This window comes from Manis pentadactyla, chromosome 2 (assembly GCF_030020395.1).
Source record: "Manis pentadactyla isolate mManPen7 chromosome 2, mManPen7.hap1, whole genome shotgun sequence".
NCBI classification, from domain to species: Eukaryota; Metazoa; Chordata; class Mammalia; order Pholidota; family Manidae; genus Manis; species Manis pentadactyla.
The window spans coordinates 177,895,711-178,174,120 of record NC_080020.1 but is presented as its reverse complement, the minus strand read 5'-3'; the positions used below and the strand labels follow the sequence as shown (position 1 = coordinate 178,174,120).

General features: G+C 38.3%; 5 protein-coding genes across 8 annotated transcripts in view; 3 read left to right on the top strand and 2 right to left on the bottom strand.

Annotated features, from left to right (window-relative positions):
• Positions 1–25,084: 25,084 nt before the first annotated feature.
• Positions 25,085–39,702, bottom strand: CNRIP1 (cannabinoid receptor interacting protein 1). Its single transcript, XM_036908225.2, has 3 exons — positions 39,380–39,702; positions 37,215–37,365; positions 25,085–26,077 (listed from the first exon to the last, which is right to left on the bottom strand). The coding sequence occupies exons 1-3, from the start codon at positions 39,556–39,558 to the stop codon at positions 25,913–25,915; spliced, it is 495 nt and encodes a 164-aa protein (XP_036764120.2). The 5' UTR covers positions 39,559–39,702; the 3' UTR covers positions 25,085–25,912.
• Positions 39,703–69,280: 29,578 nt separating this feature from the next.
• Positions 69,281–91,016, top strand: PLEK (pleckstrin). The gene is made up of 9 exons (XM_036908226.2): positions 69,281–69,412; positions 76,944–77,099; positions 77,349–77,530; positions 79,080–79,171; positions 81,110–81,294; positions 82,646–82,750; positions 86,952–87,035; positions 87,902–87,971; positions 89,283–91,016. Exons 1-9 carry the CDS (start codon positions 69,371–69,373, stop codon positions 89,417–89,419), a joined length of 1,053 nt encoding a protein of 350 aa, XP_036764121.2. The 5' UTR covers positions 69,281–69,370; the 3' UTR covers positions 89,420–91,016.
• FBXO48 (F-box protein 48) lies at positions 72,394–144,605 on the bottom strand. 3 transcript variants are annotated; one of them, XM_057497128.1, is made up of 5 exons: positions 144,529–144,605; positions 143,673–143,812; positions 142,250–142,595; positions 74,462–74,638; positions 72,394–74,129 (listed from the first exon to the last, which is right to left on the bottom strand). In XM_057497128.1, exons 3-5 carry the CDS (start codon positions 142,553–142,555, stop codon positions 73,968–73,970), a joined length of 645 nt encoding a protein of 214 aa, XP_057353111.1. In that variant the 5' UTR covers positions 142,556–142,595; positions 143,673–143,812; positions 144,529–144,605; the 3' UTR covers positions 72,394–73,967. The 3 variants fall into 3 exon arrangements, with proteins under 3 accessions (XP_057353111.1, XP_057353112.1, XP_057353113.1); XM_057497129.1 differs by lacking the exon at positions 143,673–143,812 and having other exon boundaries at positions 144,525–144,605; XM_057497130.1 differs by lacking the exons at positions 72,394–74,129; positions 74,462–74,638 and adding an exon at positions 138,919–141,802 and having other exon boundaries at positions 143,673–144,602.
• A 168-nt stretch (positions 144,606–144,773) lies between these two features.
• APLF (aprataxin and PNKP like factor) lies at positions 144,774–233,469 on the top strand. Of its 2 annotated transcripts, none has more exons than XM_036908227.2 (10): positions 144,774–145,149; positions 158,345–158,416; positions 168,010–168,182; positions 179,801–179,948; positions 180,258–180,387; positions 184,909–185,093; positions 196,377–196,729; positions 201,342–201,467; positions 215,608–215,654; positions 232,951–233,469. In XM_036908227.2, the coding sequence occupies exons 1-10, from the start codon at positions 145,054–145,056 to the stop codon at positions 233,154–233,156; spliced, it is 1,536 nt and encodes a 511-aa protein (XP_036764122.2). In that variant the 5' UTR covers positions 144,774–145,053; the 3' UTR covers positions 233,157–233,469. The 2 variants fall into 2 exon arrangements, with proteins under 2 accessions (XP_036764122.2, XP_057353110.1); XM_057497127.1 differs by lacking the exon at positions 232,951–233,469 and adding an exon at positions 218,355–218,555.
• Positions 233,470–271,061: 37,592 nt separating this feature from the next.
• PROKR1 (prokineticin receptor 1) overlaps positions 271,062–278,410 on the top strand; it is a 12,932-nt gene continuing 5,583 nt past the window's right edge. The window contains exons 1-2 of the mRNA XM_036908230.2: positions 271,062–271,169; positions 273,153–273,794. Of these exons, the coding sequence (XP_036764125.2) occupies positions 273,310–273,794 (485 nt within the window). The 5' untranslated portion in view covers positions 271,062–271,169; positions 273,153–273,309. The remainder of the gene's footprint in view (positions 271,170–273,152; positions 273,795–278,410) is intronic.

The window sequence follows — 278,410 nt, the reverse complement described above, 5'->3', positions numbered from 1 at the left end:
AAAAAAGTTTGAGAAGAAGACAAGTTTACATTCCTATTGGACCACAGGAAGCCTCAGGCTTCAGTGTCTTTACAATTATCCTTGCAAATTAGAAATGTCATAGGAAATTTTATCATGTGTAGACCTTTAAGATCATTGTGATATCCAGAAATCGGCCTTACTCTTTAAGGACTGATTACTGTCATTTATTGTATATAATATTTAAGGGTTGCAGAAGAACCAAGTTGTTCTGTAGTTGTTTAAGGTATTCCAGTGGAGTATTGCCCCAAAATATGTACTTTCATTCATGATTATACTGACTAATGTCAACTAGAAACCATATTTAATTTTATACTCTTATACATGGAAAGAAAATCACAAAAAAGAGTGTCAATCAAAACCATTTGAAAGTAATGTCTGTTCTTTTCTAGTACACATTTGTTAATGAGGATTTAGAAGAAATGTCTACCTTTCCTCCTAGATAAAACATGTTTGTCCCCAGTTCAGGGATCCCAGATTTAAGAATGTTTTGTACCTTTTTGCCACCTACTTCCACACCACAAAATTCTCTTTGCATTGGGCACTGAAGCTGCTTGGGAAATAAATCGCCTTCCTTCCCAGAATCCTTGTTTGTACCAAGGAAAAGCAGGGATGCCAGCTAGCTCCTGCTCTAGGGTGTGGTTGTGGAAAGGTTCCTTGGCACCTGAGACGGCAGGGAAGTGGTTTGTTCCCTTCTTGCTAAGCAGAGGTAAGAGCCAAGATTCTAAGTTTCATCTTGGAAACTTTTTTCTCCATAGAAACCATTTTACAAAGAGTTCTGTAAACAATGGCCTTCCTACAAAAGCCTGGTTAAATTATGATATAGCTGAAACTCTGTATATGTGCTATTGAAACCACAATGGTAGAAAATGATACTCTTAAAAACTTGTAACTATGAATTAGTGAGTTTGGGGAAAATGTATACCAGATACTGGATGGAATTTGAAAAATTTTAAGTACTTTTTAAACTATGGATTGTATGCATGCAACTAACTCCCATATGAACTAATAACACTGAAATTTTTCAAAATAAAATCCATCACTTACTTTTCTGATGAAACATAAATTAGAAATATTTTCAAATTAGGAAAAGTTTCCAAGAATTATATAATTAATTGGTTATATAAGTTATTTTTATGTTATGTACTGGGCTGAAAAGGGGAAGAAAAGTCTTCCTAAAATGTATTCCTAAACCTCTTCCATCCACATCTAAGTCCATGTGTTGGAGGAAAATCCCACAATGTTTTTAGAGGCAGTCTGTTAACACTCTACATGATGAACTTTATTCTTTTTCTGTGCTGATTATTTTTCCATAGGGTAAGTACATTACAATGGAGTAGCTGTCTGGATAAAGGTGACAGTGGAAACCATGAGATAAGAGTACAGAAATCAAAGAGCATAGAAGTGATGGAGCAGACCAAAAGCAAAACCAAACAGAAAATCTACATTTAAGGGGCAGAGGGAAAAAGAAGTGAAAGAAAAGATAATAGACTAGGCAGAAGGGCAGGAAACCCTGTAAGGATGCCCAGGAAGCCAAAGAAGAGTTCAAGATGAAGGGTGGTCCAGCAGTGTGGTGAAAGAGGACCAAGAGAGATGCAGAGGTGCAGGCAGTTGGTCGACATCCATATATATCCATTGAAATACCCTAGATTATGTGTCTTGAAATAGTTTTTCTGAATTAAAAGTCTCACTTGTTTCTTTAGTCTCTTGCACATAAAAGCGAGTACCAAGAAAAAGCCATTTATTTGGACTTTGGTAGTATTTCTACTTGTTTACTAAGAGTATTTACCTTATAGCATTTATATAAACAGTATTTTCCTATACATACAGAAAATGATTTAAATGTAAAACAACATATTATGACACCAGAGAAGACCTGTTTATCATACTTGTTAACTCACTGATACACTTAGAAATATCTGCATGTACTCCACACTTACAAGACTAGAATGAGATCCTAGTTCTAATCCCACCTCTGGCTCCAATCCATTTCAGTGTGAATTTTGGATAGTTACTGAAGTCTAAGTCTGCACTATCTAATATGGTAGTCACAAGCCATTGTGGCTATTTAAATTTAAATTAATTAAAATTGAATAAAATTAAAATTCAGTTCTTATGTCTTGTTAGCTACATTTCAAGTGTTTGAAAGCTGCATGCCCAGTATCTACCATATTAGACATCTGTTGGGCAACACCCATCCCCATCCTTTACCTGAAAATATTCATCACTAACCACTAATATAATATTTGTTTATTATGAGGGTAAGCAAATTTCAAGTACAACAATTTGAAACAATCTTAGGTGCCCTTAGATATACATTTGAACAAACATATCACGGACATTAAAGAAAAAATCAGAAAATATATTTGAACAAATGAAAATTCGCTAATGTCAGAAAAAATGTGTGTCTATATTAGAGAAAGACTTAAAAATGAAAAACTTTTAAAATATTGTAAGTACTTTTACTGACAAAAATGCATATATTCTATATTAAAATATTTAACTTCTTAAGCATCAAACAATATAATACAACAAACAACAGAAAATTTTTAATTTATAAAAATATTTTAGCAGCTGCACAGAGTTGTTAATTTACTTTGTTTTCACTGATGATTTTTATTTTTTTATTATAATCCAATTTCTGCATTTCACCCACAACATTAATATAGATTTCAAGTAGCAATCAGGACATTATAGAGAAATTTTAAAATGTAAATAGAATGTAGTAAGGGAAAAACTATTAACCCTGTCATCTCCCAGAGATTCTTAAGAGATCTTTAATAAGTAAAGGTCAAGGTTTCAGTTTTATATTTCATCTAAAAATAACATTCCTTAGTGCTTTTGTATATAAAGGATATGACCCCCTTATCATGTATTAGGATTATTTCCCTCAAGCTTATACTTTGACTGTTGATTCTGTTTGTTACATTTTTAAAGTTTGTTTTCTCATTCTGTATATGGGAGAAAAATATAACACATGGATGACAACTAAAGAGCTCCTACCCTTAAATATGTAAATATTCTTCTAGTTAATTAAGAACTATTTTCTCATATTATTAACCTCTCTTCTATGCTGAGCATTGTATATATAGTCAATGGTTAGATTGGAAGGTAAAAAATCTATTAAATTACCAACCACTCTTTACTTACAAAGTATGGATTAATTAAGGCTAATTTGACAGTGGCTATTTACTCTCTTTTCTATCAAATAGCTAATATGATTAATTTAAAACCTCCTTTTGACCTTAAAAATAAGCAAGAATTAATCTGTCAATCATATTCTTCGATGAAGAGGCAAGTAATGTGTGCAAACCTGTATTAAGGCTGCATAATGAAGTACATATACAACTAAAAATTTTTCAGAAATGGAAAAACAGCTGAAGATATTATCTTCTGAAATGTAATATGAGTTAGGGTCACCTGTGTATAATTATGTTATAATTTTGTATCCACTGAATACATAGCCTATATAATGTATATAGTTATGACATGTTTGTGATACACATTGGCTTTATAGTTTTTCTCCATCCAAATACATACACTATTCACAATATTACACAAAATTTATATCATATTTTTCTTTCTCTCCAGGCTACTCTAAGTAAGGTAACTGATAGAAAATTAAACTAGCCTATTATTTGTACATAAAGATAACTGCAGCACAGTTCCTCTACATCTATATTCTAGGTACATTAAAACATTTTGTTTCAACAAAGGTAACATCATAACTAAATATAGTTACAAAGCTAATTCTGGGTAGTTCTCACTCTATTTTGCTGCTGGAATGGGTTGTTCCTTGTGCAGTGTTCTAAATTATAAATATCTTTAACAAAAAAGAATTAAGTGATTATATCAGTTTTCCTTGTAGAATTATCATAGAAAATTGTTTTTTCAGGGCAAACTTGTTGGAACAGAATTTAAAATATTCACTAGCATATTCTTTATAATGCTGTTCTTCCAGAAAATGAGTTACCAAGAAAGCATATTTTGAAGAAATATTTGTGGAAATAAATATATAAGACATGATGTTGTAAATTGTGACTCTTCAGTAAATGAGCCATGCCTGCATATTCAAGACTGTATCATTAAAATTAATCATTATGCCTTTTTAAATAATTTGCTCTTTTGAAAAATTGTATATACAGAATTTACAATATTGTAAATAGAACTTGTTCTGCATAATTAACAAATTTTACAAGGGCAAAAATTCTCAAGGTCACAGCTGGAAATTGCAGTGTAGGTACATTTTATGCACTTTATCATAATGAGAAAGCTGGTTATATTTCTAAGAAAATATTCTAATTATAAATTGTATATTTCTGAGTAAGGATGAAATGTTTGGTAAGTAAGTTTTCCTCAGTGAATTCTACATGTTCTGTGATTTTAAACTGGTCTTTGGAGGCCCCTAACAAGGAGATCCTGGTGCTCAAAGGGTGTGTGTTCAAAGGTAAGGACTCATGGAGTCGAATCAGGAGAGGACTCTTAGAAGACTCAAATCAGCGAGTGGTTGAGATACACGTGTTCTTTTGACAGTAAATGGGCATTGGACAGGCAGTGTCTGCAGGGTGTTTGAATAGTGGTGGGTGGAAGGATGAGGCATTATAAACACTGAGTTTAAGAACTGTGAATCCTTATGGAGTGCTTCAGTACCCAGTACTATTGGAGAAACTTTGAGGGATCTGATCTTGGCAGTCAGTGGGGTGTGAAGAATCACAGGAATAGCTGGAAGAGCATGGGAATAAGTATGACTAGTTTATAAAGATACAATTTTAAGTATTTTGAAGCCTGTGTCATATTTTTAAGTCTTCTCAGTTGACTGGAAATCATTCTGTGGAACTGAGAAGAAAGCAGATTAAGTGAGGGGACTAGAAGTAAGACCCAAGTCTGTGTGACTTCAAAACTCAAGCTTTTCACCACTATGTGATATTGTTCTTTGGTGTGTAACTGTGGCGTTTGTGTGTGTGTGCACGTGCACATGCATATGCAAGCACATTGGCATTATCCCTTATATATTTGATTTTCTTTTAAAAATAAAAATAACATCATGTTTTTTAACCCTTTCCCTCACCAACTCTTGTGTTCACATAACAGGGTTTGGAGAGCTCTGGTAACAATGGTTCCAGGTACCTAACCCTAAGCCTAAAAACCAAATTTTAAAAAGCCAGTTTCCTCCATAAAAAAACAGTTCCTGAGGGCCATAATAAAGCTATCAATGACTTGGGCCATTAGTCTGTCAGACAGGAAGCCCAGAAGTTGGGATGAGAGGAAAGACAATGAACCAATATTTTTGAGTTTGTAAAAACAATCAAATATGGAGATATTCAGGGACATTCATGACCACACAGACCAACTTTTTCTACTTGGAATGTTTTGGGCCATTGTGTAGAAATAGCAGAAATATAATTGTTTCCACTATTTTCTTAACTACTGTTTCTACTCATTAGATAATTATGAGTAAACTTCTTAAAAATCACAACTTTGTTTATACAGTAAATAAATGTGTCTCCAAAACACACGGGAAGAAGATATGCAGAATAAGAAAGTGAATTTTTAAACTTTTTTTTTAAAACTCAATTGTGGTTCCATTGCTTGAACATGTAGTCCTCCATAATACTGCTTCATTGTTATATTTCATACTTGGAGTCTGTGGTTATATAAAATAGATCAGATAGTTTGTTTTCCTAATATGGAGATCATTGCATCAGATCCAGATCCTTAAATTTTGTCAAGTTTTGCTGTGCATTTTCTCAGTCTTTTCAAGGGAGCAAAACTAGTCCTTCCCTTCAGTTCCTCCACTGTGTGGACAGAGCAATCAAAACTGACCTTGAGATCCCTGTCCATTAGTAGGGTATAAATCTTTTTAATATGAACTTGAATTAAAAATGGCTTTTTAAAAAGGAATAAAAATAAAAAACAAAAGTGCTTCTCCAAATTACAATCCCTGACTGGGATGCATTTTCTCATCTCTCACTTGAGGGATTTTGAATAGATGAACCCTTCCAGCTGCTCTACAGCTCTATGCTTCTATTGTTTCTACCAGACCTTAGGAAACTTGCCAGAGCAAAACCAGACAAGCTCCAACTGCAGCTTCTGAGAGGAACACAGAGGTTCCTCTTAATTTCTTGGGTTCGACAACTTTCACTTCAGAACCTCATTTTGGTCTGCTGGCTACAGAACTGGTTCCTGCCGCTTTCATTTCAACTTGGATTACATGAATCAAAGTCAAAGAGAATTGTGCCTTCTTATTTAAGAGATGCAAGTGAAAAAATAATAATAATAAATAAAACTAGGGAGTACCCAGGACAAAATAAGTGATTTTTAAAGGGGAAGGAATAAACTTCTTATAATAAGATGATTGAAAACCCTTTAATCACAAATTGCTTATACTCCAGGGAAAAAGACCAGATCTCCAAGACCAAATTCCAAGAAGCCTTTTTTAATTTCAAAAGATCCTGATTTCTGCCCCGATGCAGCTAATAAAATACTTACAGGGGCTTTTTTTTTTACAGTAATACTTGCATTTTTATTTACCCATAAATACCACATAGTTCACAGTCTGGTTCAGATTAATACCAACTTAATTTTTACAGGATACAAAAACTTTGCACTCACTTACAGGGGCTTTTTTAAAGAAGAAAGTCCACAGTAGATTAGATTCTAATGTTCTCAGAGTTCTCTGGCATAGAAATAACTTACAGTGCCCTGACTGATAGAAGAATAGGTGATAAATGGGAGAGAAAATGGTTTGAAAACTATTTAGAAATAAAGGTCTTCTAAAATAGCAAACACAAAAGGAGAATTAGTTAAAATTTCATGTAATTGTTCAAGATATGTAAAGACTTGTTTTCTTTCACTTGAGAACACATAATTTTCTAGATTTTTATAAACCCTGAATGCTTAAATTATTCACATTTATTTTATCTGCCTTAAATTATTATGTAATGAAAATGTTCCCCAAAGATTCCATTGGCAACTCAAAGTGCCAGTAAGTACATGCCATAGTATAAATTGTCCTTAATCTACACTGTCAAAAATAAATAAAATCCACAACCTAACAGCCAATCTAGAATCTTCTCTATGGTGGAATTAGGCGTGTTTTAATTTCAGATAATTGATTAGGTCTAATCACCAAAATAATTTCTAATTTGCCAATGTCTAACAGTCAATGTGATAACTGGGGCACACCATTGAAAGATAGCACTGGAATTAAAGGAGAGACTCAAATGTTAATTCACCCACATTGTGCCTACTAGCCTCATTTTCCTTCTGAACTACACCCCCATGTATCTTTTGCATGCAGAGTTCTCTTTGAAGCTGTAAGAGTTTCATGCGTGGGAAATCAGGGGAATCAAAGCTGTCTTATACAAAAGCATATGGTTAGGAGTCCAGGGAATGCTGAAATGTACTACACATTAGTAGCCTCCCTGTGGAGAGTCATCTGAATATGACCCTCTCATTTTTCATTCCTTGTGCCTAGGGTGTTTACATTGGTAGCCTCAATCCTATAGCACCAGAGTTTGTTTTCACATTTAGTTCCCTTGATTTTTTTTTTTTAACCTACTTTGACAAAAAAAAAAGGGGGGGAGCAAATAGAAAAAGAAGGCAGGGGCGGGGAAAGAATAAATCATTATGCAGCTCTCAGCCTCCACAGGGAAACAGCAGAACAAACCCACAGATCCAGATTTGTCAAGCAATGGGGATGTTTGTTTACAAGTCACAGAATCAGTTATGTAACTAGATAAGTTAGAAATTGAGTGAGTGTTTGAAGGGGAGGGAAGACCCATACTTTTTGAATTAGTCAAGAGACTTCCTCTCTCAAATAGATTCATACAGACTTTCTGGCTACTTATTTTTCATTGTTTCATAAATTTAGTTTTTGAGTTTATTATACCAACAGTACAGTGTTTCTGTGTAGACAATGACCACCCATTTTTTTAATCATTAGGTTTAGATATCTGAAAACACTTTCTCACCATGGGACTTGTTAAAGTATCAGCATGCATGTATAAGGGAAATTGGAATAACTTTATCTGCTGACCTAAAATTCCTGTCTGATTTAGCAGGAGAATGTATTAACGACCAATGGATCAGTTCTAATTCCTGTCCAACCCTCACCCCTTAACTTCTTTTTTGTTGGTTGTTTGTTTTATTTTTTTGCTTAAGTTCTGGGATCATATAATGTTTGTAAAATGAAGACCTTTAAAAATATTTCCATGTAAATAAATGTTCTTTGGATCTCAAACAGTGTAAAAAATTCAACTCTAAAGAAAAAAAAGTCAGAAAAAATTATTTAAGTAGGTCATTATATTGGACTATCATAAATTTCATAAATAGCTTACTTTACTCCCAAAAAGGCTCTTAAATAAGTTTTCATGATCTTTTTAATAACTGCATGTATAGTTAACGGTCTCTAAATATGTTTTTTCTGAAAACATACAGACAGATTTCAGTGCTGTAGGAGTACAAGTAATCAATTTCTGATAGCATATAAAACTCAAACTACTGATGTTTCAGTCAGTGAGTTTTGTGGGACATTGTTTCATTTATCATCTAGCTAATTTATTCTTCAAATCAGATCAGTTTAGTGTTATATGCTACTCCCTAGGGAAAAATCCTAGGGGGAATTGTTAGAGAATTATGTTTTTCACCAGGCAGACAAAAGCTGAATTCAGCCCTTCAGGGAAGCTTCTCAGGGTGTTTTCTGCTAATGGTGCCAGAGCCTCATGATTAAGAAAGAGCTGCACAGCTGAGACATGGTACCCAGAGGGCTGCTTAGCCCTTGAACCTGCCACAACAGACACTGAGAATAGGGGTTAAGTCCCAGTCAATTTTTCCAGGTGTATGGGGAGTGCTATTTTGTTTTTAATTTAAGTCTGTCATAAAGCAGGATAGCTTGTGGCCTATATATCCCTTTATCTACGTTAAAGGTAGGGCTGAGTTGATTGTCTAGAAATAAAAAGAATAGAACTAACAACATAAGGCCTATGCTCACTGGTAATATTTCAATAAATATGTATTCCCAGTCCAGGAGCTTCATGGAGCCTCCATAACTGGGTTCTTATTTTTACCAGTTTAGAACAGTGATAGGAGTTTGAAAATGTCTTTGCAGCCATTTAATTGTCTGTGAATGTTAAGTAGAGGAATATGAGTCAAAATAAAAGGACAAAAATGAGTATCAACCTAAGACAGGGCTCTCTCAATTACTATTAATGTTCTTACATATTTCAGACTTTAGGGCCCTATCATTCCAATAATGTACAATGAAAATGATTTATGCAATTTATGTGGTGGTAAATTGTATGAACAAAATTTTATACATATTCATATATTGTATGGGTTAATAATCACTGTTCAAAGATGGTAATAACATGCAGAGGTGCCTACAATTTTTTGTCTTTATCTTGTCTTGCCTGCTGTCCAAAAGCATCAGAAAATATGTCATTATTATTTAAGATGATAATCACAATTATAATAATACTTTACCAATAATACCTTAATTTAAATAACAAACTTAACCTTTCAAAGCACTCTTAAACATATGATCTAATTTATACATTATTAGAGTTCATTATTACTTAAATATATTTCTCTAAGATGTGAAATGGCAACTTATGACAGGATGAAGATAAGATGGATTTTAGACACTTCAAAAATTAAGTATACTTCCCTTTAGTATGTATTCAATACAAAGTTTAAAGGGCTCTGATAATATGCATTTTAATTTAGTGTAAGAAATTACTAAGACTGAGTGAACTAGATCAATTCTGTAGAAAGGATATATGTAGCTTTTGCTTTTTTAATAACAATTTATGAAAGTGTCTTTTTAAAGTGATTTTAAGCTACCTATCCTTCAAAATAACTATTAGCTGATGATTTGGGGTGCTCCTGAGCTCTCTGGGGAAGGAATAAATTTCCAGTAGAATATCTTAGATTAATTTTGAAGTTCGGAGAAAGGATAGGGACTATAAGGCGAAGAAATGCCTGTCTGTACAGGACCAGACAGCTTTAGGTATAACTCCCTGGAGGTGGCCATTTGAGGCAGTGGAAAGGGAACGGCTGTGGCACCCACTGGTTTGGGTGTAAATCTGCTCTCTTACTGAAGCTCACCAAGCCTCAGTTTCCTCATCTATCCAATGAAGATGTTGCTATGCTATGGATATGTGCTCAATACTATTATTGCAGGCAGGGAACGTCAGCCAAATGACTTCCTGAGTTCCCTTTAAGTGCTAGAATTAAATAATTGCAAAAGAGATGAACTGATTCCCCTTCAATAGTGAGTAGTTGAGAACATCATCAAAGATGGCAAAGTATTAAAATGGCTTTTATAAAACTTCCTTTGGCTTTTATCAATTATAAATGAAAGCTACTCTCTTTATAGTCTAAAGCTGAGGAAATAAGCTTTTGTAATGAGCTAATATTTTCACCTCAAGAAAATAATTGTCTCTAGAATTACTTAAATGTTCCTACACTTAATCCTCCTGTTTGAAGCACAAAGATTTGTCATATTTTTTGCCTGAGCTGAAAAACCAAGGACTATTTTAAAACTTTTCAGCAATGATCAAGTGCCATATAAATTCTAAGCAAGAATCACTTGAGGATCTTAATATAGCACATTATAAATACTAATTAATTTTTAGCAACACCCCTGTGGTAAATGCATTATTACCCCTCCTCCATTTTTTACTAGACAGGGAGATGAAGTGTCCATGAGACTAAGCAGCTCACCCTGGAAATGTGTGGAAGAAGTTTCCATGCCAGAAAAGAGAACCCAGAAGGTTGGAATTGGAGCCCTATGTGTTCGCAAATAAAGAACAGATTCATTCCTCACCTATAAAAGCATTTCAGCTTCTTTTTAGATTGATGTAACTGGGGGAGAGTGGTTTGTGTGTCCTATTGAGACGCTCAAAAATCTTAGCTATTTGTTTCCAGGACCTGCAATCACAAATTACGTTGGTAATGCTAACACCTCAATCTTTTAGATCTAAACTAACTCACTAAACTCTAAATTGTTCCTATAAATGGATTAAAGATGGAGTTTCATAAGAACAATAAAGACTTGGAGAGCAACGTAAATGAAAGATTTTCTCCTTAAGGAGAAAAGTGATTTGTTTATTGTGAGTTTACTTTTACCTTTGTGTCTCAATTATAACTTGTAAGGTCATCCAGTATTTTGTGATCACCTCTTCTGTCCCAACCCCTTAGCGTATAGAGGGTACTCAATAAAGACTTATTTAGTTAATATAGCATGTTCACTCCTTTAACCAAGTAATTTCTGATTATACAAATAGTAGGTAGGAGAATTCCATGAATGAGCCAAAATTAGCTGTGATAGCTTCAACTTGGTTAACTTTGGTAAATAAACACCTAGGGCTATTTCTTCTTCAGAAGCTAAAAATTTGACAACTGTAGTCTGATTTATGTTTTTAAAAAACAGAAAGAGATTATATGTGTCAAGAGCCAGCAGGGCATACATTTGTCCAATTTTATTTTTTTTTAAAAATCACTTCTCCGAGCCAAGAATAAATGCTAGAGGCTGCTTGACTACACTATTTGGTAGTATGAAAAATGGAATTCATTATCACTGGGTAGTTTTTTTTTCCCACAATGAACTGCAATATTGGCTTATATAACATCAAATGACTCTCATCTGTCGTACTTTTGTATTTAAAGCAGCACCTTGAAACTGTTGACTATAATATAGAAAAATTGAATTTGGTCTTACAATTTGGGGTTCAACTTTGAGGTACTGTAGTATACTTCTGAAAATAAGCCTTCCAAATAGATGTTTTCCACTAGAATATTTGTGGGTATTGTAATTTAGGCAGTCATTCCCTAGAGTAGATTATGACATGAGAGTAGCTGAAAGATGAGAATAAAACCTAAAGTTTCCAGTTGCACCCAGAGAAAGATGTTGAAAAAGTATTAAACACACACACACAGACACACACACACACAGTTTTTCTTTTTTTTAGAAAGTACAAAGTTTAAAAGGTCCATGCATTTGGAAAAGTGTCTTTATGACTTTCTCTGATATACTGCTCTCTTTCCTCTTTCTGGGTAAAATAAAAAACTCCCGAGATTTTCATTTTAGTTTCTCAAACAACACAAAACCAGTTGAACTGCTTTATATTATTTCCTGAGCCAGGAATTGAGGCCAACAGTCATGAAAAGATAACCACAAGTTGACTGTGTTTTGTAGATTAGTACCAGCAGAGAAGGGGGTGAGCTGTTTATATCTTTAAAAATAATTTCAGAAGAAATGAAAGAGTGTTCGCCTCACTGTTAATTGTATTATTTCCCATTCCTTTTCTGGTGAAGAATTTATAAATGTCAGTAAAGCCCTTCATATGCAGAAATTACTGAGTTGAAATACACGTTAAATGCCACTCCTGCTATTGATGTCTATATATACAAAAAGAATAAAGCCATTAACATACATTTTCAGAGTCTTGGCAGAATACAACCAGCACATTTTAGCAACTTTTCTAAATCATGATTTATGTGAAATAGAATACAGAACCTAAGAAAACAATTATGCAAGATTGTTTCACTGAGCTGAACTTTTTCCCTCTGGGGCCTATTAAGGATTCTACAAACAAGGCTGCCTCTTATTTCGGCTTATTTGGCATTGGTACACACCTCTCAGGCTAGCAGAGCCAGACTTCTAGGACTGGTTGTTTCACCTCGAACAGTGTGTTCTTCATATTTTAATCGCTCTTTTTTCATAACTGCTTTTCACTTCATGATATCAAAGTATCTGATACTGGTCAAGTCAACTGAAGATAAACTAGGACACAAGCATTTCATAATAGGACATTAATGCAATACTGGGTATGTCTCACTCACTGACACAAGTTGTATTGCATCTGGGTAGGAAAAAAACTGTTCAGAAAAGTCTCCTTGCCTTCCTCACAGGGTTACAATTGCTTACTAGGCCAAAAATCAAACAGAGGAGAAAGGACCCCATTTTTAAAGCCACATCCTTTAAATTATATATGCAGAAGTCACCTGTGTTGGCATTTCATCACTTAGAGTCTTATTTAACTATCAACATTGGGCTGAACACAAAGGAGGATGGAGCCAAAGAACAAAAAATGTGTTTCCTTTTGCCAAATGAAATTCATACTTGGGAAAATCTTAGGGGTAGAGACTCTTCTGCATGTTCGTACATAACAACCATTGCTGTTAATATGGGATAACCACACATATCGAAAAGAAAACATACCCTTTAGAATTGAACTTAAACCCGGGGGATGAAAAGATGTCTCCAGCTAATAGCTGATGGGAATTGTACAGTCTCAAATTTGTTCCCTGCTGACCTGACATCGTTGAATTTGGAGAAGCAGAGCCAGGTTCTGCTTCTGGTAGTAGCAGATACAAAACTGTTTTGAAAAAAGAAAGAAAGGTGATTATAATTCAACCTTTTAAATTAAGTCACAGAAGTCTCTGCCTAATTATACCATGAAAACGAGCTCTAATTCCAAGTTCCTGGGACAGAGAAGATTGTAGTATACACTTGTTTACTACTTTCAACTAACCACAGTTGTTTCATTTTTCTCAAAATAAATTCATTATCTTAAAATAAAAGAAGACTCGTCTAAAAAAGGTCAATGAACATTTTTCAACTTGGAAACCAATTTACATTTAATTTTTTAAGGATTTGTGGTAAAATATCTTTTACAGATGGTAAAAATAATCTTGACCCACAGAAGATCACAAACCTTGAATTACAGCCAATCACTAACCTTCCTAACCCCAGATGTGAACAAGAGGTGATACAGGATTGAAGAACTGTTGCAGGTAGATCATCCCGGGAGGTAGTGAGGGGGGACAAAAATTAAAAAACACAGTTCATGCCTTTTAAAAATGTATCGGTAAGTCTAAATATTAGTACAAAGTACATGGATAACTTTACATTCACTTTCTTGCCTTGAACTTTTCTCTACCCTTTGAAAAGGCTAGTGAAATAAGAGGTGAAGGGGAGAAGTCGAAGTCCTCAGTCATCTCTTAAATGGGGATGTAAAGACATCTCTGAACAATCAGAGCCTTTTACTACTTTCAGGATAGGATAGGGATTAAAAACACGAGCTTTGAAAATCAATAAACCTAAACCTGTCACTTGAACCTTTCTTAATCTCTGTTTTCCTTTCTGTGAAATGGGAGAGATAATGCTATTTACAGGATAGTTGAGGAAATCAAATAAGGTAGAATATATCAAGTATTTGGCACAGGGCTTGGCAGATAGCAAGAGCTCAAACAGTAGTCTTTAATATTATTAATGATGGATAGTGGCTAATATCCATTTAATATTTAATGCCCTTGGTTTGGAATGTTCCTGACTCTCCCTCTGGTGTTTATCAGCTCAACTGGCCACTCAGTGAGTGTCAAGTACAACTCTGTAACCTTGGTCACTTTCTTCTTGGGTTTGATCCAAAGGTTCTCTCAACACACTGCCCCTGCTGGAATTGGGGGTGGGGGTAAGAAGGTGAAGAATCATGCCAGGTCCAGCGAGGGTTGTGACCAGGAGCATGCCTTAGCCAAGCCAGAGCCACTGCAAACATCTCTTGGCGTTGCACCTTTTGGGGCTGAATGGCTTTGTGTGTGCCAGGCTGGCCTCATGGGTATTCTGAAGAAAGTACATAAGTGTCTTCACTGCATCCCACTAGGCTGAGCTAAATCCAGGACTGGGAATATCAGGCACTTGGTTTTGGAATGAAATTTTGTTTTAGAACAAAGCACAACACATTAGCTACTTCAGACCACTTGATGATACAAGAGGAGATAAGCCCTGCTTAAAAGGGGAAAATCCCCCAGAAGTGAAATCACAAATCCTGCTTTATCATGGGATATAGAGAAAGGACAAGTGGTAACATCTCTGTCTCCTGCCCGCATCAACTGAGGTGATGGCAGAGGTGACTGACCAAGAGAATTACAGGTAAGACCTGGTTGTGAAATTAGGGAACTTCAGGTGAAGGGTGCCACCACACAGAAGAGTTAAATTACTTGTATGCATCTGATTAAGATTTGGCTTCGGAATATTCTTGTAAACTGGACTTCTTGAGATTACTCTAAACATATGTGAACCAAATATAGATCGATGTGGAACATTTTTTACTTGATGTTTTGATACAAATTAAATAGCAAATCCTACATCTCGTATCTAAAGGGGAATAAAAGGGAAGTCTGGGCCTTCGAGCTCTAAGCTCTGAGAACACATGCTAACAATCATTGGTGAATTGATTTGTTTCTCTCTTTAGACAGGAAGTTTGCTCCACAATCCGGTGTCACCGATTAGCCCAGGAAGCTTAACGGCCTTTCACTTCGTCCTGCCACTAGTACCACCTAGTGGTAGCCAAGAAAATGTGTCAACAACTTTTTCTCTTTAAAAAGTTACAAAAGCGTACATCCACAAAACTGTTAAAAACAGATTTAAAATGCACAGGAATTCAGAGTAAACTGTCTAGGGTCCTTCCATCCCCTTGCCCAGCCCCATTCCACTCCCTTAGTAACAGTGACCTGCCTTGCTGTTCCTTTCTCCAGATCCCAGCCTTTGTCTCCATCTGTTTCTCATTCTCTTTGTCTCTCTGTCTCTTCTTTCTCTTTGTTTCTCTCCCTGCACTTTGTTTTTGAAAACATGAATGGAATCATACTACATTTTATGAAGTGATTTTTTTTTCAATTAACAGATATCTTTAAACTTATTCCCCAACACAGCAGAAATGATCATTAATGGGCCCAGACACTGAGTTTGTTTACAAGCTCAAATATCAGGTCAGCTTTCAAATTCTGAGCTGGAAAAGTTATGTAGGCATTGAAAATGCCTTCTCTTGGATAAAGTTCTTGACTCAGATTTGCCACTATCCCTTCCCCTGTCCAATCTGCACCATTCTCATTCCCTACTTGAGCAATAGCCCCTCGCTTCTCCCATCCTGTGGTCTAAGTTGGCCATGGGTGGTCTGCCACCACACAGCCTCCTCTACTGCGTTCTCAGTCTGTTAACTACACTCACAAACCTTTCTCACTTCCATGCAGGCTTCTCCACCCCCTTGTGCCATTATCTAGGTTAGCCTCGTCACTCCTCACCATTGCAGATGCTCTGTACTCCTCCACCTGCCTTCAGACTGCCAGCAGGGAGATGACTCTAGAACATGCATAACATTCTATCAGTTTATGCTTTAACAATTCCTCCAGGTCCCAATTTCTACAATTCAAAGCCTAAACCATTTGCATGTATGCCAGGCCCCTCATAGTCTTGTCCCAGCCTATGCCTCTTTCCTCCACTATTCCTACACTCTGGCCACACAGACTCCCTTCTTCCAGGATGAATCACATGCCTTCATGTGCTCCTCATCTGCAGTTCCTTCTCAGGGCTGGAGATGTGCTTTCTCTCTTGTCTTCCTGATTAGACTTGACTCATTCGTCAAGATGTAACTCAACTACCACCTCTGAAGTGGCTTCCACCTCTTGCAGGCTCTCCTCCATTCCTTTCATATATTTGAGAGCCCCTTCTAGTATAGCATTCACCACATTGTAGTGTACTCATTTGGCAACGAGCAATTTGAATATTTTGAATATTCACCATTTCCTGTCCCACAGAGGAGCTGGCACAAGAATGTTTGTTGAATAAGTAAGTGAGCATTGAAGACTAAAGAGAAAGGCTATAGTGAATAGGCCTTACAGCAGTGGTTTCCAAACTTTACTGTGATAAGGCTTTCATAAGGTGCTTTTTCAAATGCAGAAGCTTTGGATTTACTCTCAAAGAGTCCACCTAATTGGAGAGGTCTGAAAAGGTGGAGCTCAGCAATCACATTTTAATAAGCACCCCAGATAATTTGGCTGACCTGTAAGAAGCCCTCCCCCACAATGCAAAGCAAATAATCTGAAAAAAAGCAAATGCAATGGCAAGCACTGAAGAATGTGCTTATGCCCATAAGAAATCCCTTGAGTAATCATTCTTGGCACTCCTAAGAATAGATCCCAGCCTGAATTTGAGACAACCACAGTCAACTGAATCCTGTGAAGACTCTGAAGAAGCATCAAGCTCTACGTACAAAGGCTGGACTGTTTCTTTTCAGAACAATTGTTGTCAACTCGCATGTGTTTGTTTTGTTAGAATAGTCACTATTTAGCCAGGCCCAAACTGTTTTCATTAACACATTGCCTGTGTCAAGCTTCTCTTTGGATGCTTTCCAAGCATCTTAGCAGCTTTAAGCCTGTCTTCCCTCATTCCCTGAGGGAGGAACAAGCTCAAGTTCACTCCACCTCATTAGAGAGGTATTGCTCAAGCCAGCTCCTGGGGCACCAGATGCAGGCAGGAGGGAGTGAGTGGGATCCTTCCCAGCCCCCTACCCTCTGCTGTGTCACTTTTTCCCCACCCACCCTGCCAAATGCTCACTGGTGTCTTCAGCAGCCAGCTCCCACCCTTGCCTTCATGTCTGCTTAGACAATTTCCCCTCCCAAGATAGATGAGCTCCAAAAGACTCTCAGGTTTTGTAGGACTGCCAAGGGCCATGTTGGCCAGAGGGACGATTCCACACAACTAACCTCTGCATACCCATAGGTTAAGCTCTGGTTCAGGAAGCAGAACCTTTACGCAGCAGATTTCTACTGGGTGCAGAGCACCAGCCCTCCCAACCTTTGCCACACGGATTGGCCTTAACCTAGACCCTAGATCACCCTTACTCCTCATGTCTGTGAATTTCCTTCTGGTGAACCTCCCTCAGTCCCACAGACTGATTTCCTCAGATCCAGGGAGGCTACCCCAGTTTGAATTAACCTGGTTTCTGATTCGGCACTCTTCTGACTCTGTATTTGCTAGGTTCTACTGTCTCTATCATGGTCTCTGTAGCACACCCATTCTTCAGTTTTATGGCTCCAGACTTGATGAAGATGCCACTTCAAGGCCAAAGCAAGACACATCTATATTCAGAGCAGACCATCTGAGGAAGACATTGAACTCTTTCTGGATGTTTTCTGAGAAATATTTGACTCAGTCAGTTTTCTGGACAGATGTGTCCATGTGAAACCACACTGGCCGCTACTCCTTAGGAAGTCTGTGTGGTGGTCAGTCCCTCTGAAATTGTTCCCCAATGCTTTGTGGAGATGGTCTGACCCTGACAGCTTGATTTCTCACCTCATGGGCCCCTTTGCATCAGTGTCTTCATTTTTTTTTTAAGTAAACATACAGTAACATTAACTGTGTGTGTGTATGTAGTTCTATGAGGCTGATTCATGCAACCACCGTCACTATCAGGATACAGAACAGGTCCCCAGCAAACTTCCTGCTATCCCTTTGTGTGTATCCAAATTTTCATGCCTTAATTTCATAAAAGTCACTAGGGAAGGATTATGCTCTATAGAAAAGTTAAAGATAGTCTGTATTTAATATTTAAAGGAATCTGTCGTTCAATATTTGATTACATCTACAGGGTGAGGACAAATTCCCATGATCCCAAGTCTTAAATGAATTTTAGGTTGTCTTCCCACGCAAGATAGCTGAGCTATTTCTTCCTACCCAGACAAACAAGAGCTACCCAGCTCAGGAAAAACGTCCCTGTTCTGGACGTGAACCTGATGACTCAATGTTAACAAACATCATATCCTTTCTTTCAGGTGTAATGAATATAAATCCAAAATCATTAGACTGTAGCCATGAAACTTTTGGAAATAAACTCTCAGTATGGTCACATTCATTAAATTTCAAAGTGCAATCATCTAGATTTTGGGGAAATAAGTACCCAGCATATATACACACACCCACACTGACACGCGCCCACACACACATAGTGATATAATGAGTTATAAAAAATACATACATTTGGTTATTCAGATGACCAAATACATACATATTTTCCAAGTATATTGATCTTCATCCACAGTTCCTGAAAATATTTCAGAGCCTTAAAGAGTGTCCTGTCACGTCAATGAAAGACTTTTGGACCCCACCCAAGGGCTGGGGCTGAGGTTGAATCAGCCAATGGCCAATGATTTAGTCAATCATGACTATGCAGTGAAGTCCTCACAAAAAAAAAGAAGAGCGTATCTTTTTTCCTCTTGCATGCTGTTTCTGTTGCAGAGAGCTTCCACGCTTGGGGAACCAGAAGGCTTCCATGTGACAGGTGAGCCAGGCCCCAAGCTCCACAGAGGATAGAAGCTTCTCTATTTGGGCCCTTGCCCTGTGTGTCTCTTCATTTGGCTATTAACTTGTATCCCTTGCAGTACCTTTTATTAAACTTGTAAAGGTATGGGTTTTCCTTAGTTCTGTGAGCAACTGTAGCAAATTAAATGAACCTAAGTGGGGAAGTTGTGGATACCTCCAATCTGCAGCCAGTTGGTCAGAAGCAGAGGTAACAGCCTGGGGCTTGTGACTGGTTGGAGTCAGGAGGGGAGGGTAGTCTTGTAGGACTGAGCCCTTAACGTGCGGAATCTGGTGCTGTCTCCACAGCAAAATACAAACCTGAAAAATAAACTGTGAGGAAATCAAGATTTCAACTGGGCTTTGCACCAAAAAAAAAAAAAACATAAAGAAAATCAGTAGTTCAGAATTTTTTTTTTTTTAGCTTGCAGATGCTCCTATGTTTAATGGATTTGTTAAACTTTTCAGAACACTCAAAAAATACTCTTGTCAAATAATTTTGGCACTTAAAATTCTGCCTCCAGCACTGGGGGGAGATTGCCACCACCACAGAGGCCATGCCCACTCTAGAAAAGGGAAACATCAGCCCGAAGAGGGTGTCAGAGACCAAGGGTTTGCAGACTCTAGGGGAGGGTAAGCGGGTTGGGGTCATTTGGAGTTTCATTCTGCTTCTTCTGCTCACACTAGTTATGTGACCTTGAGCAGGCAGCCTAGCCTCTCTGAGCTTAATATTGCCATTTTAACAGTGGAAATCCTATATACATTACAAGATGGCTTTTAAGATTTGATGAGGTGATGTACGTAATGCCTGTCACACAGCAGGCATATGATTTTTGCCTTTCCTTTCCCCACTTAATCCACTCCTCTGTCTCCAAATAAAGCCTCACTCAGACTATTTCAGGAGAGTTTATCTTGTTTCTTAAGCCCATGAGAGAAAAAGATGGTTTAATTTGTCTCCTAATTCATCCAATGACTTAAAATTTTCCCTGGCAGGACATGATGTCTTAGAACTAACTTAGAGCAATTTTTTTTTTTTTTGGAGTAGTTTCACATTAGGATGCTCAGCAGAAAAGGAGAGTAACTGGTTAGGGCTCCTCAGATGTTGTAGATCAGGGAAGTCTGTTATGTAAAGGATTGACACAGCATAGAAGGTTGGGTGAGTGGATGGATGGATAATGGTTAGTTAAGTGATAAACCAAACATAGCAAAATGTTACTTGTGAAATGCAGGTATTGGGTATGGGGATGTTTGTTGTATAGTTGTTGTTATTTTTTTTCAATTTTCTGTATATTTCAATGTTTTTCACAATAAAAGTTTCGGGAGAAAGGTTTATTTCTCATTTATGTTACAGGTCCACTTGTTATGTTGGCTAGGGTTCTGCTCCCTGTCTTCCTAACCCAGGACCCAGGATGATGGATCACCTTGACAGAAGCTGGTTCTGTGCAAAGGGGAAGAGAGTTCTGCTGGGTACTGCGCAGATAGTGAGATATTCCAGTCTGGAAGCACACAGGTCACTTCTGCTCACAGATCGTTGACCCGAGCTATTCTCACATGACCCCACCCCAGGTCATGGAAGTGCAGTCCTATCATATGCCTAGACAGGGGAGGGCTGAAAACATTTTGTGGGCAGCACGAATGATTATCCTGTCAGAGCTAAACTCCTTAAAAGAACTACACACCTTAGTACCATCATCATAAATAATGCTACCATGAAAAGGTATTTTCATTTAGAGCAATGAGAAAATTCAAAAACTTTTTCTCATTTACTTTCCTTCTCTTAGTCTCCTTTAAAGAAAGCAAAACTAACCCACTAAAGGATACTATATTCCAAACCACTTGCTGGCTGGTTTTTCAGCCAGCCAGCCAGCCAGCCAGCCAGCCAGTTAGAGCTCTTTCTAGAATCTCATCACCTTTTTACTGAGTCAGCTCATTTCAATGAGCCAGTAAGAACACGTGGAAGCCCTCCAGAGAACTTAAGAAAAGCAGAAGTTAGATGGAGGCCAGTGACACCTTTGAGAAATGGGGTAATAAAATAAAATATTTGAATAAACAGTATTTCAAAATTATTCTTTACTCAACATTGTAGAGGAGTCAGGAAAGACTTCATAGCTGAGGTGACATTTAAGCTGGCACTTGAAGGCATCTGCTAGGTATAAAATGGAGCAGGGCATTCCAAGCAGAGGGAACAGGCTGTGCAGTGGTAAGGAAGCTGCTCTGACTCGGTATATCTGAAGGAGAATCAGCAATCCACTGTGGCCAGAAATGGGAGTGCCTGCCAGGATTTGTGGTTAAGACACTAGGGTGTAACCAAACATATTGTCTGACTTTTCATTTGTTTGCAAATAGGGAATGAGATACCATATATGTTAAGGAAAATTTTTAATGTCTAATCTAGTGCTGCAACAGTACTTAGTATATATTCAAAGAGGAAAGGTCATCTTCAAGTAATTTGCTGTGTAGAGGACTGCAAGTTTGTTTCTATACTGAATACTGAGCTTCTAGAAACTGAATACTTTTATTTATTGGCAATAATTTTTAAGTCACATATGTATGTATGTATATAAATATATATATATATATATATTTTACTATAGCCACAGTGATTTTTCTTTGGGGAAAGCAACTGATCTATTAGGCTGCAAACAAATGAAGGCAAAACTACCAGATTGAAAAACAAACACTGCACGAGTGTGGGCACAAAATGAAGTAATATTCAATGAACTGTGTCAGGAGGAAGGTGATGGGGAGAAAAGAAAAGAAAGTATTATTTAATCCTAACACCCATTGTGAAGTGAAGAGTATTGTCTCGATTTCATAGATGAGGAAACTGAGGATCAAACAGTTTCTTCTAAAATTAGCTGTTTAAGCTTGAGCCTTATTTTTCCACAGCAGAGACTTATTTTTTCCTCTGTAAAACAGAGACAGAATTGTTAGGACGATTTAAAGAAATAACAAATAGAACTTTTGATATCATTCTTGACCTTTACCAGATATTCAGTTTTCTGATTCTGTCTTGATGTTTGCATATTATTCAAAATTGGGTCTTTATAAACAAGAGTTGATGAAGCCTGTTGATGAAGACTTCTCATTGTCCTAGCATTTCTTAGAGCATACTACTTCAAGCTACTTATTTTTAAATAATTAAAAGCATTGTCCCTACATGCATTCTCTTACGGGTTTTTTTTTGGCATATAAATAGAGCATTAACTTTTGCCATTATTTCAAATCCATACCTGGAATATCCTTGGAAAAGGAGTTTCACTCCTTTAAACACTTTCAGTTTTTCTCTTGGCACTTTTAATGACTTCAGTTGAAATTTTTTTTTTGCTGTTTCTTTAACAAAATGTGTCAATTAATAATGTTATGTTCCAGACACAATTCAGGTTTTATATTAGCTTATTTAATCCTCACATCTATTCCATTAGGTAAATACTGTTTAAATATTATCTTTATTTTCCAAATGAGAAAATTGAAGCACAGAGATATTAAATAACTTGCCTAAGGTCCACAGTAAATGAGTGGTTGAGCTGGCATTTAAATTGAGGCATCTTGACTCCAGAATTGGAACTCTTAAACAGTGAATCATAGCAATATATTTCTGAGGATAATGGATCATATTCCTAAATAAATCAGGGCCATGATTATGTACATCAATTTTTATTTGATATCCATAGAAACTACTGTAGTTTAGCATACGATATAATCCCTGTACTATAGTATATACCGATATAGTACAGATATAGTATGTCCCTATACTATAGGATAGTCCCTATCTATTATGCTTTTTACACTTTTTCTTTGTCCTCTCCACAAGAAAAAATTTTTTTTCAGTATATCTACCTCTACAGATTTCCTTCTTTATTCCAGTTATGCTGCTTCCAATTTTCTAGGAGCCAGAAACCACATCACCCTCTGTGTTTGAACTATCCTAAAATAGGAGTCATGAGGTCTTGAGAGAAGACCCAAGCTGTTAGTGAATGGAGTTTGTGACATCTGTGACAGGATCTTTAATTTTTTTTGGCATGTTTTCTGTTCTCAACTGTGATGCAGATAGTTTAGATGGCTGGATAAGTGACTTCTCAATAAGGGAGGTGTCACAAAATATCAATTCAAGGTATTTCTACTGTTCCACCTGTTCAAAAGTGTTTTCATCATCCTTGTAATTAGAAGGATGGCATAGTTTGTCAAGATTCTGGGTAGCCATCTGATGCTTCGAAGTAGAGAAACATGGCTACAAACTTGTATAAAAATAGCCCTTCCAGATGGCTGAGGGGCAAAGTTACAACTCAGCAGCTTGATATAGCTGAGCACTCAAGTTTTGGAGGAGGCGGAGAGCTATGTGAGAAGTAGCCAGAGAGGACTGGGCTTCAGTCCAGTCATAAGTAGAACAGTATATGCCAGGAGAGATCACTTAACGTGACAGACTAGCTGTTAAGATTTCCTGTTTACTTCACCTCCATCTCCTCCCCACCTCCTCTGATTCACTACCTATTCGCCCCAAGGAAACTACACACACACACACAAACTCACACACTTTTTAAAAAAAAGCACTATAGAGGTACAAATCAAAAATCTTAAAGATCTTTAGAATTGTACTAGCCTAACTCCTTGATTTAGACACAAACAGAGACATAGAAAGGTGGTGACCTCTTAGGTTCAACCAGCGTGTTTGTGAGACTCAGACCAGAGCTCACCTTCCTGCTCTTCTGTGGGAGGGTGTGTGCAGCTACAATAGGCCATGTTTTCCCCAGCCCTGCCTTGAGTCATTCCAAAGAAAAAATTGAAGCCTCAAATTTGAAAAAAAAAAAATGGAAAACTGCAAAAGCCATGATACTGCTTGTGCCCTCAAAACAAAAGCTAAAGCTCTGATAGATGAGTCACTACCTTAAAACCTGCTGTTTCACAAATGAAAATATTTACTCATCAAATGCTTCAATAGATTAAAATATGCAGTTTTCACATTTTTCCAGTTTCTAATAACTGCCTTTCTATTGGGTATTCTGGAAGAAAACTTAAGCCCTTATAGTAAATCCATTGTTTTAAACATCTCAGGGTCTGTTTCAAATATTGTGGGTTGGTTTAAAAAACACAGTAATTAAAAATGGGTTAATGCTTATTCTAATAGATACTAATAGATACTATTATTTTCAAAATATAAGCAAATTGAGAAATAATGTTCTCTTTTAACAGCGCCCCTGATTAGCTCAAATCCAAGGCATTGCTGTGCCCTGCTGGCAGTACAGCCTCACTGCAGGTAAGCGACTTGAGGGGTGCAAGGGGTTTTGGTGCCAGACTTCCAAATTCAGTTCTGTGATAAACTGACTCTTCACAGTACTCCCACGAACCTTGCATATTTTTACATGAGGAGTTTACAGGTAGCAAAAAACAAATCCCCAACTAACATTTTCTGACACAATAGGATTTGTGTGTCCCAAGTGAGTATGACAATCTTGCTGCTACTTTTCAACAAGAAGCTTCTTTCCTTCTCAGGGAATTCATCTTCCAACTGCATGGAGTATGGGCTTTGTGCCAGGGAAGTGCAGAGCCCTGGGACTTACCAGGCAAAGGACTTACCCCAGGCAAGGAGGTCTCCATCCTGGAGTACACACAGCCTTACAACACCATATCCTCCAGCTGCTCAGTACATAGCCAGCTGACAAGGAAGGGTCTTGGCGGTGGGAGGAATGAAGAGAGGACAGGGACAAGCATTTTCTGGTTGCCTGCCTAGTGCCTGAGTGTGTGCTAGCCCTGTTAGAGCTGGCTGAAGCACTCCTATTAACTTGTCTGAGTTGACTATGAGTAAGTGTGCTAATCTTGCTCTGGGTGTATCCCCTCACTGTGCAACATAAATGGAGATCTGAGTGGAGCTGGCCTGGAACAGAGGTCCACCTGCTAGATAGACATTGCACAACTTGTAAAAGCAAGCTAGGGCATGATTTTCAATACCTTTATTAAGAAATATCAAAAGTTGATTACAGTTCCATACACAGTTTTACAAAGTTCAAGTAACGGGGTCACTGGGGTGCCATCAATATGCATGTTTGAACACTACGACAGTTTACCAAAGAGGCAAGCCTCTAATTCCTGTCACCTTCCTTAACAGTGGTCGAAGCAATACTTTGTCCCATTCCTACTGTGGTTACTTCAAAAAGTTTTAATACATTACAAATACTCCTTAAGTATTTGTCCTTTTATTTTGTTGTTATCCTTCCCTGCAAAAGCCAAGCTGTTTACAGGAAGCACAACATTTGGGTCCCATTCCCTGCTGTTTGTAGCATATTCACAAAGCCTGCTTTGAAAGTTGGAAAACATTGCAAGTTACATGTTATCATATTACGCTAGAGAGAGAACCCACACATATTGTTATTTTTTATTAGACATTTAACAAAAAAGGGGGAATCACTCAACTTGGAAACAAAACACCACAGTCTTTCAGTGGAACCCTTAAGTAAGAGACACACCTGCCAATTCTATTGAGCTCCTGACAAGCGGTCAACAGCATGCCCGGAAACCACTGGATGCAGCAACACCAACACAGAATACAGAAAGGGATCTTCTCGGGCATGGTACATCAGGATTTTTATGTCAGGGACATTGCATCAGAGGGGAATTACACTTTCAAAATAATCAGGGCTAGTAGGTCATTGGCACCCAATGGGAAATGGCAACAGTGTGGTGTGCCTTGGTGAAGGCTTGTGCTGGGTTAACTGAAAGTAGATTTCTGAAGAGATTGTCCAGCAACATCGGAAAGAGCCATCTTCAGAGGAAGGACTCCTTGTTCACCCACATGAGACTGCGTGTCTCGTTGGGCTTGCATTCATACTCAATGACAGAGAAGGGGCTTCCCCACTGGCAGTGATCTCGCTTGTGGTAATTGTAGAACTTGACTTGCCACATGGTCTCGAAGGTCCCAATGTCAGTGAACTGAGGGAAGAAAGACATGCCCCATAAAAACCTCATTCTGCCACGAGCAATGGACAAGAGCTCTGTTAGTCAAAGAGGCCTTGCATAATCCAGTATAATCAGTCAAGGCTTTTTTAGTCTGCAAATCTTGGGCCTTTACTTTAATGAACTCTCTTCCTTTATTATGGGAGATATTTTCCTGAAAACCATTTTTTTTTCTCTGTAAAATCTTATTCCCATTATACAAATGGCATTTGCTTTAACAAAAATAACTTCCCAAATTGATCTGTTTTTCAAATTTAATTTCTGGAAACCACTCTTAGAATCTCAGAATTTCAGAGCTCGCCACAGAAAGGGGTTGGAGAGAAAAGAGAGGGAATAGTATTTAATGGCTGTCTTTTGGTTTCTTTTTTAAAAGACAGCTGTCAAAACCACATGTGCAATGTAACCAAACATAAGATACAATTTCCTTTCCATCCTTAATCTCAACCTCAGGGAAAAATATTTTTTTGGAAGTATTTGTTAACAACCCTACTTTAAGTATCAAATACTATTGAGTGTTTATAAGTCAGGAATGAATGCCCATGTCTCATTTGACTATACATTACCCAAAATTATATTTGAGTACCTACTGTATACCTTCCACTTATAAAAATTTGTATAAGGCATGATTCTTGCTCTCAAGAAGTTTGCATTCTACTTCCAGAAGATAGGTCCTGCAAATCACTGCTCAGAATTCTCTTGAGCCACAAGCACTCAATTCTCATGTAGTTGAGAAGAGGGCATAGAATACCCTAGAGGCCACTGGGCAGATGCTTAAGTGGCCAAGGGGTGGCCTGACCCTGCTACCGCCCCCTGGAGCTATTTAGGGGATCTGGCATTTAACAGCATGATGCCTGTCGTTATTTTCTCTTCTGACCCTACCCTTTCGTGGGAGGGGACAGGGGCTGACTTGGCAGAGTTCTTAGACTTGTCAGGAGCCAGAAGACAGAAGCGGAGAGGGCAGTGAGCAACAGGAGCCTTATACTTGTGGCTGCTACAGGAGGAGGGTGATCAGGTAGCTTTCCAAGATTGTCTTAAAATTATATCCTGTACCATTGCCTCATCCTGCTAATTTGATCCAAAAACAAAGTTTGGCTTTCCTTTGGGAAATGTGCTTGACTTGAAACAGTGAATGATACACCTAGAGTCCACAAATCTTCTCCCAGGTAAGAAAATGAAGTATCTGTTTTTAGAGAGTCATGGCTTAAAGACCTGTGCAAGTATACAGCAGCTTTATTCACAGCAGCTCCCAGCTAAAATCAACCCAGATGTTTCATCATTCCCCTAGCGATAGACAAGTTCGGGCATACCTACAAAATGGCATTTACTCCACAATAAAAAGGAACATACAGATTCAGGCAGCAAAAAGGATGGATCTCAAAAACATGCCAAGCAAAAGAATCCAGACCCTAAAGAGCACATACAGTGTATGATTCCATTTATATAAAACTCACATATGTATAATGTATAGTGATAGACTAAAATCTATGCTGACAGGAAACATCTGTTGTTACCTAGGGCCCGGGGTGCAAGGAAGGGGTTGATGATTGATGAGAATGTTCAAGGGGGAAATTTTGGGGGTGATGGTAACATTTTACCTCTTGCGTAGGGTAGTGGTTATATAAGTATGTGTATATGTTTGTCAAAACTCATTGATCAGTATGCCTAAAATGGTACATTTATTATATGTAAATCATACCTCAAAGCTGATTAAAAAAGAAATACTGATTTTTAGAGAGCTACAAGGAAACAGGTATTCTAAACACTGACGGGGGAACTGAATTCTACAGGTTTTTATAAGAGTAATTTGTAGTAAGTTAAGGGTGCGAATATACTTAGCTCTAACAGTTTCACTTTATCTTAAGAAACATCACAGTGTTCAGAGTAGTGAGAAGCTGTCAATGTCTATCTTTAAGACATGAGTTAATTATGGCATATCTATATAAGGAAATACTACGTAGAAATCCTAAATGTAAATATTTATAAACTTTTTTATTATTCTGTATTGTTACCTGAACTAAGCAAGTACCAACAAGAATGTCTAGTATCAATTCAATTACAGTTATAAACGTTTAATGCTGGAAATGCTGATGGACTGTTTTATTTTCTACTATGTACTTATTTGTATTTTCAAAATTTAATGATTGAGTTTTACTTTTATAATTAGAAAAAAATGTTAAGCCACATTATAAGTATTTAAAATAAACATTACTTAACGTAGCTAATATCCTTAATGTAAAATATTATATAAATTAATTAGTAAGAATTACTAAGAACATATACATACAATTGGAACATAGTTCATTAAAAAAATTGGTTAACATCCAAAATATATCCAAATGTAATATTATTAGTAATTAAAGAAATATAAACTTTTACAGAGATATTATTCATCTGTCAACTTTGTAAAATTTTCTAAATACCAGAAGAAGTCTAAGCATACAACTTTTGGAAAATATTATCAAAATGATGATATATCCATATGATGGATTTATATAACTACTCAATGGGAATTTAAGGTTTACTGATGAGAGAAAATGATTAGAACAATATTGACAAGGAAAAAGATGGATCAAAACAGTTTATATACAGTATGAGCTCAAATATGTAAAATAAGGTATATAGAAAAAAGAAAATGAAAATATGTTAATAATGAAGTATTCTAAGAAATGGAGTTTTTTTCTACTCAGATTTTCTGCAATAAATATGTTACTTTTATGATTAGAAAGAATATATTAAATGGTGAAGTGGATTTATCATCCTTGATATATACTAATGAAAATGTTACAACTGTTTACAATAGGGTAGTGGTGGTAAGAATAAATTGAAATCTCATTTTATAAATCACCAAGACCTTTAAAAAGGGTTTAGTGTTACTTATTATTTCTGACCAGCACAGGGCATCGCAAATTTTAAGTGCAATTGAATTAAATTGTTATAAAAATATTTTACAAACATCAGCTAATCTTTTGAGAGAAGCAGCTTGAAAACATTCTAGGTAAGTGGGAAAAACAATACTGAGGCTTTCTTAAAAATAGATACAAATAAAAGTTGGTTATAAAAAAAACTAAGATGATTATGACCACAGGCAAAAAAAAACCTAAAACACTAAATTTACATCTGAATAACCTTAAAACTAAGGATGTTTCAATCTAACAGTTCTCAGTTAACACAGGAGCCCAAAATAGAAATCTGCTGCCAGAAACTGTCATAGCTAAAGATATGGGATGTTTAGGTGCTTCTGTTTCAGTTTTGTTTCTCTTTTATTAATATTTGACCCCAAATAATGTTGTAGTAAACTTAACTGCTGCTAACTATGCACATATTTTCCTGTCTCCCATGCCTTAGTTGTTTTAATTTCCCATTAGCCTTCTTTCTATTCTGGAGCTTTAGTTCCTGGCTCAGAATTTCTTCTCACTTAGCTCAGAACTGCTTCTCTTCTGCCTAAGAAAAGATCTGGTTTAGAAAAATGGCATTCTTTGAAGAACAAAGGCAACTAACTACACAGGCTCTCCACTCCTTCCCAACCTATCTGTGCCTTTCAAGGAAAATTTACCCAGGGACAATCCCTGGGTAATACAATTCATACTCAGGTGTAATTCTGTGCATTTGTATAGCACTCTTTATTTACATCCCACACCGGTCTTGTGACTGGTTTTAACATCTTTTTATGGGTGAAAGACCTAGTCCTAGACTAGCAGCAAGCCAATTAGACAGGAGTAGGTCAAGAACCTAGATTTTCCAGTTCAGTCTAGTAACTATTATTACTGTACCAAATTGTTTATATGCAAATGAGCTAAGAGTTAATGAACAGTTTTCCTTTTTCCTCCCTGAGGGAGAACATACGAATTGTCACTTGTAGAATGCTTCAGGTCATTGCTATGGGCGTTTGCATCTTACCCCCTTCCACACCCCACATTCATATGTTGAAACCTAAATTCCCAAATGTAATGGTATTTGGAGGTAGGGCATTTCAGAAGTAATTAGGTCATGAAGGTGGAGCCCTCATGAATGAAATTAGTGCCCTTAAAGAAATACACATGAGAGGGGTGATCTCTCTCTGCTCTCCTTCAAGTGAGGACACAGAGAGAAAACATGAACCAGGAAGCATGCTCTTACCAGACACCAGATCTTCTGGTGCCTTAATCTGGGACTTTCAGCCTCCATAAACATGAGAAATAAATGTTTGTTGTTTTCGCCACCCAGTCTTTTGTATTCTGAAACTGACACTCTGCTATATACCTGGACATTTTATTTGCCATAGTGCCCTTATAAGTTGCAAAGCTCAGTACATTTTTATTTCACAACCAGTGTGGAAGGGAATCCATTAGATTCCAAGGAGAGGAGACTCATTTGTTATCCTTAGTAAAAAATGAGGAAGCTGAAGAGCTTGTTTTAAGCAATTTCTATGGTCTTGGAATTCCCTGAGGACTTCTCTCCATTCATCATGCTACCCACCTTCATGGAGACATGTGAAATCCACCAAGAAGAATATCACTCAGAAATTTATTGACTTGTAAGCACACAGCAAGGTTATTATATTGATAGAAACATGATGCTACATCATTAGTAAATAAATTCGGTATAAACACACAATCTGTGACTTTTAGTGTGGTATGACCTACCAATTTCTACTAGATTCCAAGACTCTCTATTCCTGTACTGCTTGAAGTTTTATTAGTAAATACATGTTTTCCATTTCTCTCTCATAATGAATGTTTATCTTTATAAGAAACTGTCAACCTTTTTCTAAGTGATTGTGCCATTTAAAATTTCTACCAGTAATATGAGAGTTTCAGTTGCTCAACATCTTCTCCAACAGTTGGCATTGTCAGTCCTTTTAATTTTAGCCATTCTAGTAGTAAGAAGAAGAAAAGCAATAAAGAGCAGAAATCAATGAAATAGAACAGGAAAAACTATGAAGAAGAGGAAAAACTATGAAGAAAAACTATATGGAAAAACCATTAAAAATCAATGAAATTAAAATCTGTTTTTCTGAAAACGTCTTTAAAATTTGTTAAACCCCTAGCAAAACTGAAGAAGAAAAAGAAAAATTACCAATATCAGGAATGAAAGAGACACAATCACTATAGATCCTATAGATCTTAGGAACAACCTGATACTAATGCATTTAATGAAATGGAAAAATTCCTTGACAGATGCAAACTATCAGTTGACCTTTATCTACTAAAGAAGTTGGAATTCATAGTTAAAAATCTTCCCAGGAAGAAAATTTCAAGCCCAAGGGCTTCATTGACAAATATAACTTTTAAGGAATAAATACAATTTTATATATGTTCTTTCAAACAAAACAGGAAAGAATGCTTCTCAATTCATTTTTTTTGAAGCCATTGTTATCCTAACATCAAAACCTGGGCAAAGATATGACAGTAAAAGAAAATGAAATTACAGACAAAAAGTCCTCATGGACTTCTGCATAAAATTTGCTTATAATTTTTATTTGCTTCAAATACTAGTAAATCAAATCCAACAATATATAATAAGGATATTATATCAGAACCAACAGAGGTTTACCCTTGGAACTCAAGGATAGGTCAACAAAATAAAGGAGAAACACCATATGATCATAACAATAGATGTGGAAAGAACACTTGGCAATTCAACATCATTCATGATTAAAAACTCAGCACAGTAGGAATAGAAGGAAGTTCCTCAATTTGATTAGGGGCATTGATGAAAAAACTATAGTCAGCATTATCATTAGTGATAAGAGACCAAGTCCTTTCCCTGTTACGTCAGAAATAAGGCAAGAACATCATTGTATTGTAGGTCCTACCCAGTATCTTAAGGCAAGAGGGGAAAAAAAGGAAGCAAAACTTTCTATTCCAGATGAAAAACTGTATTTCCAGAAAGTAATAAGCAATCTAATAAACTACTAGAACTTAGTGAATTTAGCAATTCACTTACAACATGGGTTTGAACTGTGCAGATCTACTTACATGCTGATTTTTTGAAGATTTGTGACAATTTGAAAAAACATTTTCTTCTCTCTAGCTTACTTTATTGTAAGGATACAGTATATAATACACATATAAAATATGTGTTAATCAACTGTTTATGATATCAGTAAGGCTTCTGGTCAACAGTAGGCTATAAAGTTTTTGGGTAGTCAAAAATTATACATGGATTTTTAACTGCATGGGAGTGCTGGGTGCCCTAACCCCTGTATTATTCTAGGGTCACCTGTACTAGCAGTGAACAATTGGTATTATTTTTTATATTTCACCAATTTCATAGGTGAAAATTGGCTTTGAACTATTTGTGCTTTTTTTTTTTAGCAATAGTGAAATTAAGCCATATTTCTTTTATTTATTGGTTATTTGTATTTATTCTTTTATTTATTGGTTATTTGTATTTATTCTTTAATGAATTGCCTATTAATGTTTTTTTGGTTATTTTTCTATTTCCCATATCTGGCAGAAGAAAATAACTTTACCTGCTAGAAGCAATTGAAGACAGTGTTCAGGGCTGGCAGAACAGCTGGAAATTTAGGGAGAAAATCTTGGATGTAAGAGAGCTTCAGCAGACATAAAACCTGAAGTCTGACTATGACTGCCAAAATTTCTGGGTAACTGCATAGGATGGTAGGAAAGGGGCACTCTAGGGGACCTATTAAAAAAGCAGACAAACTAGTGAAGAGTCCATCCCTGAAAGAGAAAATAATGCTGAATAATATTTGCAAGTTCACTGTCATTTTTTTTTTTTTTTTTGGTGCTTTCCAAAACCTGAAAAGTTGGAGCTTTACTGGGTTGAAGTGTTGAAGCAAAGGGCTCAGGAAATTTAGGGAGACCTTAAGGGGAACAGATCCTAAAATCTCAGTACAAACTGTATAATTTGTTGGTCCACTGCTTAACTCCCAGTGGCCCAGGCTAGAAAAGCAGCAACTGAAAGTTGAAAAAAACTGAGGAGAGATAGTACACTGCTGGGAAAAGAGTTTGTAGTTTGAGTCCAGGAATGTTCACTGCATGCTAGAATGTAAAAAGGACAATAATCCTTGGAAGAATAAAACAAACTAGAATCAATAAAGTATTATCTACAATGTTTAGTTTCTAATAAAATATTGTCAGACATGTAACAAAACAAGAGAGTTTGTATGACTCATATTCAAGAAAAAAGTCAGCTATAATAACAGTCTCAGGTGGGCCCTGGGAAGGAGCAAGACCACATGCAGACCAATATTTCAAACAGCAATGATAAATATGCTCAACAAAGCAGAGGAAACCAGTCTCAGTGACAGAACTGACTCAGTGACAGATAGGGAATCTGGAGGAACTGAAACTGTAAAAAATACAAACGAAAATTCTAGAGCTGAGAAATACAATAATAGAAAAAAATTCAGAAGATAAGCACAATAGCAAACTGAAAATGACAGAAGAAAGAATCAGTGAACTTACTGATACAGCAATGGAAATGATCTAATTTGAACCACCATAAACAAAAACTGAACAAGACCTTAAAGACCTGTGGGATAATACTAAGATGTCCAACATATGTGTAATTGGAGTAGAGAGGAAACATAGAGAATGAAGGAATACAAGGAAAGTAGAAATGAAGTTTAAAATTTTTGAACAAAACAGTGGTTAAAAATAATCCAAAACTGGTAAAAACATTAACTTATAGATTTAAGAAATTCAATGAGCTGCAAGCTGAAAAGATATGAAGAAAACCACACTTAGGTGTATCAGTCAAACTACTGAAAATCAGAACTATCCAATATACAAAGGAATCATTTTGTGGCATGTATGAGATTGAGATTATACATATACACCTAAATTACCTCAATTAAAATATCTCAGTGCAAACATAGGAGAGAAATAAAGATAAGACCAAAAATCAATGAAGTAGGAGAATGGACAGTGAAGTATATGAAAAAGAACCTGGGTTTTTAAAAATTTTGTAAAGTTGATAAATCTCTAGCTAGACTAATCAGGGAAAGAAAAGATAAATTATGAATTAAAGAATGAAAAACTGAACATCATTAGAGATTCTAAGACATGAAAAGATGGTGGAAGATTACTATGAACAACTGTGCCAATGAACTTGACAATTTAATTGAGATGAATGACATCAAAGACAAATTATAAAAATATACTCAAAAAATAAAACCTGGATAGCACAATATCAATTAAGGAAATTGAATTTGTAACTATAAACCTCAAAAGTAAAATACATGCCTTTATTGGTGACTTCTATCCAACATTAAAGAAGAAGAATATCAATTCTACACAAACTCTTCCAGAAATTAGAAGAGCAAACATTTCCCAAATTATTTTGTGCAGCCAGTATTATTACTCTGATACCAGAATTAGACAAAGACATTACAAGAAAAGAAAACCACAAACCAATATTCCTCAGGAACACAGATGTAAAAACCATCAATGGGAATTTAGGATTGTTTGAACATTGAAAAAGCAATGTAATCTACCATAAAACAGAATAAAGAAGAAAACACCATATGATCGCCTCAAGAGAGAGAGAAAAAATACTTGAAAACATTTTACAAAAAATTCATGACAGGGAACTTTATTAACTTGATTATAGGCTTATACACATCATATTTAGTGTTGAAAAACTGAATGCTTTCTCCCTAACATTGAGGGGCAAGGATGTCCCCTCTCATCACTTCAGTTTAGCATCACAGTGGAGGTTTTAGCCATTGCTATCAAGTCAGAAAAAGAGGCATATGGATTGGAGAGGAAGAAGAGAAACTTTTTATTTGTAGATGACGTTATAGCATATGTAGAAAATCTTAGGGGTTCTACAAAAAAGCTATTAAGACTAATAAGTGAGATGAGCAAGGCCTCAGGATCCAAAATTATACAAAAATCAGTTAAATTTCTATGTACTAGTAAAAAAAACCCATTCCATTTATAATGTTCAAAATATGAAATACTTAATGATAAATTAATAAAATATGTGTAAAACCTATACAAGAATACTAATATATTATAGAGAGAAATTAAGGAAGACCTAAATAATGAGATATGTCACATTCACATATTAGAAGGCTTAATATTAAAGTGTCAAATCTCTCCAGATTGACCTACCAACTTAATGCAAACTCAGTTAATATCCTAATTTTTGGAGAAATTGACAAGCTCATTCTAAATCCTATATGAAAATGCAAAGGGCCTGGAATAGCCAAAATAACTTTGAATAAACAAAGATGGAAAATTTATGTTACCTTACTTAAAGATTACAATAAAGATTATGAAACAAAATTGTTTTGGCTCTTACAGGTTTTATATAGTTAAACATATGCTTACCATGTGACTCATCAAATCTCCTCTTGGTTATTTATTCAAAAGAAATGAAAACATGTGTTCACGCTAAGATTCATACTCAAATGTTCATAACAGAACATAATACCAAGAGCTGAAAACAATCCTGAAGTCAATTTTTTGGTGAAAGGATTAATTGTAGTGTATCATATAATGGAATATACTCAGTGATAAAAGTAACCAACTACTGATACATGCAATAACATGGGTGAATCTCAAGAACATAATACTAAATTAAAGAAGTCAGGCAAAACAATAAGATTTTATTTACATGAAATTCTAGAACAGTTAAAACTAAGTTATTGAGACAGAAAGCTCAGGTTGAGCTAGGGCTGGGGAGTTAATTACAAATGGGCATGAGGGAGTTTTTGGGGTGACAAGTGTTCTGTGTTTTTATTAGAGTGATGATTATACAGTAGTATCCATTTGTCAAAACCTGTGTAACTGTACCCTTAAAATTGGTGCATTTTATTGTAAGTAAATCATATATCAAAGTTGATTTAAAAACCTTTAATGAATTCCTTTTGGTATTAGGATAAATCCAATAAGGAAAGATGGTGCTGTAACATCTAACCCTAGTTACTGCTTGAGCTTTATCTTGAGCCAGTCTCTGGCTTACTCTCTGCTCCAGCCATGTTGGGCTTCTGTCATTCATTACAGCACATGCTCTTCCTGAGCACTGGACCTTTGTAGCTTTTCTCTCCTCAACTACTCTCTTTCCCTTAACTCTTTTTCATCCTTTAGTTCTTTCTCAAGAAATCCATCTCCAAAATCTTGGACTTAGATAAGACCCCTCGTACCACTACTTTTTCAGTACCCTTTGTATAATAATAATTACTTTGTTATTGAAAATCAAGTATGAAGTATGTTTTCTCCACTAGATTAGAAGCCCCAGGAAACCAGGAATATCTATTATGTTCACCCAATCTCCTCCCAGTGCCTGAAAATGTAGGAATTCCTCATATATTTGCTGATAAACTAAGCACATAAAAATTTAGTAAGAAATGTAAAAATCTTATATAAAATATTAGCATATTGAATTTATCAATATATTTTTTTAAATACATGATGTTAAAGTGGGGTTTATTTTAGGAAATAAAGGATAGTTTAGCATTCGAAAGTGTATTGTGCAACTGTTCATTAATATATCAAAGGAGATCAATTATCTCCACAGATGGGAAAAGGAATTAGATAAAATTCAACACATCTCCCAGTTTAAAGAAATACCTTTTAGTGAACTAAAAAAAAAGATTCTGTAGTGTGATAAATATTTAAAACAAACAGTGTACCTAATGGTGAAACCCTGGAGACAAGGATACCCATTATTAGAAGGTAACATTATTCTAGGAACATTAGCCAATGAAATAAGGCCAGAAAAAAAAATCAGAAAAATGACATGATTATATATAGATTATACCTGTCTATCTGAAAAATATAAGATAATTAAGTGAAAAATGTTAGTGGGCAAATTCAGTAAAATGGCTAGTAACAAAATCATGAACACAGATTCTAAAAACAATGTATTTAAAACAATGTAGTATTGTCATAAGAATAGATTAGAAAATACAGAAAGAGATAAAAAAAATTCTGCCATATAGGAAATTAATATGGACCTGACTATTGGAGAAGTATGAATTATTTAACTAGTTGTATTGGAACATTACAGACAAATAGATTTCAACATGAAACTGCTAATTGAAATATTTCATAATTTAATATTTCATTTTATACCTATTCTTAAGGGAGATATTAGCTGTTTTCTTTTCATGGTTTCCATTCTGCCCTACACCCTGACTCCCCCAAGCAGGCCTTACCGGCATGGTGATTTGGATGGGTTGTCGTTCTCCACTCTTGGTTGGGGCCACACCTTCGGTGTCATACGTGCCAGTATAAACAATTCGGTCTCCATCAGGCTCTTTAGACTTCAGCTCCAGTGGGACAAGCACACCACCAATGGAAATGTTCCTGCAATGGACTTGAGTTGACCAAATATGGTAGGAATTAGCTTAGGAACCCTGTTCTAGTCTGGACCACAATCCTAGGCAGGAATGCTGCAGGGTTTGGCTGAAGGAGATGTGGCGTGGTAGAAGGCTCTGAAAGTTCAGGAGGCTTGAGTTCTCAATTAACCAGTCATATGACCCTGGACTATGGGTACTTAATCTCTCTGGACTAACCATGGTATTCTCATCCAGAATAGTTAAAGCATGTCAAACTCTGCCCTGCTCTTTAGTTTCTCAGCTGAGGAGCAATTAAAAAACTACCCAGTCCTATCCCAAACCCCAGAGATTAGGACTTAGTTGGTCAGGTATGGTTTGGGTACTCGTAAATTTATTTTAAGGTTCCCCAAGTGATTCTAATAGGCAGGTAGGGTTGAGAACCACTGAACTAGTTCTGTAATGATTTTTTTCTGTCCCAATAATCAGGAGTCCCATGATTTGGAGTATTATTCCTCAAGCCAACTACACCACCAGAAATTCTCACTGGCACCCTTCCTTTGTGTCAAAGTAATGGTCCTCAAAAGGTAGCATCTGAACCAGAAGTGTCAGTATCACTCGCCAACCAACGAGAAAGCAAATTTTTAAGCCCCACCCTAGACCTAGTAAACTAAAAACTCTAGGGTGAGCCTCAGCCATCTGTGTTTTAAAAAAACCCTTAGGTGATTCTGATGTACACTCAAGTTTAAGAACCACTATATTAGGGCATTGAAAAACCTTAATAGAATTAAAGTGTAACTAGAAAAAATATTTTTGTCATTAACACAAATTCATTTTTAGATTATTTTGAAAAACAGAGAACTACCCTGAAGAAACTGACATACAGAACAGACAATATGGGAGAAGAGGTTGACAGGAAAGGAGGGAAAGGAGAAGTCAGGATCATATTTAGATGCCAGCACACTGGGAAATGTGAAGGTAACCGGTGCATGGAACTGTGGGGGATGGTGATGAGCAGATGGACCAGCAGTACCAGAAACAACTCGGTTTGGTTCTAGGTCCTTGATGAGGGCTGGCATCTAAAAGTGTACCGAATTAATGACTAGAGATGGACATTTAAGCTATAAAAGGTGTCTGATGGATTTGAAGTCCCCCCTGCTCCCCCCTCTCCCCCCAAAAGCTCATCATATGGTAAATATATGCTGGTTTATCTACCCTTTCCACACTAGACTTCACACTATGCTTAGGTGGAAACTGAGAGGTAAAGAACTCCACCCTTAGATGCTTCCCCATAAGCTACAGCACCCTTCCATACTGACTTTCCAGCCAGGGGTCTATGGCATAAGTCAAGCTGTGGTAGCAGGGAAGAGATAATCCCCTCCACAAATCACAAAAAAAATCCCAGGCATCAGCACCAGGATGAACATATAACTCGGCAGAAAAAGAAAAACACCAGGCAAAGAAAAGAGAAGCAGAGGACGCAGCCTTCTGACCGTGGCCGTTTCTCAAGTCCAGGGTCCTCAGCCCAGTAAGGGCGTTTGGAGGAATAGGGAGCACCCCTCAAAAAGCCCCAGTAACCACCCCACCCTTGACACCACATTCTTCAGCTTTTCTCCCTCCTTCAGCCTCGCAGGCGGCAGGTCGCCAGGACCGGGAAGGGGAGGACTGGGATTGCGGGAGGTAAACCCCGCGGCGAGATTCTCCGGTCTGTGCCACCGTAGATGCCCAGAGGTCCGCGCGGATGGCTGGACAGAAGGGATGAGCAATTTACAAGAAAGGAAAACATCTCCCCCAAACCCTGGCTTCCTGTCGCTGTTTTAACATCCCTGCCCGCGATGGGAGGAGGGAAATAAATAGAGGAAAGACCAGAGTAAGGCAGAGGAGGGGATCAAGGGGAGCAGGAGCTGACCTCTTTCCCCCACCCTCCCTGGCCCGCGGGGACCGCGCAAGGTAAGGGGGGCCGGGGAGAGGCTCAGGCTGTCCCGGGGGCCTCGGTCCTCCGCGCGTAGCAGGTGGGGCAGCCGCGGCGCGCGCAAGGTACTCACTCAACCTGCAGCGTGGTGGGCTTAATCTTCACCTCCACCTTGTAGGATGAGCCGGTGAGCAGCTTGATGGTGCGGTTCTGGCCAAAACGCTGCCCGTCCACCTTGAAGAAGACCGGGCCGTCGTTGGGCTGGATGCGCAGCGCGATGGAGAGGCGCACGAGGCCCGGCAGGTCCCCCATGGCTGGGCGCGGGCCGGGCGAGGCGGCTCCGGGGGGCAGAGGACAGCGCGGGCTGCGGCGGAGAGGCTGGAGCGCGGTGGGCGGAGAGGAAGAGCAGGAAGGGAGAGGGAGGTGGCGGAGGGGCGGCTGCCGCTAGGAACCCGCGCCGTCGCGGCCGTGCGCCGGGGCTGTGGAGGGGCAGCTGCTGAGGCTGTGGGCCCGCTCCCCAGTCGGCGAGGAAGCGCGCCGCAGAGACAGCGCCGAGGCCCCGGGCGGCCCCATCCCCCGCTCCCGGTGCTGCGCCCTCCGCGCACCCGCGGGCTCGCTGCGGCCCTTAGGCCGCTGGCAGATTGGCGCCGCTGGAGGCGAGGGAGTTAATCCTGTTTACGCACCGCAGGGCCCGTCAGCTAGCGGAGCGGACCTTCAGGCTCCTCCTAGAGCCGCGCGGGGCGGGCGGAGGAGAGGGCTGGGAGAGACCAGGGGGTCCCTGGGAAGGAGCAAGACCTCGGACTCTGGACACCACCTCGGCCAGTTAAGGGATGCGGACACCTTTGCTCGCGGTTCGGGACCCAGCCAGGCAGGAGGAAGCAGAGGCGAAAGGGGCAGGAAACCGCTAGCCAGTGATTTAAATTTCAGGAAATATGAGTCTTGCCAAAGCTTAGGGGAAATGGCCGAGGAAAAGCGCAATTCCATGACCTTTAAGTCACCCTGGATTAGGAATGTGTGCAAGAAAAAAGAAAAATAAAATAACGCATGTATTCAAGGTGCTACACTTCCTTGTAGGTGCGTTTCCATCATGCATATCTTTGTCTTAAGAATGGCACCGTGTGATGCATCACATATATTTACACAGATCTTGAAGGATGAACCACTAACCCTGTAAATGGCAACTGGCATGTGTCTAGCATAGCTGGTGATAATGGCCAAGAGGAGAATCAGTCACAAGATTATTGGCAGGGGACCACGTGCGACACCACAGTCTAGATCTGCAAACTAAGCGTGATTAGGGAAGTCTTCTAGCAGAAGTCGGTTGACAACTTGTAATTCTGGAAACAAGAGGAGACCAAGGGTATTAGGGCCCTACTGAGAATGGCTTCAGATAGCAGAGAGTGAGCACCTGCTTCAGCACCACGCAGGTGGATAGTACCAGAGCCGGTACCTTACATACACCTGGGGAACGGAGAAACGGGTTAGCGAGGACGGGTGAGAAGGGACAGGTCTGTTTGGTAGTTTTAGTTTACCCTGGTTAGTATTACCTTTCTTTAGAAATTGCATCATCTCGAAAGTGATTTGTTTTCCTACATTTTTCTACAAAAGTAAGTCAATTAACTCTCATTTCAGAGCTGTTTGCAATATTCCCTACACCACTACACTTCGAATAACATTAAATTCTGTAGGGCTGCAGAATTTTGTGTGATCGTTCACTTCTCTGACATTGGATTGATTTGCTGCCCGCACCATACTGAAATTAAATCTTATCCCTTAAAAAAACTGATATATATTCTTTTATTTAATATATTTTGTTTCCCCAGTAAAACTATGGAGCAGGAGCTTTGCTTCTTCAGATCACCCAATAATGTCTACCACAGTGCCTTCTGCAAAGAGACTCTTCAAATATTTGCTGGTTTAACCAAGTCGCTTAGATTTCCCTTAAAGGAAAAGAGGGAGACTAGAGGGAATGGCTTGAAAATGTACCTGGCAGCAGAGGAAGTTTGTGTGGTGGTTAAGCCCAAAAGCACTACAATCAGACTTGTTAAAATCCCTGTTCTACCACTTTGCCAGCTGTGGGACATTAAGTAAGTTTCACAACCTCTTGGAAATGGTATTCTCATCTGTAAAATGGGTGCAGTAAAGTCGATGCTATGTCTCTGTTAGGGTTGTTGTGAGGATCCAATGAAATGATGCATATTCTAATGCCAACTCTAATATTAGCCAGTATTATTAAGTGGAAATGCAAATGGTCAATAAACATATGTAATATGAATAAACATTCTCAACCATTTCTAGTAGGAGAGACAGAGGAATGCAAATTAAAACAATAATATCAAACTGTTTTTGGCCAATCAGCTTGGCAAAATTTTAAAAGACTTAAAATTCACTGTTGGTAAAGATGTAGGCAAATCAGCACTTTTATAAGGTGTTGGAAGCATATCATTGCTATAATATTTTATTAGAAGTTATCTGTTGAATTTATTAAAAATTAAACCATATATATGTTAAACCATATATGTGTGTGTATATATTGAGTCTTTACACATTAATCAGCAATCCTACTTTAAAAAACCTACCCTTCAGAAAAAAATAAAGCCATCATTACATTGAATATATGTAATATGGCTGTTGTTTATTGTAGCATTGATGATAAAAATCAAGTCAAAGCATTAATTGAATGTCAACCAATAAATAAATGGCTGGATAAATCTTCATATTTCCATGTAAAATATATGCCACTGTTAAAATAATAAACTACATGTCATTTTGGTAAACACACATGCTAAACCTGTTAATGATAAAATGGGGTGGCCACACAGCAAACTGTGGAAGTTTGAGGGCAGGCAGTTTTGTCTGTTTCATTCCTTGCTGTATTTCCAGCTTGAACAGCACATAGTAGGCGTTCCATAAATATTTTTTGAATTGAATTTCTGTCCTTGTTTTAAACTTATCCATGTGTCCATATCTTGAAAAGTAACCAGATCCCTATGTTTTATCTGCAATAACGTAAAGAGAAAAAAATCTAATTGCAAGTAATATCTATAGTATTATGGTGTTTAAAGCACTAAAAAAATTTAAAACCATATAAATCTGTATATGTTTTAATTAGCACTTTAAAAAGAATTAGAAGGTACACAGCAAACTTAATGTTGGTTACTCTGGTGGAATGAGACTCAAAAGAGGGTGATACTCTTTTGGAATTTTAAAAAATCTTTTTGGAAATTTCACATTTTTTCTCAACTTTTTGTTCAGCAATTCCACAGTATCAAGCTACGTCCACCTCTGTACTGAAAAGAGTGTTGGATGTGGAGAAAGAAGACTTTGTTTTGAATCTTGGCTCAGCCACTAATTGGTTTCTTTATGCAGAGCACTTAAAATCTTACATTTCAATTTTCATTATTTGTAAATGGGGATTAAAAGACTTCCTTCCCAAACATTGTGAGAATCAAATGAGAAATGGAAAGCATTTTAAAAAATGATTTTTCAGATATGAGATGTTACAAATGCTGGGCAATATGTATCAGGAATAATATTTTCAGAATAATAAAACACCTTCTTAAAATGTAGTTAATAAATGTAAAAGTAACTGAAAATTTTTCTCATCACTGATATGAACATGCAAATATTGATTGGTATGGCATCCAATGGGTCTGTGTTTGTATCCAAGTTCTGCTGATTATAAGCTGAGTGACTTTGAACAAACCAAGCTACCTGGCCTCTCAGTGCCCCAGTTTTTTTTATTAGTTCAGGTATTATGGTAACACTTATGATGGTGGTAGAACCAAATGAGATTATGTAAAACACACAAGAGTATTAGTCACATACATTCAATAAGTTGCAGCTGTTTTGTTTATTTGAACATATATTACTCTATTTTTTAAAGTATCTAATGTTATCTCAAATTGATAATCTTAAGCATTGTCTATCAATAGGACAACAGTTATCATCATTCTTTTGGAAATTGGTAAATTAAGCCCAAGTGAATGGTGGGCTTGACAAAAGAATCGGACTAACAACATTCCATGTTCACTGTCCCAGTCTCTGTGCTGAATTCATATTACAGATTTAAAAAAGCAATCAGCATTGTACGTGCATGTGTGTGTGTGTGTGTGTGTGTGTGTACATATCCATATCCATACAATCCAATCCCAGCACACTTAACTACTTTCTTTTTCATTCAGTCTATATTCAGGTACAGTTTAACATCTGAAGGAGCTATTTCTTATTTTTTAAAAAAATCATCAGTGTCCGTGATTTACAATGTACTAGTCTCTTTCCCTTCTGCCTCAGGATGTCTTAACCTCAGAGATCTCAACCAGTTCACTGTACATTGATAGTAGGACTTCCTCTCCTAGTTTCATTTGCTAGATTTCAAGACAAAGCCATCTTTCCAGACCAGTTCTGAAGAAGCCATGTCCTACCTTAGGCCCAAAGGAGTTTGTAACTATGGTGATGAGCAACAGGCCTCCTGTTCGGTCGCTAGACTCTGGGGGAATCTGGTTACCTCCACACACAGTCCTGGGGCAGACTCTGGCTCAGTAACGGTGAGCCTAACATAGGTTCTTGCTTGCATTTGTTTTGGGCCAGTTTCACACAGGAATTTACATCCAAATAAAACTTTTTGTTCTTTCCTACCATGGATGTTATCTGTAAAGAACCAAGACAACAGTACTCACTTTTTCTCCAGAAATGTAAATGAATATTCAATTAAAGCTTGATTCCGTGGAGACGGCTTTCTGCTTTTTCTGATATTGCTACAGATCTTTAAAAAAACTGTGGTTAAAATATGCATAACATAAAATTAACCATTTTAACCATTTTTAAGTGGAGGTCCTGTGGCATCAAATACAATCATTGTTGTGCAGCATCACCAACATCCATCTCCAGAACGTTTTCACTTTCCCCACCTCAAACTCTGTGCCCATGAAACACTAACTTCCCATTCTCCCCTCCCGCCATGTCCCTGCAGTGTTATTCCTCTGCATCTGTGCATTGCTTGTTCTTCCTCTCCATTGAAGCCCCTGATCAAATGTTAGCTCATTAGAGAGGCCGAAATTTAGCACCCTGTGCCTTCACTCTATCTTTTTTCCAGAGCATTTATAACCACCCAGAATTATAAAATATACATTTACTTCTCTACATGTACTTTGTCTCCCCCACCAGCATATAAATACCTTTAGGATAGATATTCTATCCTATTTTACTACCGTATTCCCTGTACCTAAACTGAGCCTAGCGAATAGCCAGTGCTTAGTATTTGTCAAATGAATCGGTGTGAATGAATGAATTCTTCACAGTTATTTGTAAATATCCAATCCATCGAAGCCCAAGGCAAGTCTTGCCTTCTCCTTCAAAACCTGACCGACTAACCCAGTCCTCACCAGCACTTGGTTTCCTTGCACGTCCTACAGCGATCATGGTAGAAGTCCACTTGCAACTCATTGGAATATTGGAGACAATGGCAAACTGGAAGAGAAGATTGGCATGGATAATCCAAATTTGTAATAAAAATAGAACTAGTCAAAATCTACTACAAAATGAATATAATACTTAGTACACCTGGTATTTTAGAACATACATTCCTTTTTGTGTTCTTTCCAAAAGGTAAAGGTGATACCACTAATTTTAGGGACATAGAATATTACACACACCGCTTGACCAAAAAATGGCCCAAAGTTCTTCTCTGTTCTCAAATAATAGAAAGAAGCCCATCAAGTATGAATTTGTCATTGAACAAGCTGTCTTTTTAGAGTCCTACATTTTCCAACCATAGTCTGAGATATTGATCACAATTTTATTTTTGCTATTTTTTGCTCTTTGCCTTCCCTCCCTAACCATTCTCCATCTTCACATGGAATAACCTCACATAGCTGTCATGTCTCAGTGTTTACAAGTAAGTTTTCTGTGTATTAAAGTCAAGACATTGGTCATTACCATGTTCTTCGACACGTTCTCTAAAAACTCAAGCTACTGTGTGAATGTGGTAACCGAGCAAAAAGACTCTTTAAAGCTATCTTCTGTCCTCAGGCTGCAAAAAATTTTAGTTCGGTGCAGCTCAAACCAGACAAGGGCCTTCACTGAGTCTCCTGTGATTTACTCAAACCAACACTACCTTTTCCCTTCCTATGTGAGCACTTTTTAAAAATGACCCTTTCCTTTTTTCACGCTGTTAAATGCAAGTAACAAAGATGCAAGTTGCTTAGTTTCTCCCCCTTCCTCTTTTCCCATTTGTTCATATTTTTCAAAATTTTTTTCAGTGATAGGATGCTGACATATTGATTACTAAGGTTACTTTAATAATAAACTTTTAGGTCTTTTATTAGTAAACTTTTAGTATGGCTCAGATTTTTTTACAACAGTAGCAGAATGGCTATGGCATTTTATTTATTTTAGGTTGTATCTGATTGGTGAGGGGTTTAATGCTTAGCATAGGGTCATAACTAATAGATGTCTTTTTACATGCAGGTGGTGTGGCAATTTTAATAATATTTTTCACAAATGTAATATTGTTTTTAAAATGCACTTCAGCTGAAAACCACTTAAAACACCACCAGATAATTGATTACCATAATAATTATATTTATATACATTTTTATATAATTCTCTACTTTTTAAAAATGTATCTTTTGTTTCAATCAGACCATAATTTCCTATTCTTTTATTTACATTACAATACCTCACACAGTTGAATAAGTGAGGATTCATTTGCAAGTGGTTGCAAGTAGAGAAACAATTCTAACCAGCTTAGGGAAAGACTCTGTGGATATATTATGTAACAAATGGAAGAGTCTACGAAGTGATACATAGAAAAGAGAAAGGACCAGCAGGACCTCAAGAATATCTGGAACTAGAACATTTAGAATCAAATGATTTGAGAGAGGGAATCATTTCCCAAAATAAGGGGGTGATGTTTCCCAAAGAAACCCCAACAAGGTGCTGGGCAGGCAAGAGAAAAATTAAAAACAAAAATACATGACAGAGGAGGAATATGGTTGAGATGGTCCAAGTCTGCTGCCTGAAATCTGAGCCTAGTGCCTGGCAATCCTATCACCGGTGATAACCCTCGTCAAGCTAGCCAAATTCACCTCCTTATGAACAATAACCTTGACCCTGTCTAATTTCCTAGAAGACATATCTATGGAGTTCAAAAAGCAGATAGGAATCTTTAATGATCTCTTGAAACTTTAAACTCTACATTTAGAGTTCTCTCAATTAAGAAACAGATTCTTTAAGAGAAGTTAGAACAACTGGATATTTCCCACTTACCAGCCACCACCTCTCTTCCTCTCATGCACACATGTGACCACACGCTCCAGTGCCTGAAACCCCCTCACACTGAAATAGAATGCACAGTCCCAGCCCTCTTCTAAATGTATAGAAGGTAGTTGTGCACATGAAGAAATTCCAGTGTTCTGAAATCACAAAATACAATGAAATGATTTCCTGCTAATGATGACTGGCCTGGCTCCGAGCCTCTCTGTAAGGATCATGTGATTGGCTTGGCAGACAGACTGACCTTTTCTTTTTTTTTCTTTTTGCTTTTCCTGCCTTGTGTTTTACAAAATGTCATCTTGAATTATTATAAATCTTTTAATACTGACAAAGTGAGAAGCAATACACAGTGGAAAATCAGGTGGCTGAAAAACAAAGCACAATTCTCACAGACAAAACTGTCACTTAAAACACAATATAATCTCTGAAATGATACTGAAATGTGTGAAGGAGGAGAGATGGGGAGTTACATAAGCAGGTTAAGAAGCAACAAATAAACTTTTATTATTGTTATTTTTTCTTGAGGGGGAAAAATGCTGTTAAACCACTAGATTCAGAAAATCCACCCAGTGTTTTACGGAAAATAATGTGCAAGGAATTTTTCCTCTCTTCTTTTACTAGTTCCATATGTGACATACAGACATTCCAAAGGCTAGCATTCAGTCTCAGTTTCAGGGAGTGTCTGAATACAGCACAGTTCGTGGCCTGGGCACCCAGACACGGGATTGGGTTTTGAGTCAGAGCAGAGGGGTCTTGAAAGAAGCAACATGTGAAGGGTGAGATTTAGGAACCTCACAGATCTGGGTCAAATAGGTTCTTATTCCTTATCTATGGATCCATTAAAAATTACCCCAAAACTTAGCAGCTGAAAGCAATATGCAGCTATTATCTACAATTTCTGGGGGGCGTCAGGAGTCCAGGAGAATTTAGCTGGGTGATTTTGGTGCAGAGTTTCTCAGGAGGCTGTCTTCAAGGCTGCAGTCATGTAAAGGCTCGAATGGGGCTGGAGGGTCTGCTTCCAAACTCACCCACATGGGTGTTGTACTGACACCTCAGTTCCTCTCTGACTGTTGGCTAGAGGCTTCATTTCCTTTGCTGTATGGGCTACTGTGATGGGCGAGGCTACCCAAGGGCGGATACCAGGAGGTGGAGATCACTGGGGGCCAACCTGGAGCTGGGTACCACGAATACAAAAGGAGCATTTATTAAGATTTTTCTCCCTAGGAGATGTCAGGTGAAATCTGAACTCTTCTTAATAAGGACGTTCAAAAGCACATACATGTTTGTGTTGGACAAATAGCATTTGTGTGTGTGTGTGTGTGTGTGATCACTGCATTACAAATTTTTTAAATGTGGATAAGCAAACTATAGCCCTTGGACTAAATTTGACACTGCCTATTTTTGTAGAGCCCTTGAACTAAGAATGGATGTACATTTTTAAATGTTTGGGAAAAAGTAAAAAGAATGATTATTTTTAATGACCTGTGAATTTTACATGATTCAAATCTCAGTGGCCATAAATACAGTTTTATTGGAACACAGCTATACTCATTTGCTTAGGTATTGCCTATGGCTGCTCTTGCATTATATCAACAGAGTGGAGTCATTGCAACAGAAACTGTATGGTCTGCAAATTCTAAAATATCTACTATCTGGCTCTACATAAAAGGTTTGCCATACCTTAATTTAAAAGGACTTTTAAAATAATGTCCTTGTTTCTTATAAATGTTCTTCATAGTGAATAACTTTTTATTGATAATCAATTATATTTAGGGATTAATATCTGTGTAATGTAATAGCAATATTATGTTGAATCTTTAGGCACTCTGTTGTTGCTACATTCATTCGGCCTTTTCCCAGTTCAGGTATTTAATGAACAACGTCCTGTACTTTAATAGATAATAGGAGACGTTAGCAAATGCTTTTGGTATTTGATGAGAATACAGTCTCATTTACTGTATTTAACAGGTATTTAATTTTTAAACTGTTGCCTATTTAGTATAAATTGTTCTTTCTTTTTATACATATAACTTTTATATATGAAACTTTTTCTTTATGTATGTATATATATAATATTATAATATAATGACAATCAAAAAAAAGGAAAAAATATATAGAGTTCCACTTACTCCATGAAATATAATTTCTGTATATTTTATTGCCTTGTCTTTATACTGTCATTTTAATGTTTGTGTATAGATATAAACACACATACACACACACACATATAGAGGGAGGGAGACACTACTGAACTCTCAAGAACCTTTAGTTTGATACAGGGCATTTTTCTTATCCAAAAATATAATATAGTATGAAATGTTTCCCAAATGTATTTTGGCCAAAGGACAAAACCCTTTCCTCAGAGCTAATATTAATATCACTGAGTGTACTAGCGTTCATAAATGAGTGTTTCCATTAGCACTGAGAAATACTGCATTAGATACACATCTGAGGACACTGCCTGTTATGTCTCACTTGTTGAGGTCATAGAACAAATTCACATCATCTAACCACTATTTTTAAAAATAAACAGGTCAACCTTCATTTTGCCCTAATTATGTATAAGGTTCTTAAGGGGATTATGGCCTCCTGCCCAGTGTAGACTCCCTCTTCTCTCTCCTCCAGATGACCCAGCCCTCCTTGGTGGGACAAGGGACAGGAAGAGCATGAAACCAGCAGAGAGCCACAATCTTCAGCAACTGGTGCCTGCTCAGGAAATCCATCAGGAGAATGAGAATCAGACCAGGGTTTCTTTCTCACAGCAGTAGCACTGTGTGCAGGGCAACATAAATTCATGCACACTTGGCTGTGAGCATCCTGAAGAGAGGACACAAGTGGCTCAGTGGTTTGAAATACCCACTTTTGTTCACCCTACTTTTGTGGTAGCACAAACACTTCATACTTATTTTCACTGACTATTTGGCCCTGCCCCATTCCATGTAACCTTAGTAGGATTGCCAAAAACAGCGCTCCATGCTGGCCAATACTCAGGAAAAAAAAACATTTCAGAGATGAGTTGGCCAATGCCTGAGTCCTAAGGAGATTGCCCATGATTTCCATTGCTGGAGACTGAGGGCCACCAAAGCCTGTTCGTTCTGAGACTCTGTTTTACCTGAATTATAGGAGCCATCCTGTGACTTTCGAACAACTATTTTTTATTGTTTAAATAGTGAATGATAGCAGAATATACTACCCTGAAATGTAATGTACTAATTTGGCATAACAATTAATTTGCACTAAAGGCAGCTAAGAAAAGCAGATACAAGAAAAGTTTTCTGCCCTTCTCCATTTGCCTAAAAAAACATGCATTTCCCTCCTCTCTCTACCAGTTATGTTAGAGGTTAATCACTAAGACTACTCTAGACCCTTATCAACCCAGAGACTGCACCAGAGCAATCTACATCCCAAACCTGGCCAAAACTAGCCCTTGTCTTCCATTAGTTCCCTCATATGTTTGCCTTTCCATAATTTTGCTATCTCTAGAAACTCAAAGTCCTTTTCCTTTTCCTCATCTCTTCTCTACAAAATTTTTGTTCTTTCCTAAGGTGCTATACAAACCCAAGTTCTGACCATGCTTTGAGTTACTCACCACTGGGCACTCCCAGGTTTGGTGTGATGCATGGGTTCATAACGTTTTGCTTGTTTTTCTCTTATTGATCTGTCTTTTGTCAGTCTAATTTGAAGGGCCATAACAATGGACTTAAGATGGGTAGAAGAAAAATAAAAATTTCTTTCCCTCCATAAGTCAGAGCCAGTTTTCCTCTGGTAATCAAGTAGCAATAGAGTTGGGGTGGGGTGGGGACGCTGTAATCAGGGAATGTACACTAAGGTTTGAAAAGTAATGGTTGTGCTTTTTTAAAAAAATTTTCTCTTTTTATACTTCCTACAATGAATAATGACTAGGTACTGTTTTTATGATGTGAAGTGAAAGGGTAACCAAGCTATTTTTACAAACAGGGTCAGAGGCAGAGATGTGACAAGGAACTGGAATGTACTAGTTACAACTGAGCCTTTAGTTTAGGTCTGACTTTTCTGGAAATTAAGGGAAAAACTTGAGACAGGAAACATGGATTATTTAATCTGATAAAAAGAAGCAAACGTGTTTTTCTAAAGAGACAAGTCTTTTCATGGCACTGAATTTATGGGGGAATTTTTTTATGTGTGTGGGAGCTTGTTTAAGGTACACAGAGTAATTGAATGGATGTCTTGAAGTGTGGTTTTTTTGTCAAAGATAGAATGTTCTTCAAAAAGGATTTTTATATTAATATGCTCTAAAACCTAAGAGACAAACATTAAGTCTTAACATAGTGATGGCATTTCTGGAAAAGACCCAAGTAATAAGATAAAGGTAAGTTTCATTCTCCAGATAATACCAGATAGAGGTAATAGGCCCTAGATCTCACTCTTACCTACCCCAGAGCCAAATTCATCATTTCATTGCTTCTTCCAAAGTAGAATTCAGGATTTCATTGCTTCTTCCTCTGATCCTGTTTGCAATCCAAATCACATTATTTTTAACAATGGATAAATTTGTGGTGAATTTGTCATTCACATCCCTCACCAACAGCAGAAACATAATTGAAGTCATTCAGCAGCTTTTCTTCCTCTTTTTTGTTACCTATTTCTCTTTTCTCTACTCCAAATTGCTGCAAATCTTTATGGACCAGGTCCAGCTCTTGTCCTCAGCTGAGGACAATCTGGCTCCTGCCCAGATAAAAGTATGTTCTATTCAATAGAACAAAAGTAGAATAAAAAAATACTAGTGGAATAGCTTCCCATGGTTCTTAAGCAAGACCCTTATAAGATATCTTACCACAACTATGAAAAAAATGACATTTGAAGGACTTCTGCTTTTGATATGATGATGGGCCAGATAGTCTTGAGGGAGTCTTCCTTTTATAAAACAACTAAAACCTATATAAAATAGGGCTTTTATTATATTACTTGTATCACAGCAAATAAGGAATTTTCTAAGGAAAAAAGCCAACAAAAACCCAATGAATTTTGAGTGCTTCTGAGACAATAGAGTTGAACAGGGACAAATGAAATTACTGTATCAGCCCTGTAAACCCAAAGCCAAGATGTTAGGTCAGGGGCAAGATGAAGAAGGGGATGGGAGGAAGGAATGAGCCTGGGGTTCCTCATGCTTTGAATATGGATTAAAAAGTAGTTGCAGTTTTTGCAGCAGTCCCTAGCTTCTTGAAGAAACAAATGAAATCATATCTGGAGGAAGCATCCTCAACTGAGGCCAGACATTTTTCAACAGATGAATATGAACCAAATATCAGCTTACAATAAAAAATCACCAAAATCACATAGAGTCCACACAAACAATACACAACAAACTTCGAGTACCAAGAACTTCAAATATTAGAATATCAGATAGAAAATATAAAATATCTATGGATGCAATGTTTATAGAAACAAAAGATGAAATTGCAAAGATGAACTAGGTCAAAGATAGAATGTTCTTCAAATAGGATTTTATATTAAAAGAATTTCAAACCCAATGAGACCAGGTAGCAGCAATCAATTTCCAAAAAATGCCACAAATTTTGGGAAAGAATCAAATATCCACCAGCAGTTGCATAGATAAATTTTGGATAATAGAATACTATGCTTCAATTAAAACCAACTGGAGCTATATGCAATAATATAAATGTATCTCTCAGTGCTAAAAAAAAGAAACAAGATCCTCAAGAGTACAAATATAAGAATCCATATAGTTCCAAAACAAGCAAAATTAAGCTGCAGTAATCAAAACAGTTTAGTGTTGGCATAAAGACAGACATAGACCAATGGAATAGAAGAGAAAACTCTGAAATAAAACCTCACATATATTGTCAAATGGTTTTCAACAAGGGTGCCAAGACCCTTCAGTGGGAGAAAGGACAGTCTTCTCCACAGATGGTGCTGGGAAAAATGGATATCCATTTGCAAAAGAATGAAGTTGGATCCTTTAAGCATACTTAAAAAATTAACTGAAACTGGGTCAAAGACCTTAATGTAAGATCTATGACTATGAAACTTGTAGAAGAAAACAGGGGAAAATCTTTATTACATTGGATTTGGCAATGATTTCTTGGATATGATACCAAAAACATAGATAGTAAAAATAAAACTAGATAAATTGGACTACATCAAAATTAAAAACTTCTCTGCATCAAAGGACATAATCAACAGACTGAAAAGGCAGCCTATGGAGTAGGAGAAAATATTTGTAAACCACATATCTGGTAAGGGACTAATATCCAGAATATATAAAGAACTTTGATAATTCAATAACAACAACAAAAAAACAAATAATTCTATTAAAAATGGGCAAAGGACTTAAATGAACATTTTTCTAAAGAAGATATACAAATGGCCAACAAGCATGAAAAAAAATGCTCAGCACTATTAAACATTAGGGAAATGCAAATTGAAAACCAGAGATATTACCTCACATTCATTAAGATGGCTATTAAAAAAAAACAGAAAATATAAGCATTGACAAGGATATGAAGAAACTGGAATCCTGTGCACTGTTGGTGGGAATGTACAAAGGTGCAACTGCTATGGAAAACAGTATGTTGCTTCCCCAAAAAATTAAAAATCGAATTACCATATGATTCAGCCATACCACTTCTGGGTATATATCCCAAAGAATTGAAAGCAGGGTCTTGAAGAGGCAATTGTACAGCATGTTCATAGCAACATTATTCATGATAGCCAGAAGGTAGAAGCGGCCCAAGTGGCTATGACAAGTTAATGGAAAACAAACTGTGGTATATACGTACGGTGGAATATATGGTGGCAGGAAATTCTGACCCAGGCAACAACATGAGTGAGCCCTTGTAAATGCTCAAGGCTAGAGGATCAGAGATGGGAAAACGTGGGTCTTGGCATGAAGTAGATCTTGGTTTCAATCCCGCTCTTACATTTTAGGTTTTAGAGAATTTCTTAGTATCTCTGAGCCTCAGTTTTCTTTTCTGAAAAATGGAGATGAAAGTACCTTCCTTGGGTGCACAGACTATGTGCTTTATAAATGTGGCAATATGGATAGAGGAGGCCCTGGGAGTTGAGAGGAGACAGAATTTACATTCTTCAGAGCATTTACTGAAGGGAGCACTGAGCAGCCCTGGGGGATGGGTAGGACTCTTTCTCTGGCTTTTGCTTTTCACCTGCTTTCTCGTCACTGTGACAAAGTATGCATTCCTCCCCCACTGCCTGCCTTTGCTGTTACCATGGTGATCCAGGTTCTATTTCTCAGGAGTTTGTGACTGGACAGATTGGTTTTGCAGTTTGTGAAATCTCACTCTCTAAAATAAGGGCCAGGCAGTCACAGCCGGCAGGAACAGCGCGGTGTTGGGTAGAGCTTCTGCCACCTCTCCCAGTAAGTGGAGAGCCTATCGTCAGCCTGGCACGGGGCCAGGTCCTGGCTATCTGGGTTATCAGGAAGGACAGGCACCTGAGCTGTAAGATAAGCAGTTGCAGATTGCAATCTTTTCAGTCCCCCCCCCCACCTTCAGTTCCTTCTCTACACTGCCTTCCTGTTCTGCCCCTTTCTACCATCAAACACCTGCTCTCAGAGCAGTCATTCTTATAAAGTTGACACAGAAGTTGTTTAGTGGCCATTAAGCATAGAGATTCTTATAACTGATTTAAGAAAACTTTTTATTATGAAAAAATTCAAATATAAAAAACTAGGCAGTATTCATCACCCAGCTTCAATAATTATCAATTCACGGCCAATGTTTATCCTCGTGCAATTCATTCTCACCCACATTTTTGAGGTAAATCCTAAAAATTATATCACTTGGTCAACAAATATTTCAATAGGACCTCTAAAAGATAAGGGTGGTTGTTGGTGATGTGTGTGTCTGTATGTGTGTGTATTTAACAGCATCACAATATCATTTAAATGACCTTAGAGATACTCTTCAAGTCACTCTTGGGGGAGTTATGACTTGTACATCTTTCCCATAAAGGTTTAACTGCAACAAGAATTGCCCTTCTGTAATAAACAACTAGAAAATATAAGAAGAACTATTTTCAGGCACTGGACTGCAGACAATATAGGACTGTGAAACCAAAGAGGAAAACATAAATAAGGTGAGCTCAGTGAGGAGGGGATTGAGAGGAAGAGAAATTGAGAATGCTCTGGCTGTCTGCAGAGTGGACCCCTGGAATCTTTGGCTAATTACTGATCTGTGCATATTTGGGCCAAAATTCCATGAAGTCAGGAAAGAACCACCAGAAAACAGTAGGCTGAATAATTCCTGGAACTCACACAAGGATGGGTATGGTTTGCATTTCTATCATCCAGAGTGGAAAGACCTTGTAATGTTGGTAACACATCTGTTGAACGTTACCTTTGACTTTGTGGAAACAAGCTGTTAATGGGCTAACATATATAGAAAATGTATCGATAAATATTGCCCAATCATCCTGATACTGAACCCCCACCATGATGACCAGTTAGCAGGAACAGTCTTCTATCAAATCACATGAAAATTCTGAATGATATAAAGATAGGCAATACTGTAACTGCATTTTTTAGCTTATTTTTTAATGATTTTTTAAAACACTTCCTGGACCATCTGTAAGCTTCTCCTCATCTTGTTACATAGGGAATAAAAGAGATTTATTTTCTTCACTCCAATATATATACTTTTTAGTTGTTAGGGAACAGGAGTCTTCACTGTTATGTAACTATGATCAGAAAGCTTAACCCAAACTCCTTAAAACCCAGCTTATTTTTTATCAGCATTTCTCACCCCAAAACCTATTGACTGATCTTCAACAACTTCACAGGGAAGATCAATAAAATTAATAACTTTAGGATATATTAATTTCTATCCTGGTGGGCCAGCGGGAGCCTGTGTTGCTTATCTGCCCATATACTGTGCATCACTCCCAGCTTATTTTGCCTTTGCTTTCTGGTGTGACATGCCCCTCAGAGCACCTGGAACAACATACTTCTGGGAGCAGATAATGGAGATATCCCAGGAAGGTCTGCTTTGATAATACTCCAGTTCAAAACCATGATATACAACCTTGCATAATCATTTATGCATTTACACATGTGATAGAACAGACCAACAATGGTTTTTCAATAAAAAGACTTTGTCCTGGCTTTAAAAAACCCTGTAATCACCCAATTCAGAAATGGTTTGTTCACCTACTGAGGTGCAATTAACTTTCGCATTTGCCCAGAGTAAATGGAAGCACTGTTACCTTTATACACAAATGCAACACGTGGTGTTACTGTTGGGCACCTTGCTCTTGTTCACTCAACAATATCTTAATTCATCCATTCATTTGTCATTTACATATTATTTATCAAGTTCCTAATATGTGCTAGCTCCTGTTCTACATGCTGGGGGTGTGGCTTGCCTCTTGGCACACTGTCCTGCCACCAGCAGTAGCTCCAGGTTCACACTGGCAGTCCAGCTACTAGGACTCAGAGGGACTGAGCCTAGCCCCTGTTCATTCTGTAGGTGGAAACAGGTCAGGGAAAGCAGCATGCAAAACATCTTTGGTCTCATCAGTGATCTAGGTACTCCACGCAGGGAGTACAATCATAATTTCCATGAACAAGGTCAATCAATATAGGTGTGATTCTTCCTGAAACGGAGCATGTACTACCTTAGTTGCCCACCTGCCTCTAAAGATTTCAATTATGTAGGCCCAAAGCTGGAGTGCCAATTCACTGCTCTCCCAGGAAACAAGACAGATCACCAACTCATGGTATGTAAGAGTCCACAGTTACGCACAGAAGTGAGAAGGCAAACCCAGGCTTATTGCCTCAAGCAGCACCCTTTACTCACATGCACACTCTTGAGGGGGAGGCAGACAGGACAAATACTCTTCTCCTAAGGTCAGTATTGGTAAATACTATACTGCCCAATAAAGGAGAAAGAATTAAGAGAATGATGGAAGGTGCTACTTTATACCTTAGTGAGGGGAATCCTTATATATTTGCTATTTGCATGCAGGAAAGTATATCCATAGGATTTTTGTTCAGAAGATATGCTGGGTCAGATAATATGTGCCTTTGTGATTTTGATAATATTGCCAACTTTCCTTCTATAGAGTTTTTTCTACTTTACGTCCCACTGGTTATGTGCCTATTTCCCTACACCATCATCAACACAGGCTCAATCTAAGTACTGAATCTGAGCCAATTGGAAATGTAAAGGAGGCCATCTCATTGTCCCTTTCTGCATTCCTTTGGTTATGATGGATTCACACATTTTTCATGAGTTTAAGAAGTATTTGGACTCCTGTTTGAACTGAGTCTTAAGACTTTTGCCCATTTTTTATTATCTTTGTCTTATTTCTTTCTATAAATTCCTAGTACACAGGGGAAATTAGTCTTCTGTTTGCAATATGTAATAAAAATGTTTTTGTGTTCAGTTTGGCATTGGTCTTTTTGATTATGGTGTTTTTCTCACACATTATTTTTTACTTTTATGTGACTTAGTCTATCGATTTCTTATGGCATCCACATTCCAGAATTATAAAAATAATTTTATCTCATGTTTTCTGATAGCACTTTGATGACATTGTTTTGAATATTCACATTTTTGATCCATCTGGAAGTCATACGTGAGACATAGAATCTAAATTAATTTTCCCACAGGTTGCCTATCACACCACCATTTATTGAATAACAACTTGATAATATTTCAGAGCATATATATCTGCTCTTAATTGACCACCTAGAATATACAGACTTTAGGCCTTTGCCAAAGACTATATAACCTTGAACTCTTTGCTGTTCAACTTTTCTTAAACACTGTGATGAAAAGTGATGTTAGGGGCTCTAACAAAGCCTGACTCACTCCATTTTGAAGCAAACTGAGAAGTGAAACCTCTCCCTGCGTGTTGCCCTCTAACCAGACCTTTCTGAGTTTCAGGTATTTCACCTGAAGCCCCCTAGAAACTACAGACAAGACACGTCCTGTTCCCGAGGCAGTTGCAGGCACACAGCCTCCTGGACCCAGCAAGTCTGCCCTCCAGGCATCAATTCCACCGAAGGTCCCCTTTAAAAAGCCCTCCCTCTGAATGGCACTTGGCACTTCCTAGCTGGTCTTGGGTCCTGGTCTGCCATCTTCCTGGGTTGCTGGCTTCCTGAATGAAGCAACCTTTCCTTTCCACCCACACCTGTCTCTCGAGTTTTGGCCTTTTCAGCCATGAGCAGCTGAACTTGGATTCGGAAGTGGGTCACAGCCCAATAGCACTTTACACAAAGGATTATTTAAAGGATAGTCATCTGAGATCTCATATATATGTGTGCATTTTATCCATATATGTTCATTTATCCATTTATAAATTTTTATTTATTTATTATATTTTCCAATATTCCAATATTCCAAATTCTTTCAGGATTAAGGTAGACAATTAGAGAGTTTATAAATGACTTCTGTTGTTTTAGAAGAAAGGTCATCAGATGAAAGGCCTTTTACAGTTGAACATTTATTTCCTTATCTCAGATTTGTCAGAAAATTTTAAGAAATTGCTATATAAAATCCAAGATTGCATTTATTATGGGAATATTTTATTTAGTGACTTCTATATAAAATTACACAGTATGATTTTTTTCTAAGAATGAAAAGTCAAGGAAGCTTTGTTTCTCCTGTGGAAATGGCAGCTTTTTTTCAGGGTTGATGTGATGTTAATGACTGATTTATCTTGGCTGCCAAGCACCACAGGCTAGAAGTGACCACCTGCCAAGTACGTGTGGATCTAACAGGCTCTAGAATGAGGCCCAGTGGGATTGAATCCAAGCCCATGGTCTTCATGAGCTGAGCTGCCTTGGGAAAGTCATTTAACTTCTCTGCTTGCTGCCTCAGCTGTAAGACAGGAGTAACAATAGTAGCTTCCTCATTAAACTGGGAAGATTAGGTGAGATTAAAAATACATGAAGGATTTAGCACAATGCCAAGGCATAGTCAGCATTCAACAAGTGTAATGTCTTATTGTGCATTCATGTTGATCAAGGTGTTAAGAAGTATGGCATTTTTTAAATGATTGACAGCATCTGGAAGATTAACCAAGCCTTAGAAGTACTGCTATCCGTCCTTCCTGTGAAAGATGAATTATTTCTCTTTTGTTATTGTTCTTAATGTCCTATGAACTAGGGGCTTGAAAAAGATCAGACTATCCAAAAACAGACAAACCAACGAAATGTGGAAGTTTATTTCTAAACTTTAAAGTGTCAAATATTTTCAGGACCAAGTCATAATCTGATATTTCATTTGCTTTAAATTCGCTTGTGAAACAGTTTCCTCTACCTTCTGTGGGAGGGTGTCCGCTGGAGGGCATGCATGCGATCTCCCCATGCTCGCACCTCCCAGTTGCTCAAACACCCCCAAGGTCCCAGGCAGTCAGGCAGTAAACAGCAAGGACTGCTGTTGCTGCAGAGACCATGTGCTGACAGAGGAATAACAGCTCTGCGCTGATGATGTCAGTCACTTTCAAAATAGCTTCCTTAAAAATCTCCTCAGTGACCTCAGTTACACTTAAGGCCACTTAGCTCATCTGGACGTAGGCCGGAAATGTAGGAAGGATGGGTGACAACTGGAACTTCAAGTGGCTGTATCTTCGGAACTGAGCCCACTGTAGAAAGAACTTGTCTGAACAAATTGAAGATTGAAGATTCCCTTGGTATCCAGTGACCATAATGCAGATATAGAACCTGTGTGTCCTTAGCCCCAGCTGTCTGGGGACAGTCCAGCTTCACAAATACAGTTACACCTGGTATTTCTCAAGCTCTGCACATACATTTTGTGATGGGAATGCTGGCCCATTTCCCCAGACTCCCTTGTATTTTGGGGGTTCTGTGGGAGATGACTGATGTGGGCCACCGGACATGACCTTATCAATTACTGTGGGTTCACCTGTTGGCTCTCCTGCAGCCCATGTAGCCACTGCAGCAGGAAATGCCTGCTGAGGTCTTAGGCACCCAAGCTGTGAATGCCTGGGGCCGAGGTTGCTGATGTCTGCCCTGAAAGCACCTTGCCCATTTGCAGATGACAGGTGGCAGGTGCTGCTGTCAGCAGAGTAGCTGATGGGCCACAGCCCAGGAAAAAGCTGTGCTTAGTCTGCTGGAGCCTTTTTTTGGCTAAAGATATGCCACAGCCGGGGGTACTTTGACATTCATTAACGCCATTCATCTGTTAATTGAACACCAAAACTATACCATAACATTTGCAGCAATCTATACCTGTTACTACTGAAATATTTATGGACCATTACAAAACATCCTCTTAAAATTTTGACAGTTCATTCTGCTGCACCTGGATCATCACAGGGCTGGGATACCTTTTCTGCTTGATAAAAGTTCCACGTTTACTGTATAAAAATTAGCATATCAAGTCTCCAACTGGTCTATGTCCTACTTTTTCTTATTATTGAAAAAAATAATAAAATATTAGAATTCACTCATTTATATTGAATACCTTTTATTTTATTCTATTTATATGCTTCATAATTCAGTTAACCAAGCTTTTATTCTTGCACACTTAGATTCCCCCACCCCTCAAACTTCTCATTATTATAAACCATGCTTCAAAGAACATCCTCATGGCTATTTTCTCTCCTCTCCCTAACTATAATTATTTTCTTAGGGGGAAAAATACTAATTTCTGAGTCAAAGGGTTGTAATTTTTCAGGCTTCTGATACACACTATCTAGCTGCCCTCTCAAATGGTGGGACTGATTTATGCTCTTGACATGACATGCTTATGACATGCTCTTGACAACAAATAAATGCTTACATGATTTAAACATAATTACTGCAGTAATACAAGCACATTGCAACAAGTTCAAATGTTAGATAAGGTATTAAAGTGTAAGAAAGCCTTACTCCTTATGGCTTCTCCCCACTTTGTGAACATTTGGTATCATATTAAGGGGTTTGTACACATCCTTCTAGATGCTCTTCTATGCATGTGCAGACGGAGGAAGGCAGTTCTGACTTGTTCCCACCTTCCTGCTCTGCAGTAATGCAAATAACCCTATTGAAATAAAAAAATCACTGGTTTTAATGGAAAACATTAGTTTACCCTCTTTCATTTCTATATTTACTTCCCTCATTTCTGTACTGTTTGAAATGTTGACAAGTTAGTATTATTTTGATAATCCAAAAAGCTACAAATGTGTTTTCAAGTATGTTGGAATTGGGATACCCTCTAAGGAATGCCACCTGTTCCCCAAAACTATAACAAGGAAACTTGTTCTATTTATTGGAATGTATGCATAATACAAAGTATTGAGGAAACTATTAGAAATTTAGTTGAGGATTTTCTGTTGGTGTCTAGAGAAGAAATACTCACACTGTAGCTCATTTATCAGATTAAGTGGAGTTCATCTTTCAGATTAGGGACCAACAAAATGGCCCGTGTGGTAAATTGAGCTTGCCACTTGCTTTTGTATGGCCTGCAAGCTAAGAATGTCTTTTACATTTTTTAATAGTATAAATAAATCAAAAGAATAATAATATTTTGTGACACATAGAAATGATATGAAACTCAACTGTAGTGTCCATAAATAAAGTTTTATTGGAACACAGCTACACTCATTCATTTCTGTCTTGATTATGGTGGCTTTTATGCTATACCAGCAAAGTTGAATAGTTGTGACAGTGTATGGCTTGTCGAACGTGAATTATTTACTATCCAGCCTCTTACAGAAAAAGTGTACCACATTCTGATTTAGATTTTCAAGTGAAAAATAGATTAAATTCCACTACTGAGTGGAGAAATCTGTTTATTAATTTAAAGACATGTGATCTCATGTTAGAGTTTAGAGGGGAATCAGAGAATTTGAGGTACAAGTGAACTCTTGGAGGATGAATGGACACTTTTCTTAGAAGGACCAATGGGATTTCTGGGATGAGCAAGCATGGGAAGCATATGATCCTTAGTATAGGTAGTTGGTCTGCCCCACAGCATGCATTTAAACTTTGAGAGGCACTAATACATTACTATTCAAAGAGAATTTTACTAATTTATATTCTCATTAACAATATATGAAAGTGCCCTCATGATTTCACTAATTAAAAAATATTTTTAAGTCGGAGGGCAACAAATGGCATATCCAAATAGCTGTAAATACTTAAGTAGTAATTTATTTATCTTTATTATTGGTTATTTATATTTATTTTGTGAAATGCCTTTCATATATTTTGCTCATTGTTTTTTCTCTTTCTATTAGATTTGTAGTTCTTCCTATATAATGACTAAGATTTAAATTTATTTCAAATATTTTTCCATGCTGTCATTTATGCCTTAACTAAAAAAAAAGAATAATAGCTAGTATTTAGTACTTACTATGTATCAGTTGTGAGTTAGTTACCTTTACCTAAGAGCAGTACATATACATCTCATTTGCTACTCATAGCAAGTTCACAAGGTGGGGACTATTATTACCCTCATACTACAAAGAAACTGAGTCACAAAGAAGCCAGATATGTTGCTGAAGACCATACGGCTAGGAAATAGTAGAACTGGGATTTAGAGCTCAGGCAGCTGGGTCTGGTGCCAGGATCTCCATCACTCTTCTCCACTGCCTTCTTCACAGGCATCACCTGACATCTCATTTAATCTTCACAGCAATCCTAGAGGTGGGTACTACTGCTGTCTGCTCTTTATGGATGAGGAAACTGAGGCTAGGAGAGGTACACCAATTATCCAAGGTGAGCGGCAGAGCTGGAATTTGACTGCAAGTCTGTCTCCAAAGTCCATGCTCTTGCCCATATTACAATTTCTGAGCATTTCTTGTTTTAAGGACCTCTTCCAAAAGGAGGAGGTCTCAGCAGGGTTGGCTGAGCTAAAGTGGACGGGGGAAGATGCTGCTGGGAACTGCAGGAGTCGCATGCTTTGTGTTTAGGCTTCCTGAGCTCCTTTAAGACCTGCCCAGTTTTCTGACTGTGCTTATTTAGAATAATCCGTTCCTCCACCCTAAATATGCATCATAGTGTGAGATGGCATGAATGCACTGGTCAGTCTCTAATGGGACACTTGAGTCTGTAGGACATTTGTGTATCACAATAGCCTTTTCTCTTGCTCAGGACCACATCCTGTTTTACAAAACTTGGTGAGCCAATATTTTTCAAGTGATCAATGCATGATGGTACAAAATTTTATAGGGATAAAAAAATCCACTTAAAATATAAGGTAAGCCAAAAATTTTAAGATAACAGCACCAAAAGTTCATTGATATGGCTTCAAATTCTACCTTGCAATTAGTCTTTAAGAGGTATCTTGAATTTTGTTGTAGTTTGTAAGAATATCCACTATTATATAAAAAGGCTATTAAAATTCTTCCTTTTCTAATTATGTATCTGTGTGATGTTCTATTTTCTTCACTTCAACTACAATAACATATCACATAAGTTCAAACACAGAAGCATCTATAAGAATCCAGCTGTGTTTTATTGAGTAAAACATTACAGAGCTTTGAAACAATGTAAAATAATGTCATTTATCACTAATTTTTAAAAAGTTTTAGAGAACATTTTTCATCATGATATGTTATTTGTATTAATATGTATTGGGGTTCTTATTGTTATTTACAATGAAGTAGTGAATAATTTATATTTTCTCACTTTTAAATTTCTAATTGGTCAATGTCAATAAAGAGAACCCACATAATCCGAAGCTCTCTGAGGTCTTCAATAATTTCTGAGAGTACAAAGGGGTCTTGAGATCAAAATGTTTGAGAACTATTGCTCTACAAAGAAGACTCGACTTCTGCCATGGCAGGAACAAGCCGGTCACTGGGCTTACTCTGCTGGCTGGCAGAGCAGAGATGCACCTCTTCCTTATACAGATACAGACTTTAATTTATATTTTTTGCCACAGCCAAAATTCCTCTGGGCTTCAGGAAATAGGCTTGTCACTGATGTCCCTGTCTGTAAATAGTTTGGGTTATTTTGACTAATTTTTGGTTGGTTCATATACTTCAAGTTCTTTTATTTATTTTTTTCCAAACAGGTATATACTTGCAAAGTCCTGATACACATGAAAATGTCTTACTGAATCTTTGACCTTATATGATAGCTCGGCTGTGAGTCTGGAACAATTTTTTAGGAAGAGTTGTCTTTGTTGTATTTTCAAAAATATATGCGGTTTTGGGAGGAGATTTCCGCTGCTCTACTCATGCCGCCATCTTGGCTCCGCCCCTTGGAACAATCTTTGTAGATAGTTTTCTGATTCATCAATTTGGTTTTTTGTGGCTCCCATTTGCTGTCCTTTTGAACTACTGGGCATGTTAAACCAGATCTTGGAGGTTAGCCAGAAAGGAGCTAACTGGTATTAAATACCTTTACATTCTGTGTTTCTAGATCAGGGGGTTAGCACACTTTTTCTGTAAGAGGCAAGATAGTAAATATTTCAGGCTTTGTGGGTCATACGATTTCTGTCACTGCTCAACTCTACTTTGGTGGTATGAAAGCAGCCATACATAACAGAGATGATTGAACCTAATACATTTTTATTTATGGCACTGAAATTTTAATTTCATATAATTCTCACTTGTCACAAAATATTCTTCTTCTTTGTTTTTTTAACCACTTAAAAATGGGAAAAACTTTCTCAGCTGATGTGTCCTACTAAAAACAAGTGGCAAGGGGGGGTGTGACCTGCAGGTCGTGGTTTGCTGACCCCTGTGCTCAACTATCCATGTAGCACTTGCAAAAAGGAAACAGGTTCTACTCACATCAGCCAATTGTCTGGCTCCTGCCTGCATATTGAGATTGGAAAGATTTCTTTAGAGTGTGATCAATGTGCTATACGCCTCCCTATCCCCCACCCCCCATTTGAGAGAGGAGGACATGCTCCTATCATCTCAGACCAAGTGAGAGAGGCTTCAGGGGGACTTTCAGAATGCTTCAAACCTGAAAGGTTTAGAGAAGGGAGACCATAGAAGGAGTTGTCCCCAGTAGGAGCAGACACAAAAGAAATGCACTAAAGCAAAGCCACCTGAGGGGAAGCCTTCCTGGAATGGCTTAAAAAGGATCCTGTCCACAGAGACCAACAGGAGGGATGAAGGGATCGCTTACCGAGAACTTGTCTGGTGGAACTCATTCAAGAGGCTGGGGGAGGATTGGTAAGAAACAGCCAGAAGGGAGACCTTGTCCATGCCTAGGAAATTGTCATCATCATTCCTAGATGGCAGAACAAGGAAGAACACGCTGGGAAAGAAGGAGGCAGCCACAGTGCATCTGCTATGCAGGGGCACCAATGCCAGTCAGGGGCTGTGCTAGCCAGGCAAGACCTAGTCCAGGGCTGCCCCAAGTGGGCTATGGCTCTGGGGCAACTGAATGAGTAGGGTTACTCAGGATGAGTCCATTTGAAAGGAGTCTGCACTGTAGGGCATCTTTCGTGGTCCCTTAGGGTATCATGAAAAGCAGAATTTTTCAAGTTAAGTTTTAGGGATGTCCAAAAATTAGCAATTAAGGCACAGTGCCTCATAGACTCTCTCTCTCCTCCCTAAGCCCAGGAGCTAAGGCAGCTGTCCCAGATGTCCTACCAAGGGACAAGCCCAATGATGTCTCCTTCACCATATCTACCTCTCCCTAGACCTGCAGTGATCAGAAAATCCAACCTAGCAAAGAGAGTTGGAGAAAGAGCTAGGACAGGATGGAGAAACTGATTGGAAACTTTCCCTTTCACACCAGGTTTCAAATTGGAGGTGAGGAAACATCATAAATTTTAAAAAATGTTTAGAGTGTTTCATATTACACTGGCTTAGAGTTATAAGACTGTTAGACTGATTTGGATGCCTTTTTTAAAGCTAAGAGTTCTTGGGACATGGGACATATGTGGAACCTGCCCAAGATTTCATCCAAGAGGTTAAGAAAGCCACGTCGTCCCAGCAGGGAGCACTGAGAAAAAAAACAGGTGCTTTGTGATTGTGCCCTACTGCATCTAGATCCTGCATGAATGGAACTCTCAAATTCTTTCACATCTGCTGGCTTTTCTGTTTTATTTTCTTGCTCAAATTGTTCCAGCTTTGGCCACCAGGATTTTTCGGTTGCCTCCTGTGTCCCTCTGGTAGGATGCATCATTGCAGTTTTACCGCTTGTTTTTAATTAAAAAATGTTTTAGCACCTCCTTACTTTCTGGCACTTCTAGATTTCCAGGCTCATCTTGTATATATCCTGCTCCAGACCTAGAATCAGCTATTTTTCCAAAGAGCCCTGTTTCCTTTAATTACAGAACAGTGTTTCAAGATCTGGGTACTGTGCATATCTTTTAGTTAGTTTAGGCTGCTATAACAAACTACCTCAGACCGGGAGCCTCATAACCAATAGACATTTATTCCTCACAGTTCTAGAGGCTGGCTGTCTGAGATCAGGGGGCCAGCATAGCTGAGTTCTTGTTAGATTCCAAGTAGGGTAAAATTTCTGACTCACCACAGGTTTTGACACCTTCCTCTTAATTTGAGTTTAGCACTAGAAGTATTCTACTATTTTTTCAGCCAAATGTAAGGTCTTTTTTGAGTTACTAATGCTAAAGGATAAAATTTTTTTAATTAAAATGAAAATAAATAAATAAATAAAATCATGTCAAAGACCTGAATGTAAGTCATGAAACCATAAAACTCTTAGAAGAAAACATGGGCAAAAATCTCTTGAATATAAACATGAGCAACTTTTTTCCTGAACACATCTCCTCAGGCAAGGGAAACAAAATGAAAAATGAACAAGTCAGACTACATCAATCTAAAAAGCTTCTGTACAGCAAAAGACACCATCAACAGAACAAAAAGGCATCCTACAGTATGAGAGAATATATTCATAAACGATTTATTCGATAAGGGGTTAACATCCAAACTATATAAAGAATTCACTCCTCAACACCCAAAAAAACAATAACCCGATTAAAAAATGGACAGAAGATTTGAACAGACACTTCTCCAAAGAAGAAATTTGAATGGTCAACAGGCACATGAAAAGATGCTCCACATCGCTAATCATCAGGGAAATGCAAATTAAAACCACAATGAGGTATCACCTCACACCAATTAGGATGGCCACGATCCAAAAGACAAGGAACAACAAATGCCAGTGAGGATGTGGAGAAAGGGGAACCCTCCTACACTGTTGGTGGGAATGTAAACTAGTTCAACCATTGTGGAAAGCAGTATGGAGGTTCTTCAAAAAACTACAAATAGAAATACCATTTGACCCAGTAATTCCACTCCTAGGAATTTAGATGAAGGAAACAAGATCTCTGATTTGAAAAGACATATGCACCCCTATGTTTACTGCTACACTATTTACAATAGCCAAGATATGGAAGCAACATAACTGTCCATCAATAGATGAATGGATAAAGAAGAGGTGGTACATATACACAATGGAATATTATTCAGCCATAAAAAGAAAAGAAATCCTACCATGTGCAACAACATGGATGGAGCTAGAGGGTATTATGCTCAGTGAAATAAGCCAGGTGGAGAAAGACAAGTACCAAATGATCTCACTCATTTGTGGAGTATAAAAACAAAGCAAAACTGAAGGAACAGAACAGCAGCAGACTCACAGACTCCAAGAAGGGGCTAGAGGTTACCAATGGGAAGGGATTGGGAAGATGGGTGTGGAGGGAGGGAGAAGGGGATTAAGGGGCATTATAATTAGCACTCACAATACAGGTAGGTCACAGAGAAGGCAGTACAGCATGGAGAAGACAAGTAATGACTCTATAACATCTTACTACACTGATAGACAGTGACCACAATAGAGGGAGTGAGGACTAGATAGTATGGTTGAATGTTGAAACCACTGTGTTGTTTATGTGAAACCATCAAAAGATTGTATATCAGTGATAGTTCAATAAATAAATAAATAAAATCATTACATTTTTACCCAGTCCAAGGCCTAGCACATAGTAAGCATTCAACACATATTTTTTTAAATGAATTATGACAATAAAAATGGAATAAAAACTTTATCTAGCCCATGAATTAAAGACAGAACCAGCCAGATGTCACAACTGGTTCAAAGAAATCAAGGGCAAATTATATGGAGTAAAGGAAAGTGAAAATCAATTTTCAGATGGACAAAAACCTGGCTTTTTCCACAGGGGTGGAGTGGGGTGAGGGAGAGGAGCAGAGTAGAGCCTACTGCGCCTCTCTCAGTCAGAATAATTTCCATGTCTGTAGATAAGAATTATTTGCATTGCTATCAGTTATCCACAACTTACACAGTTGTGAAATATTTCAAATACAAGGAAAAAGCAGAAATTCCACAGAATCTGTCAGATAACCTGGAACAGTGAGCTGTTAACAATGCATCGCTCTCCATTGGAGACTGGCAAGTAGTCTTTTTTGTTTATTCCACAGAATCAAATTTTCTTTACACCAATAAAATGTACTATAAGAATGTTTCCAAGGTATTGATCAAATGCAGGAGAATTAAAACAATGACAGAGATTTTTAAAAGTAAGCCTAGATGCACATACATAAAAAAGATATTGGAAGAGGTTCAAACTGCTGAATCTGGGAATGGGATCTAACAGCAGAGCATTTGCTCAAACTCTGATAAGAGAAGGGAGAAGTCTTCAATGTCATTGGTTGAGACAGTTTCCCCTACTGACCACTAGGTGTTGTCAGCTGGTAGGATGGGCTGCGGCAGGAGGAGGAGCATCCAATCCATCCGTGGTAATGTTCCTCTGATCAACAAATTTGGCAAGCTCCTTGATGGCAAGATATTTTTACCTAGTCCAAGGCCTGGCACATAGTAAGCATTCAACACATGTTTTTTGAAGTGAATTATTCAGAATGCAAGGGGTGCATTTATTCTGCAGACAGCCAAAGAGCATGACATGTTTTGCGTAAGTGTCCTTGAAGACCTCAGTCATATTAGGACAAAGAGAGGAAACATTACAAATAAGAAGTCCCTTGACTAATTAAACTACAGAAGATAAATTTAGCCTTGAAATCAGATTTTGAATTCATGTAAATCTATGAACTGTTTTCACTGCTTGTACAAATACCATCATAGCAAAATACTTGTTTACATGCAGATCTGGCAAATCATTCCTTTATTTGTTTCTGTTTTGCTCAGGTGCCATCAGATATTGATTCTTCTGCTCCTATCCCGCCAAAACTTTCAAACAACATTCTACTGATTTTGGTGCAATGAGAAAGTGATGCCAAGCCATCTATGATTTTACGAATATACATTAGCATAAAATGAAAAGTGAAAAATAGAGAAGCGATGGCTGCTGGTTTGATCCAGAGCTGGAAGGAAGGAGGAGGGTGAATCTGGAAGCTCCTTTGTTCTGTCCTTCACTCTTGTAAGCACTCAAGTAAATGAGGTTAGCTAAAAAATACCTACTAGGGTAGTGGCAGAGTAGTAGGCATTCATTCACTTAATGTAGTTACCCTTGTTATGCTAAGAAGAAGGCTCTGAATTTCTTAGCATTTTTATTAGGCATTCCCAGGATCTTAAAAATAATTCCTAAACTGGGACAAATTATTAAATATTAATAAAATAAGATTATCTTATTCATTTTCCTCTTCTTTTCACCTTTTTTTTTTCTCTTCAGGAAGATGATTTTCTTTACGGTAATAAAAATTTACCTTGGGTGAATATTCACCCCAACTGTATTTTTAGTAAGTCCCCGACATTAGCAAAGAATGGGCTGTTTCTCTCTGTAGTTCCGCATTCTGACCTTTCAGGGCAGTGAGGGGAAGAGGATGTGATCATGTGATCGCCAGCACATGGGAAATTGTGAAAGGGACCTCACTATAAAAAAGCAGCCCACAACTGTCTCAGTTCTCAGAGGACGCTGAGCTTCTGGGAGGACTTGTCTGAGAGTGGAGTTGGCTGGCTGTTTGTCCATCCAACATGGAACCAAAGCGGATCAGAGAAGGCTACCTTGTGAAGAGGGTAAGCAGAGCGGGCCTCTCAAGGGTGTCACTGGAGACAGGACTGAGGAGGATTGGTGGCCAGCTTGGGCCTCTGCCCACTCATTTAGGAATGTTTAATGTTAAATCTATCCGGTTGAAACAGGAGAGTATGTACACTTTCGGGAGGGAAACGAGTTTATGTTCTACTGCATTCTGCCTCTTAAAGGTGAACTATCCCAGCCCATGCATCAGGGCAGCTTGAGTCTGTGGGACTAAGCATTCCAGACTGCAGGGCCTGGAAGGTGGAGACGTAAGCAAAACTCCTCACTATTTAGAGCTTCCTTTCCAAGAACCCACTTGGACGTTGTGCTAGAAGAACTCAAACTCTTGTGCTGTGAAGGTTACTCAGAGACTATTCATTTGTTATTTAAATTCCTCTCCCCCTCTTTGTTTCTGGAGAAGAGGAAGAAGAAAATGATTAAAGATAAGCTGATATAATGACACAGTAATTGTAGCTTATTTCTTGGGCCATCTTCCTAGATTTGATGCATAAGAAAACATCTTTTTTTTTATCGGGCTGAAATCTCTTTATTCACAATGCTTAATGAATTGGTATAAAGTGCTGTTAAGGTAGTAGGTAAATGCACCATTTTAAAGATTAGGAAACAGGGACACAAATTTATTTGAAAATGCTTAGGCTTATGGGCATGACATCAGGAAACTGAATTTTGTTACACTGTTGGTTTTCCTTCTGACGCTGGGTGCGTGTCATGTCATTGTGTGAGTTCACACATGGGGCTTTTGGGCCTTCTGTGGGCAACACCTATGTAAACAAATATGTGTGAGTTTTGTTCATATACAATATCCTCAGTGAGCTCAGTGTGCAAGAAGAGAACTGAATTCAGCACATTCCTTCAGATGTCCAGCTTTTTAAATGAATGGGCATCTACTATGACCCTGTTTCAGGTCATTCATTGGGTGAACACTTTAGCCTAAAATGTTCTACAGGGACCTTAGATCATCTGGTCTCTTTCCTTTATCTCTGAAAAAAGAAACTGAGACCAGGAACCCAAGGCCACACAGATGTGACAGAGGTGGTACCTGAAACCCACTCTCTGACTCCTGGGTTTCTCACTCATGGCACTGAGCTCTGTCCAGGACACCAGCATTTTCTTAGGATAAATCTAATCTAAGTTAGGGTTTGTAATGTATGATAGAGTTATAAGTGGATGCTGGGAAACAAACAAGCCCTCAGTGATATTCTCTTTAGCCATATTTTGAAACATCCTTTGGAAAAGACAAATATATACACAGAGGCATATGTGGTCTCTGCACTGGGCACCAACTTTCTCATTGAGAACCATAATAGTTAATGTTGACTTACTTCTTTCCTGATCCTGAAGGCTAATATCCTGTGAAGAACAAGTGAATGAAAACACTTTCAGCAAAATTATTTTAAATAATTAAAACATCTTGCAATAAATATTGCTATTAAGTTTGTATATTCACATCCTAAACTCTATGAATACAAAAAAATGTAGAAGACTAGATCTCTAATAAGTGAGACTGTTCCACTAGAAAATGGGGATTAAAGAGTTAAGTTGTTCATGGCTGGAGCTGGAGGACATTATTCTCAGTGAAATAAGCCAGGCAGAGAAAGACAAGTGCCAAATGATTTCCCTCATTTGTGAAGTATAACAACAAAGCAAAACTGAAGGAACAAAATAGCAGCAGAGACTCCAAGAAGGAACTAGGGGTTACCAAAGGGGAGGGGTGTGGGAGGGTGGGTGGGGAGGGAGGGAGAAGGGGATTGACGGGTATCATGTTTAGTACACATGGTGTGGGGGATCACGGGGAAAACAGTGTAGCACAGAGAAGACAAACAGTGAATCTGTGTCATTTACTACACTGATGGACAGTGACTGCAGTGGAGTGGGGTATGGGTGGGGACTTGATAATATGGGTAAATGTAGTAACCACATTGTTTTTTCATGTGAAACCTTCATAAGAGTGTATATCAATAATACCTTAATAAAAAATTTAAAAAATAAAAATAGTTAGGTTGGTAAGCATATATACTAAAATTAATAGTTTTTGATCAGTGGGAGTAATTCTCTCAGATTATGGCCCATCAATGCCAATCTAGAAAAGGTGCTTGGAAAAAAACTGTAATTGCATATTGATATTTCCATGATTTACATCTTCCATAATTTCCATGTCTTTGGTTTACATCTTCCATGATTTGTGCTTTTGTCTTTGGGACATTTGAACACTCTTTGTCCTAATGTATTAAGATTCTTTAATTTGCCAGTTTAAACAGATGCTTCGTTCAGAAATATTCCCTTTGTCAGCTACAGAACTACACCTGAAGCCATAATTTCTCAGTAAGGTGCTGAAGGTCTTAACTTCTTGGGCATTAAGTTTCTCTCAGTTACCTCACGTGAGTGGATTAAAAACTATATATATATATATATATCAGGAACCTAATACATAGTAGGTGCTACATATGTAAGAATGATGATTAATGCCAGTACTGATAAACATTTCAACAGATAGGGGTCCTCTTCTAGATGCTAATGGGGTTCCTGGGCTGGTTGCCAAGTTAATAATGTCTCAACTATAGTTATCGATGTTAAGGCAGGACAAGCAACAATATATGAATCTCTTACTTTTTTCTCTTACGCAGTTTAACATATATGGATGGTAATAAATAATATTTTTCCTTATGTCTTATTTTATGGAATAATTTTACTAGAGGTAAGAGGTTTTGGGTGAAAAAATACAGAATTAGAAAATGCTGGTACAAGATTTTGTTCAGTCAGAAATCTTTGGGTCAACAGTCAAGGGCATTGGGTATAAAATATTTCTGCTTTTTTTCTGAGCAAGATAATTGCCCACATTTTACAATTCAGATTTCCCCCACCGCTTTCTGCCTAAGATCTTTGGATATAGATGATGGTTAAGAGGAAGAGGGAAAATGTATGATTCTGTCATTTTGCAACTTTTTCATTCTAAGAGTCTTGCCACTTTTGACTTAAAAAAAAAAGCATTTAGAGCCTACCACCTGACAGCTAGCCATTGTAGGAACGGGATCGCATTCAATCCTAGCCACTCTGTGAGAATATCTCATCTCACAGATGAGAAAACTGAGGCTCAGAGAGAATAAGTGACTTGCCTTCTGTCAGATATCTGGTAAGTGGATGACCTGGAATTCAAATGCAGGCTTGCCTAAGAGCAAAGCCCACTGTCTCATGGTCCCATGGAGCATTCTAAAAGGCAGGCTTACCGGAGTAAGCCACACTCCTGAGTTCCAGAACAGTCTGCCACTTAGTAACTGTGTGGCCTTGGCAAGGCGCTTGGCCTCTCTGTCCCCCAGTTTCTTCATCTGCAAAGTAAGGATAATAGCTGTACCCACTCTGTAGGGTTGTCATGTTATTGTGTGAATGCATTAACTGCTTAACTCTGGCCCTACTGCACATGTGTTAGCTCATGATGACAAGGAATTTACAGATGCCAACTGCTGGGAATTATTTCCCGGTATCATGTCGGGAAGACAAGGCAGCTGTGGTAAAGAGTTCTGCTGCAAACTCTTTTCTGAAACCTCTACCTATTGGGAATTCAAAACAATGTATGACAATGTTTCATACCTTTGAACACAGTCCTCATCTGCTCTACTTGTCCCTTTCTGGGCTAAAACCTAGCCAGTTCCTTCAACAAGCTCCCAAGAGAAAGATATCATCTTGTCTCTCTCTTTTGAACAGGCTCTGGTTTATCTGCAGCTTGGAGGTTTCCTGAACTCAAGGTCATTCTCCAGGTGCATCTGTAAGCACAGAATTACAGGGATAGGTAATATTTATTGGGTGATTACTATGTTCTAGATATTTCCCTAAGCAATTTATGTGGAATATTTTATTTAATCTCCCAATAACCTTAAGAAATAGATACTAGCATTATTCCCATTTGCCAAATTCAGAAAATAAGGTTTAAAAACTTGCTCAAGGTCACATTTGCTAGAATTTGGCAGAACTGGGATTTGAGCCTGTGTCGTCCAGCTCCAGAACCATAGTTTCCTACTGGTTAGGCTCCACTGAAAATTAGAATACTACTTTTGTCACTTCAGATCCTCTGCTTCTCTTTACATAGCCTACAATGACTTCGGTTTTTTTGACAGCCCACATCAAAGTGCTGACTCATAGAGATCCTTTTTCCCCACATGTCCATTTCCTCACATTTTCACCAATACATTTTATAAATCTTAAAAAAAAATCTTACTAAAGAAAAAGATTCTATCTTATATAATTTTAATTTACATTTTAAAAACTATTGTTGAAGCAATACATTTTTATGTTTATTGGACTGGGGCATTTCTTCTTTTGAGAATTACCTCTTTATATTCATCTATTTAAAAAATTAAGAGTGTTTATATATTTCTTAGTGATTCTAATATTAATATTAATATATTAATAAATACATTAAGGATATCAGCTTTTAGTTATATAATAATATAGTACAAATATCCATTTTTATTTGCTTTTCAGTTGTTGCAGGTTTTTTTAAATGTATGGAAGTTCAAGCTTTTTATACAGTCAAATATCTCATCCTTTAGGATTTCTTCTTTTGATGCCATGCATGGTCGGACTCTTGTGCACTAAACTATACCAGTCTTGTGATGATGAACAGTTTTCACAGGGAAACATTACATCTGACCCAGCATCTAAAACTTGCCCGTTGTGACATGGAATTATATAGGGATTGACCTATAACAGAAGAAAACAGACATGTGCTATAATGTACAAAATCATAATATTATATATGCATAAAATCCTAATATGATGATTTATGATTTAGATATGTTTTATTATATATATATATACATATGAGGTTTTATTTATATAGCTAGCTAAGTATCCTACAAAATTGGTTTAGATTCCAGAATTATAGTTATGACAGAACCAGAACGAAGATGGCATCTGAGGGCAAATTCAAGAGCATAAAATTGGGAATCAGGATTCTAGAGCCAGTTCCACATGACCACATTAATTGGTCAGGTGTACTAGGCCAGTTGCTTAACCGGCTTCAACTCTCTTACCAGTATGATGAGAGTGTTGGTAGATGAATCCAAGTATCTCTGTAGTGTGTAAATTTCCATGATCATACTTCCAGGTTTGCTCTTCGGTGAGTGCCAAGAGGGCTGCGGAGAGACGCGGTAAATGCAGGTGTAGCCGAGGGGAGGCGCGGTCGGTTTCCTCCAGCAAGAAGCTGGCGGCTGAAGTAAAGGCGGAGAGGAAAGAGATCATCCGTGATTCCATCACCCTAACCTTGCTGATCTCTCCCAAACCTGGAAGAAAGTTTCCCCTTTATAAGTGGCCCGGTTCCTCTTGTTTTACAGAGCATTGGCCTCCTCACTGCCCATAATGACCCAAAGGCCACCTTGTCCTCTGAGTAAGCTGACAGAGCCCCAGAGGCCACATTTGAATTAGGAGAGCACAAACTCATTCTGCACAGCTGGTTCCAGGGTATTTTTTAAATTGTCTACAGAAGGAGAGAGGGGTTAGCTGACCTCTCCCAATTCCTCCCAATTCCAACTCAAAAACCATGAGTGAATGTTTGATAGGCCTGAGGTAGAATATAAAATTTTAGACTCCAAGGGCATTTTAGCAGTCATCTAGTCCAACTTCTTATTCCTAACTTTGTGAATGTGTATTATTTGAAGTTTATATTAAATAGATGTTGCATCTTTCTTTAAAAGCATATCCCAAATATTATTATGTTGTAGTATCATGTGTTATTCATTTATTATTTTTTCTGAATTATTTTGAAAAATTTCAAACCCACTGAGAAATAGGAAATACAGTATGACTACTTTATATACATATATATCTTATATATCATATATATATAATACTGTATTCTTTCCTAGATGTATCAAGTGTTGACACATGGCCACATTTGCTTTATCTCTCTCTACCTGTAGATTTCTGTGTAAACACACACATATTTTCATGCTGAGATATTTGATGATGAGTTGCAGGCATTGTGCTACCTCACCCCAAATACTTCAATATATTTTCTAAGAATCAGGACATTTACCACAGTTTCCCAGTTGGATGTACCATTTTGCACTCCTGCCAGCCACGTATGGGAGTTTCAGTTACCATCGTTGCCAAGGCCTGTTCTTCTCAATCAAATTTTGGATATTCTCGTAGGTGTGTAGAGGCATCTCACTGTGGCTTTAATCTGCATTTCCCTGATGAATAATGATGTTGAATACATTTTCAGAGGCTTTTAGGATATCCTATTTAATGAAATGTCGCTTCCAGTCTTTGGCCATTTAAAAAATAGATTTTATTTTTCTTATTGATTTACAGGAGCTCTTTCTATTTTCGTTTCAAGTTTCTCTTCAATAGATGAAAAACAGAAAGGCATTTGATTGAAATTATTTCATGTGTTGGCATAGTGTCTGACCTTGCTCACTTTTAAGAATAGGGAAATTAACCAGTGTTAGTATGGAAAGTTACTCTGCCTGTGCAGAAAAGAGATAGTGTGTTTTAATTTTTTTTTCAGTGACTAAACAAAGGAAACACAGGGACAAGTAAAATGATAGCCCTGTAAGTATTTATATTCTTTGCATAAATAGTCTTCCTTTGGAGCAACTGGACCTTTATATAGAGGCTCCTTGTATTTTTATGATAAGTGGCAGGATCTGCTGGGAACTCGATGATAATTCTATTTCGTGGTAGTCATGACAAGGTGATAGGAGCTCAAAGCCTGGAGGCAAAGAACCTATTCTCTTCTTTTCTCAAAGTCTTCCCAAAATATAGATGAGAAACAGAGACTTCCTTAATGTAGTCAGAATGGTTAGTTTATTGCTAAAGGGGCAGTTGGCCTTAACCCAAACCAAAAATTATTTTTAAGTAAGGGTTTTCCTAAAAACCATGTTGAGATGGACAATGTCACTCTGGCATTATAGACCATTTTGCAAGTGATTTTCATAAAACTTAGCCATGCCTGTATACAAGGCTGCACTCTGAGTTTCTTCTTGACATTCATATTCAAATAAAATCTCATTAGGCCAAAGGATGCCAGTAACCGCAGCTAGCATGTCACCATTTACAGTCTCTGTGCTTATGTTGATACAGCTATTGGATCATGACATTTTCCAGTGAGTCCAGCCTGAGGTACCAGCTACTCTTCAGTCTGAGTTGGCACTGGAGATAGAATCTATTGTCATCCATCAGCTGAACTGAACATAATGTGCAGAACTGGGAGCAGAAAATGAGCTACAGAGTCAGCCTGAAATGTACATGAAGCAGGGCCTTGGTAATGGCCCTTGAGAGGCTTAGGGGCTAATTATAGATGTGTATACATTTTATCTTGAAAAACATTATTAAAGTTCCAGAAGAAAGGCAGTCTCCTTCTCTTGAAGGCTGCTTTCCTACCAGCCTTGTCACACAAATGTGGGTCACCTATGTCCACACTGGCCAAAGTTAGGCTATGTTACCAAGTCACACACCAGCTATAGGACAGTTTTCAGAAACACTGTTACACAGCTCTTTTTGTTGTCATTACAGGGGAGCATATTCAACACTTGGAAACCCATGTGGGTTGTACTGTTAGAAGATGGCATTGAATTCTACAAGAAGAAAAGTGACAACAGCCCCAAAGGGATGATTCCCCTGAAAGGAAGCACACTGACCAGCCCTTGTCAGGACTTTGGCAAAAGGATGGTGAGTTGACAACACAAACGGCAATGAGCACCTTGTCAGGCACTGACCTTTGAGTCTGTGCATAGCCTGGGATGTGAATGGTGCTCTTGGGGCCCAACCCTCTCACCACCACCCGCACTCCACCCTGGGCATTGGGGTCTTTGGTGGCCAAGCGCTTCCAGAACAGGGCACAGCTCAACTGCTGTGCTTCATAAGGGACCTCAGCCTCTTGAAAGAAATCATTCCTAATGGGATGTGTTTTGATTTTAGTTTGTGTTTAAGATCACTACGGCCAAACAGCAGGACCAGTTCTTCCAGGCAGCCTTCCTGGAAGAGAGAGATGCCTGGGTTCGGGACATCAAGAAAGCCATTAAGTGCATTGAAGGAGGCCAGAAGTTTGCAAGGAAATCCACCAGGAGGTCCATCCGACTGCCGGAAACCATTGACTTAGGGTGATTTTCTGTGTTTCTTTCCTCCACCCTTTCCTAACATTGCCCCACTTTTGAGGAAATTTCACAACAGACCTGCTCCGAGGCTTGCTTTGGCCATCTCTGCAGGCTGCACCCATTCTTTCAGCTTGATGCTGGTACTTGGTGCAGTAAGATGTTTGCATAGGTCGGAGGGAGTGACCTTGGCTTCTCCAAGACCTACAGCTGAGGAAAGAAGAGTACTGGAGTATAAATTCCCTCATTTAGGGTAACTTTGGCCCAGAGACAGGGAAAGAGAGAGAAAGAATGCATCATTGCATTTACTAAGTAGCCATAGTAACTTAGTTTTGAAAGAAAGCTTCAGAATCTCCAGACAGGTAGGAAAAGGAAGAGGCTATGTGTGTAAGTAGGTAAAGTTTCAAGTTCGAGTTCTTACACTCACAGAGTCAGCAAGGGTCAGCCAAGGTGAGAACTCATCCTGGGCAGAAGACTTTTATACCTTGACCTGGCTTAATGGTCTCTGATGGTGACTGGCTTAGACTTGCAGGCGATAGTTGTTGCCTAACGGTGGTTAACGGCTCCTGGCAAAGGTTATTGAGTATAGGATTTCTTCCTTCTGCATGTTTTCCATGTTCTCCTGTCACATGAAGGCCTTTCTATAGGAGTCTCTTTACTTCTTGCTAGTTTTGCTTTTATGTCATGCATACCCTGAAACAGGAGCCCTGCCAGGAAGAATTCCATGTTGGCTGCTTAAAATGTCCAACAAGGATTCTGTTTGCAAAATGGGGAAAGGGCCACTCAGAGGGGGCTGAAGAAACCCCTTCTGCAAGCCTAACACAGGACTGGGCATGTCACAGGATGTCGATAGAGCACATTGAACCTGGTGAGAATGACACCTTCTCTCACCAAGGACCCAAAGGGAGGTGCCTCTTCAAGCCGTAGCTGCTGGGTGGGGTTGTCAAGTGGCCGCAGTTCTGGCCACAGCTGTCAGAGCTAAAGGGGAAAGATGTATGTGGAGTCACAGAATTCATGACAGGAGCTTTCTGTTTTGGCACTTGCAATTTCTTTGATAAGGCCATCTTTCTTACTTCAAGGATGGAACATCACACTATTTTGTCTGACCTCCTATGATCTTAGAATAAGAGATGAGCATAGTTAAAACATTCAGTTTCTTGGAGGCAAATATCTACACTCAATGGTGTCTTAAACACATTTAAGAACTGGGACATGAAGATCTAGAATATATATGAAAAGTTGGTCCTAAGAACTTTTAATCTTGGCACCTAAATGGGGGCAACTCTCTAACTTTTAGCACTAGGAGTTAGCGAAGAGCTTAATGAATTTCAGAAACATTAAGTACCTTCTAGCACGTTTTGCTGGATGCTGTATAGGCCACAGTTATGCAGATATGACCTCTGCCCTCTAACTACCTGGGGTGTAGTAGAGAGGAGGCTCAGTAGCCACCTGGAGGGGTGAAGCCTGTGCCCACGGCTGCCTCTCCAGGGTGGCCACTCCGAGAGGACTGCTGTTCTGAACGCTTCCCACTCACCTGGATGTTTTCATTGCCCTGCAGGGCTTTGTATTTGTCCATGAAAGACACTGAAAAAGGAGTCAGAGAACTGAACCTCGAGAAGGACAAGAAGATTTTTAATCACTGTTTCACAGGTAAAGACCTTGCAAGGCTGAGCAGGGCAGCTGGGGAGCCACTCTGGGGTTCTCGGTCAGCCTTCTGTGTGGGGTTGGGGAGGTGGAGCACAGTGGGTGGGAGAGGTCACAGAATACGGATTGGTGAACAAGGGAACTTAACTGCCCCAGGGTACTCGAGGTCAGGGTCAGGAAGGTGGAGGGGTAGAGGGGATGATCTGTGGTTGCAGGGTAGTGTCCCCTGGGAATTCAGCCTCAGAGAGTAGCCCATTAGCATCAGAAAAATCAGGGCTGAGATTTGGGATCAAGATATCAAGCAATGGGCAGTGATCAGGGAAACCGGCAAGAGCAGGGCCCTAACTAACTCCAGCAGGACTGAGGTCACCGAGGCAGCCTCTGGCAAAGGGACAGGAGACCTTCCCAGTGTAGATCCGGGCACAAGGTCCAGGTCACACTTATTTCCTGCATAATGTCATACTGAGTCCCAGCATATTGGGCTAAAATGTCTTATGTCCTCCCCATTGAATGTCAAGGTGGGCTCTAGAAATTCAGGTGGGGTCTTCATGAATCAGGTGGGCTCAGCAGAGAGAGAGAAGCCCACGGTAGAGGTGGAGACTCAGGAACTCCTGGCAAGTGGGGAGGACCCACAATGTCAGGTGACAGGGGGGCTAGTAGACTGTCTTTCAAGCTTCAGCATGTTTTGCTGAACAAATACCGAATGTAGGATTAGAACACTTGAAGTGAAGATGATCCATTGCAGTGTAACTCAGGCCTGAGGTCACCTGAGTTCTCTGAGCCTTAATTTTCTCATTTTAAAATGAGGTCTGTAATTACTGCCCTGGCCTTTACAGCGTCACTGTGAGGATTAAAAGCAGAAATGTAGTAGTATTTAGTTGATCTTCCTAGGAAAAGAAAAACTGGCAAATGCCTTCCAAATCCATGGAAGGCTCACTAAATACTGCTTTCATTGCTGTTTCAGGGATGGGGTTTCCTACTGTGTCACTTTCATGGGACACCCAGCCTGCTACACTGGCTCCCTGCTTGACTACATTGTATCGAACATGGTGTTTTAACAAAAAGGTTTCTTGTAGCCTTCTAATAACCCACTTGATGGGTCAGTTTCACTTGATTCTCTTTACAGTCCTCTCATGAGGCAGAAAGTTGATGGCATGACTTCTCAAAGTCCTTGCTAAACCTGCAAAGGTGTGACATTCCAGTGCAAGTGATGTCATCAAATTTTAATTTGGGACATGCATATCTGATCATGTTTTTCCCTGCTTAACAATTTACAATGGCTCCTTGTTGCCCAATTTCTTAAGATGCCATCACAGCTCTGCATAATTATTCTCCCCCTCAGCGGAGCTGCTTCATGCCTTTGTGTGTGTTGTTCACACTCCTGTTCAGCTTGTGCTGGCTTCTTTTAGCCCCCGCCTCATATGCTTTGCAAAAATCATATTTTAAGTGTGAGCCCAGTGTCACTTCCTCTATGAATCTTTTCCCTACTGTGCACACACAGCTGCCCATCCTCCACCCACTCCTTCCACCCCTTCCTGCAGATTTGATCCAGTAGCTCCACTGTATGGACCCAGGGCAAAACACATATTATAACACTTAGCTCCCATCTGTCCCTTTTAGATTCCCTGATGGAGCCTCCCCCAAAACCCATCACAGCACTTAGCACTGAGTTTGATCATTAATGGACTAAATGAGTGGGTTAGTGAAAATGATTTCTTTGATACACACATTGCTCGTTAGTGAGCGTGTAGATGTTTTTAAAAACTCTTTACATGGTTCCATGCTTCCAGGTATCTACCCCACTGATTTCATTTTTCTTTCTGGAAATAACAGGGAAGATGAGAAAAGCCAGACACTTGGGTGCTCTGGAAATCTCCACGGGTGACCGTCAGTGGCTTGGTCCTTGGTAGGAGAACTAACCTTCTCTCTGATGGTCCCATCCAGGTAACTGTGCCATTGACTGGCTGGTGTCCAACCAGTCTGTTCGGAATCGCCAGGAAGGCCTCATGATTGCCTCCTCGCTGCTGAATGAAGGGTACCTGCAGCCTGCTGGAGACATATCCAAGAACGCGGCAGACAGGGCTGCTGAGAACCCTTTCCTGGACAACGCCGATGCCTTCTACTACTTTGTAAGTGACAAAAGCTACTCATTTACTCTTCCTGTGATGGGTGCTGCCCTGGCCATATGCTCGGTTGGTTTCCGTTCGTATTCACATATGTGTGAGAAAGGGCCCAGCCTTTCCAAGAGCTGTTGACGTCCCTGACTTAACAGCCGTCTCCCTCATGCCTGCCCCATCCAGTGAGCCAGTATAAAGGAAAATTTTATTAACTTTAATGGTTTTCTTTAAATTGACATTTAAAACATTATTATATCTGTTCCTATTCCAAGTAGTAATTCACTTAGAAAAACCTACTAGACTGTAGTACACGCCAGGTACTCCCCTAGACAAAGGTGATACTGCAGTGGAAAAAAAATTGGCAAAAACCATGGCCCTCCGGGAGCTTCTTTTCTAGAGGGAGATCTGGAAAATCACAATGTGCTAGTTGTATTTTTTCCAAATACACGCTAAAATATATGACTCTTAATACAAAATATGTTTATCCATGTCCCCTCCCCCAATCATCTCACATTCCTCCTGTAGTATGCTTACCACAAATTGGGAAACACTGTGTTACAAAACACAGACCTCATCTTGGGCCATATGAGAAATCCAGCCATGGTGGATTTCTAGGGGAATTTGGCAGTTTTGTTTTTATTTGGGGTCAGATCTCTAAATAAAGTTACAAAGCTACTTAAGAGAACTAACCTATTTATAAAAATGAAGTGAATGTCCCAGAGAGAGTTTCATTTCACTCTGGGGGAAGTTCCACTGTGAGTTTTATTTTGTCTCAGACCTTTGATCTGGTTGTTTCTAGCCATTTAAATGTGGGATTCTAAAAATACCCATCACAGAGGCTCTTCCTCCCCTGTGTGATTCACTGCCCACTTACAGCTGAGCAACTCCTAGTTCCTTCCTGACCTCAGAGAAGGGAGCTTTGACACATGCTCTTGGTCTTTGCAAGGTAGAAGGAGCTGCATAGCAGAGTCTGTAATGATCGTGTTGTGTTGTACGAGGCCTTGTAAGTTAGCCACACTGCCTTCTAGGATGCGGCCATGAGTTCCCAAGAAAGAAGTCTTTGAAAGGAGAAATGTGCTGACCTAGACTTAGAGCATAGTTTGGGGAAACCAAGGAAATGAAAGGCTATTGAAAGATCACACTTGAGTACCAACAAGAGAATACCTAGCAACTAGAAACAAGAAAAAGCAGGAGAGGAAATGAGTTAACCAGGACAACCTTTGAGGGTCAGGTTGGGTTATGAACCACAGCGGGAAGGAGAAGAATCTACCCCAGGGGCTGGAGGGGAGGTAGAGGTGGAGACAGTACAAGTAGCAAGACATCTAGACTAGCTAAATAAACTTGCCCTTTGTGTTCCCAATAGCCAGACAGTGGGTTCTTCTGTGAAGAGAACTCCAGTGATGATGATGTGATTCTAAAAGAAGAATTCAGAGGGGTCATTATTAAGCAGGGATGTTTACTGAAGCAGGTGAGTGGCCACCACGACTCCCTTCTACTCTTTCCCTCTTACCAGGTCTTTTCTATCCTAAATTACCCAAATGGTATTCCATATGTTTGGGCAATAGTCAACTAGAAAATGAATTCCACAGAGTGAAGACAGACAAAAAGCTAAGCAGATGATCAAAGTGGCATTAGGTCACAAAGACTGAGGCAGGCAGGGCAGAAGATGCAACTTGAAATAGGGAAACTCTTCTTTTATGGATATCATGGGGGGAAACAGACATTCTAGCAAAGATCCTGACCTTTTCATTAGCTGGAGGAAATCAGTTGGCTAAGAGATGCCATCCAAAAGGCAGAGATGTGTCATAGTAAAAGTGTTTCCATTTGCCCACCCATCCACCCTGCAAAGCAACCAGGACACAGAGCAGGCCACATCCAGAAGGAGAACATTGTATATCATTGAGAGCAAAGTACTATTCTAACATGTGGGTATGACATCGTGAGACCAAATTGAGGGCATGCCTTAAGCCTACTCAGCAGAAGGAGCAGCAGATGAAGTTCAGATTCAGTCAGAGGGCATGGACTCACCCTGGGGGGAAGTCCTGTGCAGTTACCAGGTGTCCAGGTGCCTGTCACTGTCAGTCTGGGAGGCAAGGGCTGGCTGGGGTGGGCTGAAGAGCTCTAGTTGGTTACCAGGGGCCAAGATGCAGGATGCCAAGAGGTAGGAGAATACTAGGGCTGAGTCTGAGTGAGGAAGCCAGGGCCAGGGGCCAGCACCCGGTAGAGGAATATTCAGAGTGAAACAAACTGATACTAGCAGATGGTGTCATAGAAGCCATAGCTTCTTGAGAAGACCAAGGTCTTGCCTTCCTGGCTGTTCTGTGAGTTGTCTGAAAGGAGCTGCTCAGTAGACAACAGAGAGAACCTGGTTCCATGAGATTTTCGTGTACTGTCTATAGGCCCCCCAGGACTGAGAGGTTCGACTTACATCCTAATAGGGCCCTGAACTTCTAGGCTGAAGAGGAAAGAATCAAAGTTGAGCATATATTTCCATTTAAGAAGGACTTTGGGCTAGTTGAGAATAGGCATAGGTAGGGATTTTGAGTTTCACATAGCAAGTGGGGCATTAATGTGGAAAACTTACCTTAGCACCAGATTTTGAGAGAAGGGGTCCTAAGCAATAATACAGCGAGGATTTAGAAAGAATTCACAGACTGTTCTAATAACTTTTGTGACAGGGTGACCACTGATTAGATTACAGGAAAGCATAGCAGCAGGGCCAGCCTTATGTGGGGAAGGTTCTGGCAGTTGCCCATGGGCAGAGTTTTCCCCATCACTGGCTTCCTCATTCATTCTGCCAAACATTCCTATATTCTGGCTCTTTGATTACAAGTGCTGGAAGGTGGCTATTAAGAGTAATTTGGGGGGGAATCTGTTAAAATTGTACCATCGGCCAATTTAATCAGTCTGTCCAGATTTTACAGCTCCCCACGGGATTCTGATGCGTGGCCAAGGCCGAGAACTGTAGAGCTAACCTTTTTCTTAAATGCTTATTTATCCTACTATCAAAATACGACTATTTACACAGTCATCATTATAAGCCACCTTTTAACATGAAGAAAATAGAAATCTATGTATATTCAGGCATTTTGTTCTTTTACAATTGCCTTTCCTCTAATTTTTTTGTGAGAGGGAGAGGGAAAAGAAACCTCTTTTATATGACTTGTTGGCTCCTTTAGTTTTTCCACTCTTAGCTCAGTGATTTATAGTCTCGGTTCATATCGGAATCACTAGAGGGAACTTTAAAAAATCTCCTCATTAAGTACCACAAAACTAACCGCACTGTGTCTACTACTGGGCGTCAACCAGGGTTACCCTGCACAGAAGGCTTATCATGAAAAAGGATTCCTGTGTTCATACTTCACAGGTGGGAAGTACTGGGTTCAGCTGGAGGTCCCACTCCCCCGAGCCCTCCTCAACTCGCCCTCTCTGAATTCTGCCTGTTTCTCCCATCCCAGAGGAAATTATTCCACTTGGGGAATGTAGAAAGTTTGAGGATTAATGATATTGGGTTATATTCAATATAATCTGTTTTTCATATAATTCATTCTGTTATGACAATGAACAAAATATTAGTTTCTCAACCACACGTAGATTCTTTGATGCAGAGGGACAATGTGTTAGATGTGTTTTTTCCCATGTCTGCCACCAAGTCCAGCATCCTTCTTGGTCTACAATGGTGGACAGTTGACACTTGGAGAGTAAACTAAATCGAATATAAGTGATGACCTTGACAGATCAACAACAATTCTTCAAACCCCCAGGCATGCATGCCTTCCTTAAAATCTCTCAGGAAACACTTATTAAATGAAAGATGGACAGATCAGACTCTTTAATGTGTCACATTGTGATGCCAGGGAGAGCTTCAAGGCAATGCGATGGTTGGCCAGGCTTGGCTGATTTCACATCCTCCTGTTACCTTCCTCTTCCACTGACTCATGGAAACTTGGTACCCACCCAGTGATTGCATAAGCGAATGTGACATGTACGACTACAGGTCAGGAGGAAATGGCGTGGGGTAGAACCTTTAGTATCCTCACCCTAGGGACAGATTAGCCAAGCCAAAGAGCAGGAATTCAGAAAAAGAATTTCAGAAGTTGGTGCTTTACAAAAGCCATTCTGGATATGATACTGCAGATAGAAACATTGTCTGTTCTCCCATATGACTCTACAGGGTTCCTGGCTTCCAACCTCTGGCAAGTAAAGGCTCTTTGAATATGAGCTCCTGACTAAGTGCTTGGCCAAATAGCTTAGACCCATTCTTGAAAGCTCCCTTTAAACTCCTTTGACCCAACATTATGAAGGAGGCACTGTCTGTTAAAATCATAAATGTTTCATTGTTTTCTATACAAGTAACATGACATACTAGAAAATCCATCTATGTGCCTGTCAATATGTGCTGCTTTAGAAATAACAAATAATAGTCTTCAGATTAGCAAGATGGAAACTGTATCGTCTAACCTAATGTTTTTTTGGCTTCTGAAGTTATTTCAGTCATTTGAATTTTCTGTGGGAAATCATAAAATCAGGTTTACCATGACATTTTAAAACACTGCTATATGCTAATGGGAAAAACTGGGTAATTCAGGGCAATAACAAACAGATATGAAACAGCTTCTATGTGCCAGACACAGTGCTGGGCATAGGAAGGAGATAAACAAGATGCAAATCCTGCCCTCAAAACCCGCAGTCCAGTTGATGTCAGTGTTTAATTCTATTGTGAAGGACCAAGTCCTATTCTTTTTCATCTCATCTGTCACAACCATCATTCCTTCCCATCTCCATTGTTGCTATCTGATGTTAGCCCCTAATTTTATGCTTGGATCGTTACAATCATTTCCTAATGATCTCCTTTTTACCTTATTATCTTTCCTCTGGCTCATCTTTAACCTAGCCAGCTGGTCCATCCTGAATGTTGTTACTATATTAATCTTCCTAAAATGTGATTATAGGCTTTTCCCTTCCAACAGAACCACCATCAGGGACAACCCTGCCTTTTATTTTTATTAAGTCCCTTTCCATTTTTCCACACTCGCCTCTGCTGTCTCATGAGCCCTGCATTCTAGCCAGACAGGTCCTATTCACGGAGGGCTGCCTATGCCTCGTGCATTCCCCCTGCTGTTTTCCTGTTGCCGGTAGGCTTCCCACCCGCCTCATTCACCCATCAAACTCCCCTGTGTCCCACCTGGCCAAGCGTAGGTCTTCATGACGCTCCCTCTGACATCCCAAACCCGCAATTACATCTCCCTCCTTTAATTTCTTCGGAACCCATTATCTATACCAATTATGTGGTTTGGACATTTGCTATTTTATACTTCCACATAGGGTTATAAACTTTGAAGAGGAGGGCTGTGTCTTAACCCTCTTTATAGCCTCACCATTACCTAACATAGTAGCTTCTATGCAGTATTCTTACATAATACACAAGTTGAAAGATGATCTTAGAAATAACCTAATCCATAATTTAATAACATCCCAATTGTTCATTGGCTCTAGTGCTATCTCCATCTCCAAGACCTGGGTTGGGGCCTGGTTCTTCTGGGGTTTGTATTTATCTCTCTTTTTTTTTTCTTTTTTCAATTTGTCAAACACTTATTATGTAGGTACTATGTGTACAGAGTGATGGTAAGAACTCATCATTGCTTTTCTTACATTGACCCTGAATATAGGGGCATAGGAGGAAAAACTGGAAAGTGAGAAAGTTCATTCTGAGAGAAGACCCTGCGTATCTGCACTACTATGACCCTGCTGGGGTGAGACTCTGTGGCCAAAGGCCATCCACCGGGAGCCTCCACTGCAGCCAGTAGCTGGCTTCTTTTTCTCCTTTCTGCTCTGTCGATATCCTTTACTCTTTACTCTTCTACTTCTCTTTCTCCCACCTTCCTCTGCCTTTTCCTGCCCTCTCTTATTGCAAAGATCTAAGATCTTAGGCTTTGGGGCCAGTGTAAGTTCAAGGATGAAGAAAATATCACTATATTTCCCTTTATTTGGTCAACTCAGCATAATTTTTTTTGTTTGCCCCAATCTGATATTGTCACAGGAACTCAACTAGTCCAACACTTTGCTCTTGGTTTAATAGGCAAAAAAAAAAAAAAATGATAATTCCTTTTAGGCCAACTTGGATGACAGCATTGTTTAGGTGCAGTCATTTGGGAAGTTGATGGTGCAGAGGTGGGTTTTTTCCTCAATAAAATGAGCCAGTTCTAAAGCACAGAGACAGTTCCACCCAGGCGGGTTCTTGGCCTCTGTGTGTGGTGCAGGGCTTGTTGATTCCCTCCTGTGAGGGTTGTACTACTCTATCAGCTGCATGTGGGCAAAGAGCTCTGGAAACCCATAGCTCTTCTTTCGTGGGATGTGGTGATTCAGCCTCCACACCTCCCCTGGAACTTTTCCTCGGACAGGAAGCTCAGACTGACTTGTGTCTCTTCATCCAACTTCCCTGTGTGAAGTGGGAGGTGGAGGATCTAGAAGGGTTCCCTTTAATCTCCTTCTGCTCTTACCTATTTTGGGAGCCCTGATTATACCAGAGTGAGTCTATGTGGCCTTTGCACTAATAAGATAAGGTATATCCAATACATTGTTCTTTGGAAACATAACAAAGGACTCCTCTCTCCTCTAGGGGGAAGATCCCCTGGGAGCCATCCGCTTGAGAGGCTGTGTGGTGACTTCAGTGGAGAGCAACCTAGATGGTAAGAATGAATTTTTGTTTGAAAGAAGTGCATCTACTCAGATTCCCTTCCCACACCTGGGACATCCTGAGTCAGCTACAATCAATTATGCAATCAATCAGGCATAGTGTGAATGAATTTCTGTCTGAAAACCTGGGAAAGACCAAGAGTTATTCTCTCCCAACCATGCCCTGGCTCTTGGAGTCTTGGGGAGTAGGTGTGGCTTTGTGGATGACTTGAATAAATCCCTGAGCAAAGCTCAGAAAACCTTTACCTCAGAACTGGCTTTGATGGAGAGACTTACTACCTCCTGACTCTGTAATTGAGCTATGACATTCCTTAAAGGGGAATCCCTTTTACATCCTTACACGAGATCTCCCACAACGAAAGGGATATCTGCGCAGTGGGGCAGTGTGGGGAGTGGAAAGTGCTCCTAGGTTATAGTTAGGTCTGTGCCACTCAGTTAGCGGTAGGATCTTGAGTGGATTGCTTAACTGATCTGGGTCTGAGGTCCTCCTCTGAGAGCGAGGGGGTTCTGCCAGACGACCTCTGGATCCCAAGTTATGAGTCTATGATTCATGTTGGTTGGATTGACTTCTCAGGTGTGGGGATGAGAAGTATCACTGGGCAGACGTGGTTTAGACATCGAAACCCTGGTTTTGCCTTGTCATTTTGGGGTGATGATATTTTAGAGGCTGCCAGGAAAACATTACAGCTGCATAAGCCCAGATTTTTACTACTGAATCTGCTGCTGCCTTCTCCCCATAGAATGATGCTTCCATTTGGAGGTAGGGAGTGTGTTGCTCTTTTGATTTGAGGTGGATGTTTTAAGTCTTGTCACAGTATTGGCCAGTTTATTGCCTTTTGATCTTACAGCAGAGACTCAAACTTTGCCCCTTGATAAAACCAAGTTCAGGCTATACTGGTGGTATACAGGTATATTGTGTATCTTTAAAAAATCAGACTCAGCCCTTGGTTTATATTCTGAGCAGCGGAAATGTACTCATTAGACACTACTGGTGTGCAAAAGTGAGAAATCTGGTTTGCTTTTAAACTATAAAAGAAAATGTTTCTCCTTGACTGTTTTATTTATTTCATAAATGTACACACACACACACACATGATCATACTATATAGTATCTATATAAATACTATAAACATAATTATGTAGTGACTATATATGATCATACAATAATGTTAAGTTTGAAAACCACATATTTAATATTCTTAGGGCACTCAAAAATTAGGGATTTCATTCCTTGCAGAAGGAGGGTGAACTGGGTGGCCTATCCAGTGTGCATGCTCACTGTCACTCACTTTCTTTTAAACCAGGCAGGAAGACTGAAGACGAGAACCTCTTTGAGATCATCACAGCTGATGAAGTTCATTATTTCTTGCAAGCGGCCACTCCCAAGGAGCGCATTGAGTGGATCAAGGCCATTCAGGTGGCCTCCCGGACTGGGAAGTGAGGACACACCTGCAGGTCATCACCCTCCTGAGGGAAGCCCACAGATAAGCTCTGTCCAGAACCTGTCCCCTTCTGGTGACAAGTCAACAAAAAAGGGCCCGGGGGTGGGAAATTGTCATCTGCAGAGGTTCTGAATGTACCTAACCACATGCCATGTGATGTTTACTGCACCGACCACATTGCTCACTGAAGCCTTTCTGCCACTCTCCATGCCCCTCAAGCAGATATAACAAGCTATGTGACCTGGGTACTTGGCTTAATCTCTCCAGACCTCAGGTTCCTTTTCTGGAAAATGAATGAGTTGAACTAGGAGACCCCTGAGGTCTTCCCTAGCTTAAAAACTGAAAGCCTTTGATTCTAAAACCCATGCCATCAAAGTGTCTCTCTCTATTCATCCAGCTGGTGGCTAAGTCTTGGACCTCAGAACCTGAGCCAACTCTTCCCTTTGAAACTGTTTCCACTCTGTACTAAGAGTATGAGGGATAAACCTCTTTTCCTGTTCACCACCTTCCCTTGCTCTTGGCCCTGAGATGGTGTGTCAAAGCGAAGGGTAACCCCCTCCCTCCTCACTCTGCCCAGCAGTTTCCTGGGAGCCGGGCGCTGTGCTGGTGGCTTATAGGTGGAAGCTTCCCATGACTTAGTACATCCTGGGACTTACGTTATCCAAGAAAAAGACCTGAGGAAGGCAGGAATGGCAGAAGGTCTTTTCCATGTCCTGAAACCACCCACAGCACGTGTCACTTCTACTTGGGGCTGATCTGAGAAGGCTTTTTTGTCCCTTTCTGGAGCATTTCTCTACCATTGATTAAAATGAGGAGGGGGAACTCCAAGTCTTCAAGATTCTGTTTCATTTGAATGTTCTCAGATAAAAGTGGCTAGATGGATTTGCACCTTGGGCTCTCTACATGGGTGAGGAGCCTGGGCAGCTGCCTAGCTAATGTGTCCCCACGGCTCCAGAGGTCACCAGGGCTGTAACCACAGGCTGGCAGATGGGATGATTGGTTTATACAAAGACAGCACTGGAATGACTTAAATGTACACCAGCCTCCTGGAGGAGGCTGTCAACATTGTGCAGCACCTTCAGTTCTATAGTTACTGATACTGTGGTTGTGCCTGAGTGTTAAGCCCAGGCTAGAGCAGCTCCGCTTGGCTTTCCAGGGACCTCATGAACCCATTATCAACCAGAGCCATCTGCCCTACATTCAGATTCGGTACCTGTTTCCAATTTTTGACTCTGTCCACTAACTAGTGATTCTAATACAAAATTGAGAAAGAAACGGATGTGTGTGAAGGTGTATTTTCTAACTTCAGATTTTCAATTTTAAGTTTCCCAGTGAGGAAAGGAGGCTAGAAAATTCTTCCTGCTTTCATCAACTCTTCTCTTTCCCTTCCCCAATTCCACATGATATCCACGAGGCTATTCCTACTCTCAGATTACTTTACCAATGGCCTACAGGTAAAAGGCCACCTGCTCTCTGATTTGTTAGTAAATTGTCTTCTTGGAACATGCATAGTAGGTTTTCTACATTCAGTGTTTAAAGTATTTATTAATGTGGAGTCAACTCTGTTTTGAAATAAACATGACCTTGTTTACTGTCTTTTTGATGTGATGGCTCTGATGTTTTACCTTCTATCAATGAGTCTCCTTTTCTACAACCCACTTTCACTTATGGAGAATAATACCATCTCTCATTTCAAGTCATCCCAATAATTTTATGATTTTTTTAAAACAAAGTCAGTCTATTCTAGGAAATAATAAAATATGGGGAAAATGAAGATAAAGCTTATGAAATAGGAAGAGATGTGCAGTCCATATGGACACTGATTTTTAATTTATAAGATCAGGCAAGCAAAAGAATCCTTGCATGGCCATTAACTATAAAGGATGCAGAAAATATTCCCTTTAGGGAAAATAAGTTTCCTTCTGAAGGGCTGCTATGTATGGTTGAGCATAATATGCACTGCTCAACAATTCACACTGCAGTCCAGGTGACTGTCACTCCTTGGAATTTGCATAATACAATCTGCACATTTGTCACAGGGTCTGTGGAGAATTGAAAGCATCATTATGGCTTTCTAATATGAGCAATTGATTCTTCCTGGTGGAATGAATGTGTCACTTGCCAACTTTAGAGTACAGGTACAGATGCTACGTCTGAACCTCTTGGGCTTAGAAATCATGCTTATGCCCTTTCAGGCATAATAATAGACAAATCCACAAGGATCTGAGCTGCACTAAATCTGTTGTTAGCTAGATCTTCCGGATAAGTTGTTCCAGCTTCTACACAGCACTTGCTGCTTCACCTTGCACTTTCATATTATGCAGATGGTTTCTTCCCTTAAACCTCTGCTAGCTTCAAACCTTTCTTCTGTAGCTTCCTCACCTCTCTCAGTCTTCATAGAACGGAAGAGAGGGCATTGCTCTGGATTAGGTTTTGGTTTAAGGCAATGTTGTGGCTGGTTTGATCCTCCATCCAGACCACTAAAACTTCTCCATGTCAGCAGTAAGGCATTTCACTTTCTTATCATTTGTGTGTTCACTGGAGTAGCACTTTTAAATTTCCTTCAAGATCTTTTCCTTTGCATTCACAATTAACTGTGGTGCAAGAGGCCTAACTTTCGGTCTGTCTCAGCTTTCAACATGCCCCCTCATTAAGCTTAATCAGTTCTAATTTTTATTTAAAATGAAAGACAAGTGGCTTTTAAGTGGCTTTTCCTTTCATATGAATGTTTAGAGGCTATAGGGTTATTAAATGGCCTAATTTCAATTTTATCTCAGGGAATAGGAAGGCCTGAGGAGAGGCAGAGAAATTGGAGAATGGCCAGTGGGTAGAGCAGTCAGAACGCCTACATTTGTTTATCAAGTTTGCCATCTTATGTGGGTGCAGTTTCTGGTGCTCCAAACAATTACAACAGTAACATCAAAGATCACTGATCACAGATCACCATAGCAAGTAGAATAATAAAGTGAAAAAAGTTTGAAATATTGTGAGAAGCACCAAAACGTGACACAGACACAAAGTGAGCAAATGCTGTTGGAAAAATGGTGCCGATAGACTTGCTTGACAGGGTTGCCACAGACTTTTAATTTGTAAAAAATGCGATATTATATGTGACACACAATAAAGTGAAGCACAATAAAATGAATTGTTTAAGAAAGATGTTAAGTGTCTTTTGTAGGCACACACAGATACATAGACATATGTGGTGACTAGAATTCTACCAGCAAAGGATGACTAAGCAGAATGAGGAACTTGTTTAGATTACAATAATGAAGTTTCCCAGTGCTGCTTGATAGACATTAGAGGAAGCTAAACAGAGCACAGACATCATTTCCTTTGGCTTCTGTGTGAAGCCCACATGGATAATCCCTTCCGTGCTGCCACCCTATATCAGCCTTTAAGTTAAAGGAAAAACCACAGAAAGAATTAGCAGGTTCCACTTGATGCTCTGCTCCGACTAAGGAGTTTCAAAACTGTGTAGGGTGGAGTAGGAGACATTAGTAAAGAAAGAATGGGGGGAGATGAAAGAAAGTTAGGCGAAGCTTGCTGAAAAACATAAACTTAGCTTGAAATAATCACTGATAGCCCTCAGGGATTCTGGCTCGGGTTCAGGGCCAAGGGAAGATGAAATCCCTGGAGGAGAGCAACAAGGAAGGGAAATGAGCATTGATGATACTAAACTTGCTGCCTGACTCCATTTGGGCTCCATTGAGTTTCAGGGGGCGTGTGCACACGGGTGCGGATGGGAGGTCATGCGGTGCGGCGGGAAGTGCTGTGCTGTGGGGGCCTGGGACCTGTTTGAATGCCCAGGCTGTGACTTACTGCATTTGTAACATGTCTGTGTATGGGTTTCCTTATTCCTCAAATGAGAGTAATAATGTCCCCCTTGTAGGTTTGCCACTGGGACTACTGTAATAATACCTGTAAGTACCTGGCATGTGAGGGCACCCAACAAATCCTAGTTTCCTTTCTTTGGACCCTGCTGATCACCAACAGGCTCCCATCTGCCTTTCCTAACTGATTTCTCCTGTGCCCGTCTTCCACTGCAGACATACTGCCCTCTCAGTGGTCCTTGGGAGGACCATCAGGTTTCGGTCACCTCCTCTGGCTCATGCACCCCAAGGCCTAGAACACTCCTTGGCTCCGGATCTCTCATTCTGATTCCTTCTTCAAGGAGCAGCTTAATGCCTTAGCTCCCCACTGTCTCTTTGTACTTCCCTCCATTTCCATGGTGGAATCTTAGGCCTCTGAATTTCTCTACCATCTGTTTGTACCAGGCAGTTAGAAGTAGTTGCATACTCAGCTGGTTGGAGTATCAGCCATCCTTCCTGTTTTAGAGTTTGTCTTCTGTAGGGTCAGAAACATGTCTGTTTTACAATTTTACAGTCTGTTCCATCCCTCCTAAAACCTAGTTCAGTGCTCATGCATAGCAGGTGCTCTATAAATAGCTGTTGGTCAAGTACTGTAAATGACAGAATTTCCAGCCACTTACCTGAGCTCGGGGATTCTGCTGCAGCTGAGAGAGCAAGCATTTCCTATCGGCTACCACCCTTTCACCTGCTACACCATTCTAAGTACTTTGCAGCTATGAATTCAGTTAATGTTCATAATAACTGTTGGAGATTTATACCATATTATTCCAATTTTACAGGTGAGGAAATTGTGGCCCAGAGAGGTGAAGTGACTTTTCCAAGGTCACACAGCTAAGAATTGTCAGAGTCAGAGCTCTATCCCAGTTTGGCTGGCTACAGAGTTGATGCTCTTAGCCCCCCACTTTAAACTTCCCCTTCACAGTAAGAGATGGAGTTATAGTTAGCCCTGACTATGAGTGCCAGGAACTTTGCTACATACCACATACATTTTATATTTAATTTGTACCACAATCACGTGAGGCAGCTTCATCCCTATTTTGCAAATAAAGAAAATGAAGTTAATCAAATTGCCCAAGAACCCTGAGCCAGTAGCCCAAGGAGATTCAAACTCAGGTCTGCTTGTCTTCTAAATCCATGGTTTAAGTACTCTGCTCTGTTGTGGATAGCTTTGGTGCTTACCACCTTTGGGTTAGCTATCTTGTTACCACAGGAATACCCTGCTTACTGCACCACCACTCACCCCTATCAATTGCAGCAATATTTCCTGTTAGTCCACAGCCAGCGACACACTGGGCTCTAGGCTTTTCTGTGTTGAAAGGGAAACCTCTGTGGTCAGATACAGCTAGGCAACTAGCTCTTCCCTGCTGATACTAGATTTTAGGCTTCAGAGGATTTTATTCTTTAACATCAAATATTGCAAAACTTTCCTGAGCTGATTAGTGTGTGTCTGTTTCTCTCTATGTATTTGTGCACTTGTACGTAGTCTTAAAACTTTTTAAACCTAACTCTACTGATATCATATGCATGCACAAGAAAAAACTGCTGTGTGATCGAAAGTTATGTTTTGTCAGTAATAAGAAAGCAAATAACATCATAAAAGAGGGTCACTTTACTAAGAAGATATATAGATGGCAGATAAGCACCTGGAAAGATGCTCAACATCATTAGTCACTACGGAAATGCAAATTAAAACTATAATGAGATACCAGTGCTTGCCTATTGGAACACCTAAAAAGACTGCCCCTCCCAGTGGTGGCAAGGGTGTGGAGGAACTAAAACCAGGGACCGCTGGTGGGAAAGTAAAATAGCTACAACTGTTTGGAGAAAGTTTGATAGTTTCTACAAAAGTTAAGCATACACTTGCCATTCCATTCCTGGATATATACCCAAGAGAAATGAAATCAAACGTCTATGCAAAACTTATACATAAGTGTTCATAGCAGCTTTATTTGTAATAGTCAAAACCTGGAAACTACCCTAATATCCAATAAAAAGATAACAGAGAAGCAAATTGTGTATAATCATACAATGGAATATTACTCAGCAATAAAAAGGAATGAATTGTTGATACATGCAACATGGATGAATTTCCAAATAAGTACGCTGAGTGAAAAAAGCCAGACAAAAAAGAGTACATACTGTATTAATATAAAATTCTAGAAACTGCAAACTAATCTACAATGACAGAAAAGAGATCAGTGGCTGCCTTGGAGGAGGAGGAGGGCAGAGGGGGGGTGGGAAATAGGAATTTCAAAGGGAAAAGGAAATTTTCGAGACTGAGGGGTATGTCCATTTACCTTGATTGGTAATGGTTTCATGGGTACATACTTATCAGTACGAAACTGATCAGGTTGTACACTTCAATGTATGTGGCTTACTGAATGTCAGTTAATATTCACTGAAGCAATGCTTGCACATACAGGCTTTCACTTGGGGTTTGGCAGGACGTAATACCCTGCTCATGACTTGGCTGAGACACCCCTGGCTCTTAACACTTCTGAGGGGCGAGTCCCTCCTGACTTCCAGAAGTTAGCAAGATTTAAAGCACCATTCCTTGTCCCATTCCCTGGTATGCAAAAAGTATTTGAGAGGAAAATTTGGACATACTAGAATGCTTTGGCAATGTTCAGGCTAACTGAGATTTCTTGCTCTTTGAATATTACGCAGGTACCCTCTTCATATCAAGTCTTTAGCTTGACAACCTTCCTAAAGTTGTAAAGCCAGGCTCCTGCCTCCTAAGAAGTACAGCAAAGCTGAGATTCTTGCTGCTGACTGAGGATCTTGCTGTACTGGAGGTGGTCCTCTGGGCTTCAGCCTTTATTGTATGGGGCAGGAGAAGGAAATGAGGAAGTGGACAGCATCTGGACAGAGTCCACTAGGAAGTTGCTCTCTTATGCAGTTGCCCCTCCCCCAATCTCTTACATTGACCTGATTTCCTGTGACTTGCTTCTTTATTTTAAAATTGGAATCTAGAAGAAAGTTCCTATTATTTTAGAGTTCTGATCAGTTGGATTTGGTCCAATGAAAAGTTTCTTATAATCCCTACAGTGAAAGCTCAGAGGAAATAGATTCTCTGAAGTGTTTCAGTCTGTGAAGCTGAATGCACTTCCCAAAGAAGGTCAGACTGACAGAAGAATGGTTAGCTGGTGAGCTCATGTAAAAACGAAAATGCTGTGGACTTTGTGTTCAGATAAGGATGCCTGTAGTTCCTCCCAACAAAGCAGAAGATCAATCCACTGAAGCCAAATGATTTTAAATGATTCTGAATTTTTCTACCCCTACTACAGAAGGGGGTTTTATCTCATAGACAGTAGACAGATCAAATATCACACTGGCCTCATCAGTCCCTAACCAACCTCTCTGAGCCTCGCATATGTATCTGTAATATGGAGATAGCAATGCCTATGTTTCACCTTTGACATGAGGACTAAATAAGATCATGTAAGTAACAGGACTATACTGGCATGGGTGGTCAATATACAGTGGTTTCACAAGATGTTAAAATGAAATAGTTTTTATCTCCATTTAGTTGATGCCCTCAGAAGGATCAGAAAAATAGTAGATGACAGATATTCCCACATCAGAACCACGTGGAACTTGCAAAGGGGTAGCCAAACCCAGTTCTGTGACGCTTCGCTCTTCTCCCATCTGAAAGATCTAAAAGAGTTGTAGAGATCAGTTGGAAATCAGGCAACTGTATCTTTGGGAAAAGTGGTTGCAGTGCAATGGACTTTTCCTTTCCACCCAGTGGGGGTGGTGTGAAGGTATGTCCCTTCACTTCAAGCACACTGAAGGGCTTCAAGAAGACTCTGACCTTGACCTGTACCTGGTAGAATCTGTGCTGCCCAGGGCCTGGTGGGAGATCACACCTGGGCACTGCCGAAAGGCCAGAGGTGGGGCTGGCGGGTGCCCTGGGGGCAGAGGCAAGGAGAGAAGCTGCACTGGAGTGAGCCTGCACTCTCTGGCATTGTTGGGGCCATGGATGCATGAGTGCACATTTCCCAGCATGGGCCACAGGGGAGAGAGGGCTCTGTTCAGCTTTTAAAAAATCCTGCCAAAGAGGACTGCCTGAACAGGAGGGATGTGAATGAGCTCAATAATAGGAGTGGACCATCAGATGCTCAGAGACTGAAAGAAACAATGTAGGCAGCGCAGCCATGGGAACACACATGGCCCGCCTTGTGGGAGTGCATCTTAATGTCTGGAAGAGGCGGATGTCTCTGAAAACCCACCAAAACCTCCCTGAGGAGACACACGTTGAGAGGACACCCACACCAGGTGAGGGTGGTGCCGGGAAAGTAAGTCCTTTCCTGTGCCTTGCCTACCCGCCTGGACCATTCTCCCTCTGGAGCAGCAGGAGGGAGCTGGGCCAGAGGTACAGGGCAGGGAAATGGAGAGAAGACCTTACCACACCGGCACCTTTCCCCACGGCAAACTTCTCAAGTCTAGCAGCTCATTTGCAGAAGGCAGACTCCTTAACTCTAAATTAGGTTCAGAGTGTTACGGAATGCTAACGTTTTAATTATCCAGTTGGGATGGCTTTGTGCCTTGAAGTGGCTGGAAGTCTTTTTATTACTTCATAGACACTGTAATGAACCTGCCTGAGAGTCCATTCCAGGGTGGGAAAAGATCTAGCCCCAGAGAACAGACTCAAATGGCTTATGGGAGGAAAAAAGTAAAGGTGTATGTTGGTTGCCTCCTAGGAGTCTGGCTTTTCAACATTATAATGACAGCAGCTATTGTTAGGATAGAAGATATTATTCATGAAGGCATGCGCAGCAGTCCTGAAGGCAGCTCACTGGCAGCTCCCAGTTCTCTCTTTTCCAGGGACATAGTGTGATTGCACTTCCCAGCCCCACAGGAATTTAAAATATGGCTATTAGAAAATTTTAAATTATACATGTGGCTCACATTATGTTTTTATTGGATAATGTGTTTCCTGAGAGTAGTTCCTTTATCAGTGTGAGTGGTTCCTAAAGTGAGGATGTCAAAACATGGAACAGATCCTACAGCCAAACCACGGTGGATGTATAATGGAGCAAGAAATACACGTTTGCTCTTTTGAGCCGCTGGGGTTTGGGGCTGTGGTTATTGCAGCGTGAGTACCCTAGCTACCCTGAGTGGGTCCCTGCGGAAGAGGAAAGCAGCAGAGTGAACTTCCTGACCACCCCATCCTCTAAAATCTCTGTGATTGTCTGCCTTTTCTTCTTTAGACCATGATCATTAACCAGAAATATCCAAATATTTTAGGATTGTCCTTGTCCTCCTAAATAGACTCTGGTCTAGTAGTAATCCAGAAGGAGAATGGTAAATCCAATATCACTGCATGGATTTTTTTTTTCGTGAGTATCTTAACGCACAAGGAAGATAACTGTGGGTTATCTTGTTTTTGGGTTAGCAGATGAGGTCAACACAGAGCCAGAAGATTCACCGTCTCAGTTTGGTGATTTGTTTCCTGTCACAGTGTGTGATCCTTCTATAAACAGCCCACCCTTTCTTTCATGCCTCCCTTGCAGTTTCTGTTGCTTTCTAAGCCTCTCTGTGAAGTGCTGGCACTATGAGGGTATTTGGAGCTGGGCATCCCTGGAAGAATGGTGGCAATCAAGCCTGTTGTTGTAATCCAGGTGGGAGAGGACCGAATCACAGCAGTGGAGGTGAGGCAGGTGAGAGTGCATTTCAATCAACACCTGAGCAAATATTTACAGAGGGTCTACCATATGTTAGGAACTGTGCTAGGATGAGAAGCAGTTGAATTTTCCTCTCTGCCCACAGAGTCCTGAAGTTCATGATTTTAGCACCATGTGATCACTGAGTCCTATCACGGGACGATAAAGAGAAATGAGCTGTTCAGAGTGGGTCTCCTAGGAATACTGATAACTGAGTGTAGCTTTGAAGGTGGATAGGATTAACAGGCAAAGAGGGTAAGGGAGTGATTTGAAAGATACTTGCAAGGAAGTATCAACAAGAGAGGAAGGAATCTGGATGATTTTCAGTTTATGATTTAGTGATCAGAAAGATGGTCATTTCATTGAGTGTAAGAAATGAAAAAAGGAATAGTTGAGTTGGTGGAAAAGGTGATATGTTCACCTTTTTACCAAAATGTGCTGGCACTGTGAGGGCATCCCTGGAAGAATGATGGCAATCAAGCCTGTTGTAATCTAGGTGAGAGAGGACAGAATCACAGCAGTGGAGGTAGAAAACTACTGAATTTAAAGTTATAGTTAGGAATCCAGGAGTGACTACCCAGTAGCACTTAGGGATCTAGAAGACTGGAGCAAAGAAGAAAAGTCGAAGTGGAGTTCTAGATTTCTCAGTCATGGGTTTGTCCTTGGGTATTTGAAGCTGTAGTAATGGATGAATGCCCAGGAGGAACAGAAACCCATGTATTCATTTGCTCATGCGTTCGGTACTTTACCCACTCCGTGGTAACTGAAGAAATGTGAGATCAACCCAGCTAAGTGTATACACTAAAGAACAGGAGTGTAGACACTTCTTTCAAGATGCCTGATTGTGCAGGGGAAGAGATGAATAGCCAATAACTAGATGGGATAGGAAACCAAGAGAACACTTTATATGGATGAGAGAGACCGTCCAGAATTAAAAATTGGTTGAATTTCACTTACACCTGAAAAATATTTTTGTCAATGGGAGAAATGTAAGTCAAAAATTTCAGTCAGTTGTACACATAGAAATTAATATTATTAAAATTTGTAGAGATTTCAATATTTATTAGTGTAATTGTCCACTTATGTTTATTATCTGATTCTTCTGCTCTGCAAGTAATGGAAGAAAACTTTGATTCAAAAGAAATTGTTTGGATAAACTTTAATTGACTATCTGCTAAGCTAGATGCTATGCAGGTGCAGAAAAGTCAAGACTCAATCATGTCCTCTGGGACTGAGCATCTATTTATAAAGATTAATTCCAGTGAACTGTACAGATGATCTATTTCTAGAAAATCCCTTAAAAGTAAAAAAATGCAGAAGATGATCAGCAAAAAAAAAAAAAACAAACCCCAACAAAGATCCACGCACTGCCACAGGTGTAGATGCACTCATCCCACCAGTTCCTGGACTTGCCATGGGAATGATGAAGGAGATATCTAAGCTGGCCTGTGCATACAGCAAAACAACAAATTTGACTGGATCTATACTGTTGGAACTCAACCAAGAATTAGGAGAAGTGCAAATTGTAGCACTCCAAAATCTTACAACCACAGACTATTTACTGTTAAAAGAACATATGGGATGTGAACAGTCCCCAGGAATGGGTTGTTTTAATTTATCTGAATTCTCTCAGACTGTTCAAGTTCAGTTGGACAATATCCACCATATCATAGATAAGTTTTCACAAATGCCTAAGGTGCCTAACTGGTTTTCTTGGTTTCACTGGAGATGGCTGGTAATTACAGGTATGCTTTGGTTATGTAACTATACTCCTATTATGTTAATGTGTGCGCACAATTGAATTAGTAGTTTAAAACCTATCCATGCTGAAGTTACTCCACAAGAAGATATGTCAAAGAAATAATCAATCTTCCCAGGTTTTCTTCTGCCTGCTACTTCTATAGCTTTTCTTCTTCCTACCTAATTACAAACCTTTAAATAGAACTCGTGCCACATGTCGAATTTACCGAGTATCATTATTCTTCCAAGTGGTAAAGACACCTCAAGACAAATGCTGGGCATAGAAGCCACAGGGCATAAATATGCAAAGAAGTAAAAAGCTAACCTTTTCAAACAATAAGGCTTCTCTCTCACTTACCAACTTAACATTTCCCTGTATGGCCCCGGAAGATGACTGGTTAGCCAGAGACGGGTAAGATTCCTCAAGGGAGGAACAACCTAAGACAGGCACAGTCTCAGGGGGCCATCAGGTGAGAAAATGGGGATCAGCAGAGGTGAGGCTTAGAACCTCCCCCCTCATGTTCTGAGAGAAATCTTCTGCATACATGGATGTTTATTGCCCTTGTCTAGCTCAGATTAACACATAGTCTACAGGCACACACCTGATCATCTACATTTGCTCTCTTACAACACTAAACTCGGTTTTCTACCTTTATCTCGTATCTACCTACCACTTCAGCATTTTATTAAAAATAATAATAAAGAGAGAAATGTGGTATCCACATATAAATCAAGTTTAAAAATCAAATGAATATTCATATTTGAACTGACTGTTTATAGTTCATAATGCATGAACAAAACCGAAAGCTTCTGTGATGACTGACCTTGTAATGTTCACCATGTAACTTATTCACAATGTAAGAATTTGTACTCCATGTAAGAACTTGTTCATTATGCATCAGAAGATTGGAGACTGACGAAAATTAGTCTTGGGGTGGATTAATGATTGTGCATTGAGTATTGACCCCCCTATACAGAATTTAATTGTTGTTAACAACTATTTGATCAATAAATATGAGAGATACCCTCACAAAATATATATATATATATATATATATATATAAACACACTTCCAATTGTAAAATAAATAAGTAACCGGGATGTAATGTATAGCATAAGGAATATAGTCAAAATATTGTAACAACTTGGTATGGTGATAGCTGGTACCTAGAATTATCATGTATATAAATGTTGAATCACTGTGTTGTACACCTGAAACTAATGTAATACTGTGTGTCAACTACCCTTCAATTAAAAAAAAAAATAGTAAAAAAATGGAAGTGTTGAGGACAGTCTAGAAAATTGGCTCTAGGCTTTGTGTTGAATTAAAAACTAAAGAATATGAGCTTTCCTTTTTTCCCTGTAGGCAGTGGGGAGCCCTTTGGTAAAGGAGCCTGGATGCAGATAGCTTAGAAGAAGGTGACTCAAGGAAAATCAGTGAGTGGACTATTGTTTACCCATATTGGAGGTAATAGAATATAGATAGTAGAAATAAGGATGAACACAATTATTTCAAAGGAAGAATCCACAAAAGGCACGGCAGTACTGAATGAGATGGTGAGTTAAGAAGTACTCTGACAGGACCCTAGTGTATTGATCTTCTGAGAAGAGCAGTTCCTTAACAGAGAAAGGAAAGTCATAGAGTGAGGGTAGGTTTGAGACATGAGTTTGAATGTAATCAGAGAGAGTGGACATGCAGAGATATGTTTAGACTCATGCGCAAAGAAGAAAGAGCTGAAGTCCTAGGAAGCATGTTCACCAAAGGAGAGTATGTAAAATTAAGAAATTAACTCAGCTGGACAACAGGAAAGACCCTCAGATGGAGATAAGGAGCAGGCTGAGAAGCTGCAAAGGGGATGGTAAAGATCTTGTTTACAAAAGACCTTCAGAAGCTAGGGAAAGAGTGATTCTACAAGAAAAGGGAAGTGGTCAACAGTGTCAAATGCACAGAAGTTAAGGAGCCTAAGTTCTCAAAAATGCCTGGGTTTGGTCATTAAGGCACCATGGTGACCTTCAAGGGAGGACTTTCAGAAGGATGATGAGAGGAAAAGTCACTGCACAGAGAAAATGGTGGGTGCTGTAAAATGGGAAGCAGTGGTTACAGACTATTCATTTTAGAAGTTTGTTACAGTGACTTACAGGGTAACTTATTCACTTAACTTGTTCAATAGGCTCATATTAATTACAGTCCAATAGGAGCTTGCTCACTGCTAGGTGAAAAAGGCAGGCATGATCCCCACTACTACGGAGCTTGCATTCTATCTAGTGTGCCCAGATAGTCTGTAGACAATGAGGACAACTTTAGATATTGAAAGTGCTATTGATGAAAATAAAACAAGGCATGAAATAAGCACATTCCTGTCTACGGAAAGAGAAAATGGATAGATCCTTAGGCAGAATTGAACGTCACGTGTTCAAGAAACAAAAATGACAGTGTGTCTGATATTTGATGAATCAGAGAAACAAGGAAGGTGCTTGGCTTTTATTCTACATGCAAGAGGACACCACTGGTGGATTTTAAACAGGGAAGCGACATGATCAAATTTACAACCTTCAAATTCTCTTTGGCTGTTGTGTAAAGAATGGACTGTAGAAGGCAAGGGTTGAAGTTTGGACACATGACAGGAAGCTACCAAGGAATTCAGGTAAGGGATAAGGGTGGCTTAGACCTGACTGGTAGCCCTGAAAATGGAAAGAAGGGGTCAGATTTGGGATATGTTTTGTGGTAGAATCAACAATAGGACGGCTAAATGATGCTGAGGACCAGGGGAAAAAGACATATGAGGATGACTCCTCATTTTTGGCCTGAGTGACTGCATCACAAGAGTATGGGCAGACTGCAGGAGGTGCACATGTGGGGTGTGGGTGGATGGTAGCAACCAAGGATTTCCTTCTGCTCATATGTGACTCCTTTGAGTCATCTGAGCAGAGATGGGGTTTAGAGGGGTGGTCAGAACCAAGGGAAAGATTTTTCTTAGTGAAGGACTGAATATCTATAAATTGTGGATTGAGGGCAGGAATATGCTGGAGAGAAGGAAAGAGGAAAATGAAGAAGGAGGGCTTTGAAAGAGGTGAAGAAGGATTGAATCACTGGCCCAGATAGAGGGTTACCATGGAAAGAGGAAGAATACCATTGAAGCTAAAAGGAAATAAAGACAGTTGTAGAAATAGTTGTTTAGAGGTTGAGAGGAAGAAAGAGGACAGAGCTTATGCTAAATGCCTTCTGACATCTTTCTAAAGTGAGAGATGAAGTCAGCTGCTCAGGGGCATTTGGGTGTGAGGAATTATTGGGAGCTTGAGGACTCAGGAGGTTTTGAATAGACATTTTGGAGATTCCGTTGAGAATAGAGAGCATTAGTCTCTATGTAGTTTGAGGAGTGAGAAAAGCTCTTGACCTCTTTCAGAAGTGCTTAGTGATCCTATGGTGAGAAGGAGGAACCCAGTGGGAAAGACCTGGCATCCAGGGTGGCATGGAGACTCTAGCAGTAGGTTAAAGGTGTGTTGATGAATGAGGTTGAGGGTGTGAGTGGGATGCAGAAGGGCCTTAGTATATGGAGTGGGGCTGAAATGCTAGGTTCCTGGTGTAGGCAAAATGCTGGGTGTGTTTGCTGCAGCTGAGTGCATGAAGGTGCTACTCAAAGTGTGGTCCCCAGACCAGGAGCATCAGCATCCACTGGGAGTCTGTTCCAGAAAGCTGGGGTTCCAACCCAAGTCTCTGAGTCAGAGCATGCATCTTAACTAAATTTGCCAGGTGATGTCCTATGCATATTAAAATCTGTAGTGATCTGCTCTAGAGAATGAAACTTTCAAAAGGTTAAACTTGTTTAAAAATAAAACTGTGTATTTCTGCTGAAAATAAGAGGATCTTTCTTATAGGTTATTTTCATATATTCTACTATATATAATGTATATATATTTAATTTAAAGAAAGAATGTGCACTTGTTTTAGGAGTGGAAAATATAGATATGCACGAAGAAGAGACTAATGTTCAGCCATACTCTTGGGGCTTGTTACAATATAGAAGGAATGGAGTAATGGCTGTGAGGGTCCCAGAAGTTTAGTCTCTCCCAGGTACTTGTCAGAGGGAGGCAGTTCAGCAACAGAACATTTGCCTTCTGATTAGGTGACCTTCAGTGACCTCTGTGTCTTTATCAGCAAATTGGGTATGTAAATAATGGTATATAAGGTTAAAATTAATGTAAATGCCTTAGGATAGTTATTGGCACATAATAAAAACTCAAAAAATGTTGTTATATATTAACATTGTGCCAGGATGAGAAATCACTAGTAAAGCAGACATTTATACAATGTAATAGTCACTCTTGTTTGGTCTTTGGGACACTCCAAGGCATAGACTTGTTTTATAGGTACTTGCCAACCATTACAGTTTAGGGGTACTGGGGAGATGAGATACACTCCCAATCTGAAGGACATGGTAGGGGAATGAATGTTGAGGAATATGCAATGGGGAACAAGATGTGAACACTTTGGTGGGGAATTAGAAGCAACAGAGCAAAAGCCCAGGTCCTGGGGATGGAATGCAAGGTTCTCCTGGGGCCTCTTCCACTTTTTATTTGGTGGTCTATGTTTTGTTTCATAAGTCCTCAGCAGCAATGCAATTGCTTTTGCAGTAACTGCAGCAAATTGAAACCATAAAAAACAGGAAATAAATGTATGAGCTGCCTCCAATTGCTCCTGACTAGGACCTAAGCAATTTGGAAATCTCCCACTTTCTGACTGTGGCTATCTGCAAATTTAAATGAATGCTTAAAAAATACTATGATATGATAGTATTCAGCATGTGGCACTTTTCCATGTGGCACATGTAAGGTAGAAAGAGTTCATACCTTCTAATGCATTCAGTAAGTATGTCCTTCTTTCTGAAAGTACCTCTAACTAGGGGTTCTGCTTGGCTGTAGCAGTACTGTATCTATGCATGAGAATCATGAAGAACGCTGCTCTTGTTTCTTTAACATTTTTTGTCTTCCCTGGGGTATGAATGGTGCACTGAAGTTATTTTGTGGATGGTAGATTTGTTTGCAAGGGTACAGGTGGTACAATTTGGGTGGACACAGTTTTAACTACATGTTTACAGTTCTCTGGGGAAAATGTACACTGTCATTTACTCCTTAAGGAGTGACACACATGATATTGGAGTTTCCTAGGATTTAATAAAATAACAACCATTTACAGAATATGCAGCCTGGGCCAGTAATTGTGCTGCTAAGTACTCTGCAAACATTGTTTTATTTAAACCTCACCCTAAGCCTCTGAGGTAGTTCATTTTATTATCCCCATTTTACAGATGAGGACACTGAGGCTCAGAAGGGTGAAATTAGTTAGTCAAGATCACACAACTACAATAGTAGAAATGGCATTCAAATCCAGATTTTGCACTTTTAATCAATGTGATGTTTCCCTTCTCACTCCTTACACTCTTCCTGGGTGTGCCATTCAAGGCCATTGCTACATTTAGCATCTACTGTAGCAGGAATTCTCCAGTCTTCTAGGGTTACCCTTTCTTTAGAATCCAATAGAGTACATACCTTCTAATGCATACAATTTTGTATAGCTTCCTGTGGGAAATCTAGCAACATCACCAATTTTTCCAAAAATTCTGAATGGTAGGGGGGAAGACTGATATAATCCCTTCTCATTCTCAATTCTTTCTCTTAGTTCTTATCACCTGCTCCCTAACACAAGGCAGTTACTGTTTGCTCTCTACATACAGCCTCATCCTCCACATGCACACAACTCTCCCTTCCTCCAAACACCACTCCTCCAAAGGCAGAACACATCAGCCGCTTCTCTGGAAAACAGATGCTGAGACAGAATTAGTAGAAGAAGAGGTTTGTTGGGGAGGGGAGGGAGTAATCCCAGGAAAGATAAAAGGAAAAAGAAGTAGAGTTGGGAAGAGAAAGACTTCAGACTACAAAGCAAATCTGACAGAGGTGGCCTGGAAAGACAATGGCAAAGAGTAATCTTCCCAGTGGACAGAGTTTTATCTTTTCATGCAGAAGCAGCAGCTCAAAGTGATAATATATAAGGGCAATGAATAGTGGCAAATGGTTGTCAGGGTCTTGTAAGGAAAAAGATCATAGACAAGAAGGTCTGGGGTGGTGGCATATGGACATATATGTGCCTGAAGTGTGAAGATGTTTGTATCAGGTGTTAGTACCCCCGACAAGCATCCACCCCAAATTAGTTGGTTGTTGTTTTTAGTTAGTCCTTGTTTACAGTCACAGTAGAACTGGCACAATGGGCACATGAATAGTCATGGTGGTGGAGATGGAGGCTTCCACTTGCCAAGGTTAATGCAGCCGTTAGCATTCTGAATGTCCAGGCTGTCAGCAACAGAGACGAATGCTGAGTCCCCTGCACAGCTCTATCCTTCAACAAGACCAACCAGCTACTTGGCACAATGGCTCATTGGACACCTTCCATCCTGGAAGGACCAACAGTTTATTCTCATAGGAATAGATACCAGTTCTGGGTGTGAATTTCCTTTTTCTGTCTGTAGAGTCTTCAGCCAGCATCACTATCCAAGGGTTTATGGAGTGCCTGATCTGCAGCATGAGGTCCTATACAACGTAGCATCCCACCAGCAGACCCACTTCGCAAGGAGAGAGGTGAGACAATAGGCCCAAGACCATAGGATCGACTAGTTATATGATATACTGTACCATCCAGAAGCTGCCAGAGTGATAGAACATTGGAATTGCACACTGAATGCTTAGCTGAGGTGACAGTTCAGAGGCAATGTTCTTCAAAGATGGGGACGACCACCCAGGATATAGTATACCCACTGAATCAATGACCTCCATATGACAGTGCCTGAGAACCAAAGGGTGGAAGCAGGAGAAGCTTCACTTACCATCATGCCCAGTGTCCCACCAGATGACCAACCAGTTGGTCCTTTCAACTCTGGACTCTGCAAGTTAGGAGGTCCTTATTCCCAGGGAACCCATTCTTGCTAGAGGACACAGCAAAGTTCTCACTAAATCTTAAGTTACAGCTGCCACCTGGGCATTTGAATTCCTTGTGTCTTGGGTCCAGCAGGCAAGGGGTCACAAACTTGAAATGCAATTAGGAATGCAAGAGATTTATTGGGAGTAATGCTTATGAAAGGTGAAGGTGGCTGGAAGCCGATTAGGCAGGGAGGACTTGCCAGGGCCAGCTGTTTCTAACTCGGCTGTTTTCTTGGCATTTCCTGACTCCTAGATCCAACCTGTGTTCTCTAGTTACAGGGAATAACATCCAAATTACTGTTAACTTTAGCAGGTTTCAAACTGTCCCATCTGGTGATTTGCCTTACAAAACCAAGGAACTAGTAATGAGGTTTCTTTAATAAAAGTACTGTTATTTCTGAGACTAAATCTAGTATCTCTTGCTAGAAAGTAGAAAACGTTGGAGTCATTTAGTTCCCTCCCAAATCTGTTCCTAGCCCAAATCTTTCTTTTGAGTTGTCTGTATCAGTCAGGGTCCAATCAGGAGACAGGAGACCACATAATAAATTGAACAGTGCAAGTCTCATATTAAGAATTAAGGGTACATGTTGCAGGAGCTTGCAGAGAGAGCAGACTGTAATCATAAGTCTTCAGTGCCTTCTACTGACAAAAGTTTAACATCCTACCAGCTGGCAAAGGAAAATTATTTAAAGGGACCATTCCATTTTCACAGAGCAGACAATGAAGGATGAGTTTGGAGTTGAGAAGGAACACATTGATAACTGACACATCCCCCAATCCCTTTTCTCCTTGAGCCTGTCTAGTCCAGTGAGTTACCAAGTCCTTAGTATTATGTTGAAGCCATCTCCCTGCTCCATCTTTGTCATGCTGTCTTTAGCTTGCTTGGATTATTTCAAAACTCTCCTGTATTTCTCCCCACAATTGGCCCCCACCAACCTGTTTTCTATACCTAGAGTCAATTATTTTAAGGCCAAACACACAGGATGAAGGACTCTTGAGGGTTTAATCCCACTTCTCTCTCAACTCTCAGCCTCGTCTCTAGCCTTCCCGTTGCATAAACTCTATGACGAACACTAGTGAATTATAGGTTGTCCTCATTAATGAAACACGGTTATTTCAATCCTCAAACCCAGAAATTTGTACAGGAAACAAAACCAATGTAACACAAAAATTTTGCTAAAAAGCAGACTGTTTATAAAATTATACCCCTCTCAAGCACCCCTCTCACTTAATACCAATGTATTATGGCCTCATATCACACGAGTGTACTGTTGGTCAGCCAGGATGTTTGCTGGCATAAATATGGTAGTAGAGTGAAAAAAATTGCAAGAATTCCAAAGGATGCAGTGTTCCAGGAGACTAATAAAAGTGTGCTAAGCAGCTCAAAGGATGTAAAAGCTACTGATAAAGATTATATTGGAAGAAGTAAAAATTATCAAGGATGATGTGAGCTAGACCCTTCAAAGAGAATGATTTCAAGATCAAAATGTTGAAGCCACAAAGGTGTTCTGCAAGACACTTTCTTCTTTAAGTTCATGCTGAAAATGTAAACTATGAACAGAAGGATCTTGCATTATGCATCACAAAAATTGGGTCATTAAAAAAGAATCAACTCTGGATTGTCTTTTCAGTTGTCCTAAGAACTCAATATTCAAATTCAGGGCTGTTCTCCTGTCTCCTCCCTAAGGTGATATCTGATTGTGTGAGGAGAGTGTGGTATTTATATAACATCATAGAAGTTGGGGAGAGGTATTTGATCTGCACGGATTTTTTTTAAAAACCTTTCCTATATTTCAGAAAATGTTCTTATTTATTTTACCCTAATATTTCCCTAGTGTCTAGTTAACTTTAATATGAACTCTATCTAGCCCTGCAGCTTGGGCTCAATTGAACATAAAATTCTTTTCTTCCAAAGAAAACTTGCACTTGCTAATGAAAACACTGGTTTTCATAACTATTATCTCTAAAATGGGTATCAAAAGCATAGTTTGGAACTAAAAGATAAATGTTATTTTCCTTTCTTGGGGGGCTGAGTTCTGCTTCCCTTCTGAAGAGGCTAAGGGAATAATCAAAATTGCCAAGAATAAAAAGATCTTCTGATAATATCTCAGATTATTACCTTGCATGGATTAATATATACTGTATAATTCCATTTATGTGAAGTTCAAGATCAGGCAAAATTAATGTTTATAAAAGTCAGAATATTGGTTACTTTTGGGGGCATGATATATAATATGGGAAATTGCAGGAGGGAATCTTACAGGATGCTGGAATGTTCTATAACTGGATCTGAGAGTTGTATATTAATATGTGGGAAAGCAAATTTTTGATCCTTTTTTAATTTAATTGCATGTTGCCTTTCAATAAAAATTTGCCATGTTAGTTACCTGTTACTGTTGTAATAATCAGCCACAAATTTGGTGGCTTAAAACAACACAAATGTATTATCTTATAGTAAGTTAGAAGGTTAGAAGTCCAAAATGGGTCTCACTGGGCTAAAATCAAGGGGCTGGTAGAGTGACATCCCTTTTTGGATGGTCTAAGGGAGAACCTGGGTTTTATTTTGTTTTGCCTTTCTGAGCTTCTAGAGGCTTCCCATTCTTTGTTGGAATGCCCTTACATTTTCAAAGCTGCCAATGGCCAGTGATGCCACCCTCTGCTTCTGACTCTTCCGCCTCCCTCTCCCCCATTTAAATACCCTTATGACTGACTGCACTGGGGCCATCTGAGTGATCCAGCAGAGTCTCCTGGTTTAAGTAAGCTTCATTCCCTCTTACCATGTACTCTAACACATTCACAAGTTCTAGGGCTTAGGATATGAACCTCTTTGTGGGGCCATTATCCTGCTTACCGTGATTATTATTCTGTTACAGTTACCGAATTTGGAATTAAAGTTTTTAAGACAAAGTCCCAACCAAAAATAATTTAAATTATTAACTAGAAAATGTTGATTCTATTTCAAGTGGCATCTCCTTAAATGGGTTTTTCTCCATACCAAAAATTCACTGTAAAGAATAGGAAACATGGACTGTGGAAAATGGCAAAATGCATATCAAGAAAGAAAAAAGCTCAGTTGTGACTTCCATCTCAAGAAACACCAAAGTCAACTCAACCCTCCGAAAGTTCTATTGGCCCTTTGATGGAGAAGGAAATTTCCAGAAGCAACAAAAATATGCCATCTCTGCTGTGGCCTACTTGACCAACCCACAAACCTGGCTTTGTTATTAGTGTTGATCAGGCCTTTGTTTTTTGGGAGTTCTGTGCTTTGCCTGTTGTGCCATTCTCCTGGTGTGATAGTCTAGCAATTATTATTCAGTGTTAATGATCCAGTGTACGTAGGGCATTCTCCAAACTTTTAGACAATACTTGTAAAGAACATACTTTCCAGGTAAGACAAGGCATACAATTAAGGTGATTAATGTTGCTTTTAATTTTAAACAAGGTTGATTGCTAAGTCCTCATTCTCTTGACTGCTGGGTAGGCTGTCTGATGTTCCACTCGGTGGCACACTGCAATTGTGATGCTGGAGTTGATGGAGCAGTAAGCTCCCTGGTAATTCTGTATCCTGTAACTTGTGGGTAGAAAACCAACAGGCAATTTGACCATAAATAAGGCAGTGGGATGAAGGCTGAGAAGACACTAAGCTTGGATTTGACTTAAACTTTGCTTTCTAGAGGAAAAGAGCTTATGATGTAGCAAGGGAAACTTTTATGCAGAGAGTATAGTATTGATTTTTCCAGGCACATCATTGTGAAATTTAAGAACATGACAGAAAAAAAGACAAATATAAATAGGCACACATAAAGAACTGGGAATAAGAATGTTTCTGGACTCCTCAATAGCAACATTAAACTAGAGAACAATATTGCCTTCGAAATTCTGAGTACCATTTTTGTAGCTTCAGTTCCTGAGCTGACCTGGGTTTCCACAATGCACGTCACTTTGATTATTTTTTGGTATCTTTCCCTTCAGGAAATTAAGATTGACCTCCCTCTTCCTTTACTAAACCATTTCTCAGTCCTGCATCCACTCTCTACTGTCATACTGTGATTCAGTCACATACCTCATAGGTATGCTGTTTGTATTGCATTGCTGTTTCTTTTTCATCTTCTCCTTGTATTAGAGTCATCAGCGAGTAAGTGCATAAAGGTCTTTTTCCTGCTCTTTTAAAACAGAAAGTTCCTTTTTTAAAATTTTACTCATTCATTTAGTGTTTCAACAGAAACTTACTGATTGCCTATTCTCAACAAGGCTGAGAAAATAAAATAACCCCCTACAGGCCTCTATTACAATCTATTGGCAATTGTAATTCCACTTTATTCTTCCCATGCAGGTTGATGACTAGGTCAGGTTTTTATTCTCAGGAAGGGAAAAAATAAGGCATATTCAAATGGTTAACACTATCCTGTTACCTGTGCATTGGACACACATTCTTGTGGCTGTTATTATGCATTCAAGCAACTGTTCTAAGTGCTCTCTCCCTGTGAGAATGCTTCTTCAGGGTCCATTGTCCTACAGAAATTGGGAAATACTTTCACAAACAATCTCTGGCCCATTCTTTTCTTTTCTTTTTTGACATTATTTAAATCACTTTATTTTGTAGTATCTTTCTTTTTTCTTTCTTTTTTTTTTTCGTGAGGGCATCCCTCATATTTATTGATGAAATGGTTGTTAACAACAATAAAATTCTGTAGAGGGGAGTCAATGCTCAATGCACAATCATTAATCCTCCCCCAGCCTAATTCTCATCAGTCTCCAATCTTCTGAAGCATAATGAACAACTTCTTACATGGTGAACAAATTCTTACATAGTGAATAAGTTCTTACATGGTGAACAGTACATGGGCAGTCATCACAAAAACTTTCGGTTTTGATTACTCATTATGAACTATAAACAATCAGGTCAAATATGAATATTTGTTTGATTTTTATACTTGATTTATATGTGAATCCCACATTTCTCCCTTTATTATTATTATTATTATTATTTTTAATAAAATGCTGAAGTGGTAGGTAGATGCAAGATAAAGGTAGAAAACATACTTTAGTGTTGCAAGAAAGCAAATGTAGATGATCAGGTGTGTGCCTGTAGACTATGTGTTAATCCAAGCTAGACAAGGGCAATAAAACATCCACGTATGCAGAAGATTTCTCTCAGAACGGGGGGGTGAGGTTCTAAGCCTCACCTCTGTTGATCCCCAATTTCTCACTTGATGGCCCCCCTGCAACTGTGCCTGTCTTAGGTTGTTCCTCCCTTGAGGAATCTACCCATCTCTGGCTAACCAGTCATCTTCCGGGGCCATACAGGGAAATGGAAAGTTGGTAAGTGAGAGAGAAGCCATATTGTTTGAAAAGGTTAGCTTTTTACTTTTTTGCAGATTTATGCCCTGTGGCTTCTATGCCCAGCATTTGTCTTGAGGTATCTTTACCACTTGGAGGATTTATGATACTTGGTGAATTCGATATGAGGCACGAATTCTATTTAAGGGTTGCAATTAGGAAGGAAGAAGAAAAGCTATAGAGGTAGCAGACGGAAGAAAACATGGGAAGATTGGTTATTTCTTTGACATATCTTCTTGTAGAGTAACTTAAGCATGTATAGGTTTTAAACTACTAATTAAATTGAACACACACATTAACATACTAGGAATACAGTTACATAACCAAAGCAGATCTATAATTACCGGCCATCTCCAGTGAAGCCAAGAAAACCAGTCAGGCACTCTAGGCATTTGTGAAAATTTGTCTATGATATAATGGATATTGTCCAACTGTACCTGAACAGTCTGAGAGAAATCAGACAAATTAAAACAACCCATTCCTGGGAACTGTTCACATCCCATATGTTCTTTTAACCGTAGATAGTCTGTAGTTGTAAGATTTTGGAGCGCTACAACTTGCACTTCTCCTAATTCTTGGTTGAGTTCCAACAGTATAGATCCAGTCAAATTTGTTGTTTTACTGTATGCACAGGCCAGCTTAGATATCTCCTTCTTCATTCCAATGACAAGTCCAGGAACCGGTGGGATGAATGCAGCTACAACTGTAGCATCGCCTGGATCTTTGTTGAGGTTTTTTGATGATCACCCTCTGGTATGACTCTTCCAGAGAGTGCTGATGTTGGAAGTTCTCCTTCATATCGTATTTTAGTTCATTTTCTGTGTAGCCAAATTAGGCTTTGATCCTCTGTATAAACACAAACAGACCCTTTGCCCACACTTTGATATGCGCTTTATACCATTGTGTAGAACTCATTGGAGGTCACCACACAGGGACTGCTTTTTTTTTTTTTTAAAGAGAAAGGAATATTATCAGAAAAAGTGTACCTCCATAGCCGATCATCTGACACCCTTTAAGTGATCAAAATTAAGGATATTTAAAGCATGCATTAATTGTTGATTTACAGTTAGTTTTATCCTATCAAGGAGTAATACCCCTTCTCCTTATTTTTTATTTTATTTTATTTTTTTGTTATCTTTAATCTACACTTACATGAAGAATATTATGTTTACTAGGCTCTCCCCTATACCAAGTCCCCCCTATAAACTCCTTTACAGTTACTGTCCATAAGCATAGCAAAATGTTGTAGAATCACTACTTGTCTTCTCTGTGTTGTACAGCCCTCCCCTTTCTCCCACACCCCCATGCATGCTAATCTTAACACCCCTCTTCTTCTTCCTCCCCCTTATCTCTCCCTACCTACCTATCCTACCCAGTCCCTTTCCCTTTGGTAACTGTTAGTCCATTCTTGGGTTCTGTGATTCCGCTGCTCTTTTGTTCCTTCAGTTTTTCCTTTGTTCTTATACTCCACTGATGAGTGAAATCATTTGGTATTTCTCTTTCTCCGCTTGGCTTATTTCACTGAGCATAATACCCTCCAGGTCCATCCATGTTGCTGCAATTGGGAGGATTTGCCCTTTTCTTATGGCTGAGTAGTATTCCATTGTGTATATGTACCACATCTTCTTTATCCATTCATCTACCGATGGACATTTAGGTTGCTTCCAATTCTTGGCTATTGTAAATAGTGCTGCGATAAACATAGGGGTGCACTGATCTTTCTCATACTTGATTGCTGCATTCTTAGGGTAAATTCCTAGGAGTGCAATTCATGGGTCAAATGGTAAGTCTGTTTTGGGCATTTTGATGAACCTCCATACTGCTTTCCACAATGGTTGAACTAATTTACATTCCCACCAGCAGTGTAGGAGGGTTCCCCTTTCTCCACAGCCTCGCCAACATTTGTTGTTCTCTGTCTTTTGGATGGCAGCCATCCTTACTGGTGTGAGGTGATACCTCATTGTAGTTTTAGTTTGCATTTCTCTGATAATTAGTGATGTGGAGCATCTTTTCATGTGTCTGTTGGCCATCTGTATTTCTTTTTTGGAGAACTGTCTGTTCAGTTCCTCTGCCCATTTTTAATTGGATTATTTGATTTTTGTTTGTTGAGGCCTGTGAGCTCTTTATATATTTTGGATGTCAACCCTTTATCGGATCTGTCATTTACAAATATATTCTCCCATACTGTAGGGTTCCTTTTTGTTCTATTGATGGTGTATTTAGCTGTACAGAAAGAAGCTTTTCAGCTTAATATAGTCCCACTTGTTCATTTTTGCTGTTATTTTCCTTGCCCGGGGAGATATGTTCAAGAAGAGGTCACTCATGTTTATGTCTAAGAGGTTTTTGCCTATGTTTTCTTCTAAGAGTTTTATGGTTGCATGACTTACATTCAGGTCTTTGATCCATTTTGAATTTACTTTTGTGTATGGGGTTAGACAATGGTCCAGTTTCATTCTCCTACATGTAGGTGTCCAGTTTTGCCAGCACCATCTGTTGAAGAGACTGTCATTTCGCCATTGTATGTCCATGGCTCCTTTATCGTATATTAATTGACCATATATGTTTGGGTTAATGTCTGGAGTGTTTAATCTGTTCCACTGGTCTGTGGCTCTGTTCTTGTGCCAGTACCAAATTGTCTTGATTACTATGGCTTTGTAGTAGGGCTTGAAGTTGGGGAGTGAGATCCCCCCTACTTTATTCTTCTTTCTCAGGATTGCTTTGGCTATTCAGGGTCTTTGGTGTTTCCATATGAATTTTTTAATTATTTGTTCCAGTTTGTTGAAGAATGTTGCTGGTAATTTGATAGGGATTGCATCAAATCTGTATATTGCTTTGGGCTGGATGGCCATTTTGGTGATATTAATTCTTCCTAGCCATGAGCATGGGATGAGTTTCCATTTGTTAGTGACCCTGTAATTTCTCTTAAGAGTGACTTGTAGTTTTCAGGGTATAGGTCTTTCACTCTTTGGTTAGGTTTATTCCTAGGTATTTTATTCTTTTTGGTGCAATTCTGAATGGAATTGTTTTCCTGATTTCTCTTTCTATTGGTTCATTGTTAGTATATAGGAAAGCCACAGATTTCCATGTGTTAACTTTGTATCCTGCAACTTTGCTGTATTCCAATATCAGTTCTAGTAGTTTCGGAGTGGAGTCTTTAGGGTTTTTTATGTACAATATCATGTCATCTGCCAATAGTGACAGTTTAACTTCTTCTTTACCAATCTGGATTCCTTGTATTTCTTTGTTTTGTCTGATTGCCATGGCTAGGACCTCCAGTACTATGTTAAACAGCAGTTGGGAGAGTGGGCATCCCTGTCTAGTTCCCAATCTAAGAGGAAAAGCTTTCAGCTTCTCACTGTTCAGTATAATGTTGGCTGTGGGTTTATGATATATGGCCTTTATTATGTTGAGGTACTTGCCCTCTATTCCCATTTTGCTGAGAGTTTTTATCATGAATGGATGTTGAACTTTGTCAAATGCTTTTTCAGCATCTATGGAGATGATCATGTGGTTTTTGTCTTTTTTTTTGTTGATGTGGTGGATGATGTTGATGGATTTTCGAATGTTGTACCATCCTTGCATCCCTGGGATGAATCGCACTTGGTCATGGTGTATGATCCTTTTGATATACTTTTGAATTCCATTTGCTAATATTTTATTAAGTATTTTTGCGTCTACATTCATCAGGGATATTGGTCTGTAATTTTCTTTTTTGGTGGGTCTTTGCCTGGTTTTGGTATTAGGGTGATGTTGGCTTCATAGAATGAGTTTGGGAGTATTCCCTCCTCTTCTATTTTTTGGAAAAGTCTAAGGAGAATGGGTATTATGTCTTCCCTGTATGTCTGATAAAATTCCGAGGTAAATCTGTCCGGCCCGGGTGCTTTGTTCTTGGGTAGTTTTTGATTACTGTTTCAATTTCTTTGCTCGTAATTGGTTTGTTTAGCTTTTGTGTTTCTTCCTTGGTCAGTCTTGGAAGGTTGTATTTTTCTAGGAAGTTGTCCATTTCTTCTAGGTTTTCCAGCTTATTGGCATATAGGTTTTTATAGTAGTCTTTAATAATTCTTTGTATTTCTGTGGAGTCTGTCATGATTTTTCCATTCTCATTTCTGATTCTGTTGATTTGTGTTGATTCTCTTTTTCTTTTATTAAGTTTGGCTAGAGGCTTATCTATTTTGTTTATTTTCTCAAAGAACCAGCTCTTGGTTTCATTGATTTTTGCTATTGTTTTATTCTTCTCAATTTTGTTTATTTCTTCTCTGATCTTTATTATGTCCCTCCTTCTGCTGACCTTAGGCCTCATTTGTTCTTCTTTTTCCAATTTCGATAATTGTGACGTTAGACTATTCATTTGGGATTGTTCTTCCTTCTTCAAGTGTGCCTGGATTGCTATATACTTTCCTCTTAGGACTGCTTTCGCTGCGTCCCACAGAAGTTGGGGCTTAGTGTTGTTGTTGTCATTTGTTTCTATATATTCTTTGATCTCTATTTTAATTTTGTTCGTTGATCCGTGGATTATTTAGGAGCGTGTTGTTAAGCCTCCATGTGTTTGTGAGCCTTTTTGTTTTCTTTGTAGAATTTATTTCTACTTTTATACCTTTGTGGTCTGAAAAATTGGTTGGTAGAATTTCAATATTTTGGATTTTGCTGAGGCTCTTTTTGTGGGCTAGTATGTGGTCTATTCTGGAGAATGTTCCATGTGCACTTGAGAAGAATGTATATCCTGTTGCTTTTGGATGTAGAGTTCTATAGATGTCTATTAGGTCCATCTGCTCTACTGTGTTGTTCAGTGCTTCCGTGTCCTTACTTATTTTCTGCCCAGTGGATCTATCCTTTGGGGTGAGTGGTGTGTTGAAGTCTCCTAGAATGAATGCATTGCAGTCTATTTCCCCCTTTAGTTCTGTTAGTATTTGTTTCACATATGCTGGTGCTCCTGTGTTGGGTGCATATATATTTAGAATGGTTATATCCTCTTGTTGAACTGAGCCCTTTATCATTATGTAGTGTCCTTCTTTATCTCTTGTTACTTTCTTTGTTTTGAAGTCTATTTTGTCTGATGTTAGTACTGCAAACCCCTGCTTTCTTCTCGCTGTTGTTTGCCTGAAATATGTTTTTCCATCCCTTGACTTTTAGTCTGTACATGTCTTTGGGTTTGAGGTGAGTTTCTTGTAAGCAGCATATAGATGGATCTTGCTTTTCTCTCCATTCTATTACTCTGTGTCTTTTGATTGGTGCATTCAGTACATTTACATTTAGGGTGACTATTGAAAGATATGTACTTATTGCCATTACAGGCTTTAAATTCGTGGTTACCAAAGGTTCAAGGTTAGCCTCTTTAGTATCTTACTGCCTAACTTAGCTCGCTTACTGAGCTGTTATATACACTGTCTGGAGATTCTTTTCTTCTCTCCCCTCTTATTCCTCCTCCTCCATTCTTCATATATTGGGTGTTTTGTGCTGTGCTCTTTCTAGGAGTGCTCCCATCTAGAGCAGTCCCTGTAAGATGTCCTGTAGAGGTGGTTTGTGGGAAGCAAATTCCCTCAGCTTTTGCTTGTCTGGGAATTGTTTAATCCCGCCATCATATTTAAATGATAGTCGTGCTGGATACAGTATCCTTGGTTCAAGGCCCTTCTGTTTCATTGCATTAAATATGTCATGCCATTCTCTTCTGGTCTGTAGAGTTTCTGTCGAGAAGTCTGATGTTAGCCTGATGGGTTTTCCTTTATAGGTGACCTTTTTCTCTCTAGCTGCCTTTAAAACTCTTTCCTTGTCCTTGATCTTTGCCATTTTAATTATTATGTGTCTTGGTGTTGTCCTCCTTGGATCCTTTCTGTTGGCGGTTCTGTGTATTTCCGTGGTCTGTTCGATTATTTCCTCCTCCAGTTTGGGGAAGTTTTCAGCAATTATTTCTTCCAAGATACTTTCCATCCCTTTTCCTCTCTCTTCTTCTTCTGGAACCCCTATAATACGGATATTGTTCCTTTTGGATTGGTCACACAGTTCTCTTAACATTGTTTCATTCCTGGAGATCCTTTTATCTCTCTCTATGTCAGCTTCTATGCGTTCCTGTTCTCTGGTTTCAGTTCCATCAGTGGCCTCTTGCATCCTATCCATTCTGCTTATAAACCCTTCCAGAGTTTGTTTCATTTCTGCGATCTCCTTTCTGGCATCTGTGATCTCCCTCCGGACTTCATCCCATTTCTCTTGCGTATTTCTCTGCATCTCTGTCAGCATGTTTATGATTCTTATTTTGAATTCTTTGTCAGGAAGACTGGTTAGGTCTGTCTCCTTCTCTGGTGTTGTCTCTGTGCTCTTTGTCTGCCTGTCATTTTTCCTTTTCATGGTGATAGGAATAGTTTGCAGAGCTGGGACTAGTGACGGCTGGAAGAACTTCCCTTCTTGTTGGTTTGTGGCCCTCCTCTCCTGGGAGAACAGCGACCTCTAGTGGCTTGTGCTGGGCAGCTGTGCGCAGACAGGGCTTCTGCTTCCTGCGGGGCTGCTATGGAGTTTATCTCCGCTCTTGCTGTGGGCGTGGCCTGGCTCGGGCCTCTGCTCCAAAGTGGTGGAGTCGCGTTGGAGGGGGAGCAGCCTGGAGGCTACTTATCTCCGTAAGGGGCCTCTGTGTTCCCTGCAGCCCAGGGGATTAGAGTGCCCAGAGATCCCCGGATTCCCTACCTCTGGATTAAGTGTCCCGCCCTGCCCCTTTAAGACTTCCATAAAGCACCTGCCAAAACAAAACAACAACCACAAAAAAAAAAAAAAATTTTTTTTAATTAAAAAAAAAAAAATTGGCTGCTCGTTTTTCTTTATTCTCTGGCGCCAGACTCAGGCATCTGCTCACCGGTCTTGCTGCCCTGTTTTCCTAGTATTGGGGGCCCTATCCCTTTAAGACTTCCAAAAAGCGCTCGCCAAAACAAAACAGCAAAAAAAAAAAAATGGTCGCTCGCTTTTCTGGTGTCCTCCGGCGCCAGGCCACGGGTGCCCGCTCACTGTTCTTGCTGCCCTGTTTCCCTGGTATTGGGGGCCCTATCCCTTTAAGACTTCCAAAAAGCGCTCGCCAAAAGAAAACAGCAAAAAAAAAAAAATGGTCACTCGCTTTTCTGGTGTCCTCCGGCGCCCGGCCTCCGGTGCCTGCTCACTCTTCTTGCTGCCCTGTTTTCCTAGTATCCAGGGCCCTGCACTTTGGCCCGGATGGCTGGGGCTGGGTGTTCGTCAGCCCTGTGCTCCATCTCCCTCCCGCTCTGCCTATTCTTCTCCCACCAGGAGTTGGGGGGATGGGCACTCGGCTCCTGCCAGGCCGGGGCTTGTATCTTACCCCCTTCACGAGGCGCTGGGTTCTCTCAGGTGCGGATGTGGTCTGGATATTGTCCTGTGTCCTCTGGTCTTTATTCTAGGAAGGGTTGTCTTTGTTATATTTTCATAGATATATGTGGTTTTGGGAGGAGATTTCCGCTGCTCTACTCACGCCGCCATCTTCCGCCCCCTCCTATATTTTTGATACAAATCATCACTCAAGATTAATGTCTATAGACAATAATAGCTACCCCTAAGGTGAGTGTTTACTATATAGAAGATATCTTCCCAGCAATCTGTGGAGATAGTCCATTCTTAAAAACTGCCCCTTATTAACTGCGTGGGTAAGTTAACTATGCATCAGATTTTCATCTGTAATATTAAGATTACAAAAGCATCCACCTCACAAAACTTTTAATGAAGATAAGCAGTCATGTCCCTTTTCCTCATTTCCCCTGACCCTGCCTCAGTTACTACTGATCTACTTCAGATTATAGTAGATAGATCTCCATAGATTTATCTCTACAGATTTGCCTATTCTTCATTTGTGTTAATTTTTACATATGGTGTGAGGTAGGGAACTTCATTCTTTTGCATGTGGCTCTCCAGTTGTCCCAGAACTATTTGTTGAAAAACTTGTTTCTTCCACATTGAATGGTCTTTTCACCCTTGTTGAAAATCAGCTATGGTCTCACTTCTGGACTTGAATTCCATTCTATTGATCTAGTTATCCTTATGCCAGAACCCCCTTGTCATGATTACAGTAGCTTTGTATTAAGATTAAAATTGGAGTGTCTTATAACTTTGTTCTTCTTAAAGATTGTTTTGGTTATTCTGAGTCCCAAGATAGTTGTTTAACCTTACTTCAGCTGGGGGAGTATTCTGTAAGGAGGAGAGAGAAAACTGTCCTGGATAAAGAAGACTTCTGATGGTTGGGCTCTTTCTTGACAATCTCAGCCTGGAATCTATCTCTTTGTAGCTAAAGTTGCAGGAGGTATTAACAATACATTCACACTTGAGAAATATTGTCCCTCTGATGTTTTCTACATTTTACAGTTTTGTGCAGGAACAAATAGGAACAGATATAAGGTGATAGAAATGTTAACAGTAGTTAGTAGTGATGCTCCAGGCTGATTATTTGATGTTGTTGACTAATAGACCAGCTGTTGGCTAGAAAGAGGCATTTAAGAGACTGCAGACTCAGGCATTTCAGGCCATCTCTGCCCTCAAGAAGTTCTGCTGGAGACCCCAACTCATGGGAGTTACTTCAGCCCAGACGTCACTCTCAATAACTCACGAAACTTGTCAGTTTTGTTTCTTTTTAAGTAATGGGAGCTTTTTTCCCAGACTTTCATTCCAAAAATACTTGGGAATGTGGAGTTAAATTTTAGCAAGGTTGAACATCTTCATTTTGCTCTTGATTTTTGTGCACTTTTCCTTTAGTTTTTTTGTCTCCTCTCTATTTTCTCTGTATTTATCTTTTAGCTTATTTTAACTTTGACATGATTTTGCCCTTCTAAATCTTGGGATCTAGAGATTTTTCTTTTCTCCCTATCTATTCTTGACTTTACAATATATAGTTTATCCTTTTTATATCCTTTTTTAGTCAGCCCTAATTTTTATCCTTATTCCATATTTCTTTAACTTCTTAGTTATGTTCCTTTTAATCTTTCCTTGTTATTTTTAAAATTTTTTGACCAAATCTATTACTTTAATTTTCTGAATCATTCTGGTATCAGTCCTTGTATTTATAGCTCCTTTTTTATTCTTTTAATTTAAATTTCTGTTCACATGTTTTTCTTTTTAAATATGTTGTGTTATGTATATAGCAATTTTTAAACTCTTATTCTTTTTTCTAACACCCAAGCTATAATGATGGGTGGAATTTATGGGTCTTGAAGTAACACAGCTGTGGTGAGGTCCACATCACAAGCAAGAATATTAAATACTTTTTTCCTTCTGGCCATCTCTGTACTTACCTCTCTTGCCCTGCTTAGCAGACCATCTCTCTCTTTCAGTGAGAAAATAATTATTTTCTCCACGAATAATTACTACCTGGGTTATGCCAGAGACTCAGGAATCACAACTCCTTCATATGGCTCTGTTTCCTACTTATATAGGCAGTTTATTTGAAAATGCTGGTATACGTGTCTTTTGAAGTAGTTACATGTTCTAAAATCTATGGTCTCAGCTTGACATAGGAAAGGGGGATGGTATAAGTGAAGGGGAAAAAAAATTTGTGAGAATGTTGGTATCCTGATTTGGGTGATGGTTACAAAAGTGTATACACCTGTCAAAATTCATCAAGCTGTACACTAAGATTTGTGTATATTATTGTGTATATCTCAGTGTAAAAAGTCATATAATAAAAAAATAAAAAATAATAAAATCTATGGTCTCTGACATATGTAACTGGTCTATACAAGGAGTGGAGATTTAGACAGAAAGTATCGCTTCTTCCTCTAATTTTCCCCATTGGAGTAAACCATGTATCCAAATGCTCAGACTAGAACTTCATTAGATTTATATCAACAAGTTCTGACCATTCTACCTCCATTTGTGCCATTTTATCCCTTTTTCTTCAACTTCACTGATCACATGGACTATTACAAAACGTTGGAATTTGTAGCCAGCATCCAGGTGTCCAGATGGAGTAGAAAAGACAAATAGATGCCTTCACATGTGTGCACCATATGCACAGACAAGTTGGACTTTGGAACAGCCTCCCTTGTACCTTAGTTTCAGTGAGACATTGAAACACATGAAACAAGTTGTGTAAGAGGACATTTACATATTTGTTCACTCATTTGACAAAGATAAGAAATTCAAAGGCAAATGCAAATAAAGACAAAGGATGAAAAGAATGGGCCAGAAAATGCAAATTAAAACCACAATGAGATATCACCTCACTCCAGTAAGGACGGCCAGCATGGAAAAGACTAAGAACAACAAATGCTGGCGAGGATGCAGACAAAGGGGAACCCTCCTACACTGCTGGTGGGAGTGTAAGCAGTGTAGGAGGGTGCAAAGCAATATGGAGGTTCCTCAAAAAACTAAAAATAGAAATATCATTTGACCCAGGAATCCCACTCCTTGGGATTTACCCAAAGAATACAACTTCTCAGATTCAAAAAAACATATGCACCCCTATGTTTATCACAGCACTTTTTACAATAGCCAAGATATGGAAGCAACCTAAGTGTCCATCAGTAGATGAATGGATAAAGAAGATATGGTACATATACACAGTGGAATACTATTTGGCCATAAGAAAGAAACAAATCCTACTATTTGCAACAACATGGATGGAGCTGGAGGACATTATGCTCAGTGAAATAAGCCAGGTGGAAAAAGACAAATGTCAAATGTTTTCCCTCATTTGTGGAGTATAACAATGAAGCAAAACTGAAGAAACAAAATAGCAGCAGGCTCAGAGACTCCAAGAAGGAACTAGTGGTTTCCAAAGGAGAGGGGTGTGGGAGGGCAGGTGGGAAGGGAGGGAGAAGGGAATTGAGAGGTATTATGTTTAGTACACATGGTGTGGGGGGGCACAGGGAGAACAATGTAGCACAGAGAAGACACATAGTGGATCTGTGGCATCTTACTACACTGATGGACAGTGACTGCATAAGGTATGGGTGGGGACTTGATAATATGGGTAAAGGTAGTAACCACATTGATTGTTTTTTCATGTGAAACCTTCATAAGAGTGTATATTAATCATACCTTAATAAAAAAAATTTTTTTTAAAGAAAAAAGAGAGGCGGAGCCAAGATGGCAGCATGAGTAGAGCAGAGGAAATGTCCTCCCAAAACCACATATATCTATGAAAATATAACAAACTCTTCCTAGAATAAAGACCAGAGGACACAGGAAAACATCCAGACCACATCCACACCTGCGAGAACCCAGCGCCTCGCAAAGGGGGTAAGATAAAAACCCTGGCCCGGCGGGTCCTGAGCGCCCCTCCCCCCAGCTCCCGGTGGGCGGAGAGGAGTCAGAGCGGGAGGGAGAGGGAGCCCAGGACTGCTGAACACCCAGCCCCAGCCATCCAGACTGGAGGGCAGACACAGTGCATGTGCGGGGCCCTGGATACTAGGGAAACAGGGCAGCAGGACCGGAGAGTGGGTATCGGAGGCCGGCACCGGAGAACAAAAGAAAAGCGAGCGGCCACCTTTTTTTGTTTGTTTGTTTTTTGTTTTTTTTGTGGTCATTGTTTTGTTTTGGCAGGTGCTTTATGGAAGTCTTAAAGGGGCAGGGCGGAACGCTTAGTCCAGAGGTAGGGAATCCGGGGATCTCTGGGCACCCTAACCCCTGGGCTGCAGGGAACACAGAGGCCCCTTACGGAGATAAGTAGCCTCCAGGCCGCTCCCCCTCCAACGCGACTCCACCACTTTGGAGTAGCTGCCCGAGCCAGGCCACGCCCACAGCAAGAGCGGAGATAAACTCCATAGCAGCCCCGCAGGAAGCAGAAGCCCTGTCTGCGCACAGCTGCCCAGCACAAGCCACTAGAGGTCGCTGTTCTCCCAGGAGAGGAGGGCCACAAACCAACAAGAAGGGAAGTTCTTCCAGCCGTCACTAGTCCCAGCTCTGCAAACTATTCCTATCACCATGAAAAGGAAAAATGACAGGCAGACAAAGAGCACAGAGACAACACCAGAGAAGGAGACAGACCTAACCAGTCTTCCTGACAAAGAATTCAAAATAAGAATCATAAACATGCTGACAGAGATGCAGAGAAATACGCAAGAGAAATGGGATGAAGTCCGGAGGGAGATCACAGATGCCAGAAAGGAGATCGCAGAAATGAAACAAACTCTGGAAGGGTTTATAAGCAGAATGGATAGGATGCAAGAGGCCACTGATGGAACTGAAACCAGAGAACAGGAACGCATAGAAGCTGACATAGAGAGAGATAAAAGGATCTCCAGGAATGAAACAATGTTAAGAGAACTGTGTGACCAATCCAAAAGGAACAATATCCGTATTATAGGGGTTCCAGAAGAAGAAGAGAGAGGAAAAGGGATGGAAAGTATCTTGGAAGAAATAATTGCTGAAAACTTCCCCAAACTGGAGGAGGAAATAATCGAACAGACCACGGAAATACACAGAACCGCCAACAGAAAGGATCCAAGGAGGACAACACCAAGACACATAATAATTAAAATGGCAAAGATCAAGGACAAGGAAAGAGTTTTAAAGGCAGCTAGAGAGAAAAAGGTCACCTATAAAGGAAAACCCATCAGGCTAACATCAGACTTCTCGACAGAAACTCTACAGACCAGAAGAGAATGGCATGACATATTTAATGCAATGAAACAGAAGGGCCTTGAACCAAGGATACTGTATCCAGCACGACTATCATTTAAATATGATGGCGGGATTAAACAATTCCCAGACAAGCAAAAGCTGAGGGAATTTGCTTCCCACAAACCACCTCTACAGGACATCTTACAGGGACTGCTCTAGATGGGAGCACTCCTAGAAAGAGCACAGCACAAAACACCCAATATATGAAGAATGGAGGAGGAGGAATAAGAGGGGAGAGAAGAAAAGAATCTCCAGACAGTGTATATAACAGCTCAGTAAGCGAGCTAAGTTAGGCAGTAAGATACTAAAGAGGCTAACCTTGAACCTTTGGTAACCACGAATTTAAAGCCTGTAATGGCAATAAGTACATATCTTTCAATAGTCACCCTAAATGTAAATGTACTGAATGCACCAATCAAAAGACACAGAGTAATAGAATGGAGAGAAAAGCAAGATCCATCTATATGATGCTTACAAGAAACTCACCTCAAACCCAAAGACATGTACAGACTAAAAGTCAAGGGATGGAAAAACATATTTCAGGCAAACAACAGCGAGAAGAAAGCAGGGGTTTGCAGTACTAACATCAGACAAAATAGACTTCAAAACAAAGAAAGTAACAAGAGATAAAGAAGGACACTACATAATGATAAAGGGCTCAGTTCAACAAGAGGATATAACCATTCTAAATATATATGCACCCAACACAGGAGCACCAGCATATGTGAAACAAATACTAACAGAACTAAAGGGGGAAATAGACTGCAATGCATTCATTCTAGGAGACTTCAACACACCACTCACCCCAAAGGATAGATCCACTGGGCAGAAAATAAGTAAGGACACGGAAGCACTGAACAACACAGTAGAGCAGATGGACCTAATAGACATCTATAGAACTCTACATCCAAAAGCAACAGGATATACATTCTTCTCAAGTGCACATGGAACATTCTCCAGAATAGACCACATACTAGCCCACAAAAAGAGCCTCAGCAAAATCCAAAATATTGAAATTCTACCAACCAATTTTTCAGACCACAAAGGTATAAAAGTAGAAATAAATTCTACAAAGAAAACAAAAAGGCTCACAAACACATGGAGGCTTAACAACACGCTCCTAAATAATCCACGGATCAACGAACAAAATTAAAATAGAGATCAAAGAATATATAGAAACAAATGACAACAACAACACTAAGCCCCAACTTCTGTGGGACGCAGCGAAAGCAGTCCTAAGAGGAAAGTATATAGCAATCCAGGCACACTTGAAGAAGGAAGAACAATCCCAAATGAATGGTCTAATGTCACAATTATTGAAATTGGAAAAAGAAGAACAAATGAGGCCTAAGGTCAGCAGAAGGAGGGACATAATAAAGATCAGAGAAGAAATAAACAAAATTGAGAAGAATAAAACAATAGCAAAAATCAATGAAACCAAGAGCTGGTTCTTTGAGAAAATAAACAAAATAGATAAGCCTCTAGCCAGACTTATTAAGAAGAAAAGAGAGTCAACACAAATCAACAGTATCAGAAAGGAGAAAGGAAAAATCACGATGGACCCCACAGAAATACAAAGAATTATTAGATAATACTATGAAAACCTATATGCTAACAAGCTGGGAAACCTAGGAGAAATGGACAACTTCCTAGAAAAATACAACCTTCCACGATTGACCCAGAAAGAAACAGAAAATCTAAACAGACCAATTACCAGCAACGAAATTGAAGGTTTAATCAAAAAACTACCAAAGAACAAAACCCCCGGGCCAGATGGATTTACCTCGGAATTTTATCCGACATACAGGGAAGACATAATACCCATTCTCCTTAGAGTTTTCCAAAAAATAGAGGAGGAGGGGATACTCCCAAACTCATTCTATGAAGCTAACATCACCCTAATACCAAAACCAGGCAAAGACCCCACCAAAAAAGAAAACTACAGACCAATATCCCTGATGAACGTAGATGCAAAAATACTCAACAAAATATTAGCAAACCGAATTCAAAAATACATCAAAAGGATCATACACCATGATCAAGTGGGATTCATCCCAGGGATGCAAGGATGGTACAACATTTGAAAGTCCATCAACATCATCCACCACATCAACAAAAAGAAAGACAAAAACCACATGATCATCCCTATAGATGCTGAAAAAGCATTTGACAAAGTTCAACATCCATTCATGATAAAAACTCTCAGCAAAATGGGAATAGAGGGCAAGTTCCTCAACATAATAAAGGCCATCTATGATAAACCCACAGCCAACATTATATTGAACAGCGAGAAGCTGAAAGCATTTCCTCTGAGATCGGGAACTAGACAGGGATGCCCCCTCTCTCCACTGTTATTTAACATAGTACTGGAGGTCCTAGCCATGGCAATCAGACAAAACAAAGAAATACAAGGAATCCAGATTGGTAAAAAAGAAGTTAAACTGTCACTATTTGCAGATGACATGATATTGTACATAAAAAACCCTAAAGGCTCCACCCCGAAACTACTAGAAGTGATATCGGAATACAGCAAAGTTGCAGGATACAAAATCAACACACAGAAATCTGTGGCTTTTCTATACACTAACAATGAACCAACAGAAAGAGAAATCAGGAAAACAACTCCATTCACAATTCCATCAAAAAGAATAAAATACCTAGGAATAAACCTAACCAAGGAAGTGAAAGACTTATACTCTGAAAACTACAAGTCACTCTTAAGAGAAATTAAAGGGGACACTAACAGATGGAAACTCATCCCATGCTCGTGGCTAGGAAGAATTAATATCGTCAAAATGGCCATCCTGCCCAAAGCAATATACAGATTTGAAGCAATCCCTATCAAATTACCAGCAACATTCTTCAATGAACTGGAACAAATAATTCAAAACTTCATATGGAAACACCAAAGACCCCGAATAGCCAAAGCAATCCTGAGAAAGAAGAATAAAGTAGGGGGGATCTCACTCCCCAACTTCAAGCTCTACTATAAAGCCATAGTAATCAACACAATTTGGTACTGTCACAAGAGCAGAGCCACAGACCAATGGAACAGACTAGAGAATCCAGACATTAACCCAGACTTATATGGTCAATTAATATTTGATAACGGAGCCATGGACATACAATGGTGAAATGACAGTCTCTTCAACAGATGATGCTGGCAAAACTGGACAGCTACATGTAGGAGAATGAAACTGGACGATTGTCTAACCCCATATACAAAAGTAAACTCAAAATGGATCAAAGACCTGAATGTAAGCCATGAAACCATTAAACTCTTAGAAGAAAACATAGGCAAAAACCTCTTAGACATAAACATGAGTGACCTCTTCTTGAACATATCTCTCCGGGCAAGGAAAACAACAGCAAAAGAACAAGTGGGACTATATTAAGCTGAAAAGCTTCTGTACAGCAAAAGACACCATCAATAGAACAAAAAGGAACCCTACAGTATGGGAGAATATATTTGAAAATGACACATCCGATAAAGGCTTGACGTCCAGAATATATAAAGAGCTCACACGCCTCAACAAACAAAAAACAAAAAACCCAATTAAAAAATGGGCAGAGGAACTGAACAGACAGTTCTCCAAAAAAGAAATACAGATGGCCAACAGACACATGAAAAGATGCTCCACATCGCTAATTATCAGAGAAATGCAAGTTAAAACTACAATGAGGTATCACCTCACACCAGTAAGGATGGCTGCCATCCAAAAGACAGAGAACAACAAATGTTGGCGAGGCTGTGGAGAAAGGGGAACCCTCCTACACTGCTGGTGGGAATGTAAGTTTGTTCAACCATTGTGGAAAGCAGTATGGAGGTTCATCAAAATGCTCAAAACAGACCTACCATTTGACCCAGGAATTGCACTCCTAGGAATTTACCCTAAGAATGCAGCAATCAAGTATGAGAAAGATCAGTGCACCCCTATGTTTATCGCAGCACTATTTACAATAGCCAAGAATTGGAAGCAACCTAAATATCCATCGATAGATGAATGGATAAAGAAGATGTGGTACGTATACACAATGGAATACTACTCAGCCATAAGAAAAGGGCAAATCCTACCATTTGCAGCAACATGGATGGAGCGGGAGGGTATTATGCTCAGTGAAATAAGCCAAGCGGAGAAAGAGAAATACCAAATGATTTCACTTATCTGTGGAATATAAGAACAAAGGAAAAACTGAAGGAACAAAACAGCAGCAGAATCACAGAACTCAAGAATGGACTAACAGGTACCAAAGGGAAAAGGGACTGGGGAGGATGGGTGGGTAGGGAGGGATAAGCGGGGGGAGAAGTAGGGGGGTATTAAGATTAGCATGCATGGGGGGGTAGGAGAAAAGGGAGGGCTGTACAACACAGAGAAGGCAAGTAGTGATTCTACAACATTTTGCTATGCTTATGGACAGTAACTGTAAAGGGGTTTATAGGGGGGACCTGGTATAGGGGAGAGCCTAGTAAACATAATATTCATCATGTAAGTGTAGATTAGTGATACCAAAAAAAAAAAAAGGCAGTTCCTGTGTGGTAACCTCCAATGAGTTCTACACAAGAGTACAAAGGGCATATAAAAGTGTAGGCAAAGGGTCTGTTTGTGTTTATACAGAGGATCAAAGCCTAATTGGGCTACCCCAAAAATGAACTAAGATACGATATGAAAAAGAACTTCCAACATCAGCACTCTCTGGAAGACTCATGCCAGAAGATGATTATCAAAAAACCCCAACAAAGATCCACGCACTGCTACAGCTGTAGATGCACTCATCCCACCAGTTCCTGGACTTGCCATGGGAATGAGGAAGGAGATATCTAAGCTGGCCTGTGCATACAGTAAAACAACAAATTTGACTGGATCTGTACTGTTGGAACTCAACCAAGAATTAGGAGAAGTGCAAATTGTAGCACTCCAAAATCTTACAACTACAGACTATTTATTGTTAAAAGAACATATGGGATGTGAACAGTCCCCAGGAATGGGTTGTTTTAATTTGTCTGATTTCTCTCAGACTGTTCAAGTTCAGTTGGACAATATCCACCATATCATAGATAAGTTTTCACAAATGCCTAAGGTGCCTAACTGGTTTTCTTGGTTTCACTGGAGATGGCTGGTAATTACAGGTATGCTTTGGTTATGTAACTATACTCCTATTATGTTAATGTGTGTGCACAATTTAAGTAGTAGCTTAAAACCTATACATGCTGAAGTTACTCTACAAGAAGATATGTCAAAGAAATAATCAATCTTCCCATGTTTTCTGCCGCCTGCTAGTTCTATAGCTTTTCTTCTTCCTTCCTAATTACAACCCTTAAATAGAATTCGTGCCTCATATCAAATTTACTGAGTATCATAATTCTTTCAAGTGGTAAAGATACCTGAAGACAAATGCTGAGCATAGAAGCTACAGGGCATAAATCTGCAAAGAAGTAAAAAGCTAACCTTTTCAAACAATAAGGTTTCTCTCTCACTTACCAACTTTACATTTCCCTGTATGGCCCCGGAAGATGACTGGTTAGCCAGAGATGGGTAAGATTCCTCAAGGGAGGAACAACCTAAGACAGGTAGAGTCGCACGGGGGTCATCAGGTGAGAAATTGGGGATCAACAGAGGTGAGGCTTAGAACCTCACCCCCCCATTCTGAGAGAAATCTTCTGCATCCGTGGATGTTTTATTGCCCTTGTCTAGCTTGGATTAACACATAGTCTCCAGGCAAACACCTGATCATCTACATTTGCTCTCTTACAACACTAAACTATGTTTTCTACCTTTATCTTGTATCTACCTACCACTTCAGCATTTTATTAAGAATAATAATAATAAAGAGAGAAATGTGGTATCCACATATAAATCAAGTATAAAAATCAAATGAGTATTCATATTTGAACTGACTGTTTATAGTTCATAATGCATGAGCAAAACCGAAGGTTTCTGTGATGGCTGCCCTTGTACTGTTCACCATGTAAGAACTTATTCACTATGTAAGAATTTGTTCTCCATGTAAGAACTTGTTTGTTATGCCTCAGAAGATTGGAGACTGACGAAAATTAGGCTTGGGGTGGATTAATGATTGTGCATTGAGCATTGACTCCCCTCTACAGAATTTTATTGTTGTTAACGATTTCATCAATAAATATGAGTGATGCCCTCACACACACACAAAAAAGTACACACTTCCAATGGTAAAATAATAAGTAACCGGGATGTAATGAATATAGTCAAGATATTGTAACAGCTTGGTATGGTGATAGCTGGTACCTAGAATTGTCATGTATGTAAATGTTGAATCCGTATGTTGTACACCTGAAACTAATGTAATGTAATACTGTGTGTCAACTACCCTTCAATAAAAAAATAATTATCTAAAAAAAAAAAGTATATATATATATATATGTATATATATATATATATATATATATATACAGGGCTTTAGGCAAGGTAAGGAAAGCAGAACAAAAAACTAATTCATACTGAGATAAAATTATACATCATTCTTGGGCACATTTTGCTTTCTATTTTGAGATGTGGATATTGTATTCATAATAAAGTATGTAATTCAGGAGATGAATTTTAAAATTTACATGTGACAGGTTTATTTTTAAATGAAAAGGAGTGTTGTACATGAATTTTGATTATCTTGCTCAACTCCCCAGTACCTCAGAGGGTATTTCTGTCTAAAGGACAGGAAAGAATAAAAATGTATTTCTAGAAGTGTCTTCACTACTGGGTGAATTCCTTTTATAGTCTCTTCATATAAGGTGATAGAATTTATTCACAGTGTTTGTAAAAAGGTGAGAAATTTCTTTACACCTAAAGATGTTAAACCATAGACGTCTAATTTTAAGCTCTTGGAACCAACAACTGCAAAGCTCACATCTGTTACTTCACTAAAATATACCCATATGATAACCTAATTTTATAGAACTCCTGAATCAGTGGAGGCACTGGGCTGAAGAGTTGGAAAACAAACCCATGAAAAATGAAATAATATCCCTGCGGAAAAACATCTGCACAGAATAATGACTTGGACATTCTTTTTTGGGGAAAAAAATGCAAAACTGAATTCAAGTGTTCTTAATTGTGGCTTTGGAGATTAAGGCAGAAACCTAGTAGATGGTCAGGCCAGGACTGGAGGGCAGGTGGGATAAGAATTCTCTTGGAGTATATAACTGACATTTTAACTTTCTAGCTGTAGAGGCTGTTTGTCATTTTGGGGTTATATTCTATGCTCTCTTCTGGGAAATACCCCACTCCACTCTTAGTCCAACCCTCCCACCTGGGATGGACAGCATTAGCTTCAGTTTCATCATTTGCAACTAAAGTTTACAAATTCTGACTTCTACTTCCTAATCAGCAAACGTGGCTGAAATGAGGAACTCTCTCCTTTCACCCGTAAACTCTGAGTTTCAATAGAAACATTGCTCCCTCTGCTGGCAGTTGGTTAGCATTTACCAGGTCTCCAGGATGGTGTGGCAGAAACACCTTCTGAGTCAGTCCTGGGGCCAGGTATTCTCATCCAGGCATGTTGTTTGACCTTACTCAAGTTACTTCATTTCTGTGAACCGCAATTTTGAATCTTTAAAATATTAATTTTGAAAATTACCTTTCAAGACTGTTTGATGAGTAAATGGCCACATAAAAGGTACTTAATCAATGGAAGATATTATTGTTGCAAGACAATTTGGGGGAAGAAAGGCCGCCTGTTTTCCAAGGTTGTAAAATATAATCTCCAGTATTGTTGATTTTCTGGATCTGAGGAAAATGTACGTGTGTTTTATCAACTTAAGAAATTACTGTTATAGTGTACAGATTAATAACATAATCTTTATAAAGTTCTTAAAAATTCTCAGGTTAGAAATGTATAACTTAAACCATAGATACCAAATAGTCCCTTTATAAAATTCAAGATCCATTCCTAATAAAAGCATTAGGAAATAGAAATTAATGGATATTCCCTTAATATGATTAATGTAATATCATAATTAATATGATTAATATATATTATTATATATAGTCCCTTAACATTACACATATATATAGCAGAGAGAGAGAGAGAGAGACTGTTATAATGGAGAAACACTGGGGGCATTTCCACTAAGATAAGGAACAAGGCAAAGATGTCTACGATCTCCATTTCTATTTAACATCATACTGGATGCATCAGTCAGTGTCTTCATTCAAGGGAAAAACACAGAAGCATAAGAATTGGAAAGAAGTCCAATCCATTTACAGTGATATGATAATATATTGGGGAAACCCAGGAGATTCAATGATAACACCAATATAAACAAAAGAATTCAGTAAGTTAGCAGGTTATAAAATCAATGTACAGAAATCAATTGTGTGTGTGTGTGTGTGTGTGTGTGTGTGTGTGTGTGTGTGTGTGTGTGTGTGTATCTGGTGTGTGTAATTGTTAGGTAGAAAGACAGAAATAAGCAGGATGAAAAGAAGAGAGGGCCCCCCAGAAATGACTCAGGAAGTTGATCAGATAGAATCAGAGAGCCAGAAATGACTCAGAGACTTAATCAGATGAAGCCACAGCATCCAAGAGTGACTCAAGAACTGTGCAGGGTCTCCCCAGATAAGAAACACCAGAAGCACAGGCACAGCACAGCCCCTGTCCTCATCTCACCAATCAGAACAAGCCTAGAGAGCTAAGAGCTGTCAATCACGGGCCTCTCTGCCCTGCCAAAACCACATAAAAGAAGCCAAAGACTAAGCATCCAGGCCTGTCTCTCCTTAGGTGCAGGCCCGCTCAGTTAATCTCTGCAGGTGCATTAAAACTTACTTTGCTTTCTTGACTTTGGTGTCTTGTCTCACTATATCTGACTTCCCTGCAACACCGAGCTCAGTTCCTTCCTTCCTAACATAATGATAATCAATTAGAAGATAAAAGAAGACACAATCCTATTTATAATTACAACATAAAAGATCAAAATAGTTGGAAATAAACTTAAAAAGAAAGGTGTAAAACCCATATGAGGGAAAACTAAAATCATTTCTGAAAGACAAATGGAAATATCCTTTGGTCTTGGATAACTTGGCATCATAGAGATGTAAATTATCCCTAATTTAACACTTCAGTAAAATTCCAACAAGTATTATTCCTGAAACTAGGCAACTTTACTCTAAATTCCACATAGAAAAATGAACATACATGCCTATATAGGAAAACTTGGGGTGGGAGGAAAGGACCAACAAGGAGAGAGAACTCTGCTAAATACCAGTACACTCTAAATCCTCTATAATAAAATAGTGTGGCATGAATAGACAGACCTGAAACATAGTTGAAAATTCACAAATAGAACCAAGTAAAAGGAAAACTTATTATGGTATCTCAGATGACTGGAGAGATGACAGAGTTGTTAATAAATGGTGTTAGGACACCTGCACAGCCATTTGAAAAAAAAAATTTGGCTCCATAACACACATTCTACTCCAGGAAAAACTCCAAATGGAAAATGTGAGCCATACAAGCACTAAGAAGAAAACCTAAGTGAATTTGTTTATAATCTCGTTGTGGGGAAACCTTTAAAAGTATACTTATCATCCAGATCCAATAGCAGAAAATAACAAATTCGACTTATTTAATAAATAGTTCTGTGAAAAAACTCTACAAGCAAAGTCAAAGTGACAAACTGGGAGAAATATAATTGCAACATATATCATAGATAAAGAACTAACTTCCTCTATTTGCTATTTGAGAAAAACAAAGACTCATACACACCAAAAGGTGTAAGTGCCTTTAAACATATGAACTTCGTTTATGACAAGATAAATACAAACTAAATTTCCTCTGGGAAAGTTCTTTCAATTTTTCTGTATGTTTGCAAAAAGCTCATAATAAATCACTGGTAAAATCTATGTCATCATTTCTCACTATGAGATTGGCAAGCATTCAAAAGCTTGAAAGCATACTTTTCTGTGATAAATTGAGTGAAATTTGGATCTGAGCTAGGTATCAGATGATATCATTATTGTATGAAAGTTCAATTTCTTGGGTGTGACTATGGTGTTGTGGTTATGTAGGAGTGTGTGCCTGCCCTTAGGAAGTACATACTATGGTATTTGTGGGTACAATATCATGAGACCTTAAAATCTATTTTCAAACTGTTCACCTCAACAAAAGTGCTGTGTTTTTATCCTAGACAAGTGGTTCTTAATCAGGGACATTTAACAATGTCTAGAGACATTTTTGGTTGTCATAACTTGGGAGGGAGTGCTTTTGACACCTGATGAGTAGAGGCCAGGGATGCTGTGATAGCACCCGGACAGGAGGACAGTCATTTAGAATAAGTCCACCTGCCATCTCAAGAGAGATTTAGGTTTCATTTTACTTAGTCCACAAGCATTCCCTGGAGGACATGTCAGTCAGCAAGCCATAAGCCCACCCTTTCCCCACGCTGCCCCCTCAAAAGCCCGCCAAAAGGACACTATAAAAAGCCTCTTAGCCTGTAAGGGTGGCCTTCTTTGTTCTGCTCGTCAGAACAGAGAGGTCCTTCTCAGGTTTAGCAATAAACCTGCTTGGACTGTTCAGTTCACACCCCTTCTCTTCCCTTTACCCTGTCAAACAGAGTACAGAGTATAGGACAGCCCCCTAAATAACCCAAAATGTCAAGATTTAGAAACCTAGCACAGATAGAGATAAAGCAAAAGTGGCTTAAGTTAACCATTGGGTAATTTAGGTGATTATACAATTACACTGCTCGTTCAGCTTTTCTGTAACTTTGAAATCTTTCAAGACAAAATATAATATTTAGGAATAAAGTAAATGGAACAAACACATAATAAAAGGAGTGTAGGAGAGAAAAAGAAGTTGAGCTTATAAAACAATAGGTCACGCATAGAGAAACAATGGTAAAATCTCTATTAAAAAAAACCTACAGAAATAACGATGGAAAATTCTGCCTACTCTACTTATTAGCAACAAAAAACACAGTCACCACAGTAAATTGAGAGATTTTCAAATGTGATTTTTAGGAAGTTTCTTTGATAATTTCATGTGTTTTCTACCAGGCTTTCACTGTGTGATGATCAGATACACAATTCTGTCATATTAAAACTAAATTAAAACAAGCCAAGTGGGAAACCAGCAGCCAGTTTCTTCCCTACAGGGCTCAGAAGACCAATAGCTGAAAAACAGGCCTCAGAAAACGGTTACTAAGATTTTTTTCCATGACAAGTTAATGTTTGTGGTAACAATGTAATTGGTGTGATTTGCAAAGCTTCAGTTTTATCTTATCACATCCTGCCCTGACTGCTCTGGGACTAGGAGGTGTTGAACAATGCAAACTGGGTTTAATAAAAAAGTGGGTTTTATTTATGGTAGGGCTGAATATAAGGATGCTGGATTTTATGAGGCCTGATTTGCATCCCTTGCTTTGCGCTGTTCCTATTATTTTCAGTTCTCTGCTGAAATTCTCCGTGCCTTTTATGACCCCAAGCTTTGTTTTGGAGACTTCATTTGATAACTCCCACTGTGGGTCTTCTCTACTGTGTTTTTCTGCTTGTTTTTTATTCATGTTATTCTGTCTCCTTATGTGTGTGTATGTGTGCATCAGACACTGATTTTTAAAAATGTTTGTAGAGATAATATAAAGCCTTAAATGTAGATAATCTTTCTCCACGGAGGACTTTTTTTGCTTCTGCTAGGTATTTGGGCATTGTTATTCCGGGATCTTCTCTTCTCATTTCAGTGACTGAGATGTTATGAAGGTGCATGGTTTTCCTGTGAGGTACTTGCCTATGTACTTCTGGTTACTCCAGTTCCTGAGGTGCAGTCCTTCTAGGTCCCAAAGAAGATGGGGGATTAGTGTTGCTCCCCCTTCTCTTAGCGAGTCCTAGATTCCACTGTTGTCTTTGTACCCCTGAGAAACTTCCAAGTCTACTTAATCTCTCAGCTGCCTTTGTAGAAATTGGCAAATGCTCCATGGCAAGATTAACCTCAGTTATGGACTTACCTCTCTAGTTCCCTTTCTTTCTCCAGAAACTGCTCCAATATTTCTTACTATCTTTTTAGTGCTATAATGCCTCAAGTGTATTAAATTTTTCTCCAGCTTTTTAAGTTGTCCTAGGTGGGAAGGCTTGTCAGATTATCTGTCTGTTATTAGAAAAAATATAAGTTCTACATATTTAATATTGACTTCTCCAAGATTTTCTAGATATTTGTAATGGGAGATGTTCCTCATTAGTCTGAGTCCTTCACTTTGCCTCAGTGTAAGGACTAAGTTTTGAAATGATAAAGGGCACTAACTCTAGCTTGGTGGTCTCTGAAGTCAGAGAGATTATTTGGGTTTAAATAGTGGCTTTACATCATATATATATATACACATATATATATTTGTAAATATATGTATGTATATATACATATATTAGATTGCCTGGAAAAGAAGTTGAAGATGATTTTCTGTGAAAGATTATTTTCTTTAAATGCGAATTAATTGTCAAGATCAAATAAGATAATGTATATAAGGCATCTAGCATATGGTTACCCATGGGGAATACCCTAGAAATGGGTTGTTGAAAAAGAAATCTTGGCTCTACAGAAAAATATTCCTTAAAATGATCAGATTTACCATCTCACATAGAACAATCAGACATTATGGGCTTCTTAATGTGATGCAAAAAGAAGCATATTACATCACCTATGTAGTAAAATTACTAAGTATATTTTCCCTGAATTCAATCATGAAGAGATAATGAGACAAATCAATTACAGAACATTCTGTAAGATGACCAGCCTGAATTCTTAAAGAAAACAAAAGTCAATATCCTGAAAAACAAAACCAAAGCCAGGGAGTTGTTTCTGGTTAAAAGAGACTAAAGGGACTTAAAAAATGATATGCATATGGAAATCCTGTTTGGATCCTGAATTGGAAAAAAAAATTTATGAAAGATTTTTTTTGAGGTCATTGTGGAAATTTAAATAGGGATTGTAAATCAGGTGATATTATTAATATAAACAATTTTAGATGTGATAATGTCATTGTATATAAGACAGTATTTATTCTTAGCAGATGCATGCTGAAGTGTTGAGGGGTGAAGCATCATCTTGTCTGCAACTTATTTTCAAATGCTTCAGCAAGAATAAAACATAAAATATGTGGAAATGTTAACAACTGGTCTGGCTAGGTAAAGGCTAACAGTTCTTTGTCAACTATTTTAACTTTTCTGTTGGTTTGAAATTTTTCAAGATACAAAGTTAGAAAAATGTTCTTGGCTCTATCATTTGAGTTACTCAGTCTTAGCTAATTAAAACAACTTTGTTTTTATTTTATTGTCCTGTTTTAATTCATTCAATAAAGATTTATTGAGCCTACCATCTATTACATACTCCTACAGGTGCTTAGGATGGTGATGAACTAGATGGATAAAATCATTCTCTAATTTGCAGTTTCCTCATTCATAAAATGGATATAGAGTAATAGTACCCCCTACATTTGCACACTGCTTGCTGCAGAGTAAGCATTCAATGAATGTCGGCTATTATAATTAATCAACTTCGTTCACTATTGGTCTAATTTCTTCTGTTTGATTGTTTTGGTTGTCAACTCTAAATAAAAATGTAAGACCTTCCATCTTATTCATTATTTTTCCCAACCCATAATGTCACCTTGTTTTTGTTAATATTATTAGGGCATTTGAGGTTTAGTAGAGAAGATATTAGGTAAAGTCAAAGCAAAGATGAAATTAGAGTGGTTAGGGGTATAATTTTCAAATTAGTTGTATATACATTTGTGTACTCAAAAGTCTAAAGTTTATGTTCATACAGATTTTATTGACAATTATATCCTGATCTAAAATGGTGTTATAAACCAGGAGCAACTAACGAAAGGTTCCTAAAAAAAAACAAAACGAAGAACAAAAACTACATCTTGAACTGACTAAATATTAAGCAACACTGGAAAATTCTTAGTACTTTACCCCAATAATCTTACCTCTTTTTTCAAACTTTGTATACATAACATGTTATCTTATTTATCTGTGACTAAAACCATGCCATCCTTCCATTCTGCCCCACCCACTCATGTTCTCAGGTGCTAATGGCTTGGTCTGATAAATGTACAGTTCATTCTAAGCCCACACCATAAAATTTACCATAGAGTTTACAAGTTTTCCTTTCAGTGTGAACTATGATCATAGCTTAAAACTTACTCTACAAAGAATTATTTTAAGGCTATGGTACTAAAAAAAAAAAGCAAAGATTATTCATGTACATTGAAAAATAATACTTAAAACTGGATTGGGGTGGACCAATAATTAAAAATAATAAATGATACTCTCAGATCAAGTTTATTTTCAAGTATTTATCCAACTCCACCCCCCAATTTCTACTTTCCTATTTTTCTTGCAGCTTTTGAGAAGAGTAGAACAATTGTTCATGTATTAGCATTAATATCAAGAATTCCGTATATCTTATGGGTTATACACTGCATTTCAATCCAATCTTGTCTACTAACAATATAGTAAGTTATTTTTATTATACATTCTAGTTTGGATTAAAATAAATAATATAAAAATAATTTAACAAATCTTTATGAAATACCTACGAAGTTCCAGATTTTGTGAACACAAAAATAAATAAATGGTCCCTGACATTAAGAAGCTCACAGTACAAACTACGAGACAGACAAAACAAACAATTTAATATAGTGTGACAGCCTTGAGAATGGTATGTACAAAGAACTAAGGGAAACTTAAGAGGGCCACTTACTCTGGAATGGTAGAATTTAGGGTTGGTTTCCGAATCAAGATGAAGAGTTTACAAGTGTTTGCCAGGAAAAGAATAAAGGTGGGTTAGAGGAAGAACATTTCTATAGAAGGGATTGCTGAATAGTCCTAGAGGCTACATTGCCTGATTGTCAAAGTTCCTTCCAACTCTAAGAAATTATTAGGAGGCAACCAATCATTGCTTGCTTCCCAACAAATGGAATTTGTATAGACTGCATTTTTCTGCTATTTGCCTATTTGTTAAATACTGGTTTCCTGGATTCTTACTTTTTGTGTTATACAGCACAATTTAAGAAGAAGCCCCCAAACTAACTAAAATGTTTGGTAGACACTTTTTACTGTGGTGCTGCCCCACAGATTCAGAATCTGGTATAGTGAGTACTATACTGTCTACTTTTAAGAGAAAGAGAACAAAAACTAAAGTTAAAAGTTCCTGGAAAGCTATCACCTTTAACAAAGCAGGTATATACGAAAATGCTTTTCTTTCTTTCAAATGTGGAGAAAACGCAAAGGAGCTCAGTCCTATGTTCTGGTTATCCACAAGTGGTCCACTAGATGATGCTGTAAGTCTTTCAGAAAGAAAATTTTACCAAGAAAAATAGTGTGAAATTCTGATAGCAGTTAAGTGTTCTGGAAATTTTCCAAATTTTTTAAGACCCTCAGAGCAATTCCAGGTCTTTAGGCAAGTAATAGGAATCTTACTTTCACAAGTTTTAGCCCTCTGGTCGACTAATTTTAAACTAAACCACAAATTTAACACATTTTAAAATGGTTTCAATGTTAATCTGATTCTAGTGAAATGGAAATTTTAGAGTTATTGAAATATAAATGTATTATACATTTAAACATATTGTTATTCATTTCATTTAGGTATTCTTCCCATGAGCCTAGTTATGTCTACTACTTAATGAATCTAAGTTTCTTCAAATGGTTTCCTGAATTGTTAAATTACTATTGCGCAGAAAATAATACCAACCAAGTTCTCTTATCATTAAAGTACTACAATATACTAACACAAATGAATGAAACAATATACAAAATCACTTTATCATTATAGTATTTCTTATATAAATAACATTTCATTTTATCAATTTATAATAAAAACAGAAAAATATTTTTTACTAAAGTGTAAAATACAAAACTTTACTTTTATAGTGTTTTCTACTTGTCTTCTTTTAAAAGTTAAATATTAAAAAGGTGAACAAAAAATTGAATGGGTAAAGATACACATTTTGTAACCAAGAGTCATTTTAGTTTTAAATTCTCAAAGTTATGAGGTTTGTTTGTGATTTTCCTGCTTATCTTTCCAATTCTGCTTCTAGAATTTCTCCCCAAGTATCTGCATCCATTGGGTACATGATTTTTTCTGGTAGGCTAATAGAAGAACATAGGTTGCTGTATCTACCACTTAGCCACTCATGTTTCACTTTACTCTTCTGGTAATTTCTCAGTAGTATTACCTGAAAGAGGTAAAGCATCTTTGTTAAAGAAGATAAGTAAGTGGTTGGTTAGTAAGTTTGTTTGAAACTAGAGAAGCTGACTGACAGGGCTGAAAAGAAGATTGTGTTTACACTGATACACACATATTGTGTGTATGTGTGTATGGAGTGAGCCACAGAGTTTGCTGGGGGTTTTGGATAACAGAGTGAAAAGAAGTAGACACTTTCTTTCTGGCTAGCAGAGGGAAATGCTTGAATTTAGGATTTTAAAAAATGTGAAAGGATGGATGGGAGATAGCATGACTTGTAGGAAAAGAATAATAATTCAACTTTAACTCTGAAAACCAACATACTCTGTATATATCATTCTGTACATGCAATCCTACCTCCTCCAAGCAGAAGGTACAGTTAGCTCAAACCCAGCACCATATGGTCAAGAACACTGCAGACTATAAAGATGAAACTTACCTTCCAGCAATAACCACTTTCCACATCATCATCTATTTCTCTTTGGCACACAGCTCTTAGAGCCAAGCAATGAGGTTTCCATAAGGAATCACTGTTTCTTATTGTGTAATTCCAGCTCCTGCATGTCACTGAAGCTCTGCACAAACTCCAAACGTCCAGCTGACTGAAAATTTTAAAGGTAACTTCTGGAGGAAGCAGTTCAACAAAGTTATTTTGATTCCCTTTTTTTTCCTTTTCAGCATCCACAGAGTTCAACTCTATGTCAGAAACTCTTGAATTAATATTCCTCCTGGAGATTCTCTGCATAGCTTGATGATAATTTTAGTAAATTATTCTCACACGGGACCTAAAAGGCAAAGTTTAAACATACTAAGTCTCTTCAGATCAGACTATAGATCCTACTCTGAGACAGATACTTTCTGGGTATGAATTAAAGAACCTTAACTTTCTCAACTTGAGCTTCTCAATCTGTAAAATGGGGCCAATGATGTTCCTTTCCTGTGTGTTCTTGCAAGGATTAACAGGATAATGTGTAGACTGCCTGCCTCACATCTGAATTGCACGGAGGCTCTCTACACGTTAGTTCCCTTCTTTTTAAATATTTTTGTAAATGTTTTATGTCAAAAAACTTCTTTCTGCACCCAAAGAAACATTATCTAAAAGAGAGAAGTGATTCTTTGCAGATTATAATTTACTGAGTTTAGTAGTAGAAATGACTACTGTGGGAACACATTTAATTCCAATTTTATTGAAAATAGTTCTGAAAGTGTATATGATTCAATTCTGTTAAACTCCTGAATATTTGTTGTCTGTGGGTACTAGTGCCTGTCATTAAGTTCTCCAAATATAATTTGTGACTGACTCATAAATCTGATGGCCTTTTAGAAGTTTACATAATTGTTTATTTACTCATACTTAATGGGGAGGAGCTTACATTTGACAAATACTACCTGAAATGTACAAGAGGTCGAGATCTGGGTTATAATGACACTAAATCTCAAATATTGAATCTGGCTAAAAGACTAGTGTTTTAGAAATGGCCTCCTGAAGCTACCCTACATGCATAGTTAATTATGAACTAAGGATAACAGTCGCTGAGTCCATCAAGCAACAGTGATTAATAACTATCAACAATGTTTACAATTCAACAAGCTATAGTATGTCACGAAAGATTTAAAGTCCACTTTCAGCTAATTTACCTAAACTGCATGGTGTAGGCTTCTGATATCCACTGAAAGCATGAACCTATTTTTGCATATAAAGACAGTTCATATTCGCTTAAAATCAGTTTATTCCATTTTGCACTTCCTTTTACAAGGGGGGACTGGCGATGTGGCCATAAAGGAAGAGGGTTTTGAGATAACTGCTAAGGACTTCTTTTAACCAACTAATGACAATTGCCCCTCCGAGATGTGCTACTCACCTATGTTTCTGAATTTGCCAAGACCACAGTTACGCCCGTTCAGCTGCTTATGATCCAAATTAGCTATGATGGTTAAAATTTTAATGTCAGTGTTCATCAGAGGACTTCCTCTTGAGGGTTTGGGGAAGTAAGAAAGTAAACTGATAAAAACAAGTTCATGAGTCAGGAGCAAGTTTTTGCCATGCACCTCCCCACTCTTACTATCAACACAAACCGAAGCCAAACTACCATATACTTGAAAAGAGTCTCATATTAGGAGATCTTTACTGTACATTTATATGTTTGTTACTTCTCCCAGGATCTCACTGGGGAATAAAATGCGTCCTCTCGTTATAGTCACAGGAGGCGGAGAATGCCTTTGAACTTGAGAGTCAGAGGTGCTTGGCGAGGTTCTGAAATCCCACTAGGCTTCTTTTCTAAGTCCAGTTTGGCTTGGATGCCTGGAAAACTATCCCTCTTCTGCCTCTTCTTCTTTATGAGTCAAACTTCGCTGAATTACCTCTCTGGTTAGGTAAGAGCCCATCCCTCCTCCCTTCAGGTGACACACGGAAGGGAGGGATCGGGGGCAGCGCCGACTGAGGGGGCGGCGCCGCGCGGCTTTCGGGGAGTGCCCAACCCGTCTGGATCCCGCAGGTAGGAAGGTACAACCCCGACGTCCCATCTGAGCCACCCTCCTTGCGTGCCCCGCGCAGGCTGCCGCTGCCCGAGTCCGGGGGCACTGACAGATGATCAACAACAATCGTCGGCACCCACTGTCACCGCAGATCCTAGCCGCAGAACAGAAGGCGCGCGGGCTCCCAGGCCGCTCCGTGCCTGCCCCCCGACGTCGGTGGGAAGGGAGGACCCTCCTACCTACTGGGCTGCGGTGTCTCGTCCTCCCGCGATTTAAATCTTTCGGAATTCGAACCCTTCCCCATAGTCCCTCGGTTGCCGCCCACTCTACTAACTCCGCCCTGTTGACTCAGATTTTTGCACAGGCGCAGAGAGGAGCGCGCATTGCCTTTTGGGATTGTAGTTTCACTAGGGCGTCTCAGCTCCGCGAACGCGGAGAAGGAAGGCGCCGGGGACTACAGGGCCCGGCATCATTCCAGACGGGTTGGCTGTGTGAATGGGGGACAACCGGGGAGAGCGGGGCGGTTAACCGGGGCTTTTAAACAGTAGTTTTGAGGCGGCCTGTTGGAGAAATCCCCGCGGCGTCACTGTTAAAAGTAGAGAGGCTAGACTTGGGGCGCGGCCCTGGGCCTTGTGCGGCAGGAGGACTGAGGGCAGCCGAGCCCCTCGCTCCCCTCCCCCGTAGTTTTCTGAGGACCCGCCGAAGCCTCGCGCGTGTCCATGGAAGGAGGGGACCGTCTCCTTGTCCAGGGGCCTCATCCTCTCCGCCATGTCCAGCGGCTTTGAGCTGCAGCCGCAGGACGGCGGCCCCCCGGTGGTCCTGGCGTCCGGGGAGACGGTGATCGGCCGCGGGCCGCTGCTGGGAGTAAGTGTGGCAGGGTCTCGGCCCGGACCCGGGGGGCCGTGTGAGGCCCTTGCTGGCTCCTGAGGCCCCCACTCCCTGTCCTGGCCCGATTCCCCACCACGCCCGCCCTGCCTGTCTGGGTTTTAGAAGTTTGGGGACAGCACGTATTACAGTCAACTTTGATCAACTCACAAACGTTTCCCTTATGTCACCTTTAAAAAGCACTGATTTGCGTTATAATCGTTATAATGTCTAACAGGGGTGGGCAAACTATGGCCCTGGGTCCAGACAGATCCAGGGCAAACATATCACGGGCCGTGTTTCTGTGGGGGCCGACGTCCAAGAATGATTTTTAAATTTTAAAATGTAAAATGTAAACAACCAAAAACTTATTAGCCTTTTAGGTAGAATAATTGCGCAAGAGTTGAGAATATTGCCTCTTGGCCTAACCAAGCCATAATATTTACTCTAGTATCTGGCCCTTTACAGAACGTTTGCCTACCTCTGATTTATATTTTCTAGAATAATTTCTTTTAAGCTTTTGTGGGACTGGGTGGGCCTTACTTTTATTGTAGTACTCTACAGTAATATCAATACTAACCCTTATGTAAGCCTGTGGTGTTCCATTGATCTAAGGACTTCAGGTATACCAACTTCTTTAATCCCTTCATACCCTATGAGTTAGGTACTCTTACTGTCCTCATTGTTCAAAGGAGTAAATTGAGCCATAGATTATTTAAAGGGAACACATAAGCTTTTCTACACAGTGCCACTAAACTATATTCTCTACCCTTTTGGGGATGTTTAGGAGTTAGAAAATTTGTCTATTGCATTCTGGAATTCTGTAGATCTCTCCCTAAAGATATATTGTTTTCTTTCTTTTTTAAATAACATGAGTTATCCAGTTTTTGAATGGTGGCTTGAACCATTCAGGTGGTTTGAACCATTTCAGGTGGTTCAAATATCAAAAAGCATGGAAAGGTATATACAGTGAAGAGATTCCTTCCCATCTCTTCCACCCAGTTCTTACCTTTCCCCAATTAGTTTTATGATGAATAATTTCTTTCTTATTGCTCTAAAGAACTTTTATGTCTGTAAAAACCAATACAAATATATATGTACATATACCCTTTCTTGCCCAACTTTTAGCATGCATCATGCCAGGCCACGCTGTTCTGTGCCTTGCTTTGTTTTTTGAACGTTCACCGTATCCTGTTAAGTGCCAGCTTTGTGCAGCATTTTTTGCAGACCCTAACACTGTGGACCAGACACCCATGAATGAGACATGGGTGTCTGCTCGCTAGGAATTTTCTTTTGGACTGTGGAGACAAACCTGTGTCTGATAGTGAGCTATCAGTGAGTAAGGAGTGTGGACTATACTCGTTAACCCCCAGTGTCTAAACAGAACCTTGGTATTAGCCGTAGGACAGTTCCTGAAGCAAGGAGGAGGAGGAGGAGTTCAAGGGGACAATGGGGAAGTCAGTCCTAAAGGGGTGGTGTGTATGTGTATGTACATATATGTATTTGTAGTAAGGTTATTGGGAAGTTGAAGTTCAGCTGCTGTTTATTTTTTTTCTGGACAAGTAATTGCTTAAGTGTTTAAAAACAGTGTTACTTTTCTCCATAGTTTAATCTGTATAAACACTTGAAGGAATTGCCAGAGGTTTCTTCCTTCTTTCCTTTCCTTCTCTACTCTTCCCTTACCATCCCCTCCCTTCTCCTCCCTTCCTGCCTCCCTTTTTCCTCCCTTCCATCTCTTGAGTTAGAAATTTAGCAGATTATGTGCTTCATCTAGAAATCTTAATGTCTGGTGATTAATGAGTTTTGATTTGCTTAACAGATTGTATCACCAGCACACAGTACTGTGGATATGGTTAGAAGATAGATGAATTTTAGGCCTATGTTTTATAAACCTGGAATCAGGTTGCAGACCGTTTCATTATTTGCAGTTGATCTTTGTGTTATAGGCTAATGAGAGGTGAGCCTATTTCGTTTCTGTTTTTTTAAATGTTAAGGAGTAGAAAGTCTTATTAGTCAGGATTTTGCTTTTACTTTTCAAATAATCATGCACTGATGAGATTCTGTTGCCGAGTTTGGCAGACAGTAGCAGTAGTCATGAATGATAGCCCAAATGAGTTGAAGGAAAAATTTGCAGAAAAATTACCTTGTGGTTTTTAAGATTTTGAAGCTGACAAAATATATGTGTTTCTTCTCTGCAGTGGTTAAAACACAACATGAAGCCTGCTGTTTTGAGAGATCAGAAACTTAGTTCTAAGTGGGAAAACTCAGAAAGTTCATTGTAAATTCCTGTCCATCTGAAATGCCTAATCTTAGTAAAGATGATTTTTAACTTGCTTATTTAGCTAGCTATGTTTTTTGGAGACAAATTTCACAAACCTTAATGACCACACAGGCTTAAAGGTTTATAATTTTAATGTATTGAACAGTCTTGGTGGCAAAACAGTTTCACAATGAAAATGTCTTTGTGTCTTTACAGGACAGTGAAATTCAGTTTTCTTGAGCTCTTTGTGTTAGTGGGAGTCTTCCTTGAACTCAAGGTCTTTGTTTACTAGGTTGTAATTCTCTTTCATGATTTGTTCCAGTTAAAAGGTTTTACAACAGGATGAATCTCCAGAAAATTATTTCAAGTGAAAACAGCCAATCCCAAAGATTTCATATTGTACAATTTCATTTTATATAAGATTATTGAAATGGCAGAGTTATAAAAATGAAGAACAAATAAGTGGGTGCTTGGGGTGGAAAAAGTGGGGGAGGGGAGCAGGAGAGAATTGGGTATGGCTATAAAACAGCAACCTGAGGAATTTTTGTCATGATGAAAATATATTGTACCTCAACTGTGTCAGTATCTGGTTTTGACACTGTTTTGCAAGTTGTTACTACTGGGAGAAACTGGTTAAATGGTAGGAGATCTTTCTGTATTATATCCTTCAACTGCATGTGAATCTACAACTAAAATTTTAAAAATTGATTTAAAAAACAGTTTTACAGTACATGTCAAGCAATAGAATACCTTTAGGCCAAATTATTTGCTTTATGGTTTTTCTTTAATTAAACCTAGTTACATTCTTAAACGAAAACTGTTTCTGATTTCAAATTCTCTGTACTCTTACTGTGATAGAAGGGATTATATGACACATTCCTTTATGATCTATTTTCCTTCAAAGAAAAAGGACCATACCAGATACCTAGTCAGACTTTGGCAGACAGGTGGAAGTAGTCAAGGGCTCTAGTATAGACTTCATTTGGCATCAGTTCACCACTACTAAGAATGTTGTATGTGGCCCACAAAGTTTACACAGAGTAACCACTTCCGGGCCTGGCCACTCTACTGTTCCTGCTTGTTGCAGAATCCCACACTGGCTGTCCTGGAATGTTAGTCCTATGCGGGCCAACCAGGTTTGTCCCTAGGGGTGTGCCAAGCACTCCTAGCTGCTTGGTTTTGCCCCTTCACTCTCACTGAGCAGAGTACAGTGCCTAGCACACAGCAGGCCTTCAGCACGATTTTTTCCTTCCTTTCCTGTGTCTCAGCCTCTCAATCTTCCAACCTTCACAAAGAGCCTACCTGAACCTTAGGTGTTGAAAGGATGTCATAGAGTCCTGAGGTGAATTAACAGTAAAATAATGGTACCAACAGCTAAAGCCTCAGGAGCGACATTCATGAAGGATTAAGTGTTCACATTTTTCCTGTTTTGTTGATTAATAATTTAGAAAATTCAGAAAATAGTTAATGAATCTATCCTACAGTCAGATAGGGATGAAAGAGAAACAAATTGCTGTTAAGAAACACAGAGGCAAGTAACTAAATGGGTTATAGCCTGAAGTGGGGACTGGAGCCATGCAACCACCTTGAGGAAGGGAAGTGGGAGGGAGTAAGAAGACCACACAGGGACAACGATAAGTCACAGCGATGCCATAAGTGACAAAAGCCTCAGTGTTGGGAGGCCATAAGGAGAGAGGGGTCTGAGATATAATCATTGCTGCTCACCCCCATTCCCACTTGGTAACTGTCATACTGTTTTTTTCAAGAGTAGTAAGATCTGAATTTTAAGATATAACCTCTTATTTTTAAAATGTTACATTTAATTAAAAGTTTTGTTTAAACACCATGAGCCAAACAAGATACAGAGATACAGAGAGAGATAAGAAGGTACCCACAGTTAAGATGAGGGATCAGAGAAGGCTTTATGAACTCAGTGACACATTGAGCTGACTTTCAAGTGTTAGAATGGTTAGCATTTTGGTAGGTGGAGAGTAGGGGGTTTGGGAGGGAAGGGCCCTTCAGGCTGAATGAATGTGTGATTTGAAGCTCTCAGATTTGAAAGTGTATGGCATATTGGACAATTGAGTAAGTGCTGACAATTTGTGGGATTAATCATGTTATATCCATGACCCTGGTTAACTTACAGACATTGCTCTATTGTATGTATTTTTTTTAAATAGGTTTTATTTTATTGGGTGGTTTTAGGTTCACAGCAGAATTGAACAGAAAGTTCAGAGTTCCCATAATACTGTCTACCCCCTACCCCCACTCATAGCCACCTCACTCTCAACATCCTGTATAGTGGTAATTCAGTGAACCTATACTGATATATCCTTATCGCCCAAAGTCCATAGATTATCCTAGGGTTCAACTTTTATGCACATTCTGTGGGTTGGACAAGTGTATAATGACACCTATCCATCATTGTACTATCACACAGAATAGTTTCACTGCCCTAAAAATCTTCTATGCTGTGTTCATTCTTCCTTCCCTTATCAATCCCTGGCAGGTTTTTACTGTGGCCATAGTTTTACCTTCTCCAGAATATCATACAGTTGGAAACATACAGTATGTATATGTAGACTTTTCAGATTGGCTTCTTTCACTTACTAATATGTGTTTAAGATTCCTCCATGGCCTTTCATGACTTTTTAGTGATGACTAATAGTCCATTGGATATTCTCCAGTTTATCTGTTTTCCTGCCAAAGGATGTCTTGGTTAGTCATTAGTTTTGGCAGCTATGACTAAAGCTGTTATAAACATCTGTGTGCAGGTTTTTGTGTGGACATGTTTTCAGTTCATTTGGGTAAATGTGTCAAGGAGCACATTTGCTGGATTGTATGGTAATAGTGTGTTTAGTTTTGTGAGAAACTGCCAACTGTCTTCCACAGTGGCTGTGCCATTTTGCATTCCCACTGTCAGTGAATGAAGGCTTCTGTTGTTCTACATCCTTGTTAGCATTTGGTGCTGAATTTTTTTGGATTTTGGCCATTCTAATAGGTGTGTAGTGATTTTATTTTCATATATATGTATTTATGTATTTTAGAAGCAATGTTTCCTAATTATCTGCTCCCATGTACTACTCAACCTGGCTGTGCCATCTTCTCACACCCCTGTCTGAGCTCCTTTCTCTGGTAATTTGATTCTGTAAGTAGTGTCTGGATATCTGTGTTTTTAAAAGCTCTGAAGATGATTGTATTGAGAAACCAGAGTTGAAAACCACTTCTGGCAACACCACTAAATAGAATGCTTAGCACAGAATAGGTCTTTAAGAAATGTCTGAACTTGGTAACACTTGGTAGCAGTGTCACATTGTTATGTGTGATGCGTAAACTTTAATTTATCAAAGTCTCATGTGGGTATTTAAACCCAATTTTGCCATCCTAATTAAGCTTTGCTAATGCTCTTAATCACTATGTTGCCTATTTTATGAATGATGAGGACGACGTTCTCTCATTTGTATAGCATTCATTGCACAAGCAGCATTGAGAGCCCAACAGGTTGGATGAGTTGAAATTTCAGTGGTATCAAGTCAGCATAACTCCATCATATTGGCTAATAATTCAGCCATCTTGAGTTAGGGGCTCAGAAATTATTGTATTTTACTTTTTAATATTGAAGTGATCCACATTTCATCAGTATTGTGGATTAAGTAGGTGTTTGTGAGGCAGCGGATAACCTAAGTACTGTTTACACCATTATTCTTATGGGAAAGTATATTCACAAGTTTCACAGACCATATCCGGTATATTAATAACCTTTTAAAGAGCACTTACTCATAAATTGGAGTCTGCCTAGAGAGTCTCTGGCTAACCATTTCCTTAAACTTGCCCTTTCTTAATATCAGAAAATGAACTTTGGTACATTCCAAGTACAATAATATTAAACATCTTGTATCAACTACCTTTTGCTCTGTTGAGGAATAAAATCGACTTATCTAATGTTATGGCAGAGTCTCAGTGTTGGGGCTCTGGGAGGCATTCTAGATAAGAAAATTTTATGGCTTATTGACTGTCTCTGTTCTTAATTTTATATTTTATTTGCTAGACACATGAAAAGTTTGAGGAAAGAATTTTGTGCAAATTATACCTAAAATAAATCCCATGGTGCTTTAGGTATATGCATTTTCTTATAATACAGGCTCAAATCCCGTAGCAGATGATTTTCTATTTTTCTCTACCATGAAAGTTTAAATTTGTCTATATGTTATCTGTTGTTGATAGAGCAAACTAGATAAATCTTGTATGAAAGATTAAATTATAAAGTACTGTACAAGAAAATTTTTATTATCTCAGCCCTTACTTGGTGTATTATGTAATGAATACTGAAAAAAAAAATTGCTGCTTCTCTGTTTTTATGTTTATAGTAACCAGGCTAAATGGGATCATTGGAATCATGAGATATATTATACCTATCTTTTTTATTCAGAAATTTCTCTAGGAAAACATTTTAAGAAAAGTTAAAGCATGCTGATTTTTCAGTAAATAATATATATAGGCAAAAATAAAATGAAAGGTACTATTTATTCTGTTCTCTTTCAGGATCCAGTAGCTATTCTGATTTGTTTTTTATTTTTAGAATTTTGGAACTAATAAAGAAATCAGAAACCTAACTTAAGAAAAATCTTCATTTTTTGACCTCAGTAAATGCCAAAAATAAATATTTGGCAAACAAATCACAAATAGTTCTTTTGGGTTTTCATGTCTTTATCTTCTAGCACAAACTTCATGTCTTAAAAATGGAAAAAGGACTTATGTGGACGTGAAAATACATGAAATATCTAATTCAAAACTAGAAATTCAAAGATAAAGATCCATATTGTAGCAGTACAGAAATGATACAAAAACAGAGAGCTCTCCCCATTCAAGAGACGATATGAAAGAATTCAAGTGGTTTTTTTTCCTATAGTATCTGAAGAAAAACTGCTATCAATTGAGCTGTTGCTAACAAAGGATAGGAGTGATTTCAGCATTGTCATTCAGCCTGTATATAAATAAAAGGAACTTCAAGGTTTCTTTTCTAAGCTCGTGCTGTATGCTGTGCAATTCTTTTAATATTAAAAAAAGCTTATGTACTTGAGTGCATGATGTAGGTAGCTTTTCTTTTTCTAATATTCCTTCTCAGAGTGGCTGAGCATAAGTGAATTTGCTATTAGATTGTCCAGTATCAGTAGAACAGTTGTTAGAGTAATGGGTATTAATCATAATTACCTTGGGCTGCAAGTAACAAATGTGACAAACAGCAGCTTAATCCAATTGATTTTTCTTTTGTAACAGGTTCTCAGGCGCAGTCAGTAGGGCTGATGTAACCACTTAAGTAACTGGCTTCACTGTACTCCTGTTGTCATCCTTTGCATGTGGCTTTCATGCTTCTAGTCATATGATGGCAGCTACATTTAAGCAGGAAGAAAGAGAGGCAAAGGGCAAAAGGTGCATGCCAGTTGAGCCTATTCCTCATTACCGAGAAGGCAATTTTTCCATAAGCTCTGCTGTTTTAAAATGTGGATTTTGTTTTGTTCCGGTATAGTGTATCAGCTACAGATCATGAGATGATTGCCATTGAAAAGATAATTTATTACTCACATTACCCAAGAGAAAGAAGGGTATACCGTGCCATGCAGGGCCACACGAGGTCAGTTGAAGGCAGAAAGCAGAGTTAGGGGAACTGCAGGAGAGCCTTTCTGTGATTTTGTTGGGAATGAATGGGCAAAGCAGGGTAAGTCTAGTTTGACTTTTATTGGGCTCTGGACTGTATTGACTGCCCCTAGTTGTCAGGTGCATAGCCCTGGGGTGACTAGGGAAGTGTAAGAGCCAGGTAAAGCCATGATAGGGGGGTACAGGCTTTGGATTGGTTAGTTTGCATATGAAAGGTGGACTACAGGTGAGTCATTTACTCTCTCGAGGTACCAGTGACCCCGGAAGGGGTAGTCATTCCCTAGTCAGCAAGGCCGCAGATACCAAAGCATCAGATACAGAAACTACAAAAGGTGTTTAATACATACTCCCTCTTACTTCATTTGTTAGAAGTGTGCCACGTGGCCATTTGGATATTTTTAACTGGGTGCATTGTTACCCTAAACAGAATTGAAGTAATACTACTATGGAAGAAGAAATGAATATCTTAATGAAGCAGCTAGTGGCAACTAGGTACAGTGTCACATGTGAAGAATTAGCATCTACAAAGTATAGGTACTTCCAGTTCTGTGACTAATTTGAAGTTTGTACCTCAATAGCCAATAATATTGTAGAATCACTCTGTTGTACATCTGAACCCAATATAATATTGTGTATCAACTATATTCCAGTAAAAAAAGAAAAAAAAGTAGAAAGTATAGGTGTAGTTTAAATTCATGACTTGCCAATTCAAATGTCTGCAGAGGCCAGGTGTGCAATAAAGAGTGAAGTGGGCTCCATGGAAGATTTTAGGGAGTGCTGGGGACTTAAGGTGAGATGGGCAGTACACATACTTTTCAAAGTAAAACATAAAAGAAACCCTTGTGAGTGATTTTTGTCCATTGGCTACCAATTTGTGGTGCCTAGTCTAAATCAAAGTTTAAAATAAAAATCAATGTAGCTAAATAGAGGCTTTTTAAATTTAAAAGACTGTAAATAGAGTTACGTAGCAATCATGTACATTACGTTTTCTAGGTAACTTGATAACCCTTTTAAATAACACTTTTGAAATATTAACTTCCCTCAGTTTTTCATTTTAAAAGATTTCATACTTGCAGAAAAGTTGAAAGAAGAGTACAGTAAACACTTATATATCCTTAACTTAGGTTAATTAATGGTTAATATTTTGCCGTGTTTACTTTCTCTCATTTATTTTTTTTCTCTCTCCTGAACCCATTTGAAAGTGCATTGCATGCATTATGTCACTTCATCCCTAAGTATGTCAACACGTATCACCTAACAGCAAGGACATTTTCACATAAATAATACATATATAGTGTGTTTGTATATGTATGTATAGATACACTTATCACACTCAAGAAATTTGTGCAGTAAATGTTAATATTCCTTATTCAATTTAACCCAACTTTTCCAATAATGTCCTTTTTAGCATTTAAGAAAAATTAGGATCTGATCACGTTATCTTTTTAAATCTAGAACTGTCATTCATGGCACTGCTTTTGGGATCTAGGTCAGTTTCATAGAATGCCCCGATTTTGGTTTGTCAGATTGTTTCCACGTAATTAGATTCAGGTTAACCATTTTGGGCAAGAAGGCTCCGTAGATGATGTGAACTTAGGACAGCCTATCGGGAGGCCCCACTCTCAGACCACCTGGGGAAGGTGGTGCCTATCAGATTTCTGCAGTGAAAACACTGTTCCCTTTCTGAGTGATGGTTTGAAACTTCATGAATATTGTTTCCTCTCAAGCTTCCTCCTGAAAGTTAACATCCATTGAGCCTTTACTGAGTTAATTATTACATTTGTAGTTACAAAACAGTAATATTCTGGTTTGATCATTTCTTGTACATTAGCTGGCATTCTTTCATAAAGAAAGGCTTTTCCTCCCTGCCCTAGCTCCAGCCCCTTTATTGAGATCAGTACAGACTCATAGATTATTTTTTTATTAATTGTCAATGCCCAGATTGTTTCCAGTTTTGCTGGTCTTCTGAACTGGATGCAAGGTGCATTTTCAGCATTTCACACTTGAGTTATGACTTTCTTCTGGGAGGGATATCTGCACCCCACCACCTCTAGGTTCTCATTCTCATTCCCTCTCTTCTCTTCCTCCCAGGTGCCACCTGTCTTTCTATTCCTGCATAGGTCCTGAGGCTTGCTCTGCATTGAGTGTTTGTTCCCCTTCTTGTGTAAATCAAAGTTTGTGGTCATCTGTTTCCTAGTTGTGTATTAGGTGTGGAATATAGGTGGTTTTACTTGCTCTGTTTGCTGATCTCTGATTTTTTGGAGGATGTGTGTAATGATTAGAATTTAGATGGCTACAGCTATTCAATAGAAACTGGAATTCCTTCATATTAACTACTTCTGTGGCCTTCTAAGATGCGAAATGTTGACTTTCAAATGAAGTTGTCATTTAACCTGGTGACACTTGGTAATCATTGAGTAAACTCATGAAAGCCTTCACTATCTTTTAAAATATGTTATGGCATTTGTCTCTACTCTCACCAGCCTCTAGCCATTGTGGCCTTTTTGAGTTTTGGGGTTTCTTTACTTTTCTATATCCTTTGTCTTTCCACTTGCAGACCAGCCTTAGTCATTTCTCCCCCATTGTCAATGCACTGCCTACTAAACTCTACCAATTTTATTATCTGCTGTGAATCAAGAATTGGGAATTCAGATAACACATCTTACTAGATTGGGTATGACATTAGAATAAACAGGATCAAATGAAAGCTTGAAGGCCTCTCGGCACTGTTTTAGGGGTTGAATTTTCTAAGGTTTACTTTTTAAATAGCCATTCTGCCTGATTTCTGGCTCTTTAGTATGTTCTAGTATAGACAGTTAAGCTGATAATAAATAATATAAAAAATGATGTTTTACATAATGGTAGTAAAGGGGGCAGTGCAGTGTTAAGAGCAAAGGTGTCTCTAGAATCAGATTCCTTGGGTTCAAATCCCAGTCCTACTGCTTATTGGCTGTGTAATTTTCAGTACTTGCTTAAGTTCTCTGCACTTCTATTTCTCACCTATAATATGAAGATAATAGTATCTTCTCCACAGTTTCTGTGAATAGTAAAAAATAATGCATGATAAATGTAGAACAGTGCCTTGATCCTTGATAATTGCTATTACAGTTAATACATAAATAAGATTGTATGGATATTTACACAAAGAGCAGTGATCAGTGTTTGTTTTATATAAAGCAGGCCACCATATCTTCACAATAATCTATTTGTATCCCACAACCCATCCTCTACTGTCCCTACCCCATCCTGAAATGAAAATAAGCGTTAATAATAATTTGTTAAAACTTTAAGCTTCCCACTGAAAAAGCATAAATCACTTTTTGTAGCTTATTGATTATATAGAGGTATGGTTTGAAAGGGACAATTCTAGCTAAGTGCCTGAATGATGTTAATTTAAAAGACTCTTTAAAACACTTTTTTGGGTACTTTCTAGAAATGTACAGCTTGCAGTGAGATTATGCTGTTATGGAATCATGTGTCCACTAGAGGTCACATTATGATTTTATATTAAAATATCTTTTTCTTGAAGCCTACTTCAAAGAAAGGCTGAGATAGGAGAAGTCTATTATTACTTCCTGCAAAAATACGGTTTAGAAAGAAAACTAAGCTGGATGTTAACAGGAATTATCACTGTATGTCATGGTTTTATATTTGACAGTTTGTTATTCTGTTGGTTAGAAAATTTATTTGTATTACCCAAGTTAGAAATAGAAACTCCTTACTCCCTGCCACAGAATACCTTACATTTCTTGAACCTACTTCTGAGTGATTACATGTAGGTGTAGGGTCATATATGTCTATTTTCCTCACATACTTATTTTTATTAATGAGTATGGATTGGCATACTAGCTACTCAAAGAGTAACCTATTCAAGTTACTTAATTCTCCGGACTTTTAATTTCCAGATATATAAAATGTGACTAAAAGCTATGACAGTATTAAGGTGGATCTCAACATTCAAGTGAAAGTTCTCTGCAAATGATAAAAGCTGTGCAAATGTAAAGTGGGTTATCAGGTAACTGCTGTTGTTTCAGACCACTAAGAACATTATGGGAAAGAAAATAGGAACCTCCAAATTTCTATCCTCTCTTTCCTGATAGACTAGATAATTTTATATTTCCTTTTCTGAAAGCAATTGTAGCTAATGGTGTATCTTTTAAATGGGCTACCTTTAAGATACTTTATTTTAGAAAATGTTCTAAAAATTACCTGTAGTTCTGTAGACAATTCGCAGAGGTAGAATTTATTCCATGGTGATCTTGGTGTTGTTCTTTATATAGTCACAGCCTTAAGTGTGGAGCTGCTCTCTGGTTAACATGAGTACTGGTGCTTGGTAGTACTGCGTTTTGCAAGTTTTGGGAGAACAAATGGGCTTAATTGAGTTTAGGCATTGCTGTAGTCTGCTTTTACTGGTAATTTTGGTCCTGATGTAGATAATATCAGAATTGAAATGATAGGTACTAAGGTGACCAAGAGATGGCCCAAATAATTATGGTGTTTAGTAAATTATGTTTCAGCCACATTTACAAAGATAATCCTAACTGGGCATTTTTAGCCTTTCAGGGAGGGCTTGATTGGCAATGTCATCATTTAAAGTGCAGTTGTTAAATTTTGGTATGCAGAAATGATTGTGAACATAAATAGGACACTATTGCCCCCAAATAAGCAGATACATATATGTATGTTAGAAATAATAATATTTTCTTCAATGTAAATACTTGGTTTTCACTATTGTGCCCTCCTGTTCTCTTAATTACTGCTGATGGCCTCAAAGCTCAAATGCTGGTCAGCCTGACCTGTGTCTCTCTGATCCCAAAGCTGGTAGTCACACCTTATTTTGTATTTACCAGACTCCTGCTTTTTAAAACCTTTTGTTATTATAGCATACTATGTATTTCCTACATTTGAAATGCTTTCTAATGAGTATGTATTATATAGATTTTTCCCCCTAGTTTTATGATTTTATTGATAAGAATCCCCACTAAATGTCTATCTCGGTAGAAATCATAATGAAAGGTTTTGGGATCTGTTAGATTCTAAACTTGAGTCTCTACTCTGCCATTTATTCTTCTGTGTCCTTGGCAGGTCCCTTGGTCTCTGAATTTTTTCATTATCAGCTCAAGAAGACAGTCATTTCAACATACCATTGTTGAATGAATAATATATTTCATATCTAGCCAACTAATTTCAGAAACATTGCTATGGAATTTTTTATTGTTATTGTTTTAGTTTTTCTAGGGAGATGACTGTGTTTGACATTTTTATTTGTTTTTCCTGTAGATAACAGACAGGAGGGTCTCCAGAAGACATGCAATTCTTGAGGTAGTTGGTGGTAAGCTTCGAATCAAACCGGTAAATATGCTATTAATGATTTATTTCAGCTTTTTGTCTCTCACCGTTTTCCAGCACCTGATTAGAGGGGCTTATTTTCTGAGGTCAATAGAAATAGGGAATTAATATCAGAATATATCCTTATTGCCAGAAGATAATTGGGAGATAAAGGTTTAAACTATTTAAGGTACCTATTTCCCCATAGGGCAAAGCTACATTTATATAGTTAGAATTTTTATGAAAAATGACTGCCAGTTTGTATATACATAATGATTTTGTTAATAACTGAATATTACTAATAAGATCCTATAAGAAAGTCTATTACTATGTAATCTTGAATAAATATATTTTTTAAAGGTTTATATTTCATTCTGCATTGTCGTAGTGTCTTGAAAAGTGCTGATATCTGTAGTCAGCACTCTTGTAGGAGCCCCTTTATTTATCATCAGCTATTCATCTCTGAATCTTCTCTAACTATCTTATTCTTAGATGAGACTTACTACATCATAAGCTCATTGAGCATAAGAACACTGACTAATCTTCATATCTCTAGTTATTAGCCATATGCCTTGCACATAGTATGTATGTAATATTTGTTGAATGCATGAATAAATGCTGCACTGAGAACTGTTTCTGGCATTTCTAGGAGTGGGGTTATCATAGATTTTACAAAATTATGTTATTTTCCAGTACCTAATTTCTGACTCTTGTTCAGTAAACTACTATGGCCTAAAATAAAGAAGTTTCGTTTTGTTATTAATAAAGCACTTTAATATAAAGAATACAGGATTCTCTAAATTTCTACCCTGCCTTTTCTGATAGAGCATATTATGAGTTTATATTTACTTTTTTTGAAAATAGTAATTAGGGAAAATAATATACTAGGCCCCTCAAGTGGAAGACCCAGGACTTAATACTTACTTTCTATATTATTTAGACTGACTGCTTTATAATACATGCTAATGAAATGAGGAACTTGTAGTGAGTACTTGATTTTTTTGATAAGTATAGTGTTTCAATAGTCCTTGATGATTAGATTTCTAGTTATTTTTGAACCAAAGCAGAGAGTATCAACTCCTATGGTAGGTTTATGGAATTTTCTAGATTTGTATTATAAGTATTAAAATCCTAATATATATGCAGGTGTCATAGAAAATAAATCAATAACCAGTAGTACTTTTTACTCTATCTATAAAGACAGCCTGTTGGTTAATACCTGTAATTCATGTTGTTTTTTTACAGCTTCATCTTTATTCAAATAACATTTGAAAACTTCATAGTAGCAGAATAGTTGTAAATAATGATGTGATCCACTTAAAGAGTTTAGCATGGTTATTTGTGATCAAGTTAATCAATTGAATTGTAAACAGCTGAATAAATATTAGATCTTCTTTTTATACTCATATTTACTCAGTGCTAGGAAAAAATCCTTCTTATAATAAAATTCATGTGACATTAAATTTTTTATGTATCAGAAATAGGCCACTAGGAAATCATCATTTTTACTAATGCATAAATATTTTAAAACTTATCTATATTCTTCTCAGTGTTAAGGACATCTGCATTAAAAACTAGGATGTTTTCCAAAGAGTCTTAGTAAAGATGCTTAAATGGAGTTGTGTCTATACTTGAATGAAAAGTATTCAGAAATATTTTGAACTTCTGTGATGACCCAAAAGAGTATTAATAATATAAAATAAGTATACCTAAAGGTGATTTTAGTAATGGAAAATTATCTATTTGAGTTAAACTTCATCCATATGAAGTGAGTCAGATTTCTGCATTAGAGTTATCAATGTTCAATTAAAAGAAGATAACCTTTTAGAAAACATTCTTCACCTTTATTTACTTGGTCTTTAATGAAACTATAATCATATAAAACAACTATCTGATGTCAACAAGTGTCTTTTGAGCACCAAACTATGGTTTATACAAAATTAGAAGCTAGGGCAAAAACTCCTCATTAGATTATATATGTAAAACTAAAATATGGGATGATAAAGTTTATTTATTTAAATTATATCTATGTTCATATTTATCTTTTAAATATCAATTAGTGTAATTTCTGAACTTCCTGGTGAATGTGACCTTATAGAGATGGGAGGTAGGTAAATATTTTTTACTGTTTTCTTTGTACCATTATTTTTGACAAGTTCTATAGAATGTGGAAGGCCCTCTTGAGAATGTCTGATTTTACATAATCTGATTCTAGCAAGTTGTTGAATAGGAATTAGAGCTCAGGTTCTTTGAACCCTATGCAGTGCTCTTCCCACTTCTAAGTCAGGATTGTCTTGCCATTTGGTGTCCTCTTCTTTAAAAAAATTTCCTGAAGTTAAAACTAATTATTGTTTTATTTTCACAAGACGTTTTGGTGCCTTCAGTTGAATAGAATTTTAGAACTGAAGCCACCTTAGATTTAGGCTAATGTGTGTGGGGATTTGATTTGGACCTGAGCTGTCATTTCATATCAGTAGGGAAGAGAACTTTTTATCAGTAAGTTGTACTGGTATAGTTTGGGTGGGGAAAAAAAATTCAGACTTGCGCCCCAAACCATACACAAAAATCAATTTCAGGTAGATTAAATGTGAAAGTCAAAACTATAAAACTGTTAAAAGATTAGGAAAAAACCTTTATGATTTAGAGTAAGAGTTTTTACATAACATAAAAAGCAGAAACTATAAAAGATTGAAAAAAGCAAATTACATTAAAATTAAGTTTTGCCTATCAAAATATACTATAATGAAAATGAAAAATTCAAGAAAGAGAAGATACTCAAAACACATGCAGTTGACAAAGGAATGATATCCAAAATGTATAGCAAATGCCTTCGATGAGAAAAAAATACTGCAGTAGAAAAATGGGCTGAAGACTTGAGTGGCAGATAACAGAAGTGGAAATATGACTGGTTAGTAACATGAAAAAGGTGCTCAGCTTCCTTATTAAGTGGAGAAATGTAAATAAAACCACAGTAAGATACCATTTCACATCCAAAAGACTGGCAAAAATGAAAAGTCTAACAATTTCATGTGTTGCTGAGGATTTGGAACAAGTAAAATAGTTTTAAACTGTGGGTGAGCACATATATTTTACAGCCACTTTAGAATGTAGCTTGAAGTTATTTTCTAAAGATGAAAACATGCATTCCCTACAAACCAGAACTCACACGCACGCATACCAATAGATATTTAATAGCAAAACACTTAGAAGCAACATAAATTTCTATCATCAGTAGAACTGATAAATATATTGTGCGTGATACATTCATCCAATGAAACATACTACAACAGTGAAGGTTAATTATAGCATGAAAAAACATGGGTTAAAATCAAAAACATAATACTGATAAAAGCAATCATTAGAAGAATATGTACAAATATGGCTCCATTTATATAATATTAAAAATTCTACAGAAATAGACAGTATATTCAGGTTCACAAACTTAGGTGTTAAAACCATAAAGAAAATTAAGGAAATGATAAACACAATAATCAGTATAATTAAACTGAGAAGAGAATGAGATGGGGAAAGACTAAAAGGTGGTAGTAGTATTATTTTTCTTAAACTGGGTGGTGGTTCCACACAAAGTATCTTACATGTATTGTATCTTTTAAAAGTTATGGAACATTTATGACATGAAAAAGGTGTGAAGAATAGTACAGTGTACTGCAGTTACTTTTGTAATGCCAAATTACCAAGTTTTGGAAGACATGAAAAAGTGCATTTGTTTTTAAGGAAGTGTTCAACTCTAGTACTAGAATTTGATTGTTCTTTTAGGAAAATATTTAATTGGGTTTTGAATTTTATTCCAAGAATTACTATATTTACTTGTGGAAGGAAAGCTGCTGCTTAGACTTGATGATACAAGTACAGGTCCTTTGCTTTGTATAATGCTTGATGTCTTGATTCTATTAATATAGTTTCAGTAAAATACTTATCTCCTCGAAATAGATTTATTTATTCAGCTGCTTATTGTAGCTGCACCTTAAAGGTTAGAAACTTAGGGAAATTCTAAATCTGACCTTAACTGTTAATAGAAACTTAAAAATCTTGAAAGTAATAAGGAGGACAAGTGACTTCCTGTTCATTTATTTTATCTTAATGTGTACTAATGTTATTTATTCTCTGTCCCCTAGTCAATTACAAATTATTTCACCTGCTAAAGCAGGTTATATATACAACTGGAAAAACATGTTGAGAGATAAGTTTTAGTTTAAAAAATACTGTAAAACTATATAAATGATAGCAAATGTTTTGTTATTATGATGGTCCCTTCTGTATGTTGTATACTCCAAATTATGTGTAAACGAGTAAGTGCTTTTCTGCTTTCCTTCAAATAAGAAATACAGTCAAATAAAAAGTGGCTTTGACAATGATAGATGAGTGCAATTAGGGCAAATTACTAATTTGTACTTTTAAATTGGATGAATTTTTTCTCTAATACTTCCCTTTAAAAAAAGGTTCTAGCTTTCAGCAGTTCTTGGAAATAGTGCTTGAGAAGATAATGTTGGCTCATGAGGATTTGATGTTAGCTTTTTTGTATGTCATTTAGATTTAATCTAATCTGGTATCAGCAGGGAGAAAATGTATTATAAAGGCAAAATGACAATGTTCTCTGTAAATGATTGTATCACCAGTGGTTAGTAATGTCCTCAGGGTAAATTCATAGCTGTCAGTGCTTTTATTTCATTTTAATCAAATCTTACTCTTTTTCGGTTCTTGGATGATTGAGGAGGTAGTTATATAACTACATATAAATTGCAAAAGATACTCTCTTTTGCCATTTGGTATTGATCCTCAAAATGTACAACTTTGGGTGATTGTGTTTTTTTCACAGCACAATACAGTTCCTGAGTTGTGATTATTTTTCTTCCCATGAAATTATGAGTGTACTTGGAAAATAGTGTAAAATACTACAATAGCTTTTCCACAACTCATTTTGTAAAAAAAAAGAAAGAAAGAAAGAAAATGCTTTCCAGGTTAAAGAAGTAACATTGAAAATAAGAGGAACCTCTTGGGTACATATCAATCTTTCTTTAATATTTATAATACAAGAGGAAACTATAGAAAATTGATTTGTATTTTAGTTCCATTTCTTGAGGGATAATATATCCTTTTTACCACTTCTAAAACTATAGCATTATCAATTTAAGTCTGCATTTCTCATCCCATGAATATGTGAAAAGGCGCACACCAAAGAGATGCTTCTCATTCAGGGAGCTTGTGTCTTTATTCACTGTGGGTTTGAGTATGCCACTATTTTGCCTGCTTTTAGAATCAAAATTAATTTAGCCTCATTGAAGGAATTGAAAAACCTTTCACATTTTTCTGGTCTTGGGAAGAGTTTGAATATTCAGAAGAATCTTTAAATCTGTTTGAGTCTCATTTTGGGAGTAATTAGAAATATTTTTAGTTACTGTATTTTAAAAATATAGGTCTGATTTCATTCTCCTTGTCTTTTTATAATTAAGTACTTTTTAAACAAGCCATGCAAACACACATAAACATATATATTTTTCAAGTCTGTTTGGAGTATATTCTTTAAGATAATTGTCAATTTTGGCCATATTTGCAAGTGTTGCTGTAAAGTATTTACAGTATCCTATGGTTTTTCAGAAGTCTTATTTTATATATACTATGTCTTGGTTTCATTCCAGGTTGTGTAGTGTCTTTTCCCTTTTTGTTTATTAATATTGCTAGATATTTTCCTAATTTACAGCTTAGAAAAAACTAGCTTTTGGACTTCATGTATGTGTGGCTAAAGTAGTTGGAGTGCATATAATTTGACATAGACTTCTAAAAACTTACTTGAATAATATTTATTTAGATTTAAGTTACAGGCTCAAACAGATTTGTTGGAATGTCATTTTTGCTCTTAATTCTGGAATCCCCTGTATTAACAGTTTTAGGAAAAGAAAAAGATAATCATGGACCACTCACATTGGTCCACTTTATTTGTGGCTGGATTTGCTAAATGTCTGATAGTTCACCACTTAAAATTGAAATGTTAAGTGCTTTCAACTGAGGAAAAACACTCAAAATGAATGTTTCTTTGACTTTGGTTTTGTGATGCCTTTTTGAAGAAATGTGGTTTCTTTTTTTAAGTATTTTACCTTTCTGATCTTAGAATTTTATGCCTTTGTTTTTAATATCTTAGCCTTTAAGAATTTAAGACTGTCATTATTTAATCTAATTTGGAGATCATCTGAATCTTTAAAATATTCATGAATAAGAACATGGTCTTATCTTGGCCTGTAATAAGTAAACCTCATTTAAAGAATATTCACAGTTCAGGCAGAAGTTATATATATTTCTGACTTGACTCTTGTCTCTCCTGCCACCTAGCATTCCTGACTGGTTGCTGTGGCATTCTGAAGGAAGGGGAGGCTTCACTTAAAAGGCTGAGGAGTAACGGGATGATTTTCCAAGCCCAGCAGTGTGCACAAGCTCAGAATCTCATGGTTTGTCCTGCTTGTTGCACTTAAAAGCTCTGGCCACAGAGCTGCTTTGAGAAATAAATAAGGAGTGGCTGATAGCATAATGAAAGGTTTTTAAACATTATGTTTAAATTGCAACTTGATTTTTTAAAAAATCAAACATTCACAACTCTTTTTAGGAATATTGTGTCACATAAATATGGTGTTAAATTGCATCTCCCTCATTATGCAGTATTGCATATAGTTTGCAAAATGACCAGTAGAATAACTGCCTACCAAATTTGTATAGGCTCTGTTTTTAATTTCTACTTCTACCCTTTGTCTCCAAATCTTATTTTACTGCTTTCTTTTAACACAAATTTGAAGGAAATAGAAATGTTTTCAATTGCAGATAAACCTAGGAAGGACTGGTGGCCAGATCCTCCTGAAATTAAATCGCCAGAACTAGGTATTGTAGTCATTCCATCATTCAGAGTTGTCTTTTGTTTTGTTTTATTTTTAAGTTTGGGCATGTATGAACAATGCTTATTTTTGTGATAGTTTTTGTTTTAATGTTCTCCATTCTATATTAGTCCTAACCCACCCCCTTTGGTTAAATATACTGTTTGACAGTTTAGCTTTTAAATGTAGTTATTTTCTTTCCCAATTGTTAAATAGTTTCTAGGTTCCTTTCCCCAAATTCTGTGCTTCTGTAGTTAGTTTAAAAGTATCACGTTTGTTATTCAATCAGACAAAGTCCTGTGAAGTGGTAAATAAAGTTACTTGTGTGATTTTCTTGGGATTTTGAAAGCCAGGAAACAAACTCATGTGCCCAGCTGCTTCTATGAGCTTTTTAGAAAATGAAAGTGGGTGATGTTTAAAAATTGTTTACCTAACTGTATAGATTCTATTCATAATATTTAAAAATCATGCAACCTGGTATCTTATGGAGAATGGAATTCAAATAATTTTAGGGGTGAATTTAAGTGACTTAGCTGGTAGCATTTTTAGTAAACACGTTAGATTTCAAGCCTCACCATGAACTATCAGGAACCATTTCTGAGATTATCCACTGATGACTGATGGTTGGAATGTCATTGATTCTTCCTGTTAAGAGATTTCTCTAGTTGTTGTCACCATAAACTATGACAGTCATGTTAGGTACCACTGTCAGCACCCATTGACCTTACTTAGTCTAGTGGTGATTATCAGATGATTACAGTTGATCTTAGAACTGGTTCAAGCAGTTCAAGTAGAAAGGTGGGGTGAGATAAGATGTCTTAGACTGTGGTCAATGAAAGCATTTTAAGTAGACCTCCGTGATTGGATCAGAGATTGTGTGTATAGGGCAAAGATTTTGGAGTATGAAGGTCAGAGGTGAAGTTGAACACCACTGTAGGTTTATGTAGGGCCTTCCTGCAGAGCTTTGTTTATATTACAGAAATGTCACAGGCTTTACATAGGGAATGTGAAAGAATACCTGGGAAGCGGTGAGGTGAGTGAAGTCTGGGGAGACTTGATGTGATGTTAGCACAAGCAAGAAATGTAAGCAGTAGGTAAGAGCTAGAACTAGGGCAGGGACTCTGCAAATGGAAAAGAGAAATGGATTCAAAAAATATTTTAGAGGGCCTTGACATTTGGATGGAGTGGGAGAACATTGTAGATGTTTGATGTTTGTGGATATTTTGATATGTTTTAACATATAATAGAAAATGAAATCAGACTGTATTGCATTTACTCCTGAAATTCCCTATTCATTTTCTGCAGAAATAGATTTTTTTTTTAAATTGAGGTATCTTTGGTATACAATCTTATGAAGGTTTCACATGAGCAACCTTGTGGTTACCACATACACCCCTACTATCAAGTCGCCTACACATACCCCATTACAGTCACTGTCCATCAGTGTAGTAAGATGCTGTACAGTCACTACTTGTCTCCTCTGTGCTATACTGCCTTCCCCATGCCCCCCTTACGTTATGTGTGCTAATAATAATTCCTTTTAATCCCCTTCTCCCTCCCTTCCTGCCTGCTCTCCCCAACCCCTTCCCTTTGGTAACTGTTAGTCCCTTCTTGGAGTCTGTGAGTCTGCTGCTGTTTTGTTCCTTCAGTTTTTGCTTTGTTCTTATACTCCACAAATGAGTGAAATCATTTGGTACTTGTCTTTCTCTGGCTTATTCCACTGAGCATAGTACCCTCTAGCTCCATCCATGTTGTTGCAAATGGTAGGATTTGTTTTCTTGCAGAAATAGGTTTTAAAAAAAGAAAAATTATAATCCAAAGTAGCCTACTAAAGTTAATAACATTATTTGCTTCATGTTTTATAACAATACTCTAGACTTGTTTATATTTTATTTTACTTAGCTGTAGTCTGTAAAGGCTTAAGATTTTTAAAAAGTGGAAGTAACTACATTTAATAAAAATTTTAACCAAATATCCCAATGAAAAAAAATTGTTAAAGAGTAAAAAGAAAAAAAGTAAAGAGCTGATGCATTTGTAGAATTTCAAAATACCCATATTAAAAATAGGCCTTTTATAAACTAATTTTTCCATAATGAATATTTTTTACAGTAAGAACAGAAGTTATTGCCTACTGAATTTATGCAGAATCTAGGCTGTTCAAATTCAGGGTAAATAGGACATATCTTAACACCTGTAGGTATTTTAAATGATTGGGATCAGAAAAGTTTTTGATATATGAAAATAAAGTTGTTTCTCAAGATACTTTAGTGAAGTACAAATGGAAAAACTGGGCATGGTCAGCATATGTCCAATGCCAGGGTACAGTTACTTTGTTGTACTACAGAGGTTGTTAATGTCTCTAGAAAAAGTCTCATTTAGACCGATGAAGTAGGTGGAGGAATGGGGAGAGGACTCAGTTTCCACACTGAGAATTATTTTTCATGTTTTTCTTTCCAGTGTCCATTTGTTTCTTGTAAGCAAAATGGAAGTATCTTTTAACCAGTTAATTAACTTTGCTTTTTTCTTTGATTCCTAGAGAAATGAGAGGTCTGTTATGGACTTTTTCCTTTTTTATGTATAGCTAATAGTTATGGTACTTATAATGCCAGATTTTTTAGACTTTGAAGTCTAAGTTTATACTTAAATTGTTTTGATATTAAAGTTTTGGATCAGTTCACATTTTTACTTTAGTCATAATTTTGAGTTACAACCTCACTGCATTCTTTTTTTATTTGTTAGATACACACAAATCCGTGTTTTTATCAGTCTTCTGAGAAGAGCCAGCTCTTACCACTGAAGAAAAATCTATGGCGCTGGTTGAACCCTGGAGACAGTTTTTCATTGTTAGTCGACAAATACATTTTCTGTGTTTTATCTACAGACTCTGAAATGGAAATGGAATGTACTCTAAGGTAAGATTACCTGAATGAAATGAGAGTAGGTAATGGTATTTACAACTAATTCATCAGTTGTCCACAAATGCTCAGTAGAAGCATTTGGATTAAAAACCGTATTGGTTATATAGGAGTTGTATGTGTGTTTCTAGAAAACATTTGACTTTGGAAACTTAACACCTCATTAGTGATTGCTCCCATATGTGGTGTCTTTTACCATTGTGTTCAGAATCTATTTTCCACCCTACTGTAACCAGGATTGTTAATTTGATACTGACTACATTTTTTTAATATATATATTTTTTATTGAAGTATAGTTGACATACAAAATTACCTTGGTTTCAGGTATACAACATAGTGACTCGACAGTTATCTGTATTATTAAATCCTCACCCCAACTAATGTAGTTACTATCTGTCAGTGTAGATGGTACAGAACTACTGATTATATTTTCTGTGTTGTACTTTTTTTTAATCTCTTTTCTTTTAGCTTTTTAAATTTTATTAGCTTCTGGCTTAGACTACACTTATGTAAATCCTATTTCTTAAAAAGATGCAGACTAGGGAAACTAAGGAAATTAGGTAATACAGTAAACATCTGTGTAAAATTAAAATTAATACACTAGTTTTATTGAGGCAGTCATTAGCAGATTATTTGTCTTTATTTCAGCTTTTAAATTATAGAATACATAAACTGGACTAATAGATGGACAAAATTATGCAGAGTATGTCCTCTGATTATAATGGTATTAAATTGAAAATCAATAACAATAAATAGAAAAATATCTGAATATTTTGAAGTTAAATAGCACACTTCTGAATAATACATAGGTCAAAGAGAAATCACAAGGAAAATTAGAAAACATTTTGAAAAGAGTGCTACTGAAAGCACAACATAAATATTTGTGAGGTGAAGCTGAAGTAGTCCTTAGAGGAAAATTTGTATTAAATGGCTCTATTAGCAGAGAAGAAGGCTATAAAACCAGTGACCTATGCTTATGCTCTAAGAAGACAGACAGGACCAAATTAATCCCTGAGCAGATACAATAAAGGACATAAGAATAATACTAGAAATCAATAAAATAGAAAATAGACAAAAAATATCTGAACAAAGCCAAAAGTTGGTTCTTTGAAAAGATTAATTGGTAAACTTAGTAAGGTGTACCAACAAAAAGAACACACAAATTACCAATATCAGGAATAGAAGAAGGGATATCACTACTTACAGACATTAAATTAATAACAAAGAAATATTATCTAAAACTTTATGCCAATAAATTTGACGACCTAAATGAATGGATGCATTCCTTAAAAAACACAATTTACCAAAACTGATAAATGAAAGAAACAGAAAATCGGCTAAATTCTGTATCCATTAAAGAAATTGAGTTCGCTTAAAATAATTTTCCACAAAGAACTTCACTAGTGAATCCTATTAAACTTTAAGGAAAAAATAATGCCAATATTAATACATTTTTGTCCCAAATAGAAGAGAGTATACTTCCTCACTCACTTTATGAAGCATCTATAATCCTGACACCAAAATTAGATAGGAATATTATTTAAAAAAATAAACTATAGACCAAAATTCCTCATCACAAAATGTAAGTCCAATCCAGCAATATGTTAAAAGGGTAATACTTTATGACTAAGTGGAATTGTCTGAGGAATGCAAAGTGGGTTTATCATATAAAAAAACAATCAGTGCAATTCACTATAATGGATTAAAGAACTCCCATTTTGGTAGGTGTACAAATGCGGTTTTGACAAAATTCAACAACTATTATTTTTTTAAAAATCTCTGAGAAAACTAGGAAAAGAAGGAAACTTACTTGTATAGAAAATACATGTAATAGTCAAATATCGAAAATTCTTCTTCTAAATTTAGGAATAAAACAAAGTTGGCATTTTGTGTAACTTCTATTCAACATTTACTGGAAATCTAACCAGTCTAGGAAGGCAAAAAAAAAAAAGAAATAAAATACATTAGATTGGAAAGAAAGAAGTAAAACTGTCTTTTTTTTGTAGATGACATGATTGTGTATTTAGAAATGCTGAGGAATCTATTAAAGAAGCAAGGCACAAAACTCCTCAGTGATTATGTTTATATTATGTTCTGTAATAAACTGGATCTCTACTGGTAGAAATCCAGTCAATGGTTATTTCCAGAAGAATTGACTAGGAAGGGGCACAAGGGAGCTCTTCATGATGATGGACATTATGTCTTGATAAGGGTTTAAGTTACAAGGGTTATGCATTTGTCAAAACTGATCAAATGGTGCACTTCAGATGTGTGCATTTCAGTATATATAAATTATATCTAAAAATTGTTAATAGTAAATTTTAAGAAATTACATCAGGAAGTTATTTTTGATTTCAGTTAAATGAAATTTAATAACCTTCTTTGCTTGCCAGTTTGAAGTACATATCTTCATCCTCCTTTTTATCTTACCACAGATGTAGAAAGAATATTTTTAACTAGCTGCTGAAATGAGAAATATAAAGAACTAACTTTTTTGTTAAAATAAACTTCCTTGGTAAAATTATATATATATTTTTTCAACAATCAGAAAATATACATTTCTATAAAAATGTCATTTCCTGATAACTTTTTTGAAGTAGGTATGTCATCTTTAATTTTATTTATATCCACTCAAATTAGCTTGTGCCCTTAGTATGAAAGGCTAGTGTTATATCCTAAATAGATCAGATTGTGGGGTTAGTGAACTTTGGATTTTTCAGTATTGATAAAAGTGAAAATACAACCCACTTTAATAGCACTGTACTTTTTCAGGCTGTTTATTAAAAGTAATATTACCTGCTGCATTATTAATATCAAGCTAAATATATTGAAAGAAGTAGTAAATATTTTGTATATGTTTTGGCAGTTGTGTGCCTAGGGCAGCCCAATTACATTATTTATATTTAAATACTAAATGTTCTGTTTGTAGCTTACTAGTGAACATTTACTTGAGGGTGTTGATTTCATTCTCAGCTCTTTTCCAGTTTGTGATTCAGAGTTTTCAGGTATTCCCATGATAATACATTAAATTTCTGATGTACAGTAATCATTTTTGTTTTTTTTTACTTTGTTCCTTAGCACTCATGTGCAGTAGTTGAAAGACCAGTAACTTGAAACCATTTCCTTAGAGTTTAACAGTAATAGCTGTTTTTAATTGAAGATATTTATGACATTTGTATAATTTTACATAGATTAAAAGTATATAGCCCTCCCTTTTAAGCATTTTGGCAATTCTAGATTTATTTAAGGGTGTTTTTGCTTTCGTTGGCTAAACATTTAATATTTGGGCAGGCAAAATAAAAATGAAAAATAAAATATTGAACACTTTCTTAAGAAGGGCTGTGTATTAGAACGTATATTGGCAACCTTTCTCTGTAAAGGACCAGATTTCAATTATTTTAGGTCTTGTGGGCTATATAATCTGTCATAATAATTCATATCTGCTCTTGTAGTGAAAAAGCAGTCATAGGCAATATGTAAACAGATTGCTCATGGCTGTGTTTCAGTCACACTTTATGTACAAAACAGGTAGCAGGCTGGATTTGGACTAACCATTGTAATTTGCTGATACCTGTATTAGAGTAAAAGCTAAATTGCTTAACAAGCAGCCCCAAAAATGAAGGGCTTAACCAAGGTAGAATTTATTTTCCTGTCACATAATAGTCCTTCATAGTAGATGCATTCTCCTTGAAGAAATCCAAGTGCTCCAGCTAGTGGAGTAGCTCTGCCATCCTCAACATTTAGCTTCCAAGTTATCTTCATCATTTCCAACTGGAGGGATAATATATCTTGTACATATCATTTCATTTACATCCTACTGAAAACAGTTAGACATACTGCTATACTGAGTTGCAAGGAATGCTGGGAACTGTAGTCTCCAGCTGGGTGGACAAACACTGTTATGGATGCTTACAGATCAGTGCCATTCCAGCTTTGCTTTCTGTTATGCAGTTAACAGCCACTTAGCCTCTGATTTTTAAAAGCTAACCACCTGGCCTCTTCAGTTATAGAATCATGTCATCTCCATTGATACTAAGGGGCTCTGTTCCTTGGCAGCCTCCCCTACCACTGTAATAGCCTCACTATCGCATACCTTATTGCCTGTTGTTCTGGACTCTTCTAGGGAACATAGCTGGTTGATTCTCTGGTTTTATGTAATAAATCCATTTTAGCATGACTATCTCTCTGAACCTATGGACCCACTTTTCAGTATCCTGCCATGGCTCTCTAGTATTTCTTCCATATTTACTAAAAGCACTTTTTTTTTTAAAGCATGAACAAATCATCCTGGCTCTATGTTAAGCTGGCTTTGGTTGTCCTTGCTAGGACCTTAAATCCTAGGTTGCAAGAAAATGTGCTTTATCCATCCTTATATTTGCATCAGCTGTTCTAGTATCTTCATGATCCATTCTTCTGCATACTGTTCTGGTTTCTGTCAGTATGTATTAACCAGGTTCTGTAGCTCTTCAGTAAATATTTGCTTTCCTATTGCAGCAGAGACAGTACTTTTATAGTCAGGTAATGGACTAGAAGTCTGAGGGTAGGTGAGTGCAGGTCTTGAGGAAGGCAAGTATCATCAGATAGGTGTCTCCCACAGGAGGCAGCTGCCAGGTCTTCAGATGAGAAGCAACTCCTTTCCTCTAAGCAAGGGGAAGTGGGCCATCTCTTAGATTGTGCAAGTATTGAAATATATTTTAGACATTTCTTGATACAGTGGGATTTTCATATAATTTATAACTAGCTCTATTTTGCAGTGTCTATCACATTAAAAAAAATGCTGTTTGCTGTTGTGCAAGCTTATTTGTATGAACTTTAAAATCTTTATAATGATCTTTATAAGGAATAGGTACTGTTAATAACCTTATGTTTCAGATTAAGAAACAGACACAGAAGTTTTAAGACTTGCCCAAGATTACATAGCTAATATGTGGCAGAACTAGGATTCAAAGCCAAGCTGACTGGTTCCCAGAGCTCTCTTACTGACCACCCTCTGCTGTACAAGAAAACTTACAGCGGTCATTTTAATAGTGAACACACTTGTTGAATGGCTCAATAAATTTGGTATAGTCCTATAATGGGGTGTACATGAATGAACTAAAGAGATCTCCAGGTGAAAACATGGATAAATCTTCACGTTGAGTAAAAACAGAGTAACAAATATATAAAGCATGCATTCTTTACATATGGATATATACATAATATATATGTATATTATGGATTACTTGAGTTACTTCATGATTTATATATATTACATAATATGTTATATGTAATATATATTGTGTATATGTACACATATATACATATGCATATACTCAGATAATGGATACGCACATAATATAGTGTGAAGTGTAAAGACACGCCTGTGAAAATAAACATTAAAATCAGCCTGGTATTTTCCTTTGAAGAAGGAATGGTAGGTAGGGGAACAAGATTGAGGCAGGGCACAGGGTCAGGATTGGCTTTGACTGTATTTGTAATTAATCTGGAGCAAATAAGACAGAGTGTTTCTATTTGGGTGGGTGGATATACAGTATATTCATAGATAGGTAGATAGAATACATATATTCTGTATGCATTTCTACATGTTGAAATATTTTAAAATTTAAAAAAGAACAAAAAAGAAAACCTTTGTGCTTTGTGGCAGTGGCTGGGACCCTGATGCCATTGTAAATTTTTTCTTCCAACCACTTATGAATTTAAGAAAGGGATTCGAACAACAAAACAGTGAAAAAGCTTGTCATTTCTTCAGGTTTTCATTTTACTCATGTCAACATGCTTGTCATATAGTATTTAGATTCTCTATGAGAAGTCACACTTACAACTGACTCCATGGGAGCGTATGGGTCTAAACATATCAGCTATTGTGTTCATATTTCACTCTTTTCAGCATATGTTTCTGTGAAATTACGAAGCTGGAAATATCAAAACCCATATATTTTTGAGAAGTCATAGTAGGAGAAAAACAAATTTAAAAAACCACTTTGGTTTTATATTTTAGTTAATTAAATTACAGCATATTTCATTCAGAAGCATGAACATAAATTTTATGTTCTTATTGCCTCTGAGTAGTGGGTGCTTAGCAAGTGTTGGTTTATTAATATAATGAAATATTTTTTTTATATCTGAATTTCACTGCTGATAAGGAAGTACAGCACACTCTTTCTAGGGAGGTTATTTTTTTTTAAGACACTGTTGAGGAAAGTAAAATAAATTTCTTGTCATATCAGGTTTTTTTTTTAATTGTTAAAGTTCTTAACACTTAGATTCCATATAAATAGGTGATTTTAATCACTTTAATTTTAATTTTGAACAAAACAACACAATGTTGATGAAAATGCCATTATAGTATGATAGTATGAAGTGTCATATTAAAATTCAATTCATTTATAATTTTTGAAAACATTTCTAGGTCTAGCTCATTCATCTGAAAAGCATATTTTATATTAAAGATATAAAAATATAGAATTTATACTTAAATTTAACCTGGACTGTATTTTGAAGTTTTAAGCATTACTTAATTGCCAAAACAATCTTTAAATTGAAGAAAAGAGTTGGAGGATTCATACATCCCAGTTTCAAATCCTATAACAAAGCTGCAGTAATGAAGACAGTGTGGTGCTAGCATAAAGAAAGACATACAGATCAGTGGAATAAAATGGAGTGTCCAGACGTAAACCCTTACATGATGGCCAGTTGATTTTCAACAAGAGTGCCAAGACAACTAAATGGGAGAAATAATAGACTTTCAACAAATGGTGTTGGGACAACTGGATATCCACATGAAATAGAATAAAGTAACACTCCTACCATACACCATATAAAAAATATGCATATAAACTGGATCAGAGACCTAAATATAAGAGCTAAAACTATGAACTAATTAGGAAAAAAACATGTAAATTTTTGTGACCTTGGATCTGGCAGTGGTTTCTTAGATATAACACTAGAAGTGTAAGCAAACAAAGAAAAAAGAGGTAAAGTAGATTTCATAACAATTAAAAACTTTTGTGCTTCTAAGGGCCCCATCAAGAAAGTGAAAAGACATCCCACTGAGAGAGAATATTGGCAAATCACATAGCTGATAAGAGACTTAAAGGCAGAATATATAAAGAACTCTTGGATTCAATGATAAAAAGAGAAACAGCCCAATTAAAAAATGCATAAAGGATTTGAGTAGACATTTTTCCAAAAATGATACCCAAATGGCCAATAAAACATGAAAAGATACTCAACGTCAATAAGCATTAGGAAAATGCAAATCAAAGCGACAAGGAGATACCACTTCCCATCCACTAGGATGGCTATACTCAAAAAGAGATAATAACAAGTGTTGGTGAGGATGTGGAGAAATTGAAACAGTTATACATTGCTGGTAGGGTTGTGAAATGATACAGCTTCTTTGGAGCATACTTTGCCTGTTCCTCAAAATTTTAAACTTAGAATTACATGTCGTCCAGCAATTCTGCTCCTAGGTATATACCCAAAAGAATTGAAAAGATCTGTTCACACAAAAACTTGCATGGTCCCATTCATATGGAATGTGCTGAAAATGTAAATCTGTAGAGACAGAATATAGATTAATGCTTGCCAGAGGCTAGAGGAAGAGGGAATAATGGGTAGAGACTGCTAATGCATACAGGGTTTCTTTTTGAGGTAATGACTGTGTTCTAAAATTAGATATTAGGGATTGTTGCACATAACTGTAAATACACTAGAATCCACTGAATTGTATACTTTAACAGGACAATTTTTATGGTTATGTGAATTATATCTCAATAAAGCTATTATTTAAAGAGGATAACTCAGTTATCCTTATTATATATAGATAAATTTCCAAGTTTTTATTTTTTTACTCAACAAATTCTGGTAACACTATGTTATAAATCCTGTGATAGTTGATTTCTCATAGAAGTATTTGAAGATAAAATAAAAATAGTCTGTATCACAGTGACAGTGTTTGATATTTAAATAAAGGTATAATAGAATAGTTTGTGCTTTGGCCCCTTTGGGACTAAATGTTAATTTGAATTTTGTTTGGGATTGGATATTTTTGTCTTGCGTTTATTCTTGGTAAATATGAATAAAAAATTCCCTATGGGCCATAGGGTGTGTATGTCTTAGTCTTGAATTTATACCACAGTAGAAAATAAACTATAAATGAAATGGGTAATACTTCCTAATTTATAATACTATAAATGTGAAAAGTCATTGTACTACTATTGAATATTTCTTAGTATTTTTCAAATTAAATATTAAGAAAATCTAAGGAAAAATCCTAATTTGGAAGTACATCTGTATCCTGTGAATAAATGGATCTTAATCTAGGGGTAGAGTGAGATTTCATAGACAGGATAATCATACATTTTTTCAAGTCTTCATATTCAGGGCCTGACACATAGTAGGTGTTTTAAAAATATTTATTGAATGAACAAAAACTGATGTTTCATAGTAATTTAGTCTAATAAGTTTTCTTTTGGCTGATATGGAATTCAAATCTGCCTTTGAAGGACATTATTCTTGTATACAAACACTAAAACAAAACATGCTACTAATTATCTTCCCAACTGTACACATTTCTAAAGTCTTCTCTCTTCATTTTTTTTTTTAGTGGCTAGCACATATTTATTTAAAATAATTACTTATATGATGGAGAAAAGAGTAATTTGTGCCCTATACATTTTTCCCGGAATATTTTTTTAAATTAAGGCATTATTGATATATACACTCTTAATGAAGGTTTCACATGAAAAAACAATGTGGTTACTACATTTACCCATATTATCAAGTCCCCACCCATACCCCAATGCAGTCATTGTTCATCAGTGTGGTAAGATGACACATATTTACTATTTGCCTTCTCTGTGCTCTACACTGTCTTCCCCTTGACCCCCTACACCATGTGTACTAAACATAATACCCCTCAATCCCCTTCTCCCTCCCTCCCCACCTGCCCTCCCAAACCCCTCCCCTTTGGTAGTCTAGTGAGTCTCCTCTAGTCCCTTCTTGGAGTCTGTGAATCTGCTGCTGTTTTTGTTCCTTCAGTTTTGCCTCGTTATACTCCACAAATGAGGGAAATCGTTTGGCACTTGTCTTTCTCCACCTGGCTTATTTCACTGAGCATAATATCCTCCAGCTCCATCCATGTTGTTGCAAATGGTAGGGTTTGTTTTCTTCTTGTGGCTGAATAGTATTGCATTGTGTATATGTACCACATCTTTTTTATCCATTCATCTACTGATGGACACTTGGGTTGCTTCCATATCTTAACTATTGTAAATAGTGTAGAGGTAAACATAGGGGTGCATATGTCTTTTCAAATCAGGGATCTTGTTTCCTTCGTGTAAATTCCTAGGAGTGGAATTCCTGGGTCAAATGGCATTTCCATTTGTAGTTTTTTGAAGAACCTCCATACTGCTTTCCACAGTGATTGAACTAGTTTACCTTCCCACCAGCAGTGTAGGAGGGTTCCCCTTTCTCTGAATCCTCGCCAGCATTTGTTGTTCTTAGTCTTTTCGATATTAGCCATCCTAAATGGTGTGAGGTGATATCTCATTGTGGTTTTTATTTGCATTTCCCTGATAATTAGTGATGTATAGCATCTTTTCATGTGCCTGTTGGCCATCTGAATTTCTTCTTTGGAGAATTTTCTCTTCATATCCTCTGCCCAATTTTTAATTGGGTTATTTGGTTTTTGGGTGTTGAGGCATGTGAGTTCTTTATAAATTTTGAATGTTAACCCCTTGTCAGATATGTTATTTACAAATATATTCTCCCATACTGTAGGATGCCTTTTTGTTCTGTTGATGGTGTCCTTTGCCATATAGAAGCTTTTTAGTTTGATGTAGTCCCATGTGTTCATTTTTGCTTTTGTTTCCCTTGCTTGAGGAGATGCATTCAGGAGGAAGTTGTTCATGTCTATATTCAAGAGATTTTGCCTATGTTTTCTTCTAGGAGTTTTGTGTTTTCATGACTTACATTCATGTCTTTGATCCATTTTGAGTTTACTTTTGTGTATGGGGGTTAAACAATAATCCAGTTTCATTCTCTTGCATGTACTTTGCCCAGTTTTGCCAACACCAGTTGTTGAAGAGGCTGTCATTTCCCCATTGTATGTCCATAGCTCCTTTATCATATATTAATTGTCCATATATGGTTGGGTTTATATCTGGGTTCTCTAGTCTGTTCCATTGGTCTGTTGTTCTGTTCTTGTGCCAGTACCAAATTGTCTTGATTTTTGTGGCTTTGTAGTAGAGCTTGAAGTTGGGGAGTGTAATCCCCCCAGCTTTATTCTTCCTTCTCAGGATTGCTTTGCTGTTTGGGGTCTTTTGTGGTTCCATATGAATTTTAGAACGATTTGTTCCAGTTTGTTGAAGATTGCTGTTGGTATTTTGATAGGAATTGCATTGAATCTGTAGATTGCTTTAGGCAGGATGGCCATTTTAACAATATTAATTCTGCCTAGCCATGAGCACGGGTTGTGTTTCCATGTATTGGTAGCTTCTTTAATTTCTCTCTTGAATGTCTTGTAGTTTTCAAAGTATAGGTTTCTCTCTTCAATTTTTAAAAATGCACTTTTACTAAAGAACAATTTACACACAGTAAATTCACTCCTTTTAAATGTACAATTCAGTGCACTTTGACCAATGGATGTAGTTGTGTAAGTTCTACCATAGTGAGAAATAGAACATTTCCATTTCCCCACAGTGCCTCTTTGTAGTCAGTCCTTTTACTCCATTCCCAGCCCCTGGCCACTACTAATCTGATTTCTGTCCCTGTAGCTTTACCTCTTCAGAATGTCACATAAATGGAATTAGATAATTTGTAGGCTTTTGTTTCCGACTTTTTTGACTTAGCAAAATAAATGCCCTTGAGATTCGTCCATATCATGTATATCATAGTTCATTCCTTTTTATTTCTGAGTAGTATTTCCATCTCCCCATTTTCATGTTTTCAAAAAGATCAATTTGTTGGATCATCTCTGTACAGGCATAAGGAATAATGATCCCTCAACTTGGATGATCTTACTGCACTTTGCATTAAGTCGGAGGTAATTGGTTCTGCTAGTATGTTCCACATGTGACCCCAGATGCTCCTGTGTCAGAGAAGGTAGCTTCCAGTTGGTCTACAAGTTTGGGGAGATTTCTCAAGTGGTGTATTGTCCAGAGCTCTGGTAGCAGCTATGTGGGACTTGACCTTACGGCTTTATTTTTTCTTCAAAAGCCTAATTAACTTAGCTGATGTTCTTACATTTTCCCTTTGGATACTGGGGGTGATCTTGACTTTTATGGACTATCTGGACAAATATTGAATAAGTAAAACACTCTTAAGTCTTGAGTGAGATGACTGCTAAACACCTCATCAGCTGTGGTTTTTAGGCCCATGATTTGGAAAGATTAAAGTATTTTATGTTGGTATAGTGGGCAGAAGATGAAAATATTCTAGTCTATGTATTTTATTCTAGTATATTATGTGGTGTTTTGTCTTGCTAAGTCTGAGAAAAGGAGCACAACTCATTTATATGTACTTGGGCGAGTCACATTTGTAATGACATGATAGGCAATAGAAGTGTTTTAAATTTAAATGATTAATAAATGAATTTTTATTTTATTTTATAGAAATAGTCAAATGCTTGATGAAGATGATAAATTGAATGAAACACCAAAATATTCCTCAGTTAATTTGCCTGATGAGACAACTGGTGCCCAACAGCTGGAAAGAGGCGAGGAAATAGCTAAGACTCAGGACACTGCTGCCAGTGGCATGGTGAGAAATTTAAGATCTTGTCCATTTATAACATATTTCTTATTTCGAGGAGAAAAAAGAAAACTGAAATTAGAGGTATCATGACAATAGTGCTAGCATTGCTGTTTCAAAGTCAAGCTCTCCAGAATACCACATGAGTCCACAACTTGAACTAAAAGATATACATTTCTTTCTTTGAGAAGTTAGACCTACTCACTCCACAGCTGCAGGGAGTTTTTAAATGGTGGTTTTCTGCAAAGTAAATAACTTTACACTTTCAATAAGGATGCATGATTAGTTTTAGTAATTAATATATGGGTGCCTTTTTAGTCTTTCCTAGGTGAATGTGGAGATTTCAGTAAGCAGCAGTCAAACCTTGCTGAGAGGAAAAGAATCCTTCCGGCATGGATGTTAACAGAAAATCTAAGGGATCAAAACCTTTCAGCACCAGTCAGTGGAGGTAGGCTTTTAGGAAACATTAAACAGAATTTGGAAGTTGTTCTGAACAAATGGAGATAGAGTAGCAGTGATGTAAGTGTATAGCTTAGCCTAACATTTTTTTAGATGTCTACATGAAGTCTAGTTTAAAATATAAGCTATTATTTTATGCCATTTTTCAAATGCTATCTGCTAATTATTTTTTTTATTTAACAAGTGCTGTTTTTCTTAAGTGCTAATTTATCAGATTAACATATATTTTCAAACAACCCTGTTGGTGTCATATTTAAAATAAAAGGCCAGCCCAGTGAGCATGTTCCAAATTAATTTAATTACATAAAAAAGTGCCAGGCACACAGTGTTATATGCTGGAGGACTCAAAGAAGAGTTGGCCTCTGTCTTAGCACAGGTCAGTGTCATGGCAGATATCACAATCATTTATGTCATCTGCTAGGTATTCCCATTAATCTAAGATTATTAAAGTATTTACTACATTGTCTTATTAGCATTTTCTTGGCAACTTTTCAGTCATCTCAGGTTTACTATTCACGGCTTGTTTTCTTTTGTATGGGTCACATTTTCCTGCCTGTTTATTCTCATGTTTAGTGACTTTCTATTGGATATTAGATATTAAAATGATACATTGTAGCAATTTTTGATTTATGTTACTCTAAATAAATATTTTTGTTCAGATTGACAAATAACTTGGACAAATAGGCAATTTTCTTCTAAAAGGCAATTAATTTAACCCTCAACTCTGCCTGTTGTGGACAGCAGCTGCAGGCTCTGCTTAGTTCTTCTGGCTTCCAGCTCTGCTTTTTCTCTGAGTTCCTGGGGTATCCCCCATGCCCATCTATAGTTTAGCAGTGAACCCCGGATTTGGGTCAATTTATGTGTAGATTTTGGTTCTTGGCCTTCTGAAACTTCCTTCCTTCCAGGATTTTATCCCTAACTTTCTACCTGCTCTACTAGCCTCAACTCTGTTCTCTGACCACTGAAGCCAGTAAGGCTGCAGCTTTCTGCTACCTGTGAGTTGGGGGGTGCCCTCAGGGAAAAAGCTGCAAATTAACAAACCTCACAGGTTTGTACTTAACTTTTCAAGGTTAGCCTCTTCTCCAGTTCTGCCTTTCTGGTCACTCTCCAATGGCTTTAAATAGCTGTTTTTTATATTTTCCCCCAAAATTGTAATGGTTTCATTTGTGATAATTATTTCAGTGAAGCTAGTCTGCCATTTTATTCTGAACATTCTTCTATAAATTAGCAGCACAATTGAATGTGTTATTTAGTTGAATGCTACTACTATTACTACTAATGCTACTGCTCTAAGAGTCTTCTAAAGCTTTTGACCAAATATGCTATGTATAGAATATTCCTTTTTATGCTAGTTTGGATTATATATAGTAGGATCAGAGTGACCTTGTGGGAAAAATAAGTTACCTATTTTGTGTTGAGGGAGGTGTCATTTAATCTGGAGAACTTTTTTTTTGTATCTACACCTAGGATTTCCTGGCAAGGTTTTATTCCAGGACAGTGGTTTTTAGTTCCCCCATCTCCTATCATTACATGTTTAATATATTTTTATCAGTAACATTTCTCGTTAAGTGTGATAATCCTTAATTTGCAGGAAGGAAGTAGGGATTGGGGGATGATAACTGAAGGGGGGAGGCACTGTCCCTCAGTAGGGTACTTTCTCTAATAGCAGAAGAATAACTATACCTGACCAAAAATCAGACCAATGTGAACTGCCTCCCTGCAAGTAAGTCCTTTTCTCTCAGAGTTGTTTTATACTATAACTGCTTCTGTGGCCACTAGTATATTGATTATAATCAAAATATAATTTGCTTCAAATTATAAATAGCTATTAACTTTCACCTGATAGATGTACCATTTAAAGTATGAAGCACATTTTTGGGCACTTCACCTTGAAATGCAAATAAGAGTAATTTTACATTGGTATGGACAGAAATATTACATAATACACAATGTACTTAAAATGCTAAAGCTTCAAAATAAGATTGAAAAGTCTGTGGATTAAGGCATGTCTTCTATATACTTAGATTTTGGGGGAGTACTTGTAAGACCAGGGTTAGGTTACTTAATTCCTTTAATGACAGAAAGATTTAGAAATATAAGCTTATTACTTAACATACAGCCAATTAAAAGTTTAAATAATTAGACTTTTTCTGCTGTGTAGTTATTGTTATTGTTACTGTCTTACTGGTTTGTTTAAGTAATAAGTCATCCAGGTCAGTAGACCAACACAAGAGATTTTAAAATTCGATTTCCAAGGTACATTTTAGGCTCATTTAGATATAGGTTACTTTCTTATGTCTTTTGCAGTTTTAGTGCTGTATTTTGTTCATAGATTAAATTACCTGTTAAAATTACCTGAAACCAATTTGATATTTGGAACCTTTAGGTACAGGACAGATAATGTTAATTGATATTAAATGACTTATCCAAGATCACATAATAAAAGCCTGTGTGACTCTATGAGCTCATGCTCTGATCCTTATCACTATATAGCCACCTAGATTTACCCTCTACATGTTCTGGTGTGTTTTATTTTTTTTTCTTTTCTAATATGCCATTGCATTCTCTCCTGGATCTTTTCTCAGTTGAACTCTTGGTTTAATCCTTAAATGTATGTGAATGATTACTGTGTATGTATTTGATTAGGCTACTAACGTTTTTGTTTTCAACCAGTATAGTCTACTTTATTTTATTTTCTGGGTCCCCAGGTACTAGCCCTTGGACATTATCATGAGTTTCTCAGGCCTGGGCTAAAATTTCTCCATGTCCCTTAGTGATTGGGAAGTGAATATATTTGGGCAACAGCTTTGAGAGCCTCCCCTCCTTGGCTTCCAGCTGTCTCCTTCCAGGCCTAAGGTTTCCCTACATGTGATTCCTAGGTCATGACACTCTTGCTAGATTGAAAAAGGAGCTTTTATCTTTTCACAGGTATCATGCTGCTCTGTAGTACATTTTTTCTCCCATCTTCTACTTCTCCAACATGGAGTCATGAAAAGTGGCACATGCTGATAAAGACTGAAGTAGTCTCCAAACCATTTGGTTTGCATTTAATTTTGTACTCTGATTTTGTTCTGTATGACCACTTGATGCAACTATAAATATTGAACTGGCATTGTTTTGACTATAGTTCAAAATTTACTTAGAGTACTGTTTAATTTATATATTTTATTTCCAGCAATGCTAAATTCTGTAATTAATTCTAACAGTTTTTGAGCCGCTTGGGTTTTCTAGTTGTGCAATCATACTACAGAATTATGATAATTCTGGTTCTTCTACCTACTGCTTTAAAAAAAATTTCCTTGTCTTATTTAATGAGCTAGACCCTATAAATTTAAAATAAAAATGGGTAAAATTGGCATCTGTGTCTTGTCCTTGATTTTAACAGGAAACCTGTTAGTATTTCAAGGTCTAGTATGATTGGCATTTTTATTTTTACTTTTTTTTAAAGAATATTGAATTCTTTGAAAAAATTTTGGTGTAGAAATAGTCCTACATTTTCATGTGTTAATATAATTAATGATATTAGTAGATTTCCTAATGTTGTGCCATGCTTGGGTTCTTTGAATAAGTTGATTATCACTTGAGCTTATTATTTATATGTTCTGTTAGATTAAACTTGCTTATATTTAGTTTAGGACATTTGTAGCTGTATTCATAAGTGTAGTTAGTATTTTTTTTCATATGTGCCATCTATGTCAGATTTTAGCCTTAAAGCTATGTCAGTGTTGTATAAAATGAATTTGGAGGGTTTCTGTATCTGTTCAAGAACAGTTTGAGGAATGGAAATACCTGTTCCATTATAGAATCTTTCCGCATCACAATCTGGGTCTGATGCCTTTTGGTAGTTGATAGTTCTGGCATAGGAGTAGGTAAGTTAGACCAGTAAAAAAGAATGAAACACCCAGGAACAACCATATGTTTATTGGCTGTTTTCATTTATTCTTCTGTAGCATGTCATGTGCAAAGTCCCAGATTTCTTTGTTTGACCTTCCTTTTTGGTTACTAATAAACAATTATTTAAAACCTTCTATCTTTTCTAAGTGTGACAGATAATATCTCCCAGTATATTGTTTGCCAGTGTGCTATCAGCCTCTGACTTTGTTTATAGTCTTTTGCTTAAAAATATTTTTTGTTTTTATTCTAGATAGATCTGTAGGTTCTCTATCATCTTAATAAAACCTCCCAGAAGTAATAAAAATATTGTCCCCATATTTTCTTCAAATGCCTTAATAGTTTGAATTTTTATATTGATTATTCAATAGAAATGTATTTACAAATATGATATGAAGTAGTGCTCTGATATTATTTTTTTCCAAATGAAAAGCTAATTTTCTCTATATCATTTATAATAATACAGGCTTTCCTCCAATTTGAACTGATAATTTTTTTATATTTTAAATGTGTATTATTTTGATCTGTTTCTCAGTGTTCATAGTTTTATGAGTTACTGACATTTGTAGGTACAGGAGGTAATTTTCTTTTTCTTTTTCTTTTTATATGTGTGTTTAAGATGATAATGTAATCCAGGGAAGTGGAAAAGAAGGAGTCTGCAAAGATAAAAGCCAAGTAAACATAACACAACAAGGAAGAAAGCGATTAATTCCATCAGGAAGTTCAGAAAGTACATCAGCAGAGCAAGACACAGGAAAAAAGTGCAAAAATGCTGATCAGGAAGAGTCTATCATTTCATCCAAGGTGATTTTATAAAAAATTCATTATTTGATTATTTGTTTTCATCATCAAGTGTTATATATAGGAACTAATTATATGTTGTATACAGCAAGGAAAATCAAAACAGCTTTTCATTAATAGGTTTATGAAGATAAAAAACTAACCCAGAATTTTTGGCTTGATGAAACTAATGTAGTACTTGCATTGTAGAAAATAAAGCTAATTTAGAAAATTTCAGGCTGGATACACAATGGAGACCACTTGACTCTGGTTATAATTGGTAACTTCATTCTGAAAACCTGATTTCTTCTAGTTTCATTGGTCATTGTCAGACTGCATGTAACCACCTTTTTCTTGATCAGCATGAGGAGAACAACAACTGATGGGCCAGTTCTTAATAGCCCACTGCAGGATTATTTCTGGGCTAATTCACTGTATTTATAAAGCTTCTCCTCCCTCCTTCAGGTTCTGCTAACTCACTAGAATGATTTGGCTGACTTCAGCATTCTTTAACAGTGAGTACTTAGAGAAAATGAGGTCTTTTAATGGATGCTTTTAAGAAGAGAGGAGAGGAGAGATCAGGTATTCTTCCTCTCAGGAGAGGGGTGGCTTTAGATGACAGTTTTCATGATCTTTATAGACCCATAGCTGAGCTGTGTCGATCCCCATCTTTTTGTCTAAGCAAGAGCCAAAGGAGTAGGATGGCTTTAGAGTAATGTGCAGTGGAATGACTGAAATGCCATCAGCCATTCCAGAGGGTCAGAGCGTTTTGAGTTCTCCCCTCATTCCTGCTTCCTCTTCCATTAGGGAAGATCCAGCCCACCTCAGACTCAACTCCTTTGCCTAATTACAGAGTCAGGTTTAATAAATGAAACAAAATGTTTTCTGACTCATATGTATTGGCCATAAAAACTTATTAAGATAAACCTCATTTCATTTTGAGCCCCAATATACTCTGCTTTCTGGACATATTAATATGACTTTTTCCAAAGAAGAGAAATTATTTTTTTCAGAAGAAAATCTGTAGTATATATATTTTACTATGTTTATCTCAGCCCATAAAGTTTGATAATCAAAAGTAAAACTTCATGTCTTCTTGATGAACTGTAGAGAGGAGCAGTAAACAGATCTAAGATAGTCTAAATATTTGAGATTTTGATGACATCAACGCGTATTCAGCCAGGTCCCAGGATTGCCTGAGCTGTTCTTGGCCAATTGCTCTTTCTTCCCTTAGATTTTGGAGGGAGATTTTGCTTCTTTTAAAAACAACATAAACAAGACTCAAGATTTTATAACCTTTTGTAATCTCTTATGCAGGGCTCTTGGGTAAAGCTGGGCCAGAAAGGTTGGCTTAGACTTTCCAAGCCTCACCTCCATCTGTGCCCAGTTTCAGTCAACATGGGCTATAGCTACTCCTGAAGGGATGTCTACAGGGAAGAGCCAGGTGAAGAAGAAAGAAATGAGAAAAAACAAGAGGATGGCTCAACTATTTAGTCTTAATGACAGAAGATTGCCAATTATAAAGAACTATGGACAATTGACCAGGCCTTCAGAGTAGACTTGCATCAGTTTACTTGGAAAGAATTGATCACACTCTATTGGAGAAAAGTGAAAAAGGAAGTTGAGAGAAGGGCAGAAATAACCTTCCTCTTACTGGACCCTATTCCTGACCCGCCGATTCAGTTGGTTGGTAGGGCCTGTGCATGCATCAGTATTATTTTAAATAAGCTCCCACAGTTTTAATGTGCACTCAAACTTGAGAGCTACTCATGTTCCATCATTCAGTAGAGGAAATTGAGGCACAAGATCACATTCCTAGAGGCCTTGGGCCTCAGACGGAAGTCTCTTCATTTTGGGTTCAGTGGATTTTTCTACCATATATATTAGACTGTCTACAAGAAGTTTGTGATGCTACTAACTTCTGATCATGAAGATAATTGCTCGTAGTCAGTATTTTTTTTATTAATTCCCTTATGCCTTATTCCAACTCATTACCAGTTATGTAATTGTTTAATTTGGGAATGAAAGTGCTTCACCCTATTAACTTTAAAGAAAAGTTACATATTTCCTTTATGTAACCTAATTAGGACTTCTAAAAATGACAGAAGGGAGCCTAACTTCGGCAAATGAAGCAAAATAGTACTACAAAGTCTATCAACTGTCTGTTGCTGGGAAGGAAGCTACCCCATACTTTGTGACTTAACACAACAATAATTTATTATTTCTTATAATTCTGTGGGTTGACTGGCTCAGGAAGGTGATTCTTTTGTGGCAACTTATTGGTGTCAGCTGGGCTGCATTCACCTCGAATCAATTGAGGCTGTAGCATCCAAGATGGTGTCACCACATGAAGGTGCCTCAGCAAGGGCTGATGGAGGGCTTGCTGGGCTTCCCTCTCTCCATTTATCTGTTAAGTAGCTAAATTATAACCTTTTATAGGCATCTTTACCTGACAGCTGGAGCCCAAGGTAGTGAAAGTAGAAGTTTCCAGGTCTCTTAGGGCATAGGACTAGAACTGGTACAATGTCATTTCTGTGGCATTCTTTTGGTCAGAGCAATGTCTTGCCAATGGTTTCAGCCCCAGGCAAGTTTGCTATGGATTCAATGTGACCAAAGAAATTGACAGCAAAACATTCTTTGGGCTGAAAGGGTTTATTACCTGGCTTGTTCTTCTGGTGGTAGGTCAAGCACTAGTGTCTCTGCCTCCACACAGAGCACTGGGCCGAGCTCTCTATTTAGTGCAATAATAGCTTATTGCCTACAGGTGTGGAAGCGGCAGCCCAGCAACAGGCCAGTTAAATCATCAGGTGGTTTAAGTTCAGTGAGGATCCTGGCCATAGGAACCCCAACTTCCCACACTCCACCCCTCTAGGATTCTCCCCTTACAATCTACATGCTTCCAATCTTCCGCAGTGGTCTCTGTGCGAGAAAGCTGGAGCACTGTAACCAGATTCCACAACAGCAACAGAGGATAACAAAAATTAAGATACAACAAGATTTTGATACAGGTTACAAAAGTTATAATAATCCTCAAGCCAGAGGAGGTTCCTAATAACAAAAATTATAATAATCCTCAAGCCAGAGGAAGTTCTCAATCCACAAAGATCTTAGGGGTGATAAGACATATGTTTTAATGGCACCAACATAGGCAAATCTTGTCCATCAGGTAGGATGCCTGCAAGAGAGTGGTCCTGTGATAGGACTGTAGCAGAAAAGGGGTCCCTTCCAGGTCTAGTATACCATACTTTTACTCCTTTCCCCATGGGGGTTACTGAAGGGTCTATATATAGTGCTTCTGGAGGTGCATGCACTGGCCATAATGATAAATCCCCGGTAAGATGCTCCTCCCTTCTAGCCATTCAGGATATACTACTGTGACCTTTGGCGGCCACTCTGCTGTTAGTCCAGGAATACACAGGAGGCCAGCTTCCAGGCCTTGTCCCCAAGGTGCCAGGAGAGCCAGCCGTCATTGGTCCATGTGTCAAAAGGTCCAAGGCCACATACATTCAATGGAGTCTCCGGGGTTCAGTGCAGTTGGTGCTGGCAGCAAGATGTTATTCTGGTGGCCAAACCTTGGCTTCAGTGATTCTTTCTTGGTTTGTACTTGCAGTTGTATAGGGGAGGCAGCTATATGTGTTAACATGTCTATGGGGCTCAGCACTCCCTTTTGGGAGTCTCTCGTTCAAACACCGTAACACAGTCCATAAGCGGACTGACCATCCCCGCAGACTATTGGTATCTGACTTTAGTCTGGATTTTAACAAGCTATCGTGCCTCTCTGTCATGCCTGTTGTGGTAGGATTGTATGGCACATGAAACGTCCATTTGGTTCCCAGCTGTCACACCCATTTTTACAGTGTATGTCCAGTAAAATGGGTGCCCTGATCACTCTCAGTTACCTGAGGTCCGTCATAGGCAGCAAAGAGACACTCCAGGCCTCTTTTGGTCATCTGCTGGTCTGCACAACCAGTAGGAAAAGCAACCAGAAGTCCAGTAACTGTGTCCACACAAGTCATGGCATACCGATATCTTTCTGACACAGACAGAGGCCCAATATAGTCTATCTGCCACCTGACAAGGGGTATAGGCCCCTTAGCTATTGTCCCATGTTGCTGTGGAACTCGGTGTAAGTCCCTTTTGGAGCACACAACACACTCTTGCTGGGCTCTACTAACTTCTTCAAAGGTCAAAGGCAAGCCCACATTGTCTTTTGCCCCACATGCAACAAACGCTGATGTAACCACTGGGCTACATCAGAGGCAGGCTTTCCTTCTAACCCAATGTATCTGGGCCAGTTTATCTGCTTCATCATTTCCTGGGGATGCCAGTGGCAAATGACCTGTTACATGGTATACTGTAATTATTTTAGTCTGGCCACAGGCCCTAAGTCTTGCCACTATTCTTGCCTGCAAAAGGGTTGGTGACAAACCAGCCGGTTGGCATGGTACCATGTTGGTAGCCACAGGGTCAAGCCCCAATAGACAGCCCAGCTGTCAGTGCAGACAACTATAGGAGAGGGCTCCTGGCTGATCACAAGCCACACAGCCCGCAACTCTGCCCATTGGCTGCTCTTCCCCTCACCATCTTCCATCCATGTTGTCTCAGTCTTAGGATGCAAAGCTATGGCCCTCCATTTTGGGGGCTGCACATGGCTGGAGCCATCTCTGTACCATGCATCTTCGGGTATAGGGGCTTTTCCCTCCCGATAGGGACTCTCTGCTACTAATGGTTCAAAAGCAAGTTCTTCCTGCTTTTCACTAGTATATGTCACCAGCCCCAATAAGCATTGGAGTTCTTCATTCAGTGGGCTACTAGAGAGGGCACTACGCTACTGTAGGTAAGCACCCCACTTGGCCAATGTGTTTGTGCCACACCACTCTTTGGCTTTTGGGTCCAGTTTCGTACCCACACCAAGATGGGATAGGTGGTTATTACCTTTATTAGGGCCATTCCAGTGATGGGTTCTGTAGCCAGCAAGGCATGATACACAGCAGCCAGTTGTTTTTCTATCAAAGTGTATCATACCTCTGCCCCTTTCCAGAGTAGTGACCAGAATCCAGTGGGTTGGCGAGTTCATTCAAGCTGCCGCCAGAGACCCCAGCCATAACCATCTTCAGTCACATGAACATCCAGCTCACAGGGACTTGATGGGTCTATCACACTCAAGGCCTGCACAGCCTTGACTGCCTGTTTTGCTGTAGTAAAGGCAGATGCACATGTCTCATCCCAGTCCCACCTGATGCCCTTTCATACCAACTGGTATAAGGGCTTCAGAATTTGTGCCAAGTGCAGGATAAACACTCCCCAGTAGCCTAAAAGACCCAAAAACTCCTGTAGCAATGCTAGAGTTGTAGGGGTAGGAAAGGCCTGGGCTTTATCTGTACCTGCTTCTGGTATAACTTTGGTCTTACCTGACCAGAAGACCCCCAAGAATTTGACAGACAAAACAGGTCCCTGAACCCTTGTATTGTTCACAGCCCATCCTTTCTCCTGTAGATGTTGTAGCAGTCTAGGTGCTGCACCTTCTAGGTCTGAAAGAGAATCGGACGTGAGCATGACATCATCAATATAATGGTACAGCCGCACTGTTGGCGGCTTCTCCCATGTAGCCACGTCCTGGGCTACAAGTCCATGACAGATGGTGGGGCTGTGGAGGTATCCCTGTGGAAGGATGGTGAAAGTCCATTGCCATCCTTCCCACGTGAAGGCAAACTGTTCCTGACTTTCCTGCTCAGTGTCAATAGAAAAGAGGGCATTAGCAAGATCTGCCACATAATGGTATGTTCCTAGTTCATGGCTGAGGGTATCCATCAGGCCTGCAATAGAGGGACAGCAGCATGCATAGAGGGTATGACTTTATTCAGTTCTCTGAAATCCACAGTCATACACTAGGAGCCATTTGACTTTTTTACTGGTCACACTTGGGAATTGAAAGGGCTATGGGTGGGCTTTAAAATACCTACCTTTTCCAGGTCCTGGAGAGTTTCTCCAATCTCTTTATGCCCTCCAGGCAGTTTGTATTGTTTGATATTAGTCACCTGCCAAGACACAGGCAAAGCTTTAGGTGGATGCCTAGCATGTTCCCTCAGAACTGCCTTCACCACACGTACTCTCAGTCTGAACTCACCTGCAGTGATCTGCAACCGTAGACCCTGCAGGATAGCAATCCCCAAAATATACTCAGGGATAGGAGATATATACACAGTATACTCTTTTGGGGGTAGATGCCCTATTCCCAAAGATATCTTGGCTTACCTGTTTATATTAGTTTGGTGGAAGGCATATGTTTAGTGGGGAGAGGAAAGACTTATTTAATCTCTTTGAAGGAGGCTTTTAAGTGAGCTGTTGCAAGATGGCTGGCATGTGCGCAAGTGGAGTTAGTGACTAAGAGAACTGTCAGTGAACCGCACAGTGCGAGCAAAGGCACAGGGGCAGGAAAAACATGGGTGGTCCATATGGATGCGTCTGCACTGGAGTGTCGTGTGCTTGCACATATGGACATCTGTGTGGAAATGGATGGGCAAGATCAGGGGAAGAAGCTACTGAAGCAGACTGGGGAATGAATCAGATGGCAGGGAAGGCCAGACTAAATAAGAAATACATGAAACTACTATGGCCTCAGAGACTTTTTAAGGGGTTTAGAGTAAGAGAGTAAAATGGTCAGGAAGATAGCTCTAGCAGCAATGTGTAAGATGGAGGCAGGAACTGCTTAATAAGCTGTCCTAGGAGGCCACAAGGAATGAAGGCCTGAACTGGAATGGTAGCATTGGAACCAGAAAGAAATAGATGGATGTGGGAGACATTGTTGAGATAGAATTAACAGACCCTGATGACACAGAATATTGAGAAGATACTGAAAATGTTCTTACCAGAAGAGAGGAGAAGCGGTAGGTTTAGCATTGGGGAAGGGGGAACTTGTTTGGTTTGAGGCAATGAGGGCGTATCTATGAAAGCTGTGTAGTAGACGGAAGTGAAAGTCTGTCTCACAGGGAGATACAGATGAAGGCTAAAGGGAGAGTTCTGTTACATCCAGATCATTTGGAAGCAGACTTGAAGCATCCCACTTAGAGTATATGGAAGTGGTTGCTTTGGCAATGAGAGCCATTCCCAGTCATACGGCCAAGGTAGGTCCAGCTTGGCCTGTGGTAAAAACTGCTGGAGCAAATAAGCTGTGGTAAGAACTGCTGGAGCAAATAAGCTGGCTGTGAAGTATCATCATTTCTCTGTATATAGTTGCCTGCTGTGGACTTATATTCATATTTCTTCATGAAAATAGCAGGGGAGAGGAAGAATATGACTCTTATTACACAGCTGTCTCTTAAGTAAGGCATCTCAGTATTGGTTTACCACATTAAAGAACCCTACGTCCTTTGCTCCTGATTGGCCATTTAGCACCATTGAGACAAAGACTTTGGATTAGAGAAATATATAAGAAGCAAAACTGCAGGACTTGTTTGGTTCCGGGAGAAGTGAGGGAAAGCAGGAATGGGTTGGGATTGTTTAGTCCTTAATATGTGGGTGGTAATGAGTTTAATACAAGATGTACAAGGCAATTTATGTACACACGTTCTCTCCAAGCACAACTTGGAGACAACAAATTACCTCATTGAACTTGTATTAGGGTACATTCTTTATCCTGTGTCTTGTACATTAAAACTTCAGATGGTTGAGGGGAAGGGATGACTCTTTAGCTAAGTTAACAGACTATTTCAGTAGCCTTAACATCACATTCCAGCCTCCTCCAAGCGCCAAGGTCACCTTCATGCTCCTTAATCCCTGAGGTCTCTAGCATATATTTTTACAGTGTAGGGAATCTGGCCCCTCTGTCACAAATCCCCAGCCTCCCACACTTCATTCTTCACTGTTTTTATTAATTCTAAGAAATAAGCCATGTAGGTGCTTGTAAAATGTAGAGCCCTCTGCCTTCCTTCTACTTCTTCAAAATACAAAGCTCCTTGCATCTTGCCTGTTCCCTCACTCTCCACTTCAGTGACTTGCTCTGGCTCATGAGCTTTGCAGTTGGCACAGTACAAATTTGTTTCTCAGCAGACTTACAAATTACTGCATGTAATGGATTTGGGGGTCATTTATAAATAATTGAAACCATGAATGTTCAATTCTTGAATGCCAAGAGTCTACTGAATATCAATATTTCATGGAGTTCTATAAAGAACTATGAATTCCAGCTTTTGTGCCTCTTAAAGTGTATTTGAGAGCCCCTAATCCATGGTATTGAGTCTGTGACTTTATTATTATTTTCTGTTTTAGAATAAATTAACATGTTAAGATATACTCCTTGTGAAGTCTTAAAAAAAGCAAATCCTTCTTTAAATTTCATGGAGGTAGAAGGAGTTAAAGTGATGCTAAACATTTCATATTTTTTATTTCATTTTCTTTGGTTTGTTTTTTAATTTAATTTTTAATTTTTTTTACATTTTATCTTTATTTTTGTAACTATGTAATATACAGAAAAGGTAATGACTGTTTCCACCATTTTATCGAAATGCCCTCACTGTTTAGCATACCCTAGAATGCCATACAAATATCCTCATAAACGATCCAAATGCCCTGCTCCAGAAGGTGCTAGAAGGGAAGACACAGTAGGAGCAAGCTCACAAAAACTTAGAGGAACATAATCCCAGGAAGACAAGAGCTTTAAAATCCCCCTGACTTTCTATATGTTTTAAAATACTTTTTTAAGTGATAAGTTCTCACCAGATTAAAAAGTAAGCTGAAAATAAGAATCAGGGTTTTGAACTTGACAGGCTGGGGAATGCTGTCTGGTACCTGATAAAAACCCATCTGTGAAGATAAGTGGCACCTGGCACCTGCCTGAATTTGTTTTCATTTGACTCCAACATCCCTGCCCACCTAGAGTTCAGCTGTGCATCTCCAGCAGCAGCATCCTTGTTTCTCCTTTATTTATTTATTCAAAAATTTCAGTTTATATATTTTTAATTGAGGTATAGTTGATACATAATATTATATTGGTTTCAGATGCACGACATGATGATTTGACAATTATGTACATTTTAAAATGTTTGCTACAATAAGTGTAGTACCACCTGTCAACCTATGAAGATATTACAATGTTATTTACTATATTCCCTCTGCTGTACTTTCATCCCCATGACTAATTTATTTTATAATTGGAATTTTATACCTCTTTATCCCCTTCACCTATTTCACCAACCCATTTTATTTCTTAAATGGCAAAATAATACATGCTTGTTATAAAAAAAAATAGAATCAGAAGCATGTGGAGTAAAAAGTGAAAATCTTGATTTGCCTTATCCCTTAGTCCTGTTGCCTTACTAATATTTTGGTTTGTATTTTCCTAAACCTTTCTATTGGGAGTTATACAAGTAAATGCACATATAGATTTTTAGGGAATTTTTAAAAAGCCAAATGGAATCATAGTGTATATATTGTTTTGTTTAAAAGAGTCCTTAGCCATATATAGATCCCTACCTAGATCTATAGATCTTTTCAGTTTCTGTATATAGCATTTCATGGTAAGAAGAGATTCTAATGTATTTAACTACCTCCCTAGCTATGTTATTTTTCCCTGTAATAAGTGTGTCAGGATGTTAGGTGGGATTTTTTTCCCTATTGCCCCAAAGCTGTTGCTGAGGCCCAAAGCTGGAGACAGAAACACTAAGTTTGAGGGCCTTGCATTTGAAAGGAGTCCCAGCAATGAGAGCCAGACCTTACCTGTGGTATTATTTAAAGCATGTGAAGTGTTCATCATCCCATCCCAGGCTGTATACAAAGAGAGCTAAGAAGCCAGAAGATTTTAACATTTGGGGGAGTGCTTTGTTTGTGGGCAGAGGTCATTTTCTCCCTTTCTAAAATCAAGAGGAGAGAAGTGCTCTATGAGAATTCACTGTGGAATGCCAATAAGAATAACTCACTGGAATTTTATTGAACATCTGCTGAGCCAGTGGATTTGCTAACTCTCCCCATTACATTATAAACAGGGAAAAAGAGAATTGATGAGAGTTGACTGGACTGCCAAGTGAGGAGATGGGTCAGAATCGCCCTATTCCCTCCCCAGAGGGTCAGGCCCTGGCATGTTATCAGTTGGTCCTATAGTGGAGAGACAGGAGATTGGGGTGTAATTGAGCAGCTTGGGAGAAAAGAGTGTGTGTATTAGAGGAATGTGGCTTGAATGCCACTAGCTGAGGATCAGGTCCACGGGGTAGCCAAATGATTGCTTTTCCCATAGGCTATTTATTGCAGTACAGGACCCTGGTAAGAGCTAGGTTCCTTTTGCAAGGTCTTCAGTCAGTTGGGTGGCACTTTTAAAGTTATATACTATGTTTCTTAAAAAAGCAAAGAATGTCCAACACTTAAGTGATTAGTCCAGAAGAAGTCATGTTAGTGATGTCTTCTCAAGAAATTTGAGCTTTTAGATATTAACTAATACCAAAACGTACTTTTTCCAGATGGCAACCAGCATATCTGAGTCCTTAGTTATTATTGGGGGTAAACATTCATGTATACCTTATACCTGTTAGGTTGTCATCACATCCCAGAAATGGTAGCCAGGAGGACCGAGGTTTATCTGAGCAATGCTTCTATTCCACAGGAAGTATAAGTAATTAAGAGGTCATTTTTAATAGGATACAACTAGGCTTATTCTTTGTCCTGGTGTTAAGTACAGAAAAAATTCTTCAGTGCTAAGGAGAATATATACTTGTTTTAAAATACCTTTAATTGCTTAAACTGAAATTTTTATTTAGACCACTTCAAAGGACTCATTTATTTTCTGAGTTGGTCATAACATAGCTTCGTGCAAATTTTTCTGTAAGAGAGGAGCAATTTTATGATGCAGCTACAGCTACATGATTTTATGATTCAGCAATATGATTATATTTAGAGGCTAGAAATAAAGTATAATAGTAACTTACAATAAATTATAAGGACAGTGCATGTTAAAAGTGTGATACATCAATGGGAAATTAAGAGACTAGTAGGTTTTTTTAGGGAAAGATCTTTTTCAAATGTAAACAAACTTTGTATTTTCTTGTGTTGCATTTGTATTTTTCTGGTTATTTTTTACTGAGTATCTGATATGATTGTGAGAGTTTGATACAACTAGATTCTTTTTCTAAAAGCTGTAGATTGTTTTAAAGTTAGTAGTAAACTAGAGACTTAGTAAATGGTATTAGTAACTTTAAAATGTGCATCTTTAAAGTTTTTAAATATATATATTCAATGAATCTTATATTTTCATGTTTTTATACTTAAATTTATGTATTTTTAAATACATGTTTCATTTTTTTTTTTCTGATTGTCTTACAGGAAGTGCCACAATCATTTTCTACAACCACATTAAATGACACAGAGGGAAATAATATGAAGACTAATATACAGAGAAACAAAATGCCAGTAGAAGAACTTGGTAAGATTTCTGAACATAAAACCATCACTAAAGGAACACCAAATAAGGAAGACAAGGCAGGGAGCTGTTCTGAGAGTTGTTTGAGTGCTGAGGACAAGTCCAACAATGAGTCCCAAGGCTCTCATCCTGAGTCCAGCTCTGATCCCTCCAATCCTGAAACATTGCATGCAAAGGCAACTGATTCAGTTCCACAAGGTTCTGAAGAAAACAAGGTCAAAAGAACACCCTGCATGTATGGGGCAAACTGCTACAGGTAAAATGAAATTACAGATAGCATATAATTCCATCATTTCAGTAGCATGTAGCTATGAAGGTAATATGCTATAGTGTATTAAAAGCCTAATAAAACCCATTGGCCTAAAGATTAGAAGCTTTATCATGTTTTTGCTGGCTTGCACTTTCTCAGTATACATTCCAGCAAATCCTGCTAGAGGCTTTTAGGATGTAGTGGGGAATTAAATGTTCTGTATGTAGCCATGCTGATTAATACAGTGATCTGAAGTGGGGAATCCAGACTGGAAAATTTAATCACTCAGACCTAAATACCTGCTTACTTAATGTCTTATTTAGATACTAGAAAGATGGCTCCATAAATAGTTGTATACAGTATAAGTATCAAGAGAATTTTAGGTTGTGTTTAGCCATCTTTTTATACTTGTGCATTTTCCTTTACATTTTTCTAATGGGCTTTTGAATCACCATAAGGTAAGACAAATGAATGTGCATTTCCTAGATTAAGTGATTGCTCCTATACTTACTTCATTTGATTACATTGTACTATATTTTCTAATTCTGTATTTTCTGAATTCAAACTTAATCCTTTAGTTTTAGGCTATAATTTATCTATAATGTTTATGCTTACATGTTTATAATTATACAGCCATATTTCAGACGTACATCTTTGTCATTACAACTTGTTAAACTAAATATCTTACTGCTACGTTACAGTAGTTAGTTGTCTTCTATTCAGTAGTGTATTTATATTGCGTACTCTGTTAATTTCATATTCATATTATCTCTTTAAAATGCATTGCTATTTTAGCACTTGAATAACCGTATTTTTCAACTTCAGTGGTTATAGTTTATGCATTTTTTCACAATTTTGTCTGTTCATAATGACCTTAGTGCCACCTACTGAACCTAATGTGTAAACTTACAGAACTTATATAAAACTTATGTTATTTTAGATTTTTAAAAAGTTCTGTTGGATATTTATATTAGTTCACTAGAGCCACCACAACAAAATACCTCAAACAAAATACCTCATGTTTAAGATGGCTTAAACATTAGAAGTTTACTATCTTGTTTGGAGGCTGGCAGTAAGGATCAAGGTATGGGCAGATTTGGTTTCTCCTGAGGCCTCTCTCCTTGGTTTACAGATGACTGCCTTCTTGCTGTGTCCTCACGTAATCTTTTCTCTGTGCATGCACATCCCTGGGGCCTCTTCCTCAACTTATAAGGACACTAGCCATATTGGATTAAGACCTTACCCTTATAATCTTAAGTAATGTGAATTATCTCTTTAAAGGCCCTATTTCTTTATATATTCACATTAGGGCTTAGAACTTTATTGAGAATTTTACAGGGACACAACTTAGTCTATAACAGTAGTCAACACTGGCATTTGTCTTTGTTAAAGGTGATCAAATGCCTTATTAAGGTCATAATGAATTCATAGTTCATGATAATACATGTTAGTTTTAATCAGTCATAGCTTATGAATAGTTATTTTAATTTTTCTCTAATTTGGATATGTATAATTCATACCTAAGAAATATTTACCATTAAAATCTTGAAAACAAAATGTTTACATTTGGGGAGAAGGTAACATATATTGAGTTCTGTTATATATGTACGTCATAACAATCATTTAAAGATATCTTTTCTCTAACCTCAGTGCCAGTTTTAGTTCATGCTATGGTCTCTGGGACAGGCAAATAATCTCCTACATCTCTACACTCTTCCTCAAGTTCATATTTCTCATTGTTGCCTAAGTGATCTGGCTAAAAAAATTAAAACAAAGATAAACAGAAGAGAAGGAAGAGAAATAATATTACTCTCTTGTACAGAATCTTTCAGCAGCTGAAATCTCTGGGTTTCTTAACATAGTCCAGAAGGCCCTGACCCCCTGTAATTCTTTAGGTGCACCATTGCTGGTTTATCTTCTGGACATGCTGTTTTCTTTTTCTCACTCCTGTCCTGCTTAAAGACCCTGTACCCATTCAACTCCTTTTTGAGTCCTTTTCTGATAAGCCCAATCTTCCCCAAATTGCTCATCCTCTATTCTATGCATTTTTTTTCCTCATACAGTTTCTAATATTAGATCTAATATTTAATATCTAGCCATTGATTTCTAATTATTTATTTACATGTTCTGTGTCTCCTAAAAGAAAATTATTGCTCAAGGGTAGTTATAGTCAGTCCCTTGATGTCATGCACCCAAATCTGTACAGGCTCTTCAAATTAAACGTCTCTAAAGCAGTTACGTCTTTTCAATCCTGTGTTAAATAAAATAACAACAAAATAAAAGCATAGACATTCAGGAGGGAAAAAATGAGCATAAATATAAATGAATATGGACTATAAAGCAATGATATAGTTTGTATACAATATATGAAAGCACAAAAGTGGGGAGTAAAGCAAGCAAAATTTGACTACTGTAGATATGTTATATAAGTAGAATCATTTGCTGTTTTGTGACTGGCTTATTTCACTTAGCATGATGTCCTCATGGTACACCCATGTTGTAGCACATGTTAGAATTTCCTTTAAATCCTGATGTAGTCTGTGTATCTTTACTTTTGTTGCCTTTGCATTTGGCAAGAAATTTTTGCCAAATCCAGTGTCGTGAAGCTTCACCCCTTTTATAAAGTGTACAATTTTATATTTTAGGTCTTTGATACATTTTGAGTTAATTTTGTATATGGTATAAGGGAATGGTCCAAACTTCATACTTTTCCTTGTGAAAATCCAGCTTTCCCAGTACTAGTTATTGAAAAGACTGTTGTTCTCCCATGGAATTGTCTTGGCACCTTTGTTGAAAATCCTTTGACCATGTATATGAGAGTTTATTTCTGGGTTCTCTATTCTCTTCCATTTTTTCTATGTGCCTTTCTTTATGCCAGTCCCATACTGTTTTGATAACTATAGTTTTATAAGAAGTTTTGAAATCAGGAAGTATGAGACCTTCAACTTCATTGTATTTGAAGGTTGTTTTGATTATTAAGGGTCCCTTGAGATTCCATATGAATTTTAGGATGGATTTTTCTATTTCTGCAAAAAATGCCATTGGTATTTTGATAGGCTTTGCATGAAATCTATAGATTGCTTTGTGTAGCATTGATATCTTAACAATATTAAGTCTTCCATTCCATGAGCAGGAAATGTCTTTCTGTTTGTGTCTTGTTTAATAGAAATTAAAACAGTATACAAATCTCTCACCTCCTTAAGTTTATTCCTAAAAACATATTTTAAATGTATTATAAATGGAGTTATTTTCTTAATTTACTTTTGGGATTGTCCATTATGAGTATATAGAAATACAACTGTTTTTGTGTGTTGATTTTATATCCTGTAACTTTGCTGAATTAGCTCATTACTTTTAACAGGTTTTTTTGGTAGAATTTTTAGGGTTTTCTACATGGGTAGAAAATGCATACACACACACACCCCAACAGTGGACTGTTCATGGCACTATTATTTATAAAAGGCAATAACTGGAGTTAACCTAAAAGTCTATCATTTATATACTGCACAAATCATAGCAGCTTCATACAGTGGATGTTACACAGTGAAGAAAATATATTGCTACATGCAACAATATAGAGTTAACAATACTACACAAACGTAAACAGTCATTCTCAAAGAAGTACATACTATATTTTTCCACTTCAATTCAAGAACACACAAAACTAATATGTTGTTTTATAAGACCACTTCTCAAAGTGTAGTCCAGAGACCCCTGAGGGTCCCAGGCCCCAAAATGCTTTAGGAAATCTGTTAGTTCAAAACCATTTTCATAATAATACTGAGACTTCTGTGCTTGTGTGCCTTCTTCACTCTCACTCTCTCACTCACAAGTGTACAATAGTTTCCCAGAAGGTACATGATCTGTGCTATTGTTAATGACTGTATGCAGAAGCAGATGGGAGAATCAAGGTGCCCTCTGTTAAGCCAGACATTAAAGAAATTTCCAAAGTATAAAACAATATCTCCACAAATTTTTTTTGGAAGATAGAGTTATTTATGTTCAGACATGTTATTTATGATAATACATAAGAGGTTTATTGTTAGTTTAAAATAAATATACTTTTATAATTTCTCATTTTTAATTTCTAATAGGGTAAATAATCTGCATAAACGAAAGGTCTGTCTGGAGTTTTAGTAATTTTTCCCTGAGACCAAAAAAGTTTGACCAACACTGTTTTAGATGACAGGATAGTAGTTACCCTTGGATAGTAAAATGGGTTTAATGAATGGAAGGCGATATAGAGGGACCTCTAGAAAGTTGGTAATTTTCTGTATTTTATCTTGACAGAAGGTGCATGGGTATGTTCACTTTTAGTCTTTACTTAATGCTGTGTAGGCTTGTAATATTTATATTATATATATATATATTCTACATAAAATAGTGTTTGTAAATTGTCCATGACATTCTTGACTTACCACATGTCACCAGAAATTTATTTTGCTGCCATGAGAGTTCTTACTGACTAGATGTCAAGAGTTTTGTTTTTAACAGTTGATTCACTGTCTGGAATAATCAGATGTATATTGCTTGGTTTCCTGCTATATTCTATTATTTTTTCTAGAAAATCTAGTATAGCCTACTATTTTTTCTGACAATATATTTGCCACCCTCATAGGAAGAATCCTGTCCATTTTCAACACTTCAGCCACCCTGATGATAGTGATTATGGATGTGTACCAGTCATGTGTCAAGATGAGGTTGATGACAGGCCTGAATGTCCATATGGATCATCTTGTTATAGGTATGTAAACCTGAAAAGTTTGCTTATACTTCATCTCTGTTAATCAGGAGGGAGGAACTGCAGGCAGCTTCTCATCTCAAGCCTTTAACTTTTACTTTTAAACTTCTGTAGATAATAGGTATTCATTTTGTTAATAGGTAGGATTACAGCATTTATTTTAGATAATTCTAAGTTGTTGAAGTTATTAACCTCATAAGTACCTGAAATTATTCCTCATTTCTAACTTTTTAAAATGCAAACCAGATCATTTAAAAGCTGTCAATGCTACCCATCATACACTCTTTCCAGAATCGTTAGTGTGACATAATTCACATTCTGTGACATTATCTCTGTCTACTTTCAATTCCTACTGCTCCACCATTCTTCCCCACACATGAAACTAAGTCCTACAAGAAAAGTAGAGTACCTGTCCTCTCTCCTTCCATAGCATCTTGTGCCCACCTGTATCATACAGAGTAAAATTTATCTCATTAGACTGTGTTGTTTCTTTACTGGAATGGCTTCCAGACAGTAAGTTTCTTTTCAGTAAGGATTCTTTTATCCTTATATCTGCAATTTTGTTTAATGAATGAACAAATTTGAAATCAAATTACTGAAGAAAGAAGTAATGATTCTAATCTCAGAGAGCTTTAAATCCAGACAGCTGTCTTTCTTAGATAATTTTGGAATACAGGTTACTGAAGCTACTGGCTTATTTGAAGTTGTTGCTGTTTCTATGATTGTGTTTTACAATAAAAAGGCAGAATAAACCTCTGAGGCTGGAAAGAAAAATAAAAAACATATGCCTTATAATTTGAAAAATAAATGTTCCATTCCAGCAGAGCATCCTACAGATCAAAATAAGAGGATATTCTCATCAACTGTCAGTAAACTTGAAAATTTAGGATAAATGAGCAAATTCCTAGAAAATACGACTTTCAGAAAAGATATAAGAAAAAAAACTAATAATCTCTTAAGGTTAGAGAAGTTGAATATGTAATTAAAAGCCCTTTACTAAAGAAAATCTAAGTCTCTGTGGCTTCAGTGGCTGGTACTGCCACACATTTAAGAAAGAAACACTTAATTTTTATGCAAAAAAAGTAAAAGGGTGCCTATTCCCTAATCCATTTTGTGAGACCAGCATAACCTTGATACTAAAAACCTAGCAAGAATAATACAGCATGAAAAATTATAGGACAATTACTTTTGAACTCAGATGTAAATATCTTAAAAAATAAAAGCGGTTAGTTAAGTAAATTGAATAAGTTTTAAAAAGGAAAATATGACTAAATTGGGTTTATTCAAGGAATACATGTTTTGTTTAATATTAGTAAACAATGTAATTTGCCACATATCAGATTACGTAAAAAAATCATATAATCATTTCAATGGATGATTTAAAAAACTAACAAAATTTTTTCATTTATGTTGAAAACTCATTTCAAAATAGGAACAGAATGTAGCTTTAATATCTTACAGGGTATCTATAAAAAAAACAGCAAACATCATACTTAGAATAAGAGGTTAAAATTTTTATTTCCGATATCAGAAATGAGGCAAGAATGCCTATTCTAGTCAGCATTACACTGGTGATTCAAGGCAGTGAAGTAAGACTAGAAAAGGAAAATGGGTAAGGATTCAAAAGGAAGAAATGAAACTTTCATTGTTAGCAAATGGTATCATGTAGAGAGAAAATGCAAAATAATACCTGATTAATTTTAAGTATTAATACATGCTTAGCAAGGTTGTTGAATACAATACCACTATACAAGGTCAATTAATTTCTGTATTCTAGAACCATCCAATTAGAAAGTAAAAACTTCTAAAAGATTGTATTTGTAATAACATCAAAAAGTATCAAGTTCATAGGAATAAATCTAGTAAAAGGTGTGCAAACCTCTATGGAGAAAACTGTAAAAGTTTGATAATAAATTTTTTTTTATAAAAACCTAATTAGAAGGTCTGAAATGTACGCATTGGAAAACTCAATATTATTAAAATGCATTTTTCCCCAAACTGACTTGTATCCAAACTCATTCAGAATCACCATAGTTTTTGTGTAGAAATTTATGATGTGATTCTAAAACTTATATGGTTGTGCAAAGAGCCAAAAATAGCCAGGAGAACCTTAAATAATGAAAAATACATGGCAGGACTTGTTATAGAGTTTTAATAATTAAGGTAGTATAGTATGGACCCAAAGATAAAATAACAGGACCGGAACAGAATAGAGCCCAGAAACAAACTTGTGCATAAACAGATGACATATTGATGAAAAGGGGCATTGCAGGCATTGAGAAAGTATGGATTTTTTCAATTGATTTTATTGCAATAAGGGAATCTATCTTGAAAAAGAAAATTGTAGCCCTATTTCACATCATAGTAAAAAACTGAATTCCAGATGGATAAGAGAACTAAATGTGAAAAAAAGTAATAATTCTGCATTACCAAAGTTTTTTTAATAAAAAGGCATTTATTATATTTATTATACTTTTTTAAATATTTTAAAGATACATACAAAAGAATTATTTCATGATCTCAGAGCAGAAATTGTTTTCTAGAGCAATAAGTAACTAAGCAGTAACTAAGATAGAAAACATTTAATTATTTGACTACATTAAAATTAAGATTGTTTTATCCATCAGTAGGCACCATTAAGAGAGGGAAAATAAGCCACAGAGTGAGAAAAAATACTTGTAACCACATAGCTGACAGTAGGCTTATATCCAGAACATATAAAGAGGACTTACAAAATGCTATTGTTTTTATCTTAGTGACATGTACAGACTTTTTGCCCAAAAGGGAATCTAAATAGTGAATAAATATATTAAAAAGTACTCAGTATCATTATTAATCAGGGAAATTTCACACACATACATACAATAATTCCCATTTATTTACTTGTTCAACAAATGTTTTCTGAAAAATCATCAGAGGCCAGACTGATGAAACAATGCTGAGTGAGGTTACCGGTAGAACAAAGTATTTGTATCTGTCTATCTATATATTTTAGGACAAAGCCTTTCACAGCTCATCTCATAATTCATTGCACTATAGTTATATGCCTTTTTATTTTAAAAACTTTTTTAATGCAGAATTTTACACATATGCACAAGAGGGGACAATATGGAATAAGTTCCAATGAAGCTGTAACTCATTTTCAGCAATTGTCAAGTCTTAGCCAATAGTTTCATCTATACCCACAACCCCCTGCTCTCCCTGTAACTACTACCCCTAGATTATTTTGAAGCAAACCCTTGACATTATTGTTTAATCCCATTTATCCATAGGTATTTTATGGTATATCTGTAAGTGATAAACACTTACTAAAAACATAACTAGAACCCCATTATTAAATAAATTTTTACTATCATTCAGTATCCTGTCAGGCATCCTAATTCCCTTATATATATATATATTCATTTTTTTCATTTTGTTTCTTTGAACCAGATTCAATTAAGATCCACATATGGCAAAACATGGCCATGTTTCTTAAGTTATTTAATCAATGGGTTCCTTTTTGTATTTTTCCTTGCAATATATTTGTTAAAGAAAGCTGATCATTTGTTCTGAGGAGTATCCCTGGATTTTCCTGGTTGCATTACCAAATTGTCATTCACTATGTTCCCCTGTATTTCCTAATAATTGGTAGGTAGAGCTAGAGGTTTGATCAGATATCAGTTCTAAAAACTATAAACGTTGCCCTGTCCTATGAATATAGTGTCCTTTTCTATAAAAATACTTCTTGCTATAAAGTCTACTTTGTCTAATATTTACAAGTGGTTACAGATATGTTATTATTGATGTATAATTTAATTTCATAAAACATTTTTTAGAATTTAAATCATTGGAATTTATTGAGATTTGCTTTTGGCACAGCAAATGGTCTATTATTGTTGAACATACCATGTGCACTTATATATTCTGTGATTTGGGGGAGTAAAGTTCTGTAAGTGTCAATTTAGGCAGGTAGTTAACAGTGTTGTTCAGATTTTTATTATCTTTGTTGATTTTTTTTCTATAGTAGTTTTACTAGTTACTGTGAAAGGGTGTAAAAGTCTTCCCTGTAATTGTACGTTTGTCTATTTGTTCCTTTAATTCTGTCAGTTTTTCTTAATGCACCAATCGCAGTCTGTCTTCAGTGGAAAAGCCATGAAAATGGAAAACTCATTCAAAGCTGTTCTCCTTCCTTTGACTCCCCTCTCGTTTCTGCATGCTTTTGAGAGTCATTACTGCTTTATGCTTATTAGTTTTTATATTTTTAGCAGAATATAACTGTTACCTGTTGGAGGTTTGAGCCTGATAGATCTCCTCTGTCATTACTGGCAATAGAACTACTTTGTATGATACAATATAGCCACTCCAGCTTTCATTGGTTAGCATTTGTGTGATATCATTTTTCATCCTTTTACTTTCAACCTCTGTACTTATATTTGAAGCATGCCTCTTACAAATAGCATATAATTGGTTCATTGGCTTTATTTTTAATTCAATTTGATAGTCTCTGCCTTTTAGGTAGATTGCTTAGTCCAATTACATTTAATACAATTACTGATATATTTGAGTTTAATTTTGCCATTTTGCTATTTGTTTTCTGTTTGTCCCTTACATCTTTTGTTCCTTTATTCATCTTTTCCTTATTTCCTTTGGATTATTCAGGTGTCTTTCATTCCACTTTTTTCTCCTCCATTAACTTTTTAGTTATATATTCCTTTTTTCCCATAAATTTCATTAGATTTTAATAGGCATTGTTGGACTTACTAATGTCTACCTTACAGTTGGTATTTTTACCACTTCCCAAACAGTGCAATAATCTTTCATTACTTTAAGTCCATTTACTTCCTCTTCTGTATTTCTTTTTAACAATTGTCATTTTTCTTTTTACTACTGTCATGTATTTTTTAACTATTGTGGTATCTCTACATATTTTAACTTGTAAGGCATTGTTATTACCTTAACTTTTAAGCATCATGATTCTTTTATGTGTATTGACATATTTATCATTTTGCGTACCCTTCATTTTTTCCTAAAGTTTATCCTTTCATCTGAGATCATTTTCTTTTAGTCTAAAGAACTATTTTTGGCATGTCTTTGGTGAAAATCTACTGGAAAAGAATTCTTTCAGCTTTCATGTGTCTGAAAATGTCCTTATTTTTATTACTATTATTATTTTGATGGCTCTTTTCACTGGATGTAGAATTCTAGCTTGGCAAGTTTTATTTCCTTTCTTTAAAGAAAATTAAAAAATGCTTCTTGTTATAAAGCCTACTTTGTCTAATATTTACAAGTGGTTACAGATATGTTATTATTGATGTATAATTTAATTTCATAAAACATTTTTTAGAATTTTAATCTTTGGAATTTATTGAGATTTGCTTTTGGCCCAGCAGATGGTCTATTGTTGTTGAACATACCATGTGCACTTATATATTCTGTGATTTGGGGGAGTAAAGTTCTGTAAGTGTCAATTTGGGCAGGTAGTTAAAGATGTCATTCTTTTGACTCTTGAACCCATAGTTACTGTTGAAAGTCCCTAGTTTGGTTTATTGGTGCCTTGAAATTAATGTGCCTTTTCTCCAGCCACTTTTAAGAATTTTATTGTTGCTTTTACTTTCAACAGTTGAACTAACATGTGTCCAGGTATGAAATTCTGTTATCCTGTTTGGGGTTCACTGAACTTTTTGCAGGTTGATTGATGTTTTTGTTAGTTTGAGGAGATTCCCTAGCTGTTATCTCATCAGCTGTTGCTTCTTCCTCATTCTCTTTTCTCCTTGTACTCCAATTAAACATATATTAAATGTTTGGCCATGTCCCACATGTCAACAGTGCAAGGCTGTAAGGTTACTGTATCAGAATGGTAAAGTGTCCTCATTAGTTTGCTTAAAAGCAAGTTTTCACACAAGTGCATCAAACTTTTCCTATTGCCACAGGAAAAAAAATATGGAAGTCTCACAGATCATGACCCACAAAAATCAGCCAGAAGTTACTATATTTAGATGAATAAATATACACACACATACATACACACATATATTGTGATGAGCGTGTTTTTCATGGTTGACACACTTGGAAGAGAGATGAAATTTGTGAGCTAAAACATCTTTGCTTTTTATTTTTACAAATTTGCCTTCACAAAACATAAGAATTATTTTCAAATAAGAACAATTATTCTCTCAAGTGAAATATTAGGTTGATTTTTAATCTTTTGGTTTCTAGTCTTACCTTCTAATCCCTTGAATGTGTCTAGTCAGTTTCTCTTTTTGATATATTTTGGTGATCTCAAATGTTGAATAATACGTTAAATAGCCTTAAACTTACACTACATCAACTCCCTAAACTGACATGGTGTTATATTGTACTTCCAGGTATTATCATCTATAGTCAAAGTTTTTATCATTATAAAGCAAATATGAAAACACAAAACTGGACATATATGAGTATATTTCATTTTCAGCCCTTCCACCCCATGAATAAAATAGTAAAACATGAGTAAAACAGAAAAACAGATATGGGTCACATATTAAATACATACTATAGTACAAATAAAGATCTCGATAGCCCGTGTAATATAGGAGGTTGACGTTTAGAAAAGCATATTTAATTAATATATTTTATTGTTTTCTCCTGCCATTTTCTTTTTCCTCCATTAAAATGAAATGCATGCTAGGCATTATTAACTTTTTTTTCTGACATCATACTTTTTAAAACCTAACAAAATTAAATCAACTTGAAAAAATGATAATTTGAAAGAAACAGTTGATGTTGTCATTTTGAGTATCTTGCCAGTTTAACTGATTTATTCCTTTTGCACTATGCATTGCAGTCTCTCAGCAGACTTACTCAGTTTAATGCATTTGATTAGCTTAAGGTGCTTGTCTGAATTAGAACATTAGATACTTAATGTCTGTATAACCCAGTGATTGCAGTGCCTGCCTCTGACTCATTCACTTCCTCTAGTGAGTAATAGGATTTTATATAGTGCATTACTCCTCAGCTGTTTGTTAAATTAAGCACTAAACTTAGTGTATATATACACTAAGATGAATGGAATCCATCTTTAACTAGCTTAGTATAAATATAAAGTCAAACTCACATACATTACCTCAGGTTTATAAGGCTTAGGCAGGCTTATATTATGCAAATTAAAATTTTGGTGCCTTGACATTTTTCAGAAGCTAATGTCGTACTTTTTTTTTTAATTATAATACCTTCTAGAGAGGTGACATAAGGAAGTCAGTCAGTAATCAACTATGAGTACTCTCATCTTAATGAACCTGCAACATGATCTATATAGTGTGAAACAACAGTGTTTTGTCTCAAGTATAGTTCATTAAAAATATATATTTGATAGTAAGTAAATTCACTATTTTTTGTTATTTGCTGATCCAGATTTGATCCAGGAATTCATCTGTGAGCTAACATTCTTTGCTATTTCCTCTTTTATTTTTGAAAAGTGTTCCAACTTCTGCAGTATTGTTTTACTTGATCATATATGCAGGTATACAGTTCAGCCCAAAAGATACTGATTTTTAGAAGCCATCTGATAAAAAATAGGAACATGTGAGCTTAGTATAAATCCATATCATATTATTTGTGGCAAAATAAATAGGTTTTAATAAGGAAACACTAGTTGCCTTGTGCTTGAAATTCTCAGAATCAGTCATGGGAGGCTCTCAAATCACTTATTTACAGTTAAAAATAATTAAAGTTGTAGCATTTTAAACCTTTTTTATAGGACCTGCATATAGAGGAAGTAACCTATCATCATTTACCATGCTTACAGTTCCTTAATCTTACCTAAGAAAACAATCTTAGAAGAAAGTATCTTAGATTAACTGTTAATCACTTGCTGCACAGTTTAAATAAGATGTGGCTATAATTTTTTTAAAACTTCATTTAGAAATAGCTTTAACAATATCAATAATACTCATGTAGCCTTCATAAAATATACTGGGATGTCTTCTGTGGTTTTGTTTACCTTTCTTCTTTATTTGAATATGCATCCATTTCCATAATAATACATTTGTTTTTATTTGTTGTGTTTAGAGTTAATTGCACATATATAGGATTGTTCAGAATTCTTTTGCCAAAGATAATAAATTATAATGATTTTCAGTTAACAAATTGACTATGTTCTATTATTTTATGTTGGTTTACTCTTGTTATTTGCTAAGGACTGTATTTGTTAATTCTCCTTTTTCTCTTAAGTTTTGAGAGTTAGATATTTGGTAACAGGATTCATGTTTTTGCTTTAGGTTTTAAGGTAAGCATTGAATTGCAAAACTGCAAGATAAAGTTTTTGGAATGAAAACAAAAATATTGTATGATCACTTATTCATTGAGCAAATACTGTACATCTATTAGTAACATACTGGTTACTAATATAAGAAGCTGATGTTAAACAAACAGTACTCTAAGTTCATATAAAATTCTGAGTGTTAAGTCTTAGTATTAAGTTACCAAATCTTTGGAAATAAATAAAAATAAAACATATTACTCTGTTCTCATTACTGTTGCCTAGTTTATCTGTAGGTAGATCTTTATGATGGAGAGATAATGGGTTTTTTAGTCGCAGACTTAGCTCCTACAGAGGTTGGATCATCACTCTGGGGGCCTCCATTCAATAGTGGGGAAATCCAGAGCAGAGAGCTATTTATTCATAGTCATAAAGTCAGATTAGTTATATTCCTGACTGCTCTCCCCTAGCTGCCTTTGCTTCTTCTTTTCTTTCTCTCCGCCTGTAATTATTGCAGAACCACAGGGTTCATTTCTCTGATAACTTGTTTTCTATTCTGTTCTTACTCTCTAGGTGAGTTTTACTTCCTGATTCAGTTTAATGGCTTTAGACTCATTTGTTTAAATGTTTCTACTTGGTTGTAAAATAAGTAATTCAAACTTACCACATTTGAAACAGAACTCTTGATTTTTATTATGGAAATGACTTTTTCCAAAGTGTTCTCCACCTTTGTAAATGATGTAATCATTCACATAGTGTTTTGGCCCCAAACCAAGAAGCACCCTGATTCTTCTTTTTTTTTCACATCACTCATTCAATCCATCAGTAGTTCTTTCCTTTTCAACTTTTGCAATATATAGGAAACTGACCACTTCTTACTTCCTCTTCCTCTACCATCTTGGTCCACCATCATCTCTTACCTGAAATTCTGCAATAGCTTCTTAACTCCTATCCCTTTTTCTTGGCCTCTTGTAGGTCATTCTCCACACAGCAACAGAGAAATTCTCTAAAAATAAGTCAGATCATATTGTTTTCTTACTCAGAATCTTCCAACAGCTTCCCACAAAACTCTTTACTATAGCTTACTAGTTCTTCTCTGACTTCATTTCCTACAATATTCCTTCTCAGTTATTCCTGTTGAGCAATACAAATCTTTGTGTGTTTTTCCAAATACCCTAGCTTGTTTCCTACATCAGGACCTTAGCAAATTTAAAGACATTTCCTATTTCCTCTTCCTGGAGTGTTCTTCCTTCAGATAGGCATTTGTCATTCATATATCCATATTATTAAAATAAAAAATTTGGGGGAAGATGTATATTTTAAAATATAACAACTCATAGTACCCTGGTGTGGTTATGAATGTTTACTTCCTTGTTTAGAATGCAAAGATTACTGTTAATAATTAACAACAATGCAAAAAAAAAAAAAAGCCAGAAGGGATTTTGAAGCCTGTTAAATTATAAAAAATGCTGTTTGTCATTGAAAAAAGGTTGATATAAATCTTTTATGAATGAACTCTGAGTAAGTATTTCCATTCATTATTAGGAAAAAGTCCTGGATGAACTTTAGCATTTTCCTTGAAAGTTATTTCAAGTGCTTTAATGTCCTCAAAGAGCTGTACAGAATTACCACTTAGTCTTAACCCATGGTTATATGAAAAATACATTCTGTCTTGTTGTGATGTAACTGATTTTTGAAAATGGTATATACATAGGCAAATGTTAAAAAATATTCTATAAATGTGTGAAGTAGGGAGAAATACTCAACTGTAATAATTATAAGTATTGTTAAAGGCAAAATTCAGCTATTTACTACTGTTAATTGGCAAATGCTTATGCTGGCACATTGTTTCCAGACATTGGCTATCTTAAAGTAAAATTGATTTGTATTTCTATAAAAATAGCTGAAACCTGTTAAATGCTTAATAGCCTATAAATAATCTTATACACATTACTTCATTTAACTTTTGGAACAACCCTGTGTGAGGTAGGCAATATTACCCCTATGTTACAAATGAGGAAACAGCAACTTGGTTCACAGGAATCCCCCAGCCAGTAAACGGTGTAGTTTGAATTCAGTCTCAGCTCTTCTGATCCCAGAACTGGAGCCCCTTCCACAACATTCTGCTTGAACTTAAATTTAACAAGCCAGATGAGAACAAGTCCAGGACACAGTGTCATCTATTTCTTAAGCATTTGTGAAGGACTCTTTGTGTTCCTTAGCTGCATGATTGATTGACTAGAGCTAAGTGTCATGATGCTGAGCAGACAGTATCTCAGGAACCTGATTGCAGGGGAGTCTGCTTTATATGATTGTCAGATGTTCATCGTTTCCTGGGGAAGTAATAAGAATTGTAAGTGGCAGGAAACTCTACCATATTTTAGTCTTAGGTTTGCATAAAAAAGATTCAGTGAGTATGATTATTAACTTTGTAGGTGTGAGTGTAAAGCAGTTTCAGCACATTGACATTTTTAACCTAATGTGAATAGGCATTCTCTGGGTATGTACAATAGAAAAACTGTCTTTCAAAGGATAGATTTAGGAAAACTCCAGAATGCATGGATTGGAATTTACTAAAAAAAAAGAAAGTATTAACATTAACTCAGTAAAACTCATTATCAGTCTAGAAAGTATTAGAAACCACTTTTTGTGCAACCAATGAGAATTTTAAAATTTGGTTTGTATTGCAAATGATTCTTCCAAGTTTTTCTTGACAGTCATTTTCTTAAGAAATAATAGTGAAGATAGCAAAAACGTGTCTTTTTTCCTATTAAATAGGAAAATATAAAATATTCCATCATTTTGGAAACTCATGTGAAAGCTTAATTTAAAAAACTTTTTTGAAGGAAACATGTTGATTGTATTCTAGTAGATAAAGTCATGAAAAATATAGTTGAATGCCACCTGTGAAAGATACTTATATGTGCTGTTAAAACTTTAAAAAATGTAACAAAAACCCTAGGGCCTCCAGCAGCTCATCTGACAGGTGATAGAGATAATACACACACACACACACACACACACACACACACACACACACGCACACACACGTGTTGAAAATTTAGATAACAATATAAGAAATTATGTGGTAAGTACCAAATGGTAGATACAGACAGTACATTCTAGAGGTATTTCCCAGTGCTTAACCAGAGTTGCCTTCCTGAAGGAGGTATGATTTAAACTTCAGCAGTGTAGAGTTAGAAGATTATCCTTGGCACAAAGGGTATGGGCAAGTGCCCAACAATGGCAAAGAGCCAAAAACTACTCTCCAGGGTAGGAATAAAGGTTGGGACCAAGATTATGGGGTCCTTGAAGAAGAGGACAATTAAGAATTTAGCATTGAGAGTACTTACTTTTTTAACATTTAAATTGCTACGTAAACAAGACGTATCTATAATTTTGACTAAGCCTCTGCATGTGATATATTATCTTTTCTGATTTGGCTAATTTTCTTATTAAAGTCTGTCTATTCTTAGAGTTATATTTATCATCAACAGAAGAAAAAGTATATTTCAAAATACCCAAAACAAGAAACTTTTAAACCTGTCCAAGAGTATATGTTTCTTCATTTCTAGGCAATACCTTTATTGATATTCTTCTATTTGAAGTTGGAAGTTTGGTCTTTAAATGTGCAGAAGCACCAGCTCACCTAGTTTCTTCTGGTCTATATTGTGTTCTTACACATGTCTCTTAATGAAAATAGCAAGTGCCCCTAGGAAAGGATGGAAACTATTAGCAGAGGTTCAAAGAAACAACTTTTCCCCCTGTAAAGCAGATGAAAATCTGCACATGGAGCTGAAAATCTTTTCTGAGTACAGATTTTTATAGTACTTTTTTCTGCTCTTCCTTTTTAGAATATGCAAACATAAAGGTTTTTATCCATTTATTCTGAAATGACTCGCCTTCTCCTAGGTAGTATGTGAAGTTATATTTTGTGGATGGGGTGGGTATGTGAGTTCAGTTGGGGATGTGTTACAAGATAATAGAGAATGGGCAACTGCCTTCTACAACTGCAAGGTTGAATCAGTACCTCCACCCCCACCCATTTTCTGATACTGTTATCTTCACTTTGCCGTTTTAAAAAAAGTTACTCTTGCTCTCAATCCTTCTAGCCTGCCAACTGGTATCAGCAGTCTTTTAACTGGTATTTGGTGCATAAACTTGAGTCATAGTTAGCTCCCTTGGTTGCCTTGGCACTTGTTTTCAAAACCTGACATTTACTTAGTTGAGAGTTTCTAAAGCAGCTTGTGGGGGAGTCTCCAGTAGCAAACAATTAAGACCATATCTAACTTTTCAGTATTCCTGCTCTATTAAGGGCAAAGCAGGAAATGATAGGACCGCTTGGTACCTGAAACAGACATACATTCAAAGGATGGAGAAAAAGCCTTTAGAGCTCAAAAGGCTATAGATTAATAATAACAATAATGAGGCATTTGTGTAGAATGGTTGCCACTTCTCAGTAGGTTTGAAATTTTTTCAAAATAGAAAGTTACCTATGTATTTTGCTACAACAACAACAAAAAGATTAAAAGAAAGGTTACTGAAAACAATCTCAAGTGAGAGCAGTCTTTTTCTCGATTACTGATGAAGAATACCTTTGGTACTATCCCCCTTGGTATTTTTCTGTTCCTCCTCCCTTGATGTCCAGCAGTAATTCCACTTTAATAAATGCTGAATTAAACATTCAGTGGCCTGTGCCAGCATGTTGAGTAAGGAAAGATCTTCCCACAGATCATCACCACAGCTTTATTCATTTGCAGCCCTCTTCATCACATTTAAATTGTGCGGTTTATTTCTCTCAACTTTAAAGTTTCTTTTCCATCAAAAGCTCAAATTTGGATTAATTACCCCAAACACACAATCTTTTGTAGTCTTCTTTCCACTTTTCAAAACCATTGAGTTATGACCTTAATGTACTGTGTGGTTGCACTCTTGCACCATTTTTAATGCTCATATTGTAGGAAAACTTAACCAATGAAAAATGAGATATTAGCAGTAAGAAATGTCATTGACACCTGACACAGGGCCTAGCATGCAGTGAGTGCCCCATGACTATTTTTTGAGCCAGTGATGAATGTGTCCGTGGCTAACAGTTAATTACAATCGGCCATACCCTTAGACTAACGCACCTTCTATGCATTCCTCCTGAATCCTCACTAGAGTTTCATATGAACTGTACAACTCAGCACATATCTGTTGTCAGCACACCCACCTCTCTGTCAGGCCCCGAAGAGAAACAGAGGTACCCATCAAGGGGATCATGATCAACCAATTACTGCTTTGGATTTTTGCTGCCTGGGCAGTTTCGCATTATCTGGAGAATGTCTTCTCTATATAGTGTACCCAAACATTTGTGTAACTAATAAAGTAATAGAAGGGGTCAAAAATACATATAATCAAGAGCAGATATTCAAATCATAGTTTCTGTTTGACTTTGGAATACATTACATAAACATTTCAACACAAATTGATTTTCTGTTTTCTTACAATTGATAAGTGTTCTTTGGACATGACTTTGGAGAGGTAGGACCTAAATGCTTTTTCTGTGGATTCAGCAAGAGCCTTAAAAGTAATCCTTTAAGACGTTATACACACACAACACATGTACATGTATGTGATATTTTATGTTCTATATTTTATTTACTATTTTGAGGGAAGAAGGTTTGGTTCACCATTCTCTTTGCATTTAAAAATATGCCTGGCATAGAGTAGGCCCTCAGTAAATGCTGTAATTGAAAAGCAAATGCTTTGTACAGCATGGTAACTATAGTTAAAAACAACAAAAAAAGCAAATACTTTCCAATGAGAGGTTTATTGGGGCCTGATTTTATTTGTGAGTTAGTGGATGTTCTGGTTTAATTTAAATAGTCTTATTAGATTTCTGGTAATTGGAAAATTAGATCTTATTTTTGCTTTTTTTTTTAGGAAGAATCCCCAGCACAAGATAGAATACAGACATAGTACACTTCCAGGTAAGTAATTTTACTTCAGGAAACTCAAAATGAAGCCTTCAAATAATTCTCCTGTTAAACCTAGATTTAGTTTCCAGGTACTGTGACATTTTTTTGAAATCTCTGGTTCTGTGAATTTGTTGAATTGCTGATTTTAATAATTTTTCTTGTATTTTAAAGAACATACATGTTTCTTTACTAAATGTTTTCTATAATCATTGTCCAACAATATATTTATCCTTGTATCTCTTAGGATTCTCTTGTGTGCAGATGCTTGAAAAGAACATTTTAAACTGGCCTAAATGATAATGAGAACTTAATGACTTCTATATCTCAAAAGTCTAGAAGTAGGGCTGGATTTAGATGAGGTTTATTGCTTTGGCTCATTAATAATGTCACTAATGTCATGAACGGCCCAATTTCCTTCCATTATTCTATCCTTAGAGGATCATTATTATCTATCCTAAGATTGGCTCCTCTCCTATCAAGGGAGTAGATGCTTCCTTATTCAGCTGGGACAGTGAGCACCTGTGTTTGCATCCAAGGAGGGAGAGAGAGAAAGAGAATGAACCACTTTGGCTCTCACTATTCCTAGGAAAAATCATGAAACTTACTTTTTTTTAACTGGCTTAGATCACATTCTTACTCTTGAACCAATCACTGTGACCACTGATTAGTTTGTACCACCCCTGGAACCAGGATAGAATCACTTTCTTCAGAACCATAGGGATCCCTCATAGAAACTAATTTTGGGGGATTGAGAAGGAGGGGAGAAAGACACCAGAGAAGAACCATCCATCCTGTTCCTTCTGTTTCCCCTGTTTCCAAACTCTAATATTTTTCTCCTTAAAAAATTTGGCCTTTTTCATACCGTTTATATAATGCAGCAGCCAATTCAGCCCACACCATTTCTGCCCACAGAATGACAGAATAAAATACATACCATGCAGGCTATACCCACATCCATTTATTTGTGTATAAACAAAACCAGCATGTTACCAAGTGATAAAAATAATTTCACCATAAGAGAATCCCATTTGATATTCTGATTAAAATATACTTCAGTGCTTTAGTACTCCAGACACAAATAGTTTCATATTATCTGAGCTGCTGTGGCATAGAGGTGATACATTATACTTTCTTTAGTGGGACTGTATCTAATAATGTAGCATTTGTGGTGATTAAATTAACTTCCTTTCCAGCAATATTGTAATCATATTGATGAAAACTATATGTAACTGACAAAGTTTAGCATTGCCCCATGAATGAGCATTTGACACATCTGTGTATTTTTACAGAAGTAGGAACCATTTTCCTAAAAAGGATCAATATACACCAGATGGCATAGTTAAAAATATCTGAGTTTTCTTTGCAAAGTCTCTTTGAATTATCATTGAAGTATCCTCTAAAAGAAGAACATGTTTTTAGAACTAACTTTTTTTAAGAAAAACTTTTTATTTCATTGGAAAGACAGTTTTTTTTTAAAAAGTATAGTTATTTTTAAGCAACAGTGTAGTTTTATATTTTTAATATACTTTCAAGTGTTGCTATGTAGCAATATAGTCAGAATAGCTCTTCTCTAAGACTTATAAATAAAGGTGTCTGGAATATTTCAATATTACATTATATGTTGAGGTCTCATATTTCTTAATTTAAAGAGAGCTAACACTAAATTCTAGCGTACTCATTTTTCTCATCTCCCAAATCTTAAAGTTTAACATTATCCCAGCTCTTAATCTCATTTATATATTTATTTGTTACACACTTATTTATTCATTAGTTTTGTCTTCCAAGTGAAAACAAACTTACAGAGATACACAAGAACCCTGGCTCTGTATGCTGTGGTGAGATGCTCTAAAATCTCATAGGAAAGGGAAGGAGCACTTACTGCTGGGGATTATAAGGATGGACTCCTTGTGGGAACATTAGGTTAAGTTGGTCTTTAAAGTGATAGTATTTAAATCATCTTTGTTCTTGGTTTTGTGGTGGGTAGGTATAAGCCATCCCATGCGAAGTGAATAATAGATCGATCAAGGACATCAAAGTAGAAATGTTTGTGTTTGGAGTTAGCAGGTGGGTCAGTTTAACTGACAGTGGAGTCTCTGTAGTTATGGTGGGTCATACGAAAAGGATGTATTGAGGCCATATGGTTAGAATCTCTTGAAAGCCAGAACAAAGATGTGGGTGGGTTGGCAAATAATGGTGAGCCAGTATTTTACCAAAATCAAGTTGGTGATGCTGAGCAGTCTGAATTAGAGTGAAAGAAGCCTTCTGGAGATTACTTAGGCAGTTGAATAAAGGGCCAGAGCTAGGGTGGTAGCTATGAGAATGGAAAAGAATGTTTGAATACAAGCAAGATTTTGAAGGAAGAATCAACAGGGTTCGCCAGCTGATTGGTTATGATGTGGGACCTGCGATGACTCAGAATTATAGTGCAGATTATCAGGAGACTGGGAATGATATTTACATGTCATAGAGATCAGGAGGAAGCACTAGGTAGTTTTCTAGGTTCTTTTTTTTTTAATTGAAACATGCTGAATTTGAGGTGGGGGTATCGTAGCTGCATAAAGAGACTATAAAACTTAATATAGCACCAAATTAAATAAACTGCATTAAACTTTTACTGTTTAGTTTCTGATTGGTAGCCCTTGTAAAATATTTCAGTCTATAAAGTTCTTCCACACATGTAACAATTCATATAGGGTATTCTGTTTTTTGTAGGTGTCATCTGCTGTCATCTGTGAAGTTTCTTGTGTATCTAATTGGTTTAGAGTTTCACTAACTTTACACTTTTTCAGTGTTGAAGTTTTGGCACAAGATACCGCATAATCAGTGCCAGGAAAATTTTGTTTTATACTTTCTTAGCTATCTTACCTATTGACAGCACTTAAAATAAATTATCATCAGCATTTTATCACCTGATTATTGGAGTCATTCTTTCTGGCTTTTATGTGATATGCATTTTTCTAGACAATTGGTACTGTTCATGCTGAAAACTTAGAATGTTCTACTGATAGCTATTTCAATATTTCCCTAGTTCTGCACTTGTATGCACATATGTGCTTATATATACATTTTTTTTTTCAAAATTAGAAACCAGAGTAGCTCTGCAGACATCATTCTAGGGATAAGAACTGGCAGTGAAATTTTAATTCTAAAGGAAAGGTTAGATGCAGATTTTGGAATTGTCATTTTGATGTTACCATATTTGGTATTTCTAAGTCAGAAATTACCATATCTTTACACCAAATAGTTAACTAGTAACATGTTGTTTTAAACATATTAAAGACTTTGTTACTTTTTCTAACGGTTGTTATTCTTAATCATCATGGTCCTCAGTTTTTAAATATCAGTGATGGCCTGTTTCTCTTTTGTTGCTTTTAAGTTCAAGCTGTCAACCCATCCCTACATTTTATACTACTTCACTGATTTGGAGAGGAAATGAAGATTCCTATTTTGGCCTTAAAATTAGAACCATGGAGCCAGAAAGGACCTTTGGGGTTCTTTAATCAACATCCTTGATTCATAGTTAAAAGATAAATTCCATTAAGTGACTTTTTCATTGTCATGGGCTTGTTTATGACAGATTTTTAGATTTTTACCCCTATAGTCTATCCTCTTTCTCTTAAACCAGGCTGTTTTTTTTTTTTTTTTGTAGATAATTATTTTTTATTGAAGGGTAGTTGACACACAGTATTACATTAGGTTCAGGTGTACAACACAGTGATTCAACATTTATATACATGATAACAATAGGTACCAGCTATCACCATACCAAGTTGTTACAATATTTTGACTATATTCCTTATGCTATACATTACATCCTGGTTACTTATTTATTTTACAATTGGAAGTGTGTACTATTTTTTTTTTTTTTTTTTGTGAGGGCATCTCTCATATTTATTGATCAAATGGTTGTTAACAACAATAAAATTCTGTATAGGGGAGTCAGTGCTCAATGCACAATCATTAATCCACCCCAAGCCTAATTTTCGTCAGTCTCCAATCTTCTGAAGCACAACGAACAAGTTCTTACATGGAGAACAAATTCTTACATAGTGAGTAAGTTACATGGTGAACAGTACAAGGGCAGTCATCACAGAAACTTTTGGTTTTGCTCATGCATTATGAACTATAAACAGTCAGTTCAAATATGAATACTCATTTAATTTTTATACTTGATTTATATGTGGATACCACATTTCTCTCTTTATAATTATTATTTTTAATAAAATGCTGAAGTGGTAGGTAGATACAAGATAAAGGTAGAAAACATACTTTAGTGTTGCAAGAAAGCAAATGTAGATGATCAGGTGTGTGCCTGTAGACTATGTGTTAATCCAAGCTAGACAAGGGCAATAAAACATCCACGGATGCAGAAGATTTCTCTCAGAACATGAGGGGGGAGATTCTAAGCCTCACCTCTGTTGATCCCCAATTTCTCACCTGATGACCCCCCTGTAACTGTGCCTGTCTTAGGTTGTTCCTCCCTTGAGGAATCTTACTCGTCTCTGGCTAACCAGTCATCTTCCGGGGCCATACAGGGAAATGGAAAGTTGGTAAGTGAGAGAGAAGCCTTATTGTTTGAAATGGTTAGCTTTTTACTTCTTTGCGTATTTATGCCTTGTAGCTTCTATGTCCAGCATTTGTCTTGAGGTATCTTTACCACTTGGAAGAATTATGATACTCGGTAAATTTGATATGAGGCACGAATTCTATTTAAGGGTTGTAATTAGGAAGGAAGAAGAAAAGCTACAGAAGTAGCAGGCGGAAGAAAACATGGAAAGATCGATTATTTCTTTGACATATCTTCTTGTAGATTAACTTCAGCATGTATAGGTTTCAAACTACTAATTAAATTGTGCACACACATTAACATAATAGGAGTATAGTTACATAACCAAAGCATACCTGTAATTACCAGCCATCTCCAGTGAAACCAAGAAAACCAGTTAGGCACCTTAGGCATTTGTGAGAACTTATCTATGATATGGTGGATATTGTCCAACTGAATTTGAACAGTCTGAGATAAATCAGACAAATTAAAACAACCCATTCCTGGGGACTGTTCACATCCCATATGTTCTTTTAACAGTAAATAGTCTGTAGTTGTAAGATTTTGGAGCGCTACAATTTGCACTTCTCCTAATTCTTGGTTGAGTTCCAACAGTATAGATCCAGTCAAATTTGTTGTTTTACTGTATGCACAGGCCAGCTTAGATATCTCCTTCTTCATTCCCATGGCAAGTCCAGGAACTGGTGGGTTGAGTGCATCTACAGCTGTAGCAGTGCATGGATCTTTGTTGGGGTTTTTTGATGATCATCTTCTGGCATGAGTCTTCCAGAGAGTGTGATGTTGGAAGTTCTTTTTCATATCGTATCTTAGTTCATTTTCGGGGTACCCAAATTAGGCTTTGATCCTCTGTATAAACACAAACAGACCTTTTGCCTACACTTTTATATGCCCTTTATACCCTTGTGTAGAACTCATTGGAGGTCACCACACAGGAACTGCCTTTTTGTTTTGTTTTGTTTTTGGTATCACTAATCTACACTTACATGATGAATATTATGTTTGCTAGGCTCTCCCCTATAACAGGTCTCCCCTATAAACCCCTTTACAGTCACTGTTCATCAGCATAGCAAAATGTTGTAGAATCACTACTTGCCTTCTCTGTGTTGTACAGCCCTCCCTTTTCTCCTACCCCCCCATGCATGCTAATCTTAATACCCCCCTACTTCTCCCCCCCCTTATCCCTCCCTACCCACCCATCCTCCCCATTCCCTTTCACTTTGGTACCTGTTAGTCCATTCTTGAGTTCTGTGATTCTGCTGCTGTTTTGTTCCTTCAGTTTTTCCTTTGTTCTTATATAACACAGATGAGTGAAATCATTTGGTATTTCTCTTTCTCCGCTTGGCTTGTTTCACTGAGCATAATACCCTCCAGCTCCATCCATGTTGCTGCAAATGATTGGATTTGCTCTTTTCTTATGGCTGAGTAGTATTCCATTGTGTATATGTACCACATCTTCTTTATCCATTCATCTATCGATGGACATTTAGGTTGCTTCCAATTCTTGGCTATTGTAAATAGTGCTGCGATAAGCATAGGGGTGCACTGGTCTTTCTCAAACTTGATTGCTGCATTCTTAGGGCAAATTCCTAGGAGTGCAATTCATGGGTCAAATGGTAAGTCTGTTTTGAGCATTTTGATGTACCTCCATACTGCTTTCCACAATGGTTGAACTAATTTACATTCCCACCAGCAGTGTAGGAGGGTTCACCTTTCTCCACAGCCTCGCCAACATTTCTAGTTGTTTGTCTTTTGGATGGCAGCCATCCTTACTGGTGTGAGGTGATACCTCATTGTAGTTTTAACTTGCATTTCTCTGATAGTTAGCGATGTGGAGCATCTTTTCATGTGTCTGTTGGCCATCTGTATTTCTTTTTTGGAGAACTGTCTGTTCAGTTCCTCTGCCCATTTTTCAATTGGGTTATTTGTTTTTTGTTTGTTGAGGCGTGTGAGCTCTTTATATATTCTGGACATCAAGCCTTTATCGGATCTGTCATTTTCAAATATATTCTCCCATACTGTAGGGATCCTTTTTGTTCTATTGATGGTGTCTTTTGCTTTACAGAAGCTTTTCAGCTTAATATAGTCCCACTTGTTCATTTTTGCTGTTGTTTTCCTTGCCCGGGGAGATATGTTCAAGAAGAGGTCACTCATGTTTATGTCTAAGAGGTTTTTGCCTATGTTTTCTTCCAAGAGTTTAATGGTTTCATGACTTACATTCAGGTTTTTGATCCATTTTGAGTTTACTTTTGTATATGGGGTTAGACAATGGTCCAGTTTCATTCTCCTACATGTAGCTGTCCAGTTTTGCCAGCACCATCTGTTGAAGAGACTGTCATTTCGCCATTGTATGTCCATGGCTCCTTTATCAAATATTAATTGACCATATATGTCTGGGTTAATGTCTGTATTCTCTAGTCTGTTCCATTGGTCTGTGGCTCTGTTCTTGTGCCAGTACCAAATTGTCTTGATTACTATGGCTTTATAATAGAGCATGAAGTTGGGGAGTGAGATCCCCCCTACTTTATTCTTCTTTATCAGGATTGCTTTGGCTATTTGGGGTCTTTGGTGTTTCCATATGAAGTTTTGAATTATTTGTTCCAGTTCATTGAAGAATGTTGCTGGTAGTTTCATAGGGATTGCATCAAATCTGTATATTGCTTTGGGCAGGATGACCATTTTGACGATATTAATTTTTCCTAGCCACGAACATGGGATGAGTTTCCATCTGTTAGTGTCCCCTTTAATTTCTCTTAAGAGTGACTTGTAGTTTTCAGAGTATAAGTCTTTCACTTCTTTGGTTAGGTTTATTCCTAGGTATTTTATTTTTTTTGATGCAGTTGTGAATGGAGTTGTTTTCCTGATTTCTCTTTCTGTTGGTTCATTGTTAGTATATAGGAAAACCACAGATTTCTGTGTGTTGATTTTGTATCCTGCAACTTTGCTGTATTCTGATATCAGTTCTAATAGTTTTGGGGTGGAGTCTTTAGGGTTTTTTATGTACAGTATCATGTCATCTGCAAATAGTGACAGTTTAACTTCTTCTTTATCAATCTGGATTCCTTGTATTTTTTTGTTTTGTCTGATTGCCATGGCTAGGACCTCCAGTACTATGTTAAATAACAGTGGGGAGAGTGGGCATCCCTGTCTAGTTCCCGATCTCAGAGGAAATGCTTTCAGCTTCTCGCTGTTCAATATAATGTTGGCTGTGGGTTTATCATAGATGGCCTTTATTATGTTGAGGTACTTGCCCTCTATCCCCATTTTGCTGAGAGTTTTTATCATGAATGGATGTTGAACTTTGTCAAATGCTTTTTCAGCCTCTATGGAGATGATCATGTGGTTTTTGTCTTTCTTTTTGTTGATGTGGTGGATGATGTTGATGGACTTTCAAATGTTGTACCATCCTTGCATCCCTGGGATGAATCCCACTTGGTCATGGTGTATGATCCTTTTGATGTATTTTTGAATTCGGTTTGCTAATATTTTGTTGAGCATTTTTGCATCTACGTTCATCAGGGATATTGGTCTGTAGTTTTCTTTTTTGTTGGGGTCTTTGCCTGGTTTTGGTATTAGGGTGATGTTAGCTTCATAGAATGAGTTTGGGAGCATCCCCTCCTCCTCTGTTTTTTGGAAAACTTTAAGGAGAATGGGTATTATGTCTTCCCTGTATGTCTGATAAAATTCCGAGGTAAATCCTTCTGGCCCGGGGGTTTTGTTCTTTGGTAGTTTTTTGATTACCGCTTCAATCTCGTTGCTGGTAATTGGTCTGTTTAGATTTTCTGTTTCTTTCTGGGTCAGTCTTGGAAGGTTGTATTTTTCTAGGAAGTTGTCCATTTCTCCTAGGTTTCCCAGCTTGTTAGCATATAGGTTTTCATAGTATTCTCTAATAATTCTTTGTATTTCTGTGAGGTCCATCGTGATTTTTCCTTTCTCGTTTCTGATACTGTTGATTTGTGTTGACTCTCTTTTCCTCTTAATAAGTCTGGCTAGAGGCTTATCTATTTTGTTTATTTTCTCAAAGAACCAGCTCTTGGTTTCATTGATTTTTGCTATTGTTTTATTCTTCTCAATTTTATTTATTTCTTCTCTGATCTTTATTATGTCCCTCCTTCTGCTGACCTTAGGCCCCATTTGTTCTTCTTTTTCCAATTTCGATAATTGTGACATTATACCATTCATTTGGGATTGTTCTTCGTTTTTTAAATATGCTTGGATTGCTATATACTTTCCTCTTAAGACTGCTTTTGCTGTGTCCGACAGAAGTTGGGGCTTAGTGTTGTTGTTGTCATTTGTTTCCATATATTGCTGGATCTCCATTTTGATTTGGTCATTGATCCATTGATTATTTAGGAGCGTGTTGTTAAGTCTCCATGTGTTTGTGAGCCTTTTTGCTTTCTTTGTACAGTTTATTTCTAGTTTTATGCCTTTGTGGTCTGAAAAGTTGGTTGGTAGGATTTCGATCTTTTGGAATTTACTGAGGCTCTTTTTGTGGCCTAGTATGTGGTCTATTCTGGAGAATGTTCCATGTGCACTTAAGAAGAATGTGTATCCTGTTGCTTTGGGATGTAGAGTTCTGTAGATGTCTATTAGGTCCATCTGCTCTTCTGTGTTGTTCAGTGCTTCCGTGTCCTTACTTATTTTCTGCCCGGTGGATCTATCCTTTGGGGTGAGTGGTGTGTTGAAGTCTCCTAGAATGAATGCATTGCAGTCTATTTCCCCCTTTAGTTCTGTTAGTATTTGTTTCACATATGCTGGTGCTCCTGTGTTGGGTGCATATATATTTAGAATGGTTATATCCTCTTGTTGGACTGAGCCCTTTATCATTATGTAGTGTCCTTCTTTATCTCTTGTTACTATCTTTGTTTTGAAGTCTATTTTGTCTGATATTAGTACTGCAAACCCTGCTTTCTTCTCGCTGTTGTTTGCCTCAAATATGTTTTTCCATCCCTTGACTTTTAGTCTGTACATGTCTTGGGTTTGAGGTGAGTTTCTTGTAAGCAGCATATAGATGGGTCTTGCTTTTTTATCCATTCTATTACTCTTTGTCTTTTGATTGGTGCATTCAGTCCATTAACTTTTAGGGTGACTATTGAAAGATATGTACTTATTGCCATTGCAGGCTTTAAATTCATGGTTACCAAAGGTTCAAGGTTAGCCTCTTTAGTATCTTACTACCTAACTTAGCTCGCTTACTGAGCTGTTATATACACTGTCTGGAGATTCTTTTCTTCTCTCCCTTCTTATTCCTCCTCCTCCATTCTTCATATGTTGGGTGTTTTGTTCTGTGCTCTTTCTAGGAGTGCTCCCATCTAGAGCAGTCCTTGTAAGATGTCCTGTAGGGGTGGTTTGTGGGAAGCAAATTACCTCAGCTTTTGTTTGTCTGAGAATTGTTTAATCCCACCATCATATTTAAATGATAGTCGTGCTGGATACAGTATCGTTGTTTCAAGGCCCTTCTGTTTCATTGCATTAAATATATCATGCCATTCTCTTCTGGCCTGTAGGGTTTCTGTCGAGAAGTCTGATGTTAGCCTGATGGGTTTTCCTTTATAGGTGACCTTTTTCTCTGTAGCTGCCTTTAAAACTCTTTCCTTGTCCTTGATCTTTGCCATTTTAATTATTATGTGTCTTGGTGTTGTCGTCCTTGGATCCTTTCTGTTAGGCGTTCTGAGTATTTCCGTGGTCTGTTCGATTATTTCCTCCCCCAGTTTGGGGAAGTTTTCAGCAATTATTTCTTCCAAGATACTTTCCATCCCTTTTCCTCTCTCTTCTTCTTCTGGTACCCCTATAATACCGATTTTGTTCCTTTTGGATTGGTCACACAGTTCTCTTAATATTGTTTCATTCCTGGAGATCCTTTTATCTCTCTCTATGTCAGCTTCTATGCGTTCCTGTTCTCTGGTTTCAGTTCCATCAGTGGCCTCTTGCATCCTATCCATTCTGCTTATAAACACTTCCAGAGTTTGTTTCATTTTTGCGATCTCCTTTCTGGCATCTGTGATCTCCCTCCGGACTTCATCCCATTTCTCTTGCGTTTTTCTCTGCATCTCTGTCAGCATGTTTATGATTCTTATTTTGAATTCTTTGTCAGGAAGACTGGTTAGGTCTGTCTCCTTCTCTGGTAGTGTCTCTGTGATCTTTGTCTGCCTGTAGTTTTTGCCTTTTCATGGTGATAGGAATAGTTTGCAGAGCTGGAACTAGTGACGGCTGGAAGAACTTCCCTTCTTGTTGGTTTGTGGCCCTCCTCTCCTGGGAGAACAGCGATCTCTAGTGGCTTGTGCTGGGCAGCTGAATGCAGACAGGGCTTCTGCTTCCTGCCGGGCTGCTATGGAGTTAATCTCTGCTGTTGCTGTGGGCGTGGTCTGGCTCGGGCAGCTGCTGCAAAATGGTGGAGTCGCGTTGGAGGGGGAGCGGCTGGGAGGCTATTTATCTCAGTAAGGGGCCTCCCTGCGCCCTGCAGCCCAGGGGATTAGGGTGCCCAGAGATCCCCGGATTCCCTACCTCTGGATTATGTGTCCCGCCCTGCCCCTTTAAGACTTCCAAAAAGCACCCGCCAAAACAAAACAACGACCAAAAAAAAAAAAAAATTTTTTTTTAAATTAAAAAAATTAAAAAATAAATAAAAAATTGCTACTCGTTTTTCTTTATTCTCCGGTGCCAGCCTCAGGCATCTGCTCACTGGTCTTGCTGCCCTGTTTCCCGAGTGTTGGGGTCCCTATCCCTTTCAGACTTCCAAAAAGCTCTCGCCAAAACAAAACAGAAAAAAAAAAAAAATGGCCGCTCGCTTTTGTTATGTCCTTCAGCGCCAGGCCTCCGGTACCCTCTCACCATTCTTGCTGCCCTGTTCCCCCAGTATCCAGGGCCCCATGCACGCACTGTGTCTGCACTCTGGCCCGGATGGCTGGGCTGGGTGTTCGGCAGTCCTGGGCTCCGTCTCCCTCCCGCTCTGCCTATTCTTCTCCCGCTGGGAGCTGGGGGGAGGGGCGCTCGGGTCCCGCCCGGCCGGGGCTTGTATCTTACTCCCTTTACGAGGCACTGGGTTCTGCAGGTGTGGATGTGGTCTGGATGTTGTCCTGTGTCCTCTGGTCTTTATTCTAGGAAGAGTTGTCTTTGTTATATTTTCATAGATATATGTGGTTTTGGGAGGAGATTTCCGCTGCTCTACTCACTCCGCCATCTTGGCTCCCGCCCAACCAGGCTGTTTTTTAAAGAGACTTTTCGTTGGGTGAGGGAGATGGACAACCATATAAAACCAGTAACCAGCAGCAAGAAACTTACAAGCATTCTAGGTGAAACTGGAGACTTCCGAGCTCACTTTGATTTGGAAGAACAAACTCACTTCTCATTTCTCAGACGTACTTCACGATTTTATTTCAAATAAGCTAGTCATAATAAAAGACAATGCTATATATAGGCTCATTTTTTAAGTATAATTAAAATAATAATAATTAAAAATAATTAATTACACTCTTTAGTTCTGTGGCTATCTATTGGAAGTCACAACTACAAAAAATAAAACTACAGAAAATTATTTTTTGCCACTGATTTAAAAAATTAAACAGCTGCTGCTGTGTCACCTGTTGTTATTTTTCTGCTTCAGTAACATGTTTGCTTACCATGGCATTCTCTGTACAATACTGGGGTCTTGGTGTGGGGTCCTCTATGATGTGAATCCTTGTGGCTCAGTTGCCTGGTTCTCTAACCAACTAGGTTTCCTTCTGGAGAAGCTTTCTTTGAAATTTTTGTATATCAAACAGCACTATAACAAGGCTTATGTGAACATTACTCCTTTCAGCACTTTAAATCCAGATATCCAGGTACCGTGCTGTATGCTTCAGCCTGCCCGGTTGGAGAGTGCATGCATGGGTTTGTTTTCCTGCTTGCAGTGTTCTCCATATCCCTTTTGCAAAAAACTTAGTTATTTGTTATGGTAAAGACAGGCAAACCGTGTAATAACTCCAAGCATTTTCCAAGAAAGTAAAGATTCATTATTTCTATGACCCAGTTAAACTGAAACTGAAAGGCAGAAACTTATTTTTCTAAATACCTTCTGCAATTTAAAAAAAAGTGGATTCCTATCTAGATGGCATTTGTATTGTGGAATATTTAAAGTCACTAATTGAATTTGCTACAGGAGAGTCCATTATAATTGATTCCACAAAGATCATCACATGTCAGCATTTAAAGGCATGTTAAGAAGTGCTGACACAGCACCACTAACAAGGACACAGAGCTGAATTCTAGAGCTGGCTTTGCCCTTGTCGTGACTTGCCCTTCAAGTGCTTTCCCACAGTGAAACTTCCTATTCATATGAAGTGAAGTAGGTGAAATTTGATCGCCAGACACATTGAGTTCTACTATGGCTGGGTTTCTTTTAGATTCAAAGCCACCTATTAAAAGAACATGAGTGTGATGTTTACATGAAAACATCAAATGTAGATGATGATCTGGTAAACAATTAAGGAAAGAAAATGGGATTTTTCTGATTAATATGTCCTTAGTGCCTCAACAAATGAGCCTGCCTAGAATGTTGTTAACATTTCCAGGGTTCATTGAGACTTAAAGACCCTTCAATCAGTAAGACTTAAATAAAAGTCTTCCATGTAATTTATTATATTGGCAGGCTAGTGATTAAAAGCATAGGTTTTAATAAGAAGGGTTTCTGTAAAACTAAAGGTACTCGGCATTTGATTTGCAAATGATACATTTGTTCATTCATATACTCAACAAATATTTATATACAGACATGTATATTTTTATATATCTATATACACGTGTATATTGGTATATACACGTATATATAGATAAAACTTGTAAAATTTTACAAAAGTGGGCAGTGCACATGTAATAATTATGTGATATCATGTGGTAATAACTGCTAAGAAGGAAAGTAAAACTACGTACAAGGACAGAATGGCAAGGGTGTGTATATGGAGGGAGAGGCAGGGGCAGTGCTATTTCAGAGAGGATGGTAAAAGAATGACTCTGATAATTTGACATTAGAACAGAGCCCTGAAGGAGAAAGCAAGCCAGGTGATGATCTGAGGGCAAAGATGCCCGGCGATGGGAAGAGTGATTTCAAAAGCCCTGCAGATGGTCCTGCTTAGACTATTCAAGGAACTGTGAAAAGGGGAGAACTGGAACAAAAGGAAAAGAGTGGCATATGAGATCAGGAAAGCTAGCAGTGGGCTAGTTGTGTAGGGTCTTGAAGGCCAAGACCTGCAAGTAAGGACTTCAGAGTGAGACAGAAAGCTATTGGAAGGTTTTCTGGCCTTTTTGTGGAGAACAGACAAGAGTGGAAGCAGGGAAAGTGGTTAGGTGAATATTGGAATAGACCAGGAAGAAGAGGATGGTATAGGGACCAGGGTACTGGAGTGGGTGGGTGTGCTGAGAAGTGGCAGATATATTTTGATTGTACAGCCCATGGGAATTGTAAATGTAGGATATTGGATTTTCAGTGGGGGATATTCAAGGATGACTCTAAGGTTTCTTGCCAAAACAACTGGAAGACTGGAGACATGTACTCAAGACTGATAAGAGAATGATTTAGGTGAAGTGTTAAGAGTTGTACTCTAGAAATGTTACGTTTCAGGTGCTGTTAGTCATCCAAGTAAAGATAATACATAGGCAATAAGATAAATGAGTCTGGAATTCAGGCAGTGGCCAGGACTTTAAGACATAAATTTGGAAATTTAAGATATAAGACAGCATGGAATGATCTGAGGAGTATGTTAGAGAAGAGGTCCCAGCCTAAAAATTGGGCACTCCAAAGTTAGAGGTTGGCAAGGTGAGGAAGGTCCAGCAAAGGACACCAAGAAGGAACAGCAGATAAAGTAGGTGGAGTACCTGAAGTTACTTTAGCTCTCTCTATACTTTTCTTATAAATCTGCCAAGATAATTTCTGAATCTGAAAGGAAACTATTGAGATGTCATTAGTTCTGTATATGAGATATTTCCAAGAGCAAAATGTACAAGAACAGAGAGATTGATGTTCTTTCCTTCTCCATCTGCAAACTACCCTCTAAATGTTTTGTAAATCAATTAGATCATAAAAGTTATATGGAGATTGAGATTAGCTAGACATAAACATGCCTTCAAGATGCTTACAGGAAGTAACAAATGTATACAAAATAAATAAATTTAAGGCAAGATTTCCCTTAAGGAACTGGTGTGCTTACACTAATGAGAATTGGGCAAATTATTGTGTAACCTTTTTACCTTTGGCTACCAAGAAACTTGGGGAGAAATTTGATGCTTAATTTATAATAATTATATTAAAAATTGATGTTGACATATTTATATTCTCTTTATGTTCTTAGTTTCTATCTTTGTTTTTTTTTATTACCTCACCATTGTTATTATAAGCTGTCTCAAATCTTCCCTGGAATGAGTAGTGATATTAAGAAAAAATATAAGTCTCTGGGCTCTATGAGAGTAGAAAGGGTAGAAAAAGTACTTCGTTTGTCATCATTCTCATTTTTTCTCTGTCAAATTCCTTGATTTTCCTCTAAGTTACATCTACTTATTGCATGTGAACATTTTAGGAAGAAGTCAACTAATACATACACAAAAGTACAAACATTGATATTTTTAACTCAGACATTTCCTGTTCATCACAGGCACTGTCCTCTGCCATTCAGATTTCCAGATAGAGTCTTCCTACTTGTTTCTTATATGTTCCACATCATCTCAGATGCTCTCACTGCCTTATTTTAAACCACCTCTGTTGATTGCTGTGGAAAGAAAATAACAGAGTGGGATAAGGAAGAATGAATTTGGAGACAAATTAATTCTAGTGTTGTAATATTATTTAGAAATCTATGAATTCTAATGACTGTTACCCTACTAATCCTAGTCTTATTCAAACTATAAGATCTGTGAAAGAAACTTTGCAAAGTTTGTAAACTCCTATCCTATTTAATCACAACCCTGCTGTGTCATCAGATTATTCTAGGTTTGCTGTGATGATTAACCCCAGACTTCAGTGCCTTCTACCATTAAGGAGTGTATTTTTCCTTTGTGATATAAATACCTGTTGGCTGTGGCCCTGTTCAGGGTTCTGATCCTGGAATCCAGGCTGAAGGATTATCCCCTATATGAGACACTATGTTTTTATGGCAGAGGGATAATGGAAATAGCAAAACCACAGGATGGCTCTTAAACCACAGGAAGGCACATGCTACCTTCACTTTCTTTTCTTGGGCCAAGTCTGATATCACTGGGGTGTATAAATATCATAGGGTGAGACAGTGAATAACTGGGACAAAAATACATTCAACTACCCCAGAAGGTAGGGTAACATGAATATGATTACAATATTAAGGAACCATTGTTCTAAATCTCCCAGGACATTCTAATCTCAGGAGACTCATGATAGGAAAAGTTAGAATTAAATAAATGTTTTTTAAAAGTTTGAATTACAAAAATGAACAAATGGGACTACATCAAACTAAAAAGGTTGTGTACAGCAAAGGACACCATCAGCAGAACAAAAAGGCATCCTACAGTTTGGGAGAATATATTCATAAATGACTTACCCAATAAGGGGTTGACATCCAAAATAGATAAAGAGTTCACACACCTCAACATCCAAAAAAAGAAATAACCCAATTAAAAAATGGTCGGAGCATCTGAACAGACACTTCTCCAAAGAAGAAATTCAGATGGCCAACAGGCACATGAAAAGATGAAAAGACATTGATAATCATCAGGGAAATGCAAGTTAAAACCACAATGAGGTATCACCTCACACTAGTTAGGATGGCCAACATCCACATGACAACAACAGATGCTGGTGAGAATGCAGAGAAAGGGGAACCCTCCTGCACTGCTGGTGGGAATGTAAATTAGTTCAACCATTGTAGAAAGCAATATGGAAGTTCCTCGAAAAACTAAAAATAGAAATACCATTTGACCCAGGAATTCCACTCCTAGATATTTACCCTAAGAAAACAAGATCCCTGATAAAAAGACATATGCACCCCTAAGTTTATCGCAGCACTATTTACAATAGCCCAGATATGGAAACAACCTAAGTGTCCATCAGTAGATGAATGGATAAAGAAGATGTGGTACATATACACGGTGGAATATTATTCAGCCATAAAAAGAAAACAAATCTACCATTTGCAACAACATGGATGGAGCTAGAAGATATTATGCTCAGTGAAATAAGCCAAGCAGAAAAAGACAAGTACCAAATGATTCCACTCATTTGTGAAGTATAGCAACAAAGCAAAACTGAAGGAACAAAACAGCAGCAGACTCACAGACTCCAAGAAGGGACTAGCGGTTACCAAAGGGAAAGGGTTGGGGAGGGAGGGTGAAGGGGATTAAGGGGCATTATAATTAGCACTCACAATATAGTAGGTAGGTCACAGGGAAGGCAGTACAGTACAGAGAAGACAAGTAATGACTCTGTGGCACCTTTCTACTCTGATGGACAGTGACTGCAGTGGGGTTGGGGGGGGAACTTGATAATATGGGTGAATGTTGAAACCACAGTGTTGTTCGTGTAAAACCTTCATACGAGTATATATCATGATACCTCCATTTTTATAAATAGAAATTTTGTATTACAAGAAATGGTTGTTTCAACCCCTTTTCTAGAAATTTTTAGTGATTAACTATGTAGTAAATAAAATTGATTCTTAACAGATAAAGACGTTTTGCAGTTAGATGTCTCTAATCCAAGGTTGAGTTGTGGTTGATGTGTTGTGTACCACACTTGCTGTTTTCCAGAAGGAAGCATTTCAGATGAAGACAGTGAAAATGTTGGACAACCCAATGAATATAACTTGAATGACAGCTTTCTAGATGATGAGGAAGAAGAATATGAGCCAACAGCTGAAGATTCTGACTGGGAACCAGGAGAGGAAGACCAAGAGAAAGAAGATATGGAAGAGCTTTTGAAAGAAGCAAAGAAGTTTATGAAAAGAAAAAAGTAGCTCTTTTCTGCAATACTGTGTGGCTCACGTTTACTCTTTTTTTATGGGAAAAAATTCAGGAACTAAGGAAGCACTTAAGCAATAATTATTTTCCTTCTTTTTATAGTTAGGACTTTACTATTGACTCTTTGCAAATGAAACCTTGTAATGTCAACCTTCAATATAGTCGATGGAATTTGTCCTGTTGCTTTGCATTTTCTACACTGTTTAAAGGATCTTGGAGCAGGAAGCAGAGAGTTAAAGATAAATAATTGATATTTTCATGTACTTCGTGTGCTGGTAATAAAAAGTTAAAGACATACATCACACAAAACTCGAGTCTTTTTTCTTTTTTCCAAAAATTCTGTCTTTATAGAATCCTATGTAAGTATAACAGGTAAATTACTTCATGGGTGGGAAAGTGAGCCTCTTTCATTGCTGTGGAGGTAATTCTTCAAGCAGAACCAGACTTTAAAAAATGATAGCCATCTTACAGGACTGTTATTTTTCTAGTACCCTAGATATAAGCTTTGGAGTTTCATTTACTGTTTTTATTTTCTGAAACTTAGGAAATTAGTACCAAATGGACACTGAAAATAGATTCATTGAGACTATAGAAGAGAAATGTTCACCATGCAGGGACTGCTATTTGTAATTTGCTAAATGTATGAGTTGAAAGGCAGAAAAGCTCAAAGAATTCAACAGTTTTTTCAAACTGAACTCCTGCCTGATTATTTTTACTCTTGGTGTACTATCTTTAAGCCTATAGAAATGATTTTTTAACCTTAATTTTCTCAAAGGATGTTAGTTCTTTCATTCTCGGAGAAAGTAGCAAGTCATCTGCCAGTATTCAAGATTCTGGCCTTTTATTTCAGGGAAAAAAAAAACCTCTTACTCTCCAGTTTTATGATATACATCTCTATATCTCTATTCTTAAATTACTGTAGGCCCTGTAATGCTCTTCATTTTAGGTGACAGGATTTTTGAGATATAGTTTAGATTCATTAATAACTTAATTTTAATCTTTTTAAGATTTAGAATCATTTGGGTATGTGTACACAGAGCAGGTATAGTATTGAAACAGAAGTATGGTATTGAAATTATAAATCCCTAAACCAAAAGTGTCCTTGTTACACACTAATATTTTTAATTCTAAGAGACCATAAAAATGTGTATCTTAAAAGAGCAAGTCAGACTTATAATTCTTTTCTTAGTGTTTTTAATGTTTCCCAAGTAATTGAATAATATTAAAATTTACTTAAACTGCAGCAAGTACAAGATAAATATTTCTCTAGATTGTTATTACCTATTATTCTGACTTTGCCTCTGTTGTTACTTAGGAACTTATTTTCCTGTTCTAATATCCCTTTAGTGTTGGGGGCTTGACAAACCTGGGGAAAAACCTAACTTACTCTCATCCTTGCACTGACTTAATCCTTAAAGTCCATTCATAGATACATCCCAAAGAAATTGAAAACATGGGTCCACATAAAAATGTGTACACAGTGTCCATAGAAGCATTATATATAATTGTCAGTAAGTGGAAACACCTAAGTGTGCATTAGCTGATGAATGGGTAAACAAAATATGGCATCTCTCTTCAATGGCATATTTATTGGCCATAAAAAGTAACTGAAGGATTGAGACATGCTACAGCATGGATAAGCTTTGGAAACATGCAAAGTGAAAGAAGCCAGACACAAAAGGCCACATACTGTATGAACTCAATATGTGAAATATTCAAAACAGGCAAATCTATAGAAACAGTGGAGTAGTGGTTGCCAGGGGCTGGAGGAGGAAGGGATAGGGACTGGCTACTAATGGGCATAGGGTTTCCTTACAAAGTGATAAAATGCTCTAAAATTAGTCACGATGGTTCCACAACTCTGCAGATATACTAAAACCCACTGAATTGTACTCTTTCAAAGGGTGACTTTTATGGTGTATGAATTAAATATCTCAATAAAGCTGTTATAAAAAATGCAACAGTTAACACTGGTCTTTTACAAAGAAAAAGCATTTAATGTCAGAATGTATTCTTCTTTTAGTAATGTGATAGTTCATGGTAGCTGATTTTTAAAAGTAGTTTGATGGGCCTTCACTGTCAGCCTGAAAACATTTTTTAGTATAATATATACATACATAATTGACTAGAGTGTAATGAAAATTTGCCACTCATAATTGGACTATATTTAAATCTGTGATTTCCAAAATACAAGTTTCCCCCACTATCCAAAAGTAGTTGAAATCTTTCATAAGCTGAAATGGCATAGTGAAGAAGCGCTTACCATTAATTTATATGGAAAAATTGAGCATTCCGAGACCACCAAAATAACCTCTCTTAGGCTTTTCTGATACCTTAGGGTACAAAATAAATGGAGATAAAGCACAGATGCTCACAGACAGGTCAAAGCTCTGGCAGCCTGATGCCAGATGCTGAGTGTGGTTCCAAGAGAAGCAGCATGGAGGCGCCACTCTCACTGCTGAGCTGCCCGCTGCCTCTGTAATGGCTGCTGTCAAATAAACACTGAATGCTATTTTCACTTTGCCTTTCTTTTTTGGTAAAAGTGAAAATCCTCTAGATTTCTTTTAGTTAGTGAAAACAGGGACTAATGAAGGTGTTTTGTAAAAGCAAAGTGGCCTAACATGAACTTTGGAAAAGCAGGGGAGACCTGTGGAGGGAAAACTGATGATGGTAGGTTATCAGTGGGCTCAATGGGTTATCGGTGGGCTCAAGAGCAATGCTAACAGAAACTTAGTTCTTTAATTAGTCATCCTAGCTTTCAAGCAAAAGTTAGAACTGTGGAAAACCTCTGTCTGTCACTTTGTGCTTGATAGCTTCCTAACACTTTAAATACTGTTCTGATGATACTGTTGGTGATACAATGCAATGTATCATTCTATCAATGATACAGTCAGCATTTGGATGATCTGAAAAACTCAGCAAGTCAGTATTTTCCAGTGACCAGTGTGTGTTATAAAATCAAGCATGGGTAAAGATCCATGTAAAGTACAAGATAGATCAGTGGAATTTAATATAACAGAGTCTGTAAAGTTCATTAATACGGTTTCAGATTACACATTTCAACTAGCCTTCCAGAAATGGCCATTTGTCCAATTTTGGTGACATCAAAAGTAATATCCACAACTATCTGAAAAGCCTATTAAAATACTCCTAAATGTACATATTAGGAAAATATTGCAAATGAATGAGCTAAGTACCTTACTCAAGAAGCTAGACAAAAGCATTAAATAAACCCAAAGAAAATAAGACAGAATTAATAAAATAAAAACTTGAAATAAAAGATTTTAAAAAGCAGACCTGATTAATAAGACACAAAAATACATTCTTTGAAATCATAAAATAGATGCTTCACAAAATAAAAGAGAATTAGAAGGCCTAGAACTATAAATATGGATATAAGGTGCTATGTGCAAGTTCATGCCAATAATTTTGTAAATCTAGGTAAATGTATGACTTCCTATAAAAATGCAATTTACCAAAATTTAATTTGGAACATAAAAAAGCTGAATAGGTCAATGGTGATAGAGAAAATGTAAAGTATTGCAAGCTCTGCTACTAGTGTGGGCCTAGATACTGGGTATTACGGTGAGATTCAAACTCTTATTCAAACTCTAAAGGACATGAAAGCTAACATTAATGGAGATGCACACCTTATGTCTAGATAGAAAAATGCAATGTTGAAATATATGTTAATTAGCTTGTGATCATTTCACAATGTATGCATATATCAAAACATCACATTGTGCACCTTAAACATACACAATTTTTATTTATCAAGCATACCTAAATAAAGTGGAAAGGCAGAGAAAGACAAGTCTCCCTAAATTAATCTATAAATTCAATTCAATCCCAAGTGAAATTTCAAATGGAGTCTTTATAAGGTCCAACTATAAAATCTAAAGTTTTTACAAGTTTGCAATTCTAAAACTCATTTTGAAGGAAAATGCACTAGGCAGTAATTTTTGAATAAGAACAACCAGGAGACTTGATTACCTCATCAAAATGTCTACTTCAAAACAAAAGAGCTATACATGCATTTTTAACAAGATAGTATTGACATAGGAAAAGACAAATAGATGAATAAAACAGAATAGAGACTCTAGAAACAGGCCTATGTTTTAATTAAATTAAAAATGAATTTAATTTATGTTATAAGTACAATTTTAAAACCAATTGGGAGAAGTTGAAAAATAATTAAATTATATTCTTGCCTCAGATTCTGAAAAATAAAATTTAGGTAGATTAAATCCATCAGAAGGAGAACAAAATATTGGAAGGAAATAGAAGATGTTTCTCTAGCCTAAGCTGAGGAAAGCCCTTTTAAGCAAAACCCACACCTCAGAATCTATAAAGAAAAAAAATGGACATATTTCACTAATAAAAACTAAGAAACTTTTAAAAGAGCAACAGACTGAGAACGAGGTTGACTTAAGTATTGGAATGGAAAGATGTACAAAATACTGCTTTTTAAAAAGAGAATCATCAAATTATGAGCCCAGTATGATTCCATTAATTCAGAGAAGAATTACCTGTATGTACCATTTACATATGAATAGAAAAGGCTAGGATACAGAACACTGTCAACAGTTCTTACCTGTGAGAATAGGAATGAATATGAAGAGGAAGGGAAGCTTGGCGGGGCTGTCAAATGCAACCTACATGCTAAGGTATTCCTGACATTCTCAAGAATGTATTAAATACCACAGGTGTCTCATTGCTAGGGATACCAATCAAGACCAGCAATAAAAGATAGTCTCAAGTGCAGTCTCAAGATAAAGCCCTCTGAGACCTGGTAAATAATCCTTGCATGATTTCTGATGCTATCAATAACATTTCTGTCAATGAAAACTATTTCAGTGACCAGGACTAATCCCCCTATGCCCTTGGCCCCTGGGGTTTTGCCAAAACATAAACTAAAATAAAAATCATTTAGCTGATAGGGATTTAGGAGAGTTTATGGGTTTATGTTAAACCCATGCCGTGAGTGTTGAGCAACGAATGCCCTAGGCCAAATCTGATGGACAGAGGGGTCTTAGAAGAAATTTAAAAGCTGAACTTCCCCAGTTCCCTTCAAATTTCTGGCACTTCCCAATATAACCTGTAAAACAATGTTGGAGAGTTTGGGGAAGCTGGAGGTGAAGGATTATTGTAAAGGAGGACAGGATGAACCAGCTCAGAACTGTATCTTCACCCTTTGTCCCTGAGGATCTTCTCACCTTCTCCTGGTGATCTCTTGGCATCCTGTGGTGCTCAGCCTAAACACCGGATGATAGGTCGTCCTAGATGTCTTGGTGCTCGGACTCCTCCACAGTGTCAGCATCCTTAGGTCGGTAGATGAGCAGCTGGGGTCGTTGCCGTTCTGCGTGTTACAGCAGGTCCTACTGCCCACTGCATAAAGAAAGGCCTGTTGAAGAACATGAACTAATTATGACTCCAGACAACCCCACCCACCCCAGTGCTTAAGTGGGAGGTCCAGAATAGTCCTTAATTGTGTTAATACCAACTTTACAGTACAGCACTGGAATTCATCCCTTTCATTTTGAAAGAGAAATTTAATGCCCCAAAACTTAAATTAAGCAAACTGTGTGTGTGCCCACCCCTCTTGCCCAGCATTAATGCTGGAGAAATTTGCCTTCCTTTGCCCATGTTGATAAATAAGCTAATTGACAAGAAATAAAATCGTGTTGCTTGGTGTGTCCAGTTAATAGCCACACAGATCAATCTGCCTGTTGTTTGTTTCTTAGATACAGCATGTATTGTTTCTGATTAGTGGTTGACATCTCAAGATAGAGTGAATCATCCATGGCTACTTATTAACCATGTCACCTGAGAAAGGTGTGTGGGGAAAAAAAAGTGGCCGGAAACTAGCAGTTTGGCTATTTAGGTGAACATTCCCTATCTATAGATGTTTAATCCACCAAACTTTTTCTTTTCCAATGGACACCCTGTCTATAGTTCCCCTAAACCAGTAAAAATAATAAACTCCACCTAAGACATTTTGTTTAACAACACAGAGATATCACTCTTCTGGGTGACAGTGTAAAGTTAATGAAAGCCTCTGCACCTCTCAGCACACCACCATGCCAATGACAGCCACCCTCAGTTCATCTCAAAGACCTTTTTACCTTTCCATAGTGCAGGCTGCACACTCGAGATGATTGGCTGTCTCAGCACGTGCCCAGGAATGGGTCTCGGGGGCCACATGCGGCTCCGTGATCCTATGTCTCTGACCTCAGCCAGTGATCCAGGGTGAGCCCAGACCCCAGCCATGTCCATCAGGTGCTCCTTCCAGGGAACTGGCACTGAATAAAGACAGAGAAGAGGAGCTGAAGGGGAAAGCTTTGTACCTTAGCTCTCTGGAGAACAGGTCCCCAGCCTCCATTGCTGAGGCTTCTGAGCTGTCTCATTTCCTTGGGGTCAAACTTTCCTTTGACTGAATGATCAGAAGATCTTTTTGAGTTGTCCTTAAGCTAGCCAGAATTGACATTTGCTGCATTCAGCAAAAAGGAAAAAAATGTAATTATTACACTAAAGGGTTAATTATGGATAAGCTATGTAATCAACACTACAGTTTTCATTTAGTTATGGAGATTTTAGTTAATTTTTATGATCTTTTCCTGTTCTCTCCAAAAGTCAGTCATTAAGGAGGCATACTGAGGCAGAAATGTTGAAGAGTTAATGTTTATCTTTTAAAACATCTGAGGTAACCCTGTAACATGAACTTCTGGCATTTTGCCAAGTAATGAGTCTCAAAGTTTATTGTCATACATGTGCTATTTCAATGCTTGCTAAGCTCAAATACACATAGGCACTTCCTAAAGGAAAAAGCTGTTGAAGATCTTCAGCCCCCAGTCTGTGGAGAGCTGCACAAGCATTTATTTAGCTTATTATTAAAGATTTAAGTATAGCTTTAAATAACTGCATTGAGAGGAGAGATAAACCTAGTGACTAGTTCATTATAAAATATTAAAATAAATACAAGTCCATGAGTTCATAGAGATACCTCTACTACTACTAATAATAAATATCTTTAAAAAGCAAAAGAAAGAAAGACAACAGTCATTTTCACTAACTTACTCTAGAAATTTAAAGAAACATTTATCCTGCTTTTTGGGAGAAACTGTACTTCAATCCCAGTTAGATGAGGAAAATTTCTTCTTTACTGTATAATGCTAGCTAATAAATGGAGAAGAAAGGAGAGCATTAGGAAATTGCCTTTTCTAACCCCAAATGTAATAATTGATTCAGGCAAGGGTCAATAGATCCTGAAAAGCATCATCCTGCCCACAACTTACCAATGAGAAAATGTAACTTTACAGTGGGAGACCTGGTGTCACCGCAATATCACCACCTGACATTATGTGCTTCCTGAAACAATCATTGCCTTACCAAAAATGTTTTACTGAATCTAATCAAGCATTTGAACCTAACTCCCAGGATACAGAAAATACAGTGGACAGAGGAACATGATAAATACCACCACAATGAAATAATCAGATACATGCAAAATGGAGGACATTCTACCTGATCTCTGAAAAACACAATGTTCTAAAGAGGTAGGTGGGGACCACTCTAGACTTAAAGAGAATAAAAAATCATCACTGCCACATATAATGCATGAATCTTGATTTGATCCTTATTTGTAAAAAAAAAACCCATAAAATATGTTTTTAGTACCATAGGGGAATTTGAATATAAACTGGATATTAGATGATATTGGAAATTATTGTTAATTTCATTGGCTGTGGTAATAATATTTTGGTTCTGAGGGAAAATGTTAATTTTAGGAGATACAAGTTGAGGTATTTATAGCTGAAGTGGCCTAATATTATTAGCTTATTTTCAAATGATTTCTTACATACACATACACACAGATAATGCAAAAATGGCAAAATGTTAACTCATGTTGAATTTAGGTGGTGAGTGTCCAAATGTTCATATACTATTACTTTATCTTTTCTGCATGATTGAAATTTTTCTTTAAATATCTTAAAACAATATAAAGGAAAAGAAAACAGGGATGATTTCTTAAATTATAAAAGAAAGTGATGCCTAGTTCTATCCTGGTTAATCCAAAAACAAAAGAATTTTATGTCAAAAATATAGATTATTTCAAGTTGACCTCATCCTTATAAATGTTTCATTTTGTTTGTGTCTTGTAGTGTATATAATATATTAATATAGTGGTGCATGTACATTCTTTAAATGAAAGATTTACATAAATACTTGATATTTACATAAATACTTGATATATTTAAAAAGTGTACATGCTTAAAATTTCTTGCTTATGCAATATGCTATAGAAAACATTTTGGAGACCACTTGCATGCCTACAGAAGATACCATTCTCCTCCTAAAATACCCTCAACAGATTTCTGTAGCCAACAGTTTCTCATGTTTGCAGGTCAACTTTTGAACTGCTACCCAGGCAGGTAGACTAACCCAGCTGTAGGTTTGTAGAGCAAAGAAAATGTAAGCAGAGTGATTTTTTGTTTGTTTGTTTAGGAAGGATCTGTTAGGGGGCTTTAGGCAGGACAGGGAATGTATTTTGGGTTCTCACTGAAGCTTCCGAAGTTAGAATTGTGGCTGCTCCAAGATTAAGCAAAGTTGGAGAGAGCTCTCTAGAATGCATTTCTCTGTCTTCAGACTTTTACTTTTCCCCAGTGGAAATCCGGAGTCTATGAAATGTGCTCAAGATACGTTCTTTGATCTGGCTATCTTGGGCTCTGGCTGCAGTTTTTCCTGGATCCCAGAGCATGCAGCAGTTAGGGGTAAAGTAGCAAACTGAATGAGAAGCAGATTCATCCTCACTCTCCCAACAATGTTCCCCACCCCGACAGACTATCATGAGGACAGTTTGATTTTGGAAGGAGGTGGGAACTGGGACAAGACTGGATATTGCTGCGATGGAAGTCCCTGTGACCTGTGTGAGACAAGTCTGGGTGTTAAATTACTGGACTCCATGGTGGACCTTTGGGTAGCAAAATCTCCTATGCAGCCATCAGCAGATAGACTCTTTCTTCTCTCAGATGAGTCCCAGATTCCAAGTGGGCAGACTGCTGAGAGCAGGGTTCTGTTCCTGGTCCAGGGAAGAAATTAGGAAATTGAAGGGTGGGGATGGGGAGAAGAAAGGGAGCAGGAGATTGCTTGGAGGTCAAAAGATACCATTCTCCTCCTAAAATAGCCTCAACAGATTTCTGTAGCCAACAGCATCCTTTCCAAATGGAAAACTGATTCTATAAGATGTTTATCAGGTGAGGCTCAAAAAGGAACATAGTGATGGTAAATTTGTGAAATGCTGGATTAAATAAGTTTCTCACTCCGAGATGCATCATAGCCTTTCAGAAGCAAATTTGTACTGTGATTCTTCAAAATGGATTTATGGTATTTACTGTTTCTGAAATATATAAACATGATTTTTTTCTCTGGAACATTCTAGAAATTCTGAAATATCCATTCACTCCTTTGTAGGGGCCGGCCTACGGCCGAGGCTGAGTCCCACTATGGCTGAACACCGCCCTTCCACTCTAGTTGACCAATGCCCTAAGGTGGCGCACGCTTCCTGGGCGCCACCCTGCCTGGTTTGGTGGCATTAGCATAAGGAAGTTGCTCCTATAGGCTTGCATGATCTTGATCACCATAGGCCAGCTTCCTTTATATAAGGCATAAGCAGGAAAGAGAAGCACTCACTCACTCTCTCACTCTCTCTCTCTCTCTCTCTCACTCACTCACTCTCTTTCCCACTCTCTCAATCTCTGTCTCCCTCTCTCCCCTCATTCTTCTTCTCATTCGCTCCCCCCGGCTGTTGCTTCTTCTCACTCACCTTCTCCCGGCCTTCCGACCAACAATAAACAACTGAAGTGAACCAGGTCTGTGTACGTATCGCTGTCGTCACCGCCACAAGGGGCGAACGCGGTATCTGGTGCCGAAACCCGGGAGTTTTTCTCCAACCACCCAGAGGAGAAACTAGTGGACACAGACGCCATAGAGCTTCTTACCCTGAAGCAGTACCTGTGGACCCCGTTCGGAAGGATTGCTCGGGAAGGCGCCTCAGATGAGAAGGGTGAGTGGACCAACGAGCAAAGCAAATGTAGGAGTAGGAAAGGAGATAGCAAGCGGCTGTGGTGGGGATTTCTGTAGCAAGCGGCTGTGGTGGGGATTTCTGTTTTGTCTGTCCGTCATAGTGTTCTTTGTTGTACTGTTTTGTTTTGTCAAAAATGTTATGAAAAGTTAGGGCGCCAGTGAAAGTTCGCGGGATAGCGACGAAGCCAGGAAAGTTCGCAGGATAGCGACGAAGCAAGGAAAGTTCGCGGTATAGCGACGAATGCAGGTTAGCGATAAGAGTTCCCTTTACCCATAAACTTAGAAGTAGCCTTTTATCCTTTAATCGCTAACATGGGATCTGAAGAGTCTCGAATTAGAGTAGAAGAGCCTTTGAGAGCACTCCTGAGGGCCAACGGAACCTCATTAAAAACAAAAACCGCAAGGGCTTTCCTCCACACGGTGGAGAAGCATGCTCCGTGGTTCCTAGATGCAGGAAGAATCACTACCCCCGTGTGGGAAAAGTTAGGCGAGGATCTGCGCAGCGCAGATCGCAGGGAGCCGCTCCCGGCTGGGACGCTCCCCATATGGGGGCTGGTTAAGAGCTGCCTAAAGGAGAATAAACCTAGTTGTAGAGAAGCCATAAGGGAGGGAGAGGAGATTCTTGAGGAAGTGAAAGAGGAAAGAGCCTCTGCGAGAGCATCTGAAAGTGGATCTACACAGGGGGGGTCCTCTGATGAGGAAGAGGACCAAGAATTATCAGGAGAAGAGTTAGAGGCTAGGGCTGCTCAGAGAGGACATCGGCCCACATTGTGCTCCTCACTGAGCCGACTGAGAATAAGCAGAGAGGAAGGAGAGACTAGCTCAGCCCCTCTCCCCAATAAGAGCAGTAAGGTAGAAGAGATTGTGCCAACCGCCCCAAATTATCCATTTTGCTCTCCAACCTATAGAGCAGAGCCACCCCTTTACCAGAGTTACTCATATTGTGGTGGCCAGGGGTGCCAAGAACAATTGGGCAAGAATAGATGGAGGGAATGGCTAACCATGGAGGGGAATGCAGCCTTCCCAGTAATAGAAGATCCAAACACCCAGCAAAGATACCATCAAGCCCTAGATTTTAAGCTTGTTAAAAGCCTAAAGGAAGCTGCCATCACCTATGGAGTGCAAGCAGCGTTCACTGTGGCCATAGTGGAGTCATTAGCCACTCAGAATCTAACACCAGATGATTGGGCTAATGTAGCTAGAGCATGCCTTACTGGAGGTCAGTACCTGCTATTCAAAACTGCGTGGGCAGAGCTTTCTCAAGACACTGCCCGGCACAACGCTGCCGCAGGGAACAATCAGTAGAACCTGGAGATGCTAATGGGCACAGGACCTTACCTAGGACAGCATAATCAGATAAATTACCTGCCTGCTGTGTATATGCAAATAGCTACAGCAGCTGTCAAGGCCTGGAAAACACTCCAGGGCATTGGTGATTTACAGGGTCAATTATCTAAAGTACTCCAAGGACCAAATGAGCCTTATGCAGACTTCTTGGCAAGGTTGATGCAAACTGCAGGCCGTATATTTGGAGATGTTGACACAGCAATGCCCCTAGTAAAACAGTTGGCCTATGAGCAAGCAAATAAATGGTGTAAAGAGGCTATCAGACCTTGGAAAAATAAAGATTTAAATGTGTACCTCAAAGTTTGCAGGGACATCAATAACACTGTAGTGCAAGGACAGGTAATGGCTGCAGCCATAACTCAGGGACTGCAAAATGCACGCAGCAGGGCTACCCCTTCCGGGGCATGCTTCTATTGCAAGCAGATGGGTCATTTAAAGCGAGATTGCCTGAAATTATGGCGATCAGAGGAGCCCGTGTGGGTTCCTCAGTGGCCCCTTACCAGAGAGAAAAAAGAAGCAGCCCACACATTAGTGCAAGAGCAAATTGCCGCAGGGCATCTTCAAAGTTCTACTTCCCCATAGAATACACCCATATTTGTCATAAGAAAGAAGTCAGGAAAATAGAGATTGCTGCATGATTTAAGAGCTGTAAATAATCAGATGATTCTCATGAGATCAGTGCAATTAGGTTTACCATTGCCTATGGCCCTGCCAAAAGGTTGGAAATCAATTGTAATAGATATCAAAGATTGTTTCTTTTCCATCCCTCTTCATTCTGAGGACTGTAAAAAGTTTGCCTTCACTGTACCAGCCATCAACCATGATTGCCCAGATGAGCGGTATGAGTGGAAAGTGTTGCCACAAGGCATGGCAAATAGCCCTACTATGTGCCAGTTGTATGTGCATGAGGCCCTGGCAGAAGTTAGAAAAAAGTTCCCTGATGTAATTATCTATCATTATATGGATGATAGTCTCTTATGTCATGAAAAGAATAGTAAAGTAGAAGAAGCCCTCTGCTTCTTGCAAGCACACTTTAAGATATGGGGTCTGGAACTAGCACCAGAGAAAATACAGGCAACTTGCACCAAACAGTATTTAGGAATTAAATTGGAAGATACTATTGCTAGGCCATTAAAAATAACCATAAGAACAGATCAATTAAAAACCCTTAATGATTTTCAAAAACTACTTGGAGATATAAATTGGGTAAGGCCATTCCTAAAGCTTACAGATGAAGAGCTCAGTCCATTATATGAGACACTGAAGGGCGATTCTGATTTATCATCTCCGTGCTCTCTCAGTAAGCAAGCCAAGGAAGCCTTGAGCCTAGTCCAATCCCGCTTGCAGTTTGCCCAGGTAGATAGAATAGACTATGGCAAATTGCTATTCCTTATAGTGATACCCAGTAATAATAGCCCAACAGGGGTACTTTGGCAGGAAGGGCCAATTCTCTGGGTATATCTGGCCCACTCTCCAGGAAAAACATTAAGATGGTATCCTCAGAGTATAGCTGATTTGATCATCAAGGGAATCAAGACAGCTATAAAAACATTTGTGATTCCCCCAAACATGATAATAACGCCTTATACTGCTGAGCAGATTGAATGTCTTACTGCATGCTGTGATGCATGGGCTGTTGCTTACACCATCACCAATGCTTCCTTTGACAACCACTACCCAAAACATCCTTGGCTACAGTTCTGCCTCTCTAATCCCGTCATCTTTCCTAAAAACACAAGATGTAATCCCATACCCAAAGCCAAGGTGGTGTTCACTGATGGGTCAAAGAATGGCATTGGGACTGTGGTCACTGGTGACCAATCTTGGACATTCAATTTTCCAACCACTTCAGCCCAACAAACAGAGCTGTTGGCTATAGCACAAGCCTTTACGCTTTTCTCACAGGAACCTTTTAACCTTTTAGCAGATAGTCAGTATGTAGTGACTGCTGTGTCCATCTTAGAGAATGTAAGTTATATTAGCCAGTCTTCCCCCGTTGCCAACATTTTTAGAAAGCTACAACAACTAATATGGACTCGATCAGAACCTTTCTTTATTGGACATGTAAGAGCCCACACTTCCCTCCCAGGACCCATTGCTGAGGGAAACAGATGTGCCGATGCCCTGACCCGTGAGTTTAACATCTTAGCTCTATTTGACCCTGTAGAACAAGCTGCTCAATTTCACAAACAATTCCATGTCAATGCACATACCCTTCGCCTAAAATATAATATTACTAGAGACCAAGCAAGAGCCATAGTAGTCAGTTGCAAATGGTGTGTCACACTCCTACCCTCCATCTCAGAAGGAGTTAATCCAAAGGGGCTACTCCCCAATCACATTTGGCAAATAGATGTTACCCATATTCCAGAATTCGGTAAGATGAAATATGTCCATGTGTCTGTAGACACCTGCTCAGGCATCATTTTTGCCTCTTGCCATACAGGAGAAAAATCTGGAGATGTCATATCTCACTGCCTCCAGGCATTTTCAGCCTGGGGAAAGCCCAAACATTTAAAAACTGACAATGGGCCAGCATATACATCCCAATCGCTCCTCAGCTTTTTAAAAACAATGGATATCACCCACACCACGGGCATTCCCTATAACCCTCAAGGGCAAGGCGTGGTAGAGCGCGCCAACCTGACCCTTAAAAATGTTCTCTATAAACAAAAAGGGGGAATAGGGGCAGACTTCAGATCCCCCAGAGACAAACTTAACATCATATTGTTCATTTTAAATTTTTTGACATTGGACAAAGATGGCCACAGTGCAGCAGAGCGGCATAATCGCCGTTCCAGGCCTAAAGACATGCCCGCAGTTATGTGGAAGGATGTATTGGAAGGATCATGGAAAGGCCCGGATCCAGTGTTAATCTGGAGCCGAGGCTCTGTTTGTGTTTTCCCACAGGACCGAAACAATCCCATCTGGGTGCCTGAACGCCTGACACGGAGAGTGGCAAGACCAGAACCGGAAGTGCGAGATGCCGATGCCACTGATGCTCATCCTGCTACTGATTCTTCAGCAGGCGATAGCGGAACACAGAGAACTATGGGTTCTGGTGAAGGCTTGGCCTATTCCACTCCCAGTGACTGAAACTGCACATACCTTTCCTGCCTTTTTCTCTACCTATAGTACACTTAATCTCCCATATCTGCCTTTTGACAGCTCTATGTGTTACTGGCATTCCTTTCATAACCTCTCTAAAGCTGCCAATCTGTCGAGGAAATTAGGCAAGATGTTATCCACCAATTGGTCCAGTGAGTTTGATGTGCTCACCACTCAGCTATGGCTAGAAATATTGAATGTTAGTCCCCAAAAGTTAGAGGCGCTGTCTGTAGCTCAGTTTGCTGAAGCCGTGCTAAATGCCACCAAAGCCTGGTCAGGCATGGGTGTTCTGTTCCATGCAATGGCAACATCGGAAAGTGCGGGCGATGGCTCTGGTGCAGGCCATGGCAGCTATAGAAGAAGGCATCTCCCCTAGGGTGTAGCACAATATGTTGGACCAGTAGTCAAAGACGGGTAAGATCAGGAGGTACGCATACCAACCTAAGACAGGGCGCAGACCTTAGCTGTCTGTTGCCTTATGACGGGTAAGGATGCTGCACCTCCCTGACAACCTAAGACAGGCATGGTCCCCGAGCCTCATTGTGCTAAAAAACAAAAAAGGGGGAGATGTAGGGGCCGGCCTACGGCCGAGGCTGAGTCCCACTATGGCTGAACACCGCCCTTCCACTCTAGTTGACCAATGCCCTAAGGTGGCGCACGCTTCCTGGGCGCCACCCTGCCTGGTTTGGTGGCATTAGCATAAGGAAGTTGCTCCTATAGGCTTGCATGATCTTGATCACCATAGGCCAGCTTCCTTTATATAAGGCATAAGCAGGAAAGAGAAGCACTCACTCACTCTCTCACTCTCTCTCTCTCTCTCTCTCACTCACTCACTCTCTTTCCCACTCTCTCAATCTCTGTCTCCCTCTCTCCCCTCATTCTTCTTCTCATTCGCTCCCCCCGGCTGTTGCTTCTTCTCACTCACCTTCTCCCGGCCTTCCGACCAACAATAAACAACTGAAGTGAACCAGGTCTGTGTACGTATCGCTGTCGTCACCGCCACAAGGGGCGAACGCGGTACTCCTTCATTCAACAAATAGTTGTTGAGTAGCTATAATGTGGCAGATATTTCTGGGCACCAAAGATACAGAGATGCATAAGACAACATTCTTCCCCAAGTGGGGCTTATATTCTAGTGGGATAACAGCAAATAAACCACCAAAATAAAAACTATGATATGTAATAAATGCTATAATAATAAATCAGGGAAAAGAGATTAGAGAGTGGTGGAGTGGGGGCTTATGGTGGGTGAGTGGTGGTGGCTATTTTAGGTCGGTGGTCAGAGAAGGTATCCCTGAGGAGTGGTAGTTGAGGAGAAGCCTGAATGAAGCACGGCAGCAGCCGTGTAAAGATCTTGGGGAAGAGTATTTCCAACGGAGATAACAGGTACTAAGGCCACGGGGCAGGAGGGAGCTTGGGAAATTCCAGAAATATCAAGAAAACCAGAGTGCTTAAGCTAGAATGAGCAAGATGGGGAGTGGGGGCAGGAGGCAAGGAGGAGAAGGAGACCTCCCTTCAGTGGGGGTAGCAGACACCAGCTCATGAAGCGTCAGATCGTGGGAGTGTTAAGAGAACAGCTGAACATTTAGGGCATTTTGCAAGTGACAGACTGTGGGTTGCAAAGGCCAGGCATTTGGGGCTGGAAAGGAATGAGAAACTGAGTCACATCTGTATTCATGTTGATATGAGGTGAGGAGTGAATGGCCTGGCACCTTGGACATGGCTGAAGCAACCAGGTGTGTGAGGCATAATTAACTCCAAGTGCAGCCTCTGCCTTGGATCAGCCTACGGCAGCTGAGGCATGTGGTGTCCTGAAGGAGGGGAAAGGAAGGATTACCAGGGGCATTCAGAGCTCTTTGGGGCTCCTTTATCTCTAGCTGGAGGCCCTATCCCAACAGAGAAAGGGTGGGCATCCTAGGTGTGTCATGCAGGTCGAGATTCCTTGAGGGTGGGGATTCGGTTCTCTTTTTCTCACGTAATACGTAGCCCTGTGCTGTACCACAGCTGATTCTCAGTAAGTGTTCCAGTGAGTTGGATTTAGATCTTGTGACTTTGAGAAAATGAGTACTCTAGAAGAGAAAGTGACTTACACTATCACCAACCGAACCCAAGTCCATAAAGATAAATTTGTAACATGAGAAACCTTACAAACATTTCTATCATTAACTATTAATAACACCCAAATTATTAAAAGTTAAGACATTTCAAATGAAAATTTGAAAAGACCTTGTATGCATATTAATGAAATATGTGTTTTTATATATGGGCTGACATACATATACAAAACCTAAAAATAACTTTTTTGGTGATAGCTGTACATTTGAACCTTTGTTTCCATTTTTAGAGTTATATCATTTTTATCTAATTCAACCTAACTCAAAAAGTCATTTATTCTCTGTTGCCACAATTATTCCAGAAAAAAAAATCAAAACTATTGAAAATGTGATTAGTCAGGCCCTTTGAGTAATTTTCCCAATTGATGACAGGTTTGCTAATCTTCCTGCAATTTCCTATACAGGTTTCACCTGCTATTCAGAAGTAGCGTGCTGCTATGAAACCTTTCTTAAGGTTTAAGGTCTGTTAATGTATTAATGTACCATCAAAAATACAGAAGATTCATCAGTAGCCAGGCAATAACAATCAGGAAATTTTGGTGTATAAAGATCAAAGAGTATTGAAATTTTATAATATGCTTAAAATATCATTTCCAAAAAACCAGAGAAAACAGACAAGCCAAAAGAACATGAAAATCACCCATAAATCACCATTTTCAGACTATCATTAATAACTCCTTTTTTGAGTATCCTATTCCCATTTTGCAATTGGTAAATTAAAGATTGGAGAGTTTAAGTGAATTCCCCAAGAGTTAAGTGAATTATCCAAAGTTAAGAGGAAAACTTCATAGCAGCAGTGGTTCGGAGACGGATGGTAAGCGATGTAGGCCTTCTCACGCACTCTACATCAACACTCAAGTACTCCCTCCCAACCTGCATTTTGAAGCTGTCCCAAGTTAGTAACGGTGGATTCAGGGATAGAACAAGTTCACTGGATGCTTTGACCAGTTCTCTCACACTTAAACTTACAAAAAAAGTGAACTGCCAAGAGGTCCAATTTTTATCTCATGCTTTGATCTTGCTGCATAGAATGTGGACAATCAATGACAGATTAATACCATTATCAGCCCCATTGAAATCCATCCTTTCAGTGAGTGAACTAAGGTCTGGTTTGCTAGATTTTCTATTTTTAAAAATGAGATAAATCAATTAGGGAATAAAATAGGTGCCAACTGGTATCATTCTTGCAGTAATTAATAAAGTAATTTTGAAAGAAGAGTTCCTGATTGAAGATGCAAGGACCCTGTCATGCTAATTTCAGCCCATTTCCTGCCTACGAAATGTCTTCCTGCCTCTGTCACTGCCAGTGACTGACAGCTGACTTAATTAAATTCAAGCAGTGTTTGCTTCTCTTGACCTTTACTGATAAATGAATTTTCAAGCTCTGGACATGAATAGAGTGCTTTACTTTGGGGAGAATAATGTGTTTGCATCATCCCCCTCAACCCGTGGAACTGATTACCTGTGCTATTTCTGCCTCCCACTTTACAGTGGACTTTAGAGGATAGCTCATAGTTGCAGCCACTCTAACTAATTTTGAGCTTTGGCTCTGCATTTGTTGCCCAAAAGAGGGCAAATTTGTTTCTGGTTGAATGAATGAAGGCTCTAGCTGACCGTTGCTCTCAATAGCCTCCAAAATGTATTTCATTTGAATTAGAATTTTCATATTCTGGTGAGGTCTTTGTTCATGCTGGCTCATATGAACAAATAATTTTCTCAACTTGTGGCCTTGATTTTCTTGCCTTTCTTCACCTTCTGCTCTTTCCTTGTTTCCTTATTGCTCTCCATCCCCCTCTATTGGGGAAGACCAGGTGGTGCAGCAGCAAAGAGCCCTCAGACCACGCTGAGTTCAGGTTTTCAGCTGTAAAATGGGATAACACTACCCCTCTCATAGATGTGCTGAAAGGATGAAGCAAGTCTATGTATGCAATGTTCCCAGCACATTGGCACACGCTGTGGTATGTACCAGGTCCATGTAACTGCTGTTATTATTTTTTTACATGTCCAAATTATAGCCCATATTTCCACTGCTGTGTGAACTTTGCAGGTTGCCCTCTTTTAAAAAAAATCCTAGCATACTATTCTCAAAACCTTCAGAGAACCAGTTTCTTGAGAGAAAATTTTCCTTTTGTACCAGCATCAGTTTGGTTATTCCTGAACATTCCAGAACATCCCAGGGTTCATTCATTCTCTGGTTGACATGTACCTTGAAATTTCTCCAGATCTCTCCTGCCACTGGAGCACTCAGCTAGCTTCTAAGGTGGCAATTTCATCTGGAAACAAAAAGTTGGACTGCATCTCTAAGAACTCTTCCAAACTTCGTCTAAGGACAAGTAAGGACAAACCCATAAACCTCAGAGGCTTGTATGTAGAGGCACAGGATATTCAGACATGTTATGTATGGCCAGGTGATCCCACACTGGGCAGTTCTGGAAGTGAAAAGGCACAATAAAATTGTTTTAAGATTAAGTGATTTAAAAATATTTATTTATTAATGAACAGATTGGTTTTATTGGTTTTACTTTATTGGCAGACCTGCAAAGGAATTCTAATTAAAACTATTTTTCCAAAAGAAAAAATATTTTAGAAAGTTAAATATGTATGATTTTTTGTGTAATAAATAAACATTTAAAATTCCATTATAGGTAGGTTTTTTTTAAGTATTAAAACTAACAAGCAGAATATTTATTTTGGGTACATATTTAGTACTCAATTTCTTTGCCATATCTCTGTCTTCCTTATAACACTAATATTTTACTGAAGAATATTTTTTCCAATATAGTCTTATTTTTATTTTTTTCATAAAATCACCTTCAGTCTTCTTCAAAATTGCCATTGTGGTTAATCAACTGGAAATTATTTATACCTTTATCTGTTTCTTTTCTAATGGAGAAAATACTTTATACATGCTGACGTACCCAGTAAGCTTTAAACCATTTCTGTCATATAGAGGCTATCCCCAAATCTATTTCATTTTGTATTGAAATAATAAATCAACATTTAGAATTCCATTATAGGTTTTTTAAAGTATTAAACTAGCATATGGAATGGAATAATATGTCACTCCAAATATTTTCAGAGATACTTTGTGATTCACAGTATCTTCCTTTAACAAATGTGTTTATGAGACAAACTCATAAAATATGTTGTCTTATTTATGAGCTTTTAGAGTTTTTCAGCAAAGTGTTTTAGATTCTGTACAAAAAAATTGTAGCCCTACTCAATTTCATTCTGTTCTAGTACAGGATATTAAGTTATCAATTAGAATAGGCATTCCATCAAAAGATTCTTCTCTGACAGACCAAAAGCTATAAAGCATACAGAAAACAATTTTAAAATGGCAATAGTCAGTCCTTCCCTATAAGTAATTATATTAAGTGTAAATGGATTTAACTCCCTAAAGAAAAGCCATAGATTGGCTGAATGGATTTTTAAAAAAACAGGATCTATTTGCTCTCTATAAGATACTCTCTTTAAATCTAAGGACATGACAAGCATAATTTGAAAGTAAAAGGATGGAAAAGATATTCCATGCAAATACTAACCAAAAGAGAGTAGGGGTGGCTATACTAATAACAGACAAAATAAACTTTAGGTCAAAAACTATTCCAAAAGACAAACAAGCACAATATATCATGATAAAAGGGTCAATTCATCAAGAAGAATTATAAATATATAAGCACCAAACATTTGAGTTTCTATATATATGAAGCAAACACTGATAAAACTGACAGGAGAAATAGACACATTTATAAAGAGACTTTAAAACCCTGCTTTCAATAATTGATAGAACTTCTTGACAGAAGATCAACAAGTAAAGGACTTGAACAACACGATAGACCAATTGGACCTAACAGACATGTACAGAGCACTCCACCCAAAATACTAGGATAGCCACTTTTTCTCAGCTATACATGGAACATTCTCTAGGATAGACCATTTAGCTAGATCTACAAAACAAGTCTTAATAAATTTAAAGAGACTGAAATAATACAAAATATCTTTTCCAATCATAATGAAATGAAACTTGAAATTAATAGGAAGAGGAAAACTGAAAAAAATCTACAAATAGGTGGAAATTAAATAATGCACTGTTAATGAATGGGATGCGGAAGAAATCAAAATGGAAATTAGAAAATATCTTGACACAAATGAAAACAAAAGCAATGCATACTTATGGGATGCCACAAAAGTGGTGCTAAGAGTGCAATTTATAGCTAGCAACCCATTAAAAAAGAATGAAGATCTCAAATAAAAAGTCTGTGTACCACAAGGAACTAGAAGAGAAGAACAAACTAAACCCAAAGCTAGCAGAAGGAAGGAAATAATAGAGCAGAGATAAATGAAATAGAGAATAGAAAAATAATAGAGAAAACCAACAGAACCAAAAATTGGCTTCTCTGAAAAGATCAACAAAATTGACAACCTTTAGTTAGATTAACTAAGAGAAAAGAAGACTCAACCAAGAAAAAAAAAAACAGAACAGTAAGACTGAGAAAAGAGTGAAGGCATTACAACTGACATTACAGAAATAAAAAGGATTGTAAGACAATATGAACATGGGGCTCTCTGGCAGGCCACAGCATATGGCCCATGGCACAAGTGGCTGGTTTACCAAGTGGCCAGCAGGAACAGGAGCACTGACAACTACTCCCCCTGGAAGACCTGAAGGAGTTAGGTGACCCCCGATATCTAATTTTACCTACTCTTTGAGGCTTCACTTATTTACATTGCCTTCCAGGCAGACATTTGAGTTTTCAACCCCTGGTTCTAAATGTTTTTGCCATCCAGCCTTGTTAATGTGTATTTTTGTTTATAATCCTTGGATTTCTCTAGATGATTTCTTTTTTGTGTGTGTGTCAATATGTTATCTAGTTTTATTTTTATTTTTTCATTTATTTTTATTGTTGAGATATATTTCACATATAACATTGTATAAATTTAAGGTGTATAGCATATTAACTTGATACATTTATATCTTGTCATATGATGGCCATTGTAGCCATACTTAGTACCTCTATCACATTACATAATTATCCTTTCTTCTTAGTATTTGGAATAATTAAGTTCTAGTCTCTTAGCAAGTTCGATGATTCTAATATAGTATTGTCTATATTCACTATACTGTGCATTATAGTTCTAGGGCTTGGTAAATTAACATCAAAACCTAAAATGCTTACTGCCATGGAGCCCCATGTTCTTAGTATTGTTTTATAATCCTTTTTATTTCTATAAATTCAGTTGTAATGTCTACCCTCTTTTTTCTTAGTTACTTAGTTAACTTAGTAGTAACTCATTGTATTTAGATGATTTCAAATAATTCTACTATGCAACCACTTTCTTAAATACCTCTGACAGAAGCAATGTCCTGCTCTCCTTCCTGCACTGGAAGATGAAAGTATAGGTAGTAAATGGCAGTACAAACTTGGACGTAGAAATGTCTGATTCTAAGGCTCACGTTCTGTCCAAGACTCCATGCTGCCCCTCTTGTACTTGATCACTGGTGGGAACACGGATGATGGATGAATATAATAGCTGCTGTTGAAAGCTGCCACATCCCGAAGTAAGCATTTTAGATTCTGATGCACTTCAAAGTTTCAATGTTGTTGTTTCAAGCTCCTAAATTCAGATAATTTTGTTTACATAGCAATCAATAATTAATATAGTTAATGTTTAGTTTGATTTTTAACCCACTCCCTAATCTTACTCAGCTTCCACTGCTGCCCAAGAAATTTACCCAGAGAGAACAGTGATTCATGGGGATCTGTGTACTAAAGATCACATGAGAGTTAGAGTTCTCTTTTTAAATTGCTAAATGGAAATGTTGATTTTATTCTTCAAACTCACATGCTTGACCAATATGATTGTTATTTTTCAAATTGTGATGGCTGTTCTTGCAGGTAAACTTTAGAATCAGATTTTCAAATTCAATAAGGAATTTAGCTAGACCTAAATTTATCATTGAACTTGTTGACATTTACAAAATTCAGTCTCATCCAGGAACATACCCGCCTCTCTATCTATTTGGCTCTTCTTTCATGTCCTTTAGTATTAGTTTTCTTAAAGAGGCTTTGCATACTTCTTACCACTTTTATTTTTATGTACATCATAATTATTATTGCCTTTGGTAATGTAGTGCATTCTTTCCTTTGCATTTCCTAATTGGTTTTTGCTATTACTGTGAATAAGAAAACAAATCTCCTGTGCTGATCTTTGATTGGGCCAATTTAATGGATTGTCATTAGTTTTAATATTTATTTCAATATATTCTAGACATTGTCTAGTTTGACAATGTTATCATCTTCAAACTATTGAAGTTTTGTTTACTCTTTTCTAATATTTGTACTTCATTAATTTTTCTTTCATTAAAGGAGGTAGAACTCAATGACTCAGTCCTTTGCACATGAAAATCACAGGGTTTTTTTTTAGTATTGTAAGCATAATTTAAGAGCTTTTCAAGAACTGCCTTATGGTAAGTGCAAAATAATGAGTTATAAGAAATACATACATGGTCATTCATATGAAAACACTGTTTTGAAACAGTTCCTGAAAACACTGCAGTTCCTGAAAACACTGCAGAGTCTTAAAGGTGAAACAGGTGTTCTGTCATGTTAATGAGAGATTTTTGGACCCCCCCACCCAAGGGCAGGGGCAGAGGTTGAATCAGCCAATGACCAATATTTTAGTCAATCATGCCTGCGTGAAGCCTTCACAAAGCCCCTGAGAAGAGCTTTTTACTTGTTTGCTCTCTGCTCTGCCTGCTCTTCTCTGGTGGATCCTGCTTCTTGGTCGGAGATTCTGTGCTTGAGGAACCAGAATGCTTCCATGTGCCACTGAGCCAGGCCCCAAGCTCCACCAAGATAGAAGCTCCTTTATTTGGAACCTTGCCCTATGTCTCTTGTCATCTGGCTGTTAACTTCTATCCTTTATGGAATCCTTTAGTAAACTGGACAACATTAATGTTTTCTTGAGTTCTGTGAGCTGCTCTAGCAAATTAATAGAACCTAATGGGGAGGTTTTGGGAATCTCCAAACTAGAGCTTGTAGGTCAGAAGCACAGGGAACTGCCTGGGGCTTGTGACTGGCATCTGAAGTCGGGGGTGGAGGGCAGCCTTGTAGGACGGAGCACCATCGTGGACTGAACCATTCCCCCCAAATTCACATGGTGAAGTTCTAATTCCCAGTACCTCAGCAAGTGCCCGTATTTGAAAATGGGGTCATTGCAGATGTAATTAGTTAAGGTGAAGTAATACTGGAGTAGAGTGGGCCCCAAAACAATAAGACTGCTCTCCTTATTTAAAGATTTCATGCTTATTAAAAAATTGGGCACAGACATGCACACGGGGAGAATGCCATGTGAACAGGAAGGAAGAAATTGGGGTGAAGCTGTACAAGCCAGTGGGTGTCAAAGGTGATCAGCAAACCACTGGAAATGGAGAGGGACATGGAACTGCTTCTTCCAACAGCTCTCAGCAGGAAGGAACTCTAACTACACCTTGTTCTTGGATTTCTAGCCTCCAAAAAGCTAAGATAATAAATTTATGTTTTTGGAACCACTCAGCTTGTGTTACTTTGCTACAGCAGTGCTAGCAAACTGATGCACTGACCTAGCAGGTGTCTGGAGGAGTATGTATAGGTACTTAAGCCTTTCATGATTCTGATCTTTGTAAACCACTGCAGGCTGTAATAGTCAGCCTCTGCTGCAATAATGGTGCATACTAACACCACCAAAATTCAGTAGCTTAAACCACAAACGTTTATATTTCACTCATGGATCTGTGGCTGTAGCTCTGCTGCATGCTGCTGGGCTGGGCTGGACTTGGTTTCAGCATGTGGGAAAGACCCCGGTCTGCTCTCACTGCTTCTCATTTTGGGACCAAGACTGAAAGCACAGTCACTTGTGAGACATGTTGTTCTCAGGTGGAAGGCAGGAGCTCAGCAGGTGGAGCCAAAGCACGCAAGTGGTCAGAGTATGTTCATTTGCATCCATTGGCCAAAGCCAATCACCTGACCAAGCCTAAAATCAGCAGATGAAGGGTGGGGCTAGCAGAGTTAGGAGAGTATACTCTGCTTATGGATGAGCACAAACAAATAATCATTAACAAATAATACAACCTACTGCATAGGCCTAATAGCTTAAAACAAGCTTTTTTTTTTTTTTACAGGACATGTATATACATTGAGTAAATAATCGATCATATTTATAATAATCAAAATCTAGCAGAAGTCTTCTGAACCATCAGTTTGATTTTCCATAGTGGTGGCTAAGCTTTTCCCTTTTCCTGAAATGTCCTCCCCCATTTTCATCTCCCTTTTTCTCCTTTCAAGACCTGCACTGCCTGGCATAGGGCTTTGCATACATCAAGCAGTCAGTAAGTGTTCGTTAAATTTATTGTTTAATTTAACCTTCACTTCTTGATGTGACTTCTTAAAAATGCAGCCTTTCAAATGGCAGGCATTCAAAAGAAAATGACTGAATTGAATTGAGGAGAAGAAAAAGAACAGCTCGTTGACTATAGCTGTCGATGGAGACCCAGACAACCATTTCTGATTCAAGAATTACAAGGAAGAAAATAAAATGCCACACTCCTGAGGTTTTCTGACGTTTTTAAAAGCTAATAACAGCTCCAAATTAATTAAGTTCTATCCATTTTACTCAATACACATCTTCTGAGCTCAGTTAATTCTCTCACTAATTTAATTTTGTATCTTTTCTAGGAACTATAAGGAAATCTTCATGCATTTCCTTCTCTTGCTAATCAGAACTTTCAGGAGTAAATCCCAGGCGTGTGTATAATGAAAATGTTCCTTAGGGGGATTCTGACACACAACTCATATTAAAAGTCATCTTTATATAGTGGTAATACAACCTCAAGAACTCTCTTAATTCCCCTGTAGCAAACCTGAGAGTTGGGAGACTATGTTCAGTCCTGTATCTTGCTCCATTCTTCTCTAAATCAGTGCTTCATTTGCCTCACCATGGTTGAAAAGGGCACAAACATGACTTTGAATCCTGGCTCGGATATTTACTACCTGTGTGACTTTGGGACATTGCTAAAGGAATTAATGATAGGACCTACTTCATAAAGTTGTGAGGATTAAGAGAATAAGGTAGGTACAGTGTGCGTACATAATAGATGCTTAATGAACATTTGCTCCCTTCCTTGGCAGGGCATGGCTCCTGGACCCAGAGAATGACTGGGTCATGGGGCACTAGGAAGAACCTGGATTCTCCCTTGGGGAGACGGTCTTCTCCAGTTCCAGAAATAACTTGTGTACCTCAGGTAAGGGCAATGTGCACAGGAAAAGTCTTAATTGTGAATGCTCTTGTCTGGTTGTTTTTGTTGTCTGTTTTTTAAAATCTGAAAAATCTGTGGGGCTGGGGGTGAAACTGAATGAATAAAAGATGATGGGATTTTTTTAAAACATTTTAACTTCTTTTGCTGGAGCTTTTCCTCCTGAATAAACTGCTGACCTTTGAACTGCTAGCTTTGGGTTCTTCATAGATGTCCTTTCTATGGCTGTGGAAGGTCAGTCCTATATCTAGTTCCTAGTTTGTTGAGTGTTTAATCATGAAAGAGTGTTGGATTTTGTCAATTTTTTTTTCATCAGTTAAGATGACCATGTGGTTTTTGCCCTTTATTCTGTTAATATGGTATATTTCACTGATTTTCATATATTAAGGCAGCATTTCAGGGATCAATCCTATTGGGTCATGGTGTATAATCCCTTTATATATTGCTGGATTGGATTTGCTGGAATTTTGTTGAGGATTTTGTGTCTCTATTCATAAGAGATATTGGCCTATATAGTTTTCTTGAAATATCTTTGGCTTTTATATCAAGGAAATATTGCTCTCAGAATGAGTTAGGAAGTTTTCACTCTTCTATCTTTTGAAAATGTATCAGAAGGACTTACATTCATTCTTCTTTAAACATTTGATAGAATTCATCAGTGAAGCCATTTTTGGTTATAGGCTTTTCTTTGTTGAAAGATTTTGATTACTAAATCTCTGTGCTTGTTTTAAGGCCTATTTAGATTTTCTACATCTTCTTGAGTCAATCTTGTAACATGTATTTTTCTAGGAATTTGTTCATTTCATGGAGGTTATTTAATTTGTTGGCATAAAATTATAGTATTCCCTTATAATCCATCTTATTTGGGTAAAGTTGTTAATAATGTACCTTCTTTCATTCCTGATTTTAGTAGTTTTTATTCCTGATATTACTAATTTTAATAATTTCCTTCCTGATTTTAGTAATTTTCTCTTTTTTCCCTTGTTAGTCTAGATAAAGGCTTGTCCATTTTGTTGCTCTTTTCAAATGCCCAACTTTTCATTTCATTGATTGCTTTTATATTCTCTATTTTGTTTATCTTCATTGTAATCTTTACTATGTCTTTCTTTTTCTTGCTTTGGGTTTAATTTGTTCTTCTTTCCTAGTTTCTTAAGTTGAGAGGTTAGGATATTGATTTTGAATTCTTTATTATTTTAATGTAGATAATTACAGTTGTTAATTTCCCTTTAAGCATTGCTTCCACTGCATCCAGCAAGTTTTGGTACATTGTGTTCATTTTTGTTCAATTTTTTCTTTCAGCAGTTTGAATATGCTATCCTGCTATCTTCTGACCTCCATAGTTTCTGGTGAGAAATCAGTTACTAATCTTGTTAGGTATCCCTTATAAATGCATGAATTCTCTCTTGCTGCTTTCAAGATTCTTTGTGTTTGACTTTCAATAGTTTGATTATAATGTGGCTCCATGTGGATCTGTGAATTTATCTTACTTGTACTGCTGAGTTTCTTAGACATGTAGATTCACATTTTTTAAAATTAAACTTGAGAAGTTTGGGGCTATTATTTCCTCAAAGATTCTTTCTTTCCCATTCTTTCATTATGTGTATGTCAATATGTTTGATGATGTCTCAAAGGTCTCTCTGTCTCTGTTCATTTTCCTTCATTCCTTCTTATTTCTGTCTCTCAAACTGGATAACCTCAATCAACTTTTTTTCAAGCTCGCTAATTTTCTTTGTGCCTTTTTGAATCTGCTGTTGAGCCACTCCTGTGAATTTTTTATTTTAGTTATTGTATGTTTCAATTCCTGTTTGATGAGTGCTAATTTTCCTTAATTATTTCTCCATGGTTTACTTTAACTCTTCAAACATATTTTGAATGGCTGATGTAAAATCTTTGTCTAGTAGTTCCAGCATCTTCCAGGCACAGTTGCTATTGATTGCTATTATTTTCCTTGTAAATAGGTCACACTTTCTTGTTTCTTTGCATGCCTATAATTTTTTGTTGTTGTTTTTGAAAACTGCACATTTTGAATATTATGTGGCAGTTCTGGAATCAGATTCTCCTTCCTTTCTAGTATTTGTTGTTACTGCTTGCTATAATTTTGGTCTTCACTTTTAGTGACTTTAATGAACAAATTCTGTAAAGTCTGTATTTTTTTCCATGTAGTCCATGTAGGGCAACTGAAGTTTCTGTCTGTTAGCTTTTTGATCACCTAGTGATCGGGCATAGATTTCCCTAAATACCTGAACACAAAAATTCTAGTCTTTGACAAAGCGCCCTGTGGAAGCATGCCTTCCACATCAGCCTGGAGGTTTACAATTCTGTCTTAGGCTTTACCTCACACTTGTGCAGAGTCTCAAGGTCAGCCAGCCAGAGATGAGAGCATAGGGCCTTTGTAGGTCTTCCCTGTGCATGCACACAGCTCGGAGCATGCATATAGCTTTCTATATTCCCAGGAATATGGAGAAAATTTTCAAAGCTCATCATTCCCCATTCTTTCTTTTCAAGATCTAAGGTTAGTCTATTGCTTGCCCAACTTGTACTGTTACTAATCTTGTTAAGTATCCCTTGTAAGTCCCTTAGTTATCCACTGCCTCAGGAAGAAGTGACTAAAATATTGGACTGTAATTGTTTTTGGCAAATGTCCCTTCAGTAATGACTTTGGCACTGGGTGAGTTTTGAGTCAAGTGAGATAATGATCACCTTTCGAGCAGTCTTCCAAGGGGGTCACTTCTTTATGAATAAGGTCTGTTCTGCTTCCTCTGGCACAGAAAATGTGGGTTGCTCTTTTCAAGGCTGCTACTAAGCTGGAGAATGGGAGATTGCAACAAGGTGAACAGCACAAAGCTCACTGTTCTTACACAGATGAAGCTGTTTTTCTTGAATAAGTGTCTCATATTACTACAACTCTTAACCTAATTTCCAGGGTGTCAACAATGATAGTTTTTTGACATTTTTTTTCATTGTTTCTATGGAGGGGCATAATTTTGGAGTTTTTTCCTCTGCCATTTTTGCCAATGTCCTATTTAATTTCAAATAGCCATACCAATACCGAACATTTGAAGTTGTTATACAGTATTTCAAGCAATTTCATATCCATTTTCTCATTTCATTCTCATAACAAAATTTGCAGTTGAGAATACACCTTTTAAAGATGAAGAAATTACGGTAACCTGCAGGCAGTTACTCTGTGTCTCCCAGTTCCTGTCATATCATAATTATGATTAATCTGTTTTCATAGGTAGACCATGAACTCCAAAATGGAGTAGATAATGCTATTTGTGTCTTTGAATCCAAGTGAGGCACATTTTCTATTTTGCAGATGCAGAGGCCAGAAAGCAGACAGAATCAGAACTCATATTGTTAAAATGACCCACGATGCTTTGAAGAACATTTATGTGACTGACCAAAACTTGAAGCGTCTCTTGCAGGAGGTCATCAGTGATTCAGCCTGATGTGCAGGAAATCCATGCAGCCTCAGAGCCTGAAATGGATCTGGAAAGCAACAATGACGTGCTGAGACTAATGGTGTTTCCACCCACCACACAGCTCTGAACTGAGTCCTGCAGGAGATCCACCTGCCACCCAAGACAAAGAGAGAGACGTACTTTCATAGCAGGTGCGGCAAGCCAGAGGACCCGAGGAAAGTCACCAAATCAGTAGGAAATCTGGCCAGAAGATGGCAGATAGTAAACAGTTAAGCTATCCCAGGTCTTCATCTATGACTGATGCTTCTACCAGCTTATATGTATATGCTATATTTATATTATGCACACATATATATATAATTATATAATGTTGTTCTTGAGAATAGTATTTGATGTGGGGAGGGAGAGAGAGCAAGCGAGCAGGTGCAAATGAGCATGAGCTCTGGACACCCACCTGAGCGTGGATGAGGTGACATGATCAACGGGGAAAATGCCGATGAGGCCAAGGAATCCAAGTGAAGGCTCTGCCATACAAAGCGGCTTTGATGTCTGAGCCACTTAGGCTCCCCCCAAACCCTTCTTCATAAGTGATGGCTTCTGTTGTATTTTACCTACTTTACAGAAAGTCCTAGGCCTTTGTCTCAGTGTTCTCACTCCTCTCATCTCCACACCACCCCATGCTCTTTACGTTAATAAACATTGAAAGCCGTTTCATTAGGTCAGCTGTATCACAAGAAGTCTGGCTTCTGTCCAGTGATGATAAAAGTGTTTCTGGGGCTTTGCCATGTATATCACTTGTCTCCCACCCCCAAAACACACACACACACACACACACACACCTCTTGTAAATGGTCTGAATATGAGACAGTTTTGTAACTTATTCAATAAACTGTGCAAAAGATTAATTACACATTGTAGGTATGATTTTAGTTCAATCTTCTATGCATTTCTCTACAAGTACAGGCAGCATGGAGCTCTGACACTTGACTTTCCTTCGGAAGGCATCATCTTCCTGGCCCTGTGCCTGTGTCTAGGCAGCACGGAGCTCTGACACTTGACTTTCCTTCGGAAGGCATCATCTTCCTGGCCCTGGGCCTGTGTCTGTGTTCTCCTGGCTGCAGCTCAAGTGAACGTCAGGCAGACCTAAAATCAGAAGAGGGGGAAATGGTTGTGTAGAGTCATCTAAATCAACCCATATTTATTACAAAGCAACTCTGAGCAGAATGCTTTAGGCTGAAGAATCTGAGAAAGCTCATGATTCTTCAAAACTTAGAGTGTTTATTTGAATTCTCAAACTAAGCTACTAATCCAATTTAAATTTTTACAGTTTGTGATCTTGGTTAATTTGATACAGAAAATGGTCTCTCATTGTTTTTAGATGACATTTCTTTTTGTGAATTGTCTGTTCCTATATTTTGTCCTTTATTCTTTTGAGGTACTGATTTTCTCCTTATTACAATGTAACAATACTTCATACATTAAGGATCTTGAACATTAGTTTGCAACATTTGTCATAAATATTTTTCCTGGTATAACATTTATCTTTTAGTTTTGTTTATGAATTTTCTGAGTTTCAAATGTTTTAAATTTTAATGTAGAGCACATCCATCTTCTTTAAGACATCACTTATTGCTTTTTTGTTTTTTGGCAAGGCTTTCACCACTCTGAAGTCAGGTAAATTTTTATCAATGTTATTTTTCAGTTTTTTAAATTTAACTCTTTAATCCATCCATTTGCATTTTAGAATATAATGAGATAAAGATTCGAATTAATCATTTTCCCTAAGAGTTGAATATCCTATTCATTGTCATAGATTAATTCACTGTTTTCTCAGTTATGCAGCATTATACAAGTAATATAGTTTCATTAAAAAGAATCAGAAAATACGAACGATTGAAATGAAGGGAAAAATACTTATATTTTTTTCTTCACTCTGAGTGTTAGTAATTTGGTTTGTCTCTCCAGACACTTTCTTCTATAGATGTATGCACATATTTCCCTTTCAAATGGAATCATACTGCAATATGGTTTTGTAACCTAATGTTATCCCATTCAGTAATATATCATGACCATCTTTCTATGTCAATCAATATACTTTTACAGCACTATGTCCTAATTAACTTCCACTGAAATATATTATATAGTCAGAAAAGTGCCTATTTCCTAATTGTATAGCTGGATGAATTTTTACCAAATGAATATGCCCATATAATCAGCTATCAGATCAAGAAAAAGAATATTGCTAGCATCCCAATAGCCTTCCAGGTATCTCTTTCTAGTGATCTCCCCTCCCCAAGTTCACCTTGTCCTTCTATGCTGACTTCTAACAGCATAAATTCATTTCACAACTCCTTTTTGAAAGCTGCATACTATTCCATCACATATAACTATATCATAATATGCTTGTTATGTGTTGAATGATACAATTTAATAGTCCTTTAATTTTTTTCCCCTAAAAGAAACTGTAAAAGTGAATTATCTGTGTCAAAGAATATTAACAAGAAATATTGGTGACAGTGGCTATCATCACAAAACCCCTCTCTGTGTCATACTTGGTGATAGAGGTGACATGGGCTGCTGCCCTCGTAACGCATCCTCGTGTAACTCCAGTTTCCCCAGGATTCCCTAGCCTATGGATACAATGGGCCCACATAAGCACATAACTGATTACTGCCACCATCTGCACAAGCAGAAAACTCCAATCCCTATCTCTGGGAGTCTCTGGGAGGTTTTCATTTGGGTTCTTGAATAATCTTCTCACATTCTTCCCTCCTGCCCAACCCCTCAGCACATCCTCCCATAAAGACTTTTGGGGGCCTGGCTGTGCTGCTTCCCCTGGCAGCACACTGCATGGTGGAAAGACTCCTCTCACGGCTTCAGAAGCTGAGCCTGCAAGGTACTGAGGCCTTGTGGCATTCCATGTGGCCCTCACTGCAGTGGAACCAGGCCAAGCATCTCAATCAAGGAGGAAAAGGCCTTTGTTCCCACTCCATACCAGGGGGGCCCCAAACATCACTACCTATGCCCCCCAGCTCCCAGAGTCCTTCTGCCTGTAGCCCTGTCACCATGGAGCTTAGTTGGGAAGAGCAGAATCTGAGGCAGGTATCACGCACCAGCTCCATCCCTGTCCTCACTTTGCCCCTCCCCAACCCCCATGTAAAACACTCCAGACTGCTAAGTCCACCGAGTTATCAGACTTCATGCCAGGACATATCCAGATCTCAACAGTGGGCACACTTTATACGCAAACTCCTTACCTGCTGTCTTCTTGAACCTTCATACTATTTTTAAATTAGTAGGTCAAAATTTCCTCTTATTAGTTTTCTTTTTTTTTAAATATTCTTCTGTTCTATTACCTGTTTATTCTTCCAGATAAACATAGGAATCGCTTTGTCAACCATTAAGAATTTGTTCGGGGTGGAATTAAATGAAGGAAATTAACAGAAGAATTGACAGCTTTGAAGTGTTTGGGTTTGTCAGAATGAGGGCTTATCTCTGTGTCTGTTTGAGTCTCTTCATATCTCCTCCAGAGAGAGGCTTGGGAGGTGGGAAGGAATGGCAGAGAGCAGTCCGAAAGACCTGCTGAGTGGGCTTTGGGAAGCCAGTCAAACACTGCTGGCTCATATGCTAGAGAGGTAATTGGAAAAGGAGCCAGGTCTGGGTATCTTCCAAGAATCCTCGATTTTTTTTTTCACGGCACTGGCTGAGAGTGTGGGCCAAGAAAACAAATCTGATGAAAGCAGAAAATAAGCTGATTTAGTAAATTTGCCAGACAGGAGGAACTGTGGCTGGGTCCTGGAGCCCAGGATCATGGAAAGGGTCAAACTGAGAATAGGTAGCAATATGTGATGTGATTGTGGCCGGCCAGATATGGGTGACCGGGCTAAAAGTGAGGACCATGGGCTTCTGAGCCCAGCCTGGGCTCTGAAATCAACCTGCTCTGTTCCCCTGGGCTAGTGGCCTTCGCTCTTGAGCATCTGTTCACTCCTTTCTCAACATAAGAGCACTCACTGAACAAACATAGAGGCCTCCATGAGCTGAGTTTTATATGGTATTTACCAGAGCATCACAGGCATTGCATGGATGAAAAAGCCCCAAGATGTTAAAAAATATCCATGTCTAAACCAAAGGACAGAATGATAGAATAAAACGATGAAGAAATGAGAATTCAAAGGGCCTTTGGGATGATTCCTGCCAGTGCCAGGGGAGAAAAAAATCCAAAGTAGCCCAAGGACATAATATAGGGTAAGGGACGTCTCCCAAGAAAGTGCTTTCAAGTTCGGTGCTCTTGTTTGGCGAAGGCTTCCTGGGGAGGCAGATTCTCTCAGATTTTGTGGCTCCTCTGTGGGTAAGATGAGGTAGGCACTTCTGCCTCTTGTGGCCATGGACTCTAATCACAGGAAAAATGTCAAGCTGTTGTGTTTTGGGGCTACAAGTTTGAAAAAAAATTACCTCACTGGAGTTCCCGATTTTATTTTTAATTCCTTTTCCTTTTTTTAAAAACTGTTTTGGTTCCAGATTTTGCTCTGAGCCAAAGTGGCCCTGTTTTAACTCTGTCACAAACTGTTAAAACGAGGTCCCTGATGGATGTTTGCTTCTCAGATGGAGGGGGGATTCTCTTGAGGCTTTGGCAGAAACTGACATGTAGGGACCAAGTCCCTCAAAGGGGTCCCTGATAGGCCCTGCCAGACTGTATCTACTTCCATTATTCTGTTTCTCCCATGGGCGTCCTTGGCTAGTAAGTCATCTCAATTATGCCTTCCCAACTCCAAAACCAGAAGTCAAAGGACCTTTCTACTCTGAAGATCAAAAACTTCTTCACTGGGGCTAACCTCATTGTTAGCTTCAAGTACTATTGGTTGCCAGGTCTTTGAAGAGGATAAAGGAACATTTTAAGTTCTGCAAGGCAGCTGGTCTTTAGGGTGGCTCCACACCAGTCCCATGATCCCTAACTCCTGGTATTCACACACTAGTGTGGTTTCTTCCCGCAGTGTACCAAGGCGGTGGTGGTTTGTGATGAATAACATGTAACAGAAGCAGTGGCAGAAGTCAGCTGCCATGTTGTGAGATCACTCAGGCGGCCTGTAACTAGGCTCACATTGTAAGGAAACAAAGTCTCCAGCAATAGCCAGTGAACAACTGGGCATGACAACAACCTTGTGAGCGAGCTTGGAGGTGAAGCATTCCTCCTCCCTAGCTGAGCCTTCAGAGGAGATTGCAGCCCTGGCTGACAGCTTGATGTCAATCTCATGACAGACCCTGAACCTAGGACCACCTAGGTGAGCCATTCCCAGATTCTTATTGCTTAGAAACTCTGTGAGATAATACATGTTTGTTGTTTTAAGGTTTTAAGTTTTGGGATAATTAGTTATGCAGCAATAGATAATTCTGTGCTTTGTAGAGATAAATAAAGCCAGGGAGACGTTTGCTATGTGGAATGACCACTTATACTGTAAGGAATGACAAATCAACATTTGTGTGTCTTGTGCCAGGCTCTAGTCTAGTTCCTAGATCCCCAAATTAGTTGATAATAGAAGTTATCAAATAATTTGTAAACAATTCCTTCCCTGCGTTTGGGGTGGGACCAAGGAATCAGTATGTTTAACTAGCACTCCAGATAGTTGTTATCATCAGGCAAGTCTGAGAAGTAGTGCAGAAAAGGATTAAAAAATGAATGAGACATAGCCCTTCTTCAGGCAAATGCAAGATGGAAACCAAATTGGTACACAAAGGTGCATTTAAAGAGAGGCACCAATGGTAAGGAAAGACAAGCATTGGGGCCATCAAGGAATGCTTCCTAGAAGAAATGACACATGAACCAGGTCTGAAAGATTGGTTGAGATCTCATGGAGCAAGATTTGGAAAGAATCACACAGTGATGGGAATCATTGGCATTCATCAGGTGCCTGCTAAGTACTAGGCATTGTGCCAAGCACTTTACCTGTCTTACATTATTTAATCCTCATAACAGCCTTATGCAGTAGGAGCTATTATCACCTGTAATTTACAAATGAGAAAGCTAGATTTTGGTTCCCATTCTGCTCAAGGTCACACAGCTCCTATCCAAATGTCATGCTCTTAGCCACTGTTGTATTCCACATCCCAAGGGACATGATACTCAGACATGTGAAAGGATGGTGAAATTTTTGCAAATTACAGTTTTGTGCAAATGACAGGAGAAGATGTTGAAAGAGGGATATGGCCCAGGGGAAAATACTGCATGAAGTGCTGGATCCTGGCAGTAACTTCCTAAGGCAAGCTCAACTCATTCATTTTGTAAATGAGGAATAGGAGCTCTAAAAAGGTTAAATTAATGACTTGCCTGAAGTTACACAGTTTGATAATGGCAAAGCCAGCTAAAGGTTCAGATCCTAGGCAGCCCTCTTTCCTTCTGGACAACTGGAGGCCTTGGATGCTTTGCTAAGGAGTCTGAGATATTCTACTGATCATTTTAACCATTTTAGCTGTACAACTCAATGACATTAAGTGCATTCATTATGTTGTGCAACCATCACCATTATCCAATTTCAGAACTTTTTTGTTATCCAAAACAGAAACTCTGTACCCCTTAAATAATAGCTTTTAATTCCTCCTCCCTTGGAACACATCTTTCCACTTTCCGACTCTTATGAATTCTAGGAATCTCATATCTGTGGATTCATGTAATATTTGTCCTTTTGTGTCTGGTTTATTTCCCTTAATATGATATTTTCACCCATTAGGCAGAGTCACCCATGATGTAGCATGTATCAATACTTCATTTCTTTTTTCCATTTTTTTTATTGTGGTAAAATACACATAATCTTTAAAATCTTAACCATCTTTAAATGTACAGTTCAGTGGTGTTAAGTTCATTCATAATGTGCAACCATTACCATCAGCCATCTCTAGAACTCTTCTCATCTTGCAAAACTGAAACTCTGTACCTATTAAACACTAACATCCTCTTCCCTCACCCCTCCAGCCCCTGGAAACCACCATTCTACTTTCTGTCTATAATTTTGACTACTCTCGGTACCTCATATAAGTGGAATTATACAGTATTTGTCATTTTGTGACTGACTTATTTCACTAGCATAATGTCCTCAAGGTGTTTCCATATTGTCTCTTAAGTCAGAATTTCCTTCCTTTTTAAGGCTGAATAATATTCCATTGTATGTATATAACACATTTGTTTATCCATTCATCTGTCGTTGGACATTTGGGTTGCTTGCACCTTTTGGCTATTGTGAATAATAATGCTGCGATGAACATGGGTGTACAAATGTATCTTTGAGACCTGGCCTTCAATCATTTGGGTACATACCCAGAAGTGAAATTGCCAGATCATATGGTCATTCTACTTTTTAGTGTTTTGAGGATCCACCACCATACTGTTTTCCAGAGTCACTGCACCATCTTACATTCCACCAACAGTGCACAAGGGTTCCAATTTCTCCACATCCTCACCAACTTGTTGCACTTCATTCCTTCTTATAAGGATGAGAAATATTCTAATGTATGTATACACCACATATTTAAAAATCCATACATCCATTGATGGACATTTGGGCTGTTCCACCTTTTTTGGGTGTTATGAATAGTGTTGCTATGAACATTGGTGTACACAACTCTGAGACCCCGCTTTCAATCTTCCTGTAAGTGGAGTTGTTGGATCGTATGGCAATTCTGTATTTAACTCCTTGAGAAATGAAGACTTTTGAAGGAGATCTGTGCTCAGTATGTTCTCTCCGGTCCTCCTAGCCTTCCTCGGACCAGACATCCCTGGCCTCTCTCTGACCTCCACAAGTTGCCCTCCCACCCCGCCCCCCCGACCTTCATTGCTTTCCGGGAAGCAGTTCTCTGAGCGTCTTTCAACCCGAAGTAAAGCGGCTTAGATGAAGCCGATCCCGGTGTCCAGCTGGGCTTGCCCAAGGAAACCGGGCTCCTGTCAGTCCCAGCGTGTCTTGTGAGCGCGGCGTGGTGGGCAGCAGGGGAGGCTCCCCGCGGTTTTTTGAAACCTCAGCAGCTGCGCGGGCCGCAGCCGCTCTCTCTGGCGGTCGCCCGGGGCCGACCAGGTGAGCCGGCTGCGAAGTCCCGCGCCCTGCTGGAGCGCCCGTCCGCACCGAGCCGGGCTCCCGGCGCAAGCGCTCCAGGCGGCCGTTCCGGAGCCTGAGCCCGGGGAGCGCGCCGCCAGCCTGGCCCGGCTCCTTCCCGCCTGTCCTCGCCGCCGGCTGCCGCCCCTGCGTGCAGACACCCTCCCCCGGGCGACTCCCGGTCCCCAGACGCGCGCGTGCTCGGGCGACCCCGACGTACCCCCGCTTCTAGCCGGGACCCGGTGCCTCCGGAAGCCTCGCGGACCCGGCTTCCAGCCAGCCGCTCGTGCGTTGGGCGCCTCGCGGCCACCAGGGGCGGGGACAGCAAGTGCAGGGCGGGCCCGGGCCGCGGGACCCCGGCTGGCCGCGGAAACGCTGTGCTCACATCGGTTGCGGCGGCGCGAGGGCAACTCCGGCCTCAGCCGGGAGAAAGCCCCCCAGAAGAGGAGAAAGAAAGAGGGGACCTGTCCTCTTCCTGCGGGCCTCTGGGAGAAGCGTCTCGTGTCCCTGGCCCGGAATAAAGTCTCTGGGATCGCGACCTCTGGGCACAGGGATGCCGCAGGTACTGAGTGCGCCCTCCTGGGGAGATGCTCCAAGGACCCTACGCAGCGACGCGGGCGCCGGGGTGCAGGGGCCTTTGAGCGGGGAGGCGGCTTTTCAAGAGACTAACACTTGTGCACATTTCTTCAGGGCACCTAGGCTACCCACCTTCTTTCCTCAGGCATAGCCTCCAGAGCCCCGGAGGAGAGACCTGGGAGCGGAGAGGGCTTATCAGCTGGGGCTGCAACGTGAGGCTTCCAGCTATTAGAAGGGTCTGTTCCAGGCGGCGAGCATAAACGGCTGGGGCCCCAGCCGACCCTGGATGGGACCAGGGCTCCTCTTTGAGAGGTGAGAATAATGGAGAAAAGATCCTTGGACAATTTCTCCCTGAATCCAAAATCTCCCAACACCCCCACCGTCCAAGTTTTTATCACTCTTTGTTTTTAAACCTGACTTTGATCCTTGCAGGTAGTGTGCTTGTAGAGTGGTGTCCAAAGGCCTCTGAGACACACACGGCCTGCAGGGAGTGAGGACTGCCCCGCTGGGACTGCGGCTGTACCCGCCTGGGCTCCAGACTGGCCCCCTCTGGCCTTTCAGCTCTGGGTTCTGCTTCTCACGCCTGGGGCGGGGGGCAAAGGGCCGGGCCTGAGGGATAAAGTGTGAGAATAAAGTGGGGGAGGTGAGGAGTGGGGTAGAGAGGCAGGAACAAGGCTGAGCCTCACTGGGGTGTAGAGGGACTTTAACCCTGGTCCCCCAAAGATAAGATCTGAATGTCTCATCTTTGAGGAATGTGGGCAACGGGCTTTCCTGGGACGGGGGTTCCTAGGTTTCTTCCCTGTGTCACCCTTTCCCAGGAACCTCGGGTTTTCCATCCTTTCCTTCCCTCTGCGGTTTTGCTGACATTCCCCATGCTCTCCAGACCCCAGCGCTCCTCTTACGTGCCAGCAACCTGGTCTGATGTCTTCAGGTTCTGGGAGGGACTGGGACAGCAGGGAGAGAGCAGTGTCTGGAGGACTCTGGCCTCCTCCTGCTTTTTAGTCCCAAGCAGTGCAGCTGACTAGATGCTCCCCTTCTGGGCCCCCACCCCTCACCCCCAGCCCTGTTTTGTGTGTGGCAGAGCCATCTGGGTCAGGATTTCCCTCCTCTTCCTTGCAGCTGATTGAGGAGGCCTGAGCATTCAACAGTAATTCCTTGCAGTTCTAGGGTGTAACACCCTCTCTCTCCAGGGAGCTTAGTGCTTTACAGACACTATTGATCTCTTGCGTGGAGGATGTTGAAACTCTTGGGTGTTTAAGCTGTTGACCTCAGGACACACAACCGGCCAAAGAAGGATTTTGCTTTCTTCCTAACCCACCTTTCTAAGCCATTCAGCGGTTAGGCTGTGACTTCGACCCCACGGCCTCCGTGTAGGGATAGGCCCCGGAATGCTGTGCCTGGCTTCTACAGTCACAGCACACTTGCACGTAGGATCAGGGAGCCAAGTGAGGGGGGAGAAGGGAAGGCAGCTGCTAGATAGGCGCTGTGCTTTTAGAGCAGTGTTTTACCAGAGGGAAGGAGGCCAGCTCCGCGAGAGCAGACAGGGTTGTCTCAAAGCCCTCTCTCTTCGGCGGTGTTCAGAATACTTTCTCTTAGGCCACAGAATGGGACAATTCCGCAAGGACAAAGTTCAAGCGGTTGGGTCAGGGAATGAAGTTTGGAGCAGGTTACTTTCATTCTCTTTAGCCTCCCCCGCTCCCAATTTTGGACCCTTGGGAAAAGTGTATTTCAGAGTCTTCACAAAATAAACTGAGCCAGTGCCTGGTGGTCTCTATAGCAATCAAACTTTCCCTGAGGGAGTGCATACGTGGTTTTATTCATTTTTTTCTCTCACTGGTTCCTTTATTTCCACTCCATCACCCAGTGTTCTCTCGGAGCAGGTGGTTAGTGAGTGTTAGGTTTTAGGATGGTTTTAAATTTGGCCAGGTCCACTCGCATACACAGCTAACCCTCTGTATGTCTTTCAAAGGCTTTGGATGGAGCTTGGATACGGTACCCCAAGGATGCCTGCAGGGACACTCTGCTAAGGGAGAGCTGAGTGTGAGCAGGGAGACAAGACATCAGCCTCGCCGACATCGCTGCAGAGGAAGTTCCCAGCAGTGCCACTTATAGGACCGCCTGGCCACATGGAGATCCCCACGGGGACCATGGATGAGAATGCCACCAACACCTCCGCCAGCTTCTTTTCTGTGTTCAGCCCCCACGGAGGCCAAGCTGCTTCTTTCCCATTCAACTTCAGCTACGGTGACTATGATATGTCCTTGGATGAAGATGAGGATGTAACCAATTCCCAGACTTTCTTTGCTGCCAAAATTGTCATTGGCATGGCCCTAGTGGGCATCATGCTGGTCTGTGGCATCGGCAACTTCATCTTTATTGCTGCCCTGGCCCGCTACAGGAAGCTGCGTAACCTCACCAACCTGCTCATCGCCAACCTGGCCATCTCTGACTTCCTGGTGGCCATTGTCTGTTGCCCCTTCGAGATGGACTACTATGTAGTACGCCAGCTTTCCTGGGAGCACGGCCACGTCCTGTGTGCCTCTGTCAACTACCTGCGCACTGTCTCTCTCTATGTCTCCACCAATGCCCTGCTGGCCATTGCCATTGACAGGTGAGTGGGGTGAAGGGGCCCTTCCTTTACCGAACATGTGAACTGAAGAGTGATATCTGTATTCCCCATACATGTGGATGCAGGGAGTGTTCCAAAAGTGGCCTGTTAGCTGAAGAGGAAGAAGAGTCCTAGCCATCCAGCTGTGGGCAGGCAGAGGTAGCAGAGCCCCCCCGAGTTGGGTAGTGGGAAGGCTTTGATCCCTCTGCTGTGGACGTGCTCCTATGTGGAATATGTCTGTTCAAGGTCTAGAGGTAGACAGGTAAGAGGAGGTATGGAGGGACAAGTTTTAAGTTCCAGGCAAGTACCTCTTAATCAACTTGGAAATCGTGGGGGAGGTTTCTATCTCACTGAGACTTCCTCTACTAAAACATATCCTTCCTAGTACTGGTTAATTTTAAAATACGATTGAGGGCTTTGTTTTGAAAAGAAAAAATTAAAAGAAAGAGAAAAAGGAACATACATTTACTTACACTTTTTTGTGTTGCATTATCATCACTTTGCTCCTTTCATACATTTCCATGCAACCATATAGAAGACCTGGTTCAAGTGAGGATAAGTAAAACCAGTTAAGAGAAGTCTATGTGAATCTTTCTTACGTTATGGTTAATCTTTTCATTTAGAATAATCACTTGTGCTAATGGCCAGGATGTTTTTTTTCCCCTTAGCACAATTTGCAACTTCCTCTGCCCAAGGTGGATTCTTATTATAAAGTACCTTGGTACAGCCTAGAACCAGTTACCTTGAGGGTCAACTTGCTCCTCCCTGTACTTGGATCTGAACAGCACATCTCTACCTTCACCCGGAGAGCTTGAAGCACTGATGCTCTCCCTGTTCCGTGGCCTCAGGGCTCTGGCAGAGATCAGCCTGCCCCTCACAGGGCATGCGGGGACAGTGTTCCAGCAGGAGCATGGCTGAGAGAGTCTCTTTTCTGAAGCCACAGGCAGATGTACCAGGGGTAGGATAACCTGGAGGCCACTCTCAAGGAAAGCAGGTTGAGGAGCCTCGCTTTAAGACCCCTGAGGGGTGGTCCCTTTCTCCAGGGAGGATGTCTGTGAGTCAGCCTCGTGAACCACACCGCCCCTGCTCTGTTATCCCTAAAGGTGACCTGGGTTGCCATCCCGACAGGGCTGTGTCTCCTGGGCCAAGGTCCTCCTCAGGAGTCATGGAGCCCCACCACATTTTGTCCATCCAGGAACAGGCCCTGAGTGAATCAACAAGGAGCAGGAGGCGGACAGTCAAGCCGAGTATCTGCTCCCTAGGCCCCCTTTGGAGTTGTCAAGGAAGAGCTCTAGGAACCTTGACTCTGACCTTTTCTGGAAGTAGAAGCTGCCACCATCTCTCTTAGTACATGAACAGGACAAAGCATATAAGATCATTTCTAGAAGTTTCAATCCAGCAAGACATCTTTGCACATGAGGTGCTCTCAACTCCCAAAATGGGGTGGGTAGGTGCCTACTTTGGGGGTGGGGTGGGACCCTGCTCCGTGGGTGAGATTTTACAGTGTAGAGGCCCACTTGTCAAAAGGGGTAACAGTGTAGGAAGGAGTGGCTTCACACAGATGGAAGCCAGGATAAATTAAAGGATACGGGGTTATTTTGAACATGTAAAAGGTAATATCTATGTCAATCAATCAAACCTTGATCTACTGAACATTGTTAAGCTCATATCCCCTACTTTCATACCAAAGTCAGCTTGTCTGAAATACTATAGGCATTTCTCTTGCAGTGGGAGTTTATATAATTCAATTTAGATATAATATGAAAGATTAATTGGGGAACATGCTTTCCATCAAGGGGATTGCTGTTGTCTACAGTGGGGTTGTGATTGGAAACTTGCACCCAGACATTGGATGAAAACACAGCTGTCCACACAGGGCCACCCAGTGGCCTTGGTGAACTCACTGGCTGCTCCAGGGTATGAAGTTCCTTTTCTGATGTTTGCTTCAAATTGTATTTATGTGCTTTTAACATCTAATTTCAGTTTTGTGGTCTAGGATGTCATTGCTTCGTGTCTGGCCTCCGGCGTTGTCAGGATTTCATCAGTGATTTTTCAGGTTCTGTTTAGTTAGTTTTGGGCAACTAATTTTTACCTTGAATAACAAATATAACCACTTATACAAATGCCTTTATTTTTGTTTAGTGAAAGTTCTGTAGGGATAGTGTTGGCAATTATTATAATTATATAATAATAGTGTTGCAGAAAACCATTTCAAGGATTGCCACTTGAAGGATTTAACTATACCTGAGTTTAAACTCCTGCTGAGCCTCCTGTTAGCTATAGGGCCTTATGTTTGTTATTTGACTCCTCTCTGCCTCAGTTTTGTCATGCATACAATGGAAATAATAAGAAAACCTCATGTGTCAGCTTGCTTTGAGGGTTAAATTAAATGATACATGTGATTGTTTAGAACAGTGCTTAAAACAGAGTAAGCATTAAACAAACAGTGGATATTATAATTCTTAAATTGACCCTTAAAGTAATAACATAAATAACAAAAAACCCAGATAAACTAATGAATATTTCCAATTGGCTAACTTCCTTGTTTTCACTAAAGTGATTGTTTTTATGATGTGATTTTAAAAACATGATAAAATGTTTCTAGGAAACACAGCTATCAAGATACAGCAGAACAGAACTATTTATCTTCTACCTTCTCTGTTTTTGTTCCACCGTTCTCCCAGGCATCTAAAGCAGCCAGTCTCCTCTGCCCTGGCCACTCCCTCTCTTTCTCCAGCTTGTATTCAGCTTCCAGGCCCTGCCAGCCTCACCCCTACCTCTCACCTGCTCGCTGGCTTCCTGCCTTCAGTATCTCTTGGCTCTGTCTCCCTACCCGCTGTGCTCCCCTCACAATCATCCTCAACATTCATTCAAACAGTGCATTTTTATAGAGCCACTAGGATGTGACAGATACTATTCTAAGCACTGGGAATATGATGGTGAATAATAATAAAAACAGCTCATTGCCTTCATGCAGCTTATACCCACAGGATGGAGAGAGAGAGCAGTCAGGCTGACGAACAAGGGAGGTAATCTCAGAGCGTAAGAAATGCTCTCAACAAGACCAACCAAACAACTACAAAATCCCTGGGAGTTACTGAGACTGGGAGTTGCTCTAGGTGTGCTCAGGAAAAATGTCTCTAAGAAGAAGACATCTGAATCAACCTCTGATTGACAGGGGAGAAAAAAAGCCAGGCCTGTGAAGACTGAGTAAAAGCATTCCAAACAAGAGGAATTGTAAGTGCAAAGGCCCCAAGAGAGGAGCAAACCTGACAGGTTCAAGCAGCACAGAGAAGGCCCCTGGGGCCTGAGGGAAGACAGCAAGACTGAAGCCACATTAATCTCTGCCCTGTGCCTGTCTCCCCTCTCTTCTTCAAAAGACCCCTAATAACTCTACTTGTCTACAAAACATGCTGCAAACCCCTTTGCTCTGAAGATCTTTTATTATTGAGTCCCAGACTTCCTCCTAGTCTCATGCTGGTAAACACATTTATGTCCAGTTTCACCATATCGGGTTGTCATTTTTTTGAGAACTGTCACCGTGGCTCATTACATTTCTATTTATTCAGTGCCAAGCACTGGCTGAAAGTGAAGTCTTACTAAACTCTCAGGTGCCCAGGAAAAGGGTTTTAGAAGTAAGACTCGATCTCTGCTCTTGGGGAGCTCACCATCCAGAGCTGGGGGTGGGGGGAGAACTAACACTTGTGAAACAGAGGATAAAGCAGAGGATACATCTTGAATGAAATTTAGAGAAGCATGAGATCATTGTGTATTGGAGTAGTCAAAAGAGGCTTCCTGGAAGAGATGAACTCTTTACTGTCTTTAAACAAATAAGAATCAGCAGAGGAAAGGCAAGGTTTCCCAAGAGGACAGAAGTGTTTGCAAAAGCCAAGAGGTGGGAATACTTGAGATATGAGGTCCCTTGGGGAGGTATATGGGACAGGGGCAAGGGACATAAGGAGAGTAGAGTTCAGAAAGGATAGGGTCATGTTCCAAAACATCCCAAATTCTAGGCTCAGAGAGTCTGACCTGCTGGCAGCAGGGAACTGAAAAAGATCATCAGAGGTCTCTGTGTCCCCACGTCCGGGTTTCCTCTTTGATGTGGAGGTACCTGCACGCCCTTGAGGTATCTACCTCTGATCCCAGAGCATGCGAGCACTGGGGGACTGTGCCTTCTTCTACCCAGAATCCAGGGGAACTGGCCTGTCAGCCTGCCTTTGACAGCTCCCCTCTTCTCTCTGGATGAGGCCAGCTGAGGGTAACTGCTCAGCCTTAGGGAGGAGCACAGATGCTCCCTGGTGAGCTCACTGGCCAGGGCTGACTGGCTCAAGGGATGCACTCCCTGCCCATCCCATGGCCAGCCCATTACCTTTGGCAACTGCTCTTTCCATGGTTTGAGCTGGGGCTGGGTCCTGGGGACAGAGAGGGAGCCCAGATGCTCTTTGTTTATAATTCCCCAGCCCCCTATCATCACATAGTGACTGCCTGGACATTTCTTTGTCCAGCAGCCTTCATGCTTTGTTCTCTGGGAAATGTTGGCTCTAAGTGGATCTGGACCTGAGCTATTGCAGTGGCAGACACACAGGGCAAGCCAAGGCCATGCTTATATGCAGAGAAAA

Excerpts from the sequence above, each read along its gene's own strand:
- CNRIP1 (XM_036908225.2), bottom strand. The coding sequence starts at position 39,558 with ATGGGGGACCTGCCGGGCCTCGTGCGCCTCTCCATCGCGCTGCGCATC. Across the intron at positions 37,366-39,379 it reads CCCACCACGCTGCAGGTTGA|GAACATTTCCATTGGTGGTG; the intron begins GTGAGTACCTTG and ends AGTCCATTGCAG. Across the intron at positions 26,078-37,214 it reads CCATCCAAATCACCATGCCG|TTCACTGACATTGGGACCTT; the intron begins GTAAGGCCTGCT and ends TTCTTCCCTCAG.
- PLEK (XM_036908226.2), top strand. The coding sequence starts at position 69,371 with ATGGAACCAAAGCGGATCAGAGAAGGCTACCTTGTGAAGAGG. Across the intron at positions 77,100-77,348 it reads AGGACTTTGGCAAAAGGATG|TTTGTGTTTAAGATCACTAC; the intron begins GTGAGTTGACAA and ends TTTTGATTTTAG. Across the intron at positions 79,172-81,109 it reads TTTTAATCACTGTTTCACAG|GTAACTGTGCCATTGACTGG; the intron begins GTAAAGACCTTG and ends GGTCCCATCCAG.
- FBXO48 (XM_057497129.1), bottom strand. The coding sequence starts at position 142,555 with ATGCAGAGAATCTCCAGGAGGAATATTAATTCAAGAGTTTCTGACATA. Across the intron at positions 74,639-142,249 it reads AAAGTGGTTATTGCTGGAAG|CCGCCAGCTTCTTGCTGGAG; the intron begins GTAAGTTTCATC and ends CCTTTACTTCAG. Across the intron at positions 74,130-74,461 it reads CCAACACTCTCATCATACTG|GTCAATCCCTATATAATTCC; the intron begins GTAAGAGAGTTG and ends CTTCTGTTATAG.
- APLF (XM_036908227.2), top strand. The coding sequence starts at position 145,054 with ATGTCCAGCGGCTTTGAGCTGCAGCCGCAGGACGGCGGCCCCCCGGTG. Across the intron at positions 168,183-179,800 it reads GAAATGGAATGTACTCTAAG|AAATAGTCAAATGCTTGATG; the intron begins GTAAGATTACCT and ends TTTATTTTATAG. Across the intron at positions 196,730-201,341 it reads TATGGGGCAAACTGCTACAG|GAAGAATCCTGTCCATTTTC; the intron begins GTAAAATGAAAT and ends CCACCCTCATAG.